We start from the raw sequence: 288,358 nt of genomic DNA on the forward strand, positions 1-288,358 counted from the left end.
AGATAAGTGTGTGTGAAAGCCGTCCTCCACCTAGCTTGTTGGGAACACAAAGTTTCTTTTCAGTTGCAAACTCCACTCCATACATATATATGGGGAGGTACTATCTCCAACTCGGTTTTACAGTAAAAACTGCAGGAACTTCAAACCGGCACTAGGAAACAGACTGAGAAAGAAGAGAAAAAGTTTCTCCTGCAACCCGTTCCATTTGTGCTAAATGAACGAACGTCTCTCCACATGCTCATTTCTGAGAGATAAGTGTGTGTGAAAGCCGTCCTTCACCTAGCTTGTTGGGAACAGAAAGTTTCTTTTCAGTTGCAAACTCCACTCCATACATATATATGGGGAGGTACTAGCTCCAACTCGGTTTTACAGTGAAATCTTCAGGAACTTCAAACCGGCAGTATGATACAGACTGAGAAACCTGAGTAAAAGTTTCTCCTGCAGCCCTTTCCCTTTGTGCTAGATGAACGAACGTCTCTCCACATGCTCAGTTCTGAGAGATAAGTGTGTTTGAAAGCCGTCCTTCACCTAGCTTGTTGGGAACACAAAGTTTCTTTTCAGTTGCAAACTCCAATCCATACAAATATATAGGGAGGTTCTAGCTCCAACTCGGTTTTACAGTGAAAACTGCAGGAACTTCAAACCGGCACTATGAAACAGACTGAGAAACAAGAGTAATAGTTTCTCCTGCAACCCATTCTCTTTGTGCTAAATGAACGAACGTCTCTCCACATGCTCATATCTGAGAGATAAGTGTGTGTGAAAGCCGTCCTTCACCTAGCTTGTTGGGAACACAAAGTTTCTTTTCAGTTGCAAACTCCACACCATACATATATATGGGGAGGGACTAGATCCATCTCGGTTTTACAGTTAAAGCTGCAGGAACTTCAAACCGGCAGTAGGATACATAATGAGAAACCTGATTAAAATTTTCTCCTGCAGCCCTTTCCCATTGTGCTAGATGAACGAAAGTCTCTCCACATGCTCAGTTCTGAGAGATATGTGTGTGTGAAAGCCGTCCTTCACCTAGCTTCTTGGGAACACAAAGTTTCTTTTCAGTTGCAAACTCCAATCCATACATATATATTGGGAGGTACTAGCTCCAAATCGGTTTTACAGTGAAAACCGCAGGAATTTCAAACCTGCCCTAGGAAACACACTGAGAATCCATAGTAATAGTTTCTCCTGCAAACCGTTCCCTTTGTGCTAGATGAACGAACGTCTCTCCACATGCTTATTTCTGAGAGATAAGTGTTTGTGAAAGCCGTCCTTCACCTAGCTTGTTGGGAACACAAAGTTTCTTTTTACTTGCCAACTCCTATCCATACATATATATGGGGAGGTACTACCTCCAACACGGTTTAACAATGAAAACTGCAGGAAATTCAAAACGGCACTAGGAAACAGACTGAGAAACCAGAGAAAAATTTCCCCTGCAACCCGTTCCCTTAGTTCTAGATGAACGAACGTATCTCCACATGCTCAGTTCTGAGAGATAAATGTGTGTGAAAGCCGTCCTTCACCTAGCTTGTTGGGAACACAAAGTTTCTTTTCAGTTCCAAACTCCACTCCATAAATATATATGGGGAGGTACTAGCTCTAACTCGGTTTTATAGTGAAAATTGCAGGATCTTCAAACTGGCACTAGGAAACAGACTGAGAAACCAGAGTAATAGTTTCTCCTGCAACACGTTCCCTTTGTGCTAGATGAACGAACCTCTCTCCACATGCTCAGTTCTGAGAGATAATTGTGTGTGAAAGCCGTCCTTCACCTAGCTTTTTGGGAACACAAAGTTTCTTTTCACTAGCAAACTCCACTCCATACATATATATGGATAGGTACTAGCTCCAACTCGGTTTTACAGTGAAAAATGCAGGAATTTCAAACCGGCAACAGGATACAGTCTGAGAAACCATAGTAAAAGTTTCTCCTGCAACCCTTTCCTTTTGTGCTAGATGTACGAACGTCTCTCCACATGCTCAGTTCTAGAAGATAAGTGTGTTTGAAAGCCGTCCTTCACCTAGCTTTTTGGGAACACAAAGTTTCTTTTCACTTGCAAACTCCACTCCATACATATATATGGGGAGGTACTAGCTCCAACTCGGTTTTACAGTGAAAAGTGCAGGAACTTCAAACCGGCAGTAGGAAACAGACTGAGAAACCAGAATAAAAGTTTCTCCTGCAACCCGTTCCCTTTGTTCTAGATGAAGGAACGTCACTCCACACGCTCAGTTCTGAGAGATAAGTGTGTGTGAAAGCCGTCCTTCACCTATCTTGTTGGGAACAGAAAGTTTCTTTTCACTTGCAAACTCCACTCCATACATATATATGGGGAGGTACTAGCTCCAAATCAGTTTTACAGTGAAAAATGCAGGAACTTCAAACCGGCAACAGGATACAGACTGAGAAACCATAGTAAAAGTTTCTCCTGCAACACTTTCCTTTTGTGCTAGATGTACGAACGTCTCTCCACATGCTCAGTTCTGAGAGATAAGTGTGTGTGAAAGCCGTCCTTCACCTAGCTTCTTGGGAACACAAAGTTTCTTTTCAGGTGCAAACTCCACTCCATTCATATATATGGGGTGGTACTAGCTCCAACTCGATTTTACAGTGAAAACTGCAGGAACTTCAAACCAGCACCAGGAAACAGACTGAGAAACCAGAGAAAAGTTTCTCCTGCAACACGTTCCCTTTGTGCTAGATGAACGAACGTCTCTCCACATGCTCAGTTCTTAGAGATAAGTGTGTGTGAAAGCCGTCCTCCACATAGCTTGTTGGGAACACAAAGTTTCTTTTCACTTACAAACTCCACTCCATACATATATATGGGTAGGTACTAGCTCCAACTCGGTTTTACAGTAAAAACTGCAGGAAATTCAAACCGGCACTAGGAAACAGACTGAGAATCCAGAGTAAAAGTTTCTCCTGCAACCCATTCCCTTTGTGCTAGATGAACGAACGTCTCTCCACATGCTCAGTTCTGAGGGATAAGTGTGTGTGAAAGCCGTAATTCACCTTGCTTGTTGGGATCACAAAGTTTCTTTTCACTTCCAAACCCCACTCCATACATATATATGGTGAGGTACTAGCTCCAACTCGCTTTTACAGTGAAAACTGCAGGAACTTCAAACCGGCAGTAGGAAACATACTGAGAAACCTGAGTAAAAGTTTCTCCTGCAACCCTTTTCCTTTGTGCTAGATGAACGAACGTCTCTGCACATGCTCAGTTGTGAGAGATAAGTTTGTGTGAAAGCCTTCCTTCACCTGGCTTGTTGGGAACAAAAAGTTTCTTTTCAATTGCAAACTCCACTCCATACATATATATGGGGAGGTACTAGCTCCAACACGGTTTTACAGTGAAAACTGCAGGAACTTCAAACCGGCACTAGGAAACATACTGAGAAAACAGAGTAAAAATTTCTCCTGCAACCCGTTCCCTTTTTGCTAAATTAACGAACGTCTCTCCACATGCTCAGTTCTGAGAGATAAGTGTGTGTGAAAGCCGTACTCCACCTAGCTTGTTGGGAACACAAAGATTCTTTTCAGTTGCAAACTCCACTCCATACATATATATGGGGAGGCACTATCTCTAAATCTGTTTTACAGTGAAAACTGCAGGAACTTCAAACCGGCACTAGGAAACAGACTGAGAAACAAGAGTAAAAGTTTCTCCTGCAACCCGTTCCCCTTGTGCTAAATGAACGAACGTCTCTCCACATGCTCAGTTCTGAGAGATAAGTGTGTGTGAAAGCCGTCCTCCACATAGCTTGTTGGCAACACAAAGTTTCTTTTCAGTTGCAAACTCCACTCCATACATATATATGGGGAGGTACTAGCTCCAACTCGGTTTTATAGTGAAAACTGCAGGAACTTCAAACCGGCACTAGGAAACATACTGAGAATCCGGAGTAAAAGTTTCTCCTGCAACCCGTTCCATTTGTGCTACATGAACGAACGTCTCTCCACATGCTCAGTTCTGAGAGATAAGTGTGTGTGAAAGCCGTACTCCACCTAGCTTGTTGGGAACACAAAGATTCTTTTCAGTTGCAAACTCCACTCCATACATATATATGGGGAGGTACTATCTCCAACTCGGTTTTACAGTAAAAACTGCAGGAACTTCAAACCGGCACTAGGAAACAGACTGAGAAACCAGAGTAAAAGTTTCTCCTGCAGCCCTTTCCCTTTGTGTTAGATGAACGAATGTCTCTCCACATGCTAAGTTCTGAGAGATAAGTGTGTATGAAAGCCGTCCTTCACCTAGCTTGTTGGGAACACAAAGTTTCTTTTCAGTTTCAAGCTCGAATCCATAAAAATATATGGGGAGGTACTAGCTCCAACTCGATTTTACAGTGAAAACTGCAGGAACTTCAAACCGGCAGTAGGATACAGTCTGAGAAACCAGAGTAAAAGCTTCTCCTGCAACCCGTTCCCTTTGTGCTAGATGAACGAACGTCTCTCCACATGCTCAGTTCTGAGAGATAAGTGTGTGTGAAAGCCGTCCTCCACATAGCTTGTTGGGAACACAAAGTTTCTTTTCACTTGCAAACTCCACTCCATACATATATATGGGGAGGTACTAGCTCCAACTCGGTTTTACAGTAAAAACTGCAGGAACTTCAAACCGGCACTAGGAAACAGACTGAGAATCCAGAGTAAAAGTTTCTCCTGCAACCCGTTCCCTTTGTACTAGATGAACGAACGTCTCTCCACATGCTCAGTTCTGAGAGATAAGTGTGTGTGAAAGCCGTCCTTCACCTAGCTTGTTGGGATCACAAAGTTTCTTTTCAATTCCAAACTCCACTCCATTCATATATATGGGGAGGTACTAGCTCCAACTCTGTTTTACAGTGAAAACTGCAGGAACTTCAAACCGGCAGTAGGAAACAGACTGAGAAACCTGAGTAAAAGTTTCTCCTGCAGCCCTTTCCCTTTGTGCTAGATGAACGAACGTCTCTCCACATGTTCAGTTCTGAGAGATAAGTGTGTTTGAAAGCCGTCCTTCACCTAGCTTGTTGGGAACACAAAGTTTCTTTTCAGTTGCAAACTCCAATCCATACAAATATATGGGGAGGTTCTAGCTCCAACTCGGTTTTACAGTGAAAACTGCAGGAACTTCAAACCGGCACTATTAAACAGACTGAGAAACAAGAGTAAAAGTTTCTCCTGCAACCCATTCTCTTTGTGCTAAATGAACGAACGTCTCTCCACATGCTCATATCTGAGAGATAAGTGTGTGTGAAAGCCGTCCTTCACCTAGCTTGTTGGGAACACAAAGTTTCTTTTCAGTTGCAAACTCCACTCCATACATATATATGGGGAGGGACTAGCTCCAACTCGGTTTTACAGTGAAAACTGCAGGAACTTCAAACCGGCAGTAGGATACATAATGAGAAACCTGAGTAAAATTTTCTCCTGTAGCCCTTTCCCTTTGTGCTAGATGAACGAACGTCTCTCCACATGCTCAGTTCTGAGAGATATGTGTGTGTGAAAGCCGTCCTTCACCTAGCTTCTTGGGAAAACAAAGTTTCTTTTCAGTTGCAAACTCCAATCCATACATATATATTGGGAGGTACTAGCTCCAAATCGGTTTTATAGTGAAAACCGCAGGAATTTCAAACCGGCCCTAGGAAACACACTGAGAATCCATAGTATTAGTTTCTCCTGCAAACCGTTCCCTTTGTGCTAGATGAACGAACGTCTCTCCACATGCTTATTTCTGAGAGATAAGTGTGTGTGAAAGCCGTCCTTCACCTAGCTTGTTGGGAACACAAAGTTTCTTTTCACTTGCCAACTCCAATCCATACATATATATGGGGAGGTACTACCTCCAACACGGTTTAACAATGAAAACTGCAGGAAATTCAAAACGGCACTACGAAACAGACTGAGAAACCAGAGAAAAATTTCTCCTGCAACCCGTTCCATTTGTGCTAGATGAACGAACGAATCTCCACATGCTCAGTTCTGAGAGATAAATGTGTGTGAAAGCCGTCCTTCAACTAGCTTGTTGGGAACACAAAGATTCTTTTCAGTTGCAAACTCCACTCCATAAATATATATGGGGAGGTACTAGCTCTAACTCGGTTTTATAGTGAAAACTGCAGGATATTCAAACTGGCACTAGGAAACAGACTGAGAAACCAGAGTAATAGTTTCTCCTGCAACACGTTCACTTTGTGCTAGATGAACGAACCTCTCTCCACATGCTCAGTTCTGAGAGATAATTGTGTGTGAAAGCCGTCCTTCACCTAGCTTTTTGGGAACACAAAGTTTCTTTTCACTAGCAAACTCCACTCCATACATATATATGGATAGGTACAAGCTCCAACTCGGTTTTACAGTGAAAAATGCAGGAACTTCAAACCGGCAACAGGATACAGTCTGAGAAACCATAGTAAAAGTTTCTCCTGCAACCCTTTCCTTTTGTGCTAGATGTACGAACGTCTCTCCACATGCTCAGTTCTAGAAGATAAGTGTGTGTGAAAGCCGTCCTTCACCTAGCCTTTTGGGAACACAAAGTTTCTTTTCACTTGCAAACTCCACTCCATAAATATATATGGGGAGGTACTAGCTCCAACTCGGTTTTACAGTGAAAAGTGCAGGAACTTCAAACCGGCAGTAGGAAACAGACTGAGAAACCAGAATAAAAGTTTCTCCTGCAACCCGTTCCCTTTGTTCTAGATGAAGGAACGTCACTCCACACGCTCAGTTCTGAGAGATAAGTGTGTGTGAAAGCCGTCCTTCACCTAGCTTGTTGAGAACACTAAGTTCTTTTCACTTGCAAACTCACACCTTACATATATATGGGAAGGTACAAGCTCCAACTCGGTTTTACAGTGAAAATTGGAGGAACTTCAAAACGGCACCAGGAAACAGTCTGAGAAACCAGAGAAAAGTTTCTCCTGCAACTCGTTCCCTTTGTGCTAGATGAACGAACGTATCTCCACATGCTCAGTTCTGAGAGATAAATGTGTGTGAAAGCCGTCCTTCACCTAGCTTGTTGGGAACACAAAGTTTCTTTTCAGTTGCAAACTCCAATCCATAAATATATATGGGGAGGTACTAGCTCCAACTCGGTTTTATAGTGAAAACTGCAGGATCTTCAAACCGGCACTAGGAAACAGACTGAGAAACCAGAGTAATAGTTTCTCCTGCAACACGTTCCCTTTGTGCTAGATGAACGAACGTCTCTCCAAATGCTCAGTTCTGAGAGATAAGTGTGTGTGAAAGCCGTCCTACACCTAGCTTTTTGGGAACACAAAGTTTCTTTTCACTAGCAAACGCCACTCCATACATATATATGGGGAGGTACTAGCTCCAAATCAGTTTTACAGTGAAAAATGCAGGAACTTCAACCGGCAACAGGATACAGACTGAGAAACCATAGTAAAAGTTTCTCCTGCAACACTTTCGTTTTGTGCTAGATGTACGAACGTCTCTCCACATGCTCAGTTCTGAGAGATAAGTGTGTGTGAAAGCCGTCCTTCACCTAGCTTGTTGGGAACACAAAGTTTCTTTTCAGGTGCAAACTCCACTCAATTCATATATATGGGGAGGTACTAGCTCCAACTCCATTTTACAGTGAAAACTGCAGGAACTTCAAACCGGCACGAGGAAACAGACTGAGAAACCAGAGAAAAGTTTCTCCTGCAACACGTTCCCTTTGTGCTAGATGAACGAACGTCTCTCCACATGCTCAGTTCTTAGAGATAAGTGTGTGTGAAGCCGCCCTTCACCTAGCTTGTTGGGAACATAAAGATTCTTTTCAGTTGCAAACTCCACTCCATATATATATATGGGGAGGTACTAGCTCCAACTCGATTTTACAGTGAAAACTGCAGGAACTTCAAACCGCCAGTAGGATACAGTCTGAGAAACCAGAGTAAAAGTTTCTCCTGCAACCCGTTCTCTTTGTGCTAAATGAACGAACGTCTCTCCACATGCTCAGTTCTGAGAGATAAGTGTGTGTGAAAGCCGTCCTCCACATAGCTTGTTGGCAACACAAAGTTTCTTTTCAGTTGCAAACTCCACTCCATACATATATATGGGGGGGTACTAGCTCCAACTCGGTTTTACAGTGAAAACTGCAGGAACTTCAAACCGGCACTAGGAAACATACTGAGAATCCGGAGTAAAAGTTTCTCCTGCAACCCGTTCCATTTTTGCTACATGAACGAACATCTCTCCACATGCTCAGTTCTGAGAGATAAGTGTGTGTGAAAGCCGTCCTCCAACTAGCTTGTTGGGAACACAAAGTTTCTTTTCAGTTTCAAGCTCGAATCCATAAAAATATATGGGGAGGTACTAGCTCCAACTCGATTTTACAGTGAAAACTGCAGGAACTGCAAACCGGCAGTAGGATACAGTCTGAGAAACCAGAGTAAAAGTTTCTCCTGCAACCCGTTCCCTTTGTGCTAGATGAACGAACGTCTCTCCACATGCTCAGTTCTGAGAGATAAGTGTGTGTGAAAGCCGTCCTCCACATAGCTTGTTGGGAACACAAAGTTTCTTTTCACTTGCAAACTCCACTCCATACATATATATGGGGAGGTACTAGCTCCAACTCGGTTTTACAGTAAAAACTGCAGGAACTTCAAACCGGCACTAGGAAACAGACTGAGAATCCAGAGAAAAAGTTTCTCCTGCAACCCGTTCCCTTTGTGCTAGATGAACGAACGTCTCTCCACATGTTCAGTTCTGAGAGATAAGTGTGTGTGAAAGCCGTCCTTCACCTAGCTTGTTGGGATCACAAAGTTTCTTTTCACTTCCAAACTCCACTCCATACATATATATGGGGAGGTACTAGCTCCAACTCTGTTTTACAGTGAAAACTGCAGGAACTTCAAACCGGCAGTAGGAAACAGACTGAGAAACCTGAGTAAAAGTTTCTCCTGCAACCCTTTTCATTTGTGCTAGATGAACGAACGTCTCTGCACATGCTCAGTTCTGAGAGATAAGTTTGTGTGAAAGCATTCCTTCACCTAGCTTGTTGGGAACACAAAGTTTCTTTTCAGTTGCCAACTCCACTCCATACATATATATGGGAAGGTACTAGCTCCAACTCGATTTTACAGTGAAAACTGCAGGAACTTCAAACCGGCACTAGGAAACAGACTGAGAAACCAGAGTAAAAGTTTCCCCTGCAACCCGTTCCCTTTGTGTTAGATGAACGAAAGTCTCTCCACATGCTCAGTTCTGAGAGATAAATGTGTGTGAAAGCCGTCCTACACATAGCTTGTTGGGAACACAAAGTTTCTTTTAAGTTGCAAACTCCACTCCATACATATATATGGGGAGGTACTAGCTCCAACACGGTTTTACAGTGAAAACTGCAGGAACTTCAAACCGGCACTAGGAAACATACTGAGGAAACTGAGTAATAGTTTCTCCTGCAACCCGTTCCATTTGTGCTAGATGAACGAACGTTTCTCCACATGCTCAGTTCTGAGAGTTAAGTGTGTGTGAAAGCCGTACTCCACCTAGCTTATTGGGAACACAAAGATTCTTTTCAGTTGCAAACTCCAATCCATACAAATATATGGGGAGGTACTAGCTCCAACTCGGTTTTACAGTGAAAACTGCAGGAACTTCAAACCGGCACTAGGAAACAGACTGAGAAAAAGTGTAAAAGTTTCTCCTGCAACCCGTTCCCTTTGTGCTAAATGAACGAACGTCTCTCCACATGCTCAGTTCTGAGAGATAAGTGTGTGTGAAAGCCGTCCTTCACCTAGCTTGTTGGAAACACAAGGTTTCGTTTCAGTTGCAAACACCACTCCATACATATAAATGGGGAGGTACTAGCTCCAACTCTGTTTTACAGTGAAAGCTGCAGGATCTTCAAACCGGCAATAGGATACAGACTGAGAAACCTGAGTAAAAGTTTCTCCTGCAGCCCTTTCCCTTTGTGTTAGATGAGCGAATGTCTCTCCACATGCTAAGTTCTGAGAGATAAGTGTGTATGAAAGCCGTCCTTCACCTTGCTTGTTGGGAACACAAAGTTTCTTTTCAGTTACAAGCTCCAATCCATAAAAATATATGGGGAGGTACTAGCTCCAACTCGGTTTTACTGTGAAAACTGCAGGAACTTCAACCCGGCACTAGGAAACAGACTGAGAAACAGGAGTAAAAGTTTCTCCTGCAACCCGTTCTCTTTGTGCTAAATGAACGAACGTCTCTCCACATGCTCAGTTCTGAGAGATAAGTGTGTGTGAAAGCCGTCCTCCACATAGCTTGTTGGGAACACAAAGTTTCTTTTCAGTTGCAAACTCCACTCCATACATATATATGGGGAGGTACTAGCTCCAACTCGGTTTTACAGTGAAAACTGCAGGAACTTCAAACCGGCACTAGGAAACATACTGAGAATCCAGAGTAAAAGTTTCTCCTGCAACCCGTTCCATTTGTGCTACATGAACGAACGTCTCTCCACATGCTCAGTTCTGAGAGATAAGTGTGTGTGAAAGCCGTCCTCCACCTAGCTTGTTGGGAACACAAAGATTCTTTTCAGTTGCAAACTCCACTCCATACATATATATGCGGAAGTACAATCTCCAACTCGGTTTTACAGTAAAAACTGCAGGAACTTCAAACCGGCACTAGGAAACAGACTGAGAAACCAGAGTAAAAGTTTCTCCTGCAGCCCTTTCCCTTTGTGCTAGATGAACGAACGTCTCTCCACATGCTCAGTTCTGAGAGATAAGTGTGTGTGAAAGCCGTCCTTCATCTAGCTTGTTGGGAACACAAAGTTTCTTTTCAGTTGCAATCTCCAATCCATACAAATATATGGGTAGGTACTAGCTCCAACTCGGTATTACAGTGAAAACTGCAGGAACTTCAAACCGGCACTAGGAAACAGACTGAGAAAAAGAGTAAAAGTTTCTCCTGCAACCCGTTCCCTTTGTGCTAGATGAACGGACGTCTCTCCACATGCTCAGTTCTGAGAGATAAGTGTGTGTGAAAGCCGTACTTCACCTAGCTTGTTGGGAACACAAAGTTTCTTTTCAGTTGCAAACTCCAATCCATACAAATATATGGGGAGGTACTAGCTCCAACTCGGTTTTACAGTGAAAACTGCAGGAACTTCAAACCGGCACTATGAAACAGACTGAGAAACAAGAGTAAAAGTTTCTCCTGCAACCCATTCTCTTTGTGCTAAATGAACGAACGTCTCTCCACATGCTCATTTCTGAGAGATAAGTGTGTGTGAATGCCGTCCTTCAACTAGCTTGTTGGGAACACAAAGTTTCTTTTCAGTTGCAAACTCCACTCCATACATATATATGGGGAGGTACTAGCTCCAACACTGTTTTCCAGTGAAAACTGCAGGAACAACATACTGGCACTAGGAAACAGACTGAGAATCCAGAGTAATACTTTCTCCTGCAACCCGTTCCCTTTGTGCTAGATGAACGAACGTCTCTCCACATGCTCAGTTCTGATAGATAAGTGTGTGTGAAAGCCGTCCTTCACCTTGCTTGCTGGGAACACTAAGTTCTTTTCACTTGCAAACTCACACCTTACATATATATGGGGAGGTACAAGCTTCAACTCGGTTTTACAGTGAAAACTGCAGGAACTTCAAACCGGCACTATGAAACAGACTGAGAAACAAGAGTAAAAGTTTCTCCTGCAACCCATTCTCTTTGTGCTAAATGAACGAACGTCTCTCCACATGCTCATTTCTGAGAGATAAGTGTGTGTGAAAGCCGTCCTTCAACTAGCTTGTTGGGAACACAAAGTTTCTTTTCAGTTGCAAACTCCACTCCATACATATATATGGGGAGGTACTTGCTCCAACACTGTTTTCCAGTGAAAACTGCAGGAACAACATACTGGCACTAGGAAACAGACTGAGAATCCAGAGTAATACTTTCTTCTGCAACCCGTTCCCTTTGTGCTAGATGAACGAACGTCTCTCCACATGCTCAGTTCTGATAGATAAGTGTGTGTGAAAGCCGTCCTTCACCTAGCTTGTTGGGAACACTAAGTTCTTTTCACTTGCAAACTCACACCTTACATATATATGGGGAGGTACAAGCTCCAACTCGGTTTTACAGTGAAAATTGGAGGAATTTCAAACCGGCACCAGGAAACAGTCTGAGAAACCAGAGAAAAGTTTCTCCTGCAAACCGTTCCCTTTGTGCTAGATGATGAACGTCTCTCAACATGCTCAGTTCTGAGAGAAAAGTGTGTGTGAAAGCCGTCCTTCACCTAGCTTGTTGGGAACACAAAGTTTCTTTTCAGTTGCAAACTCCACTCCATACATATATATGGGAAGTTACTAGCTCCAAATCGGTTTTACAGTGAAAACTGCAGGAACTTCAAGCCGGCACTAGGAAACAGTCTGAGAAACCAGAATAAAAGTTTCTCCTGCAACCCGTTCCCTTTGTGTTAGATTAACGAAATTCTCTCCACATGCTCAGTTCTGAGAGATAAGTGTGTGTGAAAGCCGTCCTTCACCTAGCTTGTTGGGAACACAAAGATTCTTTTCAGGTGCAAACTCCACTCCATACATATATATGGGGAGGTACTAGCTCCAACTCTGTTTTACAGTGAAAACTGCAGGAACTTCAAACCGGCACCAGGAAACAGACTGAGAAACCAGAGAAAAGTTTCTCCTGCAACCCGTTCCCCTTGTGCTAGATTAACGAACGTCTCTCCACATGCTCAGTTCTTAGAGAAAAGTGTGTGTGTAGCCGCCCTTCACCTAGCTTGTTGGGAACATAAAGATTCTTTTCAGTTGCAAACTCCACTCCATATATATATATGGGGAGGTACTAGCTCCAACTCGATTTTACAGTGAAAACTGCAGGAACTTCAAACCGGCAGTAGGATACAGTCTGAGAAACCAGAGTAAAAGTTTCTCCTGCAACCCGTTCCCTTTGTGCTAGATGAAAGAACGTCTCTCCACATGCTCAGTTCTGAGAGATAAGTGTGTGTGAAAGCCGTACTCCACATAGCTTGTTGGGAACACAAAGTTTCTTTTCACTTACAAACTCCTCTCCATACATATATATGGGGAGGTACTAGCTCCAACTCGGTTTTACAGTAAAAACTGCAGGAACTTCAAACCGGCACTAGGATACAGACTGAGAATCCAGAGTAAAAGTTTCACCTGCAACCCGTTCCCTTTGTGCTAGATGAACGAACGTCTCTCCACATGCTCAGTTCTGAGAGATAAGTGTGTGTGAAAGCCGTCCTTCAACTTGCTTGTTGGGATCACAAAGTTTCTTTTCACTTCCAAACTCCACTCCATATATATATATGGGGAGGTACTAGCTCCAACTCGGTTTTACAGTGAAAACTGCAGGAACTTCAAACCGGCAGTAGAAAACAGACTGAGAAACCTGAGTAAAAGTTTCTCCTGCAACCCTTTTATTTTGTGCTAGATGAACGAACGTCTCTGCACATGCTCAGTTCTGAGAGATAAGTTTGTGTGAAAGCCTTCCTTCACCTAGCTTGTTGGGAACACAAAGTTTCTTTTCAGTTGCAAACTCCACTCCATACATATATATGGGAAGGTACTAGCTCCAACTCGATTTTACAGTGAAAACTGCAGAAACTTCAAACCGGCACTAGGAAACAGACTGAGAATCCAGAGTAAAAGTTTCCCTGCAACCCGTTCCCTTTGTGTTAAATGAACGAACGTCTCTCCACATGCTCAGTTCTTAGAGATATGTGTGTGTGAAAGCCGTCCTACACATAGCTTGTTGGGAACACAAAGTTTCTTTTCAGTTGCAAACTCCACTCCATACATATATATGGGGTGGTACTAGCTCCAACACGGTTTTACAGTGAAAACTGCAGGAACTTCAAACCGGCACTAGGAAACAGACTGAGAAACCAGAGTAAAAGTTTCTCCTGCAACCCGTTCCCTTTTTGCTAAATGAACGAACGTCTCTCCACATGCTCAGTTCTGAGAGATAAGTGTGTGTGAAAGCCGTACTCCACCTAGCTTTTTGGGAACACAAAGATTCTTTTCAGTTGCAAACTCCACTCCATACATATATATGGGGAGGCACTATCTCCAAATCTGTTTTACAGTGAAAACTGCAGGAACTTCAAACCGGCACTAGGAAACAGACTGAGAAACCAGAGTAAAACTTTCTCCTGCAACCCGTACCCTTTGTGCTAGATGAACGAACGTCTCTCCATATGCTCAGTTCTGAGAGATAAGTGTGTATGAAAGCCGTCCTTCACCTAGCTTGTTGGAAACACAAGGTTTCTTTTCAGTTGCAAACTCCACTCCATACATATATATGGGGAGGTACTAGATCCAACTCGGTTTTACAGTGAAAGCTGCAGGAACTTCAAACCTGCAGTAGGATACAGACTGAGAAACCTGAGTAAAAGTTTCTCCTGCAGCCCTTTCCCTTTGTGTTAGATGAACGAATGTCTCTCCACATGCTAATTTCTGAGAGATAAGTGTGTATGAAAGCCGTCCTTCACCTAGCTTGTTGGGAACACAAAGTTTCTTTTAGGTTTCATGTTCCAATCCATAAAAATATATGGGGAGGTACTAGCTCCAACTCGGTTTTATAGTGAAAAATGCAGGAACTTCAAACCGGCACTAGGAAACAGACTGAGAAACAAGAGTAAAAGTTTCTCCTGCAACCCGTTCTCTTTGTGCTAAATGAACGAACGTCTCTCCACATGCTCAGTTCTGAGAGATAAGTGTGTGTGAAAGCCGTCCTACACATAGCCTGTTGGGAACACAAAGTTTCTTTTCAGTTGCAAACTCCACTTCATACATATATATGGGGAGGTACTAGCTCCAACTCGGTTTTACAGTGAAAACTGCAGGAACTTCAAACCGGCACTAGGAAACATACTGAGAATCCGGAGTAAAAGTTTCTCCTGCAACCCGTTCCATTTGTGCTACATGAACGAACGTATCTCCACATGCTCAGTTCTGAGAGATAAGTGTGTGTGAAAGCCGTCCTCCACCTAGCTTGTTGGGAACACAAAGATTCTTTTCAGTTGCAAACTCCACTCCATACATATATATGGGGAGGTACAAGCTCCAACTCGGTTTTACAGTAAAAACTGCAGGAACTTCAAACCGGCACTAGGAAACAGACTGAGAAACCAGAGTAAAAGTTCCACCTGCAGCCCTTTCATTTTGTGCTAGATGAACGAACGTCTCTCCACATGCTCAGTTCTGAGAGATATGTGTGTGTGAAAGCCGTCCTTCAAATAGCTTGTTGGGAACACAAAGTTTCTTTTCAGTTGCAATCTCCAATCCATACAAATATATGGGTAGGTACTAGCTCCAACTCGGTATTACAGTGAAAACTGCAGGAACTTCAAACCGGCACTAGGAAACAGACTGAGAAACCAGAGTAAAACTTTCTCCTGCAACCCGTTCCCTTTCTGCTAGATGAACGAACGTCTCTCCACATGCTCAGTTCTGAGAGATAAGTGTGTGTGAAAGCCGTCCTTCACCTAGCTTGTTGGAAACACAAGGTTTCTTTTCAGTTGCAAACTCCACTCCATACATATATATGGGGAGGTACTAGCTCCAACTCGGTTTTACAGTGAAAGCTGCAGGAACTTCAAACCGGCAGTAGGATACAGACTGAGAAACCTGAGTAAAAGTTTCTCCTGCAGCCCTTTCCCTTTGTGTTAGATGAACGAATGTCTCTCCACATGCTAAGTTCTGAGAGATATGTGTGTATGAAAGCCGTCCTTCACCTAGCTTGTTGGGAACACAAAGTTTCTTTTCAGTTTCAAGCTCGAATCCATAAAAATATATGGGAGGTACTAGATCCAACTCGGTTTTACAGTGAAAACTGCAGGAACTTCAACCCGGCAGTAGGATACAGTCTGAGAAACCAGAGTAAAAGTTTCTCCTGCAACCCGTTACCTTTGTGCTAGATGAACGAACGTCTCTCCACATGCTCAGTTCTGAGAGATAAGTGTGTGTGAAAGCCGTCCTCCACATAGCTTGTTGGGAACACAAAGTTTCTTTTCACTTGCAAACTCCACTCCATACATATATATGGGGAGGTACTAGCTACAACTCGGTTTTACAGTAAAAACTGCAGGAACTTCAATCCGGCAGTAGGAAACAGACTGAGAAACCTGAGTAAAAGTTTCTCCTGCAACCCTTTTCATTTGTGCTAGATGAACGAACGTCTCTGCACATGCTCAGTTCTGAGAGATAAGATTGTGTGAAAGCCTTCCTTCACCTAGCTTGTTGGGAACACAAAGTTTCTTTTCAGTTGCAAACTCCACTCCATACATATATATGGGAAGGTACTAGCTCCAACTCGATTTTACAGTGAAAACTGCAGGAACTTCAAACCGGCACTAGGAAACAGACTGAGAAACCAGAGTAAAAGTTTCCCCCGCAACCCGTTCCCTTTGTGTTAGATGAACGAAAGTCTCTCCACATGCTCAGTTCTGAGAGATAAGTGTGTGTGAAAGCCGTCCTACACATAGCTTGTTGGGAACACAAAGATTCTTTTAAGTTGCAAACTCCACTCCATACATATATATGGGGAGGTACTAGCTCCAACACGGTTTTAGAGTGAAAACTGCAGGAACTTCAAACCGGCACTAGGAAACATACTGAGAAAACAGAGTAATAGTTTCTCCTGCAACCCGTTCCATTTGTGCTAGATGAACGAACGTTTCTCCACATGCTCAGTTCTGAGAGATAAGTGTGTGTGAAAGCCGTACTCCACCTAGCTTGTTGGGAACACAAAGATTCTTTTCACTTGCAAACCCCACTCCATACATATATATGGGGAGGTACTATCTCCAAATCGGTTTTACAGTGAAAACTGCAGGAACTTCAAACCGGCACTAGGAAACAGAGTGAGAAACCAGAGTAAAACTTTCCCCTGCAACCCGTTCCCTTTGTGCTAGATGAACGAACGTCTCTCCACATGCTCAGTTCTGAGAGATAAGTGTGTGTGAAAGCCGTCCTTCACCTAGATAGTTGGAAACACAAGGTTTCTTTTCAGTTGCAAACTCCAATCCATACATATAAATTGGGAGGTACTAGCTCCAACTCGGTTTTACAGTGAAAGCTGCAGGAACTTCAAACCGGCAGTAGGATACAGACTGAGAAACATGAGTAAAAGTTTCCCCTGCAGCCCTTTCCCTTTGTGTTAGATGAACGAATGTCTCTCCACATGCTAAGTTCTGAGAGATAAGTGTGTATGAAAGCCGTCCTTCAACTAGCTTGTTGGGAACACAAAGTTTCTTTTCAGTTTCAAGCTCCAATCCATAAAAATATATGGGTAGGTACTAGCTCCAACTCGGTTTTACAGTGAAAACTGAAGGAACTTCAAACCGGCACTAGGAAACAGACTGAGAAACAAGAGTAAAAGTTTCTCCTGCAACCCTTTTCATTTGTGCTAGATGAACGAACGTCTCTGCACATGCTCAGTTCTGAGAGATAAGTTTGTGTGAAAGCCTTCCTTCACCTAGCTTGTTGGGAACACAAAGTTTCTTTTCAGTTGCAAACTCCACTCCATACATATATATGGGAAGTTACTAGCTCCAACTCGATTTTACAGTGAAAACTGCAGGAACTTCAAACCGGCACTAGGAAACAGACTGAGAAACCAGAGTAAAAGTTTCCCCTGCAACCCGTTCCCTTTGTGTTAGATGAACGAAAGTCTCTCCACATGCTCAGTTCTGAGAGATAAGTGTGTGTGAAAGCCGTCCTACACATAGCTTGTTGGGAACACAAAGATTCTTTTAAGTTGCAAACTCCACTCCATACATATATATGGGGAGGTACTAGCTCCAACACGGTTTTAGAGTGAAAACTGCAGGAACTTCAAACCGGCACTAGGAAACATACTGAGAAAACAGTGTAATAGTTTCTCCTGCAACCCGTTCCATTTGTGCTAGATGAACGAACGTTTCTCCACATGCTCAGTTCGGAGAGATAAGTGTGTGTGAAAGCCGTACTCCACCTAGCTTGTTGGGAACACAAAGATTCTTTTCAGTTGCAAACTCCACTCCATACATATATATGGGGAGGTACTATCTCCAAATCGGTTTTACAGTGAAAACTGCAGGAACTTCAAACCGGCACTAGGAAACAGACTGAGAAACCAGAGTAAAATTTTCCCCTGCAACCCGTTCCCTTTGTGCTAGATGAACGAACGTCTCTCCACATGCTCAGTTCTGAGAGATAAGTGTGTGTGAAAGCCGTCCTTCACCTAGATAGTTGGAAACACAAGGTTTCTTTTCAGTTGCAAACTCCAATCCATACATATAATTTGGGAGGTACTAGCTCCAACTCGGTTTTACAGTGAAAGCTGCAGGAACTTCAAACCGGCAGTAGGATACAGACTGAGAAACATGAGTAAAAGTTTCCCCTGCAGCCCTTTCCCTTTGTGTTAGATGAACGAATGTCACTCCACATGCTAAGTTCTGAGAGATAAGTGTGTATGAAAGCCGTCCTTCAACTAGCTTGTTGGGAACACAAAGTTTCTTTTCAGTTTCAAGCTCCAATCCATAAAAATATATGGGTAGGTACTAGCTCCAACTCGGTTTTACAGTGAAAACTGCAGGAACTTCAAACCGGCACTAGGAAACAGACTGAGAAACAAGAGTAAAAGTTTCTCCTGCAACCCGTTCTCTTTGTGCTAAATGAACGAACGTCTCTCCACATGCTCAGTTCTGAGAGATAAGTGTGTGTGAAAGCCGTCCTCCACATAGCTTGTTGGGAACACAAAGTTTCTTTTCAGTTGCAAACTCCACTCCATACATATATATGGGGAGGTATTAGCTCCAACTCTGTTTTACAGTGAAAACTGCAGGAACTTCAAACCGGCACTAGGAAACATACTGAGAATCCAGAGTAAATGTTTCTCCTGCAACCCGTTCCATTTGTGCTACATGAACGAACGTCTCTCCACATGCTCAGTTCTGAGAGATAAGTGTGTGTGAAAGCCGTCCTCCACCTAGCTTGTTGGGAACACAAAGATTCTTTTCAGTTGCAAACTCCTCTCCATACATATATATGCGGAAGTACTATCTCCAACTCTGTTTTACAGTAAAAACTGCAGGAACTTCAAACCGGCACTAGGAAACAGACTGAGAAACCAGAGTAAAAGTTTCTCCTGCATCCCTTTCCCTTTGTGCTAGATGAACGAACGTCTCTCAACATGCTCAGTTCTGAGAGATAAGTGTGTGTGAAAGCCGTCCTTCACCTAGCTTGTTGGGAACACAAAGTTTCTTTTCAGTTGCAATCTCCAATCCATACAAATATATGGGTAGGTACTAGCTCCAACTCGGTATTAGAGTGAAAACTGCAGGAACTTCAAACCGGCACTAGGAAACAGACTGAGAAACAAGAGTAAAAGATTCTCCTGCAACCCATTCTCTTTGTGCTAAATGAACGAACGTCTCTCCACATGCTCATTTCTGAGAGATAAGTGTGTGTGAAAGCCGTCCTTCACCTAGCATGTTGGGAACACAAAGTTTCTTTTCAGTTGCAAACTCCACTCCATACATATATATGGGGAGGTACTAGCTCCAACTCTGTTTTCCAGTGAAAACTGCAGGAACAACATACTGGCACTAGGAAACAGACTGAGAATCCAGAGTAATACTTTCTCCTGCAACCCGTTCCCTTTGTGCTAGATGAACGAGCGTCTCTCCACATGCTCAGTTCTGAGAGATAAGTGTGTGTGAAACCCGTCCTTCACCTAGCTTTTTGGGAACACATAGTTTCTTTTCAGTTGCAAACTCCACTCCATACATATAAATGGGGTGGGACTAGCTCCAACTCGGTTTTACAGTGAAAGCTGCAGGAACATCAAACCGGCAGTAGGATACAGACTGATAAACCTGAGTAAAATTTTCTCCTACAGCCCTTTCCCTTTGTGCTAGATGAACGAACGTCTCTCCACATGCTCAGTTCTGAGAGATATGTGTGTGTGAAAGCCGTCCTTCACCTAGCTTCTTGGGAACACAAAGTTTCTTTTCAGTTGCAAACTCCACTCCATACATATATATTGGGAGGTACTAGCTCCAAATCGGTTTTACAGTGAAAACTGCAGGAACTTCAAACCGGCACTAGGAAACAGACTGAGAATCCAGAGTAATAATTTCTCCTGCAACCCGTTGCCTTTGTGCTAGATGAACGAACGTCTCTCCACATGCTCAGTTCTGAGAGATAAGTGTGTGTGAAAGCCGTCCTTCACCTAGCTTGTTGGGAACACAAAGTTTCTTTTCACTTGCCAACTCCAATCCATACATATATATGGGGAGGTACTACCTCCAACACGGTTTAACAATGAAAACTGCAGGAAATTCAAACCGGCACTAGGAAACAGACTGAGAAACCAGAGAAAAATTTCCCCTGCAACCCGTTCCATTTGTGCTAGATGAACGAAAGTATCTCCACATGCTCAGTTCTGAGAGATAAAAGTGTGTGAAAGCCGTCCTTCACCTAGCTTGATGGGAACACAAAGTTTCTTTTCAGGTGCAAACCCCACTCCATAAATATATATGGGGTGGTACTAGGTCTAACTCGGTTTTATAGTGTAAACTGCAGGATCTTCAAACTGGCACTAGGAAACAGACTGAGAAACCAGAGTAATAGTTTCTCCTGCATCACGTTCCCTTTGTGCTAGATGAACGAACCTCTCTCCACATGCTCAGTTCTGAGAGATAAGTGTGTGTGAAAGCCGTCCTTCACCTAGCTTTTTGGGAACACAAAGTTTCTTTTCACTAGCAAACTCCACTCCATACATATATATGGATAGGTACTAGCTCCAACTCGGTTTTACAGTGAAAAATGCAGGAACTTCAAACCGGCAACAGGATACAGACTGAGAAACCATAGTAAAAGTTTCTCCTGCAACCCTTTTCTTTTGTGCTAGATGTACGAACGTCTCTCCACATGCTCAGTTCTAGAAGATAAATATGTGTTAAAGCCGTCCTTCACCTAGCTTGTTGGGAACACAGTTTCTTTTCACTTGCAAACTCCACTCCATACATATATATGGGGAAGTACTAGCTCCAACTCCGTTTTACAGTGAAAACTGCAGGAATTACAAACCTACACTAGGAAACAGACTGAGAAACCACAGTAAAAATTTCTCCTGCAACCCATTCCCTTTGTGTTAGATGAACGAACTTCTCTGCACATACTCAGTTCTGAGAGATAAGTGTGTGTGAAATCCGTCCTTCACCTAGCTTTTTGGGAACACTAAGTTCTTTTCACTTGCAAACTCACACCTTACATATATATGGGGAGGTACAAGCTCCAACACGTAATTACAGTGAAAACTGCAGGAACTTCAAACCGGCACTAGGAAACAGACTGAGAAACCAGAGTAAAAGTTTCTCCTGCAGCCTTTTCCCTTTGTGCTAGATGAACGAACGTCTCTCCACATGCTCAGTTCTGAGAGATAAATGTGTGTGAAAGCCGTCCTTCACCTAACTTGTTGGGAACACAAAGTATCTTTTCATTTGCAAACTCCACTCCATACATATATATGGGGAGGTAATAGCTCCAACTCGGTTTTACAGTGAAAACTGCAGGAACTTCAAACCGGCACCAGGAAACAGACTGAGAAACCAGAGGAAAGTTTCTCCTGCAACCCGTTCCATTTGTGCTAGATGAACGAACGTCTCTCCACATGCTCAGTTCTGAGAGATAAGTGTGTGTGAAAGCCGTCCTTCACCTAGCTTGTTGGGAACACAAAGTTTCTTTCCACTTGCAAACTCCACCCCATTCATATATATGGGGAGGTACTAGCTCCAAATCGGTTTTACAGTGAAAACTGCAGAAAATTAATACCGGCACTAGGAAACAGACTGAGAAACCAGAGAAAAGTTTCTCCTGAAACCAGTTCCATTTGTGCTAGATGAACGAACGTCTCTCCACATGCTCAGATCTGAGAGATATGTGTGTGTGAAAGCCGTCCTCCACATAGCTTGTTGGGAACACAAAGTTTCTTTTCACTTGCAAATTCCACTCCATACATATATATGGGGAGGTACTAGCTCCAACTCGGTTTTACAGTAAAAACTGCAGGAACTTCAAACCGGCAGTAGGAAACAGACTGAGAAACCTGAGTAAAAGTTTCTCCTGCAACCCTTTTCATTTGTGATAGATGAACGAACGTCTCTGCACATGCTCAGTTCTGAGAGATAAGTTTGTGTGAAAGCCTTCCTTCACCTAGCTTGTTGGGAACACAAAGATTCTTTTCAGTTGCAAACTCCACTCCATACATATATATGGGAAGGTACTAGCTCCAACTCGATTTTACAGTGAAAACTGCAGGAATTTCAAACCGGCACTAGGAAACAGACTGACAAACCAGAGTAAAAGTTTCCCCTGCAACCCGTTCCCTTTGGGTTAGATGAACGAAAGTCTCTCCACATGCTCAGTTCTGAGAGATAAGTGTGTGTGAAAGCCGTCCTACACATAGCTTGTTGGGAACACAAAGTTTCTTTTAAGTTGCAAACTCCACTCCATACATATATATGGGGAGGTACTAGCTCCAACACGGTTTTACAGTGAAAACTGCAGGAACTTCAAACCGGCACTAGGAAACATACTGAGAAAACAGAGTAATAGTTTCTCCTGCAACCCGTTCCATTTGTGCTAGATGAACGAACTTTTCTCCACATGCTCAGTTCTGAGAGATAAGTGTGTGTGAAAGCCGTACTCCACCTAGCTTGTTGGGAACACAAAGATACTTTTCAGTTGCAAACTCCACTCCATACATATATATGGGGAGGTACAATCTCCAAATCGGTTTTACAGTGAAAACTGCAGGAACTTCAAACCGGCACTAGGAAACAGACTGAGAAACCAGAGTAAACTTTCTCCTGCAAACCCGTTCCCTTTGTGCTAGATGAACGAACGTCTCTCCACATGCTCAGTTCTGAGAGATAAGTGTGTGTGAAAGCCGCCCTTCACCTAGCTTGTTGGAAACACAAGGTTTCTTTTCAGTTGCAAACTCCACTCCATACATATAAATGGGGAGGTACTAGCTCCAACTCGGTTTTACAGTGAAAGCTGCAGGAACTTCAAACAGGCAGTAGGATACAGACTGAGAAACCTGAGTAAAATTTTCTCCTGCAGCCCTTTCCCTTTGTGTTAGATGAACGAATGTCTCTCCACATGCTAAGTTCTGAGAGATAAGTGTGTATGAATGCCGTCCTTCACCTAGCTTGTTGGGAACACAAAGTATCTTTTCAGTTTCAAGCTCCAATCCATAAAAATATATGGGTAGGTACTAGCTCCAACTCGGTTTTACAGTGAAAACTGCAGGAACTTCAAACCGGCACTAGGAAACAGACTGAGAAACAAGAGTAAAATTTTCTCCTGCAACCCGTTCTCTTTGTGCTAAATGAACGAACGTCTCTCCACATGCTCAGTTCTGAGAGATAAGTGTGTGTGAAAGCCGTCCTCCACATAGCTTGTTGGGAACACAAAGTTTCTTTTCAGTTGCAAACTCCACTCCATACATATATATGGGGAGGTACTAGCTCCAACCCGGTTTTACAGTGAAAACTGCAGGAACTTCAAACCGGCACTAGGAAACATACTGAGAATCCAGAGTAAAAGTTTCTCCTGCAACCCGTTCCATTTGTGCTACATGAACGAACGTCTCTCCACATGCTCAGTTCTGAGAGATAAGTGTGTGTGAAAGCCGTCCTCCACATAGCTTGTTGGGAACACAAAGATTCTTTTCAGTTGCAAACTCCACTCCATACATATATATGCGGAAGTACTATCTCCAACTCGGTTTTACAGTAAAAACTGCAGGAACTTCAAACCGGCACTAGGAAACAGACTGAGAAACCAGAGTAAAAGTTTCTCCTGCAGCCCTTTCCTTTGTGCTAGATGAACGAACGTCTCTCCACATGCTCAGTTCTGAGAGATAAGTGTGTGTGAAAGACGTCCTTCACCTAACTTGTTGGGAACACAAAGTTTCTTTTCATTTGCAATCTCCAATCGATACAAATATATGGGTAGGTACTAGCTCCAACTCGGTATTACAGTGAAAACTGCAGGAACTTCAAACCGGCACTAGGAATCAGACTGAGGAATAGAGTAAAAGTTTCTCCTGCAACCCGTTCCCTTTGTGCTAAATGAACGAACGTCTCTCCACATGCTCAGTTCTGAGAGATAAGTGTGTGTGAAAGGCGTCCTTCACCTAGCTTGTTGGGAACACAAAGTTTCTTTTCAGTTGCAAACTCCAATCCATACAAATATATGGGGAGGTACTAGCTCCAACTCGGTTTTACAGTGAAAACTGCAGGAACTTCAAACCGGCACTATGAAACAGACTGAGAAACAAGAGTAAAAGTTTCTCCTGCAACCCATTCTCTTTGTGCTTAATGAACGAACGTCTCTCCACATGCTCATTTCTGAGAGATAAGTGTGTGTGAAAGCCGTCCTTCACCTAGCTTGTTGGGAACACAAAGTATCTTTTCAGTTGCAAACTCCACTCCATACATATATATGGGGAGGTACTAGCTCCAACTCTGTTTTCCAGTGAAAACTGCAGGAACAACATACTGGCACTAGGAAACAGACTGAGAATCCAGAGTAAAAGTTTCTCCTGCAACCCGTTCCATTTGTGCTAGATGAACGAACGTCTCTCCACATGCTCAGTTCTGAGAGATATGTGTGTGTGAAACCCGTCCTTCACCTAGCTTTTTGGGAACACAAAGTTTCTTTTCAGTTGCAAACTCCACTCCATACATATAAATGGGGTGGGACTAGCTCCAACTCGGTTTTACAGTGAAAGCTGCAGGAACTTCAAACCGGCAGTAGGATACAGACTGAGAAACCTGAGTAAAATTTTCTCCTACAGCCCTTTCCCTTTGTGCTAGATGAACGAACGTCTCTCCACATGCTCAGTTCTGAGAGATAAGTGTGTGTGAAAGCCGTCCTTCACCTAGCTTGTTGGGAACACAAAGTTTCTTTTCAGTTGCAAACTCCACTCCATACATATATATGGGAAGTTACTAGCTCCAAATCGGTTTTACAGTGAAAACTGCAGGAACTTCAAGCCGGCACTAGGAAACAGACTGAGAAACCAGAGTAAAAGTTTCCCCTGCAACCCGTTCCCTTTGTGTTAGATGAACGAATTTTTCTCCACATGCTCAGTTCTGAGAGATAAGTGTGTGTGAAAGCCGTCCTTCACCTAGCTTGTTGGGAACACAAAGTTTCTTTTCAGGTGCAAACTCCTCTCCATACATATATATGCGGAAGTACTATCTCCAACTCGGTTTTACAGTAAAAACTGCAGGAACTTCAAACCGGCACTAGGAAACAGACTGAGAAACCAGAGTAAAAGTTTCTCCTGCATCCCTTTCCCTTTGTGCTAGATGAACGAACGTCTCTCCACATGCTCAGATCTGAGAGATAAGTGTGTGTGAAAGCCGTCCTTCACCTAGCTTGTTGGGAACACAAAGTTTCTTTTCAGTTGCAATCTCCAATCCATACAAATATATGGGTAGGTACTAGCTCCAACTCGGTATTAGAGTGAAAACTGCAGGAACTTCAAACCGGCACTAGGAAACAGACTGAGAAAAAGAGTAAAAGTTTCTCCTGCAACCCGTTCCCTTTGTGCTAAATGAACGAACGTCTCTCCACATGCTCAGTTCTGAGAGATAAGTGTGTGTGAAAGCCGTCCTTCACCTAGCTTGTTGGGAACACAAAGTTTCTTTTCAGTTGCAAACTCCAATCCATACAAATATATGGGGAGGTACTAGCTCCAACTCTGTTTTCCAGTGAAAACTGCAGGAACAACATACTGGCACTAGGAAACAGACTGAGAATCCAGAGTAATACTTTCTCCTGCAACCCGTTCCCTTTGTGCTAGATGAACGAGCGTCTCTCCACATGCTCAGTTCTGAGAGATAAGTGTGTGTGAAACCCGTCCTTCACCTAGCTTTTTGGGAACACAAAGTTTCTTTTCAGTTGCAAACTCCACTCCATACATATAAATGGGGTGGGACTAGCTCCAACTCGGTTTTACAGTGAAAGCTGCAGGAACATCAAACCGGCAGTAGGATACAGACTGAGAAACCTGAGTAAAATTTTCTCCTACAGCCCTTTCCCTTTGTGCTAGATGAACGAACGTCTCTCCACATGCTCAGTTCTGAGAGATATGTGTGTGTGAAAGCCGTCCTTCACCTAGCTTCTTGGGAACACAAAGTTTCTTTTCAGTTGCAAACTCCACTCCATACATATATATTGGGAGGTACTAGCTCCAAATCGGTTTTACAGTGAAAACTGCAGGAACTTCAAACCGGCACTAGGAAACAGACTGAGAATCCAGAGTAATAATTTCTCCTGCAACCCGTTGCCTTTGTGCTAGATGAACGAACGTCTCTCCACATGCTCAGTTCTGAGAGATAAGTGTGTGTGAAAGCCGTCCTTCACCTAGCTTGTTGGGAACACAAAGTTTCTTTTCACTTGCCAACTCCAATCCATACATATATATGGGGAGGTACTACCTCCAACACGGTTTAACAATGAAAACTGCAGGAAATTCAAACCGGCACTAGGAAACAGACTGAGAAACCAGAGAAAAGTTTCCCCTGCAACCCGTTCCATTTGTGCTAGATGAACGAAAGTATCTCCACATGCTCAGTTCTGAGAGATAAAAGTGTGTGAAAGCCGTCCTTCACCTAGCTTGATGGGAACACAAAGTTTCTTTTCAGGTGCAAACCCCACTCCATAAATATATATGGGGTGGTACTAGGTCTAACTCGGTTTTATAGTGTAAACTGCAGGATCTTCAAACTGGCACTAGGAAACAGACTGAGAAACCAGAGTAATAGTTTCTCCTGCATCACGTTCCCTTTGTGCTAGATGAACGAACCTCTCTCCACATGCTCAGTTCTGAGAGATAAGTGTGTGTGAAAGCCGTCCTTCACCTAGCTTTTTGGGAACACAAAGTTTCTTTTCACTAGCAAACTCCACTCCATACATATATATGGATAGGTACTAGCTCCAACTCGGTTTTACAGTGAAAAATGCAGGAACTTCAAACCGGCAACAGGATACAGACTGAGAAACCATAGTAAAAGTTTCTCCTGCAACCCTTTTCTTTTGTGCTAGATGTACGAACGTCTCTCCACATGCTCAGTTCTAGAAGATAAATATGTGTGAAAGCCGTCCTTCACCTAGCTTGTTGGGAACACAGTTTCTTTTCACTTGCAAACTCCACTCCATACATATATATGGGGAAGTACTAGCTCCAACTCCGTTTTACAGTGAAAACTGCAGGAATTACAAACCTACACTAGGAAACAGACTGAGAAACCACAGTAAAAATTTCTCCTGCAACCCATTCCCTTTGTGTTAGATGAACGAACTTCTCTGCACATACTCAGTTCTGAGAGATAAGTGTGTGTGAAATCCGTCCTTCACCTAGCTTTTTGGGAACACTAAGTTCTTTTCACTTGCAAACTCACACCTTACATATATATGGGGAGGTACAAGCTCCAACACGTAATTACAGTGAAAACTGCAGGAACTTCAAACCGGCACTAGGAAACAGACTGAGAAACCAGAGTAAAAGTTTCTCCTGCAGCCTTTTCCCTTTGTGCTAGATGAAAGAACGTCTCTCCACATGCTCAGTTCTGAGAGATAAATGTGTGTGAAAGCCGTACTTCACCTAACTTGTTGGGAACACAAAGTATCTTTTCAGTTGCAAACTCCACTCCATACATATATATGGGGAGGTACTAGCTCCAACTCGGTTTTACAGTGAAAACTGCAGGAACTTCAAACCGGCACCAGGAAACAGACTGAGAAACCAGAGGAAAGTTTCTCCTGCAACCCGTTCCATTTGTGCTAGATGAACGAACGTCTCTCCACATGCACAGTTCTGAGAGATAAGTGTGTGTGAAAGCCGTCCTTCACCTAGCTTGTTGGGAACACAAAGTTTCTTTCCACTTGCAAACTCCACCCCATTCATATATATGGGGAGGTACTAGCTCCAAATCGGTTTTACAGTGAAAACTGCAGAAACTTCATACCGGCACTAGGAAACAGACTGAGAAACCAGAGAAAAGTTTCTCCTGAAACCCGTTCCCTTTGTGCTAGATGAACGAACGTCTCTCCACATGCTCAGATCTGAGAGATATGTGTGTGTGAAAGCCGTCCTCCACATAGCTTGTTGGGAACACAAAGTTTCTTTTCACTTGCAAATTCCACTCCATACATATATATGGGGAGGTACTAGCTCCAACTCGGTTTTACAGTAAAAACTGCAGGAACTTCAAACCGGCAGTAGGAAACAGACTGAGAAACCTGAGTAAAAGTTTCTCCTGCAACCCTTTTCATTTGTGCTAGATGAACGAACGTCTCTGCACATGCTCAGTTCTGAGAGATAAGTTTGTGTGAAAGCCTTCCTTCACCTAGCTTGTTGGGAACACAAAGATTCTTTTCAGTTGCAAACTCCACTCCATACATATATATGGGAAGGTACTAGCTCCAACTCGATTTTACAGTGAAAACTGCAGGAACTTCAAACCGGCACTAGGAAACAGACTGACAAACCAGAGTAAAAGTTTCCCCTGCAACCCGTTCCCTTTGGGTTAGATGAACGAAAGTCTCTCCACATGCTCAGTTCTGAGAGATAAGTGTGTGTGAAAGCCGTCCTACACATAGCTTGTTGGGAACACAAAGTTTCTTTTAAGTTGCAAACTCCACTCCATACATATATATGGGGAGGTACTAGCTCCAACACGGTTTTACAGTGAAAACTGCAGGAACTTCAAACCGGCACTAGGAAACATACTGAGAAAACAGAGTAATAGTTTCTCCTGCAACCCGTTCCATTTGTGCTAGATGAACGAAAGTTTCTCCACATGCTCAGTTCTGAGAGATAAGTGTGTGTGAAAGCCGTACTCCACCTAGCTTGTTGGGAACACAAAGATTCTTTTCAGTTGCAAACTCCACTCCATACATATATATGGGGAGGTACAATCTCCAAATCGGTTTTACAGTGAAAACTGCAGGAACTTCAAACCGGCACTAGGAAACAGACTGAGAAACCAGAGTAAAACTTTCTCCTGCAAACCCGTTCCCTTTGTGCTAGATGAACGAACGTCTCTCCACATGCTCAGTTCTGAGAGATAAGTGTGTGTGAAAGCCGCCCTTCACCTAGCTTGTTGGAAACACAAGGTTTCTTTTCAGTTGCAAACTCCACTCCATACATATAAATGGGGAGGTACTAGCTCCAACTCGGTTTTACAGTGAAAGCTGCAGGAACTTCAAACAGGCAGTAGGATACAGACTGAGAAACCTGAGTAAAATTTTCTCCTGCAGCCCTTTCCCTTTGTGTTAGATGAACGAATGTCTCTCCACATGCTAAGTTCTGAGAGATAAGTGTGTATGAATGCCGTCCTTCACCTAGCTTGTTGGGAACACAAAGTATCTTTTCAGTTTCAAGCTCCAATCCATAAAAATATATGGGTAGGTACTAGCTCCAACTCGGTTTTACAGTGAAAACTGCAGGAACTTCAAACCGGCACTAGGAAACAGACTGAGAAACAAGAGTAAAATTTTCTCCTGCAACCCGTTCTCTTTGTGCTAAATGAACGAACGTCTCTCCACATGCTCAGTTCTGAGAGATAAGTGTGTGTGAAAGCCGTCCTCAACATAGCTTGTTGGGAACACAAAGTTTCTTTTCAGCTGCAAACTCCACTCCATACATATATATGGGGAGGTACTAGCTCCAACTCGGTTTTACAGTGAAAACTGCAGGAACTTCAAACCGGCACTAGGAAACATACTGAGAATCCAGAGTAAAAGTTTCTCCTGCAACCCGTTCCATTTGTGCTACATGAACGAACGTCTCTCCACATGCTCATTTCTGAGAGATAAGTGTGTGTGAAAGCCGTCCTTCACCTAGCTTGTTGGGAACACAAAGTATCTTTTCAGTTGCAAACTCCACTCCATACATATATATGGGGAGGTACTAGCTCCAACTCTGTTTTCCAGTGAAAACTGCAGGAACAACATACTGGCACTAGGAAACAGACTGAGAATCCAGAGTAAAAGTTTCTCCTGCAACCCGTTCCCTTTGTGCTAGATGAACGAACGTCTCTCCACATGCTCAGTTCTGAGAGATATGTGTGTGTGAAACCCGTCCTTCACCTAGCTTTTTGGGAACACAAAGTTTCTTTTCAGTTGCAAACTCCACTCCATACATATAAATGGGGTGGGACTAGCTCCAACTCGGTTTTACAGTGAAAGCTGCAGGAACTTCAAACCGGCAGTAGGATACAGACTGAGAAACCTGAGTAAAATTTTCTCCTACAGCCCTTTCCCTTTGTGCTAGATGAACGAACGTCTCTCCACATGCTCAGTTCTGAGAGATAAGTGTGTGTGAAAGCCGTCCTTCACCTAGCTTGTTGGGAACACAAAGTTTCTTTTCAGTTGCAAACTCCAATCCATACAAATATATGGGGAGGTACTAGCTCCAACTCGGTTTTACAGTGAAAACTGCAGGAAATTCAAACCGGCACTATGAAACAGACTGAGAAACAAGAGTAAAAGATTCTCCTGCAACCCATTCTCTTTGTGCTAAATGAACGAACGTCTCTCCACATGCTCATTTCTGAGAGATAAGTGTGTGTGAAAGCCGTCCTTCACCTAGCATGTTGGGAACACAAAGTTTCTTTTCAGTTGCAAACTCCACTCCATACATATATATGGGGAGGTACTAGCTCCAACTCTGTTTTCCAGTGAAAACTGCAGGAACAACATACTGGCACTAGGAAACAGACTGAGAATCCAGAGTAATACTTTCTCCTGCAACCCGTTCCCTTTGTGCTAGATGAACGAGCGTCTCTCCACATGCTCAGTTCTGAGAGATAAGTGTGTGTGAAACCCGTCCTTCACCTAGCTTTTTGGGAACACAAAGTTTCTTTTCAGTTGCAAACTCCACTCCATACATATAAATGGGGTGGGACTAGCTCCAACTCGGTTTTACAGTGAAAGCTGCAGGAACATCAAACCGGCAGTAGGATACAGACTGAGAAACCTGAGTAAAATTTTCTCCTACAGCCCTTTCCCTTTGTGCTAGATGAACGAACGTCTCTCCACATGCTCAGTTCTGAGAGATATGTGTGTGTGAAAGCCGTCCTTCACCTAGCTTCTTGGGAACACAAAGTTTCTTTTCAGTTGCAAACTCCACTCCATACATATATATTGGGAGGTACTAGCTCCAAATCGGTTTTACAGTGAAAACTGCAGGAACTTCAAACCGGCACTAGGAAACAGACTGAGAATCCAGAGTAATAATTTCTCCTGCAACCCGTTGCCTTTGTGCTAGATGAACGAACGTCTCTCCACATGCTCAGTTCTGAGAGATAAGTGTGTGTGAAAGCCGTCCTTCACCTAGCTTGTTGGGAACACAAAGTTTCTTTTCACTTGCCAACTCCAATCCATACATATATATGGGGAGGTACTACCTCCAACACGGTTTAACAATGAAAACTGCAGGAAATTCAAACCGGCACTAGGAAACAGACTGAGAAACCAGAGAAAAATTTCCCCTGCAACCCGTTCCATTTGTGCTAGATGAACGAAAGTATCTCCACATGCTCAGTTCTGAGAGATAAAAGTGTGTGAAAGCCGTCCTTCACCTAGCTTGATGGGAACACAAAGTTTCTTTTCAGGTGCAAACCCCACTCCATAAATATATATGGGGTGGTACTAGGTCTAACTCGGTTTTATAGTGTAAACTGCAGGATCTTCAAACTGGCACTAGGAAACAGACTGAGAAACCAGAGTAATAGTTTCTCCTGCATCACGTTCCCTTTGTGCTAGATGAACGAACCTCTCTCCACATGCTCAGTTCTGAGAGATAAGTGTGTGTGAAAGCCGTCCTTCACCTAGCTTTTTGGGAACACAAAGTTTCTTTTCACTAGCAAACTCCACTCCATACATATATATGGATAGGTACTAGCTCCAACTCGGTTTTACAGTGAAAAATGCAGGAACTTCAAACCGGCAACAGGATACAGACTGAGAAACCATAGTAAAAGTTTCTCCTGCAACCCTTTTCTTTTGTGCTAGATGTACGAACGTCCTCCACATGCTCAGTTCTAGAAGATAAATATGTGTGAAAGCCGTCCTTCACCTAGCTTGTTGGGAACACAGTTTCTTTTCACTTGCAAACTCCACTCCATACATATATATGGGGAAGTACTAGCTCCAACTCCGTTTTACAGTGAAAACTGCAGGAATTACAAACCTACACTAGGAAACAGACTGAGAAACCACAGTAAAAATTTCTCCTGCAACCCATTCCCTTTGTGTTAGATGAACGAACTTCTCTGCACATACTCAGTTCTGAGAGATAAGTGTGTGTGAAATCCGTCCTTCACCTAGCTTTTTGGGAACACTAAGTTCTTTTCACTTGCAAACTCACACCTTACATATATATGGGGAGGTACAAGCTCCAACACGTAATTACAGTGAAAACTGCAGGAACTTCAAACCGGCACTAGGAAACAGACTGAGAAACCAGAGTAAAAGTTTCTCCTGCAGCCTTTTCCCTTTGTGCTAGATGAAAGAACGTCTCTCCACATGCTCAGTTCTGAGAGATAAATGTGTGTGAAAGCCGTACTTCACCTAACTTGTTGGGAACACAAAGTATCTTTTCAGTTGCAAACTCCACTCCATACATATATATGGGGAGGTACTAGCTCCAACTCGGTTTTACAGTGAAAACTGCAGAAACTTCAAACCGGCACCAGGAAACAGACTGAGAAACCAGAGGAAAGTTTCTCCTGCAACCCGTTCCATTTGTGCTAGATGAACGAACGTCTCTCCACATGCACAGTTCTGAGAGATAAGTGTGTGTGAAAGCCGTCCTTCACCTAGCTTGTTGGGAACACAAAGTTTCTTTCCACTTGCAAACTCCACCCCATTCATATATATGGGGAGGTACTAGCTCCAAATCGGTTTTACAGTGAAAACTGCAGAAACTTCATACCGGCACTAGGAAACAGACTGAGAAACCAGAGAAAAGTTTCTCCTGAAACCCGTTCCCTTTGTGCTAGATGAACGAACGTCTCTCCACATGCTCAGATCTGAGAGATATGTGTGTGTGAAAGCCGTCCTCCACATAGCTTGTTGGGAACACAAAGTTTCTTTTCACTTGCAAATTCCACTCCATACATATATATGGGGAGGTACTAGCTCCAACTCGGTTTTACAGTAAAAACTGCAGGAACTTCAAACCGGCAGTAGGAAACAGACTGAGAAACCTGAGTAAAAGTTTCTCCTGCAACCCTTTTCATTTGTGCTAGATGAACGAACGTCTCTGCACATGCTCAGTTCTGAGAGATAAGTTTGTGTGAAAGCCTTCCTTCACCTAGCTTGTTGGGAACACAAAGATTCTTTTCAGTTGCAAACTCCACTCCATACATATATATGGGAAGGTACTAGCTCCAACTCGATTTTACAGTGAAAACTGCAGGAACTTCAAACCGGCACTAGGAAACAGACTGACAAACCAGAGTAAAAGTTTCCCCTGCAACCCGTTCCCTTTGGGTTAGATGAACGAAAGTCTCTCCACATGCTCAGTTCTGAGAGATAAGTGTGTGTGAAAGCCGTCCTACACATAGCTTGTTGGGAACACAAAGTTTCTTTTAAGTTGCAAACTCCACTCCATACATATATATGGGGAGGTACTAGCTCCAACACGGTTTTACAGTGAAAACTGCAGGAACTTCAAACCGGCACTAGGAAACATACTGAGAAAACAGAGTAATAGTTTCTCCTGCAACCCGTTCCATTTGTGCTAGATGAACGAAAGTTTCTCCACATGCTCAGTTCTGAGAGATAAGTGTGTGTGAAAGCCGTACTCCACCTAGCTTGTTGGGAACACAAAGATTCTTTTCAGTTGCAAACTCCACTCCATACATATATATGGGGAGGTACAATCTCCAAATCGGTTTTACAGTGAAAACTGCAGGAACTTCAAACCGGCACTAGGAAACAGACTGAGAAACCAGAGTAAAACTTTCTCCTGCAAACCCGTTCCCTTTGTGCTAGATGAACGAACGTCTCTCCACATGCTCAGTTCTGAGAGATAAGTGTGTGTGAAAGCCGCCCTTCACCTAGCTTGTTGGAAACACAAGGTTTCTTTTCAGTTGCAAACTCCACTCCATACATATAAATGGGGAGGTACTAGCTCCAACTCGGTTTTACAGTGAAAGCTGCAGGAACTTCAAACAGGCAGTAGGATACAGACTGAGAAACCTGAGTAAAATTTTCTCCTGCAGCCCTTTCCCTTTGTGTTAGATGAACGAATGTCTCTCCACATGCTAAGTTCTGAGAGATAAGTGTGTATGAATGCCGTCCTTCACCTAGCTTGTTGGGAACACAAAGTATCTTTTCAGTTTCAAGCTCCAATCCATAAAAATATATGGGTAGGTACTAGCTCCAACTCGGTTTTACAGTGAAAACTGCAGGAACTTCAAACCGGCACTAGGAAACAGACTGAGAAACAAGAGTAAAATTTTCTCCTGCAACCCGTTCTCTTTGTGCTAAATGAACGAACGTCTCTCCACATGCTCAGTTCTGAGAGATAAGTGTGTGTGAAAGCCGTCCTCAACATAGCTTGTTGGGAACACAAAGTTTCTTTTCAGCTGCAAACTCCACTCCATACATATATATGGGGAGGTACTAGCTCCAACTAGGTTTTACAGTGAAAACTGCAGGAACTTCAAACCGGCACTAGGAAACATACTGAGAATCCAGAGTAAAAGTTTCTCCTGCAACCCGTTCCATTTGTGCTACATGAACGAACGTCTCTCCACATGCTCAGTTCTGAGAGATAAGTGTGTGTGAAAGCCGTCCTCCACATAGCTTGTTGGGAACACAAAGATTCTTTTCAGTTGCAAACTCCACTCCATACATATATATGCGGAAGTACTATCTCCAACTCGGTTTTACAGTAAAAACTGCAGGAACTTCAAACCGGCACTAGGAAACAGACTGAGAAACCAGAGTAAAAGTTTCTCCTGCAGCCCTTTCCCTTTGTGCTAGATGAACGAACGTCTCTCCACATGCTCAGTTCTGAGAGATAAGTGTGTGTGAAAGCCGTCCTTCACCTAACTTGTTGGGAACACAAAGTTTCTTTTCATTTGCAATCTCCAATCCATACAAATATATGGGTAGGTACTAGCTCCAACTCGGTATTACAGTGAAAACTGCAGGAACTTCAAACCGGCACTAGGAAACAGACTGAGGAATAGAGTAATAGTTTCTCCTGCAACCCGTTCCCTTTGTGCTAAATGAACGAACGTCTCTCCACATGCTCAGTTCTGAGAGATAAGTGTGTGTGAAAGGCGTCCTTCACCTAGCTTGTTGGGAACACAAAGTTTCTTTTCAGTTGCAAACTCCAATCCATACAAATATATGGGGAGGTACTAGCTCCAACTCGGTTTTACAGTGAAAACTGCAGGAACTTCAAACCGGCACTATGAAACAGACTGAGAAACAAGAGTAAAAGTTTCTCCTGCAACCCATTCTCTTTGTGCTTAATGAACGAACGTCTCTCCACATGCTCATTTCTGAGAGATAAGTGTGTGTGAAAGCCGTCCTTCACCTAGCTTGTTGGGAACACAAAGTATCTTTTCAGTTGCAAACTCCACTCCATACATATATATGGGGAGGTACTAGCTCCAACTCTGTTTTCCAGTGAAAACTGCAGGAACAACATACTGGCACTAGGAAACAGACTGAGAAACCAGAGAAAAATTTCCCCTGCAACCCGTTCCATTTGTGCTAGATGAACGAAAGTATCTCCACATGCTCAGTTCTGAGAGATAAAAGTGTGTGAAAGCCGTCCTTCACCTAGCTTGATGGGAACACAAAATTTCTTTTCAGGTGCAAACCCCACTCCATAAATATATATGGGGTGGTACTAGGTCTAACTCGGTTTTATAGTGTAAACTGCAGGATCTTCAAACTGGCACTAGGAAACAGACTGAGAAACCAGAGTAATAGTTTCTCCTGCATCACGTTCCCTTTGTGCTAGATGAACGAACCTCTCTCCACATGCTCAGTTCTGAGAGATAAGTGTGTGTGAAAGCCGTCCTTCACCTAGCTTTTTGGGAACACAAAGTTTCTTTTCACTAGCAAACTCCACTCCATACATATATATGGATAGGTACTAGCTCCAACTCGGTTTTACAGTGAAAAATGCAGGAACTTCAAACCGGCAACAGGATACAGACTGAGAAACCATAGTAAAAGTTTCTCCTGCAACCCTTTTCTTTTGTGCTAGATGTACGAACGTCTCTCCACATGCTCAGTTCTAGAAGATAAATATGTGTGAAAGCCGTCCTTCACCTAGCTTGTTGGGAACACAGTTTCTTTTCACTTGCAAACTCCACTCCATACATATATATGGGGAAGTACTAGCTCCAACTCCGTTTTACAGTGAAAACTGCAGGAATTACAAACCTACACTAGGAAACAGACTGAGAAACCACAGTAAAAATTTCTCCTGCAACCCATTCCCTTTGTGTTAGATGAACGAACTTCTCTGCACATACTCAGTTCTGAGAGATAAGTGTGTGTGAAATCCGTCCTTCACCTAGCTTTTTGGGAACACTAAGTTCTTTTCACTTGCAAACTCACACCTTACATATATATGGGGAGGTACAAGCTCCAACACGTAATTACAGTGAAAACTGCAGGAACTTCAAACCGGCACTAGGAAACAGACTGAGAAACCAGAGTAAAAGTTTCTCCTGCAGCCTTTTCCCTTTGTGCTAGATGAAAGAACGTCTCTCCACATGCTCAGTTCTGAGAGATAAATGTGTGTGAAAGCCGTACTTCACCTAACTTGTTGGGAACACAAAGTATCTTTTCAGTTGCAAACTCCACTCCATACATATATATGGGGAGGTACTAGCTCCAACTCGGTTTTACAGTGAAAACTGCAGGAACTTCAAACCGGCACCAGGAAACAGACTGAGAAACCAGAGGAAAGTTTCTCCTGCAACCCGTTCCATTTGTGCTAGATGAACGAACGTCTCTCCACATGCACAGTTCTGAGAGATAAGTGTGTGTGAAAGCCGTCCTTCACCTAGCTTGTTGGGAACACAAAGTTTCTTTCCACTTGCAAACTCCACCCCATTCATATATATGGGGAGGTACTAGCTCCAAATCGGTTTTACAGTGAAAACTGCAGAAACTTCATACCGGCACTAGGAAACAGACTGAGAAACCAGAGAAAAGTTTCTCCTGAAACCCGTTCCCTTTGTGCTAGATGAACGAACGTCTCTCCACATGCTCAGATCTGAGAGATATGTGTGTGTGAAAGCCGTCCTCCACATAGCTTGTTGGGAACACAAAGTTTCTTTTCACTTGCAAATTCCACTCCATACATATATATGGGGAGGTACTAGCTCCAACTCGGTTTTACAGTAAAAACTGCAGGAACTTCAAACCGGCAGTAGGAAACAGACTGAGAAACCTGAGTAAAAGTTTCTCCTGCAACCCTTTTCATTTGTGCTAGATGAACGAACGTCTCTGCACATGCTCAGTTCTGAGAGATAAGTTTGTGTGAAAGCCTTCCTTCACCTAGCTTGTTGGGAACACAAAGATTCTTTTCAGTTGCAAACTCCACTCCATACATATATATGGGAAGGTACTAGCTCCAACTCGATTTTACAGTGAAAACTGCAGGAACTTCAAACCGGCACTAGGAAACAGACTGACAAACCAGAGTAAAAGTTTCCCCTGCAACCCGTTCCCTTTGGGTTAGATGAACGAAAGTCTCTCCACATGCTCAGTTCTGAGAGATAAGTGTGTGTGAAAGCCGTCCTACACATAGCTTGTTGGGAACACAAAGTTTCTTTTAAGTTGCAAACTCCACTCCATACATATATATGGGGAGGTACTAGCTCCAACACGGTTTTACAGTGAAAACTGCAGGAACATCAAACCGGCACTAGGAAACATACTGAGAAAACAGAGTAATAGTTTCTCCTGCAACCCGTTCCATTTGTGCTAGATGAACGAAAGTTTCTCCACATGCTCAGTTCTGAGAGATAAGTGTGTGTGAAAGCCGTACTCCACCTAGCTTGTTGGGAACACAAAGATTCTTTTCAGTTGCAAACTCCACTCCATACATATATATGGGGAGGTACAATCTCCAAATCGGTTTTACAGTGAAAACTGCAGGAACTTCAAACCGGCACTAGGAAACAGACTGAGAAACCAGAGTAAAACTTTCTCCTGCAAACCCGTTCCCTTTGTGCTAGATGAACGAACGTCTCTCCACATGCTCAGTTCTGAGAGATAAGTGTGTGTGAAAGCCGCCCTTCACCTAGCTTGTTGGAAACACAAGGTTTCTTTTCAGTTGCAAACTCCACTCCATACATATAAATGGGGAGGTACTAGCTCCAACTCGGTTTTACAGTGAAAGCTGCAGGAACTTCAAACAGGCAGTAGGATACAGACTGAGAAACCTGAGTAAAATTTTCTCCTGCAGCCCTTTCCCTTTGTGTTAGATGAACGAATGTCTCTCCACATGCTAAGTTCTGAGAGATAAGTGTGTATGAATGCCGTCCTTCACCTAGCTTGTTGGGAACACAAAGTATCTTTTCAGTTTCAAGCTCCAATCCATAAAAATATATGGGTAGGTACTAGCTCCAACTCGGTTTTACAGTGAAAACTGCAGGAACTTCAAACCGGCACTAGGAAACAGACTGAGAAACAAGAGTAAAATTTTCTCCTGCAACCCGTTCTCTTTGTGCTAAATGAACGAACGTCTCTCCACATGCTCAGTTCTGAGAGATAAGTGTGTGTGAAAGCCGTCCTCAACATAGCTTGTTGGGAACACAAAGTTTCTTTTCAGCTGCAAACTCCACTCCATACATATATATGGGGAGGTACTAGCTCCAACTCGGTTTTACAGTGAAAACTGCAGGAACTTCAAACCGGCACTAGGAAACATACTGAGAATCCAGAGTAAAAGTTTCTCCTGCAACCCGTTCCATTTGTGCTACATGAACGAACGTCTCTCCACATGCTCAGTTCTGAGAGATAAGTGTGTGTGAAAGCCGTCCTCCACATAGCTTGTTGGGAACACAAAGATTCTTTTCAGTTGCAAACTCCACTCCATACATATATATGCGGAAGTACTATCTCCAACTCGGTTTTACAGTAAAAACTGCAGGAACTTCAAACCGGCACTAGGAAACAGACTGAGAAACCAGAGTAAAAGTTTCTCCTGCAGCCCTTTCCCTTTGTGCTAGATGAACGAACGTCTCTCCACATGCTCAGTTCTGAGAGATAAGTGTGTGTGAAAGCCGTCCTTCACCTAACTTGTTGGGAACACAAAGTTTCTTTTCATTTGCAATCTCCAATCCATACAAATATATGGGTAGGTACTAGCTCCAACTCGGTATTACAGTGAAAACTGCAGGAACTTCAAACCGGCACTAGGAAACAGACTGAGGAATAGAGTAATAGTTTCTCCTGCAACCCGTTCCCTTTGTGCTAAATGAACGAACGTCTCTCCACATGCTCAGTTCTGAGAGATAAGTGTGTGTGAAAGGCGTCCTTCACCTAGCTTGTTGGGAACACAAAGTTTCTTTTCAGTTGCAAACTCCAATCCATACAAATATATGGGGAGGTACTAGCTCCAACTCGGTTTTACAGTGAAAACTGCAGGAACTTCAAACCGGCACTATGAAACAGACTGAGAAACAAGAGTAAAAGTTTCTCCTGCAACCCATTCTCTTTGTGCTTAATGAACGAACGTCTCTCCACATGCTCATTTCTGAGAGATAAGTGTGTGTGAAAGCCGTCCTTCACCTAGCTTGTTGGGAACACAAAGTATCTTTTCAGTTGCAAACTCCACTCCATACATATATATGGGGAGGTACTAGCTCCAACTCTGTTTTCCAGTGAAAACTGCAGGAACAACATACTGGCACTAGGAAACAGACTGAGAATCCAGAGTAAAAGTTTCTCCTGCAACCCGTTCCCTTTGTGCTAGATGAACGAACGTCTCTCCACATGCTCAGTTCTGAGAGATATGTGTGTGTGAAACCCGTCCTTCACCTAGCTTTTTGGGAACACAAAGTTTCTTTTCAGTTGCAAACTCCACTCCATACATATAAATGGGGTGGGACTAGCTCCAACTCGGTTTTACAGTGAAAGCTGCAGGAACTTCAAACCGGCAGTAGGATACAGACTGAGAAACCTGAGTAAAATTTTCTCCTACAGCCCTTTCCCTTTGTGCTAGATGAACGAACGTCTCTCCACATGCTCAGTTCTGAGAGATAAGTGTGTTTGAAAGCCGTCCTTCACCTAGCTTGTTGGGAACACAAAGTTTCTTTTCAGTTGCAAACTCCACTCCATACATATATATGGGAAGTTACTAGCTCCAAATCGGTTTTACAGTGAAAACTGCAGGAACTTCAAGCCGGCACTAGGAAACAGACTGAGAAACCAGAGTAAAAGTTTCTCCTGCAACATGATCCCTTTGTGTTAGATGAACGAATTTTTCTCCACATGCTCAGTTCTGAGAGATAAGTGTGTGTGAAAGCCGTCCTTCACCTAGCTTGTTGGGAACACAAAGTTTCTTTTCAGGTGCAAACTCCACTCCATACATATATATGGGGAGGTACTAGCTCCAACTCGGTTTTACAGTGAAAACTGCAGGAACTTCAAACCGGCACCAGGAAACAGACTGAGAAACCAGAGAAAAGTTTCTCCTGCAACCCGTTCCCCTTGTGCTAGATTAACGAACGTCTCTCCACATGCTCAGTTCTGAGAGATAAGTGTGTGTGAAGCCGCCCTTCACCTATCTTGTTGGGAACATAAAGATTCTTTCCAGTTGCAAATTCCACTCCATATATATATATGGGGAGGTACAAGCTCCAACTCGATTTTACAGTGAAAACTTCAGGAACTTCAAACCGGCAGTAGGATACAGTCTGAGAAACCAGAGTAAAAGTTTCTCCTGCAACCCGTTCCCTTTGTGCTAGATGAACGAACGTCTCTCCACATGCTAAGTTCTGAGAGATAAGTGTGTGTGAAAGCCGGCCTCCACATAGCTTGTTGGGAACACAAAGTTTCTTTTCACTTACAAACTCCACTCCATACATATATATGTGGAGGTACTAGCTCCAACTCGGTTTTACAGTAAAAACTGCAGGAACTTCAAACCGGCAGTAGGAAACAGACTGAGAATCCAGAGTAAAAGTTTCTCCTGCAACCCGATCCCTTTGTGCTAGATGAACGAACGTCTCTCCACATGCTCAGTTCTGAGAGATAAGTGTGTGTGAAAGCCGTCCTTCACCTTGCTTGTTGGGATCACAAAGTTTCTTTTCACTTCCAAACTCCACTCCATATATATATATGGGGAGGTACTAGCTCCAAATCGGTTTTACAGTGAAAACTGCAGGAACTTCAAACCGGCAGTAGGAAACAGACTGAGAAACCTGAGTAATAGTTTCCCCTGCAACCCTTTTCCTTTGTGCTAGATGAACGAAAGTCTCTCCACATGCTCAGTTCTGAGAGATAAGTTTGTGTGAAAGCCTTCCTTCACCTAGCTTGTTGGGAACACAAAGTTTCTTTTCAGTTGCAAACTCCACTCCATATATATATATGGGAAGGTACTAGCTCCAACTCGATTTTACAGTGAAAACTGCAGAAACTTCAAACCGGCACTAGGAAACAGACTGAGAATCCAGAGTAAAATTTCCCCTGCAACCCGTTCCCTTTGTGTTAGATGAACGAACGTCTCTCCACATGCTCAGTTCTTAGAGATAAGTGTGTGTGAAAGCCGTCCTACACATAGCTTGTTGGGAACACAAAGTTTCTTTTCAGTTGCAAACTCCACTCCATACATATATATGGGGAGGTACTAGCTCCAACACGGTTTTACAGTGAAAACTGCAGGAACTTCAAACCGGCACTAGGAAACATACTGAGAAACCAGAGTAAAAGTTTCTCCTGCAATCCGTTCCCTTTTTGCTAAATGAACGAACGTCTCTCCACATGCTCAGTTCTGAGAGATAAGTGTGTGTGAAAGCCATACTCCACCTAGCTTGTTGGGAACACAAAGATTCTTTTCATTTGCAAACTCCACTCCATACATATAAATGGGGAGGCACTATCTCCAAATCTGTTTTACAGTGAAAACTGCAGGAAATTCAAACCGGCACTAGGAAACAGACTGAGAAACCAGAGTAAAACTTTCTGCTGCAACCCGTTACCTTTGTGCTAGATGAACGAACGTCTCTCCACATGCTCAGTTCTGAGAGATAAGTGTGTATGAAAGCCGTCCTTCACCTAGCTTGTTGGAAACACAAGGTTTCTTTTCAGTTGCAAACTCCACTCCATACATATATATGGGGAGGTACTAGCTCCAACTCGGTTTTACAGTGAAAGCTGCAGGAACTTCAAACCGGCAGTAGGATACAGACTGAGAAACCTGAGTAAAAGTTTCACCTGCTTCCCTTTCCCTTTGTGTTAGATGAACGAATGTCTCTCCACATGCTAAGTTCTGAGAGATAAGTGTGTATGAAAGCCGTCCTTCACATAGCTTGTTGGGAACACAAAGTTTCTTTTCAGTTGCAATCTCCAATCCATACAAATATATGGGTAGGTACTAGCTCCAACTCGGTATTACAGTGAAAACTGCAGGAACTTCAAACCGGCACTAGGATACAGACTGAGAATCCAGAGTAAAACTTTCTCCTGCAACCCGTTCCCTTTGTGCTAGATGAAGGAACGTCTCTCCACATGCTCAGTTCTGAGAGATAAGTGTGTGTGAAAGCCGTCCTTCACCTAGCTTGTTGGGATCACAAAGTTTCTTTTCATTTCCAAACTCCACTCCATACATATATATGGGGGGGTACTAGCTCCAACTCGGTTTTACAGTGAAAACTGCAGGAAATTCAAACCGGCAGTAGGAAACAGACTGAGAAACCTGAGTAAAATTTTCTCCTGCAGCCCTTTTCATTTGTGCTAAATGAACGAACGTCTCTGCACATGCTCAGTTCTGAGAGATAAGTTTGTGTGAAAGCCTTCCTTCACCTAGCTTGTTGGGAACACAAAGTTTCTTTTCAGTTGCAAACTCCACTCCATACATATATATGGGAAGGTACTAGCTCAAACTCGATTTTACAGTGAAAACTGCAGGAACTTCAAACCGGCACTAGGAAACAGACTGAGAAACCAGAGTAAAAGTTTCCCCTGCAACCCGTTCCCTTTGTGTTAGATGAACGAAAGTCTCTCCACATGCTCAGTTCTGAGAGATAAGTGTGTGTGAAAGCCGTCCTACACATAGCATGTTGGGAACACAAAGTTTCTTTTAAGTTGCAAACTCCACTCCATACATATATATGGGGAGGTACTAGCTCCAACACGGTTTTACAGTGAAAACTGCAGGAACTTCAAACCGGCACTAGGAAACATACTGAGAAACAGAGTAATAGTTTCTCCTGCAACCCGTTCCATTTGTGCTAGATGAACGAACGTTTCTCCACATGCTCAGTTCTGAGAGATAAGTGTGTGTGAAAGCCGTACTCCACCTAGCTTGTTGGGAACACAAAGATTCTTTTCAGTTGCAAACTCCACTCTATACATATATATGGGGAGGTACTATCTCCAAATCGGTTTTACACAGAAAACTGCAGGAACTTCAAACCGGCACTAGGAAACAGACTGAGAAACCAGAGTAAAACTTTCCCCTGCAACCCGTTCCCTTTGTGCTAGATGAACGAACGTCTCTCCACATGCTCAGTTCTGAGAGATAAGTGTGTGTGAAAGCCGTCCTTCACCTAGCTTGTTGGAAACACAAGGTTTCTTTTCAGTTGCAAACTCCACTCCATACATATATATGGGGAGGTACTAGCTCCAACTCGGTTTTACAGTGAAAACTGCAGGAACTTCAAACCGGCACTAGGAAACATACTGAGAATCCAGAGTAAAAGTTTCCCCTGCAACCCGTTCCATTTGTGCTACATGAACGAACGTCTCTCCACATGCTCAGTTCTGAGAGATAAGTGTGTGTGAAAGCCGTCCTCCACCTAGCTTGTTGGGAACACAAAGATTCTTTTCAGTTGCAAACTCCACTACATACATATATATGCGGAAGTACTATCTCCAACTCGGTTTTACAGTAAAAACTGCAGGAACTTCAAACCGGCACTAGGAAACAGACTGAGAAACCAGATTAAAAGTTTCTCCTGCAGCCCTTTCCCTTTGTGCTAGATGAACGAACGTCTCTCCACATGCTCAGTTCTGAGAGATAAGTGTGTGTGAAAGCCGTCCTTCACCTAGCTTGTTGGGAACACAAAGTTTCTTTTCAGTTGCAATCTCCAATCCATACAAATATATGGGTAGGTACTAGCTCCAACTCGGTATTACAGTGAAAACTGCAGGAACTTCAAGCCGGCACTAGGAAACAGACTGAGAAAAAGAGTAAAAGTTTCTCCTGCAACCCGTTCCCTTTGTGCTAAATGAACGAAAGTCTCTCCACATGCTCAGTTCTGAGAGATAAGTGTGTGTGAAAGCCGTCCTTCACCTAGCTTGTTGGGAACAGAAAGTTTCTTTTCAGTTGCAAACTCCAATCCATACAAATATATGGGGAGGTACTAGCTCCAACTCGGTTTTACAGTGAAAACTGCAGGAATTTCAAACCGGCACTATGAAACAGACTGAGATACAAGAGTAAAAGTTTCTCCTGCAACCCATTCTCTTTGTGCTAAATGAACGAATGTCTCTCCACATGCTCATTTCTGAGAGATAAGTGTGTGTGAAAGCCGTCCTTCACCTAGCTTGTTGGGAACACAAAGTTTCTTTTCAGTTGCAAACTCCACTCCATACATATATATGGGGAGGTACTAGCTCCAACTCTGTTTTCCAGTGAAAACTGCAGGAACAACATACTGGCACTAGGAAACAGACTGAGAATCCAGAGTAATACTTTCTCCTGCAACCCGTTCCATTTGTGCTAGATGAACGAACGTCTCTCCACATGCTCAGTTCTGAGAGATAAGTGTGTGTGAAACCCGTCCTTCACCTAGCTTTTTGGGAACACAAAGTTTCTTTTCAGTTGCAAACTCCACTCCATACATATAAATGGGGTGGGACTAGCTCCCACTCGGTTTTACAGTGAAAGCTGCAGGAACTTCAAACCGGCAGTAGGATACAGACTGAGAAACCTGAGTAAAATTTTCTCCTACAGCCCTTTCCGTTTGGGCTAGATGAACGAACGTCTCTCCACATGCTCAGTTCTGAGAGATATGTGTGTGTGAAAGCCGTCCTTCACCTAGCTTCTTGGGAACACAAAGTTTCTTTTCAGTTGCAAACTCCAATCCATACATATATATTGGGAAGTACTTGCTCCAAATCGGTTTTACAGTGAAAACTGCAGGAACTTCAAACCGGCACTAGGAAACAGACTGAGAATCCAGAGTAATAATTTCTCCTGCAACCCGTTCTCTTTGTGCTAGATGAACGAAAGTATCTCCAAATGCTCAGTTCTGAGAGATAAATGTGTGTGAAAGCCGTCCTTCACCTAGCTTGATGGGAACACAAAGTTTCTTTTAAGTTGCAAACTCCACTCCATAAATATATATGGGGAGGTACTAGCTCTAACTCGGTTTTATAGTGAAAACTGCAGGATCTTCAAACTGGCACTAGGAAACAGACTGAGAAACCAGAGTAATACATTCTCCTGCATCACGTTCCCTTTGTGCTAGATGAACGAAACTCTCTCCACATGCTCAGTTCTGAGAGATAAGTGTGTGTGAAAGCCGTCCTTCACCTAGTTTTTTGGGAACACAAAGTTTCTTTTCACTAGCAAACTTCACTCCATACATATATATGGATAGGTACTAGCTCCAACTCGGTTTTACAGTGAAAAATGCAGGAACTTCAAACCGGCAACAGGATACAGACTGAGAAACCATAGTAAAAGTTTCTCCTGCAACCCTTTCCTTTTCTGCTAGATGTACGAACGTCTATCCACATGCTTAGTTCTAGAAGATAAATGTGTGTGAAAGACGTCCTTCACCTAGCTTGTTGGGAACACAGTTTCTTTTCACTTGCAAACTCCACTCCATACATATATATGGGGAAGTACTAGCTCCAACTCCGTTTTACAGTGAAAACTGCAGGAATTACAAACCTACACTAGGAAACAGACTGAGAAACCAGAGTAAAAATTTCTCCTGCAACCCGTTCCCTTTGTGTTAGATGAACGAACTTCTCTGAACATGCTCAGTTCTGAGAGATAAGTGTGTGTGAAAGCCGTCCTTCACCTAGCTTGTTGGGAACACAAAGTTTGTTTTCACTTTCTAACTCCACTCCATACATATATATGGGGAGGTACTAGCTCCAACTCGGTTTTACTGTGAAAACTGCAGGAACTTCAAACCGGCACTAGGAAAAAGACTGAGATACCAGAGAAAAGTTTCTCCTGCAACCCGTTCCCCTTGTGCTAGATTAACGAACGTCTCTCCACACGCTCAGTTCTGAGAGATAAGTGTGTGTGAAATCCGTCATTCACCTAGCTTGTTGGGAACACTAAGTTCTTTTCACTTGCAAACTCACACCTTACATATATATGGGGAGGTACAAGCTCCAACACGTAATTACAGTGAAAACTGCAGGAACTTCAAACCGGCACTAGGAAACAGACTGAGAAACCAGAGTAAAAGTTTCTCCTGCAGCCCTTTCCCTTTGTGCTAGATGAACGAACGTCTCTCCACATGCTCAGTTCTGAGAGATAAATGTGTGTGAAAGCCGTCCTTCACCTAACTTGTTGGGAACACAAAGTATCTTTTCAGTTGCAAACTCCACTCCATACATATATATGGGGAGTTACTAGCTCCAACTCGGTTTTACAGTGAAAACTGCAGGAACTTCAAACCGGCACCAGGAAACAGACTGAGAAACCAGAGGAAAGTTTCTCCTGCAACCCGTTCCATTTGTGCTAGATTAAGGAACGTCTCTCCACATGCTCAGTTCTGAGAGATAAGTGTGTGTGAAAGCCGTCCTCCACATAGCTTGTTGGGAACACAAAGTTTCTTTCCACTTGCAAACTCCACTCCATTCATATATATGGGGAGGTACTAGCTCCAAATCGGTTTTACAGTGAAAACTGCAGAAACTTCATACCGGCACTACGAAACAGACTGAGAAACCAGAGAAAAGTTTCTCCTGAAACCCGTTCCCTTTGTGCTAGATGAACGAACGTCTCTCCACATGCTCAGTTCTGAGAGATATGTGTGTGTGAAAGCCGTCCTCCACATAGCTTGTGGGGAACACAAAGTTTCTTTTCACTTGAAAATTCCACTCCATACATATATATGGGGAGGTACTAGCTCCAACTCGGTTTTACAGTAAAAACTGCAGGAACTTCAAACCGGCACTAGGAAACAGACTGAGAATCCAGAGTTAAAGTTTCTCATGCAACCCGTTCCCTTTGTGCTACATGAACGAAAGTCTCTCCACATGATCAATTCTGAGAGATAAGTGTGTGTGAAAGCCGTCCTTCACCTAGCTTGTTGGGATCACAAAGTTTCTTTTCACTTCCAAACTCCACTCCATACATATATATGGGGAGGTACTAGCTCCAACTCGGTTTTACAGTGAAAACTGCAGGAACAACATACTGGCACTAGGAAACAGACTGAGAATCCAGAGTAAAAGTTTCTCCTGCAACCCGTTCCATTTGTGCTAGATGAACGAACGTCTCTCCACATGCTCAGTTCTGAGAGATATGTGTGTGTGAAACCCGTCCTTCACCTAGCTTTTTGGGAACACAAAGTTTCTTTTCAGTTGCAAACTCCACTCCATACATATAAATGGGGTGGGACTAGCTCCAACTCGGTTTTACAGTGAAAGCTGCAGGAACTTCAAACCGGCAGTAGGATACAGACTGAGAAACCTGAGTAAAATTTTCTCCTACAGCCCTTTCCCTTTGTGCTAGATGAACGAACGTCTCTCCACATGCTCAGTTCTGAGAGATAAGTGTGTGTGAAAGCCGTCCTTCACCTAGCTTGTTGGGAACACAAAGTTTCTTTTCAGTTGCAAACTCCACTCCATACATATATATGGGAAGTTACTAGCTCCAAATCGGTTTTACAGTGAAAACTGCAGGAACTTCAAGCCGGCACTAGGAAACAGACTGAGAAACCAGAGTAAAAGTTTCCCCTGCAACCCGTTCCCTTTGTGTTAGATGAACGAATTTTTCTCCACATGCTCAGTTCTGAGAGATAAGTGTGTGTGAAAGCCGTCCTTCACCTAGCTTGTTGGGAACACAAAGTTTCTTTTCAGGTGCAAACTCCTCTCCATACATATATATGCGGAAGTACTATCTCCAACTCGGTTTTACAGTAAAAACTGCAGGAACTTCAAACCGGCACTAGGAAACAGACTGAGAAACCAGAGTAAAAGTTTCTCCTGCATCCCTTTCCCTTTGTGCTAGATGAACGAACGTCTCTCAACATGCTCAGTTCTGAGAGATAAGTGTGTGTGAAAGCCGTCCTTCACCTAGCTTGTTGGGAACACAAAGTTTCTTTTCAGTTGCAATCTCCAATCCATACAAATATATGGGTAGGTACTAGCTCCAACTCGGTATTAGAGTGAAAACTGCAGGAACTTCAAACCGGCACTAGGAAACAGACTGAGAAAAAGAGTAAAAGTTTCTCCTGCAACCCGTTCCCTTTGTGCTAAATGAACGAACGTCTCTCCACATGCTCAGTTCTGAGAGATAAGTGTGTGTGAAAGCCGTCCTTCACCTAGCTTGTTGGGAACACAAAGTTTCTTTTCAGTTGCAAACTCCAATCCATACAAATATATGGGGAGGTACTAGCTCCAACTCGGTTTTACAGTGAAAACTGCAGGAAATTCAAACCGGCACTATGAAACAGACTGAGAAACAAGAGTAAAAGATTCTCCTGCAACCCATTCTCTTTGTGCTAAATGAACGAACGTCTCTCCACATGCTCATTTCTGAGAGATAAGTGTGTGTGAAAGCCGTTCTTCACCTAGCATGTTGGGAACACAAAGTTTCTTTTCAGTTGCAAACTCCACTCCATACATATATATGGGGAGGTACTAGCTCCAACTCTGTTTTCCAGTGAAAACTGCAGGAACAACATACTGGCACTAGGAAACAGACTGAGAATCCAGAGTAATACTTTCTCCTGCAACCCGTTCCCTTTGTGCTAGATGAACGAGCGTCTCTCCACATGCTCAGTTCTGAGAGATAAGTGTGTGTGAAACCCGTCCTTCACCTAGCTTTTTGGGAACACAAAGTTTCTTTTCAGTTGCAAACTCCACTCCATACATATAAATGGGGTGGGACTAGCTCCAACTCGGTTTTACAGTGAAAGCTGCAGGAACATCAAACCGGCAGTAGGATACAGACTGAGAAACCTGAGTAAAATTTTCTCCTACAGCCCTTTCCCTTTGTGCTAGATGAACGAACGTCTCTCCACATGCTCAGTTCTGAGAGATATGTGTGTGTGAAAGCCGTCCTTCACCTAGCTTCTTGGGAACACAAAGTTTCTTTTCAGTTGCAAACTCCACTCCATACATATATATTGGGAGGTACTAGCTCCAAATCGGTTTTACAGTGAAAACTGCAGGAACTTCAAACCGGCACTAGGAAACAGACTGAGAATCCAGAGTAATAATTTCTCCTGCAACCCGTTGCCTTTGTGCTAGATGAACAAACGTCTCTCCACATGCTCAGTTCTGAGAGATAAGTGTGTGTGAAAGCCGTCCTTCACCTAGCTTGTTGGGAACACAAAGTTTCTTTTCACTTGCCAACTCCAATCCATACATATATATGGGGAGGTACTACCTCCAACACGGTTTAACAATGAAAACTGCAGGAAATTCAAACCGGCACTAGGAAACAGACTGAGAAACCAGAGAAAAATTTCCCCTGCAACCCGTTCCATTTGTGCTAGATGAACGAAAGTATCTCCACATGCTCAGTTCTGAGAGATAAAAGTGTGTGAAAGCCGTCCTTCACCTAGCTTGATGGGAACACAAAGTTTCTTTTCAGGTGCAAACCCCACTCCATAAATATATATGGGGTGGTACTAGGTCTAACTCGGTTTTATAGTGTAAACTGCAGGATCTTCAAACTGGCACTAGGAAACAGACTGAGAAACCAGAGTAATAGTTTCTCCTGCATCACGTTCCCTTTGTGCTAGATGAACGAACCTCTCTCCACATGCTCAGTTCTGAGAGATAAGTGTGTGTGAAAGCCGTCCTTCACCTAGCTTTTTGGGAACACAAAGTTTCTTTTCACTAGCAAACTCCACTCCATACATATATATGGATAGGTACTAGCTCCAACTCGGTTTTACAGTGAAAAATGCAGGAACTTCAAACCGGCAACAGGATACAGACTGAGAAACCATAGTAAAAGTTTCTCCTGCAACCCTTTTCTTTTGTGCTAGATGTACGAACGTCTCTCCACATGCTCAGTTCTAGAAGATAAATATGTGTGAAAGCCGTCCTTCACCTAGCTTGTTGGGAACACAGTTTCTTTTCACTTGCAAACTCCACTCCATACATATATATGGGGAAGTACTAGCTCCAACTCCGTTTTACAGTGAAAACTGCAGGAATTACAAACCTACACTAGGAAACAGACTGAGAAACCACAGTAAAAATTTCTCCTGCAACCCATTCCCTTTGTGTTAGATGAACGAACTTCTCTGCACATACTCAGTTCTGAGAGATAAGTGTGTGTGAAATCCGTCCTTCACCTAGCTTTTTGGGAACACTAAGTTCTTTTCACTTGCAAACTCACACCTTACATATATATGGGGAGGTACAAGCTCCAACACGTAATTACAGTGAAAACTGCAGGAACTTCAAACCGGCACTAGGAAACAGACTGAGAAACCAGAGTAAAAGTTTCTCCTGCAGCCTTTTCCCTTTGTGCTAGATGAAAGAACGTCTCTCCACATGCTCAGTTCTGAGAGATAAATGTGTGTGAAAGCCGTACTTCACCTAGCTTGTTGGGAACACAAAGTATCTTTTCAGTTGCAAACTCCACTCCATACATATATATGGGGAGGTACTAGCTCCAACTCGGTTTTACAGTGAAAACTGCAGGAACTTCAAACCGGCACCAGGAAACAGACTGAGAAACCAGAGGAAAGTTTCTCCTGCAACCCGTTCCATTTGTGCTAGATGAACGAACGTCTCTCCACATGCTCAGTTCTGAGAGATAAGTGTGTGTGAAAGCCGTCCTTCACCTAGCTTGTTGGGAACACAAAGTTTCTTTCCACTTGCAAACTCCTCCCCATTCATATATATGGGGAGGTACTAGCTCCAAATCGGTTTTACAGTGAAAACTGCAGAAACTTCATACCGGCACTAGGAAACAGACTGAGAAACCAGAGAAAAGTTTCTCCTGAAACCCGTTCCCTTTGTGCTAGATGAACGAACGTCTCTCCACATGCTCAGATCTGAGAGATATGTGTGTGTGAAAGCCGTCCTCCACATAGCTTGTTGGGAACACAAAGTTTCTTTTCACTTGCAAATTCCACTCCATACATATATATGGGGAGGTACTAGCTCCAACTCGGTTTTACAGTAAAAACTGCAGGAACTTCAAACCGGCAGTAGGAAACAGACTGAGAAACCTGAGTAAAAGTTTCTCCTGCAACCCTTTTCATTTGTGCTAGATGAACGAACGTCTCTGCACATGCTCAGTTCTGAGAGATAAGTTTCTGTGAAAGCCTTCCTTCACCTAGCTTGTTGGGAACACAAAGATTCTTTTCAGTTGCAAACTCCACTCCATACATATATATGGGAAGGTACTAGCTCCAACTCGATTTTACAGTGAAAACTGCAGGAACTTCAAACCGGCACTAGGAAACAGACTGACAAACCAGAGTAAAAGTTTCCCCTGCAACCCGTTCCCTTTGGGTTAGATGAACGAAAGTCTCTCCACATGCTCAGTTCTGAGAGATAAGTGTGTGTGAAAGCCGTCCTACACATAGCTTGTTGGGAACACAAAGTTTCTTTTAAGTTGCAAACTCCACTCCATACATATATATGGGGAGGTACTAGCTCCAACACGGTTTTACAGTGAAAACTGCAGGAACTTCAAACCGGCACTAGGAAACATACTGAGAAAACAGAGTAATAGTTTCTCCTGCAACCCGTTCCATTTGTGCTAGATGAACGAACGTTTCTCCACATGCTCAGTTCTGAGAGATAAGTGTGTGTGAAAGCCGTACTCCACCTAGCTTGTTGGGAACACAAAGATTCTTTTCAGTTGCAAACTCCACTCCATACATATATATGGGGAGGTACAATCTCCAAATCGGTTTTACAGTGAAAACTGCAGGAACTTCAAACCGGCACTAGGAAACAGAATGAGAAACCAGAGTAAAACTTTCTCCTGCAAACCCGTTCCCTTTGTGCTAGATGAACGAACGTCTCTCCACATGCTCAGTTCTGAGAGATAAGTGTGTGTGAAAGCCGCCCTTCACCTAGCTTGTTGGAAACACAAGATTTCTTTTCAGTTGCAAACTCCACTCCATACATATAAATGGGGAGGTACTAGCTCCAACTCGGTTTTACAGTGAAAGCTGCAGGAACTTCAAACAGGCAGTAGGATACAGACTGAGAAACCTGAGTAAAATTTTCTCCTGCAGCCCTTTCCCTTTGTGTTAGATGAACGAATGTCTCTCCACATGCTAAGTTCTGAGAGATAAGTGTGTATGAATGCCGTCCTTCACCTAGCTTGTTGGGAACACAAAGTATCTTTTCAGTTTCAAGCTCCAATCCATAAAAATATATGGGTAGGTACTAGCTCCAACTCGGTTTTACAGTGAAAACTGCAGGAACTTCAAACCGGCACTAGGAAACAGACTGAGAAACAAGAGTAAAATTTTCTCCTGCAACCCGTTCTCTTTGTGCTAAATGAACGAACGTCTCTCCACATGCTCAGTTCTGAGAGATAAGTGTGTGTGAAAGCCGTCCTCAACATAGCTTGTTGGGAACACAAACTTTCTTTTCAGCTGCAAACTCCACTCCATACATATATATGGGGAGGTACTAGCTCCAACTCGGTTTTACAGTGAAAACTGCAGGAACTTCAAACCGGCACTAGGAAACATACTGAGAATCCAGAGTAAAAGTTTCTCCTGCAACCCGTTCCATTTGTGCTACATGAACGAACGTCTCTCCACATGCTCAGTTCTGAGAGATAAGTGTGTGTGAAAGCCGTCCTCCACATAGCTTGTTGGGAACACAAAGATTCTTTTCAGTTGCAAACTCCACTCCATACATATATATGCGGAAGTACTATCTCCAACTCGGTTTTACAGTAAAAACTGCAGGAACTTCAAACCGGCACTAGGAAACAGACTGAGAAACCAGAGTAAAAGTTTCTCCTGCAGCCCTTTCCCTTTGTGCTAGATGAACGAACGTCTCTCCACATGCTCAGTTCTGAGAGATAAGTGTGTGTGAAAGCCGTCCTTCACCTAACTTGTTGGGAACACAAAGTTTCTTTTCATTTGCAATCTCCAATCCATACAAATATATGGGTAGGTACTAGCTCCAACTCGGTATTACAGTGAAAACTGCAGGAACTTCAAACCGGCACTAGGAAACAGACTGAGGAATAGAGTAATAGTTTCTCCTGCAACCCGTTCCCTTTGTGCTAAATGAACGAACGTCTCTCCACATGCTCAGTTCTGAGAGATAAGTGTGTGTGAAAGGCGTCCTTCACCTAGCTTGTTGGGAACACAAAGTTTCTTTTCAGTTGCAAACTCCAATCCATACAAATATATGGGTAGGTACTAGCTCCAACTCGGTTTTACAGTGAAAACTGCAGGAACTTCAAACCGGCACTATGAAACAGACTGAGAAACAAGAGTAAAAGTTTCTCCTGCAACCCATTCTCTTTGTGCTTAATGAACGAACGTCTCTCCACATGCTCATTTCTGAGAGATAATTGTGTGTGAAAGCCGTCCTTCACCTAGCTTGTTGGGAACACAAAGTATCTTTTCAGTTGCAAACTCCGCTCCATACATATATATGGGGAGGTACTAGCTCCAACTCTGTTTTCCAGTGAAAACTGCAGGAACAACATACTGGCACTAGGAAACAGACTGAGAATCCAGAGTAAAAGTTTCTCCTGCAACCCGTTCCCTTTGTGCTAGATGAACGAACGTCTCTCCACATGCTCAGTTCTGAGAGATATGTGTGTGTGAAACCCGTCCTTCACCTAGCTTTTTGGGAACACAAAGTTTCTTTTCAGTTGCAAACTCCACTCCATACATATAAATGGGGTGGGACTAGCTCCAACTCGGTTTTACAGTGAAAGCTGCAGGAACTTCAAACCGGCAGTAGGATACAGACTGAGAAACCTGAGTAAAATTTTCTCCTACAGCCCTTTCCCTTTGTGCTAGATGAACGAACGTCTCTCCACATGCTCAGTTCTGAGAGATAAGTGTGTGTGAAAGCCGTCCTTCACCTAGCTTGTTGGGAACACAAAGTTTCTTTTCAGTTGCAAACTCCACTCCATACATATATATGGGAAGTTACTAGCTCCAAATCGGTTTTACAGTGAAAACTGCAGGAACTTCAAGCCGGCACTAGGAAACAGACTGAGAAACCAGAGTAAAAGTTTCTCCTGCAACCCGATCCCTTTGTGTTAGATGAACGAATTTTTCTCCACATGCTCAGTTCTGAGAGATAAGTGTGTGTGAAAGCCGTCCTTCACCTAGCTTGTTGGGAACACAAAGTTTCTTTTCAGGTGCAAACTCCACTCCATACATATATATGGGGAGGTACTAGCTCCAACTCGGTTTTACAGTGAAAACTGCAGGAACTTCAAACCGGCACCAGGAAACAGACTGAGAAACCAGAGAAAAGTTTCTCCTGCAACCCGTTCCCCTTGTGCTAGATTAACGAACGTCTCTACACATGCTCAGTTCTGAGAGATAAGTGTGTGTGAAGCCGCCCTTCACCTATCTTGTTGGGAACATAAAGATTCTTTCCAGTTGCAAATTCCACTCCATATATATATATGGGGAGGTACAAGCTCCAACTCGATTTTACAGTGAAAACTGCAGGAACTTCAAACCGGCAGTAGGATACAGTCTGAGAAACCAGAGTAAAAGTTTCTCCTGCAACCCGTTCCCTTTGTGCTAGATGAACGAACGTCTCTCCACATGCTAAGTTCTGAGAGATAAGTGTGTGTGAAAGCCGGCCTCCACATAGCTTGTTGGGAACACAAAGTTTCTTTTCACTTACAAACTCCACTCCATACATATATATGTGGAGGTACTAGCTCCAACTCGGTTTTACAGTAAAAACTGCAGGAACTTCAAACCGGCAGTAGGAAACAGACTGAGAATCCAGAGTAAAAGTTTCTCCTGCAACCCGATCCCTTTGTGCTAGATGAACGAACGTCTCTCCACATGCTCAGTTCTGAGAGATAAGTGTGTGTGAAAGCCGTCCTTCACCTTGCTTGTTGGGATCACAAAGTTTCTTTTCACTTCCAAACTCCACTCCATATATATATATGGGGAGGTACTAGCTCCAAATCGGTTTTACAGTGAAAACTGCAGGAACTTCAAACCGGCAGTAGGAAACAGACTGAGAAACCTGAGTAAAAGTTTCCCCTGCAACCCTTTTCCTTTGTGCTAGATGAACGAAAGTCTCTCCACATGCTCAGTTCTGAGAGATAAGTTTGTGTGAAAGCCTTCCTTCACCTAGCTTGTTGGGAACACAAAGTTTCTTTTCAGTTGCAAACTCCACTCCATATATATATATGGGAAGGTACTAGCTCCAACTCGATTTTACAGTGAAAACTGCAGAAACTTCATACCGGCACTAGGAAACAGACTGAGAATCCAGAGTAAAATTTCCCCTGCAACCCGTTCCCTTTGTGTTAGATGAACGAACGTCTCTCCACATGCTCAGTTCTTAGAGATAAGTGTGTGTGAAAGCCGTCCTACACATAGCTTGTTGGGAACACAAAGTTTCTTTTCAGTTGCAAACTCCACTCCATACATATATATGGGGAGGTACTAGCTCCAACACGGTTTTACAGTGAAAACTGCAGGAACTTCAAACCGGCACTAGGAAACATACTGAGAAACCAGAGTAAAAGTTTCTCCTGCAATCCGTTCCCTTTTTGCTAAATGAACGAACGTCTCTCCACATGCTCAGTTCTGAGAGATAAGTGTGTGTGAAAGCCATACTCCACCTAGCTTGTTGGGAACACAAAGATTCTTTTCAGTTGCAAACTCCACTCCATACATATAAATGGGGAGGCACTATCTCCAAATCTGTTTTACAGTGAAAACTGCAGGAAATTCAAACCGGCACTAGGAAACAGACTGAGAAACCAGAGTAAAACTTTCTGCTGCAACCCGTTACCTTTGTGCTAGATGAACGAACGTCTCTCCACATGCTCAGTTCTGAGAGATAAGTGTGTATGAAAGCCGTCCTTCACCTAGCTTGTTGGAAACACAAGGTTTCTTTTCAGTTGCAAACTCCACTCCATACATATATATGGGGAGGTACTAGCTCCAACTCGGTTTTACAGTGAAAGCTGCAGGAACTTCAAACCGGCAGTAGGATACAGACTGAGAAACCTGAGTAAAAGTTTCACCTGCTTCCATTTCCCTTTGTGTTAGATGAACGAATGTCTCTCCACATGCTAAGTTCTGAGAGATAAGTGTGTATGAAAGCCGTCCTTCACATAGCTTGTTGGGAACACAAAGTTTCTTTTCAGTTGCAATCTCCAATCCATACAAATATATGGGTAGGTACTAGCTCCAACTCGGTATTACAGTGAAAACTGCAGGAACTTCAAACCGGCACTAGGATACAGACTGAGAATCCAGAGTAAAACTTTCTCCTGCAACCCGTTCCCTTTGTGCTAGATGAAGGAACGTCTCTCCACATGCTCAGTTCTGAGAGATAAGTGTGTGTGAAAGCCGTCCTTCACCTAGCTTGTTGGGATCACAAAGTTTCTTTTCACTTCCAAACTCCACTCCATACATATATATGGGGGGGTACTAGCTCCAACTCGGTTTTACAGTGAAAACTGCAGGAAATTCAAACCGGCAGTAGGAAACAGACTGAGAAACCTGAGTAAAAGTTTCTCCTGCAGCCCTTTTCATTTGTGCTAAATGAACGAACGTCTCTGCACATGCTCAGTTCTGAGAGAGAAGTTTGTGTGAAAGCCTTCCTTCACCTAGCTTGTTGGGAACACAAAGTTTCTTTTCAGTTGCAAACTCCACTCCATACATATATATGGGAAGGTACTAGCTCAAACTCGATTTTACAGTGAAAACTGCAGGAACTTCAAACCGGCACTAGGAAACAAACTGAGAAACCAGAGTAAAAGTTTCCCCTGCAACCCGTTCCCTTTGTTTTAGATGAACGAAAGTCTCTCCACATGCTCAGTTCTGAGAGATAAGTGTGTGTGAAAGCCGTCCTACACATAGCATGTTGGGAACACAAAGTTTCTTTTAAGTTGCAAACTCCACTCCATACATATATATGGGGAGGTACTAGCTCCAACACGGTTTTACAGTGAAAACTGCAGGAACTTCAAACCGGCACTAGGAAACATACTGAGAAAACAGAGTAATAGTTTCTCCTGCAACCCGTTCCATTTGTGCTAGATGAACGAACGTTTCTCCACATGCTCAGTTCTGAGAGATAAGTGTGTGTGAAAGCCGTACTCCACCTAGCTTGTTGGGAACACAAAGATTCTTTTCAGTTGCAAACTCCACTCTATACATATATATGGGGAGGTACTATCTCCAAATCGGTTTTACACAGAAAACTGCAGGAACTTCAAACCGGCACTAGGAAACAGACTGAGAATCCAGAGTAAAACTTTCCTCTGCAACCCGTTCCCTTTGTGCTAGATGAACGAACGTCTCTCCACATGCTCAGTTCTGAGAGATAAGTGTGTGTGAAAGCCGTCCTTCACCTAGCTTGTTGGAAACACAAGGTTTCTTTTCAGTTGCAAACTCCACTCCATACATATATATGGGGAGGTACTAGCTCCAACTCGGTTTTACAGTGAAAACTGCAGGAACTTCAAACCGGCACTAGGAAACATACTGAGAATCCAGAGTAAAAGTTTCCCCTGCAACCCGTTCCATTTGTGCTACATGAACGAACGTCTCTCCACATGCTCAGTTCTGAGAGATAAGTGTGTGTGAAAGCCGTCCTCCACCTAGCTTGTTGGGAACACAAAGATTCTTTTCAGTTGCAAACTCCACTACATACATATATATGCGGAAGTACTATCTCCAACTCGGTTTTACAGTAAAAACTGCAGGAACTTCAAACCGGCACTAGGAAACAGACTGAGAAACCAGATTAAAAGTTTCTCCTGCAGCCCTTTCCCTTTGTGCTAGATGAACGAACGTCTCTCCACATGCTCAGTTCTGAGAGATAAGTGTGTGTGAAAGCCGTCCTTCACCTAGCTTGTTGGGAACACAAAGTTTCTTTTCAGTTGCAATCTCCAATCCATACAAATATATGGGTAGGTACTAGCTCCAACTCGGTATTACAGTGAAAACTGCAGGAACTTCAAGCCGGCACTAGGAAACAGACTGAGAAAAAGAGTAAAAGTTTCTCCTGCAACCCGTTCCCTTTGTGCTAAATGAACGAAGTCTCTCCACATGCTCAGTTCTGAGAGATAAGTGTGTGTGAAAGCCGTCCTTCACCTAGCTTGTTGGGAACACAAAGTTTCTTTTCAGTTGCAAACTCCACTCCATACATATATATGGGGAGGTACTAGCTCCAACTCTGTTTTCCAGTGAAAACTGCAGGAACAACATACTGGCACTAGGAAACAGACTGAGAATCCAGAGTAATACTTTCTCCTGCAACCCGTTCCATTTGTGCTAGATGAACGAACGTCTCTCCACATGCTCAGTTCTGAGAGATAAGTGTGTGTGAAACCCGTCCTTCACCTAGCTTTTTGGGAACACAAAGTTTCTTTTCAGTTGCAAACTCCACTCCATACATATAAATGGGGTGGGACTAGCTCCCACTCTGTTTTACAGTGAAAGCTGCAGGAACTTCAAACCGGCAGTAGGATACAGACTGAGAAACCTGAGTAAAATTTTCTCCTACAGCCCTTTCCGTTTGGGCTAGATGAACGAACGTCTCTCCACATGCTCAGTTCTGAGAGATATGTGTGTGTGAAAGCCGTCCTTCACCTAGCTTCTTGGGAACACAAAGTTTCTTTTCAGTTGCAAACTCCAATCCATACATATATATTGGGAAGTACTTGCTCCAAATCGGTTTTACAGTGAAAACTGCAGGAACTTCAAACCGGCACTAGGAAACAGACTGAGAATCCAGAGTAATAATTTCTCCTGCAACCCGTTCTCTTTGTGCTAGATGAACGAAAGTATCTCCAAATGCTCAGTTCTGAGAGATAAATGTGTGTGAAAGCCGTCCTTCACCTAGCTTGATGGGAACACAAAGTTTCTTTTAAGTTGCAAACTCCACTCCATAAATATATATGGGGAGGTACTAGCTCTAACTCGGTTTTATAGTGAAAACTGCAGGATCTTCAAACTGGCACTAGGAAACAGACTGAGAAACCAGAGTAATACATTCTCCTGCATCACGTTCCCTTTGTGCTAGATGAACGAAACTCTCTCCACATGCTCAGTTCTGAGAGATAAGTGTGTGTGAAAGCCGTCCTTCACCTAGTTTTTTGGGAACACAAAGTTTCTTTTCACTAGCCAACTTCACTCCATACATATATATGGATAGGTACTAGCTCCAACTCGGTTTTACAGTGAAAAATGCAGGAACTTCAAACCGGCAACAGGATACAGACTGAGAAACCATAGTAAAAGTTTCTCCTGCAACCCTTTCCTTTTCTGCTAGATGTACGAACGTCTATCCACATGCTTAGTTCTAGAAGATAAATGTGTGTGAAAGACGTCCTTCACCTAGCTTGTTGGGAACACAGTTTCTTTTCACTTGCAAACTCCACTCCATACATATATATGGGGAAGTACTAGCTCCAACTCCGTTTTACAGTGAAAACTGCAGGAATTACAAACCTACACTAGGAAACAGACTGAGAAACCAGAGTAAAAATTTCTCCTGCAACCCGTTCCCTTTGTGTTAGATGAACGAACTTCTCTGAACATGCTCAGTTCTGAGAGATAAGTGTGTGTGAAAGCCGTCCTTCACCTAGCTTGTTGGGAACACAAAGTTTGTTTTCACTTTCTAACTCCACTCCATACATATATATGGGGAGGTACTAGCTCCAACTCGGTTTTACTGTGAAAACTGCAGGAACTTCAAACCGGCACTAGGAAAAAGACTGAGATACCAGAGAAAAGTTTCTCCTGCAACCCGTTCCCCTTGTGCTAGATTAACGAACGTCTCTCCACACGCTCAGTTCTGAGAGATAAGTGTGTGTGAAATCCGTCATTCACCTAGCTTGTTGGGAACACTAAGTTCTTTTCACTTGCAAACTCACACCTTACATATATATGGGGAGGTACAAGCTCCAACACGTAATTACAGTGAAAACTGCAGGAACTTCAAACCGGTACTAGGAAACAGACTGAGAAACCAGAGTAAAAGTTTCTCCTGCAGCCCTTTCCCTTTGTGCTAGATGAACGAACGTCTCTCCACATGCTCAGTTCTGAGAGATAAATGTGTGTGAAAGCCGTCCTTCACCTAACTTGTTGGGAACACAAAGTATCTTTTCAGTTGCAAACTCCACTCCATACATATATATGGGGAGTTACTAGCTCCAACTCGGTTTTACAGTGAAAACTGCAGGAACTTCAAACCGGCACCAGGAAACAGACTGAGAAACCAGAGGAAAGTTTCTCCTGCAACCCGTTCCATTTGTGCTAGATTAAGGAACGTCTCTCCACATGCTCAGTTCTGAGAGATAAGTGTGTGTGAAAGCCGTCCTCCACATAGCTTGTTGGGAACACAAAGTTTCTTTCCACTTGCAAACTCCACTCCATTCATATATATGGGGAGGTACTAGCTCCAAATCGGTTTTACAGTGAAAACTGCAGAAACTTCATACCGGCACTACGAAACAGACTGAGAAACCAGAGAAAAGTTTCTCCTGAAACCCGTTCCCTTTGTGCTAGATGAACGAACGTCTCTCCACATGCTCAGTTCTGAGAGATATGTGTGTGTGAAAGCCGTCCTCCACATAGCTTGTGGGGAACACAAAGTTTCTTTTCACTTGAAAATTCCACTCCATACATATATATGGGGAGGTACTAGCTCCAACTCGGTTTTACAGTAAAAACTGCAGGAACTTCAAACCGGCACTAGGAAACAGACTGAGAATCCAGAGTTAAAGTTTCTCATGCAACCCGTTCCCTTTGTGCTACATGAACGAAAGTCTCTCCACATGATCAATTCTGAGAGATAAGTGTGTGTGAAAGCCGTCCTTCACCTAGCTTGTTGGGATCACAAAGTTTCTTTTCACTTCCAAACTCCACTCCATACATATATATGGGGAGGTACTAGCTCCAACTCGGTTTTACAGTGAAAACTGCAGGAACTTCAAACCGGCATTAGGAAACAGACTGAGAAACCTGAGTAAAAGTTTCTCCTGCAGCCCTTTCCCTTTGTGCTAGATGAACGAACGTCTCTCCACATGCTCAGTTCTGAGAGATAAATGTTTGTGAAAGCCGTCCTTCACCTAGCTTGTTGGGAACACAAAGTTTCTTTTCAGTTGCAAACTCCACTCCATACATATATATGTGGAGGTACTAGCTCCAACTCTGTTTTACAGTGAAAACTGCAGGAACATCAAACAGGCACTAGGAAAAAGACTGAGAAACCAGAGTAAAAGTTTCCCCTTCAACCCTTTCTGTTTGTGCTAGATGAACGAACGTCTCTCCACATGCTCAGTTCTGAGAGATAAGTGTGTGTGAAAGCCGTCCTCCACATAGCTTGTTGGGAACACAAAGTTTCTTTTCATTTGCAAACCCCACACCATACATATATATGGGGAAGTACTAGCTCAAACTCGGTTTTACAGTAAAAACTGCAGGAAATTCAAACCGGCACTAGGATACAGACTGAGAAACCTGAGTAAAAGTTTCTCCTGCAGCCCTTTCCCTTTGTGTTAGATGAACGAATGTCTCTCCACATGCTAAGTTCTGAGAGATAAGTGTGTATGAAAGCCGTCCTTCACCTAGCTTGTTGGGAACACAAAGTTTCTTTTCAGTTTCAAGCTCCAATCCATAAAAATATATGGGGATGTACTAGCTCAAACTCGGTTTTACAGTGAAAACTGCAGGATCTTCAAACCGGCACTAGGAAACAGACTGAGAAACCATAGTAAAAGTTTCTCCTGCAACCCGTTCTCTTTGTGCTAGATGAACGAACGTCTCTCCACACGCTCAGTTCTGAGAGATAAGTGTGTGTGAAAGCCGTCCTTCACCTAGTTTGTTGGGAACACAAAGTACTTTTCACTTGCAAACTCACACCTTTCATATTTATGGGGAGGTACAAGCTCCAACTCGGTTTTACAGTGAAAATTGCAGGAACTTCATACCGGCACTAGGAAACAGACAGAGAAACAAGAGTAAAAGTTTCTCCTGCAACCCGTTCCCTATGTGTTAGATGAACGAACGTCTCTCCACATGCTCAGTTCTGAGAGATAAATGAGTGTGAAGTCTTCCTTCACCTAACTTGTTGGGAACACAAAGTTTTTTTAAGTTGCAAACTCCACTCCATACATATATATGGGGAGGTACTAGCTCCAACTCGGTTTTACAGTGAAAACTGCAGGAACTTCAACCCGGCACCAGGAAACAGACTGAGAAACCTGAGTAAAATTTTCTCCTGCAACCTTTTTCCTTTGTGCTAGATGAACGAACGTCTCTCCACATGCTCAGTTCGGAGAGATAAGTGTGTGTGAAAGCCTTCCGTCACCTAGCTTGTTGGAAACACAAAGTTTCTTTTCAGTTGCAAACTCCACTCCATACATATATATGGGAAGGTACTAGCTCCAACTCGGTTTTACAGTGAAAACTGCAGGAACTTCAAACCGGCACTAGGAAACACACTGAGAAACCAGAGAAAAGTTTCTCCTGCAACCCGTTCCCTTTGTGCTAGATGAACGAACGTCTCTCCACATGCTCAGTTCTGAGAGATAAGTGTGTGTAAGCCGTCCTCCACATAGCTTGTTGGGAACACAAAATTTCATTTCACTTGCAAACTCCACTCCATACATATATATGGGGAGGTACTAGCTCCAACTCGGTTTTACAGTAAAAAATGCAGGAACTTCAAACCGGCACTAGGAAACAGACTGAGAATCCAGGGTAAATGTTCCTCCTGCAACCCGTTCCCTTTGTGCTAGATGAACGAAAGTCTCTCCACATGCTCAGTACTGAGAGATAAGTGTGTGTGAAAGCCGTCCTTCACCTAGCTTGTTGGGATCACAAAGTTTCTTTTCACTTCCAAACTCCACTCCATACATATATATGGGGAGGTACTAGCTCCAAATCGGTTTTACAGTGAAAACTGCAGGAACTTCAAACCGGCACTAGGAAACAGACTGAGAATCCTGAGTAAAAGTTTCTCCTGCAAAACTTTCCCTTTGTGCTAGATGAATGAACGTCTCTCCACATGCTCAGTTCTGAGAGATAAGTGTGTGTGAAAGCCTTCCTTCACCTAACTTGTTGGAAACACAAAGATTCTTTTCAGTTGCCAACTCCACTCCATACATATATATGGGAAGGTACTAGCTCCAACTCGGTTTTACAGTGAAAACTGCAGGAACTTCTATCCGGCACTAGGAAACAGACTGAGAATCCAGAGTAAAAGTTTCTCCTGCAACCCGTTCTCTTTGTGCTAGATGAACGAACGTCTCTCCACATGCTCAGTTCTGAGAGATAAGTGTGTGTGAAAGCCTTCCTTCACCTAGCTTGTTGGAAACACAAAGTTTCTTTTCAGTTGCAAACCCACTCCATACATATATATGGGAAGGTACTAGCTCCAACTCGGTTTTACAGTGAAAACTGCAGGAACTTCAAACCGGCACTAGGAAACAGACTGAGAAACCAGAGTAAAAGTTTCTCCTGCAACCCGTTCTCTTTGTGCTAGATGAACGAACGTCTCTCCACATGCTCAGTTCTGAGAGATAAATGTGTGTGAATGCCGTCCTCCACATAGCTTGTTGGGAACACCAAGTTTCTTTTCACTTGCAAACTCCACTCCATACATATATATGGGGAGGTAATAGCTCCAACTCGGTTTTACAGTAAAAACTGCAGGAACTTCAAACCGGCACTAGGAAACAGACTGAGAATCCAGAGTAATAGTTTCTCCTGCAACCCGTTTCCTTTGTGCTTGATGAACGAACTTCTCTCCACATGGTCAGTTCTGAGAGATAAGTGTGTGTGAAAGCCGTCCTTCACCTAGCTTGTTGGGAACACAAAGTTTCTTTTCACTTGCAAACTCCACTCCATACATGTATATTGGGAGGTACTAGCTCCAACTCGGTTTTAAAGTGAAAACTGCAGGAACTTCAAACCGGCACTAGGAAACAGACTGAGAATCCTGAGTAAAAGTTTCTCCTGCAAACCTTTCCCTTTGTGCTAGATGAATGAACGTCTCTCCACATGCTCAGTTCTGAGAGATAACTGTGTCTGAAAGCCGTCCTTCACCTAGCTTGTTGGGAACACAAAGTTTCTTTTCACTTCCAAGCTCCACTCCATACATATATATGGGGAGGTACTAGCTCCAACTCGGTTTTACAGTGAAAACTGCAGGAACTTCAACCCGGCAGTAGGAAACAGACTGAGAATCCTGAGTAAAAGTTTCTCCTGCAACACTTTTCTTTGTGCTAGATGAACGAACGTCTCTCCACATGCTCAGTTCTGAGAGATAAGTGAGTGTGAAAGCCTTCCTTCACCTAGCTTGTTGGAAACAGAAAGTTTCTTTTCAGTTGCAAACTCCACTCCATACAAATATATGGGAAGGTACCAGCTCCAACTCGGTTTTACAGTGAAAACTGCAGGAACTTCTATCCGGCAATAGGAAACAGACTGAGAAACCGGAGTAAAAGGTTTTCCTGCAACCCGTTCTATTTGTGCTAGATGAACGAAAATCTCTCCACATGCTCAGTCTGAGAGATAAGTGTGTGTGAAAGCCGTCCTTCACCTAGCTTGTTGGGATCACAAAGTTTCTTTTCACTTCCAAACTCCACTCCATACATATATATGGGGAGGTACTAGCTCCAACTCAGTTTTACAGTGAAAACTGCAGGAACATCAAACCGGCAGTAGGAAACAGACTGAGAAACCAGAGTAAAAGTTTTTCCTGCAACCCGTTCTCTTTGTGCTAGATGAACGAAAGTCTCTCCACATGCTCAGTTCTGAGAGATAAGTGTGTGTGAAAGCCGTCCTTCACCTAGCTTGTTGGGATCACAAAGTTTCTTTTCACTTCCAAACTCCACTCCATACATATATATGGGGAGGTACTAGCTCCAAATCGGTTTTACAGTGAAAACTGCAGGAACTTCAAACCGGCACTAGGAAGAAGACTGAGAAACCAGAGTAAAAGTTTCTCCTGCAACACTTTTCCTTTGTGCTAGATGAACGAACGTCTCTCCACATGCTCAGTTCTGAGAGATAAGTGTGTGTGAATGCCGTCCTTCACCTAGCTTGTTGGGATCACAAAGTTTCTTTTCACTTCCAAACTCTACTCCATACATATATATGGGGAGGTACTAGCTCCAACTCGGTTTCACAGTGAAAACTGCAGGAACTCCAAACCGGCAGTAGGAAACAGACTGAGAAACCTGAGTAAAAGTTTCTCCTGCAACCCTTTTCCTTTGTGCTAGATGAACGAACGTCTCTCCACATGCTCAGTTCTGAGAGATAAGTGTGTGTGAAAGCCTTCCTTCACCTAGCTTGTTGGAAACACAAAGTTTCTTTTCACGTCCAAACTCCACTCCATACATATATATGGGGAGGTACTAGCTCCAACTCGGTTTTACAGTGAAATCTGCAGGAAGTTCAAACCGGCAGTAGAATACAGACTGAGAAACCTGAGTAAAAGTTTCTCCTGCAGCCCTTTCCCTTTGTGCTAGATGAACGAACGTCTCTCCACATGCTCAGTTCTGAGAGATAAGAGTGTGTGAAAGCCGACCTTCACCTAGCTTGTTGGGAACACAAAGTTTCTTTTCATTTGCAAACTCCAATCCATACAAATATATGGGGAGGTACTAGCTCCAACTCGGTTTTACAGTGAAAACGGCAGGAACTTCAAACCGGCACAATGAAACAGACTGAGAAACAAGAGTAAAATTTCTCCTGCAACCCATTCTCTTTGTGCTAAATGAACGAACGTCTCTCCACATGCTCATTTCTGAGAGATATGTGTGTGTGAAAGCCGTCCTACACCTAGCTTGTTGGGAACACAAAGTTTCTTTTCAGTTGCAAACTCCACTCCATACATATATATGGGGAGGTACTAGCTCCAAATCTGTTTTCCAGTGAAAACTGCAGGAACAACATACTGGCACTAGGAAACAGACTGAGAATCCAGAGTAATACTTTCTCCTGCAACCCGTTCCTTTTGTGCTAGATGAACGAACGTCTCTCCACATGCTAAGTTCTGAGAGATATGTGTGTGTGAAAGCCGTCCTTCACCTAGCTTGTTGGGAACACAAAGTTTCTTTTCACTTGCCAACTCCAATCCATACATATATATGGGGAGGTACTACCTCCAACACGGTTTAACAATGAAAACTGCAGGAAATTAAAACCGGCACTAGGAAACAGACTGAGAAACCAGAGAAAAATTTCTCCTGCATCCCGTTCCATTTGTGCTATATGAACGAACGTATCTCCACATGCTCAGTTCTGAGAGATAAATGTGTGTGAAAGCCGACTTTCACCTAGCTTGTTGGGAACACAAAGTTTCTTTTCAGTTGCTAACACCACTCCATAAATATATATGGGGAGGTACTAGCTCTAACTCGGTTTTATAGTGAAAAATGCAGGATCTTCAAACTGGCACTAGGAAACAGACTGAGAAACCAGAGTAATAGTTTCTCATGCAACACGTTCCCTTTGTGCTAAATGCACGAACCTCTCTCCACATGCTCAGTTCTGAGAGATAAGTGTGTGTGAAAGCCGTCCTTCACCTAGCTTTTTGGGAACACAAAGTTTCTTTTCACTAGCAAACTCCACTCCACACATATATATGGATAGATACTAGCTCCAACTCGGTTTTACAGTGAAAAATGCAGGAACTTCAAACCGGCAACAGGATACAGACTGAGAAACCATAGTAAAATTTTCTCCTGCAACCCTTTCCTTTTGTGCTAGATGTACGAACGTCTCTCCACATGCTCAGTTCTAGAAGATAAGTGTGTGTGAAAGCCGTCCTTCACCTAGCTTGTTGGGAACACAAAGTTTCTTTTCACTTGCAAACTCCACTCCATACATATATATGGGGAAGTACTAGCTCCAACTCGGTTTTATAGTGAAAAATGCAGGAATTACAAACCTACACTAGAAAACAGACTGAGAAACCAGAGTAAAAGTTTCTCCTGCACCCGTTCCGTTTGTGTTAGATGAACGAACTTCTCTGCACATGCTCATTTCTGAGAGATAAGTGTGTGTGAAAGCCGTCCTTCACCTAGCTTGTGGGGAATACAAAGTTTCTTTTCACTTTCAAACTCCACTCCATACATATATATGGGGATGTACTAGCTCCAACTCGGTTTTACAGTGAAAACTGCAGGAATTTCAAACCGGCACTAGGAAACAGACTGAGAAACCAGAGAAAAGTTTCTCCTGCAGCCTTTTCCCTTTGTGCTAGATTAACGAACGTCTCTCCACATGCTCAGTTCTGAGGGATAAGTGTGTGTGAAAACCGTCCTTCACCTATCTTGTTGGGAACACCAAGTTTTTTTCACTTGCAAACTCCACTCCATTCATATATATGGGGAGGTACTAGCTCCAACTCGGTTTTACAGTGAAAACTGCAGGAAATTCAAACCGACACTAGGAAAAAGACTGAGAAACCAGAATAAAAGTTTCTCCTGCGACCCGTTCCCTTTGGTCTAGATGAAGGAACGTCACTCCACACGCTCAGTTCTGAGAGTTAAGTGTGTGTGAAATCCGTCCTTCACCTAGGTTTTTGGGAACACTAAGTTCTTTTCACTTGCAAACTCACACATTACATATATATGGGGAGGTACAAGCTCCAACACGTAATTACACTGAAAACTGTAGGAACTTCAAACCGGCACTAGGAAACAGACTGAGAAACCAGAGTAAAAGTTTCTCCTGCAGCCCTTTCACTTTGTGCTAGATGAATGAACGTCTCTCCACATGCTCAGTTCTGAGAGATAAATGTGTGTGAAAGCCGTCCTTCAACTAACTTGTTGGGAACACAAAGTATCTTTTAGTTGCAAACTCCACTCCATACATATATATGGGGAGGTACTAGATCCAACTCGGTTTTACAGTGAAAACTGCAGGAACTTCAAACCGGCACCAGGAAACAGACTGGGAAACCAGAGAAAATTTTCTCCTGCAACCCGTTCCATTTGTGCTAGATTAACGAACGTCTCTCCCCATTCTCAGTTCTGAGAGATAAGTCTGTGTGAAAGCCGTCTTTCACCTAGCTTGTTGGGAACACAAAGTTTCTTTCCACTTGCAAACTCCACTCCATTCATATATATGGGGAGGTACTAGCTCCAAATCGGTTTTACAGTGAAAACTACAGAAACTTCAAACAGGCACTTGGAAACAGACTGAGAAACCAGAGAAAAATTTCTCCTGAAACCCGTTCCCTTTGTGCTAGATGAACGAACGTCTCTCCACATGCTCAGTTCTGAGAGATAAGTGTGTGTGAAAGCCGTCCTCCACATAGCTTGTTGGGAACACAAAGATTCTTTTCACTTGCAAATTCCACTCCATACATATATATGGGGAGGTACTAGCTCCAACTCGGTTTTACAGTGAAAACTGCAGGAACTTCAAACCGGCAATAGGAAACAGACTGAGAAACCTGAGTAAAAGTTTCTCCTGCAAACCTTTCCCTTTGTGCTAGATGAACGAACGTCTCTCCACATGCTCAGTTCTGAGAGATAAATGTTTGTGAAAGCCGTCCTTCACCTAGCTTGTTGGGAACACAAAGTTTCTTTTCACTTGCAAATTCCACTCCATACATATATATGGGGAGGTACTAGCTCCAACTCGGTTTTACAGTGAAAACTGCAGGAACTTCAAACAGGCACTAGGAAAAAGACTGAGAAACCAGAGTAAAAGTTTCTCCTGCAACCCGTTCTGTTTGTGCTAGATGAACGAACGTCTCTCCACATGCTCAGTTCTGAGAGATAAGTGTGTGTGAAAGCCGTCCTCCACATAGCTTGTTGGGAACACAAAGTTTCTTTTCAGTTGCAAACTCCACACCATACATATATATGGGGAAATACTAGCTCCAACTCGGTTTTACAGTAAAAACTGCAGGAAATTCAAACCGGCACTAGGAAACAGACTGAGAATCCAGAGTAAATGTTTCTCCTGAAACCCGTTCCTTTGTGCTAGATGAACGAACGTCTCTCCACATGCTCAGTTCTGAGAGATAAGGGTGTGTGAAAGCCGTCCTTCACCTAGCTTCTTGGGAACACAAAGTTTCTTTTCACTAGCAAACTCCACTCCATACATATATATGGGGAGGTACTAGCTCCAATTCGGTTTTGCAGTGAAAAATGCAGGAACTTCAAACCGGCAACAGGATACTGACTGAGAAACCAGAGAAAAGTTTCTCCTGCAACCCGTTTCCCTTGTGCTAGATGAACGAACGTCTCTCCACATGCTCAGTTCTGAGAGATAAGTGTGTGTAAGCCGTCCTCCACATAGCTTGTTGGGAACACAAAATTTCTTTTCACTTGCAAACTCCACTCCATACATATATGTGGGGAGGTACTAGCTCCAACTCGGTTTTACAGTGAAAACTGCAGGAACTTCAAACCGGCACTAGGAAACAAACTGAGAATCCAGAGTAAATGTTTCTCCTGCAACCCGTTCCCTTTGTGATAGATGAACGAAAGTCTCTCCACATGCTCAGTTCTGAGAGATAAGTGTGTGTGAAAGCCGTCCTTCACCTAGCTTGTTGGGATCACAAAGTTTCTTTTAACTTCCAAACTCCACTCCATACATATATATGGGGAGGTACTAGCTCCAACTCGGTTTCACAGTGAAAACTGCAGGAACTTCCAACCGGCAATAGGAAACAGACTGAGAAACCTGAGTAAAAGTTTCTCCTGCAACCCTTTTCCTTTGTGCTAGATGAACGAACGTCTCTCCACATGCTCAGTTCTGAGAGATAAGTGTGTGTGAAAGCCGTCCTTCACCTAGCTTGTTGGGAACACTAAGTTCTTTTCACTTGCAAACTCACACCTTTCATATATATGGGGAGGTACTAGCTCCAACTCGGTTTTACAGTGAAAACTGCAGGAACTTCAACCCGGCACCAGGAAACAGACTGAGAAACCTGAGTAAATGTTTCTTCTGCAACCCTTTTCCTTTGTGCTAGATGAACGAACGTCTCTCCACATGCTCAGTTCTGAGAGATAATTGTGTGTGAAAGCCTTCCTTCACCTAGCTTGTTGGAAACACAAAGTTTCTTTTCAGTTGCAAACTCCACTCCATACATATATATGGGAAGGTACTAGCTCCAACTCGGTTTTACAGTGAAAACTGCAGGAACTTCTATCCGGCACTAGGAAACAGACTGAGAAACCAGAGTAAAAGTTTCTCCTGCAACCCGTTCTCTTTGTGCTAGATGAACGAACGTCTCTCCACATGCTCAGTTCTGAGAGATAAATGTGTGTGAAAGCCGTCCTCCACATAGCTTGTAGGGAACACCAAGTTTCTTTTCACTTGCAAACTCCACTCCATACATATATATGGGGAGGTAATAGCTCCAACTCTGTTTTACAGTAAAAACTGCAGGAAATTCAAACCGGTACTAGGAAACAGACTGAGAATCCAGAGTAAAAGTTTCTCCTGCAACCCTTTCCCTTTGTGCTTGATGAACGAACTTCTCTCCACATGCTCAGTTCTGAGAGATAAGTGTGTGTGAAAGCCGTCCTTCACCTAGCTTGTTGGGAACACAAAGTTTCTTTTCATTTGCAAACTCCACTCCATACATATATATTGGGAGGTACTAGCTCCAACTCGGTTTTACAGTGAAAACTGCAGGAACTTCAAACCGGCACTAGGAAACAGACTGAGAATCCTGAGTAAATGTTTCTCCTGCAACCCGTTACCTTTGTGCTAGATGAACGAAAGTCTCTCCACATGCTCAGTTCTGAGAGATAAGTGTGTGTGAAAGCCTTCCTTCACCTAGCTTTTTGGGATCACAAAGTTTCTTTTCACTTCCAAACTCCACTCCATACATATATATGGGGAGGTACTAGCTCCAACTCGGTTTTACAGTGAAAACTGCAGGAACTTCCAACCGGCATTAGGAAACAGACTGAGAAACCTGAGTAAAAGTTTCTCCTGCAACACTTTTCCTTTGTTCTAGATGAACGAACGTCTCTCCACATGCTCAGTTCTGAGAGATAAGTGTGTGTGAAAGCCTTCCTTCACCTAGCTTGTTGGAAACACAAAGTTTCTTTTCAGTTGCAAAATCCACTCCATACATATATATGGGAAGGTACTAGCTCCAACTCGGTTTTACAGTGAAAACTGCAGGAACTTCTATCCGGCACTAGGAAACAGACTGAGAAACCAGAGTGAAAGTTTCTCCTGCAACCCGTTCTCTTTGTGCTAGATGAACGAACGTCTCTCCACATGCTCAGTTCTGAGAGATAAATGTGTGTGAAAGCCGTCCTCCACATAGCTTTTTGGGAACACCAAGTTTCTTTTCACTTGCAAACTCCACTCCATACATATATATGGGGAGGTAATAGCTCCAACTCGGTTTTACAGTAAAAACTGCAGGAAATTCAAACCGGCACTAGGAAACAGGCTGAGAATCCAGAGTAAAAGTTTCTCCTGCAACCCGTTCTCTTTGTGCTTGATGAAAGAACTTCTCTCCACATGCTCAGTTCTGAAAGATAATTGTGTGTGAAAGCCGTCCTTCACCTAGCTTGTTGGGAACACAAAGTTTCTTTTCATTTGCAAACTCCACTCCATACATATATATGGGGAGGTTCCAGCTCCAACTCGATTTTACAGTGAAAACTGCAGGAACTTCAAACCGGCACTAGGAAACAAACTGAGAAACCTGAGTAAAAGTTTCTCCTGCAAACCTTTCCCTTTGTGCTAGATGAATGAACGTCTCTCCACATGCTCAGTTCTGAGAGATAAGTGTGTGTGAAAGCCGTCCTTCACCTAGCTTGTTGGGAACACAAAGTTTCTTTTCAGTTGCAAACTCCACTCCATACATATATATGGGGAGGTACTAGCTCCAACTCTGTTTTACAGTGAAAATTTCAGGATCTTCTAACCGGCCCTAGGAAACAGACTGAGAAACCAGAGTAAAAGTTTCTCCTGCAACCCGTTCCCTTTGTGCTAGATGAACGAACGTCTCTCCACATGCTCAGTTCTGAGAGATAAGTGTGTGTGAAAGCCGTCCTTCACCTAGCTTGTTGGGAACACAAAGTTTCTTTTCACTTGCCAACTCCACTCCTTATATATATATGGGGAGGTACTAGCTCCAACTGGGTTTTACAGTGAAAACTGCAGGAACTTCAAACCGGCACTAGGAAACAGACTGAGAAACCAGAGTAAAAGTTTCTCCTGCAACCCGTTCCCTTTGTGCTAGATGAACGAACGTCTCTCCACATGCTCAGTTCTGAGAGATAAGTGTGTGTGAAAGCCGTCCTTCACCTAGCTTGTTGGGAACACAAAGTTTCTTTTCACTTGCAAACTCCACTCCATACATATATATGGGGAGGTACTAGCTCCAACTCGGTTTTACAGTAAAAACTGCAGGAACTTCAAACCGGCACTAGGAAACAGACTGAGAAACCAGAGTAAAAGTTTCTCCTGCAACCATTTCCCTTTGTGCTAGATGAACGAACGTCTCTCCACATGCTCATTTCTGAGAGATAATTGTGTGTGAAAGCCGTCCTTCACCTAGCTTGTTTGGAACACAAATTTTCTTTTCAATTGCAACTCTACTCCATACATATATGTGGGGATGTACTAGCTCCAACCCGGTTTTACAGTGAATACTGCAAGAACTTCAAACCAGCACTAGGAAACCGACTAAAAATCCATTATAAGTCTTTCTACTGGACCCACTCCCTTTTGTTAGTTGAACAAACGTCTCTCTTTATGTTGAATATTGAGGTTTTAATTTTTGGGAAATCTTCAATCTTCTATATTGTTAAGAACACTTATTTTTTCTGTTGGAATATGCCCTTCATACATATTTATTGTGATTACTAGCTCCAACTCAGCTTTACAGATATAGTTCATGATATTTGCCCGGATCTAGGATAAAATACTGAGAAACCAGAGTAATTTTTTCTACTACAGTCCATTCCATTTATACTGGATGATAAAACTTCTCTTCTCATTCTCAATTCTGACAGATAAATATTTGTGCATGTCATCAGAAAGCTTAATTGTTGGAAAAACCGTTTCTTTTCAGTGGGTAAATACACTACATGCATATATATGGGGAGGTACTAGCTCCAACTCGGTTTTACAGTGAAAACTGCGTGAACTTCAAAGCGTCACTCTGATTCATACTGTGAGTCCAGGGTATGTGATTCTATTTCAACCCTTTTCCTTTTTATAGATGAACGAACTTCTCTCCACTTGCACAATTCTGAGTGTTAAGTGTGTGTGAAAGTCTTCAATTAAATTTCCTGTTAGGAACACACAGTTTCTTATGAGTGTTTTAATTCACTACATTTGTATAAATGTGGAGATACTAGTTACAACTCGTATTTACAATGAAAACTGCATGAACTTCAAACCAGCAATAGGAAGCATAGTGAGAATCCAGTGTAGGTGTTTCTCTTGCACACCATTCTCTTTATGCTAGACAAATGAATATCTCTCCACATTCTCAATATTCAGAACTGAATGAGTGTTGAAGCCATCCTTCATCTACCTTGTGATAACCCAGAGTTTCAGTCCAATGGAAATTACTTTTCTTTCATAGGTATAGGAACTTTGTAGCACGGACTCGGTTTTATACTGCAAACTTCTTTTGTTTGAAACCGGCTTTGAGAAACATGCTGACAACTCATTGAATCTGTTTCTGTATATCACTTAACCTTCAATGCTGGATGAAAAAACTCCTCTCCACAGGCTTACTTCTGACATCTGAATTTGTTTTGGAGACGACCTTCACTTAACTTGTTTGAAAACCAGAGGTTCTGTTGTAGGGGAACTGAGCTACTTACGTATCAATGGGCAGGCGCTCACTCCAACGTGGTTTTCCACACTAAATCGCTTTTACATTGAAAACGGCGTTAGGAAACATGCTGAAATTTTAGAGAATGTGTGTCTGTAATACCTCTGCATTTTATTCTGCATGAAGGAACTCCTCTCAACATACTCAATTTTCATAACTCTATGAGTTTGGAAGCTGTAATTCACCTAGTTTGTTGGAAACCCAGAGTTTCAGTCCAAGGCAAACTAAGCTGCTTCCATATATATCGGGATGGAATAGTACTAATTCAATTTTAAACTGCAAATCGCCTTTACTTGAAATCGGCTTTGAGAAACATGCTGAGAAATCAGAGTAATTATTTCTGTATGTCACTTAACCTTCAATGCTGGATGAAAGAACGTCTCTCCACAAGCTCAATTCTGATATCTGAGTTTGCGTTGGAGCCGTCCTTCAGCTAACTTGTTGGAAATCCATAGTTTCTGGTACAGGGGAACTACGCTACTTACATATCTAAGGGGAGACACTCGCTCCAACGTGGTTTTCCACACTAAATCGCTTTTACATTGAAAAAGGCGTTAGGAAACATGCTTACAAATCAGAGAATTTGTGTCTAGAATACCTCTGCCTTTTATGCTGCATGAAGGAACGCCTCTCAACATGCTCAATTATCAGATCTGTACGAGTTTGAAAGCCGTTCTTCACCTAAGTTTTTGGAAACCCAGTGTTTCATTCCAAGGTAAACTACGCTGCTTTCCAATATATGGGGAAGTACTAGCATGAACTCGATTTTTCACTGCAATCGGCTTTTACTTGAAACCGGCTTTGAGAAACATGCTGAGAAATCAGAGTACTTGTTTCTGTATGTAACTTAACCTTCAAGGCTGGATGAAAGAAGCCTCTCCACAAGCTCACTTTTGACATCTGAATTTCTCTTGGAGCTGTCCTTCACCTAACTTGTTGGAACCCCAGAGTTTCTTGTATAGGGTAACTACGCTACTTACATTTGTAAGGGGGGGCTTTCGCTCCAACTTCGTTTTCCAGATCAAACCGCTTTTACATTGAAACCGGCATAAGAAACACGGTCAGAAATCAGAGAATGTGTGTCTAGAAGTCCCTCTGCCTTTTATGCTGGATAAAGGAACGCCTCTCCACATGCTCAATTTTCAGGAATATAGGAGTGTGGAAGCCACCTTTCACCTAGCTTGTTGGAAACCCAGATTTTCAGTCCAAGGTAAACTTCGCTGCTTTCATATATATGGGGACGTACTAGCACGAACTCAGTTTTTCACTGCAAACCGCTTTTACTTGAAACCGGGTTTAAGAAACATACTGAGAAATCAGAGAACGTGTTTGTACATTTCACTCTGCCTTTTATGTTTACTGTGAAACGCTGGTTTGAAAGAAAAATCACTTTGCTTTGGTAAACTGCTTTGAATCGAGTTCCTCCGCTTTGATATGTAAATTGGGTAGTTCCCGTTTTCCAGAAGCTCTGGTTTTCCAACAGGTTAGGAGAAGGACGTCTCCAACACAAATTCAAGTGTCAGAAGTGATCTTGTGGAAAGGCGTTCTTTCATCCAGCATTGAAGGTTAAGTGACATACAGAAATACTTACTCTGAATTCTCAGCATGTTTCCTAATGCCAGTTTCTAAGGAAGAGTAGTTTGCTGTGGAAAACCACTTTGGAGCGAGAGCCTCTGCTTAGATATGTAAGCAGCGTAGTTCCCCTAGACCAGAAACCCTTGTTTTCGAAGAAGTTATGTGAATGGCTCCAACTCACATTTAGATGTCAGAAGTGAGCATGTTGGGAGGCGTTCCTTCTTCCACCATTGAAGGTTAAGTGACATACTGAAACACTCACTCTGATTTCTTAGCATGTTTCTGAAATCCGTTTCAAGTAAAAACGTCTTGCAGTGGAAATGAGAGTTGGTGCTAGTTCGTTCGCATATATATGAAAGCAGCGTTGTTTCCCTAGTCCAGAAACTGTTGGTTCCCAACGAGCTAGGTGAAGGACGGCTTCCATACATATACAGATTTGAAAATAGAGCATGTGTAGAGGCCCTATTTCACCCAGCATAAAAGGCAGAGTGACATGTAGAAACACATTCTCTGATTTCTCAGCATGTTTACTAATGCCGATTTCAAAGTAAAAGTAGTTAGCTGTGGAAATCCACGTTGAAGCGAGTGCCTCCCCTTAGACATGTAAGTAGCGTAGTTCCCCTAGACCAGAAACAATGGGTTTACTGCAAGTTAGGTGAAGGACAGTTCCAACACACATTCAGCTGTCAGACGTGAGCATGTGGAGATGCGTTCTTTCATCCAGCATTGAAGGTAAAGTGACATACAGAAACATTTACTCTGATTTCTCAGAATGTTTCGCAAATCCGGTTTCAAGTAAAAGCGGTTTGCATAGGAAAACCGAGTTGGTGTTAGTACATTGTCATATATATGAAAGCAGCGTAGTTTCCCTAGTCCAGAAATTCTGGGTTCCCAACAAGCTTGGTGAAGGACGGCCTCCACACTTATACAGATCTGAAAATAGAGCATGTGGAGTGATGTTCTTTCATCCAGCATAAAAGGCAGAGTGACATGTAGAAACACATTCTCTGATTTCTCAGCATGTTTACTAACGCCGATTTAAAAGTAAAAGCTGTTTGTGTGGAAAACTGCATTGGAGCGAGTGCCTCCTCTTAGATATGTAAGCAGCGTAGTACCCTTAGACCAGAAAATCTTGTTTTCCAACATTTTAAGTGAAGGACGTCCCCAACACTCATCCAGCTGTCATAAGTGAGCATGTGGAGAGGCGTTCTTTCATCCTGCATTGAAGGTTAAGTGACATACTGAAACACTATCTCTGATTTCTCAGCATGTTTCTCAAAGCCGGTTTCAAGTAAAGTGGTGTGCAGTGGAAATGAGAGTTGGTGCTAGGACGTCCCCAAATATAAGAAAGCAGCGTAGTTCCCCTAGTCCTGAAACTATGGTTCCCAGCAAATAGGTGAAAGAAGGCTTCCATACATATACAGATTTGAAAATAGAGCATTTGGAGTGGCGTTCTTTCATCCATCATAAAAGGCAGAGTGACATGTAGAAACACATTCTCTGATTTCTCAGCGTATTTACTAACGCTGGTTTCAAAGTAAAAGTGGTTTGCTTAGGAAAACCGCGTTGGAGCGACTGCCTCCGGTTACATATGTAAGTAGCTTAGTTCCCCTAGACCAGAAACTCTGGGTTTCCAACAAGTAAGGTGAAGGACACCTCCAACACACATTCAAATGTCAGAAGTTATCATGTGGAGAGGCGTTCTTTCGTCCAGCATTGACGGTTAAGTGACATACAGAAACACTCTGATTTCTCAGTGTGTTTTTCAGAGCCGGTTGCAAGTAAACACGGTTTGCAGTGAAAAACCATTTTGGTACTAATGCATCCCCATAGATATGTATGTAGCGTAGTTTCCCTACCCCAGAAACTGTGGGTTCCCAATTAGCTAGTTGAAGGACAGCTTCCAAACTCATACATTATCTAAAAATTGAGCATGTGGTGTGGAGTTCTTTCATACAGCATAAAAGGTGGAGTGACATATAGAAACACTAACTCTGATTTCTCAGCATGATTCTGAAAGCTGGTTTCAAGTAAAAGCTCTTTGGAATGGAAAAGCCAACTGGAGCTTGTGCCTCACCTTATATAAGTAAGTACCGTAATTCCCCGAGACCAGAAACTGGGTTCTCAAAAACCTAGGTGAAAGTTGGCTTCCACTCACATATGTTTCCAAAATGGAACAAGTGTAGAAGAATTCCTTTGTCTCACCTAAACAGCAAGGCTAAATCTCAAGCACTTACCATGATTTCTCTGCATGTTTACTTGAGTAGATTTAAAGCTAAAAGCATTTTTCACTCAGATACCTAGTTAGAGCTTATTCCTGCTGTTATATATATCGGTCGGGCAGTGCCCCAACACCACAATTCTGTTTTTCCAGCAGTGTTGGTGAAGGGTGGCTTCCACACATATTCGGTTTTCTCTCATCCTCACTCTTCTGCTTAGACATCAATGCAGGTTGTGTATTGTGGAAGCCAAGGAAATTTTTTTTCATTTAGGATCAGCCTCGGAGAAAACTGAGACCTGCTTCTGCTTCTTTTCCCTGCTAGATTTCCTCTTGGTGCATTACCAATCCTCAAGAGTGAGTTCCTTTAACCAAGTATTTCAAAAAAATGAGCAGGTTTCCATAGGGCCATTACTTCTTTTATATTCTTGCTTTTTAACACCTCTCTTCCATCTCTTTATCTCCAGGTGTCTTATTTCTATGTCCTTTGGTTTGGGCTGATGGCTAATCAGCATTAGTGTAGAAATTGTTGCTTGATATTACTGATCTATATTCTTTCCATGGATATTTGATTTATCATTGGATTTTAGGGAAGATAGTTTCTTTAAAAAATCTCTGGTAAGTAACTTGTGGAGGACCCTGATTCTGTTGGTCTAGATCTATAATGCTTAATTTCTGAATAAGTGATACTTTCACAGAGCTCAAAATTCCAAAGGTTTGAGTGCCACCACTGTCCCGAAGACTTTCAAACTTTTCTTTGGGGGCACTCAGAACTGAGTGTGTGTGTGTGTGTGTGTGTGTGTGTCCTTCTGGACTTACTTTAGCCTGAAATGAGCAAAGGCAAGTACCCCCCATTTTACACAATCAATAGACGACTTTCACAATTTGATACCTTTTAAAAATATATGAACTGTAATGTTGTAGAATTTTACAAGAGGCAGTGACCTTCAGGACTGTCAGCAATGGAGGCAGAACAGTTGGAGGGACAGCAGGTGCTCGTGCTCAGTGGCTGAAGTCACACAACATCCACGGCCACCTCTGGTTAATCTTATAGAGTGGGTGCTGTCTGCAGGCTTTCAGGGCTGTGCCCCCTCCCCACCAAACATATATATTAGGAAAAGTGGTGAGCCTCAGTATGAGAAACAATAAAGAATTAGTAGGGGAAATTGAGTTTATTGTTTTTAAAAGAAAAATTAACATCCAGGTAGTTTAATTTCAGCTCCTAATAGACTGATGTGTTGACATTCACAAGGATGCGTAAACACCTGCAAGATCATGGGGCAGGACCGGAGACTCTGAAGCAGCAATCACCACACACAACTTCCACTGCTGTCCTTGACAGCCTTATAGAATTACTTGATTAAGAAAAGGCCATAGATGTTAAATATCATCATTTTGAGAAACCAGTTCTTTTGAAATCTTATATACTAATGTAACTGAATTGGATAAAGAAATGTTAAATGTGTAATAAAGTATCCAAAGAGGTAATGATTACTGAAAACACCACAAATTGAAGAGGACCACAGCATAATGTGCATATATATTTTAATGATCTGGAAGAATCAGCTCAGCAGTGTATTCGAGACATCTAGAGATGATGTCAAAAGTGGGTGTTCTTGGATAGCTTTTTGTGAATGTTAGAGTGAAGTCAGGGTCAGGTACACAAATTTAGTTTAAAAACAAAAGGTGAACCAGATTTCTTTTCAAAAATCTATTGTGTCTTGTTAGAAATCATCAAATCCAGTGTCAAGGGAAGGAAAAAAAAAACCTAGTGACCACGTGAGTGTTTCAGGAGCTGGTAGTAAAATGACAGTTGACAATTGAGTAAATTAGATATGATCTTGATGTCCAACTGACCCAAAGATTTTTAGTCCATGTGCCAATAATATATCAAGGAATAAATAGTGATATATGTTTTATCAGCTCTGTTATCCCCCCTTCAAGCCTGCATTTTGATTGGGAAAATAAGAACTTCTACTGCAGGGAGGGGGATTTTCAAAAATGGAGTGTCCCCCAACCGACAAAATTAAGAAAATGTAGCCATACACTGTAGAGACACAGGGAGATCTGTTGAGCCAGATGACACTTGCTTTACTGTCAACTAGTGGAGGTGCAGCTTTTTGAAGACTTGGGTACCACGTTGCTGCCTTTCTCAAGGTATTGCCCACGGCTCTTGAGAAGCGTTGAAGTGAGGCCAAGGAATTAGCCTCCGAATGCCCTTTGCCATGGATGTTGTCTCTATTCGCCACTTTTAAGATTTAGCTTAGACAAGTTGCCGTGTCTTGCCAAGTGAGCTAAATACAGTAAGTACATCTTGAAGCACACGACTCTTTCCTCCTCACTGCAGCAGAGGACCTCTGCATTGGAGCATCCTGAGATGTCATCAATTTTCATTTTTCATGTTCGGAATCAGTAAGGATGCTATGTCCACATGGATGAGGAGGGTAAGATTTCAGTCTCTAAAGTGGCAATGATGGGTTGACCTTTTCACTTAAAGGGTCTCACATCAACAAATGCGTGTCTGTTCTGGACCAAGAAGAAACAAGTGTTTGCAAAAGAATAGCTTGAAAGGTCAGTGGGACATGTCAGGCATCTCCTTCATGTCCTCAAGTTCGGGTATCCAACATGGTTTTCCTATCCTGAGTGATACTGACAATTTGCCGTGCTCTGTGCCACATGTATACCAAAGGCTTTCCTAAATAAAATATCTAGAAATGGTAACATTCTTGATATGTGTTAAACCGGGGGATGTGAAGGATTTAAAGTTAGTCCCTAATGTGCATTGATATATTTAAAGACATCAATTTTATAGAAACTTTTGAAGAATTAAAGTGACAGAAAATTACAAAGCACCTTTTCCTTCTGGTAAGAAAGGGTTCTTTATTCCTTTATTGATGAATCTAACATAGAATCAGTACTAATATTGTTTGTATTGTACTTAGTGTTTACAGAGTGATTCACAGATATTCTCCTATTTCATCTGTGCAATGACCTCTGGAAGATAAGATTTCCTAGTTATGCTTTTTAATGTCTATTTTTAACTCTGTCTAAAAGCAGATTGATTGAGCCCCATTTGCTCAATTTAGAAGGCTGGACTGATATTGTGTCAGAACATTCCAGGAGGCAGAGGAAAGGAAGAGACTGGGGTTCTACACGATGGAAGCTGCTCCTGAAATGATTTGACCAGCAGTCTTATCCATTTTTCCCAAGGCTGGAAACAAAACATAACCCAAGACAAGGAAAATAGGGAGCCCATGTGACTCCATCCTTGGCACGTAGAGTCACTGCTGTCCTTCTGTGCCTTGGAGAGGAGGATGCTTTGGGTCTCTGTTCTACAAACTCTGTTTTGTTTATCTCCACAGTGTCTTGTTTTACTGGCAATTGCTGTAACTTGATTTACATTTCATAGCATTAAAACAAAAATCAAGATCTCTTTATCATTTATTAACTATTTGGTAAAGAGTTTTTGGTGAATATTGAACTTTATTATTAGGTCTTACCATGGCAATGCACAACACCTAGTTCCCCAGATAACAGCAGTGGCTTAAACATGCTAAAATTGTATTTCCCTCTTACATAAAGAAGTCAAGCAATCGGTAGCCCAGGGCTGGTTTGCATGATGGCCCCTGGGTCAGAGAACAAGATGCCTGTTATCTTCAGCCCATCAACCTGATGGCCCAAAGTGGCTGCCTGAGGGTCAACCATCAGGTCCACATTCCAGGCAGCAGAGAGGAGGGAAGAAAGGTGCTTCAGTTCCCTTTTGGGATGGTTCTGTAAAGTCCCTTGTAGCTTTCCTGCTTTTATCTTGCTTTAGACAGAGGGCTGAGAGACAGCTTGCTATGAGGTAAGCTCAACTCAGGACCAGCCTTCTCCCTCGAGGGGAGGGGAGGGAGTGCGCGGGGAGGAACCGATCATCCTGCACATGGTGTAAGACACCACGATGAGCCGCCGGGGGCCTCTTCAGTCCGCCCATTGCTTTGGGCTGCACTGAGCGGTTGGTAACGGTTGAGATTTTCACGTAGAGGTGCGTGTATGCTTGAACAATTGCTCGGTTCATTTAAACTAGTGGCTACCAGAGCACGTTGGAGAACACATTTGTTCTCACCTTCTAGCCAGTGACCCTCCCGCCAGGTTGCTGTCCTGCTGTTCATTTCCACGTTATTTTCCAAGACTTCCAGAGGAAATGTAAGCAGCCTGATGCTCAAATGCTTTTCTGTGTGATTACCCCCTTGTTCTTTGAAGGAACAACAAATTGCCTAGAGAAGAGTCGACAAAATTCCAACCCTCCATTTCTTTAAAGCTCTGAGATTTGGTGTTAGGAAATAGAAGAAAATTCCAGAAACACCGTTAAGAAACATTATTTCTTTCAAATGTGATTTTTAACAGCAAAGGACAATATAATTTATAGAACAACTTTTAAGACAATTGAATTGGCAGTAAGTTCACATAATGAAACTTCCAACAAGTCTTTATATTTCTCCTGGAAATTCCTTGGCTATTGGCGTATATTATTAATAATTAATATCAGCTTTCTATTCTTTCTCTTCCTGTAGTTGTAGAGTTAACGTGAAAATAGCTTGTTGTGTCACTGAGAAAGCCTCCTGGTCAGCCTTCTAGTTAAACAGCTTGTGTGCGTTTCGGTGGCAGGTGTGCTAAATAGTAGTTTTCAGGCACTTGGGGGATGCCCATCACACCAGCACTGTGGGAGCCTATTTCTCACCCACGACCAGGTGAGACCCTCCTTTCCTCCACTGCCTCGCCCAGCCCCCAGCATTCTGGTTATTTCTCACCACCCAATTTCATCAGATTCAGCCCTGCACAAGCAGAGCAAGTCTTGGTTTCTCAAAGACCAGGATCTTAGTTCTAGGCTTTCTGTTAAAGGACAGTGTATAAAATCAGGCAAATTTATGTGTCTATTGAGGCCTCGGGATCTCTGCAATTAAAACAAGAAGTTGAGTTACAATACTATTCTTTTCCACTTCTGAAATTCTAAAACTCCACACAATAACTTTTTTATTAATTAGCTAAAAATTTTTCCAGAATATATTTTCCTAAGATTCACAAATATCTGTTACTTTATATTTAAAGATGCTATATTTAAAAAATGGAATAATTATTTACTTTTAAAAAGTAATTTAAGTCAAGAAATGTTTGATACTGAAAGTTTACTATGAGTCCAAGTATGTAAGCTTAATTTTTGTGGTACTGTCGTTAAAACACACAACGTGAGAGTTGTGGGTTAAGTTTTATCTGGGGCAAAATGAGGACCAGAGCCCAGGTGTCAGCATCTCAGAGAGCTCGGAGGAACTGCTCTGAATTTGAGGGGGAGTTCAGCATTATATGAGATTTCATTGAATGCTGACGTGCAGTCAAGTATACATTAAGACAGAGGCTGCTGCTATTCGAGGAACAGGTGTCTCTGTTAATGATTTTAGTGCTTTTCTAGATAGGAGGAGATGCAAGAATTTGGGCTCATAAAATTTCCTGAAAATGTCTAAATATCTGAAAGATTTTCTGCCCATTTTCCCAGAGCACAGAGCGCCCCATTCCTGATCTCCACCCTGAACTACTTTCAGAGGGTGTTCAAGGTCAGCAGCTGCAGCGGCTCATGACTTAATCAAATCAGAGGCAGATGACAAGTGCCAATTTTTAGTTGACAATATGTATATATTGTAGGAAAAATGTTACTTTCCAACCCTACCCCTGTTTTACTTTTAGTTAGAGGTCAACTGATAACTGTTAGATGACTTAAGTCAGATGAGGGGTGAAGGAGTCGTCTTGTGAGCCGGCCAGTGCTCTATGTCAGCCTCCTTGATCACATTCAATTTTCTTTCTCTTCAAACAGCATGCATCTGATTTTATGAAGTTTGGAGACTGCCCTGAGCACATGGGGTCTGGAAGTGGCCCTGATCCTGTGGTCTTTGTTTATTCTGTGAATTATGGTGTGAATCTTTATGTGCCCAAGCTTCATCATAATTTCAAACTTTAAGGATTTAAATATGGGAGATGGATGCCAAGTTCTGGGAATAGATTTTCAGGATAACAGCCAGAATTGGTAAAAAGTAGGGAGACTGGATACAGCCTTTAAAAAAGAAAAGTTATTTTACAATTTCTGGCAGATAAATTAAAGTCCTTGTTGGGATTCTATCAGGAATGTTTAATTGGGAGACCTACCTCCCATTTTCATGAAATAAAATAATTTTATTATTTGTTTAGTGCCTACTGTCTAACAAATAAGTATCCCATTTGCATATATTTTTATCATTTAATCTCTACAAAGATTCCCTGGAGAACACACGTGTCACAGGTGAGGGAACCAAGATCATCCAGGGTAAGTGGCTGGAAGGCAGATGGGTTGGAGGGCTTACCCTCCTTCAGGCTGAGACAGAGACACCAAGGTTTATTGACAAGCGTGTAGCTGAAGTGGTTTATTTAATACTTTGCTTCCTTGATGAATTGGATCTCTTGAAATTGTTTATGTCTGTCTTATCTTCCCCTCTCTCATCTGCCTCAGGACTTCTCCTCGTAAGTAGTATGAATTCAGCCTGAGCTGATTCAGGAAAATCAGAAAATAAAAAATTAGCCCACACAAATGACTTCTTAGTCCTTGTAATTCAGTACTTCCTAAAATTCTCAGAAACGCAAGGAAGGTGTGTTACCTCGGGGACTGAGTGCATTTGAAGAGTGAGAAATGTTAAGTGTGATCTGGTAAAGGCGCAGGCTCTATAGACAAAGATCCGGGTTTGGATCCTGGTTCCATCAAGTACTGGAAACATGACCACCTACAGCCTCAGTTTCTTCATGTGTTAAATGGGCTGATGGAGCTCACCTCCAAGTGGTCAGGTCAAAATGAGATGGTACGAGTGACTCTCAGGCAGAATGCTTGGCAAAGTGCTAGTTGCTCTTGCTGGTTTATAATGTCCTCTTAGGTAATTCCGTTGTCCATTGGCTTGAGAATACCTCCTCATTTGATTTAAGAAAAATAGCATGCCTTAAGAATTTTAAAAATAAGGAATGAAGATTTACTGATTAATGCTGGGTGTATTTTTATAGGTCATTTATTTAAAAAAAAAAAGTAGGAGTTCTCTAAAGAGAATTTATTCAGTGTGCCTAGAATATGATTCAGTTAAAAATGGTTTTCCTTTAAATACTTTTCAGAAATTTTCTGTGATATTTTTCTTGAAAAGTACTTGAAGATTTCTGAGGAGGTTTTACATTTAGAAAAGTTTATTCTTGTAACAATTGACACATTAAATAAATGATTCATATCCCTGGACAGCATAAAGCCCTGGCTTTTTTTTTTTAATATATATAATTTTGGTGGTTAGTTCTATGACATTTTATTGGGTAGAACTATCTCCCATTTCCATTTTACAGGCAGAGAAGATGAGTCATACGATACTCACTATACAAGAGAAGCAGAGGCTGATTAATTTGGGCAGAAGTGTAAAAGGGTATGGAGAAAAAAATCGTTGGCTCGCAAACTGGACGCATTCTGTGGTGCTGTGCAGCTGAAACGGATTTGATTTTGCTTCTGGGTTGTCCTAGGTTTTGGCACATGTGCCTGGAAATGTCTCTCGGGCAAAGATGCTTATTTAAGAAGGTTGTCATTGTAAATGTTCTTAAGAGTATTAAACAAATTCCACAGCAAATAAATGAACATGTTTGGAAGGTTTTCCACCCTAATGTAATTTCCAGAAAACAGACATGATTCACTTGCTAAACCAAACACACAGGTACAATAATGAGCCTGGCTCACATGACTGGACAGCACGGAGGGAGCCTCATCTATTGGCCTGGGTTATGCTGCAGTAACTGCACCTGAAATTTTAATTAGAATTTATTTACAGCGAGTGCTGCTTCCGCGTTTTTCTCCCCAAAGTAAGGAAGCGCCCTCATTGCCTGGCCATTAGTCTGCAGAGCCCCGCGGCTCACACACTCCCCTGCTCATCAGGAGGCTGATGGAGCCAGTTTGCTTAGACACACTTAGCTACACTCGCAGCGGGGATCATCAGTCTCTTCTGTGTGTTGATCTCCACGTGCAGGGGAGAAAATCGACTTTTGCTGCCGACAAACGCTAATTGACTACCAGTTGTTTCAGAGGGACTGTGATGTTGAAAACTGGTGTCCCATTCATTTTTATATGTTGGATGCTGACAAATTTCACGGCAACACCTTCACGGTAAGTACACCCACCAGGGAGGGTGTCGGAGTTTGAATCTGTGTGTTTTAGTATTCAGATCCTGGCACTGGTCAGTTTACAGTGTTCTCGCTGGGTTTGGGAGACTGTTTCTGGAGCGATTTCTTTGGCTTCCAATAAATTTGCAAAGCCGTCTCCTTCAGTCGATTTCTGATGAGTTGAGTTGGGAGGGGCATGTGAAATTGGGGCGGGCAGAGAGGTGCAATGAAAACTAGCCACCATCTGGTTACCTTTCATTTTTTCTGGGCCAAAAATGCTTGTCTTCTTTTCTTTTCTCCTCCATTCATCCCTTCAGGTCAGGGAGTCGTCTTCAAGAATTTCTTCCTAAAATGTAAAGTAATGATGAAGGCAGTGTGTTTCTGTGGTTGATTTCATTTGATTTACTTTCATTGTTAAAGATTTTCTGGTGAGGTTCTTATGAGCTCTTAAAAGCTGGAAGAGCAGCAATACCAAGGAGAGAAAGTCAGAGAAATGAGTCAGCGGCCCCTGTGAGGTCTGGGGGATGAGGGCAGGAGGTGGGGCGGAGGCAGCACCGTGGCCTCACCTGCAGCCCTGAGGGCAACGTGCGCATGTAAAGCCAGCGTCTCTTGTCACCATGTGTTCTAACAGGACTCCCACTAAAGGAATGCGAGGAGATTTGGGGAGGCCTTAACTTTTACCCTCTTGCCAAACATCTTTAATGCTTACTGTATTTATTCAAGATGACACAGAGATCACCTGCAGAGTGTGAGGAAGCGGTGCTTGCTTCCTGTCTTGCCCGCCCCAGGCTCACTCATCAGACACCTGATTCTTGCAGGCACTGCAGTGCCCGTGGGGGGAGCTCTGCTCCTCGGGGAGCTGGGCACGGCAGTGCGCACATTGAAGCCGGCCGCACCATCGCTGATCCCACTCCAAATGGTGAGATGAGCCCTTTGTGTAAGTAGTAGTGGTGGGATCCAGAGTCTTCCTGTGTTTGAGTTTTGCAGTAAAGCCAACTTGGAGGAAAGAAAGAAAATGCCTACTGTTCCATGACTGTGTCCTAAGGGTTTAAAGCTCACTGTGGAGCACACGTGAGATCTCATTCAGTAAATACTCTGGGGTCTTGATTCTGACTTGTCTTGAATTTGGCATTCTCATGTTATTTCTCTTAAAATATGTCTAAGCAATCATTTTTGTTTGATGGTTATGTGTGCATAAGGGTCCTGAAGAAACTGTTGTGGATGGAAGTGTGGGTACCAGAAGGGCTGGTGGCCCTGGGGGCTGCCCGAGCTCCACACCATTTGTTACCAGCAGTCTTTCAGATTGCATCTTATTCCAGAGCTCACCGGGGCTCCCATCTCTCACTACGTGTCTTGAGAGAATATTTGTTCAGAGGGGAGGGGACGGGGTGCTTCCAAGTTTGGGTTCTGGGGTTCCCTGTCTAAAGGTGGCACTGGAACAAATCATTTATTCATGGAGTAATGAAGCCCCCCAGTCTCGTGGCTAATTGGGACTCCCTGTCCTTCTTCATTTTAGGAGCTGGAGGGCTTGTGTTAGGCCCCCAAACCTGTTTTTTGGTGAGCTTTCGGTCCTATAACTCCACCTGGGTTGTCCCGTTTCAGTCACATGACTTTGATTTTTGCAGGTAGGTGTGAATCCTGGATAGTGCCTGGGACTTCCTGGTTTCCCCTACAGTAGGGACACTGAAGAAAGTTCACCCCATAAGGTGTATTCGGGGGCCTCGAGGACAAGTAGGGACCCACAGACAGATGTCTGGATGGGTGGCGATCAGGCCCAAGTCTTGGAAGAACAGAGATTCCGTTACTGTTTTAACAGTGAAATTGAAGGAGTAATTCTGGAAGGTCTGATGCAACTGAGATTAAAATTATTATATGGTTTTTATTGTTAGCAGGAGTGGTTTTTAATCCTTAGACCCAGTTCCCCTATTGACAATAAATATTTTGTAACCTTTCTTTTCTGGTGCCCGGAAGTGAACGTCATAGAAAATGTAACCTAACTATAAATATGATAAACAAATAGACAGGTAGATGGAAATATGTTTTGCCTAAATTCTTATATTATGGGGTATTTTATATTCTATGCTAATTAGTGACCACTCAGGACAAAAGGCACATACAAAGGGAGTCACTTCTAATAAACTATTTTTCCAACCCTTACCTAACTGGGAAACAAGTGGCTTCAGAATGTTAGAGCACCTCCCAAGTCCCTGGGGAAATCTCCTTGTCAGAGTTACACTTGCTTATGATGTCCTGTGCCAAGTGCAAGCAGATGCGGTTCGGAAGCTGCCCGGAGGCTGACTCCGGGGATTCCTTCTCCGTCGCAGCTGTGAGGGAGCCTTGTCTTTCCTGACCACAACCAAAGAGGCGATTTTGAATCTCTTAAAACTGCCATACCAGTGTATATCACAACCCTCACAAGATACGTTGAATAAAGTAGAAAACTTTAAGTGTCTCCTTTAGGATAGAAATAGGGTATAAAAGAAATAAATTAAAAAATTCTAGTGCCCGAATAAGTGCTACATTACACTGGCTGCATTATAAGGTTAGAAAACTTCATTACCGCTTTACATACCACATCTTGTATTTAGATTTTATTTATCTTTTTTTCCCTAAAGAAAAAACAATCATTTGATGAGTTCTTGTGTCAGAGGTGATGAGCAGAGAGCAAGTGTAAAACCGGGAATCGTGGTGCTGGTTAGTCTAAGACCATCTCCGTCACTGCGCAGATCATCTTTACTCATTTTACTGCACTTTTTGGAATCATCTTCTCACTTGGGAAAACTCCCGTGTCAGTTGGATTTGCTAGTAAAACAATTATTTTTCTTACCTAGAATATCAGTGATGTTTTCAAGATGATAAAAAAAATTTGCCCATGGCATTTAAACAGTTGCTTGTTCTCGTAACTCATGGCTCACGGTCTCGTATTTGTCACAATTGGAGAACTGTGTTTTCTTTGTGCAAATTCTCATTGCTTTGGTGACGCAGGGACACTTGTCCTTACTGGATGGAGTATGATAGTAGTTTTTTGCATTCTCTCCCTAAATCTGGAGTCCTGTGTTATGTTTCCTGTTAACTTAAAAAATAGGAATATTGTTATTTACCTAAATATCTAACCTCACACCAGTGGTGCATATCAAATTGGTCCAAATAAGAATTCCAATATTAAATGAAACAGTAATTTCACAACCCACTTTTCCAAAAATTTGGATTGATGGTTCAATTATACCAGGGACATTAGCTGTTTTAATTGAATCAATCATTGCTTTCTTCAATAAAATTTTCCATTCCATCTGCTCTTTTGGTTTATTGTTCTTCAGTGTTTCATTTGCTTTCTTTCCCAAAAATATATGATTTTGGCTTTTGTCATTGAAAACCCTTTCTGGTTTTGCTACCTCATGCTGGAGAGGAAGGCTTGTGACTGTTTTATAGTCACTGGTTTCATGGTTGTATGAGTGCTTAATGCCACGTTGCAGGGGTGTGGAGACCTAATGAATTGTGTACATAAAAGGCTTAGTCTACACTGAGTGCAGGGTTAGTGTTCACAGCCCATGTCATCAGTATCATAATTAATCCATTACAATCATCCTCTATTAATCAGTGTTTTCCTTCTAACGTCTCCAGGAGAGGAAATGTAGTAGTCTAAATGCAAATCTTTGCCAAACTTTCAGTCAATTCAAAACCTTTAAAGCTTTGCTGTCAATAGGACTGTGTGCCTTCTATCCCTAATTCTGCTCCTCCTGACCCAGGACTCGGTCTCCACAGCTGATGATCCATGAGATACTGGATTCTTGGTCCCATGGCTCTGTGTGTTCTGGGACTTCTGGGGACTTCAGCACTGTTTTAGGGGCTTTGGGTCCCACCTCTTCATAGCATTGCTGAGATGAGATCTGTGGGTTCACCCTCATTCTTGACTGTATGGTGCATTTTTTCTAGAATCAACACAAGCCACCGTGGCAGCACTACTTTGAACACGTGCTGGGGCAGCGTGTGCTTGTCAGTTCTTGGGTTTAAATTTTCTGTTCTAATTTCTATAATGGGGTATATTGACAGATACACTCCATGTAAACAGAAGCTCTGTGGGGTTTTCAGCAACTTCTAAGAACATAAATATTCCTGAAGCAGCTAATCTTCCTCCCAACAAGTGAGGAGCAAGCCGGCAAGTCCTGGGGGCCTGTGGCGGCCAAGCTGTGCAGCCCAGGCTGCTCACCGAGGAACAAGGAGAAAATCTTAAAAACCTACTTCCATGCTGTCTTTCACAGAATCTCAGAAATGAACGTTTTAATATCTAAAGAGGGGTGTTTTTTTAAAATAAATTTTTTATTTTTTTCCTTTTTCAGTTTTATCAGGTAGAATTTTTACAGTTCAACTTCACATACACATATTGCATTTAAATACATGTATAGAGCATACTGCATTTTTTAGTTTACATATATGTACTAATTATTGTTTCATAAGAACAGATTAGAGCTTTAGATTTTTAAAATTAGTTACCAGAGGAATAAGGACATCTACAAAAGAATAAACAGAATATGGTAATCCAATCACAAAGGATGGTCAGATGTGCTTGCATATATTCAAGAAATCAAAACAATATTTAGTTCATTTGTGGTCTTATTATTATTGCTATTAATTTTAGATTCCCCATAAATGAAGTCATATGGCATTTTTCTTTCTCTTTCCACCCCACTTCACTTAGAATGACAGTCTTCAGGTCCATCCATGTTGCTGCAAATGGCATCTTTTATGGCTGAGTAGTATTCCATTGTATACATGTATCACCTCATCTTTATCCAGTCATGTGCTGATGGACATTTGTGTTGTTTACATGTTCCTTGTTCTATGTCCCTTCTGGCAACAATTACGGATTTTAAATATTTTCCACCTTAAAATCCTTCCTGAAGGAGATGTGGTAACTGGAATCAAAAACAGTTACAGCACAGGGTTGTTTGTGATAGCCTTGGGGGCTTGGTAGAAAGGTTGGCAGAAAGGATTTCAGATTCTGATCAAATGAGTCCTCCTCTTGTAGCCCTGCTGACCGCCTCTCTCACGGCCTGCCCTACAAGTCTGACCAGTCCCTTCTGTGAATCCTACTGTATTGTGCACAAATTTTGTCCAATTGGTGTCATCCAGTAGGGACCTTAAGTGAGGCACCCAAGCTCCTGTGTTGGTTTCTTCCATCAGCCCTTACTTCCTTGGGAGCCAGGACTGTCTCATTGCCCCAAGGATCCCTAATGCCTAGTGAGATGCATGATAAAGCTGGTACTTAATGAGCACATGGGTCAAATGGAAAAACCTGATCAAAAAAAGGCCCTCATTTTTCAGACATGCCTACTTGAGCACATAGGGTAAAATGACATGTCTTCTTGGATTTGCTGTCAAATACTTCAACAAAGGACAAATAAAAGAACAAAGGTCTGAATAAAGGAAATATGGAAAAGTTTGTGAATTCCTTAATCTGGTGATTGGCTTATTGTACTATACTTACTCATGTATACTTAAGTTAGTTTATAATTTTACTGTCATTAGCTGAATAGCAAGTATTAATGCGTATTAATTGAAATCCTTAGAACTGAACAAACTTACCCCACACAAAATCCTTAATATCCTAGTAGTTTGTCTTTCAGAAATCTTTTCCCACAAAGACAGGAAAAAAGGGAAAGGCAGATCCGTGCAGTATTTCCACGTTGTCAAAAGACCAAAGGCCGATACAAAAGAAGAGATTGTAAAAAAGATAAAGAGGCTGAAATCAATGTCCGGAAAACCTAGCTAACAATCCTAAATGGCCCAACTTAACTAACCTCAGCACTGCTGCATCAAGAATGGGGCAAATAGCACCTAGTGGATTTTTTTTTAATAAATAAATAATAATCCAGTTCCTACCACAGGCAATTATGATAAGACTGTGTATAATTTCTAACACCAACTAGTGTACAAATCATAATTTCTACTTGATTCAAACTGCTTCTTCTATAAAATTTGAATCTTTTTATTCTTAAGACAGATTTGTGGCCTATGACCTAGTGATAAAATGTTCAACTGGCTTGTATTAAAAAAGGTTCACCATAGTGAGAGTTTATTACATCAAGTATTCCTTTTTGGGAAACCCATGTGCCTTGTCACTCTCTTTCATAAGATTTCCTGTGGAAAATTCAATCCTTCATTCAGGAAAAGGCTGAGCAATATATCTCGTGGGAAAACCTTCATAAACTGCAACACAAGAAAATGAAAATGACAGTGAGCAGCCCGTGAAGCCGGCAGACACACAGCGCACGGCTGTGTTCCCGCCTCGAATTTCTTTAACCAGCAGGGAAAATGTGCATTTCAAGAAATAGACATAAACAATTTTCAGGAATTGAGCACACAATTTCCCTTTCAGGGTTTAGTGGGCTTCCATTTAATTCTATGAGAAATGTTTAAAACAACAGAACAACAGCTGAGATAGGGTTTAAAGTAACTTTTATGTCTTAGTGAAAATAAAGCCAACTGATAGTTATCATTTTTACTTTATTTGATCTCACTCTCTTACTTTACCTCCCCAACCTCCTCCAGAAAATGATTGTGAACATCCCCTCCTGTGTCAGAAGGCTAAGTAGAAAGTACCAATCAAATGGAGGTGGGCTTTGTTGTTTTATTTTTCAAAACAAACAAGTTTAATTCATGTGATTTAATAATTTACATCAGAAACAAAGTCTACTCAATAAATGGTAGCCAACACATGTCATCATAGCTGCTCATCAGGTTTGGCCCCATGTTACACACTTTTACATGGACATGTGCCATGTGCTGTCATGGGAAATGGTGAGTGGGGACAGGGCCTCTGCTCTCACAGGGCACACAGCCTGGTGGGGGAGGTGGTGTTCAATCATTGCCCTTTTTTTTAATATACTTACAAATTATGGGAAATGCTATTTAAAAAGAACAAAATGAGTCAATGAAAGTGAAAAATACAAGGACAGTATTTAGGCTGAGGGAAGACAGGGAACCTCTTTGAAGAGCTGACACTCCACTGAGACCCAAAGGACAACTCCGGTGCTGCAGGTGAAAGGCAGGGACACATTGATAAAGGGCTGATATCCAGAATATACCAAAATCTCTTTAAACTCAACAAGAAGGATGAACAACCTGATTAAAAAATGAGCAAAATTCCTGACACAGACCTCATCAAAGAAGAAATCTAGATGCCAAAGAAGTCTATGGAAAGATGCTCCACAGCATCTGTCATCAAGGGGATGCAGACTGAAACAGCGAGGTACCACTGCACACCTGTCAGAACTGCCAAAACGCAGAACACTGACAGCACCGAATGCTGGTGAGGATGTGGAGCGTCAGGAATTCTCATGCATTGCTGGTGGGAATGTAAAATGGCCCAGATACTTTGGAAGACGGTCTGGCAATTTTTTACAAAACTAAACGTACTCCTAACACATGATCCGGCAACTGTGCTCCTTGGTGTTTACTCGACGAAATGGAAACTTATGTCCACACACAAAACTGCATACAGATGTTAATAGCAGCTTTATTCATAATCACCAGAACTCAGAAGCAACTAAGCTGTTCTTCAGTAGGTGAATGGATTAACTGTGGTCCAGCCAGAAAATGGACTATTATTTGGTGCTAAAATGAAATGAGTTATCAAGGCATGGAAAGACATGGAGGAACCTTAAATGCATATTACTAAGGGAAAGAAGCCAATCTAGGAAGGTTCCGCAACTGTCTGATTCCAACTGTATGGTGTTCTGGGAAAGGGAAAACCACAGAGACTAAAAGATCAGTGGCTGTCAGAGGCTAGAGGGGAAGGAGCAATGAATGAGGTGCAGCACGGAGCATTTTAAGGTCAATAAGGCAGACTACTCTGTATGATGCTGTGACGGTGGATACATGTCATTGCACATCTGTCCAAACCCACAGAGTGCACACCACCAAGTGTAAATCCTAGTGTTAACTCTGGGCTCTGGGTGATGATGACGTGTCAGTGCAGGTTCACCCATTGTCACAAATGCATGCTCTGGTGCAGGCGTCAATAGTGAGTAGGCTGTGGGGACAAACTGCAGTTCATACACTGAATCCAGCCCCAGACACCGCTGTTAATAAAGCTCTGTGGGTGTGTGGAATGTCCGGATGCTCTGGCGTCTGAACAGCAGAGCTGAGCAGCTGCACCAGAGATCAGGAGGTTTGCAGACCCTGAAATATTTACTCCCAAGCCCTTGACAGAAAAAGTCTGCTGAGCCCTATTCTAAACGAATCACAATTCACCCTGATGAGACAGGACAGCAGGGCCCAAACCAGGCATGGTTAATGGGACTGAAGCAATGTTTTAGTTCCAACACCTTTGCTGAAGTCCTGCAGATCCAGCGACAGACTTTAGCCAGGAAACGTCTGCAGAAGGAGTCGGTAGCAGGCCTTCCCGCCAGGCTCCGTAATGCCGGGGGCCGCGCGCTGCACGGGGGCCACCCGCTTGAAGAAGGCGGACTTGCGGTGGAAGCCGATCAACTCATAGAGCTCGGAGAGGATGCTGCACTGCTGAATTCTCTCCTAGGAATGCTGAAGCACAGGGAGAAAAGCAACAAGCATCTGAACGAAACATGTAATGGAAAAAATACCCGTAAAAAATTTTCCCTTAAAACAGAGACCGAACGACACAGGAAGGACGAGGAAGGCTGACTTCATGCACTGATGGGACCGGATGCAGAAATGCAGGGAAGCAGCGCTGTGCGGATGCTCCAGACCCCCTCTGGTCCCCACCTTTCCGCGTTCCGCCTCTCCTTTTACTAGAAAGTTCCGTATTCCCTGAAACAGAGGAATCTGCTACCTAAACATGGGACACAGAGAAGGGAAAGAGGAAAAGGACGGGAAAGTAAAGGAACAACAGTTCATCTACACCCTAGGGTTTGGGCGGGACTTTCACCAAACACACAACCTCTCAAAGCACAGAGCACACAGTGAGAGACTGACAGGGTGACTGCGACTTCTGCTCCTTAAACACAAGCTACCTGCCAGCACACGGTGTGCCCGTTACTGAATCATTACAATCATTTCAGAAACTATTACTACCCCAGCTCACAGGCAAGGAAATCTGAATCTCGGGGAGGATTTATTATTATCATGGACAAATTCCCATGGCCCAGAAGTGTCAGAGCCTCCGGCAGACCCTGAACTAAAATGCTCCTCATCACCACGGGCCCTGAGCCTCAGGCTGAGGCCACGTTAGGTCTGCACCGGCCCAGAGCACGAGTCTGTGGGACAGGGAGTGGTCCCATTTGAAGTGCCAGGCCAAGGCCCTCAGGAACATATGTAATGAAACCAAATACCCAAACTCATTTCCAACGCACTTCCCTGTCCGGTAGGACTGCTCAGCACATCTGGCTTATCACCTTTGCACAGGCTGTGCAAGGGGCCCAGACAGTGAAGTGACGTCCCCATGGAAGTGGCTCAGAGACCGCTTCATCACAGGACAGACTCTCCCGGCTTCCAACGTTAACTCTCCATTCCATTTCCAACTGGAAAGTAAGTTTAGACTTGTTTTCCTCTCCAGAAACAAAGACAGTGGTAACATCAGTGGGAAACTCAAGACTGAGGAAGAGTCTCCTGGCCATTTGGAAGGATAGGCTGGGGAGGGAACAGAGATAGGGATCAGAAAGACCCGTGTTCCAGTCCAAAGTCTGCACATCACTCGCTTTGACAGTTTCCTTATTAATACAGGTGATAAAATCTAATTATGATTGTTTTGAAAACTAAAAGAAATAACGTATGCCACTAGCATAGGTGTAAAATCCTCCATGAGTGTTCCAGAAATGGACGTGACCATGGTTAGATACTGTCTGCCAAGTATTGTGTGCTAAGCTCACATCAGCCAGCCAGAGATGTGCCAGAGAATGCCTCAACAGCCATCAGCCTTCTCCAACTTGGAGACTCACAGTGTCCGAAGAACAGGCAGTGGTGGATGCTTTGGGACTCTGTGGAGGTAGCACTCCAGTGATGACTTTAAAAAGCTGGGGAGAATTTAGGGGACCATACATTTCAAATACAGTAAACTCATTCCATGTCTTCAAATATTCATCTGTAGCCATGATGATTCAGAGAGGAAATACATATTCAAACGTACATCATTTTCCCACATAAGTGCATCAAAACAATTTGGAAAGAATGTAACTTTCTTCTCTAGATCACACAGTGGGTATTACAAGGTTTGTATTGACAGCACTACGTGTAAATCATCTGCAAACGTAACTGGGTCCATTATCAGTCATCATCATTTGAAGGGAAGGATGGAAAAGAACAAAGCCAAGCTAATACGCTCCGGTAATTTGTTGGGTTACGATGTCACAGAGGAGACGGACAGCTCAACAAGGAACCACTCTGCCGTGATCACGGAGCCGGGGAACGGGATGGGCGGCAAGATGTATGGCGCAGCCGTAGCTGTGCCCGCCCTTCTAGGCAGGTACCCAGTCACTTTGACAAGGTGTCAAAGTGTATGCCCACGTCCTCATCACCTGTCATGCATTAAAGAGAAATGGAAACCTATAAACGGCCAATAACCTCGGTGGGTACACCGTCCAAAGTGCAACGTCACAGTTTGACAACTGGCCATCCCCGTTCCCTGGGCTTCATTCTTGGAGAACCTTAAAAACCACTACTCTGTCCTCAAGAAGTGCTGCCTAATTGTCCTATATTTGGCTCAGGGATACAGCACGTTCACGTGGACTTTAATGTCTGCACAGATTTGACTGTCTTTCTCCAGGTTCACTTGTCCATTCTGAAGAGGCCTGAGTTAAGTCCAAACTCCATAAGATCAATTCCCTCCAGTGACAACTCAACGAGCCTGCAATTACAAACCAAATGAACAGGACTGTCCTCAGCTAAAAATGTCACCCGCCCTTCACTGCTTTCTTAATCTCCTGTCCTGGCTAATTGCAACAGTCTAACACCACCCTCCACCAAGTTACCCAACTATGTCAAATAGAAAGTAAGGTCCATAAAAGAGGTGACAACTCCATAGTCACCTCTGAATTCCTAGCATATATTAATGTCAATAAATAGAACTATGATTATGGCTTCTTTCCTTTAAAACCTTTCTGGTTATTTAAATGAGACCATGGAAGGGAGGTGTTTGGGTCCAGTATCTTGATCCAGAAGACTCTGGAGACCTTTTTCGGAATGGCTGCCCACTGATTCATTCAAAACACAACTTCTCTTTCCGGGAGGAGCTGTGATTTTCTGCCAGGAGTTTGTTGTCAGTCTCATGCCAGAACAGATTTAAACTAAATACTTACATTGGATATGTTATTTTTCCCCGCTTCCAAAAAAATTGACTTTCCTTACTTCCTTGCCTTGAGGAATGCTTTTTTACTTTTCTTTCTAATTCACCCTTTTATAAAGCAGGATTCTCAGGATGTGCTTGGCCTTACATAAGAACAGCCATCCAACTCCCAGTGTGAGAGGCCTGGGGCTCACCTCCTGCCCTCCTGTCAAGGCAACTGAAACTCAGTTCAGGAGCCAACTGGCCCCCCAGGGCTTCTAAGGCTCGTGTATCTCCCAGAATCCCTGCTTTCTGGTTGACTTGGCTTCTGAGGTTTTCCCCTCACTTTCTTGACAATTAGCTGTGCAGCTTGAAAGATGAGGAAAGAAGGTCTTATTTCTTAATCAGCATTTTAAGGAACTTATGTAATGAAGGTTTTCAAGAGTTTCTAGAACCCTCCATTGCCGAGACAGAAAACACACTAGATATATTCTAAATCTAGCTATCATGTGCATTTTTTATTTGCTTTTGTTTTCTTAACTGCTAACAGACATTTTTGAATTAAAAAATAAAATAAGGCCCCAAATAGGATAGAACATTGAAGAGGAAACAAAATTAAAGGGGAAAGACAGAAAAATGATAAGTACTCTACAAAGTTAATAGAAAAAATACACTATGGATCAGATCAGCAGTTCTCAGTAACAGCTAATTGAAACCTGACTATGAGGTAAAATGTCTCTCCTGTCAGGAGACGGCCAAAAGAAAACAGAATTAAATCAACAAACTAAAATTCTAAGTCTGGCGAAGTAGAGAAGTCTACCAGCTAAATGTGTTTTCTTCTGGAAAAGAGGGAGACTCACAAGATCTTTTCTGTGGAGCCTGAGCCCAGGTGAGGATGGTGAATTGAGCTCTGTAAGTACCCAATTAGCAAAGTGAGTGATGAATAAAGAGACGTGAGCTTTGATGACAGAGATGATACTACTATTCACTTGTCCTGTAAGTATGTCTTCACGTTCAATGATCAATAACTTGGCGTCCTCAGGGATTGAGATTATAGGAAAATGCACAGCCTGGGCCTAGACCTCCTCTGTGATTGTGGCACTGCACTTACATGTTTCAAGGGCACCACCAACTCCACCCTCTGCCTCTCCCAGCTCAGTCCCATCACTCACAGTTGTGACTGGACCCCTCCTTCAGGGCCCAATTTCCTCAGTCAACGAGTCACACCACCCACACCTCACCTACAAAATTCTCACTGGCACTCCCTCAGCACTGACTGTGTGCTGGGGACCACGCTGCACATTGTGCACACGTTATCTCACTGGATCTCCACAGAAGTCCTGGGAAGTCGGTATATCACTGCTTCAAGTAATAAGATAAATTGTTTCACTTCCTTGAGTGCGTCATCCAAAGTGACACGGCTACTGAGCCACAAACCTGGGACTGAAAACCATTTGAAAATTGAACACTGCTACACCTCATAGCCACCCTACTCTGACTTATCACATCACCTCCTGCCGAGCCTTCTAAATGTTTCTAAGCATTCTACAAGACAAAAGTGATCTACGAGAGCACCCCTCTCCCCTACTTAAATTCTGACAATGACGTTCCACTTCCCTTAGGAGAAAGCCCCACCGGGCCTGAGCACAGCCCAACGGCCCGGCAACCGCGTTCCCTGCGCGGCCGCGCCGCCTCACCCACCACGCAGTGCTACACGTGAATGTCCAGGACAGGGATGCTGACTCCGTACACCCCGGGGCTCTTCTTACTCAAACAATGATCAACCTCTTCAGTGCTGACTCTCAGAAAAATGTTTTCTCTGGATGAATCAGTATCTTTTTCCTTACAACTTCCCATCATTGATAATGAGCTCCCCCCAAAAGAGAGAAAACCTAATACTCAGACTCCTTATCTGTAAAGTGTGAATAACAAGGAAATATGAGAGGTTTTAAGCGGAATAATATTCATGTGAGGCTGAGGGACAATTCCCAACATACAGTAAGCACTCAATATGTGCTTACTTAATATTAATAAAATAGATTCCATTCCAGCAACCTTAAATCAATGCTTTATGGCTTTGTCCAAAAGACTACCGACAAACTATTGGACGAACCCCTTTGAGCAGATCCACCCAAGCGTACTGGGATAGGTAAGACTTGACTCCAGTTACAGCTGCACCCAACCAGCACTACGGGGCGGGGGCAGTTTGCTCAAACTCTTACATGTTGTTTGAGAATTTAGTTGTAGTTATTGAATAAATACAGGTATTATATAGTCAAAGCTCCTGAAACATAAATCTTCAAAGATTGATGCAAATTAGTTTCAAGTACAACACTCTCACTAGAAATTATTTGAAAATTATAGTCTTAGCTCCTCCACACATCAAAAGGGCATTTTCTTAATGTATCTGACTATATACACTGAAAGGATTGTTTAAAAGAAATTAAGATGAAGCCATAATGAATAAGCTTTCAGTATAATCTGCACAAAGCCCCACCCAAGGGTCTCACTTCTCACTTCCACATAAGTGTTCAGGTAGCTTAACCTGGGTCTTGGTTTCTTATGACACGGGGGTGGGAAGAATTGTGGATAGATTTATGTAGCAAATATAAATCTAGGGTATTTGCTGTGTAGGAATCCTAGAAATAAATAAATTGATATATAGTCCCACCCTTAGGAAGCTCAGCCTTTCCAACTACAACAGCATTAAAAATAAAATGAGAGATACATTTAAGAAAATTTTACAAGATTTGCACATTGAACATTTTGAAGTATCACCAAAAAAAAATTAAAACATCTACATATATGGAAGGCATCCCATGTTCATGGAATGGTAGACAATATTGTTAAAAATGTTAAGACTCCCGAAAGTGATCTACAAATTTAATGGAATCCCTATCAAAATTCCAGCTGACTTCTTTGCAAAAATTGAAGTACTGATGCCAAAATTCATATGGAAGTGCAAGGGACCCAGGTCAGCCAAAACAATCTTGAAAAAGAAGAGCAAAGTTGGAGGACTCACTCAATGGTTACTACAAATCTATAGTACTCAAGTCATTATGGTACTGGCATAAGTTTGCATGCATAAATCTATGAGACACAATAAAAAATCCAGGGGGGAAACTTACATTTACAGTCATTTTTCCAGAAATGTGCCAACAAAATTCCATTGAAAGAATAGTCTATTCAACAAATGGTGCAGAGACACCTGGGTATCTGAAGGCAAAAGAATGAATCTGGAATCTGGACCCCCGTATTTTATATAACAAATAAAATATTAATTCAAAATGGATCACAGACGGAAATGTAAAAACTAAATGTATAAACATTCTAAAAGAAGACATAGTTTAAATCTTTGTGGTTCAAGGATATGCTATGGCTTCCTAGATACAATACCAAGAGCACAAGTGAAAAAAAAGAAAGATAAAATTGACTTCATCAAAATTAAAACCATTTGTTACAAAGGACATCATCAAGAAAGTGAAATGAAAGGGGAAGGGTGTAGCTCAAGTGATAGAGTGCGTGCTTAGCAAGAAAAATAAAATGAATAAATCTAATTACCTCCCCTAGAAAGAAATTGTTTTAATGTTTAAAAAAACTAAAGTGAAACGACAATCTGCAGAATAGGAGAAAAATTTTGCAAAGCATATATCTAATAAGAGACTAGTATCCAGGATATAAAACAAATGCTTACAACTGACCAATACAAAGAAAATCGACCCAATTTTTAAATATGCCAAGTATTTAAATAGATACACAATTGGCCAATAAGCATATGAAAAGATGCTCAGCATCACTAGCGAAATCAACATCAAAATGATATCTGATTTTACACTCACTAGGATGGTTATAATCAAAACATGGACAATAACAAGTGTCGGTCAGGAGGCAGAGAAATGGGAACCCTCAATACGCAGCCATTGGAAAGGGGCAATGGTGCAGCTTCTTTGGAAAAGCCTGGTGTTTCCTCAAAAGGTTAGAATTATATGGCACAGCAATTCCACTCCTACATATAGAGTCATCCCTCAGTATCCTCGGGGGGTTTGTTTCAGGAACCCCCCACCCTGGATACCATAATCCAAGGATGTTCGAGTCCCTTTACAATCAGCCATCTGGATCCATGAAGTGGAAACTACAGAAATGGCGGGCCAACTGTACAGCCAACAGAATGAAAATATATTCTCACAAAAACTTGCACATCAATATTCATGGCAGTATCATTCAGAGTAGCCAAAGGTTACAAAAAATTTCCATCCATCAATGAACGGATAAACAAAATTACCAAGAATAGGCCCACAAACTTTTGGTCATTAAATCTTTGACAAAGGATGTGAGAACATACAATGGAGTAGACAGCCTCTTCAGAAAATGGTGTAGGGAAAAGTGGACAGCTGAATGTAAATCAATGAAGTTAGGCCACTCCCTCACAGCATACACAAAAATAAATTAAAATGGCTTAAAGACTTAAACATGTAGACAAGACACTATAAACCTCTTAGAAGAAAACATAGGCAAAACATCTGACATACATCTCAACAATGTTTTCCTAAAGCAGTCTACTCAAGCAATAGAAACTCAAGCAAAATAATACAAGTAGGATCTAATTAAACTTACAAGCTTTTGCACAGAAAAGGAAACAAAAAGCAAAACAAAAAGACAATCTATGGAATGAGAAAAATAGTTGCAATAAATGAAACTGACAAGGGCTTAATTCCCAGAATATGTAAATAGCTTTTACACTTAATAAGAAAGAAAAACAAACAATTCAATTCAAAAATGGGCAGAAGTCCTAAAGAAACTTTTCTCCAATGAAGACAAACAAATGGCCAATACGCACATGAAAAAAATGCTCAATATCATTATCAGAGAAATGCAAATCAAAACTGCAATCAAGACTCAACTCTCACCAGTCCGAATAGCCATCATTCAGAAGTTCACAGACAGTAAATGCTGGAGAGGCTACGGAGAATTGGGAACCCTCCTGCACTGTGGTGGGAATGCAGTTTGGTTGAGCCATTGTGGAAAACTGTATAGAGGTTCCTCAAAAGACAAAAAATTGACCTCCCATATGACCCAGCAATCCCACTCCTGGACATATATCCAGAAGGAACCCTAACTCAAAAAGACACTTTTACCCCAATGTTCACAGCAGCACTATTTACAATAGCAAGACATGGAAACAACCTAAATGTCCACTGAAAGATGACTGGATAAAGAGACTGTAGTATATTTCTCCAATAGACTACTATTCAGCCATAAAATAATAATAAAGTAATGCCATTTGCAGCAACATGAATGGACCTGGAGAATGTCATTCAAAGAAAAGTAAGCCAGAAAGATAAAGAAAAATACCATATGAGATCGCTCACATGTGGAATCTTAAACAAAAAAAATCAAAAATCAAAGACACAAAAAGATAAACTTATCTACAAAACAGAAACAGACACAGAGACATAGAAACCAAACTATGGTTACCAGAGGGGAGAGGGTGTGGGAAGGAATATATTGATAGTTCAAGATTTGCAGATACTGAGTATGTATAGAATAAACCGCAAGTTTATACTGTATAGCACAGGAGAATATATTTAATATCTTATAGTAACTTATGTTTAAAAGAATATGAAAATGAATACAGGTATGTTCCTATTTAACTGAATTGTTGTGCTGTACACAAGAAACTGACACAACATTATAAACTGACTAGACTTCAATGAAAGTATTTTTAAATAGACCAAAAACGAAAAACAAGAAAAAGGATATTATGAAACCAAAAGAATAAAGTACTGACTCAGGCTACATTATGGATGAACCTTGAAACTTTATGCTAAAATAAGCCAGACACAAAAGGACAAATAGTGCCCTTTAAGGTGAACTGTATCTAAGCGTTTACTGTACCACTTCTGTAAATTTTCCGGAGGTTTGAAGTCTATCAATATCAAAATAAAATGTATTATTCATTAAAATCATAAAAAGCTTCCTCACAGGAGGGCTTTAATTATTAAATTCAGAAATGCATGTAAAGCTCCTGGAAAAACACTATGCACGTCCACACACAGACACTGCTGTCACTGCCGCTCAGAGGGTGGTGCCAGCGCTGATGAGGGCTGCCTCCACTCGCTGCCCTGCAGACAGGAGTGAGGGCCTTGGCTCTGACAGGCAGAGTGAGCGTGACCCTGGGTCAGACACAGCCATGCCCCAGACTCTGCGTTACCCAACTTTCTTATACAAACTGCAACATATAATGTAAACATGCTACAGGGATGTATCTTACAACGCAGGGAATACAGCCAATGTTTTACAGTAACTATAAATGGAGCATCTATTGTACACCTGAAATATATCATATTTTAAATCAGCTATATCTTTGTAAAAAATTAAAAAATAATTTAAAAATGTTATCACTTTAATATTCAATTCAGTTTTTAAGTAATTACTAAACAGCTTAGAATGTATAAAAGCATTTAAGTGTGATGTTTGTTTACATATTTATTTACTTTTAGCCTCCTGCTAAAAGAGAAATTAAACAATTTTTTTAAACACAGCTTAACAACCATAACAACAAAAAGGCAAAACTGAGAGTGAAGAGAAAATGGAGATTCAATACTTAAATGAAACCAGTGGGAGGTAAAGTCATAAAAATGGATTCCATGAAGTCAGGGCAAGTGTTAAAGTCCGAATAGAAATTCAGGTGTAAGATTCTTGACAGATAAAGCAAAAACAAAAAGATGATGGGGAGGGCGGAACAGCGTGTGCTTAGCGTGTACAGGGTCCTGGGTTCGAACACCAGGGCCTCCACTAACAGATAAATACACCTAATTACCTACCCCCCCAAAGAGCCCCAAAGAAAAGAAAAAGAGAAATTTTATTTCCCAAAGAATCCTGATATTAAATTTGGATTAAATACTTAAAAAAAAAAAAAAAGAAAAACAGAAAAGATGAGTGACACTGTGAAGGAAAAGCCCAGCTGGGCTAACAAGCTAAGTCACAAATCTAAGTGTGATAAGTGTCCGTTTACTGATCTAAGTTTTGCTGGGCTAACTGGTAAATCCAATGTCAACAATTGTCAGTAATGTGATCTGTTCCAAATTGATAAGCTTCAGTGTACTGATTCCTTGCTTTTTGTTGTTGGAGCCTTATTGGCTAATAGCCCCATACTTGTAATTAAACCTATAAAACCTCACGTGCAGGTCTTGGAGGTGCTCAGAGCTTCGGAACAGAAGCCCCTCTGAGCCCGCCGGGGTAATAAATCTCAGTACTCCAACCCTCTGTGTGGTGCTTATTTCTTGGCTGGCCTGTTGTTTCCATAACAACACAAGCGACGATGCCCGTGAGATAGTTCTGCAGTGGCTGCTGGCAGGTCCCCATGTCTCACGTGGGAAAATCTGAAACATCCTTCTCAACACTCAGAGTCATCATAAGCCCACACCTCACCTCCCTCTGTTAAATGCAGGAGCACAGGCAGGGCCCGGCCTTTGTTCTCTCTGTGTCATCACAGTGAGATAGGATGGAAGGGGGCAGAGCACATTCATTCAAGGAAGGCCACAACAATTAACACCATAATGGTGAAGGATTCAACCCCCAATAGGCCTTGAGGCACAGGATGAAGAGATTTAACTTCTAGCAGATCTTGAGCTTCATTATGCACCCACTGTAATAGTAACATGGTGAATAACATGCCCCAGGCACCATGGCAGTCCCAAGGCTAGCCACAAAAAGTCAAAGGGTGGGAAATGGTCAACTCTCTGGGAATACAAGCCCCTTGGCCCTAAGGCTGATCCTTCTACTTATTAGCATATGAAACAACCAAGCCCAAGAAAAAAGAGCAACACAACACCACCTCGGGGTCACCACTCTCTCTCACTCTTCAGAGAAGGCCCACACTATGTGGAGTGTGTACCTACTTTTAATCTGAGCATCAAACCCCCACAACTCGTGACGTTTCTCTTGCGTTTCAATGTATCTCTCTGAATAAATATACCTTTACTCAACACTGGCTTGCTCTTGAATTCTTTACTGCATGAAGCCAAGGAACAAAATCTGGTGGGGCACGCCCCAGGGGCTCATCCAAAGCCTGAGTCACAGCCCTTCTCATGCGTCACGTTTTTTTTTTCTTGTATCAACAGGACTGGGTTGTGAAGGGAGCTCTGAGGCCCCAGCTAAGGGACAGAAGCAGCCCCCAGGGCTCGAATTGGCGGGCAGCCTCTTCCCCAGCAAGGGCCCTGGGGTCTGCCCAGTTCTCTGTGTTTCCCTGTTGTGCTGACTCCCCAGCCAGAGAGCGTTCTCCCTAGGCCTGTCCCCACAAAACCCTTCTCTCCAAAATACAAGCACATCATGTCACAGTCCTCTTGTTCAACCAGGAAATGTTCAACCCACTGTTTCCCTCCCCAGTAAAGTACCTAACTGTCCTCCCTCCCATCCCACCACTTCTTTCTTTGTGACAACTCTGCACTCCCCACCCACCATCCTGAACGCAGGTGCCTTGCTGGCTGGGACCGAGATGTTTCAGTCTCACACATCCTGCGCCCATTCACTTTCCCCTTGTTACCTTAAAAAAGCCTTTCCTGAGTCACCCACAAATCTGATACTGAACATCACAAAGTGCTGAGTTTGCAGTCACTGTGTGCATACCTCCCAGGTTTTGACTAGGTTTCCTTCACAAGATCTTCATTAAGGAGCTGCATCAAGAAGTTTAAAGAGTCTTTTCTTACATCTGAGCGGAGGAGCCTGCAAAAAATTTAAATGGCTTTGAAGAGAGGGTTAACCAGGGACAGAGGGTTAGCAGGTCCTATTCAACAGTGTCATGAGGCAAAATGTTCTTCAAAGGCTCAGAGTGGCTTCTGAACGTGGAGTCAGCAAGGAGGAGGTGACAGGCAGTGAGTAGGGTGGGTGACACTGGGTGCGCTTCCCCAGCTGGGGAAGAATTGGATTTTGTTCTAGTTTTCCAAACAATTTCTTACTACCTTTTTCACCTATTGTCACATACCATTTCCTATGAATTAAGAATATCAATGTCAGTCATTTGGGCCACTTGGGAGAAGCAACACGATGCCATTCACAGGGCTGGGACATGACAGCCACACCAGTCTAGGTTGATAGACCAGTGGGGGTATTTCCAAGGTGATCACGGGCATGCAGCAAACTCCCCAGCTTCAATGACCTCATCTCAAAGGTGGGGCCAATAAAACTACCAAGAAAAGTGCGTGATGATTATTGCCGACAACTGTTTACTAGGTAATTGCCCGTGACAGCTGCAGCTTAATGGGGAATGAGTATGATAACAAGGCCCTGTCTACCTGGCCACACGCTCCCTGCCTTCCTGCCTTGGTGCAGCAGCAGAGTTTGTTTAGGCGATATGAACTCCCCCAGAGCAGCACTGATGGGAAAGCTCGCAGCTCTGCACTGCGAGGTGTGTTCCTTTCCTTCTCAGAGCTGATCACAGTTTGCTGTCATCTGTTTTTATGTTTATCCCTTTTATAACAGCCTCCCCCCGGAGTTTTTGCTCAAGCAGCGCAGGGCCAGTGTGTCTTGCGGCCTGCCAGATATTCTGGGCTGGGAAACAGCTGACCCCACATCTGGCTCTGGTGCTGAACGGAGAGGGCAGAAGGCCCTGGGGCACATGCTGAACCGAGGCCACTATACCCAGAATTATGATCTGACTTTGGGCAAATTACAGTCTTCTTTACCCTGAGATTCCTCATCTGTCCATGAAAATAAATGCCCATGGCACACAGAGTTACAAGGATTAAAGGAAATCACCAAATTCATAACCTAGCCAAGGGGCTACCAGTGCATCCTCAACAGACAAATGCTGCCTTTACGGCTCTGACACACGCGAAGCGGGGCGTCCGCACACAGTGAACACTGCTAAATGCCAGTGTGTTAAGTGCTTCATGTGTGCTACAATACTCTTCAGAACTTACAACAATCCCAGGAAGAAACGAATAATATCATGCCCATTTCACAGATTCACCAACAGGTTAAGAGAGGTTACATTCTAGTCCAAGGCCCTATGGTGAGGAAATGGCGATTTAAACCGGATTCTGGGCCCAGGCCTTGTCTCCAACTCTCTCCCAGCCACCTGATCACTTGCTTATGAATTCCACCTGTCCAATACCTAAGTGTGCAGTCGGCCAGCTCTTAAATGCAATGTGTGCCACCGTTTGTCAATGTTGGTTAATTACCATAAACTGTTCTCAGAAACCACTACAGAAAAGAATGGTGGACTTAAGGAATTCTGCATTGCGTTCTCCTGTAATGTGCAGAAACCCTTCACTACACCACCAAATCCAAATGTATGCTTCCTCCATGTTTATGTTTGCACACGGCTTATTAAAGTAGAAGGTACCTGCAGTAATTCCATCTCGGCTGCTTTCCAAGGTTGCAGATTATCCATAATCAGTCCATGAACGAAAATACTACAATTTGAATGAAAATACTGCAACCATGTCAGTAAACAAAGAATGCTGAAACCAAGTCAACAGCGGCTGCCGCCACCACCCAGCGAGGACAGGCCTGCAGCCCAGCCTCTGCAGCCACTCACAATGGTGCCCTCTGAGGGGACTCAGTATAAGAAAGGACAGGATACTGGCCCTAGATAGCTAGGTGCTTGTCTAAAGAATGAATTCAGTGAGTCCAAAATATTTTCTTCCTCCCATATATAGAAAAGCACTAAATTATTGAACTTGAGATACCTGGCTTTCTTTAGATAACAAGCAATCTTTTATTGTTCCAACAAGCTTGTCTTTGTTGTAAAGCTCCTATATATCCTAGCTCATCCCAAACCTCTTGGGAGCAGTCCCTCAGAGAGATCTGAGAGGCTGTCATCCCGGCTCGAATCCTCCCGCAAATAAAACATAACTCTTAAATTTTAGGTGGCACATGTATTTCAGTCAACTGTTTTGGACACCATGAAGGGACCCAGAGCAGACTTTCTCCACCTGAACACTCCGAGTAACTGGGGCCTTTGTACCAGCAGTGGCCCTTTGTGACCATCCGCCTCCTCGGGGAGTCCAGATGAATTTGGGTGAGTCTCTCCTGGTTCTCGGATCTCATATATTGGTTGATAAACCTGAGTTTTATTTGGCGGTGTTTCCAGGTACCTGGCCCTCCAGTTGAAGGAGACTGGGGGGAATTACCCACCCAGTGGAGACATACTGGGTGGGACCTCGTTGAAAGGTAACGGGAAATACCCACATTGAAGAGACGTCAGAAGTGGGCTGGTGGAAACCTATTAGGAAAATACTCACCCAGTGGAGACGTCCTGAGTGGGTCCAAGTTGAAAACACTGGGTTCAGGACTGAGTGGTTAGGTAAGAGGCTGGTCTAATGTTTTCCTCAATTTGGTTACATCCATTGAATTTTTCAGGATAAAAGTAAAACTCTTATGAGGAACCTTTCAACTCCAAAAATGGGACCATCCTCCTGGCTGGTAACAGCTTTCTCGGGTGACAGAGAATCTTGCAGGAGTGGTAGAGACAAAGACTTCATGCCATAGAGTTGTCCCTGCGGGAAATCTTACTAGCAAATTTATTCTGAGAACCCGACCTTACAATGGGGAATAGAACTTTCAAAAAAAATAAAAAAAAAGAAAAGAAAAGAAAAAGAAATGACAGATTGCCAGCCTCCAATTAATACCCCAGCCAGGTTTATGTACATACAAAACTTACAACATTAATTGGGAATTAGAAAAGAAAATCTCAATCTGAAAGTAAATAATCAGGCCTGATAGAAACATTTTTTGGAATTCTGAACTTATAAAAACAAAATCCACTTTAGGGGGAACTTGGATTTCTCTTCCTGTGTCCTTGAAATGTAAACGTTTTATCTTTCTCTGGGTCTTTTAAGTGTGTTTATGTATGTATATGTATGTTTACTTTCTTTTTAAAGGAAACCTTGGACTCTGCCATACAAAAGGTACAAGTATTGCGTACATATGGTGGCCACGTAAATAAATTGGATTCTAAGCAATTCTTTGTTTGTACCAATTTTCAGATATTTTGCCATTTTAAACTTTGTTGCATCAGCCTGAACCACAAAGGCCTTTAGCTTTTGGAGAGTAAAGCTTTGAATTTTATTTAGGCAACACCCCCACTCTCATGTGGAAAAGCCTCTTCATCTTATTCATTTAAAATCACTATATATATATATATATATATATATATATATATATATATATATATATATATATAAATTGATGGCCATATGATGGATCCTTTAATTTGGAAAAACTTTTAAATTTGTGAAAGTTGAAAGAGATCTCATTATAAACAGCTGTTTAATTGGTACCTATTAAAATCAAGTTTAAAGATAGAAAAATATATCTAATTGTTAACCTAAGAACTTAGTTAAAAAAAAAAAACTGTTTTGAAAAGCTACATTTGTGTTTTTCCTTTCCAATAAATGGTTCTAGAGATGTTAATAAAAGCTTAGAATAATTATTGGTAATTAAATTGAATAACTGGAAAAAGGATTGTAAAAATTTCGGAAAAAAAAAAGATAAGGGCTTATCCCAAATGGATAAATATTTTTATATGGTTATTTTGAATGAGATAAATAAAATGGACATTTTTGGAATAGATACAAGGTTTTGATACTACACTAGTAAAGTTAAAAAAAAGGGCCAAAGAGATCACCTACTGTCCCCCAACATTAAAGTTCAAACAAGTCCATTTTATTTGCCACAGTTTAAAATATATGTATATATAGACTGATATACTTGATTAATGATTGGGACAACAGACCAATTAATCAAATTAAAAATTGAGTAGGACCTAAGCACTTTGGCTGAAACTTGGGCATCCTAGAGACTTTTCTATAAAATTAGATACAATGAACAACAACAACAAAAAAGTTTCTGGCAATCCTTCTAGAAATAAAAATTATTGATTAAACCTAATAAATATAAAAATTAAAGGTATAAGATTTAAAAAAATTTGAGATAAATGTTTATAAAATTGGTATATTTATATGGTCTTTATATAAACCTTTTGCTTAATTATGTTGTGGGATAGATCTGTTTCAATGGAAAAACGCTTCCCCTTCTTGGTATTATAAGGCTGGGCACATATCTGTCCCTCAGAAAATATTAATTGAACAAAGTAAAGGAAACCAATAGAGTTACATGAGCCATCCAATATAACGTAGAACTAAAAACTAATATACAGTGGCTAATAAAAAAAATATAATAAGAGGTTTACCCTGGGTTTAACTTATAACTCAAGGAAAAAAGACATCACTAAATACCTTATGCAAGCTTTGGAAGACATGATAAAGTAAACCTTAAAGTTTTAAAACATTGAATTCTTTGTTTACAGCTCTCCTGATTGATAAAAAAATGCCAATTAAGGAGATACAATTGGGTCTGGGTGACAGAGCAGTTCTCTGGGGAACTGGAAGCGTGTGTCTTTGTCTTGCAGACCAGAAATGTAAATACAGAAACAGTGACCTAGGACTGAGCCTAATTAGCTCAATGAGATAAAACTTAGGGCCAAGAAATTTTTGGCATTTTAGAACTCAGAACTCTGACGGGTCCTTCAGAATTTGTCAAGAAATCTTAAATATCTGTTTCATAAATAGTAAGCCTTAGTGATTTGAGCAAGCAAATTCAGCTTACTAGAACTTTTATTATACCTATCTTATAAGTAACTTTTAAAGTGAAGCTATGAGATCTCTAGCTTTTGTCTGTTTATAAACCTGCGTACACATTACAGATGTGAGATATTTATACAGCTAAAAAAAAAAAATCAAAGTCAAAGAGCTATGCTTAATTGACGTAAAAAATAAGAGCTTACAAATTAAGTATTTTTAAAATAAAAACTGAACAAATTGACTTTCAGCATCACGTGAACTGGAAAAATTCAATATTAAGATAATATTTGATATTGTTTAGTTTAAATATGTTCTAATTAATATAGACATCTTTAAAGTCATCAATATTAAGTATAATACCTTTACTGTACCTAGGTTTAATGAAAGTCAAATAAGATTCTGTTATATCTGGTGAAGATTTGTCAAGAAAAAAATAACAGTAATGTGGTGTGGTAAAATTTTAAGTAAATTAAATGCAAATGAGATGAGAGCTTTGGGTAAATTTTTAAATATATTTTTAAAATGTATGCTTAACATAATCTCTAAATGTTTGGTATCTTTAAATTCTAGAGTTGTGCTAAATTAAGTTAAATGATAGGATTTTATTTAATAGCTATGCCATTTTCAGATAAAATAAGATTGAAATATGAATTACTTAACATTTAACTTACTCTTACAGAGAAACTAAAGGTGTTTAGATATATTAATAAATGGTTGGTGCCACCCTGAAATAGACTCTATTTTTAAGGGAATGATCTCAGTATCCTAGGAAAGTAAGATAAATGTGTAAAGGAAGATATAAGAATGGAATTATATTTTGTTAATGAAAAATAGTGACTTTGTCCTGAAGCTGGTTATTTCTGAATGGAAGAGAAAATAAGGGACACACTAATATGAGAATAGAAAGCTGTGGAAGGCTTGTGGAAGAGGTACCCTAAGGAAAGAGTTTCGTACGTTGTCGGAATTGGCTAAATTTAGAATCAACTTGGGCAAAGTAAATGAATCTTAGAAGTAAGTTGGTACAAGACTAGATTTGGTTTTCTCGCTGTTAAGAGGAAACATGTTTTTTGAAATGTTAATCCACCTTCAGCAACAGATTGTAAACCTTCTTATACCACTTAACTGATCTGTTCTGCCTTTACCTTTGACGTATTTTCTTGTTAATGAATAAGTACTGCTTTACAGTGACCTATATGTTTATCTGACCAAGTGTTCTGAAATCTTTTAAAAAGATCCCCAGATATCAATTTCTAATTAAAGTTCTTTTAATCTCCAGTTAAGTTTGGGAAGTTGCAGATGGCCCCTGAAACATCCCAAAGAGAGATTTTAAAACAGTAAGTTTCAATTGGCATGTTAAGTAACATGATATTGTCAAATGAATAATAAATCTTCTAAGGTTATATTGTATGAGAAAATATTATTAATATAGATATTCTAGTAATTATATGGTCTCCCTAAAATTCTGGTATATCTGAAATGTTACCAGTGATAATTCTGGGTATAGTGACCAGGTTTCTTTATCGATTATACTATAACGGTGTTTAAGCATGCTTTTAAATCTTTGTCTTTTATAGACTTTTAATTGTTTTCATCTAATGATTTTGAAAATGCTTTCTCTTCAAGGAGATTTACTGATTTCTAATAAATGTCAAACTATAGCACTGAACTAAACTGGGTAAGAAATTTTAAATATCTAATGAAAACTCTGATTAAAAGAATTAGTTATGTGGGACTAAGTAAACTGATGAATATGGTTATAATTTTTGATGTTGTTTGAACTACTACTGGCTTTTAACCTGTTTCCCAGACATAAACTCTTCCTTTTAAGCTAGTTATAAATCACAGAAATTTGATAAATTATACCTATGTAAGCAGACTTGATACAGTTATCTTTTCCCCCTATCTGATCCTTCAAGAGACTAAAAACTCTTAGGTCCCCAATGGCTCAATCAGACAAATGAGGAAGATCATCTCCTAACAGATATAAGAATCTAAAGGTATTTTAAGAATTTTAAAGAGAAAAGAATTTACCTAAATCTGTAAGGCAGAAATCAATGACAAGCCATTGACGTGGCTTTCCAGGCCTTAGCAAATCTTATTAACATTCTACCCTGAGACTCCTTATTAAAAGTTCCAACACAGCCAATTTAAAAAAGCCTATATGATCAAATAATCAGACTTGACTTGTAAAGAAATTAATCTTGATTTGGCTTTATTTGAGAAAAATGAGGGTAATTTTAGAGAGAAAAAATATTATATTTTACTGGATATTAAGTTCTAGTTTTGTTAATTGAGGTCTATATTTCCTAAGACACTTCCCAGATCATTCCTTGCTTTTATGTCATATTGCTGTACAGTTTAATTTAATTATGAAAAGGATACTCTAGGTTTGTTTCCGAAGCTCAGTAATCTATCCTTGTGTAAATTTCCAATGCTCCATGACCTAAGCCAGGGGATTATACATACTGGAACATGCATGACTTAAAGAACTGTCTCCAACCTGAATGGAAAGACCTTTAATCAAGTACTCTTAACTAGACCATACACACAAAAGCTGAAGGAAACGGAATTTCGGATTCATTTCCTATCAGAAACAGCCCCTTCAGTGCACTGGCCTATAGAGCACTTGCTCACCTGAAAACAATGCCAAAATGGTGAAAAAGCTACCAGGCCAGGATGAGAAGAAGACGACATCTGAGCTCGACAGCTGACCCAAGACAACGGACCAGGCTTGTATACCAATTACTTTGACAATTTCTCCTACCTTTGATTATGAACTACTCCAATTGTTAAGTTTATGGTAAATTACCTATGTCTAGTACTTCTGTGTTACCTTGGTGGGTTTCCCTACTCCAAGGCTCTAACTAGATAGCCCTCAGAAATGTTATTCTAAAAATAATTTATAGTTCTGTTTAGGCCACTGTTGATCTTACAACGTGGGAGAACTCACCTGGCCAATTAATACCTGCTCGGAGCCTGACCATAAATATGAACTTTCTCATAAGATCACTCAAACTCAATCAGAAATACAAGCAAAATTTTAACCCAAATATACAACTTCTCTACTATTAAATTCTTACTCGTGACTTTAAAACGTTACCAGCTATATTAGTTATATGATCTCTATTTTATTAAATTGTTGTCTGTTACATTTCCCAACGTTTAACTAGGCCTACAAGATTGATGATGGCTAAACATCCTGAAGAAATAGATAAAATTTTTAACCCTGCATAAAATAAATGTAATAGTGTGATTCTAGGTATGGTAATGAGCAACGAAGGGCAAACATTTCCTGGATCATAATAGACTAGTAAGACAGGCGATCCAGAAAACTTTTAGTATCAACAGGCCCTGAAAAATAACCTAACACCTTGAATGTCAGCTCAGAAAATTCTTCACCTGAAATAGAAATGAGCCATCCTAGCACCGTGGGACAAAATTGGTCATGAAATGTCTCTCAAAATATAGGTCGAATTTAGGACCAAGTGGGAGCACTGTGAATGAAAATACTACAATGTGAGTGAAAATACTACAACCATGTCAGTAAACAAAGAATGCTGAGACCAAGCCCTCAGCAGCTGCTGCCACACCCCAGCGAGGATATGCCTGAAACCCAGCCTTTCAGCCACTCACAGTGGTGCCCTCTGAGCAGACTCAGAATAAGAAAGGACAGGATACTGTCCCTAGATAGCTAGGTGCTTGCCAAAGGAATGAATTCAATAACCCATATATTTGCTTCATCCCATACATAGAAAAGCACTAAATACTTGAACTTGAGATATCTGGCTTTCTTTAGATAACAAGCAATCTTTTATTGTTCCAAGTACCTGGTCTTTGTTGTAAAGCTCCTATTTATCCAAGCTCCTCCCCTACCTCTTGGGAGCAGTCCCTCAGAGATCTGAGAGGCTGTCATCCAGGCTCGAGCCCTCCCGCCAAATAAAACATAACTCTTAAATTTTAGGCTGAACGATTATTTCAATGAAGTCCCAGAATAGACACAACTCATCAATTCTGTAATGGAACACACTGAATCAGGAACCAAAAGCATGTTCTAGTCCCGAAAACTACGGTTTCCTCTTTCTTCCTGTCATTATACAATCCCACCAGAACTCATTAATTTGCTGTCTGCACGCTTGGCAACCAAACTCAGAGAAGATTCAACTTAACAGAGCTCCATGCTGGGGAGAAACCCCCGCAGAAGCACAGCGGTCGGCCTGCCCTCCCGCACGCTCTGCTGACCCCTAGTGTCCTCCGTGGAGACCAGGCCATCAGAACTGCTCCAAACAGCTACAAAGTCCCACAGATTAAATAAAAGCATTTTATTTTATACTATATGTTATGTATATACTCATCTCTGAAAACAGCTTTGCCAGAAGCCCAAATCTTCAACATTAATCTGCAAAGGCAATTCCGGTCCCCAAGGGAAAACAAGTTTTATGATGATGCTATGGCCTCCAAAGTCCTCTCCAGGACCATCAACCAAACTGCCTGCAGGCCTGCAGCTGCAGGCGGCTACATGTCTGCTTTTAAAGCAACCCCTTCCTGCCCTCGGGCACTACAATGTCCCTCTACGCCCTCCCTTCTCAGGGTAAGAGCAGCTGCTGCAGAACCTTGCAGGGCAGCACTGACAGGACTGGACAAAAGGATCAGAGCTAAACTAAGCCTTCTGATGACACGAGCTGTGTCACTTTACAGATGAAGATATATATAGAGAGGGGTGGGGTGATATTGCTCAAAGTCACACAGCTAATAAGTGGCAAAGTCCATACCTCTGCTCCTCCCTCTGGCGTGATGCCCCAGCTGGGACGCCCACAGGGTTCTCTCGTGCCTGCCTGACCAGTCCTTTACTGTCACTCATAACCCACAACACGGTCTGACCCTAGCCTGCCTTTTCAGCATCTTTTCCTTCCAATCTCGCAGGAACAAGGCTGCTTGGGCCACTTTATGACTTCCGGCTTCCCAAAACCTCCATGCTCAGGCTGGTCTTGCCTGTGCATCCTTCCCCATGCTCAGAGGCACTTCTTCCCCTGCAGGAGGACTTTTCCACTCTCCGCAGGGACACCCCCTCAGGGGAGCCCTCTTCTTGCCCTCAGAATGGCAGGTGTCCCAGGCCACATCCCGAGCTGCCCCATTAGGTCTGCGGGTGCTCAGTTCTGCTAGTCAGACCAGCAGCCTCAGAGCCAGGAATTATGCCCGGGTCACCCTGCAAAACTACTGCCCACCTCACAGCCCCCAGCCAGCAGGCCACCTGGAAGTCACAGCAAGTGCCCCACCCAATCCAGAAGTCTCTTCATTTGCCGGCACCGCTGATGACTTGTCTCCAATCTTTGGTCAGTTTTGCAAAAAAGAGCACCTTCCTCAGTGAACAGTGGGTTTTCGCTTCAGCTCCCATCCTTACTGCAAACGTCAAGGGAAACCAAAAGGCCTTTTCTCAACACTTTTCTGATGACACCCTTCCTCCCACTATACTCATATGCTCAAGAAAATTGGGTCCACGTGATTTTGTTTCCCTTACGCTAAGTGGCTCAAAACACTGTGTGATTTTTTTTTTCCTTTTTTGAGGGTATTTGTACTCAGTTTCTCGGCTTTAATCTGTTTTTGTCTCTCTCTTCAGTATCCCAAGCATTTACCACTTCTTAGCCACTTCAGCAGCCTCCCTCCCAACATCTAGTCTAGGAAATGAGCTGTGATGAGGGGCCTGGAGGCAATCACAGAAGAAGCAACTAAGGGACAGAGAGGCGACATAGTTTGCCCAAGGTGATCAGCCTCAACCCCCAACAGTGTCTTTCACGTCCCTCTGTTTAACTCTTATGCTAAACAAGCTAACTTTTTGTAGATTATGGTTATAAACAAATGAGGTATCAAAATACATACAAGGACACACATCAACACTAAGATGTTCATTAACTTCACTATTTTGTTTCTATTTTTTTTATTTCTATTAAAAAATAATTAAGAACCTCTGCAGTCAATATAGAAAAATGTTACTGGGTTTTAATCCAGAATATAGAGGTGTTGTGTGTCATTACTCATACTTATTTGTATGTTCACAAGACAAAATGATTTGAAGGTCTCTCTCCCCTCCTCCTACTCAGTACCTGCTCTCACCAGATCTCCCAGTCCACACATCTAACAGCCTTTCACTTCACCCACAGCTGAATTCATCAGTTTTCCCCCAGAGCTCCCTCTGCAGCTTTCCCTCCTCAGAGCACAGCAGGACCATCACTTATCTCATTAATCCACCCAGAAACCTGGGCCTTCCTCCATCCTACCTTCACAGACAGCATTCATCCTTTCATTTTTACCAACTAAACATGCCTTCAATCTGTTCGCTTTTACCCACTGACCATCCCACCGCTCAAGTGGAAGCCACCAACACTGCACACATGGACCCACGAGTTTCCCAAGTGTCCCCACAGCCGCTCTCACGTACTTGAGGCAAAAGGGATTGTGTCACTCCCGCGGTTTTAGGACTCTTTTCAAACCCACTCTTCTTAGAAGAAACTCCCAGTTCTTCACCTGGTAAAGATCTTTGCCATCAAATTGTCAGCTCAGGGAGGGCAGGACACGCCCTCTCCCCTCGGCCCCTCCCTCTGGCAGAGCATCAGTTTGGGAGGACATGCTGAGGTACACCAGCCTGTATTCTAAACCTGGTCTTGAGTTCTTAGCAAACTGCTTCACTTATCCATACAAACCCAACGTAGATTAGAAAGATTTTAGATGTTGAGCTAGACTATTGATTTGGGGATTTTGCACTAGCAACCTGCAAGTACATGTTCTAATGATTCTGTCTTCTTAAAACCACACCCAGATTTAAGGAGTATTTGTGGAATGTCTTCGGAGTAAAAGGGACTGTACTTTAACAGACTATATGTTTTATAACATGAACAACCCTGACAGGGTCACAAATGGAACCACCTCACAAGTGACAGAAGACAGGTGAGAGGCACAAAGCAACAGGTCACAGAGATGGTAAGAGCAAAGTTGTTTCTCCAACCCCCCAAAAATTTTTTGAAAGAACCGAAAACTCTGAATTTTGAAAGTAAATCACTATCATATAAAGAAATAAAATAAATAATCCTCTTCATCAGTGTTTCAAGATCTGACTGCAGAATTTTTAGCATGCCATACTGAATCCTAGCACAGAAAAATCAGATGGACTAGTGGTGAGTAAGTTCCAGGGAAACGGCAGCAATTCCTCCACTTGTAAGAGGACACACACTCAATTGTCGAAGGTGATTTTAAACCACATTCTGGAGAAATTCAGAAGATTCAGGCACCGATTCTAGATGGTGATGACACGGAAGGACGGGTTGGATGCATGCTTCTAACTGAGTCACCGGCATTCTTACACTGCAGGGGGAAACGGAGGCTCTCAGTTATGAGCAGAGATGTTCCTGTCATTTCTCCCAGTCCGTGCCTCGGGGACTCAGTGTCCTGCAGCAGCCTGGCCCCAGGCGAGGACCCGCAGCGTGGCCCACTCAACCAGGAGGGGCACTGTGCTTGAGAAAGCCCATCCCCGATGGGAGAAAGAGGGGCTGGTGGGGTTGTGTGTAACTATAAATGATCATAGAAATACACCTGCATACATTCATTTGATACAATTAATATTAGCAGGCTATTTAACAAAATTTCAATTGTCAGTGTTAATTTTACCATTCCTTTCCTCTTGTCCCCTGCACTCTGAGACAGGCTTAGGCTCTCTCACACCTGCAGCTCTGATGCAATAGTTGTGAAGTCATTTTACTTTGCTGCAAGTGTCGTCGCTCCCCGTGTCGCTGTGACTGTCGTCTCTTAACAGAGTCAGATGTCTTCCTGGATCTCTCCCTGAGTTCCTTGCTCCTGCTTCTCAGATCCTGAGATAAAGAACAGGTGAAGACACATGACTAGAAAAGGCACTGTGGACTTGACCAAAGTCCTCAGTGACCCCCTAGGTGAGTGCTGCCCACCCCTTACCTTCGATTCTCAATGTTCTGCCCAGGGTGACATCCAGACAGGAAAGAGTCTTGGGCCCAATTAAAAGCTGTGAGGCTTGGGTGCAGGGAAAGGTGCAGGAGCTGTTTCTGGAGCCGGGCCCCTCCCCACCTCTGCTACTCTCTCTCCCGAGGCCCCGCCCCCAAGCCCCCAGGCTCCCTGATCTTCTGTCCTTCTCTTCTACACTACTCCAAGCCCTTTTCCCCTTCCTTTATTCCCTGATTATCCCCAGCTGGAGTGATTTTTTCATCACAGCATCTAAAAAAATTTCCTACAGTTGAAAAAGAAGTCTCCAGAGGTCAATGACCACATGGTGGTTCCTGAAGAGAGCCCCTGGTTAGGGGGACTCTCACCAACACTCACAGGGCATCAGATATGTTGCAGGGTCGACCACCCCCAACAAGAATTTGATGTGACCCCTATGCCCGCACAGCATCCCTGTTCACAAAACTTTAGTTGGGCCACTTATCCGTTATTAAGAAGCAAAAGTAAAAAAATTGCTCATGTTTCTTACTAAAATTATCTATGAGGTGGAAAAAGAAATTGTAATAGAAAAGAACAAATTTGACTCCATGTTAGATGTGTTCGTTTGTCTTTAAACCTGTACGCTGTTTTCTAGGCTAAGACTTGTTATCTCTGCACCTTTTGTAAAAGAAAGTTGCCTTTAGCCTGAAATATCCAGGAGGGCCTATTCTGCGGGCTCTGATCTTTAAGGATGTTAGCTCTTCTACACTTATGTAGAGATGGCAAGTTGCAAAATAAAGAATAAATTTGTTTTTTTGAGGTTTTACAGGGGTGCCATGATTTGACCCACATGGACAGCTGCAAGAACAAAGGATTCCAAGGAAATCAATTCGTACAGCAAGAAGTTTGCAACAACCAACCACACCCCCACCACTTTTTAGTATAAAAGGAGACTGAATTCTGACTTGGGGAAGAGAGTTCTCCTGGATATCAGTATGCCATCTTCTGAGTCTGCCAGCTTTTCAAATAAAGTCACTATTCCTTACTCCAAAAGCTCATCTCCCGATTTATTGGCCTGTCATGCAGCAAGCAGAACGAGTTTGGACTTGGTAAATAAATGACTGCATTAGAGGTAGTATGTCTCCACTGTTTCCTCATTTCCAGTATGTCACAACCAATCAATTTTATATGCTGTTTAACAACACGACCAAAAAACCTATTATACGGAATTGATTCCATGGAAATAAAATTATTTCTTCTCCTTCAAAACTTTGTTCTTTTCTATTTTATTTTGTTTTGTTTATTGAAAAGAAAATAAAAGTCAAATCATTTTATTTCACCTATTTTTTATAGCTACATATTGTAAATACTACAAAGATATTTAAATTGCAATAAAAATTGTTCATATATTAGTATAAAGATATATACACAATCAAAGCAGAGTAGGAAAGGAGTGGATATTTACTAAAAATCCACTGCACATCCAGTCTTTTACAAGCATATTCTGGAATATAAGCTCTATTATCCAGGGGTCCACCACCCCCATTCTCACTGCCGAGTCCCAGAGTAATCAACCTCCAAGGCACCAGCATAGAACCACGCGATCACTATTTTAGGTATAAATGAGGGAATTAGCTCTTTCAATTCTAAAACAGAAACCTTAAAATAAATACTGAACTTATTTACAAAGAAAATTGGACACAAAAAAGTACAGTTTCTCCCCCAAGTCACAAAGATAATTACTGGTAAAGGCAATATTTGAACTCATCTGCCTGATTCTAAAAACTAAGGTGGAAATCCCCTTCGACTGTGGAGGTCCAGCAGCACAGCCTATCACCCTATCTTTGTTCAGATCTAGCTTTAGACAGCCTGAGACAGCACCCCATTCCTATGGAACTCGAGGGCAAACGATAACAATAAGGATTTTATATTCAGTAGTTTCTTAGGTCTCATTTATATAAAGTGTCAGCAGGTCAGCAGAAAACTCTGGGAAATATGAGTGGGTCCAGAGCTTTTTGCTGATAAGAAACAATCTATCAGGAAAGAGTGACCTTCCCATGAGAGGCCTCATGGACATAAACTAAAGGCAGCTGAGCAATGAAAACTAGCAAAACCATGGAACTCAAGCAAGAAAGATCCCTGCCATCCCCCACCCAGTTGCCTCTTCACCCACATGGACAAGATGGCAGAAGACCCAGGTTCTTGTCCAAGTTACACCATCATGGATTCTCACCCATAAAAATTTATGACTCTATGCTGTCTTAAGCCATTTCCAACTCAAATATGATGACACCAATATCTCAGCAGAATGTCTATGTCTTCACTTTCTCTCTTCTATTAGGATACTATATCTATGGCCAAAAAGCAGAAATCCAATTAAAAACACCATGCACGAAGGCTGGTGAAAGTCTGCATAAGAGACTTTGTTCTCACGCTCAGTGAATGAAAACTCAGAAAAAGTGTTCCTTCTCCCTCTGCAAGTGGGAGGTAGCCTGATTGTGTGTGTGTTTGTGTGCACGTGTGTGTGTGTGTAAATCAAATACAATGCATTCTGGGATGTGTACAGATTTTTTTATGTTACTGTCATTTCATGAGGATGAGCCAACCTTTAAAGTAACTTGAATCTAGTGTTCTGAGAGAGTCCCAGGATCTTTTGATGGAGGAGGGGAAAGGGGAAAGGAAAGGAGGAAAGAAGTAAATGAAGCAAAGGAGTAAGAATACTACTAGGGAAAGGCAAGACTTTAATTTTGTTCCTACTTGCATCACACACAAATTAGGGACTGACTTTCCCCCATGTCTCGTCAAGCACTGAGTTGCAGAAGAAGAGGCGACAGCCCATTTCTCACTGAGATTGTGACTGTACATGGCATCTTATAGACACAAATTATTTACCCTGATCAAACACTCTAGCAGCAGGCCGTAATTCTCCTGTTTTGAGAGACAAGAAAACAGGAGTTCAAAGAGGATGTATAACTTGACAAAAGTCAGAGGACCAGTAAACTAAAGAGGATGAATTCAAACTCAGATCTGAATGGAGAGTCTGATCTTCCCACTCCCAGGGCTTGAAAATCCTTAACAGACAGGCTTCCCAGCTCCCTGCATTGTTCCTGGCACCAAGCATTTCCCATGGCGATGGTCTCCTGTTCTCACAGACACAGTGCTCTGTGCAGCCAATAACCTCCATTCGACCTTGATCATATACCTGCCTCACTCACCAGGCTTCTCCATACAGACAGGAAAGCTGGCTTTCAAGTGCGTACAAAGCCACCCCTGGTCTTACCTGGGCTCTTCAGTGGCTTTTCCAGCATAAAGGCAGCCATGAAAGTGCTCACAGTTTGTACATGAGCCACACTACCTCTCTCCATCTGTCTCCCCACCTATACTACTTAGCTATGACCATTTTGAGAATCTTGGAAACAAATTTTTAAAAACAGAAAAGAAAGTATTCTGTAACAAGTACTTAATACTTACAATTTTAAATGACAAGTTACAAAGTGAGTATTTACAAATTGAATCTGCCTTCCTAGGTGTCAATTTTAACAGTTAAAAAATATAATAGCAAAAATTCTCACTTACAAAATTAACAAAAACATCAACAATAATCTGGAATAAACTCAAAAACAATGCCCATATTGTACATGGAGAAACACAGGACTGTACTGAGGGGTAAAGTAAGAAGTGTGAATGCAGAGACATCAACATATTGTATGGAGGAAAGCAGTTTTGTAAAGATGAACGTTCTCCTAAAGATAATTCAAAACTTACTTAAAAATCACATGACAGCTCTTATCTGTTTTTTTTTTAACTTGAGCAAAATATTTTGGAACTCTTCAGGAATAATAAAGTCATAATACTAGACAAGAAAATTGGGGATGGAAAAAAGAATAAAAAAATCGCACTGTCATATATTAAATAAATTTTTACAATATGTAAGATATAGCACTGGAGTAAGAAAGTAAGACTGACAGAAATAAACCATGAGCTCAAAAAGAGACTCTAGTGTACATAAATATTTTGTACAGGTGGGATTTCAAATCAAAGAGCAAAGTATGAATTCAATAATTGTCTTGGGGCAATCAGAGAATCACCTGGAAAAAACAAATTCTATTCCAGTCATAATGACCACAAGAAAAATTACAGATAGTGATGTAAATATTAGAAAGTGCTAATAACAGCAAATACAACACTTTGCTCATAGTAATTCAACTTCTCCTCACTATAACAAGTAGTATTATCATCTCCATCATAGAGATTAAAAAATCCTACAGAGGAGATATATACCATTATAAGAAAGTATTTCTAAGAATAATATCAAGGATAAAACCGAAAAAGAAGACATTTACTGTCTTAAGATTATTTTCGGCCACAACAAAAATAAACCTACTGAACAAAATGAAAGGCAAGAAATGACAAGAAAAAGCTCTGTGATACATGTTAATGAAGACAAGGGGTTAATGTTCATAACATACAAAGAGCTGTCAAAAAGCAACAAGAAGCTCCCTCACTTAAATGTGTGCAAAGGACAAAAGGGATCATTCACCTTTTAAAAGTCAGATGGCTAATGAGTGAAAAATGCTCAATACCTCACTGGTCATCAAGTGCAAACTAAAACAATGAAAAAGCAATTTTGTTCATCATATTGGCAAATGTTTTTAAAAAATATTCTAGGTAGTGTCCATCTTTGAGAGAACAAACTGAGCGATCTTTTTGGAGGACGACGTGTCAATGGATATGTAAACTCTGAAAAATGTGTGTACACAGACTGAACTCCATTTTAGGAATCGTTTCATTTAGAAAAAAATCAGTTCAAAAAGATGTACTCATCAGAGCATTTACACAGCACTGTTTACAATGGTGGGAAGAAAAGCTGAAGTGAAATCATATCCAGAGATAGAGAATTGGTTACATAAGTTATTCTACATCTTTTCATTCCCCGCAGGAGAAGGAATTTCTAGAGTCACTTGAAAGGAGCCTGTGATGTATGTAATTGTCACATCCAGGGACTAAATTTCCAAAAACCTTAACTAAAGGAATACTCATACAAGATCACAGGAATGTTTGTACAAGAAGGACGCCAGTCAAACACCCTTTCTGACAGTGGAAAATGGAGAAAACTTAAGTATTCACCATCAAGACAATGATGCGGTAAATCAAAGCGAGCTGTGGGCACTAAGGGGCAGGCGTTTTGGCGTGGTCCAAGGCCTTGTCCACAGTACTCTCCCACCAAAGGTGTCCTTACACAAGAGACCAAATTTACTGCACATCAGGAGACCCCTCTACTCTATCTGAAAGGACCAGGTGAGTCTGGAGTGGGAGGAGGTCTATGATATACACCTCAGTGAATAAACCGAGCTGCACAAAACTTATAGTATGGCCTTATTTTTCAATAAAGCATATATACACACACATATACATAGATTTCTCATATACATGTATGTATGTATGTGTATATATATATGACAGGCATAAAGGTCATCAAATATATACACCACATTGTCAGCAGTTTTTACTCTCAGGAAAAAAAGGGGAAGGGATGTAGGGGCCTTTCGGTACCACCACAGTTCTCTTTTCAGTATTTCAGTTAAATATACTTGGAATTTAAAAGTTTATTTAATTCCGAAGTAAAATGGATGATGCCTCCACAAGACAGAATGCTATACTGGTCATTAAAGATCATGCCAGGGGAGAGAGAATACTGTAGAAAAACGTGTAATAAGCCGAATGGAAAATGGAGGTCTCCACACAGTAAACAGGCAGAGAGTGATCGCTGGTTTTTATGACAGACGTAATACACACTGATGAAAAGAACAGAAAATAGATGTTAAAGTGTTAATTATTATCTCTGAGTAGTGAGACCAGGATAGACCCTTTTGTCCATTTTTTCAGAATTATTATATTAAATACACATTATTTTTCATCTGAAAAAAGCATTTTTAGATGTCTAGTACCACACATTGAAAAAAATACACGAGTACTTACAGAAATAACTAGGAGACACGGCAGCAGCGTCACACAGTGTAGAACGGGAGATCCTGAATAACACCGCGCAGTTACATAAGGACCCACAAAGTGAGAGCACCTGCTGTCACAGGGCGTAGCCCCCTTCTATTTGTCAGTTGTGTCTTCAGGGCTGAGGCAGTTCTGAGCACGGCCAGTGTCAGTGCTGGTGTCTGGATGGATGCCACTGGAGGTGAGGGCACCTGCAAGCGGAGAGGAAGAACAGAAATCATCCTCTGCTTTTTCTGTCTTGTTTCTTTGTTACTTTTGAAGAGAGGTGTAAATAAGATAAACTAAATCTTCCCTACTAAAATTTCAGTAATGAAACCGTTTTTAAAGTGTTCACAACTTATATTCTGACTGTAACTGTCTTTTCAACAAAGCATCATATTTCTTAAATGTTAATTAACTCAGTTAATTAACTACCTGTTGAAACCTATTAAAGAACATGAAATGCACTATGTAAAATCACCACGCCTGCAGTGACTGGCACAGCTGTCTTGATAGCAGTGCAGTCAGCCCCCACCATCCCGTGGCCCTGAGCTCCTGATGCTGCTAAGAGAGCACTCTTTCACCTCAGATGGAGAGAAACGGTGAAAGCGTTTTCTGAAATCTACAGCACTGACAAAACATAACTGACAAATCCCAGGCTCCTTTGAGGCTGTCATTTTCTGTTTCTGGCCTACACCCGTCAATGAGCAGAACCACCCCATTCCCGAGCCATGGGACTCACGTGGGAAGCAGTTTTGGAGAAATTTCCAGGTATAGAATGTAACCAACTATACATAGAACTCTGAAAAAAGAAAAGATGCAATAATCTGATTTTGGAAGAAACTCAAAATATTCTCCTAAGCCTTAGTAGCTGGAAAGGCTGGGCATCTCCTAAGCCACTTATTTATTTCACAGCCAGTGAGCATCTCCCACAAACCCTGTTTCCCTGTGTCTGCTGGGAGCCTCAGGCACACTGTTGCTGTCGATCTTATAAGTCACAGGGCTGAGGCGTGTGTCTCACGCCTGCAACTCTCACACAGGCTCGCCTCCTAGCCTCACTGTCTGAACTTGGCCCCATTTTCTCACCTGTTTATTTGGTATCTGTTCTTCTGTAAGCTGCCTGAAATGCTTTTTGGAACAAGTCAGAAGAATCAGTGGGTAGAGAAATGGACAGATGGACAGGTGAGAGTTGGGGAGACAGAGCGACTCCAAGAAAAGGGGAACAAAGAAAATTTCCTATGCAGAACCCTCTTCTAGTCAGGGAAGAAAACCACCACGGAGAAGTGTGAAGAGGCAGGTGGCTTAGGACTGTTTCCTGGATTCCATGAAAAGTCACACCAAGAGATGAGAGGGTAGAACTATAAATAATAAAAGAAAAAACATGCATGCTTGAAAAATATATCTACAATATGTACTTTCTAAAGAATAGATTCAAATCAGCACGGCCCAATAACACAATCCTTGGGTATTTACAGAAGTGAGAATCCCATCTCCAAACCACAAGGCATCCCTTCGGAGCACTAAGAGTCTACACGGGACGGTCATAAAGCTGTCACCGCAAAAGCGATGCTATCCTGCCCTTACGAGGAATGAGCAGCTGTGCTCGGGCTGCCCACGCGTGCCATTTACACCCCACAGCACCTCTACGGGAGAGGGACGCCTAGCGAGCCCCATCTCTGCAGGACAGAAAACAAGTCCGGGAGAGGCTAAGCCGACCTACCAGTTCTCCATCTCACAGGACTGGTCACTCCAGAGCAGGACTCGAACTCGGACCCACGTTTGTAACCGCAGTACTACCGTGATTTGTGTGCTTTTTGTGTGTATAATACATTTGTTTCCGGCATGAAAGGATATTTAACAAATGTTCGGTTGTCTTGTCTATCTCATTAGCTCACAATCTTTATATTTTTGAATTCTACTCTTTTCCCCTGGAGAAAGGAACGGAAAGAGCGGGGGTCAGAATGAGATGGGGCTCCATTCTTTATCTGTTACCTCATCTCATCCAGTCCCCAACCAGGGAGAAGGAGCAAATGTTCTCTTCATCTTTAAAGAGAGAGCTCCACTGATGGTGACTTACTCAACTCCAAAACCAAGTCTGGGGGAAGGGCACAGACAGCAACCAGAGAAGTATCACCCGTAGGAAGGAGAAAAGAGCTCAGGGGAGGGCTCAGGGGGTCAGCCTGATTTAATTTCAATGGATAATATAATACCACAGACTAAAAATACTAGCATGCAGTGAATTTGCTATTTCTTGACATCTAGCAAGTTTTCATAGCCCGCATGAAACATTATCGTGAACTAGTTAAAGGAAGAGTCCACACTCAGGGAAAATCAATGCCACAGGCAGGCTGAAACCCAGGCTGGAGGAAAGGAAGAGAAAAGGCATAGTTAAGAAGAGGGGAAAGTCTGGGAAAAAGACATCATCACAAGGACTCTCCAGCATCATCCAGCTATCATATAATCATTCATTCAAGAGAGAGTTACTTAGGTCCTATTTTGTGCAAGATTTTACACAGGGAAAAGCAAGAGTGCAGCGTCCATGGTGGCAGCAAGTGGGGGGCTATAATACAATTCTGATCCTGGTACCTTGCTCACTTGTACTCAGTATAAAGGCAAAAAAATAAGGTAAAATAATATTATGTAAACTATACGCATTGTTGAAAAAAATTAAAGAAGACCTAAATACCTGGACAGACACACCACGCACATTCCTGGATCAGATGACAACGCTCTTGGGATGGCAGTGCTCCCCAGAGCGATCTGTATACTCAACGTGGTCTCGAACACAATCGCAGCGGGCTCCTCTGCAGTAACTGACTAGCTGCTGCTACTATTCATATGGGAATTCGAGGGACTCAGTAACCAAAATGTACTTGAAAAAAAGAAAAAAATGAGAGGACTTGTAATTCTCAATTTCAAACCTTACAACTGTATCTCCAGGTGAGATTAGAGGCCATTTTTAAGTTATTACTGGGTTTATCCTTATTTTCAAAATTCTCTACAATGAATATACCTGTTAGAATAAGAAAAATAAAAAGTAAGGTATCTTGTAAAACATGCACAGTGATTCATTGGGAAAAAAATTATTTTAACTATAAAGAGGTAAACAAATATCTAGTGAAAAAGGACTACTTAAAAACAAGTGTGCATTTACAATTTTCATAAATTGAAAACTGAAAAGCACAAAAACATCAAGTTTCTAGGGAGACTAGTGAAACATATTAATAGTTATTTTCAAAAATTCTAATTGAACAATGAAAACTCAAGAAAGGGAAAATTGTGATTGACACCCAAGTGCAAACACATGGAGAGCAAATGCCTAGAAATCACAGTTCCTTTAACTCTGCTTCTAACTCAATAGGAGAGGAAATTCCTCACTTAGGGGACAGTGAAATCCCATACATAAGACAGGATACACAGTACAAACTGCAGTAGTATCGGGAGTGAATTTCTTAGAATTCTAATGTTACAACATTGCTGAAAAACTATAAAAACACTGACAGACAGATTAAAACACACAGTCATATATATTATATAGAAACATATGAAGTCTGCTCCCATGTTGCATAGAAATACAAACATATTTGTTCATTTATAGGCACTGATTACTTTATCCCAGATAGAATATTTCAACTAAAACAAAAAATCAATAATAAACTCCTCTTGTCAAATCTACTTGATAAGTTACTCTGCTATGTAACCATAATGTGTTTAAGATAGATCTAAAATTAGTGAAAAATCTTTGTATGGTTTCTTGAATTGTTCTCAAAATTCCAAGCTTAATTTTCAAATAGATCTGAGCAGTATTTCTATATTATCTTTTCCCTTGTGAAATGAACAACACAGTCTGTTGTCAAAATTCTGTCCTTACAATGATTCACGAGCACCGTTTCCTAACAAAACTGCTGAACAGCAAGGCACTATCCAGACACTGTGACCAAATAAATGAAACACAAGGAAGACAGTGACCCTATCCTGGAGGGCTTATAATCTGTGTCAACAGCGGGTTTTTATTTGATTGGTTTGATTGGGTAGCAAAATAAAATCAATCAAGTACTTTCTGCTTTTAGCATTCTGTAAGTCATGTCTGTTTTTAGTGTCATGAGAAGGAAAGAATTAAGCATGACTTGATTAGGTCAACTAGCAACAATCATCACTGGAGAGTGAGTAATAAAGAAGTTAACTGATAGAAATGCTTCTGCCTACATGAGACCTAAAATAAATCTACACTGATATCCGAAAGGAAAATGAGGAGATGAGGTCCCCAATGAGAAAACAAACTAACAAGGAATCAAAAAAGGAAAGACGTTTTCATTAACGATTCCAGGCAGTAGTGGAGCATGGTGGTGAGGATCACAGATGTTTGGGACAAACATGAGTGTCTGAACTCCCACAGCACTGGGTAGCTGTGAAACTGATATTTAAGAGAAATTTTCTGCATCTCAGTCTTCTATCCATACACTGGGGACAACAACTGCACCCATCTCCTAGAACGGTCCTACGAATTAAGTTATTTTATTTATAAAATTTTAAATAAAATACCTCAGATTTTAAATAATACCCCATAAGCACAAGGAACAAAGAAAACAGAGATAAATTGGAGTTCATCAAAATTTAAAACTTTGCTTCAAAGGGCACCATCCAGAAAGTGAAAAAACAACACACAGGAGAAATTTTTTTCAAATCATTTATCTGATAAGGAATTTGTATCTATAAAAAAAAAAAGTACCTCCTACAACTCAACAATAAAAAGGCAACTCAATTAAAATGTGAATAAAGGATCTGAAATGGTATTTTTCAAGGAAAATATACAAATGGCCAATAAGCACAAAGAAACGATGTTCAATATCTTTAGCTGTAAGGGAAATCAAGTCAAAATCACTAGGAGAAACCGCTTCACACTCACTACAATAGGTTATAATAAAAAAAAGTGTAACAAGCACTAATAAGGACACAGAGGAAGCGGAGCGCGCAGCCCTTGCTGGTCAGGACGTAACACAGCGTGGCCACTTTGGAAAACAGCCTGGCAGGTCCTCAGAGAGTTGAACATTTGGTTTCTGAATGACCCAGCAACTCTGCTGTCTGGGCACAGACGTAAGAGAACTGAAAACAAATGTCCACATAAAAACTCCTACAGGAATATTCATGGCGACACTACTCATCACAGCCAAAAAGCAGAAACAACCCAATTGCCTATCACCTGATGAATGGGTAAACAGTGGGGCCCAGCCATACAGTGGAATATTATTCAGCAATAGCAAAGCATAGAGTACTGACCCAGGCCACAACGTGGACAAACTTTGATAACGTTACTCAGTGTGAAATAAGTCAGTCACAATAGACGGTTCCACTTACATGAAGTGACTCGATTTAAATGAAATGTCCAGCACAGGCAAATCCACAGAGAGAGAAGAGTGGCTCCTTGGGGCTGGGGGAGGATGGGGAAGATGGGAATGACTGCTTATGCATACGGGGCTTCCTGTTGGGGGAATGAAAATATTCTAAGATTAAATGGGATGCACAATTCTGGGCATAGATTAAAAACGACTGTATATTTAAATGGGTGAATTTTATTAAAACTGGTAAGAAAAAAAGCACCTCGGGCCAGTACCTTCCCTAGTAAATGCAAATTGCTAACTTTTATTAGAGGAAGAAGAAACTGCCCTCAGCATGAAAGTAGGAGATCAGCAAATGTGAGTTAACCGAAATTGGACAAGAGCATTTCACTTGAAACACTTGCTGAGTGTACACGAAATATTCAGAAATAGGAAAATCTGTTTCACATCAGGAAGAAGCATTCTGCTTCAAATGCAGATCAAGGATTCGGCAAGCCCAGCTGCTACAAATGACCAGAGAAGAAACCTGGTTCTTAAAACAAGCACCAGAGCCAACAAGGAAATGGTGGTGAGGAAAGCAGGCGGCCGAATATCTGGAACAGTTTGCTACAAATAATTTCTCCACTGAAAATTTAAAAATAAAATGAAAGTGATAAAATGCTCTGTTGACCTCACGTGAATGGGCTTCCTTCGGTGCTCGACTGTTCTGTAACCCCGATTGAGAGACTCAGGAGAATCAGCATGTCTCCTGGGAGTCCCCAAAGGACTGCCCACCAGCACGCTGACCACCATCACATCTGCCAGGGTTGAATTGCAGAGAAGAGACCAACTTCTTAAAGGCACAGGAAATGTTGACAAGGGAATAAAAAGCTGCAGTCAGTCCTGGGACAGAGGCCCTCTGAGCAGAGGCCAGAAGGCTGCAGGTGAACTTCAGTGGCCGTGGGACAGGAAGGGACCATGGGGGAGCATATCTCAATTCTCTCCTCTCTCTCCATCGGGTAGGAGAAATAAACCTGCATCCTTCTCACCTGGAACTGTGGGTTGGCTGGCAGATGTCTTACCGACATGGAATGATTATTCAAGTCTCTGTGGAAAAAGTCAATAAATCGAGAGGGAGTAGGGAGCCAACTCCACGAGCCTCTCAATTGCACCCTTATTTATTGTGTATAATCAAAGGAAAAATTCATTAACAGTTGTGTGATAGTAATAGGAACTTCGGGAAAGACAGTATGAAGCAGAGATTGTAGAATACACAATGAGTACAAATGATTAGTGTATCTTTAGGGAAGTCATGGGGTGAGGGGAGCAAGATACATTTTTAGATATGTGAATTACAAAGCAGACCACCAGACCAGCCAGGTCCTTGTTCTGTGGATCATAGACTATCTAACAGCACACAAGCTCAGCGTTTATACCTGAGGGCCTCGGTCCTTGCTTTGCAACCAGCAGAGTGCTATCTAAAAGCTCAACTATGCAAGCAAAGCATTGTCTCTGCTTTTTAAGGCAAGGAGACTGGAGTGAGGATGTACAGGCACTTGCTTGCAAAGCAGTTTTTAAGCATATATTTTTCTTCTTAAAGTTCACAGGAGGCTGGAGTGTGTTACAATTTGTTAAACCAATCATGGGGTCCCACATGGAGCCATTATGGAGGACACCCTAGGATGACAAATCCTGCCTCTGGGTCTTTTCCTGCCATCTTCAGCCACTCTAGCAGGGTCTAGGCACATCCGTGAATAACGATCCTACAGAACTACCCACACTCTTAACTCCTGGTGCTTGAAACTTAATTTTAGCTCTACACAACTTAACGTAGAAAAGTTTCAGAAATAAAAGATATAATATTCCTTTTATATCTCATCATATTACTGATTTTTCTGATTGCTCTAAGTTGCTTCTACTTGGTAAAGCACATAATTCTGCAGGTGAATTCAGTAATTTCCATTGGGCATATCTAGCCATTTTGGGCTCTCTAACTCCTATTGGTCAAATATCGATACACTTAATTGATTTCTTTGTTTATCAATTTCAGCCGGGAGGAGAGGGAGTGTCACTCTTTTCCTCAGCCCACCCTCAACAATTTTCTCATCAACTCAGGCCTCCTTAAAACAAAACAAAGGATTTGTTTCCCTTCTACTCTTTCCACAAAACCAACAGGAAACATCAGCCTGGAGAAAGAATTCAACACAAATGTTAAAACAAAAATCTATAAACCTGGAGCAACTCCATCTCCGAATCATGATACACAATGACATGAGAGTAAGTGTGTCAGGCACAAAGCATGCGTGAGCCTGACCACCTGATTTCTATTCTTCAAAGGAAGGAAGGTTTTCATATTTTTTATTATCATACTTTGTCATTGTTTCTGATTATGCCAAAAAATAGTTTATGAAAGAATTATGCAATGCAATAACAGATTACTATTGTATCAATTATAGAAGGCATTCAGAGGGGATAGGAAAAGCCACCTCTGTAAAAAATGCAAAATTTCTTCCACTGTTAAGAACACGTATGCAAAATGCAACAGAGAATTCAAATTCTTGTGGAGAGGAGCAAAAGCCACAGAACCAAAGCAAAGTCAATAGAATGAGTTAATTCAGAATTCACTGGACAAACATGCTCAATGCATTCAAATAATTTTAAAGGCACACTGCAAACCATTCACTTAATGATCTGCAGGCTAGAGGAAGCATTTCCCGCTTTAACAGACAACAGAAATCAATAGGGTGCCCCAACAAACAAGGACCAAAGAACAATCAGGTTTTTAACAGCTCTGATAAATCAGCATGTTCTAAAGATCAAAATCCAGAAATTTTAAACATTCATTCACACCACAATGAAACAAGCACTTAAAAAAAAAAAAAAACAAAGAAACTAAGCACATAGATCATGTACATAGATCAATGAGGACTTCATGTACCGCTGGAAGAACAGGCTATAGCCTTTTACTTGAAAAATAAAACTACTTTTAATGATAACTGCTAAAACACATTTCATCATTCATGTTGCCTTGAAAAATCTGAGGCACTTGTATCTGATCAGAAAAGCAATTCTGGGTAATAGTAGGTTACAATTCAGTGCCAGTTTGCTTTAGAAGAAAAGAGAAAAAAAAGCTACTGTTTCTCATATCCAGCACAAAGTGTGAAGTGCCTCCCTGCCTCTTTCTCCTCCCGTTTTCTGAGCTCATGCTCCCCAACCCTTCTGAAACAAGTATGAGAAACTCTTATTCCCACCAATATGCAAAATGACAAAAGAATATCAATTTATTTGTGTAAATATATGCCTATACCTTGAACTGTAGGAGAAAGGTATCAGAAGTCCATATGAAACTTATTTCTAGATTCCTGAAATCACACACACAAACGTTCACACAGACACAGACACATACCCCCTGGATTACTGGGCACTTCACAAGTTTAGGAATTCCAACTTCTAGAAGATAACTTTGTAGTTAGTTTAAAATACAAATCTGTCAGCTTTTGAAAGCCTTGATCATCTGCTAAACCATCCAAATATCAAAGAGATCCAATTAGCTTTCTCTGTAGAATGTAATTTCACTTGATGGCAAAACAGACCCTAAGAAGTACTGGATCAAAGATTCGTGTTTATCACTACCTATGATCGTTTTTAAGCACATTAACAGATTCAGAAATGTATGTCTCAACAACATTTATTCTTATTGAAAAAGCATACGTGTCCAACTCTCTATACAGTGACTAGGTCCCATGATGGTGTTTAAGAGCTATTTTGTGTATTGAAATATTTATTTTCAAGTGCAGACAAGGAGGGTGTGTATTACTCAGTTGTAGAGCACCTGCTTAGCATGAACAATGTCCTGGATTCAGTCCCCAGTACCTCCAAAAAAATAAATAAAAATAAGTGCATATTTAAAAATAAGAATAAAGTTATATAAAAAAAAAGCAGACTGAAAAGCACTGCAATCTATGTGCTACAATTATACTAAAAAAAAAGTGTTTCTTTCAAATATTGACTATATGCCAATCACAGAGACAATCACAAATCACACCTGAACCATCACGTGTGATTCTCAACAACCCTAAGTAGACACGGATGAGAAACCCAGCACTGAGGATGAGGAGACGGAGCTCGGAAGATCCGGGGACTCTGACCGTCCTGCTCCCCGTGACACCACGTCAACCCAGGGCAAGCTCTGACAGACCTGCTCTGAGGGGACACCCAGCTGCATGGAATCTTGGGGCATTGGGGAGTCCCAGAAAACACTAAAAATTGTTCAGTGAAAAACCAGCTCAAATATATTACACTTTGCCACATCCTTTAAAAAGGGAAAATGACTGAGACCTTTTTGATACCTCCGTGTCCTTTCTGCCATCATCAATTATTTGCCCTCTCAGGGTGACCAGTGATGAACTGGACCCCATATGAAATGCACTCAGATGGAAGAGCTTTTAAAGTTATTTTAAGAAGTTTGTAAGACCCTGTCTATGCCTCACACAGGTGGTCATCCATCACTTCTCACCTGAAATCACTCCTTTTCTGCTTTTTAAAATCCCTTCATCTAATCCAGGATTTTCAACAGCAAAGAAGCACCTCAACCACAGACACTGGACAGCTTTTCACCAAACGGGCTCGAACAGCCCATTGGACTACCTGGAAACCCTTTTCTTCTATTAAAACCACTTCCAGGTACTTCATCATTTTCTGATTGGTGGACTTGGCCTCTGACTGGCCTACTCAGAGAGCTCCCAGCCTCACATGCGGGGGTGGGAGAGGACCCTGCTGTTGGGGGAAATCAGTGAGGAAGGCGGACATACTCCTGCCAGGTCTGCAAGGATAGAAGTGCCACAACGTGCTCAGAAATTATACCGTCATCACCCCTGGGCTCCCATGGACTTGTTTCACATTAACCAAACTCATGACACACTGATGAAAGAAAACCAGAAACTTAACTTATTAATGTAACAGAAGACGTGAAACTATGAACCAGACTGAAATATCAGAGTTCAACCATGAGTACATTTTCTCAATGGCCTAATCACGGGGAGGCAGTCACATGGCAAGCATGGACAGAAACAGAGCAGGAAGGGTTTCTAGATTAACTCAATGGACTAAATTTCTGTTATAAGAACTGATCTACTGCCTGGAAAACAAATAACGCCAATCACGATGCACTCTCTGTGGACAGTGGCCAAGACATGACTATGCGCATCTGTGTAGCTCTCCTTTCCCTGTCCTTTCTGGGCTAACATATGCACAGAGGTACAAAGATTCAGGGATGCAGATAACTCTAAACACCCAAAGCCCATCTCTGGGAGCCTCAAACCAGTAAGCCAGGGTTTAAATACCAGCTCTGCCACTTACTATTTCTGTGATTTTGGCCAACTTACCCTCTGTGTGCCTCAATTTCCACACTGTAAAACTGGGATAACAATCAAACCTTCCTTCCTCGCTTGTTGAGAAGATTGAAGGATTCATTTCTGTAAAACTCTCAGAAAAGAATGTAGCACATTTTGGGTGTTCAACAAATGTCAACTTAATATCAAAGTGATTTACAAGTCTCCCTTCTAATCATCTTATGTGTTTCCTGGCTAGTCTAAGTCCCAAAGAAAATCCTTATTTCTCCTTTTATAAACTCTTGGGGAGGACTCTTCTCTTCCATCCCACCACCTGTTTAAACCGAGGGAGGGAATGCCTCCTAACCACTCCTCTGGGCCATGGAGAGTGCTTCTCCATTCACACCCCTGGCCCCTGGCCAACAGCTAGCCCTCCTCACACTAACAGAGTGAGGTGTGAGTCCGGGGAGACAAGCAGGGCATTTGAAACCCTTCCTTTCACTCCAGCGTTGATCACCATTGGGAAGCACTTGGGATGCTCGGCTCCATGGTAGGACAGCCTTGTGCATGAACGGGCAGGTCCTCTCAAGGGAAGGCTCGCTGTGTCACAGAGCTACATGGGACAGGGTGAGTCTCTAATTCTGGGACACAGTATCATGACACGCATTTTCCCACAGCCCTGAAGTTCATGGAGAACGTGGCTTCATCGGTAACAAATAAGACATTTATCGCCTGCCTACTCTTTTGTGTCATCTCTCAGTTGGCTGCTGGAGACAACATGTGTATAAGTATTGGATCCCTTTAAGCCACAAAATATATGAAGTAACAAAGAATTCTGTGGCTTAACGTTGGTTCAGGGCGACTGTGTAACTGTTCTGACTCTGCTGATGCTTAATTATGGGTATAGGAACTAAGGAACCTCCTCAAATATCTTTCAGCATAAAACCAGCTTTTCTTATTTTCCTGTTTCTTAGTAATTGCCAAAGACTCTCAAATGATGGCTTCACACAAAAAAGCAGCTAAAGTTTATGAGCCCTCTTGACATACCCACTGTGGTAAACACTTTACATAATTTCTAATTCTCACAATTCTACAAAGCAGATATGAATGTCCCCATCTCATAGACGAGGGAAAAACTCAGAGCAAACTGACTCAGGCTCACGTGGCTCAGTGGCAGCACGTGCACGCAAACCCAACTCAAAAATCTACACCCCTTCGTATATGTACCAAACCTCCTACCACCAATTAACACACAGCGGCGGAGTCAATACTCAGGAACTCAATACACTTTTCAGCTTTAAGGTGCTCCAGAGGCCGCTTCTAGCTGTTTTATAAAATCCCGGCTCACTGACTTCTAACACTGGAAGAAAAGACCGATTTTGCCATTGTTTGCACAGCAAGTCTGAAATGTTCACAGCGAGATGACAGAATAAGTCTAAGACATAAGCAGAATAATTTTTCCAGGTAGACAGACATAATGGACATTGTGCTATTCTGAAGCACTAAGCAACGGAATCAAAACAAAATAACATTTGTTAAGCCTTCTTTTGCAAAAGGAATATTAAGACTGTTAGAAGGTGCAACAGCGCCACCTATGGCTAAAATGAGCTTCCAGGTTGCCGGGAAAGATGCAACACAAAAATTGCCTGTAGGATCAGAAAAGAGAATCAGATAACTAAAAGCTTATGTAGCACATACTGCACTTTGCTTCGGGGGAAGGGAAGGGTATTCAGTATTTAATCTGATATTGCTAATATTCCTGAATATAAACAAAAGACATAGGTTCATGGAAACTCATCTTAGAAGAGGAAAGAATCCAGTCCAGCCACTTCATTTTACAGGAGGGGAAACTGAGACATGGGTTCTGTCCTGCAATCGGCAGCAAAGCTCTCCCAGGCCTCATGTCTTGCACTGTAGCATAAACCAACAGATCTGTACTAGGCCTATATTCATAAAAGTCATGTTTGTATTTTTCCAACAGTAGGTTATCTAAGTATCTTGCAAAATAATTCTCAAAGAGCCAGGATATCATACAAGATTGATGAAATACAAAAACATTTATTTACGTAATAAAACAGCATGAACTTTATTCTATTAAAAAAGTGACTTGTTAAATCAATGTTTTGATATTTTAAACCTGTTAAGAATGCAGGAAAAAAATCAAAATTTTGCTTAATCACAAAAGAGAGAAGCTTATTCCCTGAAAATGATCAATGTGGATTTTACTAAACATAATGAATCTGGTCAGAATCCCACGAATTTAAATGTCTGTGTGGATGGTTACACGGCAACATGAATTCTGAGTTGTAACAATAAATATTCTGTGTAAATAATATTAAAGGTCGTCTGATTAAGGCAATTTAACTAGTCCCTGTCTCACTAGTATGATACAGATTTCATTAAAACTTCATACTACACTAAAAAAAAAAAATGAATCCTTGTTACTTTAAACCATATTCAAAGATATCATATATATAAATATTATAAATATTGAATATGCATCAGAAATAAGCGACACTCTTTAGTATTCAGAGTTGATCCTTCTAAAATATCTGTCATTCTGACAGCACATTTTTATTAAGCACCTCTTGGGTTCTTTGTATACAAGGCGTCTAACTCTCACAGTCAGACAAGTTAAACGATATTAGTCAAATTTCACAAATGAGGAAATGTACTTAAGCCATGAACACAACTTACATATTCACCATCAGGAAAGAAAAGAGTAAAGATTTTACTTATAATATTCACTGACAATCTTTTCTTCCATATTAAGACTACATAAAACCAATTCAGTCTTTGTAAGTATTTCTGTCGAAAAGGGCCACTAGAGAAAAACAAGTAACATCATTAACAGTGGTTGGACTTTCAAAGCCCACTTCTCTTTGGCACTATAATTGTTTTTAATGTTTTGTTTTTTGTGCTAACAGACCACTAAATGAAAAAAATTAACTTTTTAAGTAATTACCTGAGAATTAAACATTTGTGAAAATGTACAATTTTAATTTATGACACTCTGTCTCACATTCTCACTGGTGTCTCTCCTTTGAAGGCCTCATAAGGCTGAGATCACTAAAATCGGCCATTTATGGAGTCAGAGCAGTTCGGGTAACCACTCAAAGGGAGGCTGATTAGAGGAGCAATTAAGAATGCATCCTGTGCAGCCTGGGTTCCAGCACCAAGCTAGCCACCGCCAGCTGGGTGTGATTTAGGACAAGCTGCTCCATCTCTCAATTCCTCAGCTGCAAAAAAGGAGACACTGATACCTACCCTCAAACAGATGCTATGAAGTAAAACATGAGGAAAGCATTTTAGTGTTAGGTAGGTGTCCACTCAGAGCGAGTTTGGTCATTATGATGATGAGGATGGCTGTTAATAAATTAAGCTAGACCAAAAAGGAGAAATCACCTTAAAGGAGAAACATTTTAATTCAATCAGCATTTCCTTTTGGATGGATTGCAGAATGTTCTATTGATGTTTTTAATAAACCAAGTTTTGTCCATTAATTATAGATTTACAGGTTCATGGACAAGTCTCCAGAAAAAGAATTAGAGGCCTCTAACCTCTGAATACTAAGAAAGTAAATTAAAAAAAAAAATCATTTGGGAGATTATACCTCATTTGGGAGAGTATGTGCTTAGCATGCATGAGGCCCTCTGTTCAGTCCACATAAACTCCATTTAAAAACTTTCTTTTTTAAGAAATGGAGAATTAAAGCAAAAAGATGGAGGAATACAGAATTTTTTAGAGACTCATCTCAGATTTAAGACTGGGAGAAAACATCCATTTCTCAGAGGAAATCTTGAGAACTATGTAAACAGGATCTGAGAAGTCTAGTCTTCTAACATTATTCATGAATTCATATTACCAAGTCTTAAAACTACCTGATAACCCACAGAGGTGATACTGATCGTAACACCTGCCAACACGGATCGAGCTCCCGCTAGGACTGCTCTGTTCTGACATCTCTGCTCCTGAGGCCTGACCAGGCTGAGAGCACTAAATTCGGTCATTCATGAGCATCTCGTGTAAGTCCTCCATGTGTGCTTCTAACTCTCCCCTCACCAGCCCCTCTGAGGAAAGCACTGTTATCATCATCCCCACCCGCAGATAAGGCCACTGAGGTACAGAGACTAAACACTTTCCAGGTCACATTGGCATTAAAGGACGCCTGTATTTCTGCTATTTTGCTTTTGACAAAGTAATCTGAGATATCAATTCAAGGGAGACTGTTAAATAGTCAAGTCTGTCAGGTCTTCACCTCAAAGAGCAGATACTATAAATTCCTGATGTAGGATGAGGCTGCCGCCACAAACTGACTCAGCTTGAAATTAATATCCAAGATGAAGCAGCGGATTCACGTAAATATTCACGACTGTCAACTCCGCTCTCGGGTCTGGGCCCTTCACTGCCTGAACGGGGGTGAAATCCCCACCCGTGTCAGGAAGGGATGCGCAGCTCTTCCGGGACTCACCCAGGATTCACGGGCTGTTTCCCCCCACAGGCTGTCCTCAACGATTAAAAAGTTCTCAAGATTTTTACACCATGCAAAACTAAAAGACATTTCTGCAGATGGAGCACTTTCTCAGGCTTAAACCTTTTTTGCCTACACTCAGCAAGGGGCAAAAAAAAAAAGAAACATGACTCTACAAATTCTCTGACCCTCACCACTCACGGGAGTAGAACGGCCACAGCAGCAGATGAGTCTTCTCATTGCACGATGAAAACAAAATAAAGCCGCCCCAACCACAGGCACTCCCAGAGACAGAGCTCAGCAGTCTTCTGCACACTCACAGTTGTGCAGCCCTCACCACCATCTATTTCCTGAACACTTCATCACCCCAGAAGAAACCCCCTGTCACTATCAGTCATTCCCTAATCCCCCTCCACCCAGCCCCTTTCAACCATCACCTGCTCTCTGCCTCTGCATGTGCCTTTTCTGGGCATTTCAGATCACTGAAATCAACAATATGTGGCCGTTTGTGTCTGCTTCCTTTCACTTAAAATGCTGTTTTCAAGGCTTGTCCATTTTGAAGTGGTATCAGCATCTCTCTCTCTCTCTCTTTTTTTTTTTTTGAAAACGTTAAAGTTTATTAGAAGGTAGTAAGTACTATCAAAAAGAGTACGGTGGAGCATAAGAGATTGGGTTTCAAAGGGAAAAGTGAGGGTTGAACAGTCAGGGAGGAGTTCCCAGAACAGGTGGCCTTTTTCATTTTCCTCTTTATTTGTTTTTTCTTTTTTATTCACTCTTACATGTGAATAATTTTCCACTACATGGAGATACTACATTCTGTTCTTCCATTCAGCAGCTATTTATGAATGAAGTCCAGTAGAATGAGTGTAAGAAGTGACTACCATGGATGGCATTTAAGCAAAGGGCAAGACGTGCTTTCAAAAAACAAGCCAACAAACAGAGGCACAAGGAAATTCAGTGCGTTTCTGAGCAAAGAGCATGCTTGCTTCGGCAGGACTACCGTGCAGGGCTGGGGCGGATACTGGCAAGAATCACGGTAAGGGAGTCACCTGAGAAGACTCCCCACTGCAAGCAGCTCAGCCAATTCTCCCTCACACTGTATTGTTAGAGCCATGTTTCTAGGTTACTCTTATTTCAAGTAATAGTACTTTAACTACACATCTGATCATCTGCCTCAGACCACATTACCTAGAAGCCACAGAAAATCATTCACTGACCGGAGCAGCTCCAGGACATAACGGTGATGGATCAGGGAGTCCAGCAGCATTCCAGCCTGCAGGCACAAACCCCACATGTGCCCTGGTGATGTCCGGAAAATAAAATGCATGGAAATATCTCATTGCTGGTACACGACATCTGCCCTCAAATTGCCCCAAAATCATGCTGGCAAAGCACTACTCAAACTTTTCACTCCAAAAAAAAAAAAAATGCTAAGAAGGCAAATTTAGGCCCTTCCATTAAAAGCCAGCAACCATCACTGCCAGTATCTGAGCTGGAATTCTCCTGAATTCAAAAACCACCACGCAGTTACTTTTCAAAAGTGAAAGTCATATATGTATTCCACGTAGATGATATTACAGTAGGATTTTTCTTTTCAAAATTTCCAGTGGCAACATTAGCACAAGAAAGTTTATGTTTCAGCTTTAAAAAAATCAATTATCCTCCACTTTCTTAATTTTGAACCTATTATTATTTTATAAAGGGAGCTATGCTGCATATTATAAACCAACTGTTTGGTTTCTGCAAATAAGACCTTTATGACCTCACTATTTCAGAGCAAACTTTAATGATGTTTTGAGAGGTGGGGCCTGGGGCGCTCACTAACAGCTCTTTAAATACTGACAAGTATGTGCTCTTAAGTAATGCAAAGGCTCTAACTCCACACTAGCTCAGAAAGCAAAGAAACTGCACCAAAGTCTTACTTTAACATTTTAATATATTCCTATTGTTTTGAATATTAAAGTTCTTAAAAGATATGATTTTTTTTTGAGAAAGCCAACAGCTGTATTAAATTTCCTCTCACCAAGAAAGCAATCTTTATCAAGAATAAAAACCCCTATAGAAATCGAAATGACGGGACGTTTCTAGCTAAGTGAACATGCAGATCTGAACACAAACCTAAATCCTATCAGATCTCACTCGAACGAGCTCAACAAAGTCCTGGGCTACCCTGGAACTTAGCTCTTCTTTTCCAAAAGTTGGCTGAGCTAAGATCATCACACAAGGCAGGGAAGGAGAGAAGAGGAAAGTCCACCTGGCAGCCTCCATCTGTTTTCTTCCAGCCAAAAGTCGCCTCTAGGTTCGCCCTGCTAACAAGCCCTCCCCATAAGGAAATCCGGCATCCACACTGCCCCTGCCGTCCCCAAGCAGTCCCGACGCCTCTCTCCCAGCCTGTGAATGTTCTTCTAGTGACCCCCCCTGTTGGTGGCACCCTTCCCCTCTTCCCTTCTACACACACACACACACACAGAGCCACAGCAGTCTTCCCAAATCACAAATTTGATTACATCACCCCCACTTCAAATCCTTCAGAGGCTCCCTGGTGGAATTCTAGCCCCACCCCAGACACTGCTTGCCCAGCCTCACCTCAGTACACAGGTCCCCAGTGACCTCAGGGGCCCCCTGACTTGCTCCTACTTCCCACTTGTCTCCAGGCTCATTTTGACTGTTTCCCAAGGAAGCCTTCCCTCCTTCCAACTACCACAATTTGTTCCTCTATTCCTAGAACATTCTAGGCTAAGTCAACTTCTGACAATGCTAAGCTCACAAGAAGCAAATACATTTTGCTTACTAATGTGGCTCCAACCTCTCTCCCCGAGACACACAGAAGTGCACGTGTTATGAATAAATGATTGACGGTGTGGGTCTCAAAGAGACAGATATACCTACTCTCACCCGTCCCGACCCTTGTGTCTGTAGAATATCAGAAGAAAAACCAGAATTACCTTCCCTGAGGGTCACTTTCTGATGACACCCTTCACTGACTACTGTGTCAGTTCTAGTAAAACCCAAGCTCTTCCAAAGCCCTCCATCCCGGACTCTCTCCAGTGTCCTCACCAGCAGGGGCACCTTCCACCCTGGACCACACAGGGCACTCTCCCGTTTCCCCACGCCAAAAGCCTCCAGGCATCTGCCCGGGCTGCACCTGCCACCTGAGCCACATTCTTGACTACTTCTCCTGGCTGACACTCTGACCTCACAAATGAATGTAGAGTCCATTTCTTCCAGGAAGTCCTCTCTGATAATGTCCTTTAGGTCTTGGTTGGGCTTCATCTATAGCAGCAGTACATGGTGACCAACTGGGTGTTTGCCCGCTCCTTTGAGACCACGAACTCTTGGGGGCCACGTGGGAAGGAGTGAGAGATTACAAGAGGGGTGCGGGAAGCAAAAAGCAAAAATCACAGCCCAAGTCCCAAATTCAAGGATACTTTCTCAGGAAAAAGTATAAACAATTTCACACGTGTGCAATTTGGCTACTGTTTTTGTGGCTTGTGGACAGCAAGAACTTGGTGTTCTAGTCCAAAACCCAGATTACATGCAAAGAAATGTATATATTCATATCCAAAGGAAACCAGAGCTGCTCAACAACAGTTTGCAGTTAGAATTGAAAGGAACTTTGATAAAGGCAATCTCTCTCTCTCTCTTCCTTCTTTTCTGGCATCATATAATTTTAGAAGTATTTGCGTGACCAAGAGATGGCTACAGCCCGTGATTCTTCACTGGAGTGTTTGGGGCTGAGGAAGATCAGATTACATTCACTGCGTAAATGCAATCACACCAACACACTGATAGGTGCCGTGGTGGTGGAGATGATGTTCCAAAGCAGGCAACCTTATTCTGTAAGAGAACTCTAAATAGAAAGTAAGAAATGCAATGTTCTGTAGTCAATTTCATTTGCTATATGGGTCATTAATTGATAGTATATCTTGTCTAATGAAACCCAAAAATAAATTGTCAACGTCGATTTTCTTCATCTGACCATTTTATGCTAACTTTGGATATTAAACCCTCACTCCATAAGTAAAACTCAGGCCTACGCTGCAGCACAGTTACATCCCGTGGAAGAAAGCCGATCAAGGGAGAACTGGAGAGTTTCCCTTCAAAAGCTGCTAAGTCTGGTTTTGCACCTGTACGTGATTTGCAACCACGTCATCGAGAATGGAGAAAACCTAACAACTGTGGGGCGAAAAGCACTGCGGTGCTTCAGAAAAATCAAAGAACGCTGAGCTTTGTGAAACAGTCCTGAGGCACTTAAATCGTACTTTTTCTGAAAGGCTCCAAAACTGACCCAATTCACCATTCCAGGTTCAACAGGGAGGTACCGGAATTAGTAGAGAAAACATGCCCTTGAAGTCTGACAAGGCCTTGCTTGAATTCTGCTGCAGCATTTACTAGCCACTAAACGGACCAATTCCTTAACCCTCTGAGAAGGCTTCCCGATCTGCAAAAGGGGGCTGCCACCGCCCACCTGGGAGGCATGGATGTGAATTCAACACGCAAGTAGGGCGGCCGACTGGTACCTGACACGGGGCCTGGCTAGTTTCCCTCCGCTGCCCTTCTCCCCCTTTAAACTTGCACTGTTCCCCCGGTAAGGATCAAGACCACGGAACAGAATGCCCGATTTTTCTGTGTATCCCCGGATACATGACTTACCCTTAGGAGGCCAGAAAAACTGCTTCCTCCCCAGTCACTATCAACGTTCTTAAGATTCTGGGTATTTTTAACTCTATTTTCCAGGGAGACTATTCCAGAACTTTCCAAGCACCATTCTCCAGGTTGGCTCCCCTCCCAGCACCCATCCTTTCTCACTTCAGATACTCTGTATGATTGCCTTCTGTTCATGGGAAAGCGAGTCCGGTAGGGTGGGGACTCCCAAGGACTCCCCCCTCCCTCACAGGTGAGTGTGACTACCTTCTGCCCACTCCTCACTCCAACTCCAGCTTCTAAGAAGTCTACCCTCCAAGACCCTGCAGACTCTGCATCTTCCCAAGACACACACGTGGCCACGACCCTCCCTTCAGATTTCTTCCTGGCTGGCCCTGCACACCCCCCGGCCCCTTAAAGATAAATGGCATTAGGCTGAAAATCGCAAATGCCGCTGACTGACACACCAAAGCTGCATGGTCTGGGCTTTCCTCCAACCCAGGCAGGGCCCTGCCCCCCCTCAGCCTCAGTCTGCAGCTCTCGAGATGATCTAATTCACATGCAAGGCTATGAACACCAGCTAAGAATGACGACTCCCAACGTGTATCTATAGCCCGGCTCCTTCACCTGAGCCACAATCTCATAGACACGAGTGCCTCTTTGAAGTCCTAACTTGGATGACAAATGGCATCTTAAAAATGCCTCATGTTCACCATTTACTCTGGAATTCGATTCCTGGCAGGTACCTCCCAGACTCCCCATTTTAGTAACAGCCCCAGCACCCAACTATGTGTTTGAGGTCACATTCAATTTCCAATGTTCCCTCCCCTAATCCCTGGCCTGGAATCAGTCCTATTATTTCCGTCGCTAAGCCCATCTCAAATGTGGTTCTACAGGGACCATGGCCGTAACCCCCCAAGTTCACAGCATGGTACACTGACTAACAGTCCTCCGTAGGGTGCTCCCTGGAGGGGGAGGCATCTCCTGCCACTGGTCACCTCAGAAGGCACTGTATTCTCACAAAGGAGGCCCAGGAGAAGGGACTCAAGGTTCTCCCGTGGTCTGAGCTTTGAAGGGCCCGAGGTCTGGGGGAGCTCCTAATTAGCAGACACACTTGCCAGTGAGCAGATGAGGATGGAGGAACCCAGGCAAGGCTGTTCTCACTCCAACCCCTGGGCTCTCGGGAGCCACGGGAAAGGCCTGTGTCCAGGGCACAGCCCGGCCATCACAGATCCCAGCCAGCATTAGCCAACACGGACAGCCTAGACTCCATCTAATTGTGACACTTACTTCTGTTCTGTTCCCCATCCAGAATGTGATGGACTCATTCAGATATTATGGCCTGTCTCAAGCGATACAAATTCAGTGATAAATGAAGTGTCCACATTTGGACCAGAGCATGAAAGGAGAAACAAGGCCTCATGTTCAGCATGATGGTGGTGGCCAATCCCTTCCACCGAGTGAGATGAACCATGATGGGGGTGAGAATCCAAGTTCCTAGGTCGGCCAAAACTTCTTCCTTCAAGGTTGGCTGGGGTGTTGCAGACTCCCTACCGCAAACTAACTACACGGCCGTCAGTGGTGGACATCAGCTGCAACAGACACGGAGTCAGCTATTTATGCCAACATGGGTTAAAAGTAAAGGCCGGGGCAGGGAGGCCTGCACGGCTGCTGAGGCAAAGCACAGACCCGTCTCTGAATGCCCACTGGCTGGATAAGAGAGGAAGCTACGGTCTCCTTTAGCGGTCGCTGTGTCAACAAGATCCAGGTGAGCCAGCTACTTAGGAGAAGGCCATGTTTTCCTGATACTCAGAAAAACCAGCCTCGTAAAGGGAACACAAGAGTGGCATGGATTTTAGACCCCCCTAAGCCACTTTATGAAGGCAAAGTAAAGTAAATGGCACAGGGATGTTGAATGCAAAAAAAAAAAAAATTAAATAAGTAAACGGTGACTGCTTCCTCCAACAGCGTCCCCTGCAGCTGCACACCCATGAGCCTGCCACTTTCTCACCAGTGACCGCTGGCCAGGAAGTGCCATCACGCACGTCACACAGTGACAGCCAGGAACCGCGTGAAGAGCACGTTTGTGTAAAAGCAGGAATCGAGCAAGATGCTGCAGAATTTGACTTTACAAGTTTAAATACTCCATGAAAAGGATCCCTCAGCAGCCGCCTAAATCAATTCGCATCTCACTTCTTCAAAACTATCAAACAAATTTAATAAGGGTGCATTTGTCACCAAATATAAGGAGGACCAAACAGGTTCCTCAAAGCAAGGATTTTAACAGGTATCAAAAACCAGTGGGTGATGTGCTAACAAAGCAAATATTCCAAAAAATTAGAAAATAAAAAATGACTAGGATAATACATGGATCCAGGTAACTGTTAAGTTTTTGCTCTTTAAAGCGATGGAGACAGTACGGAGGGCAATCTGGATATTTCCAATGCAGGGTGTGCACAGCCCACATTTTCAGACGCAACAACATGCTCACTGGGCAGTACAAGAGAAAAAGAATAAAGAAAAAGAAAAGAGGAACAAGAGAAAATTAGAAACACACAAGAACAAAAATGATTTTGACAGCATGTACAAGAATTTATGTGAGTGTGTGAGGCCAGGGATGCTGGGACGGTGAGACCCACACTCACCTTCTGCTCCAGGGAAGGCAGGGGCCTGAGGGGAGCGGCGCTGCCGGGGGACCCCAACGTGATCAGCGCCCCTAACCAAAACTCCACCTATATGCGTCTAGGCAGCTTTTGAGCTACAAATTGTGGTCGCATTTCAGGCTGGACAGTTTTACTCACTTCCACCAAGAGTAGCAGGAGAGAATTAGACTGTTCCTGTACCAAAGCATTGTTTAAAAAATTAATGACTGTGGAATAGTAAAAGCAAAAATTGAGTAAAAGTGACTGGAGGAAAATGTGGTTGACCCGAGCTCACTTGCCACGTTATCTCACTGACGTTAAGATGCTGGCTGAGCCCTTATGGTACCAAAACAGACAGACCCACCAGGAGGGAGGTTTAATGCGCTGCTGTATTTTGATCCCGGGAGCCATGCCTGGTACACGAGGTTCTGGGTAAACAATGGTGACAGTGTCAACCACTATGGGCTAAGCACACATCCAGCTACTCCGCCAAATCCCAAGGGCAGACTTCAAAAGGCAAAAACAAGTTGGCATTCTCTGGTGGGTCTGCAGAGTCAGAGCCAAGCAGTTGCTGAGCAAAAATATCACCAGTGCCTCCTATGACAAAAGAGGAGGCACTGGCCTGGGGCTGGGGCAGGGCTCTAGGCTTCCACTGCTCACCAACCAATCTGTCCAGGGGGAGAACGTGGTCTCTGCGTATGTTGCACCTATGCACCTACCTTGACTGACGCCTGGGGGCTCAGCAGGAGGTGACATGTGAGGTGAACGGATCCAGGCTCGGTGTAGCACAGTGCTGGCAGCTATGCCCTCAGCAGTGCCCAGGCTCCTAAACCTGACACCTCATCTCCAAGGAGCAGAAGGGGAGTGCGGGCATGAAGATCACAGGGCCCTGTGAGGACAAGTACAGCCATGACATGCCTTGCCTCTTCCTTAAGCCATAGAGTTATGTCCGGGAGGAACAGAAAATTCATCCAGAGCCCGCTAGGCACCTCACACACGTGGGGGACTCGGGTCCCCTCTGCCTATCACTCACAGGGCTGGTCTGGACATTCTTTTTATCAATTCTCTGGCATCTTCTCCTCCAACTTACCAACAACCAGAAAGTAGAATCTGATCTTTGTTAATTTCAAGAATCACAGAGCACCGCCTCCACAGTGGGCCCGGCAGCCGTGCTAGGTCCTCCGACCATCACCTGTCAGACCGCCATGAGTACTCTCCAGACTCAAGGCCTGAGGCCGTAGGCCGTGGGCACACAGCTTCCCTCACTCTCCCCAGCGAAGGGGGACCACCTCTCGGCAAAGGCATGTCACCCTCTTCTGCACGATGGACAGCACTATAGATACAAGGGGAAACAGAGCAGATGGTGGGGGGGTAGGCAGCCCAGAAGAGCTCGTCTGTAATTCCGAGACAAAGTGGGGCCGTTGACTTAATCACAGGGACAAAGTGAGGATGAACATTTCCCTGCTCTTTCCCATACTCCGTGATACGCCTTTCCCTGCATAAGGAGTTCATTCGGAGGTCCCTGGCGGTGATTCTGATGTCCCAACATGGCATGCTGGCTGTCGGGCAGGAAGAGAGGGCCTGAGCCGAACAGGTGCTGGGCCTGGGAGGCAGGAGACACCGGCTCCAGCCCCAACTCAACCAGCGCCTCGTTCTGCCTCTCGGGATTCAATATCTCATCTACAAGCAAAGGGATGAGACTATCTTAAGACAGGCTGCCCAACATAAATGAAATGAGAGCCATGTAAAGAAAGTTTCCCAGTTGCCACATTTAAAACGGTAAACAAAGAAACAAACCAACAAACAAAAAACAAATACTAGAAAATGATTTTAAGAACAAATCTTAACCTACTATATGTAAAATACTATCATTTTGACATGTAATCAATATAGGAAGTGATAAGATAGTTTACATTCTTTTTACTAGACAAGTCTCAGCGTCTGATGTTCAATTGACCTACAGCAAATCTCAGCTCAGAGCAGCCTCCTCCCCAGCTCTCCTAGCATCAGTGGCTGTGGCTACTCTATTGGACAGCAACTCCAGGGGTCCCACCAGGGTCCTGGCTGAAAAGCTGGAGTAAGTGTCCACAATAACCCTAAAAGAATCTCTCTGAAACAAAGGCGGATTCACTTTTAAATGTCTGTAAACCGGCGGGCTGCACCTCCCTCCACCCTTGGCTACAAGAGTGTCCTCTTCCTTGCTGATCCCTTTCTGGATGTAGGGAAGAAACCCGGCACACAGCCAGGGTGGACTGGCCTCCAGGTAAACTTACCTGCTTTCTGTGTCCAGTCCCATGATGTCCTCCTTCTCAAATGGGATGCAGAGAAGGAGGATCTTGTCCCCAGAATTGTCGGATGCACCGTCTAGCCACTTGGACTTGGGCAAGATGAAGAGTGACTCAATGAAGTCGTCGATCCTCTTCTCCACCACCCTGCAGTCCTCGTAAATTGAAGGCCACTTCGGTGCGCGGCTGCTCGGCCACCTCCCCATGCAGCAGAAATTCAAAGAGCTGAGAGTCATAGAGCGTGGTGCCATACAGCTCCTCTGCACGTGGAGCTTTTCGAAGCCTTGGCCGAGAGGCAGTCAGTAATGATGACAAGGCCCAAGACCTTGCGGTGGGTCTGGAAGTCGCTCCACCCATTCTTGGGCGCATAGTGGTGCCTGTAGTGGATACAGTTTGCCCACTGGGAGCTGCACGGACTGATCTGACTCACCAAGGTGATTCACTTATAGATGCAAAAGAAATTCTCCTCTGAGATGATCCCCACGTGTTCGACCACCACGGGGAAAGTCTGGTGGTCCTCAGCACACTGCACGTAGTCAGGGATGCTCATGTTGCAGGCCCTGACGAGAGGGGAGAGGAGATCGAGGTACATACTGTACTGTGGGCTGCAGGCCCATCTGGGTTGCGGTGACCTGGTGTGTACCAACCAGAAGGCAAGGGAAGCTCAAGTAAATCCGGGGGTACAGTTTGTCCTCAGAGTCTTCAAATGGCTACCGTAGCTCGGATCACATTACCCAGCTTTTGGTCTAGGCTTCCTGCCCTGCAGAGAAGGGTCATTTCTTGTTTTCTGTTTCCAAGCACCTACCAAGGCCCTGATGCAAAGTCACTGCTGAAAAATGCTGAATAAGGAAATGAACAAAGGAAGTGCTTTCCCCAACCTCCTTCAGCAGAATATAAAGAAAAGTACTACAGTGGGATCAAAAGATCTGGTTTTCTATCCAATTTATTTGAACTCCTAAGCTTCAGAATAATGGATAAGAAAACTTGCCTTGGGGAGGAGGGTACAGTTCAGTGGTAGAGCACGTGCTTAGCATGTAAGATGTCCTGGGTTCAAACACCAGTACCTCATTTTAAAAAATGAAACAACTAAATAAACCTAATTACCCTCCTGAAAAAATATTTTTTAATTCAAAATTCAAAAAAAACCTTGCAATTGACACAACATTGTAAACTTGACTATATTTCAATTAAAAAAAAAATCTTTCTCTTACATGAATATATCTGGATTACAGAAGTTTGCAAATGTAAAATGCCTAGGGTACCACCTGCATAAAAAGGGGTGACTGTACAAATTTAGTATCGCTCCTTTATGAGCTATATTTCCTTTGGGGGGGGTTATAACTTCTTAGAGCTAATTTTCTCAGAATAAAAAATATAAACATTACCTGATTCTCAGGACTGCTGAAGAATCAGATAACCCTATGAAAACATCTGACCCACAGAGGTTACTCAATAATGTTTGTTGAATGAATGAATAAACCAGCAAAGTGAATGCTTCTCCCTGCCACAGAACATCATAATGGTACTGCCTGGAAATCCCAAGCCCACGTTCCACCCGTCTCGACAATAACCATGTGGGTGACCTGGTCAGGCCTGTGTGATTCTCTAAGCCCCAGTTTAATCGTGAATAAAATTAGGGCAATAAAACAAACCTCAACTTGTTAGTGAGTCAGTAATGAATTGTACCCCAAACTTGCAAGTTGGAACCATTAAGGAAAACTATACAAAGGGTCCATAGGCCCTCTCCATATTATCTCTTACAACTACATGGGAATCTACATTATATCTCAAAATAAAAAGTCTAATTTTTTAAAGAGGCTATTGAGGTTAAATGAGCTCACTGTCTCAAATAAGGAACAAAAAGCACAAATAGGACAATGCCCAGCACATGAGATACACTCAGTTAACATTCCCACTCAACCCATTGGTCCCTCCAACTTCAGAGCAAGAGGATGGGTCCTCGTGGCAAGAGGCCACTGCACCTGAAGCTAACAAAACTAATGGTGCCCACTTCCAAGAGCTCCTGTCATCACCCTTGTTCTAATTTTCTATTTGTAATTTTTTTCTTTTTATTAAATAGAAACTCCCAATTGCATAGCCTTCACCTGACTAGATATCATGATGGCAGCCCTTCAAAACCTGACCACAGAGATCATGATGGCAGCCCTTCTTGGTGAAACAATAAAATGAAAAGCCATTTCCAAAAGACCTCTGTGTAAATCTACTAGGGAACTTAATCCTGGACTGAGGAAGAGGACTGGGGAGGAGGGGGCAATCAGGCGCACAGAAAACTATGGGCCACCTGTCCCACGATGGACTTTAGACTCAACCCTCACCCTCCAGGAAATTCAAAATACACACCGACAGATTGCTATGGACAAGATTTTTTTTTTTTAAACAAATCCCTGAATCCCTAGCAGGTCTTATTTCTACCGAAACACAAATGGATTATGTGTATAATGTTTCACAAAAGCCCTAAAATATTATCACGCCAACTTGACACATCAAGAAAAACTGAGGTAGAGAAGTTTATCACATTGTACATGATTAGAGAGAGGCCACGTCAGACACCGTATTTAAATCCAAGCCACTGCTCCAGTGCTCACACTAGAAAGTGTGACATACTGCACCTTTCCTGCCCTCTCCCTGCAATAAATCTCTGAAGGGTCTTTTCTGTGCCACCTGGAATCACAATCACATCAATTTTCCACAAAGTGCTATGTCACTCCTTGGAGGCTGTATCAAAATCTAAAGGGTTGGGATGGGAGGAGTGATTTGCATTTTCTGTTTCTCAAAGGAAACATGGCTTTAAAAGAAACTGAAAAGCACATATCTAGTCTAAGCCCTCATTGTGCAGAGAAAAAAATGGAGGCTCAGAAGAGATGAGGAAAGGTCCTTATTAATAAATATATCCTCAGCGCAGCACCAAGCCAGCCCTGGGCACTGCTGGGGGAGGATCTGGGAGACCCAGGAGAATGAGTGTTAGAAAAAGGAAAGAGAATAAGCATTAAAGGCCCTGTCTCTACACCACCATACCATGGAATTCCACCAAATTACCAAGTAAGGGTGCAGCCAATATTAAGGTGGGCTAAGCAGGTTATAGAAACCTGGAAGTCTCAACCATATTGGAAATTCCAACATTTACTATGTTTTTTTCCCAGTTCAAGCATCAACTCAGTGGGAACTCTGTACCAGGGACTACACGAGGCCTGGAGTTCTCCCAAATACAGACCTCTATTACCACGTGTACAAACCACATAAAGGCCACCAGAAGAAAAGCACCCACAGATGGAATTACTGAAACTGAAAGCAGCCAACCAGCATATATTACTAAGAAAAATGGTGCTCCTAGAAATGGACTCATGGACATAGAAAGCCAACTGTGGTTAGCAGGCAGGAAAGGGGGGATTAACAGATACACCTTAATAAATATAAAATAAATGACAAGGACCTACTATATAGCACAGGGAACTATATTCAATTTCTTGTAATGAGTTGTACTAAAAACAATCTAAAACATATTTATACACATATGCATATGTTTATAACTGAATCTCTGCTGTACACCTGAAACTAACATTGTAAATTGACTACACTTCAATAAAAATTAATTTTAAAAAATAAGTAAAAATAAAAGCAACGCCATTAAGAAAAAATAAAAGAACACTCTAATCCCCTTAGCTGTAGCTGCTGAAGAATTTTGGTTGCAAGCACCAAGTCCACTGGATCACTCCAGCACTGGCTGTCACTCTTTCTGACCATCAGAGAGTCACTTGGCTTCACTGAGGTTAATTTTCTCTTCTGTGAAAGGCTACAGTTGCAACTAATGATGTATAGAATCTCATCATTCACAAGCCCAAAAATTAGTGAGGACTTCCCATGGGCCAGGCTCTGGAGAGATGAAAATATAGGGTCCCAGTTATATTCATGGGTAGAAGAAGTTTATGCCATAAAGACATTAATTCTTCCTATTTTGATAGACAGATTCATTGCAATTCTGATTAGAATTCCTACCAGATTTTTCATGGAATGTAACAAGTTAATTTATGGTCAAGAATAGCCAAGAAACTTCTTTAGAACCACCACTGGGGAGGGGTGGATTGGTCATTCATTTCCACTGGTCTTTCTGATGTGATGAAAACGTTTAGGATAATAATTGTTGCACAACTGTAAATATGCTAAAAGCTGCTGAATTGTACCATTTAAATGGGTGGACTTCATGGTGTGTGAACAATATCACAATAAAGCTGTTATATGAAAAAATATTTCTTGACAATTATTTTTCCCTCTATACTACTTAGTCTGCCCCACAATTTAAGAAAAACAAAAACCAAAACAAACCAAACTGTGCCAGGAGCTCTTTAGGACTGCAATGTCCCTGGGTCTCCAACGCCTCTGGTGGTGCTGTTCCTGTTAACACACCAAGCTGGGCTGGGCTAGTTAGGGAATGTAACTGTCTTTTTAAAATCGATGGTCACACGTTTCACCCTGGGAGAGGGAAGGAAGGAGGATGACACAGCCTTATGCCTTCAGCTCATTTTTAAATGAACCAAGCCCTGCTTTCAACACTGTAATCCCTCTCACTATAAAAACACATGACACCAACAAGCACCGCCATCATAACACCTGAAAGTGTTCAAGGTACTTACCTGGGGCAGAAACACTGAGGGAGGAGACAGAAGCTCGCTTGGCACTGAGGATCCCTTTTCCCGACTCCACCAGTAGCTGGGCTTTACAGCCGGAGGCTCTCAGCCCAGGGAGCAGCGCAGACGCCACTGAGCTGTTCCTCAGGGAGCGGGAAAGGAAGACCAGGGCAGCCCCGGAGTCGCGGGGCAGGGAAATGGGTGGAAACGCGGGCTGCAGCCCCGCTCGGAGGCCATCCCCAGCCCCAGCCCCAGCTGCCCCGTCCGGGTCCGCAGACCCTGCCCGCCTGGGACGCAGCCCGCCCAGTTGTGGGGACGGGCCGGTGGCCGAGGAGAGGAAGCCCGGGAGGAGAGGACTCGCGGGGGAGAGAGGTGAAGGGGACGCCAGCAGCGGACTGAGGGGAGCCCGGCTGGGTGAGAGGCTGCAGGTGAACACCAGGCCCCGGGAAGCTGTGGCACTGGGGCACTGGGGCAGGTGGCGTGGGCAGAGGGGTCTGGCCCGAGCAATTCAGCTGAACACAGGCTGACTCACGCCCTCGTGGTCTGTGACACGCGGACCGCCCTCCCGCAGCCACCTGACCCCTTTCCCGGGAGACCCCACATTGCACTTCCACAGCCAGAGGCACCGGCCCCGGGCAGGAGCTAAAGGCCTGCCGGGCGACAGAGCTGAGAAGCCTTTGGGGCTAATCCCCGGCTCGGAGATGGAGCTTCCAACCCGCGGTCCAGCTGACACCGACCGCCCATGCGCAGGAGGGCCAGCAATCCGCTCTGGGTTCTGCGAGAGAAGGTGGGGCAGTGAGGGAGGGAAAAGATGGGAGGGGGAGGAGAGGAGGGAAAAAGTGGAGGGAGACAGATGGACAGGAAGAGCAGAGAGAAGGGAGGGATCTGGAAAGGGTAAGGTCCTAGCGGGGATGGAGAGAAAAAGCTTTACCTCTGGTGGCACCCTGAAGAAGGCGGCAGTCCTGCCTCTGTACCCTTCTGTAACACTTCAAGGCCCGCAGCTCAAGTTTTACCTCCCTGATCCAGCCCTCCATCCGATGCTGCTGCAGAACCCCTACGGGTATCACACCTGTTGCCCCCAAGCGGAGCAGGGTTTTCTGTTGGTCTGGGAACCAAGCACCCGCAGGTGTTGTCGCTCAGAACTACCTTGGGAAGAGTACATATTCCCCTTTTACACGCTGGGAAACAGGCAGGCACGATCTTTGCCTTAGCTCCACTGTCCCAGGTGTTGGGCTGGCAGGGAGCGGGGTGGTTCAAGATCAGAGCCCCAGACAGAGCAGACTGCCTGAGTGTTGGTGCATAGTCCCCATCCGTCCTGTGTAAACCACACTCCACCCTAGTGGAACCATCAAGGGCTCACAGTAGTTCCCTGGGTGTGGGAGAGCTGTCCTCATGTGAAGGAAAAGCCCAGCAGGGCTAACAAGCTAAGTCACAAATCTAAGTGTGATAAGTGTCGGTTTACTGATCTAAATTCTGCTGGGCTAACTCGTAAATCTGAAGTTTAGTGTCAGTTTACTGGGCTAACAAGCTAAGTCGTAAATCGAAGCTCAACAAATGTCTATTACAAGTTGACAAGCACCAGTGTGCTGATTCCTTCCATTTTGTTGCTTGAGCCTTATTGGCTAATACACCCTTACTTGTAATTAACCCTTTAAAACTTCATGTGTATGTCTTGGAGGTGGGTGCTCAGAACTTCGGAGCAGAAGCCCCTCTGAGCCCGCCGGCATAATAAATCTGAGTACGCCAACACTCCGAGTGGTGATTGTTCCTTGGCTGGCCTGTTGTTTCCATAACACTCAGTTCCAGTGCCCAGCTTGCTAGGTATATAGGAGTGCTACCAAATCCAAATTCATTCTCTTCAGTGCAGGACAGGCCAATAAGTTGGGAGACCAGGTGTTGGGGCATGGAATAGGAAGTTTCTGTAGACCTAGATGGCAAACTAATGTCCTGGAAAACCATCTCCCCAAGTCAGAATTCAGGCTCCTTTCCTACGTGCTTGGTTGTTGCAATCTTCTTGGTGTAGGAATTCCTTCTTGTTAGAATCCTTTGTTTTTGCAGCTATCTGCCTGGGTCAAATCTCTGTAAACCTCTAACAAAACAAACGTTATTTTCTATTCTGCAATTTCTTATCTTTTTATGAATGAAAATGTGTTAAATATACTTAAAGATCAGAGTCTTCAGAATAGGTTCTCCTGTATATTTCAGGCTCTAAGCAACATTGTTTTACAAGCAAGATGAAGCCTAGGAGACAGAGCATAGGGTTAAAGTCAAAGGAACAGATCTAATATGGAGTCAGATTTGTCCTGTTCTATTACCCAGGCAGAAGCCACTTGAGGATTTAAATCCCTTTAAGTTAAAAATAACTAAAACTTTAAAGGAATTTACATACATAGGTGGGAATGTGCATAGCATATCTGGAAAAGCACCCAAAGGATAGTAAACAGTGGCATCTCCAGGGAGGGCTGAAAGAAGAGAGGATGAGGGAAAACTTTTTCACTTGTGTATTTTTGTGCTCTGTTTGAATTTTTTTTAACCATTTGCATGTATTTCTTTTTCAGTTAAAAAAATGTGTAATGGAGCAAAGGAGTAACTAGCTCAGCAAATACAGCAGCCATGGAATCACTGAGTCATCACTTTTGATTTAAGCCAGGAAGCATTTATTGACTCACCTATGTGCCCAGTGCTGTTTTAAGACTTCTTTTATTATTATTATTATTATTATTATTATTATTATTATTATTATTATTATTACTATTACTATTACTATTATTACTATTATTACTATTTTTATTATTACTATTTTTATTATTATTATTATTTTATGAATTAATAACAAGGTATCCCTCACCCCTGCCCATGGCTGGTGGAAAACCAACTGAGTTTTTATTGAGTTGTTTTCCAAGGAGTAGAGATGAGTTATAAACTGAACACATCTTCAGGGCAAAACAGTCGGAGTGGTTTTCCAGCAGGCCAGACAGCTATGAAGTGTTTTCAATAGAGGCCCCCAGAGGCTGAGAGAGAAAGCCTCGAGGACCCTACAAAAAGCTGCCCAAACTGTCTTCTCCATGGGAATACTGAAATAGGAAAGAACAAATCTGACTCCATATTAGATCTGTTCCTTTGACTTTAAAAAAGCCAAGTTAATACTCTCCGGTCTTTTCATGGGTTATGATGTCACAGAGGAGATGGACAGGTCAACAAGGAACCACTCTGCCGTGATCACGGAGCCGGGGAGCGGGATGGGCGGCAACATGTGTGACGCAGTTGTAGCCGTGCCCGCGTTTCTAGGCAGGTACCCAAAGTCGCCTCAACAAGATGTCAAACACTTGTGCCCACGTCCTCATCACCTGACATGTATTAAAGAGAAATGGAAATGTATAAAAGGCCAATACACTTGGTGGGTACACCGTCCAAAGAGCAAAGTCACAGTTTGACAACTGGCCATCTCGGTTCCCTGGGTTTCATTCTCGGAGAACCTTAAAAACCACTCCTCTGTCCTTAAGAAGTGCTGCATATTTGTCCTATCTTTGGCTCAGGAATGGAGCACGTTCAAGTGAACTTTAATGTCTGCACAGATTTGACTGTCTTTCTCCAGGTTCACGTGTCCATTCTAAAGAGGCCTGAGCTAAGTCCATCCTCCGTAAGATCTATTCCCTCCAGTGACTGCTCATTGAGCCTGCAATTAAGAGCCAGCAGAACAAGAATGTCCTTAGCTAAAAAGTTCACCCACCCTTCACTGCTTTCTTAATCTCCTCTCCTGGCTAATTGCAACAGACTATCACCTCCCTCCACCAAGCTCCCCAACTATGTCAGTTTGTCTCCCCAAAGAGAAGGTAAGGTCCATAAAAGAGGAGACAACTCCATAGTCACCTCTGAATTCCTAGCATAAAGTAATGTTAAGAAATAGAACTATGATTATGGCTTCTTTCCTTTAAAACGTTTCTGGTTATTTGATTGAGACCTTGGAAGACAGGTGTTTGCAGTCAAGTATCTTGATCCTCAAGACTCTGGAGGCCTTTTTCGGAATGGCTGCTCACTGATTCATTCAAACCACAGCTTCTCATTCCAGGAGTAGCTGTGATTCTCTGCCAGGAGTTTGTGGTTACTCTCATGCCAGAAGAGCTTTAAACTATATCCTTACTTTGGATTTGTTATTTTTCCCCTCTTCCAAAAAAATTGACTTTCCTTAATGTCTTACCTTGAGGAATTTTTTTCATAGTTAACCCTTTAGTAAACCATGCTTCTCGGGATGGGCTTGGCCTTACATATGATCAGTCATCCAACTCCCAGTGTGAGAGGAATCGGGCTCACCTCCTACCCTCCAGTCAAGGCAACTGAAACTCAGTACAGGAGCCAACAGGCACCCCAGGGCTTCTAAGGCTCGCGTATCACCCAGAATCCCTGCTTTCTGGTTTGTCTTGGCTTCTGAGGATTTCCCCTCACTTTCTTCACAATTAGCTGTGCAGCTTGAAAGATGAAGAAGGAAGGTTTTATTTCTTAATCAGCATTTTAAGAAACTTGTGTAATGAAGGTTTTCACGAGTTTCTAGAACCCTCCGTTGCTGAGACAGATAACACACTAGATATTTTCTAAGTTTAGCTATCATGTGTATTTTTTCTTTTCTTTTGTTTTCTTAACTGCAAATAGACATTTTTTAATTAAAAAAAATAAGGCCCCAAATAGGATAGAGACTTGAAGGGGCATACAAAATTAAAGGGCAAAGACAGAAAAATGATAAATACTCTACAAGGTTAATATAATACTTACACTATGGATCAGATCAGCAATTCTCAGTAACAGCTAATTGAAATATGTCCATGAGGTAAAACGTCTCTCCTGTCAGGAGATGGCTAACAGAAAATAGAATTAAAACAACAAACTAAAATTCTAAGTCTGGCGAGGTACAGAATTCTACCAGCTAAATGTGTCTTCTTCTGGAAAAGAGGGAGGCTCACCAGCTCTTTACTGTGGAGCCTGAGCCCAGGGGATGGCGGTGAAGTGAGCTCTGTAAGTACCCAATAGCAAACTTGTGATGAATAAAGAGATGTGAGCTTTGATGACAGAGATGATACTACTATTCACTTGTCCTGTAAAGTATGTCTTCACGTTCAGTGATCAATACCTCAGCGTCCTCAGGGATTAAGATTATAGGAAAATTCACAGCCCGGGCCCAGACCTCCTCTTTGAGCTCATGACAATGCACTTAGATGTATCAAAGGCAACTCGAGCTCCACCTGCAAAGAGCTGACTTCACGGTGCTCCTCCCATAGCCGTCCAACCAAGGGCCCCTGGTCGGGGGGCAAGGTCTCCCTTCCTCTCCCAGCTCAGGCCCATCACTCACAGATGTGACTGGACCCCACCTTCAGGGCCCAGATTTCCTCAGTCACCGAGTCCCACCACCCACACCTGACCTACCAGGTACTCACTGGCACTCACTCAGCACTGACTGTGTGCTGGGGACCACGCTGCACACTGTGCACACGTTATCTCACTGGATCACCACAGCAGTCCTGGGAGGTCGGTACATCACTTCTTCAATTGATTAGATAAATTGTTTACTTCCTTGAGTGCATCATCCAAAGTGACACAGCTACTCAGCCACAAAACTGGGACTGAAAACCACTTGAAAATTCTACACTCCTACACCTGGCAGCCACCCTAATCTGACTCATCACATCACCTCCTGCAGAGCCTTCTAAATGTTTCTAAGCATTCTACAAGACAAAAGTGATCTACGAGAGCACCCCACTCGCCTAATAAAAATCTGTCAATGACGGTCCACTGCCCTTAGGAGAAAGCCCCACCGGGCCTGAGCACAGCCCAATGGCCCGGCATCCGCGTTCCCTGCGCGGCCTCGCCGCCTCACCCACCACACAGATCTACACGTGCCGTGTCCAGGACAGGGATGCTGACTCCGTACAACCCGGGGCTCGTCTCACTCAAACAATGATCACCTTCTTCAGTGTTCACCCTCTTCACTGCTGACGGTCAGAAAAATATTTTCTCAGGATGAATCAATATCTTTTTCCTTACAACTTCCTGTCATTGATAATGAGCTCCATCCAAAATACAGAAGACCTAATTCTCAGTCTCCTTATCTGTAAAGTGAGAATAACAAGGAAATATATGAAGTTTTAAGTGAAATAATATACATGTGAGTCTGAGGGACAATTCCCAACATACAGTAAGCACTCAATATGTGCTTACTTAATATTAATAGGAATATATTGCATTCCAGCAACATTAACTCAATGTTTTATGGCTTTGTCCAACAGACTACAGACAAACTTTTAGACGAACACCTTTGAGCAGATCAGCCCAAGCGTGCTGGGAGAGGTAAGCACTGACTCCAGTTACAGCTGCAGCCAACCAGCACTACGGGGCTGGGGCAGTTTGCTCAAACTCTTACATGTTGCTTGAGAATTTAGTTGTCATTAATGAATAAAGACAGGTGTTCTGTAGTCAAAATTCCTGAAACATAAATCTTCAAAGATTGATGCAAATTTGATTTCAAGTACAACACTCTCACTAGAAATTATTTGAAAATGATAGTCTTAGCTCCTCTGCACATCAAAAGGGCATGATCTTAATGTATCTGACTACACCAAAAGTGTTGTTTAAAGGAATTTAAGATGAAGCCATCCTAAATAAGCTCTCAGTATCATCTTCACAAAGCCCCACCCAAGGGTCTCATTTCTCACTTCCACATAGGTGTTCAGGTAACTTAACCTGGGTCTTGGTTTCTTATAACACGGGGGTGGGAAGAGTTGTGGATAGATTTATGTAGCAAATATAAACCTAGAGTATTTGCTGTGTAGAAATCCTAGAAATAAACAAATTAATATATAGTCCTACCCTCAAGAAGCTCAGCCTTTCCATTTACAACAGCATTAAAAATAAAATGAGAGATACATTTAACAAAAATTTACAAGATTTGTACATTGAATATTTTGATGTATCACCGAAATAATACTTAAAAGATCTACATATATGGAACACATCCCATGTTCATGGAATGGTAGACAATATTGTTAAAAATGTTAAGACTCCCCAAAGTGAGTTACAAATTCAGTGGAATCCTTATCAATATTCCAGCTGACTTCTTTGCAAAAATTGAAAAATTGATCCCAAAATTCATATGGAAGTGCAAGGGGCCCAGGTCAGCCAAAACAATCTTGAAAAAGCAGAGCAAAGTTGGAGGACTCACTTTAAAGGGTACTAAAAAGCTATAGTACTAAGTCAGAATGGTACTGGCATAAGTTTGAATAAATAAATCTATGAGACATAATAAAAACCCAGGGGGAAAAACTTACATTTACAGTCAGTTTTCCACAAGGGTGTCAACAACACCCCATTGAAAGAATAGTCTATTCAACAAATGGTGCAGGGAGTGCTGAGTATCTGCAGGCAAAAGAATGAATCTGGAATCTGGACCCCCATATTTTAAATAAATAAAAATTAATTCAAACTTGATCACAGACAGAAACGTAAAAACTAAACCTATAAACTTTCTAAAAGAAGACACAGTATAAATCTTTGTGGTCCTAGGATAGGCTTTGGTTTCCTAGATACAATACGAAGAGCACAAGTGATAGAAGATAAAAGCAGATAAACTGGACTTCATCAAAGTTAAAACCTTTTTGTTACAAATTACATCATCAAGAAAGTGAAATGACAGGGGAAGGGGGTATATCAAGTGACAGAGTGCATGCTTAGCAAGAAAAATAAAATAAATCAATACATCTAATTACCTCCCCTGTAAAGAAATTGTTTTAATGCTTAAAAAAACTAAAGTGAAAGGACAATCTGCAGAATAGGAGAAAAATTTTGCCAAGCATGTATCTAAGAAGAGACTAGTATTCAGGATATATAAAAAATGCTTACAACTGAACTATACAAAGAAAATCGACCCAATGTTTAAATTTGCCAAGGATTTACATAAATACACAAATGGCCGATAAGCACATGAAAAGAAGCTCAGCATCACTAGCCAAATCAAAATCAAAATGAGTTGTCATTTTACACCCACTAGGACGGTTTTAATCAAATCATGGACAATAACAAGTGTCGTTGAGGAGGCAGAGATACCTAATTTGCGGCCAGTGGAAAGGGACAATGGTGCAGCTTCTTTGGAGAAGTTTGGTGTTTCCTCAAAAGGTTAGAGTTATATGGCTCAGCAATTCCACTCCTACATGTAGAGTCATCCCTCAGTATCCTCGGGGGGTTGGTTTCAAGAACCCCCCACCCTGGATACCATAATCCAAGGATGTTTGAGTCCCTTTACAATCAGCCATCTGGATCCATGAAGTGGAAACTACAGATATGGCGGGCCAACTGTACAGCCAACAGAAAGAAAACATATTCTCACAAAAACTTGCACATCAATATTCATGGCAGTATCATTCAGAGTAGACAAAGGTTACAAACAATATCCATCCATCAATGAATGGATAAACAAAATTACCAAGAATAGGCCCACAAACTTTTGGTCATTGAATCTTTGACAAAGGAGGTGAGAACATACAATGGAGTAAAGACAGCCTGTTCAGCAAATGGTGTAGGGATAACTGGACAGCTGCATGTAAATGAATGAAGTTAGACTACTCCCTCACAGCATACACAAAAATAAATTCAAAATGGCTTAAAGACTTAAACATGTAGACAAGATACTATAAACCTCTTAGAAGAAAACATAGGCAAAATATCTGACATACATCTCATCAATGTTCTCCTAGAGCAGTCTACTCAAGCAATAGAAATACAAGCAAAAATATACAAGTGGGATGTAATTAAACTTACAAGGTTTTGCACAGCAAAGGAAACAGTAAGCAAAACTAAAAGACAACCTATGGAATGGGAGAAAATAGTTGCAATAAATGAGACTGACAAGGGCTTAATTCCCAGAATATATAACACCTTTTACACTTGATAAGAAAGAAAAACAAACAATTCAATCCAAAAATGGGCAGAAGGCCTAAAGAAGCTTTTCTCCAATGAAGACATACAAATGGCCAATAGGCACATGAAAAAATGCTCAATATCATTATCAGAGAAATGCAAATCAAAACTGCAATCAAATATCACATCTCACCAGTCAGAATAGCCATCATTCAGAAGTTCACAAACAGTAAATGCTGGAGAGTCTGTGGAGAATAGGGAACCCTCCTACACTGTGGTTGCAGTTTGGTGGAGCCATTGTGGAAAACAGTACAGAGGTTCCACAAAAGACAAAACATTGACCTCCCATATGACCCAGCAATCCCACTCCTGGGCATATATCCAGAAGGAACCATAATTCAAAAAGATACCTACACCCTAATATTCAGAGTAGCACTATTTACAATAGCAAGACATGGAAACAACCTAAATGTCCACTGACAGATGACTGGATAAAGAGGTTGTAGTATATTTGTACAATAGACTACTATTCAGCCATAAAAAAATAATAAAATAATGCCATTTGTAAAAACATGAATGGACGTGGAGAATGTCATTCTAAGTGAAGTAAGCCAGAAAGAGAAAGAAAAATACCATATGAGATCGCTCACATGTGGAATCTAAAAAAACAAACAAACAAAAAGATAAACTTATCTACAGAACAGAAACAGACACACAGACATAGAAACCAAACTATGGTTACCAGAGGGGAGAGGGTGTGGGAAGAAATAAATTGGGAGTTCAAGATTTGCAGATACTGAGTATGTATAGAGTAAACAGCAAGTTTATACTGTATAGCACAGGAGAATATATTTAATAACTTATAGTAACTTATGTTGAAAAAGAATATGAAAATGAATACATGTATGTTCCTATATAAATGAAGTGTTGTGCTGTACACAAGAAACTGATGCAAAATTATAAACTGATGCAACATTATAAACTGACTAGAATTCAATGAAAACATTTTTAAATAGAGAAAAAACAAAAAAAAAAGAAAAAGGATATTATAAAACCAAAAGAATAAAGTACTGACTGAGGCTACAACATGGATGAACCTTGAAAGTTTATACTAAAATAAGCCAGACACAAATGGTCAAACAGTGCCCTTTTAGGTGAACTGTATCTAAGCCTTTATTGTACTATTCCAGTAAATTTTCTGGAAGTTTGAACTCTCAAAATCAAAATAAAATGTATTATTCATTAAAAACCTAAAATGATTCCTCACAGGAGGGCTTTAATTATTAAATGCAGAAATGCATGTAAAGCTCCTGGAACAACACTTTGCACGTCCACACACAGTCACTGCTGTCACTGCCACTCAGAGGGTGGTGCCAGAGCTGATGAGGGCTGCCTCCAGTTGCTCCCCTGCAGACAGGAGTGAGGGCCTGGGCTCTGACAGGAAGGGTGACCGGGAACATGGGTTAGACAGAGCCACGCCCCAGACTTTGTATTACCCAACTTTCTTATACAAACTGCTCCATGTAACATAAACACGCTACAGGGATGTATCTTACGACACAGGGAATATAGCCAATGTTTTACAATAACTATAAATGGAGCATAACAATAAAAATTGTGCAACTATTGTACACCTGAAACTTATATCATATTGTAAATCAGCTATACTTTTATAAAATGTTAAAAAATAATTTTAAAATGTTATCACTTCAGTATTCAATTCGGTTTTTAAGTAACTAATAAACAGCTTAGAATGTATAAAACATTTAAGTGTGATAAGTTTGTTTACATATTTATTTACTTTCAGCCTCCTGCTAAAAGAGAAATTAAACAATTTTTAACACAGCTTAACAACCATAACAACAAAAAGACAAAAGTTAGAGTGAAAAGAAAATGGAGATTCAATACTTAAATGAAACCAGGGGGAAGTAAACTCATAAAAACGAATGCCATGAAGTCAGGGTAAGTGTTAAAGGCCGACTAGAAATTCAGCCGTAAGATTCTTGGCAGCTAAAGCAAAAAGTAAAAGATGATGGGGCGGGTGGTAGAGCTCAGTGGTAGAGCGTGTTCTTAGCGTGCACGGGGTCCCGGGTTCAACCACCAGGGCCTCCTCTAACAGATAAATACACCTAATTACCTACCCCCCCAAAAGAGCCCCAATGAAAAGAAAAAGAGAAATTTCTTTCCTAAGAAAACCTGATGTTAAATTTAGATTAAATACTTGAAAAAAAAAAAGAAAGAAAAATAGAAAAAGATGAGTGACACAAGCGATAATGCCCGTGAGATAAATCTGCGGTGGCTGCTGGCACGTCCCCATGTCCCACGTGGGAAAATCTGAAACATCCTTCTCACCACTCAGAGTCATCCTCAGCCCACCCCACCCCTCTCCCTGTTAAATGCAGGAGCACAGGCAGGGCCCGGCCTTTGCTCTCTCTGTGTCAACACAGTGAGACAGGATGGAAGGGGCCAGAGCACAGCCATTCAATGAAGGCCACAGCAATTAACATCAAAATGGTGAAGGATTCAACCCCCAGAAGGCCTTGAGGCTCAGGATGAAGAGATTTTACTTCTAGCAGATCTTGAGCTTCATTATAAACCCGTTGTAATAGTAACATGGTGAATAACACGCCCCAAGGCACCATGGCCATCCCAAGGCTAGCCACAAAAGGTCACAGTGTGGGAAATGGCCAACTCCCTGGGAATCCCAGCCCCCTGCCCTTAGGCTGCTCCTTCTATTTATTAGCATATAAAACAACCAAGCCCATGAAAACCAGCAACACAGCGCCACCTCGCGGTCATCACTCTCTCTCCCTCTTCGGAGAAGGCCCACACTTTGTGGAGTGTGTACCTACTTTTAATCTGAGCACCCAACCCCCACACCTCGTGGCATTTCTCCTGCCTTCCAATGTGTCTCTGTGAATAAATCTACCTTTACTCAACAGTGGCTTGCTCTTGAAACCTTTCCTGCATGAAGCCAAGGACCCACGTCTGGTGGGGCACATTCCAGGGGCTCAACCAAAGCCTGGGACACAGCCCTTCCCATGCCCCACTTATGTTTTCTTGTATCAACAGGACTGGGATGTGAAGGGAGTTCTGAGGCCCCAGCTAAGGGACAGAAGTAGCCCCCAGGACCAAAATGGCGGGCAGCCCCTCCCCCAGCAGGGGCCCTGAGGTCAGCCCGGTTCTCTGTGGTTCTCTGTTGTGCTGACTCCCCAGCCAGAGAGCGTTCTCCTAGGCCTGTCCCCACAAAACCCTTCTCTCCAAAATGCAAGCACATCATGTCACAGTCCTCTTATTCAACCAGGAAATTTTCAGCCCACTTTTTCCTTCCCTAGTAAAGAATCTATCTGTCCCCCCTCCCATCCCACCACTTCTTTCTTTGTGAGAACTCTGTACTCCCCATACACCATCCTGAACGCAGGTGCCTTGCTGGCTGGGACCGAGATGTTTCAGTCTCACACAGCCTGCATCCTTTCACTTTCCCCTTTCTACCTTAAAAAGCCTTTCCTGAGTCTCCCACCCCTCTGATTCTGAACTTCACAAAGTGCTGAGGTTGCATGCAGTCACTGTGTGCAAACCTCCCAGGTTTTGACTAGGTTTCCTTCACAAGATCTTCATTTAGGAGCTTCATCAAGAAGTTTAAAGAGTCTTTTCTTACATCGGAGTGGAGGAGCCTGCATAAAATTTAAATGGCCTTGAAGAGAGAGTTAACCAGGGACAGAGAGGTCATAGGTCTTAGTCAACAGTGTCACGAGGCAAAATGTTCTTCGAAGGCTCAGCGTGGCTTCTGAACACGGAGTCGGGAGGGAGGAGGTGCCAGGCTGTGAGTGGGATGAGTGACACTGCGTAAGCTACCCCAGCTGGGGAATTATTGGATTTTGTTCTAGTTTTCCAAAGAATTTCTTACCATCTTTTCTCTTATTGTTACATACCATTTCCTACGGATTAAGAAAATCAATGTCAGTCATTTGGGCCACTTGGTAGAAGCTACACGATGCCATTCACAGGGCTGGGATGTAACAGCCACACCAGTCTATGTTGAAAGACCAGTGGGGGTATTTCCAAGGTAATCACGGGCATGCAGCAAACTCCCCAGCTTCAATTACCTCATCTCAAAATTGGGGCCAATAAAACTACCAAGCAAAGTGCGTGATGATTATGGCCGACATCTGTTTACTAGGTAAGTGCCCGTGACAGCTGACACTGGATTAAGAATGAATATGATCAACGAGGCACAGTCAGCCTGGTTACATGCACCCTGCCTTCATGCCTTGGTGCAGGAGCGGAGTTTGTTTAGCTGAAATGAACGCCCCCAGAGCAGCTCCGAAGGGAAAACTCCCAGCTCTGCACGGCGAGGCGTGTTCCTTTCCTTCTCTGAGCTGATAACAGTTTACAGTCGTCTGTTTTTACATTTATCCCTTTAGTACCTGCCTCCCCTCCGGAGTTTTTGCTTAAGCAGAACAGGTCCAGGTTTGTGTTGCTGCCTGCCGGATATTCTGGGCTGGGAGACAGGCGACTCCACGTCTGGCTCTGGTGCTGAACGGAGAGGGCAGAAAGCCCAGGGGCCCATGCTGAACAGAGGCCCCTGCACCCAAAATTATGGTCTGACTTTGGGCAAATTACACCGTCTTCTTTACCCTAAGATTCCTCATCTGTTCATGAAAATAACTGCCCATGGCACGTAGAGTTTCAAGGATTAAAGGAAATCACCAAATTCACAACCTATTCAAGGGGCTACCAGTACGTCCTCAACAGGCACATGCTACCTTTACGGCTGTAACACACGCTAAGCGGGGCGGAAGGACACAGTGAACACTGCTAAGTGCCTGTTAAGTGTTTCATGTGTGTTATACTACTGTTTAAACTTACAACAAACCCAGGAAGAAACGAATATTATAATGCATATTTCACAGATTCACCAACAGTTTAATGGAGGTTACACTCTAGTCCAAGGTCCTTTGGTGAGGAAATGGCGATTTAAAGCTGAATCTGAGCCCAGGCCTGTTCTACACCTCTCTCCAATCCACCTCACCACTTGCCTATGAAATCCACCTGTCCAATACACGTTTGCACAGGTCAGCTCTTAAATGCAAAGTGTGCCACCGTTTGTCAATATTTGTTAATTACCATAAAGTGCTCTCAGAAACCGCTACAGAAAAGACAGGTTGACCCACATCCCTGCCAACAAAGAAGAGATATTCTGCCTTGCGTTCTCCTGTAATGTGCAGAAACCCTTCCCTACACCACCAAATTCAAATGTATGCTTCCTCCATGTTTATGTTTGCACACGGCTTATTAAAGTAGAAGGTACCTGCAGTAATTCCATCTCGTTTCCTTTGCAAGTTTCCAGATTATCCACAATCAGTCTGTGAATGAAAATACTACAATGTGAATTAAAATACTACAACAATGTCAGTAAACAAAGAATGCTGAAACCAAGTCATCAAGGCTGCCGCCACCCCCCAGTGCGGACAGACCTGAAGCCCAGCCTCTACAGCCACTCACAATGCTGCCCTCTGTACAGACTGAGAATAAGAAGACAGGATATTTGCCCTAGATAGCTAGGTGCTTGTCTAAAGAATGAATCCAGTGCGGTCAAATGATACATACAAAGGCACTAAATTCTTTAACTTGAGATGCCTGGATTTCTTTAGATAACAAGCAAACTTTTATTGTTCCAACTCCCTGGTCTTTGTTGTAAAGCTCCTATATAATCCTAGTTCCTCCCCTACTTCTTGGGAGCAGTCCCTCAGACAGATTTGAAGGCTGTCATCCCGCCTCGAGTCCTCCCGCCTAATAAAGTGTAACTCTAAACTTTCAGGCTACACATTTCTTTCAGTCGACAAGTCCCAGAATAGACACAACTCATCAATTCTGTAATGGAACACACTGGATCAGGAACCAAAAGCGTGTTCTAGTCCAGAAAAACTACGGGTCCCTCTTTCTTTCTGTCATTATACAATCCCACCAGAACTCATTAATTTGCTGTCTGCTCATCTGGCAACCAAACTCAGAGAAGAGTCAACTCAGCAGAGTGCTCTACTCGGGAGAACACCCCGCAGCAGCACTGCAGGCTACCTGCCCTCCCGCACGCTCTGCGGACCCCTAGTGTCCTCCGTGGAGACCAGGCCAACAGAGGTGTTCCCAACAGCTGCAAAGTCCCACAGATTAAATAAAAGCATTATATTTTCTACGATATGTTATGTATATTACCATCTCTGAAAACAGCTTTGCCAGAAGCCCAAATTTTCCACATTAATCTGCATAGGCAATTCTGGCCCCCAAGGGAAAACAAGTCTTATGACGATGCTAAGGCCTCCAAAGTCCTCTCCAGGACCATCAATCTAACTGCCTGCAGGCCTGCAGCTGCAGGCGGCTACATGTCTGTTTTTAAAGCAACCCCTTCCTGCCCTCGGGCGCTACACAGTCCCTCTATGCCCTCCCATCTCAGGGTAAGAGCAGCCGCTACAGAACCTAACAGGGCAGCACTGACAGGACTGGACACAGAGGATCAGAGCTAAACTAAGCCTTCTGGTGACACGAGCTTGTCACTGTGTCATTTTACAGATGAAGTTATATATAGAGAGTTGGGGTGATCTTGCTCAAAGTCACACAGCTAATAAGTGGCAAAGTCTATAACTCAGCTCCACCCTCTGGCGTGACGCTCCAGCTGGGACACCCACAGGGTTCTCTTGTGCCTGCCTGACCAGTCCTTTACTGTCAATCATAACCCACCACAGTGTCTGACCCTAGCCTGACTTTTCAGCCTCTTCTCCCTCTAGTTTCTCAGGAACAAGGCTGCTCGGGCCACTGTGTGACTTCCGGCTCCCCAAACCCTCAGTGCTCAGGGTGGTCTTGCCTGTGCAACCAGCACCCTGCTCAGAGGCTCTTCCTCCCCTGCAGGAGGATGTTTCCACTCTCCGCAGGGACACCCCCTCAGGGAAGCGCTCTTCTCCCCCTCAGCACGGCAGGTGTCCCAGGCCACATCCCTAGCTGCCCCATTAGGACTGCCTGTGCCCAGGTCTGCTAGTCAGACCAGCAGCCTCAGAGCCAGGGATTATGCCTGGGTCTCCCTGCAAATCTACTGCCCGCCTCACAGCCCCCAGCCAATAGGTCACCTGGAAGTCACAGCAAGTGCCCGACCCAATCCCGAAATCTCTTCATTTGCCAGCACCGCTGATGACTGGTCTCCAAAGTTTGGTCAGTTTCACACAAAACAGCAGCTTCCACTGAAGCTGAGGGTTTTCACTTCTGCTCCCCATCCTTAATGGAAACGTCAAGGGAAACCAAAAGACCTTTTCTCAACCCTTTTCTGATGACACATTCCCACCCACAATACTCACATGCTCAAGAGCTTTGGGTCCACGTGATTTTGTTTCCCTTATGCTAAGTGGCTCAAAACACTGCAGGATTCTTTCTCTTTTGAGAGTATTTGTTTGTACTGAGTTTATTGACTTTAATCTCTTTTTGTCTCTCTCTTAAGTGTCCCTAGCAGTTGCCACTACTTACTCCCTTCAGCAGCCTCCCTCCCATCATCTAGTCTAGGAAATCATCTGTGATGAGGGGCCCGGGGGCAGTCACAGAAGATGGAACAAAGGTAAAGAGAGGCTACATAATTTGCCCGAGAAGATCAGCTTCAAGCCCCAAAATTGTGTGTCACGTCCCTCTGTTTAACACTTATGCTAAACTAGTTAACTTTTTGTAGATTATGGTTATAAACAAATGAGGTATCAAAATACATAGAAGGACACACATCAACTCTAAGATGTTTATTAACTCCACTATTTTGTTTCTATTTATTTTATTTCTATTAAAAAATATTAGGAACCTCTGCAGTCAATATAACAAAATGTTAATGGGTGTTAAATCCAGAATATAGAGGCGTATGTGCATCATTACTCATAAGTATTTGTATGCTAACAAGACAAAATTACTTGAACGTCTCTCTCCCCTCCCCCTACTCGCTACTGGCTCTCACCTGAGCTCCCAGACCACACATTTAACAGCCTTTCACTTTATCCACAGCTGAACTCATCAGGGTTCCCCCAAAGCTCCCTCTGCAGCTTTCCCTCCTCAGAGCACAGCAGGACCATCATTTACCTCATTAATCCACCCAGAAACCTGGGCCTTACTCCATCCTACCTTCACAGACATCATTCATCCTTTCCTTTTTACCATCTAAACATGCCTAAAATCTGTTCGTTTTTTCCCGGTGACTGTCCCACTGACTGTCCCACCGCTCAGGTAGAAGCCACCAACACTGCCCACCTGGACTCACGAGTCTCCCAAGTGGCCTTCCAGCTGCTCTCCCCTACTTGAGACAAATTGGATTTTGTCACTCCCGTTCTTTTATGACTCTTTTCAAACCTAGTGTTCTTAGAAGAAACTCCAAGTTCTTCACATGGTGAAGGTGTTTGCCATGAAACTGTTCAGCTCAGGGAGGGCAGGACCCCCCTCCTCCTTGGCCCTCCTCTTTCCCTAAGCCCCGCCCTCTCCCTCGGCCCCGCCCTCTGGCACAGCGCTGGCTCAGGAGGACCTGCTGAGCTACACCAGCCTGTATTCTAACCCTGGTGTTCAATTCTTAGCAAATTGCTTCACTTATCCATACAAATCCAAGGTAGATTAGAAAGATTTTAGATGTTGAGCTAGACTATTGATTTGGGGATTTTGCACTAGCAACCTGCAATTACATGTTCTAATGATTCTGTCTTCTTAAAACCACACCCAGATTTAAGGAGTTATTTGTGGAATGTCTTCGGAGTAAAAGGGCCTGTACTTTTACAGACTTTATGTTGTATAACATGAACAACCCGGACAGGGTCACAAATGGAACTGCCTCACAAGTGACAGAAGACAGGTGAGAGGCACAAAGCAACAGGTCGCAAAGACGGTAAGAGCAAATTTGTTTTGCCAACCCCCCCAAAAATGCCTGAAAGAACCAAAAATTCTGAATTTTGAAAGTAAAAGATTATCATATAGTGAAATAAAATAAATAATCCTCTTCATCAGGGTTTCAAGATCTGACTCCAGATTTTTTAGCAGGCCGTACTGAATCCTAGCACAGAAAAATCAGATGGACTAGTGGTGAGTAAGTTCCAGGAAAACTGCAGTAATTCCTCCACTTGTGTAAGGACATACACTCACCTGCCAAAGGTGAATGTAGACTGCATTCTGGAGAAATTCGGAAGCTTCCAGGCTCCGCTTCTGGATGCCGAGGACACGCACAGCTTGGAAGCATGCTTCTAACTCAGTCACCGGAATTCTTACACTGCAGGGGGAAAAGGAGGCCCTCAGTCGATAGCAGAGATGTTCCTGTCGTGTATCACAGGCCGTGCCTCAGGGACTCAGTGCCCTGCAGCAGCCCGGCCCCAGGCGAGGACCCGAAGCTTAGCCCACCGAAGCAGGAGGTGCACTGTGCTTGAGAAAGCCCATCCCCGATGGGGGCAAGAGTGGCTGGTGGGGTTGAGTGAACATATAAATGCCCACAGAAATATGCCTGCATTCATTCAAGTGATACAAGCAACAGTAGCAGGCTATTTAACAAAATTTCAAATTTCAGTGTAAATTTTGCCATTCCTTTCCGCTTGTCCCCTGCACTCTGAAACAGGCTTAGGCTCTCTCACACCTGCAGCTCTGAAGCAATAGTTGTGAAGTCATTTTACTTTGCTGCAAGTGTCCTCGGTCCCCTTTTAACTGTGTCTGTCCTCTCTTAACACAGACGGATATCTTCCTGGATCTCTACATGAGTTCCTTTCTCCTCCTCCTCAGATCCTGAGATAAAGGACAAGTGAAGGCACATGACCAGAAAAGGCACTGTGGACTTGACTGAAATCCACAGTGACCCCCTAGGTGAGTGCTGCCCACCCCTTACATTCGATTTTCAAGGTTCTGCACAGGGTGACATCCAGCCCAGAGAGGTGGCCCAGGCCCATTGGAAGCTACGTGGCTTGGGCACGGGGACAGGTGCAGGAGCTGGTTCCAAGGTCAGGCCCCTCCCCACCTCTGCTCCCTTCTCTCCCGAGGCCCCGCTGCCAAGCACTCAGGCTCCGTGATCTTATGTCCTTCTCTTCTACTCTACTCCAAACCCTTTTCCTTTTCCTTTTTTCCCTAATTATCCCCAGCTGGAGTGATTTTTCAATCACAGTATCTGAAAAAATTTCCTGCAGCCGAAAATGAGGTCTCAAGAAGTCAAAGCACATATGCTACTTCCTGAAGAGTGCCGCTGGCTAGGGGGACCCTCACCAACACTCACGTGGCATCAGACATGTTTCAGGGTCGGCCACCCACAACAAGAGTGTGCTGTGACCCCTGTGCCCGCACAGCATCTCTGCTCACAAAAATATAGTTGGCCCACTTATCGGTTATTAAGAAGCAAAAATACAAAATTGCCCATGTTTCTTACTAAAATTATCTATGAAGCAGAAAAGGGAATTGTAATAGAAAAGAACAATTTTGACCCCATGTTAGGTCTGTTCCTTTGGCTTTAAACCTGTGCCCTGTTTTCTAGGCTCAGACTTGCTAGCTCTGCACCATTTGTAAAAGAAAGTTGCCTTTAGACTGAAATATCCAGGACAGCCTATTCTCCTGGCCGTGATCTTGAAGGATGCTAACTAATCTGCACTTTTGTAGAGATGGCAAGTTGCAAAATAGAGAATAACCTTTGTTTTTTTTTTTGGAGTTTTCACAGGGGCAACATGATTTGATCCGCATGGACAGCTGCAAGAACAGCGGATTCAAAGGACAAGCAATTCATACAGCAAGAAGTTTCCAACAACCAATCAAAATCCCGCCCCTTTTTAGTATAAAAGAAGACTCAATTCTGACTTGTGGAAGATGATTCTCCAGGACATCAGTCTGCCATCTTCTGGATCTGCCAGCTTTGCAAATAAAGTCACTATTCCTTGCTCCAACACCTCATCTCCCGGTTTATTGGCCTGTCATTTGGTGAGCAGAATGAGTTTGGACTCGGTAACAAAATGACTGCATTGGAGGTAGTATGTCTCCACTGTTTCCTCGTTTCCAATATGTAACATGCACATTACTTATGATCTAGTGCAAATAATTCATCAAAGACAACCACGAAAAGAAACTATACTCACCCAGCTATCAACACTGAACAAAAAACCTGTCAATTTTATATGCTGTTTAAGAACACAACCGAAAAACCTAACGTAGGGAGTTGATTCCACGGAAATAAAATTATTTCTACTCCTTCAAAACTTTTTCTTTTCTTTTCTATTTTATTTTGTTTTGCTTATTGAAAAGAAAATAAAAGTCAGATCATTTTATTTCACGTATTTTTGTTATAGCTACATACTTTAAATACTACAGAGACATAAATTGCAATAAAAAATTGTTCATATATTAGTATAAAGATATATACACAATCAATGGGGATTAGGAATGGAGTGGACATTTACTAAAAATCCACTGCAATCCAGTCTTTTACAAGCATATCCTGGAATATAAGCTCTCTTATCCAGGGGTCCTCACCCACATTCTCACTGCTGAGTCCCTTAGTAATCAACCACTAAGGCACCAGCATAGAACCATGTGATCTGTATTTTAGGAATAAATGAGGGAATTGATTCATTCAATTCTAAAACAATAACCCTAAAATAAATACTGAACTTATTTACAGATAAAGAAAATTTGTCCGTCAAAAAGTAAAGTTTCTTCCTCAAGGTCACAAAGCTAATAAATGGTAAAGGCAAGATTTGAACTAATCTGCCTGATTCTAAAAACTAAGGTGGAAATCCCATTAGACTGGGGAGGGTCCAGCTGCGCAGCCTATCACCCTATCTTTGTTCAGATCTAGCCTTAGACAGCCTGAGACAGCACTTCATTCCTATGGAACTCGAGGGCAAACGAGAACATTAAGGATTTTATATCCAGGAATTTCTTAGGTCTCATGTATATAAAGTGTCAGCAGGTCAGCAGAAAATCTCTGGGAACCATTAGTGGGTCCAGACCTTTTTGCTGATTAGAAACTCAATCTATCAGGACATAGTGACCTTCCCATGAGAGGCCACATGGACATAAACTAAAGGCAGCTGAACAATGGAAACTAGCAAGACCCTGGAACTCAAGCAAGAAGGATCCCTGCCATCCCCCACCCAGTTGCCTCTTCATCCACGTGGACACGAAGACAGAAGACCCGGGTTCTTGTCCAAGTTACACTATCATGGATTCTCACCCATAAAAAGTTACAACTCTATGCTGTCATAAGTCCTTTCCAACTCAAATATGATGACACCAATGTCTCAGAAGAATATCTATGTCTCCACTTCCCCTCTTCTAATAGGAGAATATTTCTATGGACACAAAGCAGAAATCCAATTTAAAAAACCATGCACGAAGCCAAGTGAATTTCTGCTTAAGAGACTTTCCTCTCACGCTCAGTGAATGAAAACTCAGAAAAAGTGGTCCTTCTCCTTCAGCAAACGGGAGGCATCCTGATTGTGTGTGTGTGTGTGTGTGTGTGTGTGTGTGTAAATCAAATATAATCGTCTGGGATGTGTACAGATTTTTTTTAATGTCACTGTAATTTCATGGGGATGAGCCAACATTTAAAGTAATTTGAATCTAGTGTTCTCAGACAGTCTCAGTCTCTTTTGGTGGAGGAGGTGAAAGGGGAGAGTAAAGGAGGAAAGAGGTAAATGAAACAAAGAAGTAAGAATACTGCTAGGGAAAGGCAAGACGTTAATTTTGTTCCTCATTGCATCACAACAAATTAGGGACTGGCTTTCCCCCGATGTCTTATAGAGCACTGAGTTGCAGAAGAAGAGGCGACAACCCATTTCTCACTGAGATTGTGGCTGTACGTGGCATCTTATAGACACAAATCATTTACACTGATCAAACACTCTAGCAGCAGGCCGTAATTCTCCTGTTTTGAGAGACAAGAAAACAGGAGATCAAAGAGGATGTATAACTTGACAAAAGTCAGAGGACCAGTAAACTAAAGAGGATGAATTCAAACTCAGATCTGAATGCAGAGTCTGCTCTTCCCACTCCCAGGACTGGAAAATCCTTAACACACAGGCTCCCCAGCTCCCCTGCAGTGTTCCTGGCGCCAAGCATTTCCCATGGTAATGTTAGCCAGTTCTCACAGACACAGCGCTCTGTGCAGCCAATGACCTCCATCGGACCTTGATCATCTACCTGCCACGCCCACCAGGCTTCACCATACAGGCAGGAGAGCTGGCTTTCAAGTGCATACAAAGCCACCCCCGGTCTAACCTGGGCTCTTCTGCGGCTTCTCCAGCCTAAAGGCAGCCATGAAACTGCTCACAGTCTGTACATGAGCCACACTACCTCTCTCCATCTGTCTCCCCACCTATACTACTACTTAGCTATGACCATTTTGAGAATCTTGGAAACAAATTTTTAAAAACAGAAAAGAAAGGATTCTGGAACAAGTGCTTAATACTTACAATTTTAAATGACAAGTTACAAATTGAGTATTGACAAACCGAATCTTCCTTTCTAAATGTCAGTTTTAAGCATTTAAATATATAATAGCAAAAAATTCTCACCATATTAACAAAAACATAAACAATAAACTGGAATAAATTCAAAAATAATGCCCATGTTCTAAATGGAGAAACTTCAGGACTATACTGAGTGTTAAAGTAAGACGTATGAATGTAGAGACATAAACATATTGCATGGAGGAAAGCAGTTTTGTAAAGATGTAAGTTCTCCTTAGAATAATTCAAAACTTACTAAAAACTCCCATGAAAATTTCAATCTGATTTTTTTAACTTGAACAAAATATTTTGGAACTCTTCAGGAATAATAAAATCATAATAGTAGACAAGAAAATTTGGGATGGAAGAAAAGAATCAAAAAAAAAATCAGACTGCCAGTGATTAAATAAATTTTTACAATATGTAAGATATGGTGCTGGAATAAGGAAGGGAGATTGACAGAAAGGAACCATGAGTTCAAAAAGAGACTCTAGTGTATGTAATTATTTTGTACAGGTGGGATTTCAAATCAAAGAGAAAAGTATGAATTCAATAATTGTCCTGGGACAATCAGAATCACCTAGAAAGAATAAATTCTATTCCTGTCATAATGACCACAAGATAAATTGCACATAGTGATGTAAATATTAAAAAGTACTAATAACAGCAAATACAACCCTTTGCTCTTATTAACTCAACTTCTCCTCACTATAACAAGTACTATTATAATCACCACCTTAGAGATTAAAAAAACCTACAGAAGAGATTTATTCCATTATAAGGAAGTATTTCTAAGAATGTCAAAGATAAAACCCATAAGGAAGACATTTACTATCTTAAGAGTAGTTTGAGCCACAACAAGAATAAAAAACTTTCTGAACAAAATGAAAGGAAAGAAATGACAAGAAAAAGCTCTGTGATACATGTTGATGAAGTCACGAAGTAAATTTTCATAACACACAAAGAGCTGTCACAAAGCAACAAATAGCTCCCTCACTTAAATGTTCACAAAAGACAAAATGAATCATTCATTTTAAAAAATTCAAAAGGCTAATGAGTGAAAAAAGCTCAAAACTTCACTGGTCATCAAATGCAAACTAAAACAATGAAAAAGAACTTTTGCTTATCATATTGGCGAATATTTTTAAGATATTCTAGTTAGTGTCCATCTGTGGGAGAAAAAATCATGAGCGACTTTTTCAGAGGATGACATATCAATGGATATGTAAACTCTGAAAAACGTACATACACACTGACTCAACTCCACTTCTAGGAATCGTTTCCTTTAGAAAAAAACAATCAGTCCAAACAGATGTATCCATCAGGGCATTTACACAGCACTGTTTACAAAGGTGGGAAGAAAAACTGAAGTGAAATCATATCCAGCGATAGAGAATTGGTTACATAAGTAATTGTGCATTTTTTCATTCCCCAATGGAGAAGGAATTTCTAGAGTCACTTGAAAGGAGTCTGTGATGAATGTAAGTGTCACATCCAGGGACTAAATTTCCAGAAGCCATAACTAAAGGAATACACATACAAGGTCACAGGAATGTCTGTACAAGAAGGATGCAAATCAAACATTCTTTCTGACAGTGGAAAATGGAGAAAACTTAACTGTCCACCATCAAGACAATGATGCGGTAAATCAAGGCGAGCTGCGGGCGCTGAGGGAGCCGGCGTTTCGCCGTGGTCCAGGGCCTTGTCCACAGCACTCTCCCACCAAATGTGTCCGTGGACAAGAGACGACACCCGCACATCAGGAGACCCCTCCAATCTATCTGAAAGGGCCGGGTGAGTCTGGAGTGGGAGGACGTCCATGATATACCCCTGAGTGAATAAAGCGAGCTGCAGAAAAACATATAGTATGGTCTCATTTTTAAATAAAGCATATATAAACACACCTATACATTGATATCTCATATGTGTATATATATGTATCTCATAGGCATAAAGGTCATGAAATATATATACCAAATTTTGCACAGCTTTTACTCTCAGGAAATAATGGGAAGGGAGTTAGGGGCCTTCCTGTACCACCACAGTTCTCTTTTCAGTATTTCAGTTAAGTATACTTGGAATTTAAAAGTTTATTTAAGTCCGAAGTAAAATGGACGATGCATTCCTTAAGACAGAATGCTACACTGGTCATTAAAAATCATGCCAGGGGAGATAGAATATTGTAGAAAAACATGTAATAAGCCGAATGAAAAATGGAGATTTCCGCACAGTAAACAGGGACAGAGTGCTCACTGGTTTTTATGACAGAGCTGATACACACTGACGAAAAGAACAGAAAATAAATGTTAAATTGTTAATTATTGTCTCTGAGTAGCGGGACCAGGATAGACTATTTTGCCCCTTTTTTCAGACTTATTATATTAAATGCAAATTATTTTTCATGTGAAAAAAGCATTTTTAGGCGTGTAGTAACACGCATTGGGGAATAATACATGAATACTTACAGAAACAAGTAACTAGGAGACACCGCAGCAGCGCTACACAATGTAGAACTGGCGATCCTGATTAACATCGTGCAGTTACATAAGGACCCACAAAGTGAGAGCACCTGCTGTAACAGGGCGTGGCCCCCTTCTATTTCTCAGTTGTGTCTTCAGGGCTGAGGCAGTTCTGAGCACGGCCAGTGTCAGTGCTGGTGTCTGGATGGATGCTACTGGAGGTGAGGGCACCTGCAAGCGGAGAGGAAGAACAGAAACCATCCTCTGCCTTTTCTGTCTTGTTTCTTTGTTACTTTAAAACAGAGGAATAAATAAGATAAACTGTGTATCTTCCCTACAGAAATTTCAGTAATGAAACCGTTTTTAAAGTCTTCACAGTTTATATTCTGCCTATAACTGTCTTTTCAACAAAGCATCATATTTATTAAATGTGAATTGACTCAGTTAATTAACTCCCTGTTGAAACATTCTAATAAAGAACATGAAATGCCATATGTAAAAGAACCAAACCTGCAGTGACTAGAACAGCTGTCTTGACGGCAGTGCATCCAGCCCGCACCATCCTGTGGTCCTGAGCTCCTGATGCTGTTAAGAGAGCACGCTGCTGCCTCAGATGGAGAGATACTGTGAAAGAGTTTGAACTCTACAGTACTGACAAAACATAACTGACAAATCCCAGGCTCCTTTGAGGCTGTCATTTTCTGTTTCTGGCCAACCCCCGTCAATGAGCAGAACCACCCCATTGCCGAGCCATGGGACTCATGTGGGAAGCAGTTTTGGAGAAATATCCAGGTATAGAATGTAACAAACTATACATAGATCTCTGAAAAAAGAAAAGATGCAATATTCTGATTTTGGAAGAAACTCAAAATATTCTCCTAAGCCTTAGTAGCTGGAAAGGCTGGGCATCTCCTAAGCCACTTATTTATTTCGCAGCCAGTGAGCATCTCCCACAAGCCCTGTTTCCCTGTGTCTGCTGGGAGCCTCAGGCACACTGTTGCTGTCAATCTTATAAGTCACAGGGCAGACGCGTGTCTCTCATGCCTGCAACCCTCACAAAGGCTTGCCTCCTAGCCTCACTGTCTGAACTTGGCCCCATTTTCTCACCTGTTTATTTGGTATCTGTTCTTCTGTAAGCTGCCTGAAATGCTTTTTGGAACATGTCAGAAGATTCAGTGGGTAGATAAATGGACAGATGGACAGGTGAGAGATGGGCAGACAGACAGAGAGACTCCAAGAAAAGGGGAACAAAGAAAATTTCCTATGCAGAACCCTCTTCTAGTCAGGGAAGAAAACCACCACGGAGAAGTGTGAAGAGGCAGGTGGCTTAGGACTATTTCCTGGATTCCATGAAAAGTCACACCAAGAGAGAGGGTAGAACTATAAATAATAAAAGAAAAAAGCATGCATGCTTGAAAAATATATCTACAATATGTACTTTCTAAAGAATAGATTCAAATCAGCACGGCCCAATAACACAATCCTTGGGTATTTACAGAAGTGAGAATCCCATCTCCAAACCACAAGGCATCCCTTCGGAGCACTAAGAGTCTACACGGGACGGTCTTAAAGCCGTAATCACAAAAGCTATGCTATCCTGCCCTTACGAGGAATGAGCAGCTGTGCTCGGGCTGCCCACGCGCCATTTACACCCCACAGCACCTCTAAGGGGGAGGGACGCCTAGCAAGCCCGTCTTTGCAGGACAGCAAACAAGCCCGGGAGAAGCTAAGCTGACCTAACATTTCTCAATCTCTCAGGACTGGTCACTCCAGAGCAGGACTCGAACTCGGTCCCACGTGTGTAATCATGTTACTACCGTGCTTTGCGTGCTTTTTGTGTGTATAATACATTTGTTTCTGGCATGAAAGGATATTTAATACATGATCGGTTGTCCTGTCTATCTCATTAGCTCACAATCAATGTTTATATTTTTGAATTGTACTCTTTTTCCCTGGAGAAATGAATGGAACGAGCGGGTGTTAGAATGAGGTGGGGCTCCATTCTTTATCTGGTACCTCATCTCATCCAAGTCCCCAACCAGGGAGAAGGAGCAAATGTTCTCTTCATCTTTTAAAGAGAGGGCTCCACTGATGGTGACTTAACTCCAAAACCAAGTCTGGGGAAAGGGCACATTCAGCAACCAGAGCAGTATCACCTGTAGGAAGGCGAAAACAGCTCACGGGAGGGCTCAGGGGGTCAGCCTGATTTAATTTCAATCGATAAAACAGTAACACACTCTAAAAATACTAGCAAGCAATCGATTGGCTCTTTCTTGACATCTAGCAATTTTCCACAGCCCACAGGTAAAATGATCGTGAACCAGTGAAAGGTAGTGTCTACAGACAAGAAAAATCAATGCCACAGGTAGACTGAAACCCAGGCTGGAGGAAAGGAAGAGAAAGGGCATAGTAAAGAAGTGGGGAAAGGCTGGGGAAATAATATCATCACAAGGACTCTCAAGCATCATCCAACAATCATACAATCATTCAAGAGAGAGAGAGAGAGTTACTGAAGTCCTATTCTGTACAAGATTGTAGAGCGTGTGAAGCAAGAGCGCAGCGACCATTGTGGCAGCAAGTGGCGGGGCTCAAATACACTTCTGATTCTGGTACCTTGCACACTTGTCCTCAGTACAAAGGCAAAAAACAAAAAGTAAAATAAAACTCTGTAAACTCAAAGCATTGTTGAAAAAAAAATTAAAGAAGACCTAAATAACTGGACAGACACACCACGCATATTCCTGGATCAGAAGTCAGAGCTCTTGGAATGGCAGTGCTCCTCAAAGCGATCCGTATATTCAACGTGGTCTCGATCACAATCCCAGCGGGCTCCTCTGCAGAAACTGACTAGCTGCTGCTACAATTCATATGGGAATTCAAGGGTCTCAGTAACCAAATCGTACTTGAAAAAGAAGAACAATTTAAGAGGACTTGTAATTCTCAATTTCAATCCTTACAACTGTATCTCCAGGTGAGATTAGAGGCCATTGTGAAGTTATTACTGTGTTTATCCTTATTTTCTTAATTCTCTACAATGAATATAACTGTTACAATAAAAAGAATAAAAAGTAAAGTTTCTTTTAAAATATACACACCGATTCACTCATTGGGAAAAAATTATTTTAACTATAAAGAGGTAAACAAATATCTAGTGAAAAAGGACTACTTAAAAACAAGAGTGTATTTACATTTTTCATTAATTGAAAACTGAAAAGCACAAACACATCAAGTTTCTAGGGAGACCGATGCAACAAATTAAGTTATTTCCAAAAATTCTAATTGAACAATGAAAACTCAAGAAAGGGAAAATTGTGATTGACACCCAAGTGCAAACACATGGAAAGCAAAGGCCTAGAAATCACAGTTCCTTTAACTCTGATACTAACACAATAGAAGAGGAAATTCCTCACTAAGGGGACAGTGGAATCCCATGCATAAGACAGCATACACAGTACAAACTGCACTAGAATCTGAGGTGATTTTCTTAGAAGAATTCCAAAGTTACAACATTGCTGAAAAACTATAAAAACTCTGAGAGACAGATTAAAACACACAGTCATATATATTATATAGAAACATATGAAGTCTACTCCCATGTTGCATAGAAATACAAATATATTTGTTCATTTATGGACACTGAATATTTTATCCCAGGTAGAATATTTCAACTAAAACAAATAATCAATAATACACTCCTCTTGTCAAATCTACTTGATAAGTTACTCGGCTATGTAACCATAATTTGTCTAAGACAGATCTAAAATTAGTGAAAAAGATCTTTGTATGGTTTCTTGAACTCTTCTCAAATTTCCAAACTTAATTTTAAAATAGATCTGAGCAGTATTTCTATATTAACTTTTCCCCCGTGAAATGAACAACACAGTCTGTTGTCAAAATTCTGTCCTTAGAATGATTCACAAGCACCGTATCCGAACAAAACTGCTGGACAGCAAGGCACTATCCAGACACTATGACCAAACAAATGAAACACAAGGAAGACAGTGACCCTATTCTGGAGGGCTTACCGTATGTTTCAACACCGGGTATTTATTTGATTGGTTTGATTGGTTAGCAAAATAAAATCAATCAAGTACTTTCTGCTTTGAGCATTCAGTAAGTCATGACTCTGTTGTTAGTGTCATGAGAAGGAAAGACTTAAGCATGACTTGATTAGGTCAATTAGCAAAAGCCATCACTGGGGAGTGAGTAATAAAGAAGTTAACTGATAGCAATGCTTCTGCCTACAAGAGACCTAAAATAAACCTACACTGATCTCTTTAAGGAAATGAGGAGATGAAGCCCCAATGAGAAAAACAAAAACTAACAAGAAATCATAAAAGTAAAGACTTTTTCATTAACGGTTCCAGGTAGGAGAGGAGCATGGTGGTGAGGATCACAGATACTTGGGACAAACATGAGGGTCTGAATTCCAACAGCACTGTGTAGCTTTGACACTGTTAAGTCAGTGAAATTTTCTGAATATCAGTCTCCTATCCATAGTATGGGGACAATAACAGCACCCGTCTCCTAGAACGGTCCTAATAATTAAGTTATTTTATATATAAAAGGTTAAATAAAATACCTCAGATATTAAATATTACCACAAAAGCACAAGGAAAAAAGAAAACAGAGATAAATTGGAGTTCATCAAAATTAAAAACTTTGCTTCAAATGACACCATACAGAAAGTGAAAAAACAACACACAGGAGAAAATTTTTTGAAATCATTTATCTGATAAGGAATTTGTATCTATAAAAAAAAAAAAGGACCTCCTACAACTCAACAATAAAAAGGCAACTCAATTAAAAAATGAATAGAGGATCTGAAAAATATTTTTCAAGGAAAATATACAAATGGCCAATAAGCACAAAGAAACGATGTTCAATATCATTAGCTGTAAGGGAAATCAAGTCAAAACCACTCGGAGAAACCGCTTCAAACTCACTACAATAGGTTATAATCAAAAAAAGAGTAACAAGCACTAATGAGGACACAGAAGATGCAGAGGTCGCAGCCGTTGCTGGTGAGGATGTAACACAGCCTGGCCACTTTGGAAAAACGCCTGGCAGGTCCTTAGAGAGTTGAACATTTGGTTTCTGAATGACCAGGCAATTTTGCTTCCTGAGCACACACGTAAGAGAACTGAAAACAAATGTTCATATAAAAACTCCTACAGGAATATTCACGGCGCCATTACTCATCACAGCCAAACAGCAGAAACAACACAAATGTCTATCACGTGATGAATGGGTAAACAGAGGGGCCCAGCCATACATTGGAATATTATTCAGCAATAGCAAAGCATAGAGTACTGACCCAGGCCACAACTTGGACAAATATTGAAAACGTTACTCAGTGTGAAAGAAGTCAGTCACAATAGATGGTTCCACTTACATGAAGTAACTAGATTTACATGAAATTTCCAGCACAGGCAAATCCACAGAGAGAGAAAAGTGGCTTTCTGGGGCTGTGGGAGAATGGGGAAGATGGGAATGTCTGCATATGCGTAAGGGGCTTCCTGTTGGGGGGATGAAAATTTTCTAAGATTGACTGGGATGAACAATTCTGGGCATAGAGTAAAAACCGCCGTACATTTTAAAGGGTGAATTGTTATTAAAACTGGTAAGAAAAAAAGCACCTCCAGCCAGTTACCTTCCCATAGTAAATGCAAATTGCTAAATTTTATTACAGGAAGAAGAAACTGCCCTCAGCATGAAAGCAGGAGTTCAGCAAATGTGAGTTAACCTAAATTGGAAAAGAGCATTTAACTTGAAAGAGTTGATGAGTGTACACAAATTATTAAGACATGACAAGGAAAATCAGTTTGACATCACGAAGAAGCATTCTGCTTCAAATGCAGATCAAGGATTCGGCAAGCCCAGCTGCTACAAATGACCAGAGAAGAAACCTTGTTCTTTAAACAAGCGCCAGAGCCAACAAGGAAATAATGGTGAGGAAAGCAGGCGGCCGAAAATCTGGAACAGTTTCCTACAAATACTTTCTCCACTGAAAATCCAAAAACAAAATGAAAGTGATGTGATGTTGTGTTGACCTCACGTGAATGGGCTTCCTCCGGTGCTCGACAGTTTTGTAACCCCGAATGAGAGACTCAGGAGAATCATCATGGCTCCTGGGAGTCACCAAATGACTGCCCACCAGCTCGCTGACCACCATCACATCTGCCAGGGTTGAATTGCAGAGAAGAGACCAACTTCTGAAAGGCAGAGGAAATATAGACAAGGGAAGAAAAGGCTGCAGTCAGTCCTGGGACAGAGGCCTTCTGATCAGAGGCCAGAAGGCTGCAGGTGAACATGAGTGGCCCTGGGGCAGAAAGGGACCACGGGGGAGCAGACCTCAATTCTCTTCTCTCTCTCCCTCGGGTAGGAGAGATAAATTCTGCATCCTTCTCACCTGGAACTGTGGGTTCTGGCTGGCAGAAGTCTTACCAACATGGAATGAATTACTCAAGACTGTGGAAAAAGGAAAGAAAGCGAGAGGGATTAGGGAGCCAACTCCAAGAACCTCTCAAATGCTCCCATATTTATTGTGTATAATCAAAGGAAATAGTCTTTAACAGTTGTGTGATAGTAAGGAGGAACTTCGTGAAAGATGGGATGAGGCAGAGATTGTAGAATCCGCAATGAGTAAAAAGGCTTAGTTTACCTTTAGGGGAGATATGGGGAGAGGGGAACAAGATAAATTCTTTAGATATCTTCATTACAAAGCAGACCACCAGATCAGCCAGGTCCCTGTTTTGGGAATAATGTACTATCTAACAGCAAGCACGCCCAGCGTTTATAGCTGAGTGCCTGGGTCATTGCTGTGCAGAAATCTTCCACGCAGGTCCGCACAGGTAGAAGTGCCACAACGTGCTCAGAAATTATACCGTCAGCACCCCTGGGCTCCCATGGACTGGTTTCAAATTAACCAAACTCATGAGAGACTGATGCAAGAAAACCAGAAATTTAATTTATTAATGTAACAGGAGATGTGAAACTACAAACCAGACTGAAATATCAGAGTTCAACCATGAGTACAGATTCTCCTCAAGAGCCCAATCACAGGCAGGCAGTCACATGACAAGAGTGGACAGAAGCAGAGCAGGAAGGGTTTCTAGATTAACTGAATGGACTAAATTTCTGTTATATGAAAAGATCTACTGCCCAGAAGACATTTAACGCCAATCACAGTGCACTGTCCGTGGACTGTGCCTGAGACACGACTGTGAGCACCTGTGTAACTCTCCTTTCCCTGTCCTTTCTGGGCTAAGTGATGCACAGAGGTACAGAGATCCAGGGATGCAGATACCTCTAAACACCCAAAGCCCATCCCTGGGAGCCTGGAAACCAGACAGCCAGGGTTTAAATACCAGCTCTGTCACTTACTAGCTCTGTGACTTTGGCCAACTTACTTACTCTCTCCATGCCTCAATTTCCACATTGTAAACCTGGGATAACTATCAAACCTTCCTTACTCACTTGTTGTGAAGATTGAAGGATTCATTTCTGTAAAACTCTCAGAAAAGAATGTAGCACATTTTTGGTGCTCAACAAATGTGAATTTAATAAGAAAGTGATTTACAAATCTCCCTTCTAATCATCTTCTGTGTTTCATGGCTAGTCTGAGTCCCAAAGGAAATCCTTATTTCCCCTCTAATAAACTCTTGGGGAGCACCCTTCTGTTGCATCCCACCACCTGTTTAAACTGAGGGAAGGGATGCCTCCTCCAAAATCTGGTCCATGGAGAGTGCTTCCCCCTTCACACCCCTGACCCCTGGACAACGGGTAGCCCTCCTCACACTAACAGATTGAGGTGTGAGTCCGGATCTACAAGCAGGGCATATGAAACCTTTCCTTTCCCTCCAGTGTTGGCCACCATTGGGAAGCACTCGGTATGCTCAGCTCCATGGCAGGGCAGCCCTGTGCATGATGGGGCAGATCCTCTTAAGGGAAGGCTCACTGTGGCCCAGAGCTAACTGGGACTGCATGAGTTTATAGTTCTGGGGCACAGTATCATTACACGCATTTTCCCACAGCCCTGAAGTTCATGGAGAACGTGGCTTCATCAGTAATACAGGAGACATTTATCGCCTGTCTGTTCTTCTGTGTCATCTCTCAGTTGGCTGCTGGAGAAAACATGTGTATAGGTATTGGGTCCCCTTAAGCCCCAATATATATGAAGTAACAAAAAATTCTGTGGCTTAACATTGGTTCAGGGCGACTGTGTAACTGTCCTGACCCTGCTGATGCTAAATTATGGGTATAGGAACTATGGAACCTCCTCAAATATCTTTCAGCATAAAACCAGCTTTTCTTATTTTCCTGTTTCTTAGTAACTGCCAAAGACTGTAAAATGATGGCTTCATACAAAACAGGAGCTAAACTTTATGAGCCCTTTGACATTCCCACTCTGCTAAACACGTTACATAATTTCTAATTCTCACAATTCTGCAAAGCAGATACGAGCGTCCCCATCTCACAGACGAGGGAAAAACTCAGAGCAAACTAACTCAGGCTCACGTGGCTCAGTGGCAGCACGTGCACGCAAACCCAAGACAAAAAACTACACCCCTTCTTATATGTACAAAATCACCTCCCAACAAATGATACACAGCTGCTGGGTCAATACTCAGGGAACTCAGTACACTTTCCAGCTTTAAGGTGCTCCAAAGGCCGCTCTTAGCTGCTTTATAAAATTCCGGCTCACTGGTTGCTAACACTGGAAGAAAAGACAGATTTTGCCATTGTTTGCACAGCAAGTCTGAAATGTTCACAGCGAGATGACAGAATAAGTCTAAGACATACGCAGAATAATTTTTCCAGGTAGACAGACATAATGGACATTGTGCTATTCTGAAGCACCAAGCAACGGAATCAAAACAAAATAACATTTGTTAAACCTTCTTTTGCAAAAGGAATATTAAGACTGTTAGAAGGTGCAACAGCACCACCTATGGCTAAAAACACCTTCCAGGTTGCTGGGAAAGATGCAACACAAAAATTGCCTGTTGGATCAGAAAGAAGAATCAGATAATTATATCTTATGTAGCACATACTGCACTTTGCTTCGGGGAAGGGAGGTGTATTCAGTATTTAATCTGACATTGCTAATACTCCTGAATATAAACAAAAGACACAGGCTCATGGAAACTTCTTAGTAGAAGAAAGAATCCAGTCCAGCCACTTCATTTTACAGGAGGGGAGACTGAGATCTGGGATCTGTCCTCCTGGCAATCAGCAGCAAATCTCTCCTAGGCCTCATGTCTTGCACTGTAGCAAAAACCAACAGATCTGTACTTGGCCTATATTCATAAAAGTCACGTCTGTATTTTTCCAACAGTAATTAATCTAGGTATCTTGCAAAATACTTCTCAAAGAGCCAGGAAAGCATACAAGTGTATTGAAATTCAAAAACATTTATTTGCACATTTAAACAGCATGAGATTTATTCTATTAAAAAAAGTGACATGTCAAATCAATGTTTTGATATTTTAAATCCTATTAAGAGTGCAGAAAAATAAATCAAAATTTTCTTTAATCACAAAAGAGAGAAGCTTATTTCCTGAAAATGATCAATGTAGATTTTTCTAAACTTAATGGTTCTGGTCAGATTCCTACGAATTTAAATGTCTGAGTGGATGGTTACACGGCAACATGAATTCTGAGTTGTAACAACACACATTCTGTGTAAATAATATTCAAGGCCGTCTGCTTAAGGTGATTTAACTAGTCCCTGTCTCACTAGAATGATAAAGATTTCATTAAAACTTCATACTGCACACACACACACACAAAACCCTGAATCCTTGTTACTTTAAGCCATATTCATATATTCATAAATATGCATATTGAATATGCATCAGAAACAAGCCACCCTCTTTAGTATTCAGAGTTGATCCTTCTAAACTATCTGTCCTTGTGACAGCATATTTTTACTAAGCAGCTCTTGGGTGCTTCATATATAAGGCGTCAACCTCTCACAGTCAAACAAGGTAAAGGGCATCACTCAAATTTCACAAATGAGGAAATGTACTTAAGCCATGAAAACAACTTACATATTCATAATCAGGAAAGAAAAGAGTAAAGATTTTACTTACAATATTCACTGACAAAACTTTCCTCCATACTAAGACTACATAGAAACAATTCAGTCTTTGTAAATTTTTCTGTCAATAAGCACCACTAGAGAAAAACAATCAACATCATTAGAAATGGTTGGACTTTCAAAGCCCACTCCAATTTTGCACTATAATCATTTTTAATGTTTTGATTTTAGTGTTTACAGAGCACTAAAATAAAAAAAATATAAAGTTTTAAACTCATTGCCTGAGAAAGCAACATTGTACGATTTTAATTTATGCCACTCTGTCTAACATTCTCACTGGTGTCTCTCCTTTGAAGGCTTCATGAAGCTGAGATCGCTAAAATCGGTCATTTATGGACTCACAGGAGTTCGGGAAACCAATCAACTTGCGGCTGATCAGAGGAGCCATTGAGAATGCATCCTGTGCAGCCTGGGTTCCAGCCCTGAGCCTGCCAGCGCCAGCTGCGTGAGATTTGGGACAAGCTGCCCCGTCTCTCAACCCCTCAGCTGCAGAAAAGGAGACACTGATTCCTACCCTTAAACACCTGCTATGAATTAAAACATGAGGAAAGCATTTTAGCCTTAGGTAAGTGTCCATTCAGAGCAAGCTTGGTCATTATGATGATGAGGATTACTTTTAATAAGTTAAGGCAGACCAAAAATTAGAAATCACCATAAAGGAGAAACATTTTATGTCAATGAGCATTTCCTTTTGAATGGATTGCAGAATGTTCCATTGATTTTTTAATAAATCAAATTTTGTCCACTAATTATAGATTTACAGGTTCATGGACAAGTCTCCAGAAAAAGAATTAGAGGTCACTAACCTCTGCATACAAAGAAAGTAAAGTTTAAAAAAAATCAGGGGGGAGATTATACCTCACTTGAGAGAGTATATGCTCAGCATGCATGCGGCCCTCAGTTCAGACACCAGTAACTCCATTTAAAAACTTTTTTTTTAAGAAATGGAGAATTAACTCAAAAAGGAGGAGGAATGCAGAAATTTTTTAGAGAATCAACTCAGATTTAAGATGGGGAAAAAAATATCCATTTCTCACAGGAAATCTTGAGAACTATGTAAACCGGATCTGAGTTGTCTAATATTTTAACATTATTCATGAATTCATATTACCAAGTCTTAAAACTGCCTGATAACCCACAGGGGTGATCCTGATCATAACAGCTGCCAACACGGATCGAGCTCCGGCTACGAATGGACTGTTCTGCCATCTCTGCCCCTGAGGCCTCACCAGGCTGGGAGCACTAAATTCGGTCATTCATGAGCATCACGTGTAAGTCTTCCCTTTGTGCTTCTCACTCACCCCTCACCAGACCCTCTGAGGGAAGCACTGTTATCATCTTCCCCAACCGAAGATAAGGCCACTGAGGCACAGAGACTAAACCTGCTCCAGGCCACATCGGCAATAAAGGACGTCTATAATTCTGCTGTTCTATTACTGACAAAGGAATCTGACATATCAATTCAAGGGAGACTCTTCAATAATCAAGTCTGTCAGGTCTTCACCTCAAAGAACAGATACTATAGATTCCTGATGTAGGATGAGGCTGCCGCCACATACTGACTCAGCTTGAAATTAATATCCAAGATGAAGCAGCGGATACATGTAAATATTCACGACTGTCAACTCCGCTCTCGGGTCTGGGCCCTTCACTGCCTGAACGGGGGTGAAATCCCCACCCGTGCCAGGGAGGGAAGCGCAGATCTTCCGGGACTCACCCAGGATTCACGGGCTGTTTCCCCCCCACAGGCTGTCCTCAACGATTAAAAAGCTCTCAAGAATTTTACACCATGCAAAACTAAAAGACGTTTCTGCAGATGGAGCACTTTCTCAGGCTTAAACCTTTTTTGCCTACACTCAGCAAGTGGGAAAATAACACATGACTCTGCAAAGTCTCTGACCCTCACCACTCACAGGAGTAGAATGGCCTCAGCACAAGATGACTCTTCAAGGATGAGAACAAAATAAAGCCGCCCCTAACCACAGGCACTCCCAGAGACAGCGCTCAGCAGTCTTCAGCACACTCACGGTTGTGCAGCCCTCACCACCATCTATTTCTAGAACACTTCATCATCCCAGAAGAACACCCCTGCCACTAGCAATCACTCCCCAACCCCCCTCCACCCAACCCCTTGCAACCATCACCTGCCCTCTGCCTCTGCATGTGCCTATTCTGGGCATTTCAGATCACTGAATTCAACAATATGTGGCCGTTCGTGTCTGGTTCCTTTCACTTAACGTGCTGTTATCAAGGCTCGTCCAGGTTGAAGTGGTATCAGCATCTCGCTTTTTTTTTTGAAAGTGTTAAAGTTTATTAGAAGGTGGTAAGTACTATCCAAAAGAGTAGAGAGGAGCATAAGTGATTGGGTTTCAAAGGGAAAAGGGCGGGTTGAGCAGTCAGTGTGGACCTCCCAGAGCAGGTGGCCTTTTTCATATTCCCCTTTATTTATTTTTTCTTTTTTATTCACTTTTACGTCTGAATAATGTTCCACTACATGGAGATACTACATTCTGTTCATCCATTCAGCAGCTATGTATGGACGAGCTCCAGACGAATGAGTGTATGAGGTGACTAGGCAGGGATGGCATTTAAGCAAAGGGCAAGATGTGCTTTCAAAAAAAAAAAAGCCAACAAACAGAGGCACAAGGAAATTCAGCGCGTTTCTGAGAAAGTGCATGCTTGCTTCACGATGACTGCCGTGCAGGGCTCGGGGGGGAGTGACAGGAGACACAATGAGGGAGTCACCTGAGAATATTCCCCATGCAAGCAGCTCAGCCAATTCTCCTCCCTCATCCTGTATTTTAGAGCCATTTTTGATAGGTTTTCTATTTCAAGTAACAGTACTTAGTTACACATCTGATCATCTGCATCAGATCACCTTACCTCCAAGACACAGAAAGTCATTCACTGATTGGAGCAGCTCCAAGACATAAAGGTGATGGACCAGGGAGTCCTGTAGCATCCCGGCCTGCAGGCACAAACCCCCACATGTTCCATGGTGATGTCCGGAAAGTAAAATGCATGGAAATTTCTCACTGCTTGTGCACGATATCTGCCCCCAAATTGCCCCAAAATCATGCTGGCAAAGCACTACTGAGCCCTCTCACTACAAAAAAAAAAAAAAAAAGAGAGAGAGAGAACAGAAAAGAAAAGAATAAAGCTAAGAAGGCAAATTTAGGGTCTTCCATTGAAAACCAGCAACCATCACTGCCAGTAACTCAGCTGGAATTGACCTGACTTCAAAAACCACTGCGCAGTTACATTGCAAACGTGATAGACATATATGTATTCCACATAGATGATATTACAGTAGGATTTTTCTTTTCGAAATTTCCAGTTGCAACATTAACACAAGAAAGATTATGTTTCAGCTTTAAAAAAATCAATTATTTTCCACTTTCTTAATTTTGAACCTATTATTATTTTATAAAGGGTGCTATGCTGCAAATTATAAACCAACTATTTGGCTTCTGCCAACAAGACCTTTATGACTTCACTATTTCAGAGCAAGATTTAATGATGCTTTGAGAAGTGGGGCCTGGGGCGCTCACTAACAGCTCTTTAAATACTGACAAGGATGTGCTATTTAAGTAATGCAAAGGCTCTAACTCTACATTAACTCAGAAACCAAAGAAACTACACCAAAGCCTTACTTTATCATTTTTAAATTTTGCTATTCTTTTGAATATTAAATTTCTTAAAAGATAAGATTTTTTTTGAGAAACACAGCAGCTGTATTAAATTTCCTCTCACCAAGAAAGCAATCTTTATCAAGAATAAATACCCCTATGGAAATCCAAAAGACGGGACGTTTCTAGCTAAGTGAACATGCAGATCTCAACACAAGACTAAATCCTATCAGATCTCTCTCGAACGAGCTCAACAATGTCCTGTGCTACCCTGAAACTTAGCTATTCTCTTCCAAATGTTGGCTGAGCTAAGATCATCACACAATGCAGGGAAGAAGAGAAAAGTGCACCTGGTTGCATCCGTTTTCTTCCAGCCACAAGGTGCCGCTAGGGGGTCCCCGTTAATAAGCTCTCCCCATGAGGAAATCCGGCATTCACACTGCCCCTGCCGTCCCCAAGCAGCCCCGACGCCCCTCTCCCACTGGTGGCCGCCCAGCCTGTCAATGGTCTTCTAATGACCCTCCCAGTTGGTGGCACTCTCCCCCTCTTCCCTGCTTCACACACACACACACAAACACACACACACACACACACACACACACAAACACACACACACACACACACACACACACACACACACACGGAGCCAGGACAGCCTTCCCAAAGCACAAATTTGATAACATCACCCCCACTTCAAACCCTTCAGAGGCTCCCTGGTAGAGTTCTAGCCACACCCCCGACGCTGCTCGCCAAGCCTCACCTCAGTACCCAGGTCCCCAGTGACCTCAGGCGCCCCCTGAACTGCTGCTACTTCCCACTTGCCTCCAACCCCATTTTGACTGTTTGTCAAGGGAGCCTTCCTTCCCTCGAACCTCTACACTTTGGGTTAGGTGCCCCTGCTTTGTTCCTAGAACATTCTACGCTAAGACAACTTCTGACAATGCTAAACTCTCAAGAAGCAATACATTTTGCTTACTACTGTGAGTCCACCCTCTCTCCCCTGGACACTCAGAATTGCATGTGTTATGAATAAATGAATGAAGGGGTGGGTCTCAAAGGGACGGGCAGAGCTGCTCTCGCCCACCCCGACCCCTTCTTTCTGTAGAACATCAGAAGCAAAACCAGGAGTACCTCTCCTGAGGGTCACTTTCTGCTGACACCCTTCACTGCCTATTCTGTGTCAATTCTAGTAAAAAACCAAGCTCCTCCTAAGCCCTCCATCCCTAGGCCCACTCCAGTGTCCTCCCAAGCAGGGGCACCCTCCACCCTGGAACACACAGTGCACTCTCCCCGAGTCCCCACCCCACAAGTCTCCAGGCCTCTACTCGGGCTGCTCCTGCAACCTGAGTCACCCTCTTGATTCCTTCTCCTGGCTGACTCTTACTCTGTCCTCATAACTGAATGTAGAGCCCATTTCTTCAAGGAAGCCCTCTCTGATGAAGTCCTTTAGCTCTTGGCTGGGATCCCTCTACAGCAGGACTGCTTGGCGACCAACTGGTGTTTGTCCACCTGCTCCTCTGAGACCATGAACTCTTGGAGGCCACGTGGGAAAAAGGAGTGAGACGATAAGAGGGGTGGGAAGAGCAAAAAGCAAAATCACAGCCCAAGTCCCAGATTCAAGGATTCTGTCTCAGAAGAAAAGAATAAAATATTTAATACGTATGTCATTTGGCTATGATTTTTGTGGCTCATGGAAAGCAAGAGGTTGGTGTTCTAGTCTAAAATCCAAGTTACATGCAAAGAAATGTACATATTCATATCCAAAGGAAACCAGAGCTGCTCAACAACAGTTTGCAGTTAAAATCAAAGGAAATTTGATAAAGGCAATCTCTCTCGCTCTCTCTCTCTTTGTTTTTTTTTTTTTTTGTATCATATAGTTGTAGAAGTATTTGTATAACTAAGTGATGGCTACAGCCTATGATTCTGCACTGGAGTGTTTGGGGCAGAGGAAGCCCAGATTACATGCACTGTGTAAATGCAATCACACCAACACACTGACAGGTGCCCTACTGGCTGAGCTGAAGTTCCAAAGCAGACAACATTACGATGCAAGACAGCTCTCATTAGAAAGTAAGGAATGCAAAGTTCTGTACTCAATTACTTACGTTATATGGGCCATTAAGCGATAGTGCATCTTGTCTAATGAAACCCCAAAATAAATTGTTAACGTCGATTTTCTCCATCTGACCCTTACTTGCTAACTTTGGATATCAAACCCTCACTCCATACAGAAAGCTCAGACCTACGGTGCAGCAGGTTACATCCCGTGGAAGAAAGCCTATCAAGGGAGAACTGGAGAGTTTCCCTTCAGAAGCTGCTAAGTCTGGTTTTGCACCTGTACGTCATTTGCAACCACGTCATCGTCAAAAGAGTAAGACCTTACCTCTGTGGGGCGAAAAGCACTGCGGTGCTTCTGAACAATTAAAGAACACTGAGATTTGGGAAAGAGTCCTGAGGCACTTAAATCGTACTTTTTGTGAAAGGCTCCAATACTGACCCAATTCACCAATCCAGGTACAACATGGAGGTACCGGAATTAGTAGAGAGAACATGCCCTTGAAGTCTGACAAGGCCCTGCTTGAATCCTGCTACAGCATTTACTAGCCGCGAAATGGACCAATTCCTTAACCCCTCTGAGAAGGTTTCCCAATCTGCAAAAGGGGGCTGCCACCGCCCACCTGGGAGGCACGGATGTGAATGCAACACGCAAGTAGTGAGGCCGACTGCTACCTGACACGAGACCTGGCTAGATTCCCTCTGCTGCCCTTCTCCCCCTTTGAACTTGCCCTGTTCCCCCTGGTAAGGGTCAAGCCCCTGACCAGACTGCCCGATTCTTCTGTGTATCCCCGGATACATGTCTTACCCTTAGGACGCCAGAAAAAGAACTATCTCCTCCAACGTCACTATCAATGTTCTTAAGAGTCTGGGTTTTTTTAACTCTATTTTGCAGGGAGACAATTCCAGAACTGTCCAACCACCATTCTCCACTTTGGCTCCTTCTCACCTCAAATCTTCTGTCTGCTGGCCTTTTGTTCGTGGGAAAGAGAGTCCGCTAGGGTGGAGACTCCCTAGGCCTCTGTCCCTCCCTCACAGGTGAGTGTGACTATATTCTCAACACTCCCCACTCCGACTCCAGCTTCCGAAGAGGTTCCCCTCCTGGAACATGCAGCCACTGCTTCATCCCCAGATGCGCACGCGTGGCCACAACCCTCCATTCAGATTTCTTCCTGGGTGGCCCTGCCCACCCCCAAGACCCTTAAGGATAAATGCCATTGCTCTGAAAATCCCAAACGCCACTGAGTGACACGCCAAAGCTGCATGGTCTGGGCTTTCCTCCAACACAGGCACAGCCCTGACCCGCCTCAGCCTCAGTCTGCACCTCTCGAGATGAGCTCATCCACCTGCACGGCTGTGAACACCAGCTAAGAATGACGACTCCCAACGTGTATCTGTGGTCCTGCTCCTTCACCTGAGCCCCGGGGCCATAGACCCGAGTGCCTCTTTGAAGTCCTAACTTGGATGACAAATGGAATCTTAAAAATGCCTCATGTCCACCATTTACTCTAGAGTTCGATTCCTGGCAGGTACCTCCCAGGCTCCCGATTTTAGTAACAGACCCAGAACCCACCTAGGTGTTTGAGGTCACATTCAATTTCCCCTGTTCCTCCCCCCGGCCCTGCCCTGGAATCAGTCTTGTCATTTCTATTGCTAAGCCAGTCTCAAGTCTGGTTCTGCAAGGACCACGGATGGAACCTCACAAGCTGACAGCAAGGTGCAGTGCGTCACAGTCCTCCGAAGAGAGCTCCCTGGAGGGGGAGGCATCTCCTGCCGCTGGTCACATCAGAAGGCACTGGATTCTCACAAAGGAGGCCCAGGAGAAGGGACTCAAGGTTCTCCTGTGGTCTGAACTTTGAAGGGCCCGAGGTTTGGGGGAGTTCCTAGTTAGCAGACACACCTGCCAGTGAGCAGATGAAGATGGGGGAACCCAGGCAAGGCTGTTCTCACTCCGACCCCTGGGCTCTCGGGAGCCACGGGAAAGGCCTGTGAAGGGCACAGTCCAGCCTTCACAGATCCCAGCCTGCATTTGCCAACCCAGAGAGCCTAGACTCCTACTTGCAATTCTTGTGTTCTGTTCCCCCCCAGAATGTGATGGGCTCTTTCAGAATGTCTGGCCTGTCTCAAGCGAGACCAAGTCAGTGAAGGATGAAGTGTCCACAATTGGACCAAGGCATGAAAGGTGAAACAAGGTCTCTTGGCCAGCATGACGGTGGTGGCCAAACCCTTCCCCCGGGTGAGATGAACCAGGGTGTGGGTGAGAATGCAAGGTCACTTCACAGCTGACTAGGGTTTTGGAGACTCACTACCGCAAACTAACTACACGGCCGTCAGTGGTGGACGTCAGCTGCGACAGACACGGAGTCAGCTATTTACTGCCATAATGGGTTAATAGTAAAGGCTGGTGCAGGGAGGACTGCATGGCTGCTGAGGCAAACCACAGACCCGGCTCTGAATGCCCACCGGATGGAGCAGAGAGGAAGCTACAGTCCCCTTTAGCGGTCCCTATGTCCACCAGATCCAAGTGAGCCAGCTACTTAGGAGAAGGCCATGTTGTTCTGATACTCAGAAAAACCAGCCTCGTAAAGGGAAAATAAGAGAGGCATGGAGTTTAGACCCGCTCCTGCCTCTCTATGAAGGCAAAGTAAGTTAAATGGCACCGGGAAGGTGAATGAAAAAACAAAAAACAAAAAACCGGTGACTGCTTCTTCCAACAGCATACCCTGCAGCTGCTCACCCCCGAGACTGCCACTTTCTCACCAGTGACCGCCGGCCAGGAAGCTACGTCACGCACGTCACACAGCGACAGCCCTGAACCGCGTGCCAAGCACGTTTGTCGAAAAGCCAGAATCAAGGAAGATGCTGCAGATTTTGACATTCCAAGTTTAAATACTCCTTGAAAAAAATCCCTCAGCAGCCGCCTAAATCAATTCACATCTCACTTCTTCAAAACAATCAAATTTAATAAGGGCGCATTTGTCACCAAACATAAGGAGGACCAAACTGGTTCCTCAAAGCAAGGATTTTAACAGGTATCAAACACCAGTGGGTGATGTGCTAACAAAGCAAAAATTCCAAAAATCTAGAAAATAAAAAGATGACTAGGATAATATATGGATCAAGGCAACTGTTAAGGTTTTTGCTTTTTAAAGCGATGGGGACAGCACGGAGGACAATCTGGCTATTTCCAATGCAGGGTGTGCACAGTCCACTTTTCAGACGCAACAACATGCTCACAGGGCGGTACAAGATAGAAAGGGAAATAGAAAAAGGAAAAGAGGAACAGCGAAAATTAGAAACACATGAGAACAAAAATAACTGACAGCAATTACAAGAATTTAGGTGAGTTTGGTGAGGACAGGGACGAGGGGACGGTGAGACCCACCCTCACCTATTGTTGCAGGGTAGGCAGGGGCCTGAGGCGAGAGGCGCTGCCGGGGGACCACAACGTGGTCAGCGCCCCAAACCTAAACTTCACCTAGATGCGTATAAACAGATTTTGAGCTACAAAGTGTGGTCGCATTTCAAGCTGGACAATTTTACTCACTCCCACCAAGAGTAACAGGAGAGAATTAGGCTCTGTTCCTGCACCAAAGCATTGTTTAAAAAATTAATGACTGTGTAATAGTAAAAGAAACAATGGAGTAAAAGTGACTGGAGGAGAACTTACTTGAACGGAGCTCACTGGCCGCGTTATCTCACTTACGTTCAGATGCTGGCTGAGCCCTTACGGTACCAAAACAGACAGACCCACCAGGAGGGAGGTTTAATGCGCTGCTGTATTTTGATGCCGGGAGCCATGCCTGGTACACAAGAATCTGGGTAAACAATGGTGACAGTGACAACCACTATGGGCTAAGCACACAACCAGCTACTCCGCCAAATCCCAAGGACAGACTTCAAAAGGCAAAAACAAGCTGGTATTCTCTGGTGGGTCTGCAGACTCAGAGCCAAGCAGTTGCTGAGCAAACATGTCACCAGTGCCTCCTGTGACAAAAGAGGAGGCACTGGTCAGGGGGCTGGGGCAGGGCTCCAGGCTTCCACTGCTCACCCACCATTATGTCCAGGGGGAGATGTTGGTCCCTACTTACGTTGCACCGATGTACCGACATTGACTGACGCCTGGGGACTCAGCAGGAGGTGACAGGTGACGGGAATGGAGCCAGCCTGGGAGTGGCACGATGCTGGCATCTGTGTCCTCAGCTTTGCCTAGGCCACTACATCTGCCAGCTCATCTACAAGAAGCAGAAGGGGAGAAAGCCGTGTAGATCACGGGGCCCTTTGAGGACAAGTACAGGTCATGGAGACGACAAGCCTCGCCCCTTCCTTAAGATATAGAGGTATGTCCGGGGAGGAAGTGAAAATTCATCCAGAGACCGCCAGGCACCACAAGCAGGTGGGACTCGGGTCCCCTGTGCCTGTCACTCACAGGACTGGTCTGGACTTTCTTTTTATCAATTCTCTGGCATCTTCTCCTCCAACTTACCAACAACCAGAAAGTTGAATCTGATTTAAGACTCACAGAGAATCGCAGAAACCCTCCTCCACATCAGGCTCGGCAGCTCGTGCCAGGCCCTCCGACCGTCACCTGTGGGACCACCATGAGCCCTCTCCAGACTCAAGGCCCGAGGCCGTAGGTCGGGGTGGCACAGATTCCCACACTCTCCCCAGCAAAGGGGGACCACCTCTCGGCAAAGGCATCTCACCTTCTTCTTCCCGAGGGACATCTCGATAGATACACAGGGAAACAGAGCAGAATGTGGGGTGGTAGGCAGCCCAGAAGAGCTCGTCTGCACTTCCAAGGCAAAGTGGGTCCGTTGACCTAATCACAGGGACAAAGTGAGGACGAATCTTTCCCTGCTGTGTCCCATGCTCCGTGACACGCCTTTCCCTGAGTAAGGAGCTCATTTGGAAGCCCCTGGCAGTGTTTCTGTTGTCCTAAATTGGCATGGTGGTTGTCAGGCATGGAGAGAGGTCCTGAGCCGTGCAGGTGCTGGACCTGGGAGGCAGGAGACACTGGCTCCACCCCCAGCTCAACCAGCACCTCATTCTGCGTTTCAGGATTCAGCATGACATCTATAAGCAAAGGGATGAGACTGTCCCAGGACATGCTGTCCAACAGGAATGAAATGACAGCCATGTAAAGAAAGTTTCCCAGTTGCCACATTTAAAAATGTAACCCCCCCCAAAAAAAACCCTAGAAACTGATTTTAAGAACATATCTTACTTATTGTACAGTATGTAAAATACTATCATTTTGACATGTAATCAATAAAGAAAGAAACAAGATAGTTTACATTTTTTTACAAGACAAGTCTCAGCGTCTGATGTGCATTTGACCTAGAGCACATCTCAGCTCAGAGCAGCCTCCTCCCCAGCTCTCCTAGCATCAGTGGCTTTGGCTACTCTATTGGACAGCAACTCCAGGGGTCCCACCAGGGGAATTGGCTGAAAAGCGGGAGTAAGTTTCCATAATAACCCTAAAAGTATCTCTCTGAAACAAAGGCGGATTCACTTTTAAACGTCTGAAAACCGGCGGGTTTCACTTCCCTCACGCCTTGGCTACAAGACAGCCCTCCTCCTTGCTGATCCCTTTCTGGATGTAGGGAAGCAACCCTTCACACAGCCAGGGTGTCCGGGCATCCAGGTAGACTTTCCTGCTCTCTGTGTCCAATCCCACAAAGTCCTCCTTCTCAAACAGGATGTAGAGCAGGAGGATCTTGTCCCCAGTCTTGTCGGATGCATAGTCCAGCCACTTGGACTTGAGCATGATGAAGAGAGACTCAGTGAAGTCCTCGATCCTCTTTTCCACCACCCTGCAGTCCTCGTAAATTGAAGGCCACGTTGGTGCGCGGCTGCTCGGCCACCTCCCAAATGCAGCACAAAGACAAAGAGCCGAGAGTCATAGAGCGTGGTGCCATACAGCTCCTCTGCACGTGGAGCTTCTCGAAGGTCTTGGCCAAGAGGCAGTCGGTAATGGTGACAAGGCCCACGACCTTGCGGTGGGTCTCGAAGTCGCTCCACCCATTCTCGGGCCCATAGTGGTGACTGTAGTGGATACAGAGTGCCCACTGCGAGCCGCAAGGGATGATCTGCCTCACCAAGGAGATTCGCTTATAGATGCAAAAGAAATTCTCCTCTGAGATGATCCCCATGGGTTGGACCACCACGGGGAGAGTCTGGTGGTCCTAAGCACACTGCACGTAGTCAGGGATGTTCATGTTGCAGGCCCTGACGAGAGGGAAGAGGAGACCGAGGTACATACTGTGCTGCGGGCTGCGGGCCTCACTGGGTTGCGGTGACCTGGTGTGTACCAGTCAGAAGGCAGGGGGAGCCCAAGCAAAGCCGGGGGTACAGTTTGTCCTCAGCATCTGCACATGGCTACCGCAGGTCGGATCACATTACGCAGCTTTTGGTTTGGGCTTCCGAACTCTGCAGAAAGGGTCATTTCTTGTTTTCTGTTTCCAAGCACCTAGCCAGGCCCTGATGCAAAGTCAGTGCTCAAAACTGCTGAATAAAGGAATGAATAAAGGAACTGCTTCCACACCCCTCAGCAGGATATAATGCAAAGAAACACAGTAGGATCAAAAGACCTGGATTTCAACTCCAATTTATTTGAACTACTAAGATGCAGAATACTTGATAAGAAAACTTGCTTTGGGGAGGAGGGTTCAGTTCAGTGGTAGAGCACATGCTTAGCATGTATGAGGTCCTCGGTTGAATCCTCAGTACCTCATTTTAAAAAAATGAAACAAATAAATAAACCTATTTACCCCCCTCAAAAAATATTTTTTGAATTCCAAATTCAAGGAAAAATAAAAAAACCTTGCAGTTGACACAACATTGTAAACATGAGTATACTTCAATTAAAAACAAATCCTTGCCTTACAAGAATATATCTGGATTATGGAACTTTACAAATGTAAAATGCCTAGGGTCCCACCTGCATAAGAAGAAGGAACTGTACAAATTTACTATCCCTCATTTATGAGCTATATTTCCTTTTGGCGGTTTATAACATCTCAGAGCTAATTTTCTCAGATTAAAAAAAAGAAGGAAACATTACCGGATTCTCCATACTGCTGAAGAATCAGATAAATCTATGATAGCATCTGACCCACAGAGTTTACTCAATAAATGCTTGTTGAATGAATGAATAATCAAGCAATGTGAATGCTGCTCCCTGCCACAGAGAATCATGATGATACTGCCAGGAAATCCCAAGCCCAAGTTTCACCAGACTCTACACTAACCATGGGTGACCTGGGCAGGCCTGTGTGCTCCTCTTAACCCCAGTTTAATCATGAATAGAAATGAGGGCAATAACACAAACCTCAAAGGGTTAGTGAGTCATTACTGAATTGTATACCAACTTTGCAAGATGGAAACTTTAAAGAAATTTGGGCAAAAAGTCCGTAGGCCCTCTCCATATTATCTCTTACAACTACATGGGAATCTACATTATATCTCAAAATTAAAAAGTCTAATTTATTAAAGAGGCTATTGAGGTTAAATGAGCTCATTTTCTCAAATAAGGAACACACAGTACAAATCGGTCAATGCCCAGCCCATGAGATACACTCAGTAAACATTCCCACTGAGCCCACTGGTCCCTCCAACTTCAGAGCACGATGATGTGTCCTCATGGCCAGAGGCCCCTGCACCTGAAGCTAACAAAGCTAATGGTCCCCACTTTCAAGAGCCCCTGCCACCACCGTAGGCCTAATTTTGTACTTGTAATTTTTTTCTTTTTATTAAATAGAAAAACGTAATAGCATAGCCTTCAGGTCACCAAAACCTGACCACAGAGATCATGATGGCAGCCCTTCTTCATGAAACAATAAAATGAAAAGCCATTTCCACAAGATCTCTGTGTAAATCTACTAGGGAACCTCATCCTGGACTGAGAGGAAGAGGCCTGGGGAGGAGGGGGCCATCTGCGGCACACAGACCCATGGGCCACCTGTCCCACGATGGACTTTAGACCCAACCCTCACCCTCAGGGAACTTCAAAATAGACACAGACAGAGAGCTGTGGACAAGATTTTATTTTTTTTAAAGAAATCCCTGATTCTCTCGCAGGTTTTGTTTTCTACCGAGAAACAAATATCTTATGTGTATAATGATTCACAAAAGACTTAAATTGTTATCACCCCAACTTGACGCATTAAGAAACTGAGGGAGAGAAGTTTATCACATTGTGCAAGATTAGAGAGAGGCAAAAAAAAAAAAAAGATTAGAGAGAGGCCACTTCGGACACTGTATATAAGCCCAAGCCCCTGTTCCAGTGCTCACACTAGAAAGTGGGATATACTGCCCCTTTCCTGCCCTCTCCCTGCAGTAAATGTCTGAAGAGTCTTTTCTGTGCCACCTGGAATCACAATCACTTCAATTTTCCACAAAGAGCTATGTCACTCCTTGGAGGATGTGTCAAAATGTATATGTTGAATGGGAGGAGAGATTTGTATTTTCTGTTTCTCAAAGGAAACATGGCTTAAAAGAAACTGAAAAGCACTTTTCTAGTCTAAGTCTTCATTGTGCAGAGAAGGAAACGGAGGCTCAGAAGAGATGAGGAAAGGGCCTTATTAACAAATATTGCCTCAGCGCAGCACCAAGCCAGCCTTGGGCACTGCTGGGGGAGGATCTGGAAGGCCCAGGAGAATGAGTCTTAGAAAACGGAAAGAGAAGAAGCATACAAGGCCCCGTCTCTAAACCACCATACCATGAAGTTCCACCAAATTACCCAGTATGGGTGCAGCCAACATTAAGGTGGGCTAAACCGGTTATAGAAACCTGGAAGTCTCAACCAAAGTGGAAATTCCAACATTTACTATGTTTTTTTTCCCAGTTCAAGCATCAGGTCAGTGGGTGCTCTGTACCAGGCACTACACGAGGCCTGGAGTTCTCCCAAATACACAACTCTTATATCACGTGTGCAAAACACAAACAGGCGCACCAGAAGGAAAATGCCCACAGATAAGGTGGAATTACTGAAACTGAAAGCAGCCAACCAGCATATATTACTAGGAAAATCGATGCTGCTAGAAATAAACTCATGGACATAGAAAGCAAACTGTGGTTAGCAGGCAGGAAAAGGGGGGTTAACAGATACACATTAATAAATATAAAATAAATGACAAGGACCTACTATATAGCACAGGGAACTATATTCAATTTCTTGTAATGAGTTGTACTAAAAACAATCTAAAACATATGTAGAAACATATGCATATGTTTATAACTGAATCTCTGCTGTACATCTGAAACTGACATTCTAAATTGACTACACTTCAATAAAAAGTAATTTTAAAAAATAAGTAAAAATAAAAGCAACGCCATTTAGAAAAAATAAAAGAATACTCTGATCCCCTTAGCTGTAGGTGCTGGAGAATTCTGGTTACAAACACCAAGTCCACTGGATCACTCCAGCACTGGCTGTCACTCTTTCTGACCATCAGAGAGTCACTTGGCTTCAGTGAGTTTATATTCTCTTCTGTGAAAGGCTTCAGTTGCAACTAACGATGTATCTAATCATTCTCAAACCCAACAATTAATGAGGACTTCCCATGCGCCAGGCTCTGGAAATATGAAAATATAGGGTCCGAGATATATTCATGGGTAGAAGAAATTTATGCCATAAAGACATTAATTCTTCTTGCTTTGATAGACAGATTCAATACAATTCTGTTTAGATTTCCTACCAGGTTTTTTATGGGTAACAAGATAATTTATGGTCAGGAACAGCCAAGAAACTTCTTTAGAACCAGCACTGGGAAGGTGTGGATAGGTCATTCATTTCCACTGGTCTTTCTGAAGTGATGAAAACGTTCTGGAATATTAATGGTTGCACCACTGTGAATATGCTAAAGCTGCTGAATTGTAGCATTTATGTGGGTGGACTTCATGGTGTGTGAACAATATCACAATAAAGATGTTAAATGAAAAAATATTTCTTGACAATTATTTTTCCCTCTATACAACTAGTCTGCCCCACAATTTAAGAAGAACAAAAAAACCAAAACAAACCAAATTTTGCCAGGAGCTCTTTAGGACTGCAGTGTCCCTGAGTCTACAAAGCCTCTGGTGGTGCTGTTCCTGTTAACACACCCTAGCTGGATTGGGCTAGTTAGGAACTGTAACTATTTTTTTAACATCGACGGTCACACGTTTCACCCTGGGAGAGGGAAGGATGGAGGATGTCACAGCCTCATGCCTTCAGCTGATTTTTAACTGAACCAAGCCTTGCTTTCAACACTGTAATCCCTATCACTATAAAAACAGTGACATCATCAAGCACCGTCATCATAACACGTGAAAGTGTTCAAGGTACTTACCTGGGGCAGAAACACTGAGGGAGGAGACGGAAGCTCTCTCAGCAGTGACGCTCCCTTTTACCGACTCCACCAGGAGAAGCTGGGGTTTACAGCAGGAGGCACTCAGCTGGGGGAGCAGCGCAGACACCACTGAGCTGGTCCCCAGGGAGAGGGAAAGGGAGAGGAGGGCAGCCCCGGGGTCGCGGGGCAGGGAAAGACGGGGGGGGACGCGGGCTGTAGCCCCGCTCGGAGGCCAGCCCCAGCCCCAGCCGCCCGACACATCCGGGTCCGCAGACCCCGCCCGCCCGGGACACAGCCCGCCCAGGGGCGGGGACGGGCCAGCGGCCGAGGAGAGGCAGCCCGGGAGGAGAGGACTCGCGGGTGGGAGAGGGGAAAGGGACGCCAGCCACGGACACAGGGGAGCCCGGCTGGGGCGAGAGGCGGCAGGTGCACACCTGGCCCTGGACAGCTGTGGCCGGGGCGCAGGGCAGGAGCAAATGTCCTACCGGGCGAAAGAGCTGAGCAGCCTTTGGGGCCGAACCCCGGCTCGGAGCTGGAGCTTCCAACCCTCATTCCAGCTGGCAAAGACTGCGCATGCGCAGGAGGGCCAGCGATCCTCTCCGAGTTCTGTGAGAGAAGGTGGGGAAGCAAGGGACGCAGAACATGGGAGGAGGACGGGAGAAGGGGAAAAGTGGAGGAAGAGACATGGACAGGAGTAGCAGAGAGAAGGCAGGGATCTGGAGGGTGGAGGAGAGTAGCAGAGATGGAGAGAAGTAGTTTTAACTCTGGGGGCATCCTGAAGGAGGCAACAGTCCTGCCTCTGCACAATTCTCTAACCCTTTAAGGCCCGCAGCTCATATTTTACCTCCCTGGTCCAGCCCTCCACCCAAGGCCTCTGCAGAACCCCTATGGGGATCACACCCGTTGCTCCCAAGTGGAGCTGGGTTTCTCTTGCTCTGGGAACCAAGCACCCGCAGGTGTTGTCGCTCAGAACTACCTTGGAAAGAGTACATATTCCCCTTTTACATGCTGGGACACAGGCAGGCAAGATGTCTGCCTTACCTCCACTGTCCCAGGTGTGCTGGCGGGGAGCGGGAGGTACGAGGTCAGATCCGAGAAGGAGCATACTGCCTGAGTGTTGGTGCATAGTCCCCATCCTTCCAGGTTAAACCACACCCCACCCTCGGGGAACCATCAAGGGCACACAGTATGTCCCTGGGTGTGGGATAGCTGCCCTCAATTCCAGTGCCCAGCTTGCTAGGAAGATAGGAGTGTTACTGAGTCCAAATTCATTCTCCTTAGTGCAGGACAGGCCAGTAAGTTGGGAGACCAGGTGTTGGGGCATGGAGTAGCAACTTTCTGTAGACCTAGATGGCAAACTAATATCCTGGAAAACCATCTCCCCAAGTCAGAATTCAGGCTCCTTTCCTACGTGCTTGGTTGTTGCAATCTTCTTGGTGTAGGAATTCTTTGTTGTTAGAATCCTTTGTTCTTGCAGCTATCTGCCTGGGTCAGATCCCTGTAAACCTCCAACAAAACAAACGTTATTTTCTATTATGTAACTTGTTATCTTTATATGAATGGAAAAGTGTTAAATATCCTTAAAGGTCAGAGCATTCAAAATAGGCTCTCCTGTATATTTTAGGTTCTAGGCAACATTGTTTTACAAGCAAGATGAAGCCTAGGAGACAGAGCACAGGGTTACAGTCAAAGGAAATTGTCTAATATGTAGTCAGATTTGTTCTTTTCTATTACCAGGGCAGAAGACACTTGAGGTTTTAAATCCCTTTAAGTTAAAAATAAGTAATACTTTAAAGGAATTTACATACATAGGTAGGAATGGGCATAGCATATCTGCAAAACACACAAAGGATTGTAAACAGTGGCATCTCCAGGGAGGGCTGAAAGAAGAGAAGATGAGGGAAAACTTCTTTCACTTGTGTATTTTTGTGCTCTGTTTGAATTTTTTTAACCACATGCATGTATTTTTTTTTCAGTTAAAAAAATGTGTATTGGAGCAAAGGAGTAGCAAGCTCAGCAAATACAGCAGCCATGGAATCACTGAGCCATCAATTTTGATTTTAGCCAGGAAGCATTTATTGACTCTCTCCTATGTGCCCAGTGCTGTTTTAAGACTTCTTTTATTTTATTTTTTTTATAAAATAATAAAGTGCTATTCCTCAACCCTGCCCATGGCTGGTGGAAAACCAACTGAGTTTTTATTGAGCTGTTTTCCAAGCAGTAGAGATCAGTTATAAACAGAACACATCTTCAGGGCAAAACAGGCGGAGTGGTTTTCCAGCAGGCCAGATAGCTATGAAGGGTTTTCAACAGAGGCACACAGAGTCTGAGAGAGAAAGCCTCCAGGACCCTACGAAAAGCTGCCCAAACTGCCTTCTCCATGGCACTACTGAAATAGGAAAGAAAAAATCTGACTCCATACTAGATCTGTTCCTTTGACTTTAACCCTGTGCCCTGTTTCCTAGGCATAGTCTTGTTGGTTCTGCACCTTTTGTAAAACAATGTTGCCTAGAGCCTGAAATATAGAGGAGAACCTATTCTCAAGGCTCTGACTTTGAAGGATATTAACACTTTTCTATTCACATAAAGATAACAAGTTACAGAATAGAAAATAACATTTGTTTGTTGGAGGTTTACACGGATGTGACCCAGGTGAAGAGCTGCAAGAACAAAGGATTCTAACAACAAAGAATTCATACACCAAGTTTGCAACAACCAAGCATTCCCACTTCCCATTTTTAATAAAAGAAGAGCCTGAAGTCTGACTTGGGGTGATGGTTCCTCAGGACATTATTCTACCATTTCTCAGCTGGCTTTCCAAATTAAAGTCCCTATTTCTTGCCCCAAAACCTGGTCTCCTGATTTATTGGCCTGTAATGCACGAGCAAAACAAGCCTGGACTCAGAAACACAGACATTGAAAGTACCCATTTGGTATATTAACTGACCTGCTTCTACTCATCTTCCTGACGTTTTATTCTCTTGACCACTCCTGCTATGTTTATGAAAAACCTGTCATGTGGACACATTTCCACCTCTAGCCACTACCCTTCCAGGTAAGAACTGATGCCAAGAAGGCAATGGAAGTTGCTAGAAGGTATTACCTGGACAAAATAGAGCAGAAGTGGGTTCTGGCTGATGTTCAGGAGCAGGCTGGAACACCTGACAAGATGTTATATGTACGGATAGACAGCTGGGCACCAAAGGAGAAGCTTCTAAACTTCCATGAGGGACTTGTTGGATAGGAAGTAAAAGTCCCAGACTATAGCTAGGATCCCACCACGAGCTTCCTGGGTGAGTCTGGGCAAGTAATTTAAAATCTCTAGGCCCGTGCTGTCCAACATGGGAGCCACCAGCAACATGCAGGATTATGAAGTTATTCTGTAGCCAGACAGAATTATAAAAAGACATTTTATTGCAAAGGCCCAGCAGGTATAATATTTAAAAACGTTATTGGTTATCTTGACCTAACGAGTTATTTTTGTATGTGTAGGTTTCTGTGGTTTGTAAGGCCTGTGACTAATGATTCCGTTACAGTGATGTATTTTGAAATTATAAGTTACTAGACACAGTATCCTCATATCACAGTTGAAAAAACTGATCCACATAAGCAAGGTGATCTGACTTATTAGTTATGAGCAGGGGCTCTTGGGCCAGCCTGCCTGAGTATAAATTCTCACTCTGCCTCCAGGGGGTTCTGTGTGAATCTTGGACAAATTATTGTTGTTTTTGTTGTCGTTGTTATTATTTGTGCCTCTTTTTCCTTACCTTTTAAGTAGCGAGGAATATGTGGACTCTATCTCCCACTGTGTTGGCAGGATTAAATGAGTAAACATCTGTGCTGCCCACTTCCCTGGGTTTCAGCATTCTCCAGTCAATCAGTGCCAAACTCAGAGGCATTCTCCACTGTCTTCGTCAGTCTGGGATGCTGTAACAAATTACCGTGGGTCGGGTGGCTTAAACAACCAGCATATTCCTTATGGTTTGGAGGCTGAGACTTTCAAGGTCAATGTATCCTTGAGAGGATTGCCAGCTCGAAGATGGCTGTCTTCCCAATATCTTCATATCCCAGAGAGCAGAGAGAAGCAAGCACTCTGGGGGCTTGCATAAGAACACTAATCCCATTCATGAGGGCTCTACTCTCATGACCTCATTTTATCCTACAAATCACCTCCCAAAGGCCCCGCCTCGCAATACCATCACCCTGGGAGATGGGGTTTCCACATACGGATTTTGAGGGGATGCAAACATTCAGCCCACACATCGGCTAAGTCTCCCCAACATGCAGTCATCAAACCTGTAGCTAATTTCAAAGTAATATTTATATCTCTCTGCCCATTTCCATTCCTACATCCACTATCACTGAAGCCCTGTTACATTTTATTCCTTATTTTTCTTGTAGAGATTTAATTGATTCCTCTAACTCCAATGCTCCCCTCGCTCCAGTCTGCTTAAAAGCCCTGCCAGGTAAGTCTTCCTTAAAACACCTTCCCATTTCACCTGGTAGTTTTTTAGGTGTAAATGTCAGAATCCTCTCCACACCCCATCCTATACCTTTAATCCGTTACACTACGCTCACTATGTTATTTTCCTTTTACCAATGTAAGAAATTTCCATAAGCTTAAGAGCTTAAACCAGCACAGATTTATCAGCTTATGGCGGTGGAGGTCAGAGATCCAACACAGTTCTCACTGTGCTAAATTCAAGGTAGCAGCAGGTTTCCTTCCTTCTAGAGGGTCTAGAAGAGAATGTTTCCTTGTTGTTTTTTTTTTTCCAGTTTCCAGATGTAACCCACTTTCCTTAGCTTGTGCCCCACGACTTCCTCCATTTTCATGGTCAGCAGCCTTTCTGAACATTACTCTATGGCTACACCTCCCTCTGAATTTAAACTCAGCTGGGAAATGTCCTCCATTTTAAGGACCCCTGTGAATACATTCGGCCCACCTGGACAATCCAGGCTACTCACCCTATTGTCTCATCTCAGGATCCCCTTGTCCCATCCCATTCAGGCATTATGGATGTGGCTGCGACACTCACCTGTGTAACATTTCCTCTCATGAGCATTTTATGGTTCAAGGCACTTATGAATGACTTTTTGTTTTTCTTCCTTAGCCTTTCTGCATTCAGTATGTCTGGTGGATTATATGAATCCTTTTTATTTGTTCCCCTGCACTAATCTTTAATAATGTATCATGGGTTTAAAACGCTAACTGATAGACAATTTAGAAGACAGAAATCCTCTAAGATTTTTGTCCTAAAATATCTGTCATGCATTTTGCCATGTACAGTAACATGTCACAGGTGGCTACCCTGTGGCCGGGGAGGGACATGATTCTGCCATCACACTCCCCTCATTTTCACCAATGTGCTGATCACCTATCCAAGGCTCTATGCTCCCCGCTTCACTCACTTCCTCCTCCTTTCCATTGACTACCCTGTTCCCATCACTTCCTTCATTCAGGACATCAGGATTTCATGACCACATTCTTCTCTAAATGGAAAGGGTATCTTGAATCAAATGTCTGAAAACTCTTCTTATTGTATATGCACACACTGACCTTCACATAACCCCGTCCGGCTCTTTATTTTCCTAGAATCTCCCAGAGGAATCAGTTCCATGATGATGGTGATGATGATGATGATACTGACAATGATGACAGGGACCTCTCAAGGATTCTGATAAAGAGGGAATCAATAAAGGGAGGGAATCATTGCAAAATTGCCCCAGAGACAGGCTTAAATGTAAATAACTGCTATAGTGTTTAATGAAATTGACAAATATATAACTATTTTTAAAACTTTATATAACTGAATTTAAAATTTTAACGGGAATTCTCATTCACCAGTAACCAAGATTCAACTCTAGGACCAAAGTCTAAGGATTTTGATCTTCTAACAAATTGTCCACTAGCCTTTTAAACACGTGATCCTTTTAAAAACTTAGTGCTGGGCTGAAAATAAGCAGGATTCATATAATCTCACCAGACACATTGAATGTGGAAAGACTAAGGAAGAAAAACAAAAAGCCATTCATAACGTCTTGAACTTCACGTTGCTCACAGGAGAAAATGTTAGCCAAGGTGAGTGTCACATCAACATGACGCCTGAGTGGGATGGGGAAGCTGATCTTCCTCATCAGACATTTATGCTGATTTGTTAGATGCCAACACAGTTTCCTCATTGGATTTGCTTCTAACAAGTATGGAAGAATTTACTTTCTACCAAAAGCAGTCTAAACATTTTCCCCTGCTGTCAGGTCTCTGGACTGAATATCCCCACAAGAAGGATATGAATATGCTTCATAGGGAATTCTTCCTGAGAAGCAACAGGATTTTCGAGGGCAGAACTGCAGGCCCCCCATGGAGGGCTGGAGGAGGGCTACAGGGGGCAATGGAAAAACAGCAGGAGTGAGTTCAGATACTACCGCTCAGGTCGCCAAAGACAGCATTGCTATCTCTGAGGATATGACATTCTCCCAAAAGTTCCATGAGTGAAGGTACCTGTGAACACTAAGCAGGTTGTTAAGAAACAGCAGCACATAATTTGCGTCACAACTCAATTACAGTATGTTTTGATATTTGGAAAATAATTAGCCCATTGTCCTTTGAAACTGCAGCAGTAGCAATAGAAATGAAAAAGGCTGAGCCGTCTTGGAGACAACAATCAATAAACAATTCTAAATCTGCAGGATTCCTTGACGATATGCAAGCAATGAGCTAGATGTGTCTTGCAGATAGCTCTTACTGCAGGGCGCTGTCCTGCAAAGCATAGAACTAGTTTTCTCAGCAGACAGAGGGAAGCAAGTCAAGATTCCAAATCTTGAGAGATTTACTATATGGCAGGAAAGATCACACAAGTACATCCAGCCAAATATGAATAAATGTAATCAAATATTATCAAATGTGATTGGAGCACAGATGAAACAGAAATTCCTTTCACCTGGGATCTAGAGAGACTTCTTCAGAAAATGTGGCTTTGGAGATGGCCAAAGACATGGGTGGAATTTTGGCAGAACAGGATGTAAGGAATTTTAAAACTGATTCTAAAATTCATATAAAAAATCAAAGGATCCCAAATATCCAAAACAATTTTGAACAAGAAAAACAAAGTTGGAAGACTTGCACTATCTGATTTTCAGCTTTCTTTTTTTTTTTAAACTACAGTAATCAGAAAGTATGGTGTTGGTGTAAAACAGGAAAATAGAATAATGGAGCAGAATAGAATGTTCAGAACTAAACCAACACTTATATAGACAATTGATTCTCAAAAAGGATGCAGTGGAGAAAGGATCTTTTCAACAAGTGGTGCTGGAAGAATTAGAGAGTGATATGCAAAAAAAAAAAAAATGAACTTTGATCCACACCTCACAAAATATACAAAAATTAACTCACAATGGATCATAGATCTTAATAGGAAATCTAAAACTACAAAACAGCTAGGAGAAAAAGCATAGGCTTAAGCTTTATAACCTTGGGTTTGGCAAATATTTCTTTGCTATGACACCAAAAGTATAATCTATTTTAAAAAGAAACTGATAGAGTGAACTTTATCAAAATGAAGACTCTTCAAAGCTGTTCTAAACACTGCTAAGCAAATGAAAAGACAAGCCATAGACAGAAGCTATTTGCAGATCATATATATGATAAAGGTCTCTCTTTGTATCTGATCCAGAATAAAGAGGTCTCAAAACTCAATAATAATGCAAACACTTGAATGAATGAATGAGGCCAGAAAACACACTTCAGTAAAGATATCCAGATGGATAATAAGCATATGAAAAGATGCTGATTAAAGATGCCATTAGTCATTAGAGAAATGCTTTTAAAAACCACAGTGAGATACTAGTACACATACATACAAGAATGAATACGATTAGAAAGACCGACCTTACAAAGTGCTGGTAAGGAAGTAGAGCAAGCAGAGCTGATACACACCACAAGGAATTTACAATAGTACAACCATTTTGATACAGTCTTTTACAGTTTCTTTAAAAAAGGTAAATACCTATCTACCATATAACCCAGATATTCCTCATCTGGTGCTTTAGAAAAGAAAAGCATATGTCCTTATAAAGACTTGTAACCAAATATTCACTGCAATTTTATTTATAATAGCTCAAGTTGTAAATAACCCATGCATCCATCAAGAAGTAAATGGAGAAACAAATGATGGTCTATCCAAACACTGCTCACAACAAACTATTCAGGAAAAACTCAGCACAAAACAATACTCTGCTATAAGACAAATAAGCTATTAATACAGCAACACAGATGACTCTCAAAATAATTACACTGAATGAAAGAAGTCAGACAACATAGAGTAGATACTGCATGAATCCATTCATACAACGATGTTGAAAATGCAGACCAATATGTTGTGATGGAAAGCAGATCAATGGTTTCCAGGGGAAGAGATTGGGAGGGAGGGAGGGACAACAAATGGCAGGAGAGAAGCTTTGTGGGTGATAGGTATGTTCACTCTCTTGAATGTGGTCATGGTTTCTTGGGGATATACTTATGTCAAAACTTATTAGCTGTACACTTTATACGTGTGAAAATTACTTTGCCAAGTATACCTCAAAGCTGTTTTAAGAAAAAAGGCACTTCAGTCCTGATCCACCTCAGCGCCTGATTGGAGCGACATGATCAGTCCCTCACCCTGTTTGCCTAACAGGAAGGTAGAAAACCTCTCACGGAAAATAACATATGGATTTTTCATTTGCAATGTCTGCCATGTAATAAAGAATTTCAAGACATGCAACATGTCAAGACTATATAACGGATAATATGAGAATAAGAAACATTAGACAAAGGATGCAAACCCCCAGGTGATGTAGGCATCAGAGTTACCAATAAAGGCTATGAAATACTTTTAATATATTCAAGAAAATAAGGAAATTATGGGAGAATAGATAACAGGGTAAAGACTTTCACCAGAGAAATATACTGGAATGTATTTTTAAAAGAAATCAAACAGATACTCTAGAACTGAAGCTTTCAGCTCTGGAAACAGGTAAACAGAGCTAATTAGGATCCCTTTTAAGTAAAACTTTCAGTAATACCGGGTAAAATACAACAACAAATGTAACACAGAGCTAACTATGGAAAGAGAAGTTCCCAGGTGACAATACAAAGAGGACACTTAAAGCCCAGAGTGGTAATCTTGTGAGCTGATGCCACCACACCCTGCAGGGAAGGGGTTTTAAACTGCACATAGAGATACAATGTCCATTTAGGAAAAACGGTCCATACCAGATGTAGAAGACTCTTCCTTTATATCTATATAGGCAGATACAGAGATGTAAAGTGGCAGCAGAGGTCACAGTGACACAGGGCCCTGGGCCAAGGAGTGTGAACACCTCTGCAAGCTGGGAAAGGTAGGAGGACGAATCCCTCCCTAGAGCCTCGGTGTGGAACGTAGCCTTGGCCACACGTTGGTTTTAGCCCACTGACAATGACTTTGCACTTCTGCACAATAGAACAGTGAGACGATGAATGTGTATTGCTTTAAGCCACTGAGTCTGTGGTCCTTTGTTACAATAGCAAAAGGAAAGAAACTCAGGAACCAACATGAACATGAACCCCAAGCTGCCTGCTGTGCTGGCAGGAAGTTCTTTGTCTCTGATCCTGAGGGAGACTCCTGTCTTCTGGCAGCATCCACAAACTACCTCATGCTAACTTGACAGCTTGCAGAGGGTTAAATCTTAACCCTGCACAGTTCTTGATATTTAGTTAATAAAAATGATGGTGTCTTCATGGGTATTTTTCCATCTTTTAAATACCCTTCAGTCTTCTAATAAAGCTACCTCTAATTGAGAGACAGTGTAAATAGTTTTCAATCTTCATAATAAATAACTGTGGTTTTATTTGGTTACTTAAATTATGAATAATAATATTCACATTAGTAAAAGTTATTAAAATCAACATTGTTTAATGAAAATATCATTTCTTTTTGCATGAACATGTATTAACTACAATAAATGTTCCATGCTTTGTTCTACGATTTACTGTTAGAGCCTTAAAGAATAATATTTTCCTCAAAAGATATTATGGCAAAGGGATTTCTTTTGGTGGAACAGTTCCTACATCAAATCTGGTGCATGGCTCAGGCCACTGGGAACCTAGAGTTGATAGAAATTAGGAGGCATTATAAACACAAAATGATTTTTAAAGAATTAAACGACTGGATGTGTGAAACAAAGAATCTGAGAATATTCTAGTGAAATAATGTATTTTTCAGCTTAAGCAAGACACTGGGTGAATAAATCTAAAATGAAAAAAACACCCAGAGATCAGCAGTGAGTCATGCATGCAGTGTGACTGATCAAAACCAAGTTGTTTCCAAACCAGTGTGCAGGCTTGATGCCTTCATGAATCAAGTCTGTGTGGCACCAGGTCACCTCGAATACATGTTGATGAGGTATTTATAAGCCCTTCATCATCCCAGCACAAAGCCCACACATGAGCCACAAGACCATCACCTACAAATCTGCAAAACACACAGCATGGTGAATAGCACTTTTCTTGTTCAGTAGCCGGTGGCAGGGCACTGTGAGCAGACAGAGATACAGGGACACAGAGACACAGAGGCACTTCCCCTCACTCAGCTGATATCCTTCCGTGCATTCCTGGGGACAGGATTGTCATAAAATGCACCATGGATTGATCCTCCTCCTAGGAAAGGAACGGTAGGTCTGTCCTCAGGTTGGAGCAAGGGTGGCCGTAGGATCTCAGAAGAGCTGTTTCAGCACAACCAATAGAATTTTCGGCCACCGTGACCACGAGAGACAGGTCTCCTGCCATCCCGGTAGGCACTTGGGCTCCTGACAAAAGCTGGGCTCAGTAAAGGCTTGAGTAGAAGGCACAGACCTGAGGGATGCCCCAGCAAGAGACAGGAGGTAGGGCCTGGTTTATACTGCTCTGGGTGTATCCCAGCCTCATCCGAATACGAAATCAGAAATTTGCAAATCAGCAGAGCTGGGATGGATCATCTACTCCAGACTCCTCACATTACAGTTTAAAGGGTGGCAGCCCTGGGAAGCATAACAACGTGCTAAAGGCAGAACGTGGAAGAGGCAGCGCGAGATAAAATGCACCGTGCCAACCCCTGTTCAAGGATGCTGACACTGAGTGTGGGGCCAAGGTTTCCAACGAGGAGAATGAGACAGTGTAAATACTTTGTTCCCCCCAAAACCCCAAATATTTTTTAATGGCACAAAACTCACCTTAACTAGCTCTCTTCTGAGGGCGCTCTCTTCTGCTTCTTCGTCTTTCTGTCTGTCTCCATTTCTCTCTCTCAGACACAAACACATACAATTTTGTGAAAGGGGACTTCCTGCCATACAAAGACAAAATTCTTATCTTCAAAAAGACACCTGACAAAGCACGTTTCTCAATTCAAGACTTTGTGTGGGGTCTGGGCAACTGGCTTATTTTCTAGAACATTCGGTGTTTCGAAAATCAGATCATCTTCCCCAAAGGAAGATTTCTGGTCCGTGTTGATGAAGCTGGGGGTGTCACATTTCATGAGCCCGTTCGGCTCCTCCTCTGGCCACCTGCTGCATCTGATGGCTTCCTGGAGCCGAACATCACTGTCAAGGGCTATGGTTGGGATACTAGCTTTGGCCTTGTCGAAGTGGCCCACTTCATTGACGTAGCAGTGAAAGATGGACCTAGATTCGTCATTGACCTGCCAGAGAACATCTGGGGCACCAGCGGTCTTCCAAAGTCTGACACAAATCTGTTCAGTCTGAATCTGTTCTCGGGAGACTCTGCATTGCTATAAAGAAAACCAAAATAATACATTGCTCACACTCTAGCTCGGTGACCTGAAGAATCATAGTTTTTGCCATCTGCTGAGAGCAAACCCCTGCAGAGAGCATGCTGACAAGCACTGGAAGTGAAAGACATCACTTCTGAACACATACAATTACACCCAAGGCAAAAGTCTCAAGTGAGGACCCTTGGACAATCCTGAAAAGACATCGCTCCCTGAGAATCCTCAATATTGGTGTCTCGCACACCAGTGTTTCTCAGTGGGACAATCAAATCATCTTCATCAGATTTAGTTAAAATGCTTCTTAAAATGCAGAATTCTGGTGTGCACACCCTCAGAGTCTCAGAGGTAAGGATGGGTAGTCTGTATTTTCATAGCCACCAAGATCACTAAACATGCTCATGTTTAGCACAGCGGTCTACATCGGGTCACCTGAGCATCGACAATGCTGTCTCATGTGGTGGGGTGGTCATGTGTGTCAGGGTGCTGTCCTACCCACGTGACTCCCCTGATTCTCAAAACTCACAGTGCAGCCCCATTGGGCAAGAAATACCACCATTTCACAATGCATACTCAAGGCGCCCGACTGACAGATACAATCAGTGATAGGAGAGGGGACAAAACTCAGCTTCCTGATACCTTCTTTCACTTACTGTGGGACAAATGATCAATTCAATGGTAATAAATTAGTGAATGAGTGAATAAGATGACTCGTTAGTCCCACGAGTGCCTGGAAGAGCGAGCCTGGGCACACTGAGAACCGTAACAGCCCATCTACTTAATTGCCATCCTCCCCAGATCTATGTAAAGGTTACTACCACGCAGGCAGTGTCTCCTGAAGGGCAAGAATCATGTCTGAACACACTCTCAAATCCAGAACAGAACCTGACAACAATTAGGCTCTGGAGTCTGTGTTTAGCGAGTGTGGAATCTCAGTGATTTCAGCTCTTAGACCTTGCCTTCCCATCCCACCCCTCATGATATGGCCCCTAAGACCAGTTCTTTCAGGGCTGGGGCCACGGAAACCATTTACAGGACTGGAAGAATCTGATCATATAAACCATCCCCCAGATTATCATCAAGTGTCACCTGCATTTCAGGGATCAGTAATTCCAGAAGCTTTGCAGTTCAGGCAGCTGAGGGATTTTTATATCAGCTCTGTCTTCTACTGTGACTGCCTGGGTGACATCCGACAAGGAATTCTCAAAAGCCTGAGCTTTTCCTTTCAGGAATAATCTAATTAACAAATCTCGCTGACCACTCAACCAATGTGATGTGAAAATCAATGATTTACACAGGAGTACAACATTCACTAGGTCGTGGATTTAGAATCAGAGAAAAATCATTTGAGAAAGATTGACAGAATTTAGCTTTAATGCAAATTTAAGTATTCTTACCTTTCAGTAAATCATCTTCCCCTACTTATCACTTCACCCAAGTTTAAAAGATATTTGAGAACAGGGATGAGTGTGCCAGCAATCTGTGACCCAATAACCTAAAATGTCACCTAGGAAAAAGAGAGAAGTAACACATTTTTAAAAAGCATGGTGAGGATGGCGGGGCCATCCCCCAACTCCACACTAAGGAGCTCTGATTAATAGCTTTCCTGCCTGCCTGGGGCATCAGCTGATGTGAAAACCCACCCAGAAAACTCACTGTCCAGCAGCTCTTCCGTAACACAGGCTACACTTCCTCAGAATTAAGAATTGTGTCAAGTAACCCCTTCGCTGAAGAATAAAGACAAAGGAGAACAAGAGGTTTCTGCCCCTCCCCAGGGGAGAGCCCAGACCTTTGGCTGCATGCACTGCGCCCACCTCCCAGGAGAAGAATTAACTGGAGAAGGGCGATCTGCGAAACTGGGGCAGCAAAGTTTGATATGGGAACAAAATGACCAGCTGGCCAGGGACAGCCCCCTTCGTCGCTGCCTTGGCAGCTGCCTCCGCCCCCTCAGCACATCCTGCCCACCTCCAGTGGCTAAGCTGTCAGGGAAACTGTGCATTGGGACCTGGGGCAACAGAGGCTGCCCCCAGGCCAAGCTGCGGAAGAGATGGGAGCTAAACCACCAGCTCCCAAGCGGCAGGCTTCATACCCCAGCCAACACCCCGCCGCCCCCTCATCCTACTGCAACCCCGGGGCAATATGACCCGGAGAAACGTGACCTGGGAACGAGGGTCGGCCACGTCAGGCCTCCAGAGGGATGGGAGCTTATCCTCCACCTCGCCAGGGGCAGCCCCTCTCTCCTCTCCAACACCTGATCTCACCGCGCCCACCTCCCAGGAGCAACCTGACCGGGTGCGGGGTGTCAGGCGAATCTTGCGCGGGAGAGGCCATCCCCAGGCCAGGTCAGTGGAGAGGAGAAGAAGTGGCCCCATTAGGACGGGCAGCCGGATATCGCAGCTGCCTCTGCCCTTCGGCCGCATCGCGCCCTTCTCCCAGGAGCAAGCTGACCTGGAGACGGGCATCCGGCTTCTTGGGCAGCAGAGGACGCCCCCAGGATTGGCAGCGGGGAAGAGGAGAGCAAATTGACAGGCTCAGCGCTGCAGGTCTTCTACCCCCGCCGTCGCCACCCCCGCACCTTAAAGGCACCGCCCAGGGCACCCCTCCCCCAGCAGGTTGAATGGGACAGGTGTGTCTGGTGATCTGGGGGAGGAGAGGCCACTCCCACACCAGGCAATCGGGGAGACGGGAGCCAATCCACCAGCTCCCCAAGGCAGCCACCTACCCCCGCAGCAGCCACCTCTCTTGCCCCCTGACCTCACGGTGGCCTCCTCTAGGGAGCAGGCTGACCTGGAGATGGACGTCCGGCGAACTTGGGACAACAGAGACAGCCCTCAGGGCAAACCATGGGGGGAAATGGGAGCAAATGGACCGGCTCCATGGGAAAACCTGCCGCTGCTGCCACCACCCCCAACGTACCACGCCCGCCTCCCGGGGTCAGGCCGACTAGGATACACGTGTCCCGTAACCCAGGGCAACAGAGACCGCCCCTAGGACAAGCCGCGGGGAAGATGGGAGCAAATGGGCCCGCTCCCCCGATGCAGGCCCCCGACCCCCGCCACCCGTGCACCCTGACTACCCTGCCTCCCGCCCCCAGCAGGCAAAGTGGGACAGGGGTGTCCGGGGACCTGGCGCAGCAGAGGCCGCCTGCAGGCCACGCGGCACAGACATGGGAGCTAATACACAAGCTACCCCGGGGCAGCCTCCCTATCCCCGCAGCCACCACCTTACCAGCCCCCTGACTGCACCGCACCCATCTCCCAGGAGCAAGCTCACCTGGAGTCGGAACTCAGGCAAATCTCTGGCGGCAGAGGTCGCCCCCAGGCCAGGCCGCGCGGGACAGAAGAAATGGAGCTACTCCCTGGAACGGACCCCCTCCCCCTGCAGCCGCCGCCGCCGCCTCCCAGGGGCAAGCTCACCTGGAGACCGGCGTCCCGCCTCTACGGCAGCAGAAGCTGCCACTGGCTCCGCTGCGGGGGAGAGCTGAGCGAACTGACCGGCTTCCGCGCGGCAGCCCCCCTAACCCCGTGGGCCCCGCATATTAATGGCACCGTCCCCACTCAGCAAGCTGAGCGGGACAGGCGTGTACGGTGACCAGGGGCAGCAGAGGCCGCTCCCAGGCCCGGCAGCTGGGAGAAGGCAGCTATTCCAAAGGTTCGCCAGAGGCAGCCGCGCTACGCCCCCCTGTCGCTGCCGCTGCCCCCTGACCTAAACGCCCCACCTCCCAGGAGCAAGCTTACCTGGAGTCCAACATCTGGCGAATCTCCAGCGGCCAAGGCCCCCCTAGGCCAGGCTGCAGGGAAGAGAAAAATCGACCGGCTTGCCCGGGCAGCCTCCCACGCACCGCCGCCTCCGCCGCCCCAAACGATTGGACTAGCCTCCCGGGGTCAGGCTGACTGCGAGGATGTGCACTTGCCTTCTAATCCTGGCCACGTGCCTGAGCACCTCCCTGCATCCCTACACTCCCCGCACCTCTGCACCCCTGCCACTATCTGCACTTCTGCACTGCCTGCACTTCTGCACCCCTGCACCCCCGCATCCCCTGAACTGCCTGCGCCCTCCACAGCCCCTGCACCCCTGTCACCAGTTACACTTTTGCACTGTCTACACTCCTGCACCCCTGCATGTCCCACACACCACCTCTTGGGCCTGTGGCAGAGTCTCTGCTGTTAGACCAATGCACAGGAACTCACATCTTTGCCAGTATATGATGCATCAGTGGACGTCTGGGGTTGGCTGCAGGAAGGTACATGTTCCCGGTCACTAGCCTGGGCCACTAGGGTGATCTCTCTGAGGTCACCAAGGGCGGGCTCAGAGATGATGTTTTCCGGGAAGAGAGGAGTTGAAACCGGTCTTGAGGGCAGAGCTGTGCTCACCAGGCCGTCCACGCTTCATGTTTTACACAGGGCTTCGGAGAAGTGAAATGGATCCAGCCAAGTAAGACCGGCCTGCTGTGCGCCCACCTCAGTCCTGGGCTCTGAGGCAGACCGACAGGCTCCCACCATCAGGACACAGTTTGGGCACCTGAATGGTCCCTTTGAGGCATCCCATCAGTTCTCAGGAAGAAGTCTGGCTGCTTCCACCCCAAGGCCCTCCCTCCTGTGCTGGCCTCAGGAAGTTTCCTTATTTGGGGAAGAAGGCAGCCCACCCCCTACCCCACCCCTCACCATGCTCTCACCCAGGCTGCAGCTCTCTCTGCCCATCAGAGTCTGGAAAGCCATCCCTCTTCAGTTATGTCCCTTCTGAGATGGACTTGCTTCCACTCAATTCTAGGCGAGGATGCACCATGGAATGCACTGGGTAAGAGAACCAAAATAAATAATTTCTTCTGTGAGGTTTTCTGTTTATCTACTGGGATGGGCTGTGTGTAGTTTGCTACAGATATTGGTGTGAGAGGCTAAAACAGCCTGTGTGTCCTTGTTTTCATCTCCCCGCTGTCTTTGGGTTTTCCCTTGACACTCCTGAGACATTTACTTCTTTTAGTTTTATTCCTGTTATTACACAGGGGCCCTACTGACATGGAGGTAAGGTGTTGGGGGAGCAGGACAGAGCAGGGCATCTGTAGTCCTGTGATTAGTTCTCATTGAGCCTATGCCCTGAGCTGTGACCTCCACAAGTGTGTCTCTTTCCCCCCACCCCAATTTGGGTGAGACAGAAGGGATTTCCCTTCTCCCAGGTTGGTTAGGCTCTGGTAAAATAATTTCTCATTAAAAAAACAAACAAACAAAAAACAACTTCCCCAAATGAAACAGAATGTTTTGGGTATATTTCAATAGAGTTATTTTCTCCTTTCCAGGCAGGAAGCATGAGGAGTTATCCTCTGAGGCCTTCATTCTGAGAACAGGACACGGTCCTGGAGGTAAAATGCATGAAAAAGAGCAGGGGGCCCCTCTGACTGGCCCCCTGGAGTTGTCACACTCGGACTTCCCCACGCTGAGATTTCCACTGGCCTCAGGGACCTGTTAAATCTGCCTGCCCTGGGGGTTGTTACAAAAGCGGGTTCTGCCCTGGGAGCTGTGACTCGCCAAGCCTGCCTGGCTGCCTCTCTGTGTTGGGAGCAGATTTTCCCCTCATTTTCCTGGGATCTAAGAAGTACAGTGGGATTGCAGCTCCCTCAGCTCTGGTGTTGTTTTCAGGACAGAAGGAGAAATTTCTGAGCTCCACACGAGCTGGAACAAAGGCTGGAATCCTCCCCTCCTCTGCCTCCGTGCAATAAGTGGCTGTTGTTCTAGCAGAGTTTCTGAAGATGTGGATTTAAACACACACATCCCAGCCCCTACAGGAGCACACAGTCCCATAAATCCCCCCAGTTTCCACTGGTAACTACTGAGCTGATGGGGACACGGGTTTCGGGTCCACAGAAGCCTGACTGCACTACTTGCTCCGTGGCCTATTAACGTGGTTGCTCTGGGTCTTGTCTGAAGTGGCTTGCTTACCGCACCTGGTACATGGGAAACACAAAATAAGTTCTAGAAACTTCACTTTTTCTCCCTCCAGGGCCTTCAAACATAGAAAGTATTAAGTGAACTCAGACGGCCTTGTCACCGCAATGAGGTCCGTCCAGCCTGGCTCTCCTGAGTGATGGGCACTGACTTGCACCTTAACTCGGAACAGTAGGGGAACCGCCTTCTTCTAACTGGGCCTCTCCCCACACCGGGCACACCCTCAGCTGAGACGGTGTCAACTCCCCCATTGAGGTGTGTGCTGGTGGCTTCAGTGTGACCTGGCCCTGCCGGGATATGAACCTGCAGTGAGTGAGGTGGAGGGTCGGGTGGAGAGGGGTCCCTTCTGGGGTGGCAGGGGGCCCGGTAGCACCCAGCCCGGCCTGGTGCCTGGGGCTCCCTAACACCTCCTACAGCTCCTGGGTTGGCTCCGGTCCTGGCCAATCCATACACCCTCCCAGCATCTTCTCATTAAGTCCCTTTTTGCTTTTATCAGCGAGAGGTGGCTTCTGTTGCTTGTTCAGTGAAACAGTACATAGGGAAACCAGACTATTTCTAACATCAGTAAAATACCAACCTCAGTTATCTCGCCGGGCAGACCCTGCAGCACAAAGGCCTGCACAGGGCTGTGCGAACGGCTTACGTGAAGGGTCCTCATCATCTGTCTTCAGAGATGCAGAAGCTGGTGGTTCAGGTAAAACCTCAGGGAGGGATTGAGGAATCCAAAGCTGGTTGGTTTCAAAGGCTAACTGGTCAGACCAGACCCCTGAGCTGTGGTCAGAAGCCTAGCTCAACATCACGCAGACTCAGCACCATAAGTGCCAGGTGGGGGTGGTGGTGTTCCCTTTGCAGGCTCTCATTGGGGATTCACTGTAGTCCCTTAAATGCAGCAGAGATTCCAGCCCCCTTAGCCCCCACCCTGCGTGTTCCATGACACAAATCCCGGGAGTGTTTAATTTTCATCTTTGTTTAGGAGGATGAAGGAGGGGCAAGAGGAGACATAAATTCATACTGACTGACACAAGGTCACAGCCAGTACCTCCTCCTTGGAGAGATATGTGCTCCCAAAGTGGTGGCTGGGGGGCTGGGCGGAGACCCTCCACTGGTCCCAGAGGGACTCCCTCATCTGGCCACAACTGATGGGTTGGACAACAGATCCAGAGGGAGACAGAGCATCTTTCCTGCGAATTTGGAACTGACACACAGAAATCAAGTTCACTCATCTGGGGATTGGCGAGGGGCGGTGGTTGGAAGTCAAATGAAACCAGAGCATGAGAGAAAGTTAGAAGTGAAAGAGAGAGAGACAGAGAGACTGAGCTTGTGAGAGCAAATAGTCAGAAAGAAGGAAAACAATCAGGGGACAGAAGAATTCCAGCTCTTGACTGTCTAGTCTGTCCTAGCCCATCAACGACCCCGCGGGATGGTTAATAAAATTCCAGTTTTGCAGATAAGGATAAAGGCTGAAAGAGGTGGGGGCTGGGTTTGGGTGCACAGTTAATTCAAGTGCCGCTGGACCCCTCATTTCCCATTGCCTGAAGGCACTGTAATCCTCACTGGGACCCCTGCGGTCCCCTGACAGCCCAGCACCCTGATCAAATGGCCCCTGCGGGAGTGGGAACCCCTCTGAGCGTGAAGAGTTCCCTGAACCGAGATGCCATGCATCAGCAGGCTCCTGCACACCCCAGGTTAACATCTCCCCAGCTGTGCAGTCTCCCGACCCACTTCCCTCCCTGCCAGGCACCCCTTCCTTACCACCGAGTGTACTGCAGGAATTCAGACACAGGGATGCCCAAAGCAACACGAGCCCACCGGCTATACAAACAGCAGACTCCCAGCCCCACCTGGGTTCCGAGGGGACAGTAGGCGTCCTCAGCTTCCATGTGTCTAAGACAATCTTCTTCAGCTGGAGGTTATAGAGAAAAATAAAAGGTCCAAAACATAGTTCAGTGAGGAATTCCTCCAAGGACCTGACTCCAGAGACTACAACCAGGGGTCCCTACCCCCCGGACTTGGGGTGAAGGTGGATTATTGATCAGCACAACCTCCGGTGGCCCAGCTCCTCAACTTGGCTGCCCAGAGTGGGCTGGGGGAATGGGTAAAGCCAGGGCACTCAGGAAGAGCACAGAGGACCTGATCTCCCCTCTCCGCACTTGTAAACCCTTCCTCAAATCTCAAGGCATCTGACAGAGAGCAGCCACCACAATAAGGAGATGCTCCCATTTCTTCACTCACTCCAGTCTGTTCACTTACGTGCTGAGCATCCACTGGGTCCCAGGACATGACACATAGGATGGCCGATGGGACAGGCTTGGTCCTTCCCCCTGGACCCTGTTCAATCTGATGGAAGAATGATCACTCATAAAGAGTTTTTCAAAATTATACAGAGACCAAAGACAAACTGCAGAGTGAACCAAATTTAAAAATATATATGAAGATACCCCAGTCTCCCCGCCTAAGGTTAACAGCATAAAGCAAAAAGATGTTGCCTTTGATCACCAAGGAAGTTGTCAACCCCTCTCAGGTGGAAAGGACAGTTATTCTTTGAGCAGGACACAGAAGTGCTCCATCGGATTGGACCAGGGCATCTACAGTCATTCAGCAAATGTGTATAAGCTCCTACTACGTACGGGAATCTCCTAACTAGACCAATTCACAAGATTCTCGGGCTTTATCAGTCAACAAAATAGACATGACTCCCCATCACTGGGGGCTCAGAGTTTTAGTAGAGGAAACAGGCAGCATGTTGGGGGTAGTAAGAGCTTGGAAAAATTAAAAAAAAAAGAGTGATATGAGCAAACTCCGGTGATGGCGGTGGGGTGGGAGGCAGGCAGGAGGGAATAAGGCAATCCTGGCAGATCTCACGGAGTAATGAACTTGAAGCAGAATAGATCCGGAGAAAGAAGGAAGAGCCGGAGCTAGAGGCCCCCTGAGTGAGGGGGAGAGTGTGGGCAGAGAGGCAGAGCACGCCGGGTCCTGAGGCCTTTGTGACGACTTTGGCTCCTAATGAAATGATGACCCGTTTAGTGAGTTTTGAGGGGAGGGGTGATATAGTCCAACTTAAGCTTTTGTGTTTGTGTTTTTTTGTGGGAGGTAATGTATTTATTTTAATGAAGGTGCTGGGGATTGAACCCAGGATCTCTTTTTTTTTTTTTTTTAACATTTTTTATTGATTTATAATCATTTTTGAACCCAGGATCTCTTGCATGCTAAGCATGCGCCCTACCACTGAACTAAACCCACCCCATCAATGTATGCTTTTGCAGGCTCCCTATGACTCTGTGTGGATGAGAGATTGTAGGAAAGCAAAGATGGAAACAGGAGGCTATTGGTGTCCAGGAAGGGCTGAAGGTGGCTCTTAGGAGGGCGGGGAGCAGGGAGCAGGTGGTTAATGAAGACAGAATACCCAGAATTTTCTAACAAGCTGGATTTGCTGTCTGTGTGTGTAAGAGAAAGACAGAAAGAACATTGTTCCAACATCTGGACCTGGACAATGGGAGGGATGTCCTCTCCATCCACAAGGGATGGGACAAGGTGGGGCTGAGCAGGTGGAAAGTGGCTGGTATCAGCTCAGTTCTTCAATGTCATGGTTAAGGTGTGTATTACATATTGCCACAGAAATGCCTAATAGGTAGAGGAGTCTGTTTTCTTTTTCTTTTTAACATTTAAAAAATATAATTTAAATGTATTAATTGTATTATGTGAATGATTTGGGAAGTTTGTTTCATGCCAAGCTATATGTTATATATAGCCAAATGGAAAATATATCAGAAAGGAGAGAAATGAGGGCTTTCACATAAACTGACTGTCCATAACGTAGGTAAAATTTCAATAAAACCAGTGTTCAGTGCAAAAACCTCATCTTGGTGTTACATAAAAATAAATGAAAATGGACTATGTTAATGTATCATTATTTCATGTTACATAATAGCCCCAAACAAACACACTGTTTAACTATGAGGCTTGTAGAAATGCTATTCGCTTTTTTCACATAAATACAGAAATGCAGAAAGGTTCTAAGGTAGAATAAGCATCTTAGTGGAAATAATACAGATTTGAGCATTTTACATGATATATATATTTACTGATACATAATTTGGAAAAGTAATTACATAGTAGAACATATGTATGGATGTGAAAGCAAGATTAATGAAAGAAAAAGAATGTGAGTCTCAGGGATAAAGGTCCAGATGGAAAGGGCAAATCAGGGAGTTTTGGAGAAATCGAGAAATTGATGGCATGCCAATTTCCAAGGCTGGGTTGCTTCCACCAAAGGAATAGCAGAGAGAGAGATGAGAGGCCCAGGAGCCAACCCTGGGGCACACCCACAGTGTATGTTTGGGAAAAAGAGGAGACATTGGCAAAGGACCAGCCAGTAGACCAAAAGCAGAAAACAGACAGAGCGATGGGCTGGAGTTTAAGTGAAGCAGGAACACGGGGGAGGAGGGATGGAAGAGCTGGGTCAAATGCTGCCGAGGGTCTACGCATGATGAGGACTGAAAATTGACCGCTATATTTAGCAACGTGTGGTCACTGATGGCCTTGACAGAGCAGTTTCCATAGAGCGAGGGATCAGGGGAAGAGCCAGAGTGGGTGTAAAAGGGGATGGCTCAAGAGAAGATGCAGACAGTGAGTTTAAACAACTCCTTAAATATTTGCTGCAAAGACACAGGTTGGCAATTGGTGGGGGTGAATTAGGGTCAAGGAGTGCTGTTTGTTTCTTTTAAGAAGATGGACGTTTATATACTGATGGGAGCCAACTAGCAGGAGAACAAAATAGATGAGGTAGTGAAAGAGAGGATGGTTTTGGGAGTGACAACCCAGAGAAGATGGGAGGGATGGGGCCCTGGGGACTTTTCGAGGAATTGGCTTTCGATGTTACCTGTAATAAGAGGTGGGGCACCGAGAGTGAGGTCACAGACAACACTAGGTGAGCGGATGTGCTGGGAGTTGCTTGTGAAACTTCTCTTCTGTTGGCTTGTTTGCTTGTTCAAAGTAGAAAAGTAACCTTACCAGCTGAGGGATGAGGAGGAAGAAAGAGTTACTGGAGCCATGAGAAGAAGATAAGAAAGAGCCTTCCAGGGAGAATGGGACAGTGAAAAGAGCAGGGGGAGATGGGGGAGTGCGCTCCCAGAAAGTTACATTTTCTCTTTGACGTCCCCAAATGTGTGATGTGTGATTACCCTTCCTGCTGTCTACGAAATAAAAATTAATTATGGTTCAGAGGAAATGCTATTTCATTCTAAGAGGCTACCTGTTTCTCAGGAATGGCCATCTTAAACTGCAAATATTACAAAAAATGTTGAAAAGATGAACCTGTGTACCTAAAATCCCCTATTTTCTATTAATCTGGTTACTATTTAATTCCCCTATCAATAACTCATAACCAATACTGCCATGATGGAGGTACACTGATGCTTAAAAGGAAATGAGATCTGTATCCTTTTCCTAAATTCCATGGCTTCCTTAATATACAGTTCCCCTTGGAATTTAGGAATGTCTGGTATAAGAAGTGAGAAACAGTTTGAGAAAATCCCGGCTCAGAATTACACAGCACAACCGCATCTCAGAAGTATATACAGCCGTAAAGAATTTTAGAAGCAAAACTCCGTAACTACTCTTAAAGACTTTTGCAAACCTGGGCCTGCCCAGATGTTTCCAAACTGGAAAGGGACTCCAATCACTTGCCTGGTACCGGCCCAGAGGCTGGCCAGCCTTTTCTGTAAAAGCGAGAGAGTAAATATTTTTAGTTTTGCAGATCATTTTGTTGTAACCATGCAGGTCTGCAATAAGAAAGCTAAGAGCACTGGGAGACAGGAAACAAATGGGCATGCCCACACCCTCCCTTCCACTCAGGGCAGCTTCTCTGTGGTGGGCAGTTTTGCCACAATAACTTGTTTCTTTGTTCCCATTGGTTTCTTTTTTTCCACCTTACTGCTCAAGCTCAGAAATTCAGGTGGTCCTGGTCCTTCAGCATCCATGCAGAGAGAAGGCTGAGTGGGGTTGGGAACTCCACCTGATGGAGAAGAGAGATTGCTGGGAGGGACACTACGGTGGCCACCATGACACGAGACAATCACACCTTCTGGGGTGAAAGGGAATGAAGACAAGGGAGGGACAGAGCAGTGGGACCCCTAGGTCGCCTGCCAGGCTTTCTCTCCCTCCACAGCCACCCTGGGTGCCTGGGGGGTGTTGGGATTCAGCTACGGTGATTAGGCTGAAGGGACTCAATATAAAGGACCATCCAGCTCCTCAATAGGTTCCAAACGCAGCCCCTCAAAGTCCACCCTCTGAGTTTCTGGAACTCAGCTGGAAGAATAAATGAGCAGGCCAGATCCAGAGCCCAAGCCAAACACGACGGTGGTCACGTGGGGTTGTAACCCCATGCTCAGTGGTAGGGGACGCCTTGCAAATCTGCAGAAATCCCTGTTCCACCTCATTCCTGGGGGAAACCCCAGATCTCCTTCTGCTCTGTCTGTTCTTCTCTTGATGCTATTGTCCTGGATGGATGCAGAGTCTTTGAACCTGGCCCTCCAAACGTACATAAGCAGCCTGTTCGATAAAACAAATTATGCACTTTTTCACATTTGCCAGTTTTTTGATTCCAGAAAATTTGCGGGACTCATTCTCACAGTCTCCTGTGCCCCCACCACTTGGTGGCCCTCTGCTCATGGAAACACCATTTCCCACAACTGCACCCTGCCTCCCAGCTGGTCAGAGGGGAAAGTCCCACAAAGACACAGGTGTTTGTGAGGATCCTGTCCCCCAGCAGAAAGCCTACTCCTGGAGCCACGGACAGGGATCTGGCCTCCTGAGCCGCTCAGCTCTAATTCAAAGCCTAAACTGGGGACCCCGAACATTGCTGACTGACTTTCTGAGTCACCTGGACTGGAGGGGCCTGATTTTTCTTTCCAGGAATGGATGTAGTGCAGCCTCCATTTTCAGGGCTGATATTGACGATGGATCTAGTTCCCCCCACTGCACCGCAGGAAGGAGAGGCCCTTCCATCCCACAGCTTGGAAACCCAGCCCAGGTAAGTTCTGAAGCAGTGTATTGCTGCCAGGTCCAGTATCCCTGCAGAGTGGCCTCTGTCCCTGAATGAGCCCCTTACCTGGGCCTTTTCTGCCCCGACACAACCACACCCCAGTCTGTGCCAGAGATCTGGGGCTCTGTGTGTCCAGGGCACACAGTTGGGACCTGAGCCAGGTGTCCCCTGGGCCTCAAGGGGGAGAGGTCTGCCTCTGCATCAGGGGAAGGTGATCCCTCATGGCTGGCAGGACGCTCTCAATATGGACCTCCAGGCGCCCAGGGAGCAGTTTCCCTGCAGGTGTTAGAAGCCATCATCAGGAGGGCAGGCCCCTCTTTGTGCAGACCATCCCGCAGTGCTGGGCCCACGTGCTGACCACAGAAACCTACATGTCCCCAGGTTACCCCAGGCAACCTCACAAATTCGTCACTTGGTGACCTGGGTACCACGGGATCATTGGCCATCCCATGAGGGTGGTCCTTGCAGGCATGGACTCCAGGTGCTCCCGTTAAGAAATCCCCCTGGGTTTCTGTGGTCACAGAGCCCACACCAGAAGATTCTAGTCCTGCAGTGACCACCACAGCAGTCACCTCCCCTGTGCATGTCCAGGAACAAATGACAGCAATTTATTGCCAGGAATCGTGATGAACAAGGGGGTGGGATTCCATACTAGTTTTAGGATCCTGGTAACTCACTCTGCACCCCAAAAAGCATCCATGAGAAATGTGTTTATTGGGATATCTGTGCCCCTAGAAGAGCTGTTCCTCAGGGCTCCTGGGACCCTCCAGCCCCTCTCAAGTTTCTCAGAGCTTGGGTCTAAATTTCTATCCCCTCCTTTGGTGTACAGCCACCTGTGTCTCGTGATCACAGGTCACTTTATTGCATGACTTGGCATGTTCTTAGTTCTCGTCCTCCACCCCTGCACTAGACTCCCACGATGTTCCCACTGACCCTTGCCTCCCTGGGTGGGTCAGGGGGCCCTAAGTCTGCACCATTCACTCTCCTCCTCTACCCCCAACTCTGAGGCCACCCCTAGGTGGACTGGAAGGTGTTTGTAAATGAGTCTTACACAAGGACATGACTGGACAAAGCAGGGCTCCACCCCCGGAAAGCACACCTTCTCCCTTCTCTGATGAGGACCCCACAGCCCCACATTGCCTCCAGGGGTCTACTCAGCACACAGTCCCCCAGTTCTGGGCAAGGCGTCTCCCTGGAATCCTTGCTTCCAGGCAGAGTCTCTCTGTCCTTCTGAGTTTAGAGTTGTTCCCATGTTCCTGAGCACCAAGGTGCCCAGCACAGACCCTTCACTGACCTGGAGAGACAAGGAAGATATGTGGCCACAGGTATCACAGGACACACCTGCTGGGACCCCAGGCCAAAGGGCCATCCTTCTGCCTTCTCAGGTGTGGATCCCGTGGTACCTTTTTGCAGGGGGCCCAAATGGGGAGTGGGGCCCAAAGCAGTTCATGGGGCTCTCTGGGCAGGGAAGACTTGGGCCAGGCAGCCTTGCCTGGTTTCCCTCCTGGGGCACTCTGAAAACTCCTGCTCCTCTGGCTGTGGCTGGAGGCCCCCCAAACTTCAGGGCGGGGCCCTTTCTCTCAGCCTCCACTGCCTCCAAAGCCAAGCTGGAGCTGGCATGGAGAAAGAGCTTTCTTGCCTTCTTGTGGCCAAGCTGCCAGAGGTGGATGCTGCGGGGAACTGGAAAGAGTTAGCAGTTGCTCAGATGTGAGTGGTTAGGCAATTTGACACCCTGTCAACTAGCCTTAAACATTGGAAAGAGGGCTTTCCCGGGAAAGCTGGAAGTTACTTTCAGTAATTTGTTTAAAGATTTCTTTTTTTTTTCCCTTAAAGACTCATAAAACCTCTCCCAGGTCATTCCTGGTATGGACCATTATCCAGGGATCAATCGGGAAATGCAGGAGGAGAGGGGTGGGGGTAGGGGAGAGGGGAGGGGAGATCAGAGCCCACAGAGAGGAGATGCCCCTCCCAGGAGCCACAAACTGGGCAGTGGCTGCTGGCATCCAGCTCTCCTGTTCTCAGGCCCATTTCATCTGTGGGGTGTTTCCAAAAGAAACAATGGTGGAAGGGCCATGGAGGACCCCTAGACCTCCCAGAATAGACAGGGGGAGCAGAGTCACCATGCTGGCCCAGAGCTTGGAGACAGACCTGCAGTGGAGACCACAGGTCTTCTGAGAAGCCAGTTTCGAAATAAAGGCAGTATGCACTGGAATACCCATTTCGAGCAATTGCTTCATCATAGACATGTAATTTACATAGTTCTTCTCACCACGAAACTGTGTTCCCAACACGCTACATGAATGACGGCTTCAACACACATTCATTTCTGAGATGTGAACAAGTGTAGAGCCGCTCTTTCGTCCAGCATATTGGGCATGGTTACACCTAGGAAAGCTTACCAAGATTTCTCAGTAACAGCCAATTTCGAAATAAAGGCAGTGTGCGCAGGAAAAGCCGGTTGGAGTGAGGGCTTCCCCATACACATGTAAGTTATATAGTTCCCCTCACCATGAAACGCTGTTCCCAACATGCTACATGCATGAAGGTTTTGACACACATTCAGTTCTAAGAAGTTAGCATGTGGAGAGCCGCTCTTTCATTCAGCATAAAAGGCCTGGTTACACCCAGGAAGATTTACTCAGATGTCTCAGCTGGTTCCTTCACCCAGATTCAAAATAAAGGCCGTTTTTGCTGGGAAAGCCTGTTGGAGCGTGTTCAGAGCTGTTTCGGGCTCTGTCCCAGCTGGAGGGTGCAAACCCCAACCTCCAGAATGAGGGACCAGGACCCCACCGGCCAGGTGGTGTTGCCTTTGCTGGGGAACAGTGATCTTTGGGTTAGATATTTTGCAGCTCTCTCTAAAACCTGTTTTGACTTAAGTTTGCATCCTAGTCACCAGTTTCAGGGCAACAGAAAAAGCATATCCTACATCCCTTTGCACTGAAATCTTCCCAAAAGAGCAAATATTTGCCCATGAAAATACCAGCTGCTCTTCTAAGGCCCCCTAAATACCCAGCAGTGTGGCCGGTGCACTCTTGATCAGGAACAGGATGAGAGGGACCAGCGGTCTTCCAGCAGGCTTGGCCTGGTGTGGCAGCTGTGCTGTGGGTCCGTGGTGGGAGGGCCATGCAGGGAATCCTGTTTGAGGGGCCTCTGTGCACGTCTGCATTATGCTCTGAGGTTTCATACAAAGCTCCAGGCATCCTAACTGGTCAGATACAGCCCCCACCCTCGGGCTGGAACCACCAGGACCTCAGTACCTGTAACAGGGACGGTGCCCGGTGTGGGGAGATGTCATGGGACACTCCAGGGGCAGGGGTAGTGGTGCTGGGGAAGGCAGGGGGTGCAGTGAATGGTGGAGGGAGCAGGGTCCCTTGCTTGGGGGTGAGAGTTCTTGGGGAGACCACAGAGCATGGCACACACAATCCCCACCCCATACCCCAAATTCCTAGCCCCGCCAACACAGGGGCTTCTCTGAACACTCTCACCGTGGCTAGCCTGTAAGACCGCACGTAACCCGGCATCTGGCACCCCTGCCCTATCTCCCCTCTTAGGACAGATCCCGTCTCCTTGGAAACTGCCCAGCAGCGAGAATTCAAGGCCGGCAGCGGGCCTGGAGGATCTGCACTTCAGGTGCCCTACCTGGCCAGCCGTTTGTGCCTTGGCTCAGTCCTCTATCTTGCCCAACGGCAGCCTGGGTCCACGTCCGGTGCAAGGGGAGGCCGCGGAGCCCAGGCTGAGCCACACACACGGACAGGTGAGGGTGCCCCCGCCCCGCTGCCCCACCGCCCCGCAGCCCCGCCCACTGGTGGCAGCACCGCCCCAGCATCCGGCCGGCGCCAGCTGCAGGTGAGGACGTCTGCTCGGCACCGCCCGCCCCGGCCCCGCCCAGCTGCCCCATAAGCCTCCCCCCAGCCCCCGTCCTGGCCGAGCCCTGGCTCCCATTGGCTCCGCAATTTCTGCCCTCTCACGTCTAGCCTCGGGAGGACACAGACGCAAGCGCTAGAGGAGGGCCCCGCGGCGTTGCCATGGCTACATGCGCCGCGCTCTGCGCGGGCCGGTGTGAGCTTCTGGGGCGGGCAGCGGGCTCCGGAAATGTGCAGCTACCCGGGACCATGGCGGTGCTTGCTGCTGGGGCTGGCGGCTTGCTCGCCTGGGTGACTAGTTCTTGCCTGGTCAGTCGGCGGCCGACATCCTGTCTGGGGTGGCGTCCCACAGACGGTAAACGTACGGCCGCGCCGTTGGCGGGGCCAGTGGACATGGACCGGGGTGGGATCCGGGTTGGTGTGGCTGCCGGGGAGGCGCTGTGGTGCCAGGGAGCGGGTTGGGGCGGGGAGGACAGGGCTGGGGCACAGCCTCGGGCTTTCCTCCCCCTCGGGCACTGGGGCTGGGACCGCGAGTCCGGGTATCCCTGCTTGGCCGCGGCCTCCCAGAACCCCCGGGAAGGGCAGGCGGAGGACCTGACTTTTATGAAGCGGGGCCTTATCCGGGTTTTGAAGAGCCCCAGAATCAGATGTTTGAATGGGGTGGTTTATCAGCCTTGTTTATCTGCAGGGAAATTTCAGTTCCATCCAGATGTTGGCTCCTTCGGTAAAACTCAGGAATAAGACAAGGGTCATTGCCGATTAGCAGTTATCTAGGGCTTGACTCAAAATAGACTGTGCGGGGTGTAGGGATGGTAGATGGGCCTTCCCTCTCAAAGTTGGCAGTCTTCTGGGATTAGAGGCCCCAGTTGAGGATTACATCTTCATCTGCGGTAATGGAGGTTGTGGGAACATTAACACAGAGAAGGGAGGAGTGTGGCTGCGATAACTCATTAAAGAAGCCAGGACCCTTGCCTGGCTCTTGTGTAGGAGAGTCTCGCCTAGGGTAGGGCAGCAGTTATCAAAGTGTGTCTGAGGCCCCTGAGATGCAAGACTATTTTCATAGAAACGCCGGTATGTCACCTGCCTTTTGCACACTCTTGCACTCCCGAGTTTCCTGTGGGGATTTCCAGGGAAAACCTGGTCTGTGATATCACAAAACAGGGAATTTAGAGGCAGATAGAATTCAGAACTCACCAGTCCAAAAGAGTTTTGCAGAAATTAAAATCACTGCTCTTCTTCTCATTAATGATTTTTGTTTTGAAAAATATACTTATTTTTTGCTTAAGAGTATTAATGGTAACATGTAGTAGGTTGTTATTATTTTTAAGTGAAATCATAAGCATTTTTTAAAGTTCTTATTTAAGTTCTAACACAGGAACTATTGATAGATTTAACCCACATAAACAGCAGCCTTTTGGAGTCCTCAGTAATTAAGAGTGTACAGGGGTCTGTAGGCCAAGAAGCTTGAGAGCCCCTGGAGAACGTGTGCTCAGGTACTAGTCAGGTACTTAGCGTTGTTAGACAGATGCCAAGATGTCTTCTGCATGTGCTCCCGGACTCGAAGTAATTGGCCACATGGAGACGGGTGGGCAGTGCCTCCACTATACAAACCAGAAGCTGCTGAATGTGTCTGGATTGTAGGCCATGGGCTGTGCAGGGATTCCCGTTGTATCTGTTCTATCTAAGCCGGGATTCCTGTGCAGAGGCTTGGCCCTGAAGACCCGCTCTCCTTTGCTCCCTGCCAGGTACCTTCTGTGTGACGTCAACCCTCCAGAGGGCTTCAGCCTCCATAGGAGCGTCTGTATCCACATCGCCTTCCTCCTGAAGACCCTGCTGAAAATGGAGGAATCGGTGCTGGTGATACCCCCTTGGGGCCGCCTCTACCATTGGCAGAGCCTGGACATCCACCAGGTCCGGATTCCCTGGTCTGAATTTTTTGATCTCTCAAGTCTCAACAGAAACATCCCTGACACTGAGTACCAACAGTTCATTGCAGGGGAGATGGTGATCGTTTAACTGGGGCCAGACGGTTGTTCTTCTGGTTCTGATGTGAACATCAGGCCATCTTGCTTCGGGTTTGTCGGTCTGCTAAGGGGTCCTGCTCATGTTTCCCGCACTGCAGGTGAATTTGGTCTTTCCATAGTTTTTCTCAGGAAATAGATCTGAAGTGTATGAGATATGTGTTCCCTCCGCTCTGAAAATCCTGGCCTCCTGGTGAGATGGAGCGGTGACAAGAAGGCCACTTCCACACAGGCATTGTCTAAGGAGGACTCGCTCCCTGGGCAGTAAGGGCCATTCTTACCTGAAGGAAAACACGATGTGTGTGTAGCATGGGCCACGTGCTGGAGAAGGTATGTAACCTCTCATTCAGTATAATTTGGTCCTGCTCAAGCTTCCCATTTTACTTTCCGTAAGAGGTAAGAGTTGAAGATTTTCTTTGAATAAAGGTATTTAGAACTTATCTTTTACTTTAATTGAAATGTGGTTGATTTACAATGTTTTGTTAGTTTCAGATATACAGCTGTTTTGTTAGTTTCAGGTATACAGCATAGTGATTCAGTTGTACATATACATAGTCTATTCTTTTTCAGGTTCTTTTCCATTAAAGGTTGCAAGATACTGAATATTTTCCCCTGTGTTCTGCAGTGAATCTTTGTTGTTTGTCTATTTTACATATAGTAGTTTGTAATTGTTAATCCCAAACTCCTGTTAGTTTTCTAAGTCTGTGAGTGTGTTTTTGTTTTGTAAATAAGTTCATTTGTATCATTTTTAAAAATTCCACATACAAGTGATATCATATGATACTTGTCTTTCTCTGAGTTATTTCACTTTAGTGTGATAATCTCCAGGTCCATCCATGTTGATGTAAATGGCATTATTTCCTTCTTTGTTATGACTGAGTAATATTCTTCTATATCTAAATTCTACATCTTTATCCAATCATCTGTCTGTGGGTGTTTAGTTTGTTTCTATGTCTTGGCCATTGTAAGCAATGCTGCTGTGAACATTGGGGTGCAGGTATATTTTGGAATTAAGGCTCCCTCTGGATATATGCCCAGGAATGGGATTGCTGGATCAAATGATAAGTCTTTTTTTAGTCTTTTGAGGACTCACCATACTCTTTTCCACAGTGGCTGCACCAAACTACATTCCCACCAACAATGTAGGAGGGTTCCCTTTTCTCCACAGCCTCTCCAGCATTTGTGGTTTGTGGATGTTTGAATGGTGGCCATTCTGATTAGTGTGAGATGATAACTTATTGTAGTTTTGATTTGCATTTCTCTGATAATTAGCAATATTGAACCTTTTTTTCATATTCCTATTGGCCATTTGTATATCTTCATTGGAGAATTGCTTGTTTAGTTGTTCTGCCCATTTTTGGATTGGGTTGTTTATTTTTTTTTCTTATTAAGTTGTATTAACTATTTATATAGTCTAGAATTTAAGCCATGTTCAGTCTCATCTTTTGCAAAAATTTTCTCCCACTCCATAGGTTGTCTTTTTGTTTTGCTTATGGTTTCTGTTGCTTTGAAAAAGCTGATAAGTGTAATTAGGTCCCATTTGTTTATTTTGTATTTTATTTCTGTTGCTTGGGTGTATTGCCCTAGGAAAACATTGGTGAGATATATATCAAATAATATTTTGCCTATGTTTTCTTCTGAGAGATTTATAGCGTCTTGTCTAATGTTTAAGTCTTTAAGCAATTTTGAGCTTGTTTCTTTTTTTTTTTTTTTTTGCGACTCTATTGTATGCTTTCGATTTGTGGTTATCAATTTTTTCAAGTATATCAACTCATTACTATATCTATTTCCTTTAGACTGATAATCACGTAGGCTCCAACACATCCTAAGAATAATGAGAAAAAAAACAGAAAGAAAGAGAAAAAAATCTATCTTTTCATGCTACCGTCTCCCATTACCACCTTTTTGTATTTTGATGTACTTTTTCTTTTTTCCATCTTCATGTTTATTGTCTTGTAACTCGTTATTGCATTTCCAACTATGGTTTCCCGTTTGTATAGCATCCTGCTTTCTTTCTGTTTAGAATAGAAACTTTTAATGTCTCGGTTTGGTTCAATAATGCTGAATTATCTCCCCACTCCCCTCCCCCCCTGAGTCTCTGAATCCTCAGTGCAGGGAAGCCAAACCATCCTTGCCTTCATCGGTTCTGGGAAAGCAATCTTCATAGTGGGAAAGAAAACATTGAAAAATAATATTCTGTGTGTTGCTTTCTACCCTTGCCCAGAGAGTGAGAATCACCTCTGAAGGCGGAGGAAGAAAGTTGGAGGTGCGGGGCACAAAGTCTTTTGTCCTTTTGCTACTGAAAAAATGATTGCTTTTGTAATTAGTGATGATGCCCTTTAAATTGGTGAGATCGAGATTCTACAGCTTCAGCGCCTGTGAATAACCAGCCGGGAGAAAGCTCTCAAGGGCCCCTGCAGTGGGAAAGGCAGCCCCTCTGAGCACCTGTTGTTCTGTATTCTTCCTGACTCCACATGGGTTTGCTACGCACCGCACCGTGCAGGACGATGCAGTTACCCGAGGTGGAGGACAGGGAGACCCCTGCTGGGTGGAGAGCCACAGGAGCCCACATTTGAAGGACAAAGTGAAGAGTAGTGGGGCGGGCATAGGAGGAGAGGTTGGTTGAGACCCAGGATGGTGTCCTGGAGTCCAGCAGGCGAGGCTGGCGGGGCAGATGTGGCCCTGGGGCATGGGCAGTCCTTGAGGGATCTGAAGCAAAGATATGAACCAAGAGACTGGATTCGTGTGTGTGTACAGCGCCCCCTGGATGCCGCGGGGCAGTGCAGCAAGCCCAGGAGGAGCCGGCAGTTCCCCAGAGTTGGGTTGACTGGTCACAACCAATTCACTGGGGACCGAGAGGTACCGAGATTTTGTTAACTTTTTGTCCCTCTTCCTGGAAAAAAGCTGCTTCCTGTTGAATAGCCTGTGTCGTTAGTGAGAATTAAAGACATGAAGCAACATTTCCTCAAAAGTCATCCATTGTGTAGTTGTTAATAAGGGTCAAATGCAGATTTGAATAGACTAAATCAAATATTCATCATCGGATTTTAAAATCCTTTAAAATAAAAATTCTTGCTGTCTTTGTTCTTCATTTCAGGGTTCACTTGGTGATAATAATAGTAAACAAAGCAACAGCAAACCCTTACAGAACTCTGTCCTGCTGTTCCAGGAACTCTGTGTTCACGACAACCCAATGAGGTGGCACTTTACAGGAAGGACAGTCATTAATCACACAGCTAGTAAATTGCAGACCTGGGACTTGAACCCAAGCTGTCTGGCCCCAGAGCCCCCTCTCAGGCCTTTCACTGCAGCTCATCACTTGGCATGCCCGACACAGGCCAGCATTAAGGAGCAGCGTGACCTTGGCCAAGGCTGCTTCACCGCTTGGTCTCTGTTTCCTCATCTGTAGAATGGGGGTGTGGGCAGTGAATTCTGTGAGCTCAGTGGTCACTTCCTCCAGCTCTGCTATTCTACTGCTTTAAGTTAATTTATTAAGTATCTGAGCCTCTGAATGGGCCACACTGGAGCTTTGCTAGGACCTGGGTTACGGAGAAAAGTAAGATCAGCCTGCTTCTCCAAGGAGCCTGTCTCTTTCCACGGGAAACAGCTGCAAGGCCCAGGTTCCCTCGCTGGCGGACGGGGGCTGGGCAGGAAAGTCTGATAGAAGATGGAGGCAGAGCCCCTCCGAGAACAGTGTTGGCCACACAGCTCTCAAGAACGGGAGCGTCTGTCCAGGCTGCTGAGAGGGGTGTCCTCGTGAGGCCAGCAGCCCACCCAAATTAAGCCCTCAGGACAAAGATCCAGCCAGCCCTGCAGTGTCACCATAGAGCCAGTCCATCCTCATCACTGTGCCCCTGTGCTACTTTATCCTGGGGCCTCTCTTTCCCCTACACCCAGAAGACTCTTCTCCCTCTCTTTTCTGAGTGTCCCCTCACTTCACCCGTGGTCCCTGCTTCCTGGCCCACCATCTCTGGAGTTGACACTTTGCCCCCTCACATCCCCCGTTTGATAAGGAGCCTGGGTTTGCCTCCTTGTGCTCACTTTCCCCTTTCAGATGATTGCTCCTACTCTCCTGGGAGCACCTGGAAAACCCAGATCCTTTCCTAGCAGTGCCTGCCACCCTGGCCTCCCTGCTCATCTGCCTCAGTCAGGAGCACCTGGACCACCAGCTCTGTATTGCCTCGCCTCCTACCATCAAGACGTCAAAGTTCATTCTCCCTCCACCACCCAGTATGTTCATTTTAGGGTCTTCTTCACCGTCAGCCTGAGCCAGCCACCCCCCATTCACCCTACCCACGGGCTCATACCCGGGTGTGTCTCCACCCCAGTTCTAGCCTCTCTCTTTTAAGTGCCCACCTCTAGCCATCCAGCTGCTTCTCCACCAGCCTCGTTGGCCCTCATTCACCCTCACTGGGGCATCATGCGCTGACTCCTCTGCTTTCCTGCCTGTCCACATTCCTCTTACTTCCACTTCCCCACCTTCCAGCTCTGCATCCACAGTCAGCACTCTCTTTATGACAAACAAAACCCCCTTGAGCCTTGACCTTTTCAGTTCCTCACCAGGCCGACTTCCATCTTGGTTCACCCAGCTCTATTTGTTCTGAGCCTGCAGGCAGCAGGCTCTCCCAGCACAGGTTTCTAAGACTACAAATCAATGCCCACCGTGTTGCCACTGCCAGGCAATCCTCCAGGATTTCTCTAGTGAGCACATTTCCCCACTTATCACTCAGTGGTGTCAACATTCTCTGCTCTCTGCACACCTCTAAGCTTCCCTCTGTCTCTTCCCTGACTCCCAGCAGATGGTCTACCCTCCTGCTTCAGAGAGAATGACATGTCACTGGAAAGGAACTCGCTCAACTGCAGCAAATCTTCTCACCTCATCTTTTATCTGTCCCTCTCCCACCTGGACTCTAGCTGTAGTTCTTAATTCAGTGAGTTTAGTTGACATATATATACACAGTTAAAAGCATAGCACACTATCGCCTACCTTCTAGGGCTTATGTTTCAATTTAACATAGAGTGTGTGATTCATCCACTTCGCTGCATGTACCTTCAGTTCATTTGTTTTAACTGATCTTAAGTGTTGTGTGTGTGAAAGTAACACACGGCAAGGGTAAGCCAGGATTCAGGATGCTGGTTACTTCCTGTGAGAAGAGGCCAAGTGCAGGTTAGGACACATTATGTCACTGTCAATAGTCCTGTTCTGATGCTGGGTGATAGGTTCACAACTGTTTCTTATAATATTAATTTTAATACATAAATACTTCTCAAAGGCACCTAAGGTGAGATTGTGTCATGAACCAAGGCATACAATGTGTAATATTACATCATTATTGTTATGTAATCTTGTTATAAAATATATTAATCATAATCCTACATTGTTATGTATTATATATTATATAGATGCATGAATTATATATTATGTATATAAATACCTACATACGTATTATATACTATCTGATAATAAATAAACAGAACATATTATGGTAGTATATCTACTATTATGTATTATTTAATAAATAATAACATACTGTATCCTGTTATATGACATGGCACCTAATCTTTAATCAAATAAAAATATGCCACTATATGTAATGGTAATTAATAAAATTAAATGAAAAAGCCCGCAGCTTTTAACGCCAACACCGCTTCAGCTGTCACTATCTTTTTTCTTCCCTTTCATGGCCGAGGTCCTCACAGTGCTATCTGTTCCCCCTTTCATCTCCTTGTCCTGAGCCTTCCTCTTCCTCCCATCCCATGCTGCCTTCTGCCCCGTGGCCCCTCTAGTCACCAGCGGCCTCTGGGGCACTGATTTCGGAGATGGTCTCAGGCCCCTGCTCACCTGCCTGTCCGCTGCCTCTGCCACCGCTGGTGTGGGCGGGGTTGGGGTCAGAATGCACCTCTTGTCCTGGAAGAGAACACAGCACAGACTGTGACCAGCAGCAGGTGTGGCCGGGAACTGCAGGACTGGGGGGAGAGCCAGACTGTCTGCATCCAGACCGGGGGCTCTTGGAGTGTGAAGAAGCCCAGTCCTCACTGCCCCTGAAGTGAGGAAAACACCCTCAGGTGAGTTAAAGTGCTTAAGACCTAGGTCTGTTGGCTGGAAAAGACAAACGGGTCCCTAAGGGGAGGGTAGTTGATGTTCCAGTCCCCACCAAGGCCCTAAGGGCTGGCGGGGAACCAGGCTGGATGCTCCACTGGACCCGGTGCCCCCACGGGGCTGGGGCCTTCGGGAACAAGCAGAAAGCCCTCAGTCTCTGGGGGAACGGGGCAGTGTGGGAGCATCCCTGCAGCGAGTCAAGTGACGTCAGGGCTTGTGGGATCCGTTTTTATGGCCACACTGAGCCTCAGCAGAAGCCATGGCAAGAGTGGATTCCTGTCTCTCCAGGTGCCATCTTGTCTGAGTTCCAGGATTCAGACCCGATCCCCTGGGGTGCTAGGACATTTATACACAGAGGCGGCTCGAGGAGGCCTCAAGAGGGTGGTAATGGCCTTCCTGCCAACACGATTACACAAAGATCAATCAATCGATGGGAAGTAAATAAGAACCATGGTCACATCTGGACCCCAAGCTTAGACGTGGTATATGGGTGACATTTATCGACAATCCAGCGAGGTTCTGGTCAGAGCTAGAGGCCAGGGCAGCAAGATGGGAGTGGCACTAAGGAGCATTGTGGTGCAGAGGCTAGACTGGGGGTCTGCAGGTTCCTCCCAGGAGGAGCCTCAGAGTTTTGGAGGTGGCTAACTTGCCTGATTCGTGTCACCAGCAAGTGATGCCACGTGCTGAAAATCAGCTATAATCCTGAGCCGGGTCAGCCCTGGGTGATGTGATAAAAGCTCCTACAAGAGGGAGCACCAGGCGGATAGTGAACCAACCAACAGGCTGATGCGTTTCTGGCCTGTGTTTATCGTGCTTTCATAGCCAAGAATGAGGAGAGAGTTGAATGCCTCACCATGAAGATTTTAACAACTTAAGAGGTTTCCGTGTCTCACTGCATTTCAGTGTCACCCGGAGGAATTCAGGAGGTGTTTAGACCCAGTGGAGACTAACGGCATCTTGGTTCCTCAACCTGGCAAACCTACCAGCCCTCTATGGCCAGACCTTGTCAAGTGCCTTCCCTTGTAACAAAACCTTTCCACCCACGATTGTGGTATGCTTTTATTTTTTTTAATTAATGGGAATGAAGATACCTTACAGCCTCCTCAGACCTTTCCTTGGGGCTTCTGCCCTTAGACCACGGCAAGGGGGCCCTCTGACCTGGGTCCTGCACTACAGAGGGTCCCTCTGGCCCTGACACTTCCTCGGCCATGCCCTCCATGGGGTGGAGTCAGCAGGGCCAAGGGGACATGGTCATTGGCTCCGCCCTGTGCTCTAGAAACCCAGGACCACAAATGCCCTGTCTCAGCAGCCCCTGACCCATTTCTAGTGCCTGCATCAGCTCTCCCCGAAGTTCAGATTCCTAGGACTCACAGAGAGGCCAAAGCATAGCTGTTTGCATGGAGGGTATGAGCAGAGCCCGGACATGAGGTCTGTGTGTCCCCCTGTGCACATCCAAGGCCCCTTGTGGCAAGGGATGGACCCAGCATTGGGAAGAAAACGGTCAGGCTAGTGATCAGAGACTGGGAATCAGCTCTCCCCACACGCTCACTTTCTTTGCCGGACTCCCCTGTGTCTGGGAATTCTAAATTTGAACCTGGCCTTCCCCCTTATAATGAATGTATATTTGTAAAGGCAGGAGATTACACCCTACTGCACTTAACATGTTTACATGTATAGGATGTGAGCTCCCAGGTATGCTCTGGCCCTGCACTTCCAAAGGTCCAGAGCAGTTATGTTGGCTCTACTGAGACTGTAAGTGGTAAAGACCATCTCCAGAGAGGAGGGGTTCCTGCTTCACGCTCCAAAGTCAGGATCTTCTGAGTGGATAAAACAATGGACACTGTGACCCTCAATTGTAAATTGATTTAGAATAACGCCAAAGTGTGTAAGACGTGTGTGTACGCATGCACGCACCTGGGGACGTGTGTGGTACATGACTGTGTGTGTGTGTGTGTGTGTGTGCATGCGCATGCCTGGGGATGTATATGGTTCTGTATGTTATGTATGTGTGTGCGCCTGAGAACGTGTGTGGTTGTGTGCATGTTATGAGTGTGTGTGTGTTACATGACTCCATGTGTGTGTGCCCGTGGGGATGTATGTGGAGCAGAGCCAGTGTGTCTGCACGTGTGTTTGTGTGTACGTGCATGTATTAGATTTAATAGTAGAAGCTGTCCTTTAGAATTATGAAGTAGTAAAAATTGTATGATGTCCTTGGCTGTATAATTCAAAATTAAAATAATCTTCAATCACCAGAAATTTAGTCCCCCTCAGATTCTGATTTTTTTTCCATATTGATTATGTCTTCATTTCACTGATGAGGAAACTGTAGCTTAGAGATGTTAACTGACTCAACCAAGGACATGGAGCTAGAGAGCCCAGGACCAGGACGCAGTCCAAGCCACGCTGTTCCAGAGGCCTGGAGCCCTGCTCACGATCATGCGTGGCCTCTTGGCGGGGGAACAGATTCTGATGGGCTGTGGCCAGCGTGCAGGCTGCCCAAGCCGGGGATTCGGGAAGCTGGGCGGAGAGTACCAGACAGCAGACAAGAGTGAAGGGCTGCTCAGAAGTCAGATAGGTTCCTAGGTCTTGGATGAGGAAGGATGCTCACTGATAATCCTTGATCCCTTTGCTGGTGGCTAAAAGGGACCAAGGCCTATGAGAGCACTTCTGGGAGCTGCCTGCCAAAACCTGGAAAAGGACTGCTCAGGACTGGCTCTGCAGTAGGAGCAGAGGAAGGAAATGCCGCCTCTTGGTGGACATTATTGGTGATGGCAGTAGGAGGCCTAGCAGCCTTGGCATAGAGGTGGCAGGACAAGGTCCTAGTGGATGATCGTTTTCAAGTGTCTTAAAAATCATTGCTTCATATGTTTTATCCATTTTGTGGTTTATTGTAGGGTGGTAATTATGGTCAGTGTTACTCCATATTACCTGGATTAATTAATTTTTTTATTGTTAATTTTCTCTTCAGTGATTTGGAAGCTATATTACCTCTTAATGAAAATTCTCTCTAAATTTTTAAAAATCATCTCTAAGTTCGTAACTTTATATGCAATTGGACCAGTATTCCTCTAAGAGTCTCAAAAATGAAATAATCTGTTAGATCCTGTTCCTCAATAATGAAAAATTTAGCATATTTTACCTCTCTGCTCTTCCAAACTGTGTGTGTGTGTGTGTGTGTGTGCGTGTGTGTGTTTGTGTGCTCCAGTTACTTTTTAGACAGTTGCTTAAAGTTTGTTACATTAACAAAGAAAATATAGGTATAAACATCTTGGATTTCATTGCTCACTAACACTATTTAATTCCATGTGTTTCCCACTTTTGAGTTATTTACTTATCGGGATTTCCCAATCAACTGGACACAAGATTGACTAATTTTTTTCAAGCGGTTGACTTGGAAAACTTTCATATCTATATGAAGATTTATGTTCTGCTCATCAACAACTCTCAGTGTGTTGTTCATAGCCCAAACCTTATTTTAAATTAAGGCATTGTCTTTCATCACCAAAAAAAAAAAAAAAAAAAAAAAATTCTTAATTTAAGGTGCTGTCTTTTTATGGCTGGCTAGTCTTGTATGCTGAATGGATATTAATAGAGATTTCCTTAACCTTCCTCCTTCTTTTTGCCATAACTCGAATTCATTGAGAAGCATGTTTTTACCATTTATCACATGGGCTTCCACTTTGACTTCCGCCTTAAACCATCACCCAACTCTTTTTCTCCATGCTTATTCCTGAAAAAGTGAGCTCTCTATCGGTTTAAAGGTGGTTCCAGTTAAAGATGTGTGACTCCCTGTCCAAAGGTCCAAAGGAAGAGAAAAGGAAAGATTCCTGTTTCTGGTGGTTACATTTTGTCAGCTTAGAGATCTAGTTATCCGTGTGGCTGCGGTGGAATCTGCAATATCTTGGCACAGAGTTTCCTTTTTCTGGCTTACTAGGGGAGCCGCATTAGCTGGGGTCAAGGCGCTGTGGCCGTTGTCAGGATCCCAGGGCTGAGGCAGCCCCTCTCACTCCTTGTTATTTTGATCTTGCAAACTGGGTCCCAGCTATGTGAACCCTGCACCTGGCGGCCAGGATCGCCCCCCATGCACCGTGTCCCCAGTTCCTCGGCGTCCCTCACTGCTATCAGCTAGTTCCAGTAAGAGTACGAGATGGCTTCCGCTGCGGTCCTTCCTCCTTCCTCTCCAGGCAGGCCCTCTTTTCCCACTAGTTGGCCCTAAGCCTTCTCTCCTGCGCTACATACGCTGACGGAATTCCTCAGGGTTTCCAGCAGGTAGATGGCGCTCTTCTATGTTTGGACCCCTTCAGTGCTTGCAGTGGAAATTTAGGAGGTGGGAAGGAGGAGCTTGGGGTTTCTCCGGATCTAGGGGCTCCCTATCCAGCAGATTCAACTAACTGTGGATTGAAAATACTCGGGAAAAAACACAAAGTTTCAAAAAGCAACACTTGAATTTGCCATACACTGGCAACTACTTACATAGCATTCATGTTTTATTAGATACCAGAAGTAACCTAGAGATAATTTAAAGTACACAGGAGGACACAGCAAAAGAGAAAGTGACAACAAATATACGTGTATATTCATGTATAACTGAAAACTTCTGCTGTATGCTGGAATTTGATACAATGTTGTAAAATGACTATATCTCAATAAAAAAAGTTTGTATATATATTGAAAAAGTAGATGGGAGGATGTACATGAGTCCCATGCAAGTCCTATGTCATTTTATACAAGAGGTGTCAACATCCATGGATGTTGAAGTCCGGGGGGAGTCCTGGAACAAGTGCCCCATGGTTACCAAGGAATGACTGGAGGCCCAGGCTCCTTATCCCAGCCTGTCAGGTCCCCATGTGGTCTGAATCCTACCTGTATCACACTTCCCTTGTCACTCTCCTCCAGCCCTGGCAGACTGCCCTCTGATTTTTGAACAGGCCACACTCACTGTGTTTCATATCTGGCCCCTAGAAATACCCGTTACTTTCTGAGAATGGCTCTGCTTTCACAAAATGGGCTGCATTGTTACTAGAGAAGACAGTGTGGATGTTCCTTTAAAAACTGAAAATGGACTTAACTCATGATCCAGCCTTCCAACTCCTGGACATATGTCAGAAGAAAACTCTAATTCAAAAAGTCACATGCACCTCAATGCTCACAGCAGCACTATTAATTATAGCCAGGACATGGCAATAACACAAATGTCCATCAGCAGCTGACTGGATAAAGCAGTAGTAGTATACTTATACAATGGAATACTACTCAGCCATGAAAAAAACAAAACAATGTCATTTGCAGTAACATAGATGGACGTAGAGATAGTCATTCTAAGTGAAGTAAGCCAGAAAAAGAGAAAAATGCCATATGATTTCACTTATATGTGGAATCTAAAAAAAGACACAAATGAATTTAACTACAAAAGAGCAACAGACCCACAGACATAGAGAAACAAACTTACGGTTCCCAGGGAGAGAAGGGGATGGGAAGGGATAAATATGGGGATTCAAAAAGTGCCCGTCTTGGGGAGTGATGGAAATGTTAGCTATCTTGATCGTGGTGATGGTTTTCTGGGTGTAGACATTTATCAAATTCATCAAATAGAACATGTGAAATATGTGTATTTTACTGTACAGGAATCATACGACAATAAACGTGCCTGTAAAAAAACAAGAAAAGATTGGCGGCATTTTGTCCTACTTTTTTATGTGTCTTTAGTGAGTGGGTCTTCAAGTTTCTGGTCTGCCATATTTTCTGAACCAGAAGTGCCCTGCTTCCCTTTCCTTTGTTAAACTGTCAGTGGGTGGCATTTATTCCCGTGGCTTCAACTGCTCTCTGTCCACTGATTAACTGTCAAATCTTTTCCAGCATGGGCATCTCAGTTCAGTCCCAGAAATATACGTATAATTGACAACTAGACATTCCCATTTTATTAGCCCATAAAAATCTCAAGTTCTGTATGTTTGGATTTACACTCGCTCAGACCTAGGTTTACTTTTTCAAACAACGGCATCACTATCCCGTCTGTTTTCTGTGCCAAACATCTGGGAGTTTTCCTTTACTTTTCCACTCCCTCACCCCCGTCAGTACTACAATTCTATTCCTTAATGTCCCCCAACTAAGTCCCTGCTCCTCGCTCCCCACTGCATTAATTCTCACTCCTTGCTAGTCTGCCCAGTGCTGTTCTTTAGAGTGAACAATCCACTTTGCTCACTTTTAATGACAAATTTGTGTCACTCTCCTCCTTAAAACCCCAAAGAATTCCCCGCTGCGTATGTGAGGAAGTCCCCGCTCTCTGATTTAACGTCACACCTTCTCATAACCTAGTTGCTGCTTTTTTACAGCCTCAGCTTCCGTTAGTTCCTCACAGCCTCTAGCCTCACTGACCTTCCTTCCCTAATTGCAAAGTGCTGTTAGACACGACCAGACCTCTGCACGAGACACGCAAGCTGCTGAGAATCCCGTCCCCACCACGCACTCTCCTGGTCTACAGATTTGCTGGAATCCTTCAGATGTCAGTGCAGAAAGCATTTCCTCTCTGACACCTTCACTACCTTCTAGAACCCTGCCCCAGGCAGTGCAAAAGCCCCTCTGAACATACAGTAAACATGATGCCAAATGAATCTTAACACATTGTTTTGAAAACCTATTTAAATTTGTCTCTTCCATGACACACTGTGATCTCCTTGAGGGATGGGTGCTGTGTGGTATTTGTCTAGACAGCTAATGTCTGGCACAGACCCCGGGCCATCGGAAATAGTCTGCTGACTCATCAAGAATTGTCGTCTTTGCGATGTAAGAAAGACTACATGATGTCTGATCTTACACCATCCGGCAAGGGTCAAAATAATTTCACATAGAACTACACAGGAAAAATATGTGTATACTTTTCCTCTTTGTGAGCCCAAGATCATAGGCAGCCTGGAACGGAGGTGTCACTCTAAGCTGTCTGTCCCCTAGGCTGTCACGTCCAGCTTCAACATATTTTTTAGAAGTTGTAGGGATACGTGTACATCACCCCGTCTTAGAACAAACGGTGCTTCAGCCTGACCAACTTTAATGTCCATATAAAAATCAGAAATCTTCCAAACTGAAGCCTGAAGAAACATTTCACTTCTCTCCTTCCAGTCTGTCTGCCATCTGCATCCCACATCCCCACTGCTCACCTGCGTCAGACCACTTTCTATCTAGAAACATTTTAGGTGGGACACTTGGATGAGAACTAATTACAGCAGTCATGAAAATGGCCCCATGAACGTACGCTCTGCACAACAAGGATGTTTTGACCGGAGGCCTCAGCCGTGACCTTCAGGGTCTGTTCACATGTTCTGCCTGGCTTCCCTACAGATGTTCTGCGGAAAATCAAGCCTGCAGTTAAAGTCATAGAAGTCCCAAGAAATCCAGAAAAATAGAATGAGATTCATTTCCTTGGGAATATTTTTGAAAACCATCCACTAATAGGAAGAAGAGCTTTAAGAGGGTCATTTCAGATCAGATGATGTCCAACTGCAGGTGGGTCAGTTTTGTCATTGTTGCTCGCTAGTTGGCTTTCTGCTGCTTCTAACATGCCTCTGTTTAGAGAAGTGGCCTGAGTAGGCCCTCAGAGCAGAAAGGTGAGCTGGGCCTGGAAACAGCCAAGCTCCTCTGCTGTGTAGTGACCCGCTGAGAAGGAAAGAATGGCCCAGGGCTTCCTCTTACTCTCTCCCTCAGTTATAAACTCTATGAAGGGAAAATGGAACAAAAAATCTTAATTCAATATGGTATTGTCAAAGTATAAAAATAATTGTCTTTGGAGGGGATGGTATAGTTGAAGGGGTAGAGTACATGCTGGGTTCAATTCACAGTACCTCAATGTAAAAATATAATAAGAAAAAGTCTTTACAATAAAAGAAAAATAACAAATAAGAAAAGAGATCTCAAAGAACCCAAGTTTAAAAAGAAAAAAATGTCTTTTAAAAATAGTAGTCAGCTCGGTCTTTTGCTAGATTAAGAGTTTGGGATTAACAGATACACACTACTATGTATAAAATAAATAACCAACTCCCAGGTCCTTAATAACCTAGTTCAACCTGAATCCTTTCTCTTTTTTCCCCTATGCAACCCGTGGAAGCATCTGAAATTCTCATCTTAAAAAAGAATTCATTTAAAGGCGTTTTGAAAGTTACTGGTTAAAAGTTATTTGTGGTTCCATGAATATAGGTCTAGTAAGAATGACAGACAATAAACCAGTAAGCAAATAAATATATGACGTACTGCCAGGTTCTAATAATTGCCAGAAAGAAACATAAAGCATATTAGGAGAGAAAATGTTTGAATAGGAAATATGTGCGTGCTATTTTAAATAATGTGGTCAGGTAAGTCCTCTCTGAGGGTAAAATAATTTGAACAAAGTCCTGAATGAAGCAAAAGAATAAGCCACATAGGTAACAGACAAGAAAAGCCTCCCAGGCCGGGAGAAGTGTAAGTACGAGACTTGGAGTTACAAACACAGCTGTCCTGGTGGGGACCATCTGGGCGTTGAAGATGGGCTGGAGCAGAACGGTGAGAACTGAGGCTGCAGAGACGGGTGAGGGACCGGATCACACAGGGCCTTGGTAGGGACTCTGGATATCCTTCTGAATACAATGGAAAATTACGAGATTATTTTGCAAAGCAGAACAGCTTGATCCGATTCATAATTTAATAAGACCGTTTTGGGTAATATATGTGGAATAAGCAATGGAAGCAGGGCAAGGTAAGCTGATGGGAAGCCAATGGGAAGAGTGCTGCTGACCTGGAGAGAGACACCGGGGTTGGGCTGGGATGATGGCGGGAGACGGGCTGAAAGGGGGACACGATTTGACAGTAATGGTAACAGGCCTTAATGCTCGAGTTGGACACAGACACAGAGTGGTTCAGGGTGATGTTTATGTGATATTTGGGGCTGAGCCACAGTTTTTGTGCAGAGACCTGAAAGGAGAATAAAGTGGGGACGTTGACATCGGTAAGAAGGGTTGGTGGGTGTTTAATTCCCCCTACAGCCGCGTCTCTGTTTCTCTGTAGATGAAGTCAGCAGAGCAGGGATGGGTGTTCCTAATTCTGCAGTGAATTGCGTGTCCTTCTCATCGACAAATTCGAGAGGCCGACCTGCCCATCCAATTGCAACATCTTGAATCTGCTTCTTTCTATCCAGGAGGAGATTTCCAACTAAGATGCCACTCAAAAATTCCCATGCCCACAGTTAGAGCTGTGTGCCTTTGGAATGATGTCAGAGATGCCTCCACAGAGGCTTGGTGTGCTCTCTCTCCCTCAGAGCACACAGTTCCCTTCAGTCCGGTGGGTCTCAGCAGAGAAGATTTCACAAGTAGCCCCTCTCAGGCCCTGGGGACCAACCTCATGCTTGGCAGAGCTCTGAAAATGAGCACGAGTTCCGGGCAAAGGGCCTTCTCCAGGGCGCCATCTGGCAGATTACATGAAGACAGTGTACAAAAGAGTGGGAGGGTTGATGGTATAAATGGATTTTACTTTTTGCTCTGAATCTGATTCTGTCCTTCCATTTTATTAAGGAAGAGTTCTTAGGCCAGACATGATTCTCTTTTTTCTTTCTATTTGATCATCCAAGAGGTTTAGATAGGGTAATTGTTTTAGGGTAAGAATCTTTAAAAGAAAAAACAAACAACTATGCAAATTGTATCTTGTTAGGTATTTGGACAAGTAAATTCTCCCAGCAGTATTGAACCCCCTTGTACCTCCAGGGGTTCTTCAAAGGTTTACATGTTCCAAATCTGACCCAAAACCAATGAGCCTTTTTGTTTTAAGCACTTCACCATGGACAAAAGATGTCACTAAAGAAGGTGAGAAAAGAGCAGGTCCCCATCATCCTGAGTCCCTCCCAAAGGGCACACAGAATTAAGGAGGAGATGAACGAGAGACACGGTTTATTTATACACAAGCAGGAGCCAACCAGAAAAGTAAGTACCATGTTAAATGGTGAAAGTTAAAGGCTTTTTTATCAACCTAACTTAATAGGGCAAAGGGAGAGGAGAGAATTGGCTTCCATGACAGGTTTTCTTCTACATCTATTGAATCTCAGGTGTCTTCAGCTTAAAGTGCTTTTGTATTAACCATGGGTTCCATCTGACTTTCCATTCCTCGAACTTTGTTTTCTTTTTCAACACTCACTCATGTATTCTGAGCCCCTGGATTTACCACGTGAATTTTAGATTGATTGTCAATTCCTGCAAAACACCACCTGGGATTTGGGTAGGCATTCTTTGAATCCTTAGATCTATTCGTGGACTATTGTCATCTAAGTAGAATGAAGCCTTCTGCTCCATGAATATGGGATTATTCTCTGTGAATGTAGGTCTTAGTTTCTCTCAACAGAATCTCTAATCTATTGTAGTCTTAAGTGTCCAAGTCTGGTACTTCTTCCTCACCTATTTGGATGCTGATTCAGAAGAGACACGACCTCCTGGAGAACCTCTGCTGCCACGGAGCTGACATGGAACTGCGTCCTGAGAAGACTTTAAATTCTTTTAAAAATAGGATTAATGTACTTTAATTACTAGATGAGTAATGAATGGGTCACATTAAGATAGGATTTTAATCCTTTTAGAATTAGTAGAGTAATATAGACACAGTACAAAAAATTGAAATATTGCCTAAAAGAGAAGAGATTTGTAATTCCCACCCACAGAGGTGACTATCATGAATGATTTGGTTCTTATGTCTCAGTCTCTGTGTCTCTCAGTATGTCTTTCTCCATCTCTGTCTCTCGCACACTCACAATCAGATCAGTTTACATCTATACTTATTTCACACATATGTGGTCATGCAGATGGGACCCTGGGTGCAGACAGTGGGTCTGCATACTTCCACCCTGAGGCCTCCCTTGACCTTGGGTTGAGACCAGACACCCACTTTTCCAACTGCACAGCATTCATTCATCCACATGAACCAGAAAAAATGGACCCCATACACTCTTCATCAACATTAGTATTGCTTTAATTCAGACTGTTTCAACCAGTGCTGTGATGATCACCCTTGAAAAGGCATCTTTGAATAGGTGTGTAAGGATTTTAGTGGGATGAACTGTAAGGATCAGAACTTCTGGGGAAGAGCTGCATCTGTGGCCCTTTGATGCGTCCTGCACCCTGTTCTCCTGAAGAGGAGTGTCCCTTCTCTCTTCCCTCCAGGGGATCTGCTGGAGCCTCTGCCTGCTTACATTGTCACCAGGGCTGGTTGTCACCTGACTAAAGACCCGCCAGTGTGATGGTGACCGGTGCTCTCTCTGCAGTTTCCTTCTGCCTGTGTTCTCACCTGAGAGGTCAAGCATCTCTAACACACACTGGCCACCTGCATTGCCTCTCATTGGAACTGCCCATGTCTGTTCTGTTTCTGTTTAGAACACTGCGTTTCGAAAGGATTTTGGACTACAGGGATGGGAATCCTTTCTCCAACCTTGGGTTATGAGGAATGCTTTTTTCAGGTTGTGGTCTCACTTTCAAGCAGTTTTTCTGGGCTTTTGCTAATTTTTTTGATTGGTTTTGTTTTTGCCACAGGAAGAGCTAAGCATCTCCCTTATGTCTTCTGGCTGTGGTGTCACAGGGGGAACAGCAGTGTCTACCCTGAGATTATGCACAGAGTTACTAAAAGGGCTTCATTTTGTACATCACATCTTTAATCCCCCTGGATATCCCCTTAAAATGATAAAAATGCTGTTTCAAGTGAAAACAAAAAAAATCCCCAGCCCCAGCTAAAAACAAGTGGGCAGGGACAAAAGAAATCTTTTTTAAAGTTTCATTGACAGGGAACACCAAGGAGAGTTAAAGACACTCAGAGAGAAAGAGGACTTGGTGTTGTCAGGAGCTGGGTGAGGAGGGAGGGGAGTGCACGCTCTGGATCCAAGGTTTCACTTTGAGGAAAGAAATAGTATGAAACTAGATGGTAGTGATGGTCGCACAACATTGTGAATGCCTCTAATGCTCCTCAGTTGCACAATTTAAAAGGGGAAAAGTCTATATTTTATTAATGAAACTCCAAAAAGAAAAATAAACCTTGCCATAAATGAAGTGAAACAAACAAAGGAAACTAAAGAAAACCAAACAAAAACATCTCCAGAGGAAGGGAAGTCAAGTTTGGGAGGGGGAGGGGAATGATAGTGGGAATTTGGAGAACATTTTGGAGAAGAAGGTGTGGGTGGGTGCAGAGGGGGCTCTGCCCCATTTGGTGGTGATGCCTGAACTGTTTCTCCATTGTCCAGCAGTCCAGCTGCAGATGCAGGTTCAGGAGGAGTTGCAGGAGCGGCAGGAGGGAACTCGCGGTCTCCTGCTGGATCCAGATCATCCTTTTTTTGGTCTCTGACATCTTCCCCTGCCCCTGCCTCCTCTGTAACTATTGGATGTGGAGAGAGATTTAAGTCTTGTGGAAGAGCTCATGCTGTGTGAGAGGAAAAATTTCCCCACCTGCCTCCCTTTCCATGTGCCTCTTCAAGGACAGAAAACTTCCCAGAGCTTTCCAGACAGCTCCCACCGAGAAAGTGCCCACAGGATGTGTTCTGTGACTGAATTTTTCCAGACAGGTGGTCTGAGGCCATTCTTTTCTCTGGTCCCAACAGTAGCTTCTGGGTACACCTCCTTGTGTGGCCCAGCCCTCGCCCCTCCCTCACCTACACACACGCATCAGCCCTGCCTTCCTGAACTTCGGGCTCTGTTTTGGGGGCTCCTGGTCCTCCACCTGACTTGCAGCGAGGTGGGCACTGTGCTCCATGTCAGAGCAGGGTGTGCTAAGCAACCCGTCATCCCCGGGCAGGTACCAGGGGAGAGCCCTGGGTGATCTCTGGGTCAGAGGCGTGCCCCACTGATTTGTGGGCCACGGTGGAGGGGACCCTGCCATATCCAGACCCACCTGGATCCTGCGCTGGCCCTCAGAAGAGCGGCACATCAGCCCTTCACTTGGGGGAGGGGGCGTTGGTTTTCTTATTCATCAGCTGCTGTTCAATATGTGGTATCTAGCTCTGCAATGTCAGTGACCAGCAGCTGACCCGGCCTGGAAGCCTCAGAGCCCTGCCCGGCCAGGAACACTCCTGCTTCTGTCCACTCGACCCTCTGCTGCCAGATCAGACCGAGACCTTGTTCAGCTCAGACACCCGGGAGGGAAAAGACATACCCAGAATGCATGGGCTCCACCTTGGGCAGCAGGACCCTTCCCTGGCTCTCCACATCCCAGCCAGCCAGCTTTGCCCTGGGCTGTGGATGTGACCGGCCCACCAGGCCTCTGAACTGCTCTTGCTTTGGGCAGAAACCCATCCCCAAATTGACTGCTCCACCTCCACCAGCCAGGATGGGGCCGTCGGGATACCTGGGTGGGATCAGAGTGGTGGCCTGGCCTGGGCGGGCCTGCCCTGGGCCTCCCTGTGTTACCTTTGGGTCTCTCTGGCCAAAAGTCCAGAGGCGCCTTGGGTGAGACATGACCCAGCGCTGGCAGCGTTGGTAAAGCCCCTCGCTGCGGGCTTTCCGGGGTCTGTGGCCTCGGGATATTGGGATGCAGCAGAACGTGACTCTGTCTCCAATCAAGTGAGCTGAGTAGGGACTTCTCTACAGAGTGGGTGCCTGGTGACTTTAGTTCCAAGTTCTGTTGGGCTCTATTGCTGGGGAAATGAGATCACTTCCTGGGGTCCACTTACCCAAGCTTCCTCCTGACACATAGCTCCCCACTGACCTTTCTGGGCTGCCGATCTATCATTTCTCACTCCATGCCATGTCCACACACAGTGACACCAACTCAGCCCCCCTCATAGCCCTGGGGAGGCCTGGATGCAGCCAGTGCTGCAGCTCTGAAGACACAGCTGGGTTCAGACATGGCTCCCCCCACTCAACAGTGCTATCACCATGGAAAAGCCACGTGCCTCTCAGGGTCTCCCCAATCTCCCGTCAGCACACTGGGGACCATTCTGGCCCCTGCTTCCTAGAGAAGCCATCCTGTCTCTAGACCTAGAAACACTTACTGCATCTGTCACCCCCATGGGCTGGCATCACAGGGAGCTCGTGCACAGACTTAGCAAAGGAATGACCCCACAGAGGGCTGGCGGAGCGCAGAGAAGATGCCACACAGGCCTGGGTCTGCCCTGAGGTCTGGAGAAAGTCACTTTCCTTATTGCTTGCTTCCCAGCTCCCAGTCGTGCGACTAAATTTAAATACAACTCTGACGTCGTCAGCTCTGGCAAACAACCTCCTAGGTCTTTCTGTCATGTTGACATACAGGCCCAGTGTCTGATCTCGGCCTCTGTGGTGGACTGCCCCACAATGTCTTCATACTTTTTGCCTTCAGTTCCCACGCCCTTTTGTGATCCCCACACCCTCCCCTGGAGGATGGATGGACTTTGAGACCAGGTTCTGACATGCAGACTGACTTGTGAAAATGTGCGTGAGTTCCACTCCTTCCCAGCTCCAGTTTTCCTTCTCTCTGTCTCTGTCTCTCAGTGCCTCTCTCTCTGTCTTTTCTCTCTGTTTCTCTGTCTCCCCTGCTTCTCTGTGTTTCAGTCTGTCTGTCTCTTTTCCGGTATGTATGTGTGTATATATTTATGTGTATATGTGTGTATTTATGTGTGTGTATTGTTCGGGCCCAGGGCAGGTCACTTCTGAAAATCCCTTGATGACATATTGATTATTTTGAATTCATGTTACTAAAGAAAAATTATCTTTGAAAATTGTGCAAGCACTTTGGTGGAATCTTCTCTAAGGACCAGCACTGCTAGGGAAGTGATGTTCCTGTGGCACTTTGATGTATCCTGTACCTTGTTCTGCCAGAGAGGAGCGTCCATTTGCTCTTCCCTCCAGGGGACCTCCTGGGGCCTCTGCCTGCTCACGTTGTCACCAGGGCTGGTTGTCACCGGGCTAAAGACCTGCCAGTGTGATGGTGGCCAATGCTATCTCTGCAGTCTGTCCATCTGCCTATGTCCTCACCTTACAGGTCGAGCATCTCTAGCACACACTGGCCACCTGCACTGCCTCTCGTTGGAACTGCCTGTGTGTGTTTTGTTTCTTTTCAGAACACTGGGCTTCAAGAGGTTTTTGCACCACAGCGATGTGAAGCTTTTCTCCGACCTTGGGTCATGAGGAAAGCTTTTTCCAGGCTGTGGTTTTTCTTTCCAGCTGTCTTTCTTGGCCTTTGTTTTCTGCTTTAGTTTGGTTTTATTTTGCCACAAGAAGAGCTAAGCATCTCCCTTCTGGCTCTGGTTTCACACTTAGAACAGCAGTGCCTACCACGAGATTATGCACAGAGTTACCAAAAGGGCTTCATTTGGTACGTCTCATCTTTAATCCATCTGGATTTCCCTCTCAAAATACAAAAATGCTAATTCACGTGAAAACAAACAAACAAAAAATTCACCCGTCCCTACTTAAGATATGAGGGCAGCGAGAAAAAAAAGCCACCTTTTATATGATTTCATTGATAGAGAACATCCAGGATATGTTAAGACAGAGAGAGAAAGGGGATTAGTGCTTCTCATTGGCTGGGGGTGGTAGGATGTGGGGTGCGCTTTGTATACAAGCTTTTAGTTTGAGGAAGGCAATTGTCTAAACCAGTGGTGTTGGTCTCACAACATTTTTAATGCACTTAATGCTCCTTAAAATTGCACAATTTAAAATGGGAAAAGGCTAAACTTTATTCTTGTAAACTTAAAACAAAAATAGAATATACTATAATAGAAAAGAAAAATATCTGACTCCATAGAAGATCTGTCCTTTTGGGTTTAACCCTGTGCCCTATTTTCTAGGCTTAATCTTACTAGCTCTGCACCTTTTGTAAAACAGTGTTGCCTTTAGCCTGAAATATACAGGAAAGCCTATTTTCAAGTCTTTGGTCTTTAAGGATATTAACACTTTTGCACTTATATAAAGACAGCAAGTTGCAGAATAGAAAATAACTTTTGCTTTGTTAGAGGTTTTACAGAGGCCCTATGACCTGGTCTACGTTGACAGCTGCAGACCAAGATAATGGCAGACTAATATCTTGGAGAACCATCTTACCCAAGTCAAACTTCAGGCTCCTTTTCTAGTAAATAGGGGAGGGGCTGTGGTTGGTTGTTGCAAACTTCTTGGTGTCGGATTTCTTTGTCCTTTGAATCCTTTGCAGCTGTCCACGTGAATCAGATCACCGTGTTCCTGTAACACCTGCAACAAAACAAACTTTTTCTATTCTGCAACTTGTTATCTTTATAAGAGTGCAAAAGTGTTAATATCCTTAAAGGTCAGAGTTTTGAGAATAGGATCTTCTGTTTATTTCGGCCTAAAGGCAACATTGTTTTACAAAAGTTGCAGAGCTAGCAAGACTAAGCCTAGAAAACACGGCAGAGGGTTAAAGGAAAGGAAAAGATCCAATATGGAGTCAGATTTGTTCTTCTCTATTACAGTGCCTTTGGGTGAGAGCTAAGAGGATGACTCCTGGGTGGGTCCTCTACAGTCCCAGGCTGCAGTTCAGGCAGGGTCCCTGCCAGATTCACCATGACTTTGGACCTGATCTCCCGCAGAGAAAGTGACAATTATTGGATTAAAATTACCTGTCAAAATCCCTTCAATTGCCTGTAAACTATACCACAGCAGGGGATGTCTCATTGGCCAGTTAACTGCCAGTCTCCCCTGATGCAAGGGACCAGCGTCACGGCGGGATCCATGGTGGCCTGGACAGTGCACATTCCTACTTTTCTCTCCAGCCTTGGCTTCCTAAAATTGATGATTTGAAAGCTCCCGTCCCTCTTCCCTCTGGCCTGGTGTGAATGAACAAGATACCTGCACCCACCTGGGCTGAGGCCAGGCCACGCACACAGCCCCATGCACACAGCCCACCATCTGCTGTCTACCCCTGGGCTCAAGTGCACCCTCTGAACTCCCCCACCCCAAAGGTCCGCGTGCCTAATGCCTCCGCCCTAGGGGTCCAGATCACCATCAGGACCATCAACCACCCAAGGCCCACAGGCCATTGGCTGGCAGCCTGGGATCACCCAGACCCATCGGGTCAGATGAGACACAGGGTGCGGGGATCAGGGTGCCAGGGCGGGAATTGGAACCTCTTTCAGCCCAGCCTGCCTCGCCCTGTAGCCTCAGACACTAACTATGAAGGTGCACACTACGCTGGATCCCCCGCTGGTGGCAGTAGTCATCATTACTGGAGCTCAGATTTCCCCACCCCAACCACAGGGTTAGGGGTGAGGGAGTGAGCTTAGGGTAGGGGTGCACTCAGAGTGAAGGGGATCCCATGGTGAGGGGGTGTAGGTTGAGGAGTGTGGGGCCGCTCAGATTGGAACTGACCTGGCTGAGAGGTGAGGAGTATAGTTTCAGGATTTTGGGGATCCTGTGGTGAGGCATGAGGGTGTAGGGGCCATAGGTTAGGACCAAGCAGGTCGGAGTGTCAGGGCACAGACCTCGGTGTGAGGAGAAGAAGCCCTGTCTTTAAGGTCTGGTGGGAGACTGGGCCTGGCCAGGGGTGGGAGGGTAGTAACAGGGAGGGGAAGGTGAGCAGGGGAAGTGGGGCTGGTAGGGTGTGGCCTGGCCCAGGGCAGTCGTGGTTCTAGTTCAGTGCCAGGACCCAGTCGGTGGCGGGGTGAAGGCTCTGGGGATGGAGACCCGGCGGGACGAGCAGGAGGGGCACCACCTGGCTCCTCCCGGCCCCAGTGGCCAGGTCTGGTAAAGCAGGAGACCCACCCGAGCAGTTTGCGCTGCAGGAGGGAGGAGGAGGAGGGGCGCGCACGCGCTGACGGACAGATGCGCGGACGCCGGAACCCGCCCAGAACGAGTGGAAGCTGGCGGCAGCCGGTTGCTCCTGGACCAGCTCCTGGAAGAGGAACACGGCCTGGGGTCTGGGCCGCCGCTTGCCCTTGGTTTGGCTGCCGCTGCCGGGCAGTTAAGGGGGCGCTGGTGGGGGCGTGCTGCTCGAAGCCGGCGGGTGACGCCTGGGCTGTGCGACTGAGGAGGCGCACAGGGAGGGGTGCGGAGGTGAGGTCACGGCCGCGCGCCCCGTTAGGACCCTGAGGCGGTTCCCAGCCGCCGCTGTGGTTAGTGGTAACCCCGCTATTAGTAGTTCCTGAACCCCGCGTTTTTGCCGCCGCTTATACCCGGGTTTAGGAGAGCAGGTACTGCCCCGGGAGGTGGGAGGGCACCGGACGGCTCCGAAGCATCTCTGACTGGCCCTCAGACCATGACCTGCTCCCGGGAGGCGGGTGCGGTGCGGTCGCGGGGCCTCGGATGCAATGGGGGCTGCCCCATGAGAGCCCCTGGATTTGCTCCCATCTTCCCCGCGGCCTGACCTTGGGGGCGGCCTCTAAATCCCCAGGTTCTTGTGACTCAGGTTACAGGTCAGGCTGCCCCTGGGAGGTGGGCGCAGTGTGATCAGTGTGCTCGGATGGCTGCAGCAACAGCGGGAAATGGTCGCAAACCCCGCGCTTTCACAGGGCAGCCCCAGTCCCGCCATCGCAGCCGCCGCCATTCCCTGACAGCACAGCACCTGCCTTCCAGGAGCAGGCTGGCCTGTAACCTGAGTTCCACAAATCTGGGGCAGCAGAGGCCAATCTCAGGCCATGCGCTGGGGAGTTTGAAGCCAATCCACGGGCTCTCATGTGCAGACCCCTTAACCCGCCACTGCCTTCGACCACACCGCGCCCTCCTTCCAGAAGCAGGCTGACCTGCGGACCGTGCCTGGAGCAGCAAAAGCCGAGCCCTGGACAGGCCGTGGGAGAGAAGGGGGCAAGTCGACCAGCCTGCCAGGTCGCTGCCCATCTCCCTGCCGCTGCCCCAGGTTCGTGGATCACTTGTTTTCAAGTCAGTGGGTTCCTGAGAGGCAGGAGCGGTGCAGTCAGGAGGCGGGGTCTGCGGGGAGGGGTGCTGCCCCAAGGGGATCAGGTGGACTTGCTCCCATCTCCCCCAGGGCCAGATCTATGGACGGCCTCTGCTGCCCCAGGTTCACAGGACGCATGTCATGTCAGTCTGTCCCTGGGAGGAGTGCTCAGTGCCCTCGGGGCAGCCTCAGTGGCTGACAATTATTTTGGAAGTGGGCTCTAGCCCAGCATAACTAACTCTCCTTTCTTCTCTTGCTTCCTCAGTTGGTGGCTGTATAGGCTTTTTCATTATAGGTTATTGCTGGATAATGAACATAGGTTTCTCTGCTATACAGAAGAAACTTTATTTAAAATCTATTTTTATATATAGTGGCTAACATTTGTAAATCTCAAACTCCCAAATATATCCCTTGCCATCCCCTTTCCCTGGTAACCTTAAGATTGTTGACTAAGTCTGCAAGTCTGTTTCTGTTTTGTAGATGAGTTCACAGTGTCTTTTTCTCTATTTTTTTAGATTGCACATATGAGTGATATCATTTGGTATTTTTCTGTTTCTGGCTGCTTTCACTTACAATGACGATCTCTAGCTCCACCCATGTTGCTGCAAATGGTTTTATTTTGTCCTATTCATGGTAGAGTAATATTCCAGTCTATAAATATGCCACAACTTCTTTATCCAGTCATCTGTTGCTACATTTAGCTTGCCTCCATGTCTCGGCTACTGTATACAGTGATGCTATGAATACTGGGGTGCAGGTATCTTATCACATTGGAGTTCTTTCCAGTTATATACCCAGATGTGGGATTTCTGGGTCATAGGGTAAGTATACTTTTAGTTTTTTGAGGGATTTCCATGCTTTCCATAATGACTACAACAAACTGGATTCCCACCAGCAGTGTAAGAGGGTACCCTTCCCTCTACAGCCTCTCTAGCATTTATCATTCATGAACATCTGAGCGATGGCCATTCTGACTGGTGTGAGCTGATATCTCATTGTAGTTTTGATATGAATCTCTCTGTTTGTTAGTGATATCGAGCATTTTTTCATGTGCCTATTGGCCATTTGTGTCTTCATTGGAGAAATGCTTGTTTAGGTCTTCTGCCTATGTTTGGATTGAGTTGTTTGTTTTTTTGTTTTTAAGTTGTATTAGCTGTTTATATATTCTGAAAATTAAGGCTTTTTTGTTAGTCGTATCATTTGCAAATATTTTCTCCCATTCGTAGGTTGTTGTTTCCTTTTGTTTTACTTATGGTTGCCTATGCTGTGAAGAAATTTATGAGTTTAATTACGTCCCTTTTGTTTTTTTCTCTTATTTCCATTGCCTGGGTAGATTGCCCTAGGAGAACGTTGCTAAGATTTATGTCAGATAATGTTTTGCGTATGTTTTCTTTTAGGAGATTTATCATGTCTTGTCCATCTGCATCTTAAGCCTGTACTCTAGATCTGTGCTTCAGTTTTGAATTTTGAGCTTCTTAGAGAACACCTACTCTTAGCTCATATGTCAGATTCAACATGTCTAAAGCTGATTTCATAATCATTTTTCTTGCAGCGTATCCATTTATTCAGTGGCATAATCATTCTTCTAGTCTTGAATACCCAAAGGCTTGGAATGGTCTTTGATTTATATTTCTCTCACCACCCTCCACATATTCTTGGCTTCTGGAACTGTATGTTTTTGGTTTCAAATGTCTATTCTGATTGCTGATACTCTGATGAAGAGCGTTCATCCCTGATACAAGAATTTTTCCTTCTGCTGAATTCTTGGATATTCTCTCCCCTCCTTTCAGTCAACCTTCAGTTTTGACCCCCCAACATCTAGAGTCAAGTCAAAGACTTACCACAACCAGATCTCAGCCAGGTAGTCTCGACCCTTAATCACTTTGGCCTTACCTTATTTGTTCCAATCATTATGTGACTTAGCCTCCTAGGGTAACCTGTGCCTTATTAAAATCCAGGAGTCACCAGTCTTTTCCTATCCAGTCCTCAGTTAAAACAGCTTAGAATTGCCCTGAGAACTAGTTGGAGCCCCATCCCCTTCAATGATTCTTCCCTATTTACTCCAAATACTTCTAGCTCCTCTTTGTATTTCTGCACTGTTCATGATCGGTAGCCTGTAATCTAGTCTTTGAGTACTGACTTGGTACCATTGCCGGTTGGTTTCCAATGTGTCTCCTCACTTAGCTGGTAACTGGAGAAGACTCCCTTGTTCAGCCTCCTTTATACCCGCACCCTGCTTAGCATCGGGCAATAGCAGGCATCCAGGCAGTGCTAACCTACTTTATTCGCAGGGGTGGTGGTTTGGAGTATAGCTAATAACTATTAATTCAGTGTTGCAATTAAAAAAGAAAGCCAAGAAAATCCATAAAACTTTATCTCCATGTTCAGTTTAGCGCTTTACCTCAACAGTTTTCTTAACTCTATGTTTACATTCACATAGTGTTCAGTGCTTTTACAGTTCCCTGAGGCAAGCAGGTGAGTTGTCATTATGTTTGACTTTCACGTTACATTTCATATTGGATATATTTGTGCAATGACAAAACCTTCTTTTATAAGTAAACAGCTGGAAGCCCAGAGAGACTAACAGCCTAACCCAGGGTCACCTGTTTAGTGTTTGGCACAGGCCAGGACCGCGGTTCACATCTTCCAGCTGCTCCTCTTCCAGTGCCTTTTCATTCCAGTGCTGGGAAATGTAGCCCCATCAGCCAAACGGCCAAGTCTCATTGCTGCCCCTTTACCTGCCAGTGATGGCAGTGCTACAAAACGTGGCAAAGGAAAGGTCAGAAATAGGAGTGATAAAAGACATGGAAGTGCTGGAAATGGATCCTCAGCCTCTTCCTCCCTATTTGAGCACCTCACAAGTGTCCCTCTCTGACACTGCTGTTCATTGATTATAACACAGTCTTTAAAATCAGACTGATCTTTTGTAGGACATGCTTTTATCCTGGTCCCTTTCCTGCTAGTAGTCACCGTCATAGGCAGAATGTGCCTGACTGTGCTCTGTTTGTCACTTAGGTGGGAGGGGAAGTGGGAGACGAAGCGTGTTGAACTGAAGCCGAGATTTTTACAGCTCTGTTGTTCTAGGACCAGAGCAGTTCCACTCCTGCTTTCATCACCTCTCCACTTCTGAGTCCCAGCCACCCACTCCTGCCTGCTTCCCCACATGCCACGTCCTGGGGGAGGAGAGTGTGGTTGGCAATGCCCCCTCCACCCTCCGCCTTCCGCCCTGGAAGGTGCAGGAGTCTGCTTCAACTTTTGAGCTGTTTTGGTAGTTGGGCTTTTCCAGCCTTTCTAGGCATCTGCTTTCCAGCTCTGGGAAATTGGAGGTGTAATTTAACCATACAAGTTCTATACTAATGTATTCAGTGGCATTAATGTGATGTTGTCTTTAAGGTGTTCTGGGACTGGATAGTAGGTTTTTAACACAGGATGCTTCACATCCAATTCTAAAGGCCTACAGGATGCAGGTGTAATTCAAGTTCTTACATGGCTGTAAGGCAGACATGGACATTATTTTATAATATGACCATATGTTCATAGATTACGGTTAGTCCGCCGGCTCTGTATCTAATAAAAGTTTAAATTCCAAACGCTTGAAGAAAATTTGCGGACCATGTCTTTTTGCCTGTAACTAGTTGCAAAAACTGAAATCAAGACTCTACCACAAGCCAGTGTTTCCCAGTAGAGAAACCCTCTACTTTTACAACCTCTAAGTAATTCAGTGGTTCTTTGGTTGAGATGAGGGATGCCAGAGTATTTTGTTGGGACACTAGAGTGGCATGACAAGTATTCTGGGACTGGTTACAGTTGAATCTCTGCTTCCTATATCCTGGACTGATTACAGAGTCAATGTTAGTGCGTTAACCAGCTTCTGAATGCAAGGGTAGCTAGGAAGACAACAGAGAAAATAGAAGGATATAAAGTAATGGAGAGACTTCAAAGCAGTACAAATGTTGACTTTGACATCACCAGCTGCTGACGTGAACTTGGCAGGAATTTGTGAGAAATGGTGGGTGTCACTGCAAGAAGGAGAGTCCTGCAGCTTTTGGGGTGAACAGGCAAAGGGGAGAGCTGATATGGTGACCAGTCGGGGGCTGATAATTTGTGTCCTGAATGTGAAAATATCTGGTCTCCTGTTCAATTTTGCAGCCACAACTTCACGTGACTCAGGGCATTATTTCCACCAGATACCATAAAAACATAAACAACCTCTGTTTCCCAAAGTGTTTGTTCTCGATCTGAGATGATTGTCCTGTGGTGGGAGGTAAGTGGGCGGTGGGTCCTATTACATCACTCCCTTTCACTAAAAGTCTACCTCACTGCTTTTCACCCTACTGCTAGGGGTGCTGCCATTCTGTTACACCTAGACCTATAAGACAGGCTTACCTGAATCCTCACCTGAAGAGGGATAGTTATGTGCAGTTTTAAATAATTGCTTCGGTCATGTGGTCCTTTGTTCCCTCCATTGGAAATCACTATTCCAGAGCAAATAGTATGAATCTATATAAACTATATTGTTTGTAAGATGTCTTCAGAAGTTTTGCAGTAGGTTTAAATATTTGCTTGGTGATGGCCTCTTGATTGTTTGAAGGAGGCAACCCTCACTAGGGGCTTTGTTGGCTCCCTTAGATTTCCCTTACTGGCAGTAGAGTGTTCGTAGGCAGAGTTAGAAAGTTAACTGGGCTGAGAAGCCGAATTTGCCAGCAGCTGGGAATTGGTAGAAGAGTCAGTTATGGAAGGAAGGCTTTAGGATTATCTGGTAGCAGAGTTGTGGGATCCAAGCCCTGGGAAACCTCAGCTTTTGTAGAGTATGTTCTGTAACAATAGGCTATTGGATAATTTTAACACTTGTTATGGGATGTAGAGTTGGGGAAAGACTTAAAAGTGAAAGAACCTTAAAAAAGAATCTCCAAATATTTTAAAGAAAACAGTACTCAGAATGAGAGCTTTCCTGGAAAAGACTAGTTCTTCACTTCACAGGGGAAGCAGGGAGAAAGTGTAACTGCACTTACGGTAACTTAAAAGGTAAACCTTACCCTCCCACTTAGCTGTTTCCTGGTGTAAGTTCATATTCCACATCTGTAGTTTTAGACATGATGTGTCAATTTCTGGTACTCCATTCTGCTTCTGAGTGAGAGACTGACGCAAAGTCACATAGCAATTGAAAAATTGCACAAAAGTCTTTATTGGTAAAAATGTAGATATGTGGCAGAGTGCTGCATTTGCAAATGACTTTCAGTACAGAGAACACTTAAAAGAATGCGGTGTTATTTCTTTTTTTATTCCTTTAAGCCTTTGAATAGAAGGTTTTCTTTGCAGAGTTTCTGGAGTACATCAGAACAAGCAGGAACTAAAAATAGCTTTAAGAAAGCACCAGTATAGATGTTGTTTATAGTATGGTATCTGTCTTAAAGTTAACTCTTTAAAGCAGGAAGTTGTAACTCTCAATTTCTTAAGCAAATAAAAAACATTCTTGACTCTTAATGACATACTTTTTGGGGTGAAGCCGCTTTTGCTTCCATTCTGAGCATTGAAAGGCCTTCAAGGATAATTCTACCAGTCCTCAATATTTTATTTTCCTTCTGTTGTGAACTTGTTATTAAACTTGAAGGAGATATAAATATCATTAACTTGCTACATATGTAGATATTTAGCGTTACATAGTCAGAAAGTTTGTGTACATCACACGTATCTACATAATTCCCCAGGTTCCAACTGTGTTCCTGATAAAAGAATGGTGTGAAATGGCATTATGGGGATATGTCTTACAGCACACAGTGTTTCCCCTGTTCCCTCTACCAGATCTGGATGTTCTTTCATCTTTCGGCTTCTAGAATTTCTACCTCTTTTTCTTAAGACAGGTGTAACTCATCCCCCTGCTCACACAAATATGCGTACACACACACACACACACACACACACAATGTGCCGTAGGGAGTAGCGTGCACCATCCCATTATCTGACACCAGCTCTGATCCCACACACTGGAGGCAGTGTCTTGCACGAATTCATTTGTAAGTTCCTTTTTAAAACTCGAGTGGTCGGGAAATAGGACTGATATCCTCACCTAGTAGGCAAGCCCTCAAGGATAAATTCTATGGTTAATGCCAGGGTATCTTAATGTTTGAGTACCTGGGTTTCATGTCTTCCTGTACCACCTGTGTGACCCATGATTCCCACAGTTCTGTCTCCCGTTAGACTTTTTCTCTCAAACTCTGGACTCTTATAATATTCTGCTGATTTGGCATCTTCACTTGGAACTCTGATATCTTAAAACCAACATGTGTATAAACTGAGCTCTTGGTCCTCCTACCCCCCAAACTGGTTCTTTATGCAGCCTCCCCCATTCAGTTAGTGGAAACTTAATCCTTCCAGCTGCTTGGGTCAAAAATCTTGGAGTTATTCTGACTTTCACTGACATACCACATGAATTCTGTCAAGAGATCTGGTTTGACACTGCCTTTAAAATATATCCAGAGCCCAGCCACTTCTCACCATGGCTCCTGCTTCCACTGCTGCTTCCCTGCCCTGAGCCACTGTCCTCTCCTCCTGCATAGCCCTTCTCAGTAGCTTCCCACCTTTCATCTCTGACCCGTTTGCACTATTCTCACCCCGCAGTCAAGTGAGCCTTGAAAACTTAAGTTAGATTGTGTCGTCCTTCTGCAGTGCCTCCCCATTTCACTCCGGGTAAAAGCCACAGTCCTTACAATGTCCTCCAAGGCCATACAGGATCTGCACTGACCCTTCTCCGCAGCTCCAGCCGTGCCCCCATTCTGGAACATGCGAGGTCACGCTGGCCTTGGTGATGGTTATTCCGTCCTCCTGGGTCTTCTCACCTCCTAGTCTTAATTCTAACCTCAGTTCACAGTGTGCCCTGCTCTGGTATTTAATACAACATCACCCTCATCCTATACCCTCAACTCTCTTTACTTTGCCCTTTTTACTTTTTTCCATGGTTCCTCTTTCCTAGCATGCCACCTCCTCTGCTGCTCTGTTGTGTGTATTGTCATCTCCACCCCCCACCCCAGCTAGACTCCAACCAAGCTCCATGAGGACAGGACTTTTGTTTTGTTTATTGATCTATTTCAAGTGCCTAGAGTAGTCCTGGGTACATTGAAGGCCGTCAAAAATTATTTGCTGAATAAATTAAAAGGCTATTTTAAAAATGAATCATCCTTTCATTAACAGGTGAGGAAAGGAAGCTGCATGAAGGAAAATGGTGCAGTAAATAATGATATTTGCCTGTTGTACTATGTATGATATATATATATGTGTTTTAGTCTTAATTTGGTATCTCTGTTTCTTAATTTAATAGCTGTATTAAGGTGTAATTTACAGGCCATACAATTCACATATTATAATTGTACAAGTCAGCCATTTTAACTATTTCTAGAGTTGTGCAACTGTGTCCTCATAAAGTCCCCTTGTGTCCATCCATATGCAGTTCGCCCTCCCCTCAGTGGCACCCTGATTTTATTTGTTTTTGTTTTTTTGGCAATCACATCTGAAAAGAATAAATTACACAGCAGTACTAATATAGCTTTGCACTTTTAGAAATGACACACTTAAATATGAAATCAGGAGTCATTGCTGAATGTAGGCAGCAATATCAGACATCGGTGAGAAGAATGGACTTGAGTGTCAGACTGGCTGCGATATTACCCAGCTCCAACATTTACCAAGTTACCCAAATTATTTTCTGTCTCAAGCTCTATGTCTGTTATATGGGTGTAATAATAGCAGCTTACAGAGTTGTGAGGATTAAGCAAACAGGGAAACAAAATTTAGTATTGTGGCCAGCTTATGTTATTACCTAAGAAATAGCCTTGCAGGTAGAGAGCAAAATTCAAATCAGTTTCTAAAGTATGTGTAAAATATGATCCAGTTCCTGCCTGGTTTGTAAACACGTATGCCTACTGCAGAATGTAAAAGCAGGCTAATTTCCAACAGAAAAGATCATTTCTCAGCATTTCTTTCAAAGGTAGTTGCAAAATAATTTTTACTAAACTTTCTGTGCCCATCTCTGACAGAGCTTTGACACCAGGGAGGTAATTATCTACATTTTTGTTAAAATGATGCTGACCATCAGGAAGTGTTCCGAATTATATTTTAGCCTTTATGTTGGGAAATATTGTGAAACTTCTTCTAAATTAATGGGGGAGGGGCATTCATTGTAGCTCTTGTAGCCTGATAAGGCTTCTCTAAATTATCTTTTTTTAAATTTTAATTAAAGTAATTAATTAATTTTTTGCAGGGGGTGGTAATTAGGTTTTTATTTATTTTATTTTTATAAGAAGTTCTGGGGATTGAACCCAGGCCCTTGTGCATGCTAAGAATATGATCTTTCACTTGAGCTATACCCCCCTAAATTATCTTTAATAAGGTCTTTTTCTCTGTTTTGTTATTTTCTTTTATGTACAGATGCACAAAGCAGGGTCATCAGAAGCCTCTCAATTCCAAAGATGATTATAGTGAAAAACATTGCACAGTGACAGTGAATCCTTGGAATATGAAGAAAGATTGTAAAGTCCTGAATGAATTAAGAAGGAATTGTTACATTAACTTACATGTAACCATGGCTCTCTTACCTTTATTTTTCACTTTATAATGAAGATATTCCTCACCCGTCAAGGTTGCTTTGTTAGATATAGGGAATATCTAAAGCCTTTTCTGGAAGTTTTTTAAATAAATAAGAGCAGGTAATTTATCAGAAGTGTGAATGGTGTAATCTGCTCTGTCTAGTATGGTAGCCACCAGCCACATGTGACTATTGTGAATTGAGATGTTCTATAAGTGGGAAATACATAATAGATTTTCAAGACTTCGTACAACAATAATAATGTAAAATATTTATTAAAAGTTTTCAAAGTGCTAATCACACTTTTGAAATGATAGTATATTGGATATTTTGGATAAATATAATTATTCCTGGAATTAAGTACACTTCTTCCTTTTTATTGTCTAAATGGGATTACTGGAAAATTGTGACTTGCACTATGTTTCTATTGACAGTGCTGGCTTCTAACTTATTGCAAATAATATGAAAAAAACTTTGATTAAGTATTTTATAATTGATTAGTTGATTTCCATCATATTATTTTCAGGTGTACAACACAGAGGCTCAACATCTTTATATATTATATTCCATTTAATGTCACCATAAAATAATGGCTATATTTCCCTGTGCTGTATGATACAGCCCTATAACCTATCCATTTTATACATAGTACTTTTTACATCTCAATCCCTTACCCCCTTCCTGCCTCCCTCTCCTCCTTCTCCCCATTGGTAACCACCAGTCTGTTCTGTGTACCTGTGAGTCTATTTCTGTTTTATTATAGTAATTAATTTGTTTTATTTTTTAGATATACATATAAGTTAATAAATAGAATATTTGTTTTTCTTTCTCTGACATATTTAACTTAGCCTAATACCCTGTAGGTCCATCCATGTTATTGCAAAAGACATTATTTAATTTTTTAATGGCTGAGCAGTATTCCATTGTGTGTGTGTGTTCATGTGTATATATGTGTGTGTATATGCGTGTATATATGTAAATATACATATATATATAATATACCACAACTTCTTTATCCAGTCATCTGCCAGTGAACATTTGGGTTGTTTCAGTGTGTTGGCTATTGTAAATAGTGCTGCTGTGAACACTGGGGTGCATGTGTCTTTTTGAATTATATTTTTCTCCAGACATATACCCATGAATGGGATTGCTGGATCACACGGAAGTATATTTTCAGTTTTTTAAGGAAACTCTATACTGTCCTCCATGGTGGCTGCAACATTTACATTCCCACCAACCGAGTAGGAGGGTTCCTTTTTCTCTTAAAAGGTCAAAAATTCTCTACATTTATATACTTTCCTTACAGTTTAGGACACAATTTGGCAAAAGCCAGATAGAATTTAATAGGAGTAAATACAGTATTTTTTCAAATGTCCATGCATTATGGATAGATATGTTATTGATGAGTTGGTTCCCTATTTTTGTAGATGCAGAAGTTTTTATAGCTTCACAGACATTTCAGTCTTGCAGAAAGAAAAATGTCTTTGCATTTTGCTGAACTTGTCCGGGTGGCTTTATGGAATTTGGTCCAGGCCTGTAGAGGTGAATACACATCCAAACCTGAACCATTTGAATGTCTGCAAGATTTTAAGAGTCTAGAATGTCAGATCTGGACTATAACTCTGGTGAATGACATCAGTGAGTGGACTCAAGAAAACTCCATTTGAGTGCAAAGTCTTTCATAAGCCAAAAAAGCTTTGAAATTGTGGCAAAGCCAGAGACTTTTGTGCACCACATATGGCCACAAACCCATGGGGACAACCACAGGCCTTCTGGAGTGCCAAGGGAATTCCATGTGAGGAGTCCAGCACTCACAGGAATCCAACAAGTCCCTGCCAGCCAGAGCACCTTCATTGCTACTGTGGTATTTTGAGCAAATGTCTTTTCTTCAGGTTCAAATTGGTTTGTTGTTTTTTTTTAATAAAAGAAAATCAAACAACTTCTTGTTCCCTTGGTGAAAGTAAAAGCCTAACATTTTCTGATTTCTTTTGACAGAGAAAACTTGAGCCTATGAATCTAAACTCATCTGTGATGGTCTGCAGCTGGGAGCAAGCAGATCAGTGTCAGTCCCTTTGCAGCCGTTGGCTGGGAGCCTGCATGTTCCCTGGAATGATATTTGAAACATGTCACCCTAGCCGTGCCTTCGCTCTGGACTGGGAGGCGAGTCAGTCAGAATCTGCATTATGGAATGTATGTTTCAGATCCAAAGCTAGGAGATCTTTTTTAATAGCCAGAGAATGTAGTCATAAATATATCTATTAATGTATTTATGCAAGAACAATTTTAAAGTTTTTTTATTATAAAAATTTCCCCCAAAATTGAAAATGAAAGAACATTGGAATTAAAATCCAATGGAATTAAAAACAGTGGAATTAAAAATCATCTGTACCTTAGTTATACATAAAGAATCTTAAAATCCTTCTAAACATTTTTTTGTTCAAATGTAGATATTTTTCCCTTCCAAAAATGAAAATTATTATTTCACATTTTTTTCTTTTTCCTTTTATTATATATTCCATATTAATAAATATAATTCTTTTAAATCCCTTTTAATGGCTGTTTAACATTATATTGAACAGATATGTAAATAGTCCTAGGTTTAAGAAATTTAAAAAATTGTCATTACAATGCCCCTGCAAAGAATTTTTTCGTGTTTCTATTTTTAGTTACTAATTTGGACTAAAAGTTAACAAGTTTACTTTTCTTCATCTAAAACATTGGTTATTTTATGAATGAATTGTAAGGATTTTAAATAACTTTTCAGTAATTTCAACAAAGAAATTAACTTTAAGGCAAAAATGTATGATGTTTTGCAAATCTATTTTCATTATATCTTCACTTTTACCAGTGTCATATCTGTGTGTGTTTGCACAAGTGCTTTAACTACCAGCAATGTAAGAAAAATCTGTGTACTGAAAATGTGAAAATAGTTTCCTGGTTTGTGTTTTCATTCTCCCAATATAGGTTTTGGGTGACAAGCTTGTATTTGCAAATGTACACACCCTGTGGGAGGTGCTCTGTACATACGCTGAGATACTGTACATAAAATTGCCTATGAATCCCAATCATCTGAAAACCGTGTCCTCAGCCTTTGATACCTTCAGCTGTTTTATGAAAGTCCTCCAAGTGGATGAAAGTATCAACAACCGGAACAAGAGTTTTTCATTGCCCTATTTGAGAAGAGCTGCGTGAACGACTTTTATATTCAGGATAGAGATACATTCATCAATCCAACCACCAGGAGCCTCACTGTAAGTCTAAACCGAGTTTAGCTGCTGTCTTGGGGGTGATTTAGAACCTGCTGTTGAATTATAAGTGATTTGGTTTTGTTGGTTTGGTTTGGTTTTTAAAAGCTGCCCATAAAAATGAAAAAAGAGAAAGAAAAGAAATATGCCTACAGATTCCTGTTAGGATAGTAAACAGTGGCTGGTTATTTACCCTGTATAAACCACACGCTTTCTTAGAATCTATTTAGGTTTACTTCATCCTTTCTCAGATCAAGTATCAAGTAAGGGACAGTTTTAAAAAAAAATTCAGGATTAACTGGCTTGTGAGCTCCGGGATCTGCAAGGCAGCTTTCCCTTCCCATGGTGTAAGTCAAATGGCAGAAATGAAATAAAGCACTTCATGTATCCTCCGGTGTTAACAGGAAAAGGTGAGTCTTCTTGACCTTGTTACTTCCTGGGTAAAATGAAGATAATATGTCAGGAGTCGACAAGCCCATTTAGGGCAGGAACCATGTTGTCTTGTTCACTGCTGAATCCCAGGCACCAGGAAGGCTGAGTTTAACAAGTGGGTGAATGAATGAACTGTAGTTCCCCCAGAGTTACCATGTGGGGCAGTGTGGATTAGCAGCTAAGAGCATAGACTCGAGAGGTGAGGGTACAGCTCAAGTGATGGGGCGCATGCTTAGCACGCATAAAGTCCTGGGTTCAGCCCTCAACACCTCCTCTAAAATAGACAAATAACCCTAATTACCTCCCCACCCCCCACCAGAATTACCTTATTATCTCCCTGCCACCAAAAAAAAAAAAAAAAAAGGTAGAAGTGGCCAAGAGCATAGACTCAGGCTGGAACACTTGTGCTGGTTCTCGCTGTCTACCTTGTAAAAGTCATTTAGCCTCTGTGTTTATCAAGTTCCTCATCAATAAAATGGGGATAATAATAGTACCCACCTCGTAGAGATGCTATGGGGATTAATGAATCTGCTTGAATTTTAGAACAGCCCTGGCTAATTGTAAGTACTATGCATCTGCCAGCTCTTTTCATAATTACTGACAGATGTTATTATCAACCAAAGAAGTATTAGTTCTTTGTAAGGGAAATGCATGTTAGACCATTTCATTTATCATTTTCTGTAATTCAGGCTTTTTCCCTCTGAAATACCATTTTCTGTCTGTGCACAAGTAAATCACAGGGCTTTCCAAATTTCATCTGTCTGAGTTCTTGTCATGATGACAATACTGCAGAGTTTTGACATTTTTTAGGGACTCCATCTGAGATGACAGCAACCCCTCAAATTCAGAAGCACTTCTCTAACTGACAACATCTCGCATGAAATGAAGTTTGTAAAATGTAAGAGCTTCAGACGCTAAATGATGCCATAAATGCAAAGATGTTATATCTAAGCTCTTTAAATAAATCCTGTCATTGAAATAAAGGAAATACTATATTATAGCGCTCTATGACTTTGTTACCTTGCTATCCGTTTATCTGACTCTCTAAGACAAAAGAAAGCAAAGACTGAGATTGATCATTACTACTGTGTGGTACACGTATTTGTGGATGAAGACCATACTGAAATGCACTTTCTAAGATACTAAAATGGACACTAAACAGCTGCTTGATGCACATGCATGAACAGAACAGGGAGCTGGTTGCAGGGAGCAGACACTGAGCTTCCTGGATCAGAGACTCAGCATAGCAGTCCAGCCCAGCAGTCCACATGTTTTATATTTATATCCCAGCAAAATTAGCAGTGAGAGTCTGAAATGAACTTTGGGGACACTTGCAAACAGCTGTCATGATTACTAATGTGGGACACCAGGATTCTACAGTGTTTAGTTGGCATCTGCACACAACCATTTCTTTTCCACTAAAGCCTGTTGTAATTGCTGGTTCCACATCCAGGCTGAGGAATCATCTCATGTGGTGTTTGGGAGGGAGGTAAGTGGAGTCAGGACCCATGCTAAGGCTGGGTGGGTAATAATCTGGTTCTAGTACAGGAGAAAGGAAAGTAGGTCAGGTGGGAAGGAGAATGACTGGATTTAAATTTTGTTTCTTGAGTAAGCTAAATATATAACATCATGTCAAGTTTCTTTATTGTTTATATTCCATGTGCTGTCACCGAATAACTACTGAATTGTGGGGACAAGAAAGCCTGGGTTTTAGAATTGACCCTGCCCCTAAACAGCCAGAGTCCAGGTTCCTCTGGGTGTCCAAGGAGGGGGCTGCTGCCTCCACTGAAGCAGTTTGGGCACTTGGGTGGCGTAGTTTTTTTTGCTGTGGAAGACTGGCCCGGTTGTAGGACATTAAGCATCTGCAAGGCCCTCACCAGGTACCCACGGTGGTCCCAGGACTGTAACATCCAAGTGTTCCTTTCCAGCCACGTTTGCAAATGACCCTCAAGGGGTTAGTATTAATCCTCGGTGAGAATTATGAAAAATTATATGGTACCTCCATCCCTTCTGGCAAAGGAGGGCCCCTTATTTACAAATGACCACAAAGTGTTAGCACCACATTTTATTAGCAGAACATGTGAACACGTGGTGACAGTGACGCTCACCTGTTTGCTTCTGCTTCCCAGTGCAACTTCAGCCTCCATCAGAGGACCTCAGCTGCCCCAGCGAACAGGGCCTTCTGTACAGGGAATGTGCTCCTCCTCGAAGCATAGACAAGAAGCAGCCCTTAGATCTCATCAGGTGAGCTGATGTGGAGGGCACTCCAGTGGGAAGGGCTCAGGGTTGCCCTCATGGCTTCTGAGTGTGACAGTCCTCCAAGAGTGTTACCAACCAGGAAGCTCACAGGAGCTCTGAGCTTTGTTGCCCCAAGTTTTTACTGGAGACTTTATTACAAAGACATGATTTATTGGGTCACTACTGACATGGCTACCCCAAACACTAACTGTAAGTCAAAGCCCTAACATTTGAGCCCCTACCTCTCCTGATGGTCAGTCACTTGTCACAAAGCTCAAAGCCCCACTCCTCTAATCACATGGTTGGTGTCTCTGGCTGGCCAGTCCCCATCCTGAGTTATCTCATGAACACAAGCCATCCAAGGGTCCACCATGAATAGTAAAGACACTCCTATCTTGGGAAATTTCAAGGCTTTAGGGGTTGCCGTCCAGGAACTGGGAACAAAGACCTACCAAATTCTTCATTAAACAGGAGTAAATGTTAGGTTTCACTTAAATTATAAAATAAGAGAAGTATTCTCACTGCTTAGCTCTATCTGCTGTTCGACACCGTTTCACTACACCACGTGACTGTAATGTCGCGCTCAGCATGTGTATTCTCAGAGCATCAGCGCCGGCTGCTCCCCGGGAGCTTATGCTGTTTGTGCAAGGCTGCTGGGAGGAGGGAGGCCAAGGACAACTGAGCAAACAAAAATAATAGGGCTAATAAGGAAACAATTTCAGATTGAAATGAAGGAAATAATACAGTGTTGAGATGGGAGACTTGGGGGAAATGGAATCAAGAAAGCTATCTTTGAGAAGGTTTCATGTGAGCTGAGATGGTGATAAGGAGGCTGGTCTTTGAGGATCTGGGATAAGTCACCCCAGGAATAGAGGCAGCTTGTCCATTGCCCCGAGGCACAAATGTGCTCAGCAGGTTTGAGGAGATACTGGAGCCAACGCTGGTGAGAGTGATGAGACGCGAGGTTTAGAAGGGCATCAGGAGCACGGAAAGTAGTGTAGACTCTAAGTGCAGTGAGAAGCAGTCATGATAGTTTAAGCACTAAGGTAATTTTCTCTCACAATTTGCAAAGATAATGTGGAGAATGAATTGCAGGGACCCAGGAAGCAGGGAGGCCTGGTCGGAGGCTCTTGGAGTGGGCCAGATGAGAGATGGTGGGAGCCAGGGAGAATGCGTTTGGGGAGTGGAGCTGACAGGATGCAGTTTGGGCTGGCTGTGGATGGTGAGGAGAAGAGAAGGGTCAAGGTAGCCCCAGGTCGGCCTGGAGCCAGGTGCCTGATCTTCCTAATCTCAGTGCCCCATTCAGATGCCCACCTACTTGGGCAAACCTCTTAACCTTCCAAGTGAGGGTTTTAAATCACTGAAGTCTTTTTGTTTGTTTCACATTTTATGGAAAGATTCAAACACGTACAGAAGTAGAGAGAACAGCACAGCCAGCCTGTCTGTATCAGTCACCCATCTCCAGAATTATCAACTCAGAGTCACTGTTGTTGCAACTTTCATCTCCACCTCTTCCCCTCCCCCACTTCGGGATCATTTTGAAGGCAATCCTACGTAGCTTAACCTTTCATTAGTGAAATGACAAGGTCTCTTTCAAATACAATTGGAATATTCATTTTTTTTAGGGTTACAAAATAATTCCCTGATTGTCACAAAAATACACTTTTAAGCAGTTTTGGGGTTGAAATCAGGATCCAGACTAAGTTCACACATTGCAGCTAGCATATCTCTCAAGTGGGTTCTAATCTATAATTTTCCTGTTTCTCATTTTCCTTGAAATTGCTGAGGGATTTCTCTATTTCCTGTGTGGTTGATTTCATTCTCCCCTGTGGTTAGACTTATTTCTCCATCCTATGTATTGGCTTTAGCTAAGTGATTTGATCCTCCCCTAAAAGCTTGATCTGAACGAGGTTCAAATTTGTGCAAGAATATTTGTTATATGAAGTTTTGTACTCCTGTCATAAGTTATATAATGTCCAGTTGACTCTCTTTTTTGTGATGACAGAAGCCAATAATGATTGTCACCCGGGAACATTATTTCATAAGGGATTTTATTTCATGTGGTCATACTCTAATTTCCTCCCACAATTATCAGCAGGATCACAGTCATGAAGAGGCACTTTCTCATTAACCCGGATTATCCTGTAGAATAGTTTTAAAAGAGGAAGTTTATATATTTGTAAATATTTAAAGTTGATACATTTTTCTATTGTTTCTAATGTTTTTTTTCTAATAGAGGTACTGAAGATTGAATCTAGGACCTTATGCTTGCTGAGCACACACTCTGCCACTGAGTGTACCCCATTCCCCTTGAGAATCATATTTATATGATATATTCCTTCTGTTATTTTTGTTTTATGTTATACAGAATTTGATGGCAGGGCAATGGGTTTGATGGCTATTTAATCATTCTTTATGGGATTTTGGGGTTGGTGTGTGTGTTTGTGTTTGTAAAGAAAACAATTTTCCCACTATTTTAAGTATGTTTTGTGAAGGAAATTATGTTGATCTGTTCCCTTCTCCTGGTCCATGTATTCCCTTGTTGCTTCCCACTAGTTGCCCCTTGAGCTCTGTGACAAGACTAGCATGTCGTTAATCCAGGTTGAAGGAGATCTGAAGAGATTTATTCAAGGAGATGAAATTTTGTAGACAATGAATTGGAAAGTATTGAGAAAGTTATTCATTAGGAGAAGGTATGGGGTTGAATTGTTAAGCGCAGAGAAATCTAAGCTATGAACCACCAAGACAATTATTAACTCCAGGAAAAACAAAGTAGGGAATAAAAAAGTAAGCCTAGCAGACAACTTGCTACAGCTGTGAACAGTCTGTACAGAGTCCTAATAATGTAAAGCAAGGATACTGAGCTGATCAAAATTATAATGTATTTGTATCAAAAGGTTGGAAGAATGAAGGTTTGGGTGTGTAGAGGAGATGTGGTTTGAAAGAGAGCTTAATATTCATTTTCCAAAATAGAAAGTTAAATAGGTGATACATAAAGCTGAAAAAGTCTGTAGGCTGTGTTACAAGGATATTAGTCAGAAATAGGGAGTTTTTATTCCAAGAGTCAGCAGTAGGAGCTGAACATTGTTGCTTCTGACCAGGAAATGGGGTGGTTGTTGGGAACTGCTCCTTTTTACAATCGGTGTTCGAGAACTGTTTGACTCTTTAATGAATGTATGGTATAAGTTTGATAAAAAGAAATCAAAGCTGAATTTTGAAAAATTGATGTTAAGAATTGGGGTGTTTTTGACAGAGAGAGATAACAATCAGACAAAACTACATTTGAAGGGATCCTCATTATTTCTAGCCTTTCAGCAAGGACTAGGGGGCAGACATCTGTTTAAGGTTCAAAAATTCTTTCTGACATTCTTGCCGACATGTAACCTTTGGAAGTAATGAACTCTCCGTCATTGTAAATATGCAGGCAGAGGCTGCCTGACCAGCTCTCTAACTGTAGCAGGGTGTGTTTACCATTGGCCAGTTGGAGCAAGCAACTTCTAACATTCTTTCAGTTTTGAATGTGGCATTTTCAGGATGGATAGTTGATAAGAATGTATTACAAAAAGCTTAACAAGAAAGAGTCCAAGACATCTCAAACCCACTGCCAGGGATTTCTCTGCCAGACACCATCCTGAGCCTGCCATCTGTGAGCCAGGCCACAAAGAACACTCACATGAGAATGAACACACTTTGTCCCTCCTATCTGATTTGGCATCGGGCTCAGCCATTTTCCCCATGGAATGGTCCACGCCCAGGTCTCTGACGATGAAGCTGGTCTCACAGCAGCCCTGTGAGCGCTGGTCCAGCCCTAGGGGTTCCTGCGTGAAGTTTCTCAGGACTCCAGGCTGTTCTCAGAGCTGAGTCCCCCCTAGGCTAAGCCCTCGGAGCTCATCTCAGCTCCAGACTGAGCCGGAAGCTTCCGAGAGAACTCAGAGCTGAGGAAAGTCACAGGTTTTACCCAGCACTGCCGCGTCAGCAGTGCTCCAGCTGAGGGAAGTATCAGCAGCAGCAAACACACCTGAGCCGCCGCCTCATTTTTCCGCCTCATCCCTAAGCCCTCTGTGTCTGCCTGTCTGTGTCTGTCTCCCTTTCAGGACCAGCCTGGCACCGCTTCGTGCCCTGCCTCCTTTCTTCTAATCTTGCCTCCCTGGCCTTTTCCGTCTACTCCAGCTTAACTGAGTAACATTGAAGGGTTTTTGAAACCTAGGAACAGCCGACGTGCTAGATACAAAGAATACAGGGCAGTTCCTTACTCAGCCACATCCCTCCTGCCCTCTCCCATTCCTACATGAGTTTTATAAATATTTTGTCAGAGAGACATTGCACTCCCTGTTGTTATCATTATCAGCCATTTCCTTATTATCTGTGGTTTACGATGCATTTGCTCCAGGGAAGTTCCCGAGATAAGGCAGACTCTGATGACTGAGCCAGTAGTTGAAGTCCACTTGTGTCAAGCCTGTTAAGAATGATCTTTGGTGGGATTTGTTGAATGTGCCAGACTGTCCAGTGAGTGGTGATGATCCCCTGCATCTGCTCCAGAGTCGGCCTCGTCCCCTCCTTTGCTCTGTTCTCATTTATCTCTCTTCAGCAGGTGAACCAGTGATCTGTATTTCTATGATATGTAAAATACTTCTTATTTCACGGTAGAATTTGGGGGCTGCTGTGAAAACGCATATGTTTTAAGTGTGAATTGAGTCAGAGGTTTAAACTTAAAGCCCCCTTGATTTAGAATCAGAAATTAGTATGATGGAAGGAGGGTATAACTCAGTGGTAGAGTGAATGCCTAGCATGCATGAGGTACTGGGTTCAATCCCCAATGCCTCCATTTAAAAATCAAATAAATAAACCTATTTATGCCCCACCTTAAAAACAAAGAAAAAAGAAATTAACATGAGGATGAAGCTACAGAGTGAATATGTGTGTCTTCTGAAACTACCTTCTGTCTTTCTGCAGGAAATTCTACGGAGAGAAGTTCGGAATCTACTTTGCTTGGGCTGGGCTATTACATTCAGATGCTCCTCCTGGCAGCAGTCGTGGGGGTGACTTGCTTTCTGTATGTATATTTTAATCAAAATAACTGTACTTAGAGGTAACTTCTCTTTATTCCTTGTTACGGTGCTTACTTAACTTGGATTGACATTCTCCAGGAGCATACACGTTGCTGCAAATGGCCCTATATTGTCAGTTTTTATAGCCGAGTGGTTTTCCATTGTATAAATATACCACTTCTTTAGCCAGTCATCCGTTGATGGACATTTAGGCTATCTCCATGTCTTGGCTATTGTAAATAGTGCTGCTATGTATATTGGGGTGCAGCTGTCATCCTGAAGTAGGGTTCCTTCAGGATATATGCACAGGAGTGGGATTCCTGTGTCATATGGCAATTCTATTCCTAGTCTTTTGAGGAAACTCAATACTGTTTCCACAGTGGCTGCACCAAACTGCATTCCCACCAGAAGTGTCCGAGGTTTCCCTTTGTCCACAGCGTCTCTAGCATATGTCATTTGTGGATTTTTGAATGATGGCCATTCTGACTGGTTTGAGGTGATACCTCATTGTACTTATGATTTGCATTTCTCTGATAATTAGTGATATTGAGCATTTTTTCATGTGCCCATTGATCATTTGTATATCTTCCTTGGAGAATTGCTTGTTTTGGTCTTCTGCCCATGTTTGGATTGGGTTATTTGGTTGTTTCTTAGTAAGTCATATGAGCTGCTTATATATTCTGGAGATCAAGCCTTTGTTAGTTTCATTTGCAAAAATGTTCTCCCATTCTGTAGGTTGTCTTTTTGTTTTACTTAAGGTGTCCTTTGCTGTGCAGAAGCTTGTAAGTTTCATTAGGTCCCATTTGTTTATTCTTGCTTTTATTTCTATTGCTTGGGTAGACTGCCCTAGGGGAAGATTTCTGAGATGTATGTCAGATATTTTGCCTGTATTTTCTCCTAGGAGGTTTATTGTATCTTGTCTTATGTTTATCTTGCTGAAGAGACTATCTTTATTCCATTGTATATTCTTGCCTCCTTTGTTGAATATTAGTTGACCAAAAGTATTTGGGCTCATTTCTGGGCTCTCTATTCTGTTCCATTTGGCTGTATGTCTGTTTTTGTACTAATACCATGCTGTCTTGACGACTGTAACTCTATAGTATTGTCTCAAGTCTGGGACAGTTATTTTTCCAGCCTCTTTCTTTTTTTCTTAAGTTATTCCCTGGAAATTCTATGTCTTTGATTGTTCCATATAAATTTTATTGTGATTTGTTCTAGTTCTATGTAATATGTCCAGGATAATTTGGTAGGGATTGCATTAAATCTGTAGATTGCCTTGGGCAGTGTGACCATTTTAACAATATTGATTCTTGCAATCCAAGAGCTTGGGATACCTTTCCATTTTTTAAAGTCTTCTTTAATTTCCTTCACCAATGGTTTATAGTTTTCTGTGTATAATTCTCTCACGTCTGTGGTTAGATTTATTCCTAGATATTTTATTACTTTGGGTGCTATTTTAAAGGGGATTGTTTCTTTACTTTCTTTTTCTGTTGACTCATCATTTGTGTAAAGAAATGCAACTGATTTTTGAACATTAATCTTGTAACCTGCTACTTTGCTAAATTCTTCGATCAGCTCTAGTAGTTTTTGTGTGGACCTTTTATGGTTTTCTATATATATTGTCGTGTCATCTGCATATAGTGACACTTTTACCTCTTCTTTTCCAATTTAGACCCCTTTTACTTCTCTTACTTGCCTGATTGCTGTGGCCAGGAATTCCAAGACTATGTTGAATAGGAGTGGTGATAGTGGGCATCCTTGAGTTGTCCCAGATTTTAGTGGGAATCTTTTGAGGTTTTCATCGTTGAGTGCTATGCTGGCTGTAGGTTTGTCATCTATAGCTTTTATGATGTTGAGATATGTTCCCTCAATACCCACTTTGGTGAGAATTTTTATCATAAATGGGTGTTGAATTTTATCAAAAGTTTTCTGCATCTATTGAGATGATCATGTGGTTTTTGTCCTTTCTCTTGTTGATGTGAAGTATTACATTGATTGATTTTCATATGTTGAACCACCCTTGTGTCCCTGAGATAAACCCCACTTGAGCATGATGTATTATCTTTTTTATGTGCTGTTGGATTTTATTTACTAGTATTTTGGTAAGGACTTTTTTCATCTGTGTTCATCAGTGATATTAGTCTGTAATTCTCTTTTTTGGTGGTGTCTTTGCCTGGTTTTGGTATCAGGGTAATTGTGGCTTCATAGAATGAGTTTGGGAATATTCCTTCTTTTCAATCTTCTGGAAGAGTTTGAGAAGGACTGGTATGAGTTCTTCTTTGTATGTGTGGTAGAACTCCCCGGTGAAGCTGTCCAGTCCTGGACTTTTATTTGTAGGGAGGTTTTTTATTGTTAATTCAATTTCATTCCTAGTGATCCATTTGTTCAAGTGGATAGTTTCTTCTTGATTCAGTCTTAGTTGACTGTATGTTTCCAGAAACTTGCCCATCTCCACTAGGTTATCCATTTTTTTCCATGTATTTTGTCATGATATTCTCATATGATATTCTGTATTTCTACGTTATTTGTTGTAATTTCTCCTTTTTCCTATCTTATTTTGCAAATTTGTGCTCTCTCTTTATTCTTCTTTGTGAGTACGGCCAGAGGATTTTCGATTTTATTTATTCTTTCAAAAAACTAGCTTTTGGTTTGATTGATTATTTTCTCTATTTTTTTAATCTTTATTTTATTTATTTCCTCCATGATCTTTATTATTTCCTTCCTCCTGCTGACTTTTGTGTGTTTTTGCTCTTCTGTTTCTAGTTCTTTCAGCTGGTGGGTTAGATTGTTTATTTGGTATTGTTCTTCTTTTTTGAGGAAGGCCTGCATTACCCTAAACTTTCCTCTTAGCACTGCTTTTGCTGTGTCCCATATGTTTTGTGTGGTTGTGTTTTCATTTTCATTTGTCTCAAGGTATTCTTTAATTTCAACTTTGATTACATCATTGACCCATTGGTTTTCTAATAGCATGTTGTTTAATCTCAATGCTTTCCTTTCTTTCTCCTTTGTTTCTCTGAAGTTGATTTCTAGTTTCCATGGCATTGTGGTCATTAAAGATTCTTGAGATAATTTCTATCTTTTTAAAATTGTTGAGGCTTCTTTTGTGACTAAGTACATGATCAATCCTAGAAAATGTTCCACACATATTTTAAGAGATTGTTTATTCTGTTACGGGGGATTGTAATGCTCTGAAAATATCCACTAAATCCAATTATTCTCTTGTATCATTTAATTTCTCTGTTGCCTTATTTATTTTCTGTCTGGAAGATCTGTCTAGTGATGTTAATGTGGTGTTAAAATTTCTGACAATGATTGTATTCCCATCAATTTCCCCCTTTATCTCTGTTAGTAGTTGTTTAATGTACTTAGGTGCTCATGTTGGGTGCATATATATTAATGATTGTAATATCTTCATCTTGTATTGATCCTTTAATCATTATAAAATGTCTTTATTTATCTTTCTTTATGGCCCTTGTTTTAAAGTCTATTTTGTCTGAAATCAATACTGCTACACCTGCTTTTATGGCATTTCCATTTGCATGGAATATCCTTTTCCGTCCATTCACTCTCAATCTATATGTGTCCTTCTCCCTAAAGTGTGTCTCTTGTATGCAGTGTATTGAAGGTTCTTGCTTTATTATCCAGTCTGCTACTCTGTCTTTTGACTGGAGCATGTAGACCATTAACATTTACAGTAATTAATGATAGATGAGAGTTTATTGCTATTTTCAACTTACTTTTGCAGTTGATTTGGTATTTCTTCTTGGTTCCTTTCTTCTTCCTTTTGTGGTATGGTAATTTTCCTTTGTATTGTATTTAGTTTTTGTGACACACTTGTAAGTTTTTGGCTTGTGATTACACTTTTTTGTAAGTCTGTTAACCAATTACTGTAACTGTGTGTACTAAACAGATATTAATGTAATCTCAAACCCATCCTACTGAGAACAAGATTTAAAAAAAAAAAAAGAAGAAGGGAAAAATACTCTCACAGTCATGAATTCTCATTTCTGTAGCATCCTGCTTCTTTTCTATTTAGAGTAGACCTTTCAATATTTCTTTTAGCATGGGTTTAGTGTTGCTAAATTCTTTTAGTATTTGCTTCTCTGTGAAATTTTTTATCTCTCCTTCTATTCTAAAGGATAGCCTTGCTGGAGACAGTATCCTAGGCTGCATCTTTTTTTTTCATTCAGGACTTTGAATATATCTTGCCACTCCCTTCTGGCCTGTAGTGTTTCTGTAGAGAAATCAGCTGAGAGCCTTCTCTTGTAACTCACTCTTTGTTTTTCTCTTGCTGCCTTTAGGAACATTTCTTTATCCTTCAGTCTGGCCATCTTGATTTATGATATATCTTGGCGTGTTTCTCTTTGGGCTCTTCCAGTTTGGGACCATCTGAGCCTCCTGTGCTTGGGTGTCTGATTCCTTCTTTAAGTTTGGGAAGTTTTCAGTCATGATTTCTTTAATTACCTTTTCCATCCCCTTTGTTCTTTCTTCCCCTTCTGGTACCCCTATTATGCATAGATTGGCATGCTTTATAATATCCCATAGGTTCCTTATATTGTTTTCATTGTTTTATATTTGTTTTTCTCTCAGCTGTTCTGATTGGGTGCTTTCTGTTGTCCTGTCTTCTAGGTCACTTATTCGTTCTGCTGCATTATCTAGCCTGCTTTGTACAGCCTTTAGGTCAGATCTCATTTCAGCCAATGAATTTACCAATTCTACTTGGCTCTTCTTTATAGCTTCTATTTTGTTTTTGATATATTTTATGTCTCTAAAGACTATCTCTTTTAGTTCCTTCAGTAATTTGATCACTGCTTTTTTGAAATCTTGATCTAGTAGGCCATCAATGTCTATTTTATTGATCGTTCTTTGAGGGGATTTCTCTTGCTTTTTTAATTGGCAGGACTTCCTCTGCTTCTTCATTCTGCTCATATCTCTCTGGCCCTGTGGCTTTTGGAGTATCAGTTATCTATTGTGGTCCTTAAAGGAGTTTATTTATTTATCTATATAAAGCCTATGTGGGAATAAAACTTAAAAGAGAGAGAGAGAGAATTTTAAAAGAATGGAGGAAAAGAAGGTTTGAAAAGAGTGTATAATCAATAATAGAAGAGCAAGTTGAAGCAGAATAGGAATCAAGTTGAGATATCTTTTAAGAATCTTAATAAAAAGAAGAGAAAATTCAAAATACAATATTTGAAACCTGTGACTAATAAATAACAGATCAAAACCAAGAGAATATAAATGAAATGAGAATTGTAAACATATAGGACTGTTTAAAAATAAAGATTAAAAATGTAATAGGAATAAAACAGATATAAAAAGATTTTAAAAACAAAGATGTGTTCTCCTAGAGACTGTGTGCTCTTAATGGTTTTATTGAGAGGCCTTTGTGTCTTCGCCCTGTTTCACAAACTCACCTTGCTCTGTTTGCCCCCTTGTCTGTGCTGCTCACAGTGTCTTTCGGCAAGAAGATTGCACCCCTCCAACACTGGGTCAGGTGATCCTTTCCTTTGTGGTGGGTGGGTGGGTCACTCCCCCTCCAGATGCTGCAGTCAGTGCTGGGCCAGTTGCTCCATATGTGGGCTCAGCTTCAAGAGTAACAGCTTTATGGAGATATAATTCACATACCATAAAATGCAGCCTTTGAAATTGTGCATTAGGATTTTAAGTACATTTCAGGGTTTTGTAGCCATCACTCCCAAAAAGAACCAGTACCCTTTAGTAAGTCACTCCCTAAACTTCCTTTCCCTTAGACCCCAGCAGCCACCACTCTACTTTCTGTCTCTACGGATTTGTCTGTTCTGGGCATTTCATATAAGTAGAACCATACAGTATGCTGCCTTTTTTGATTGTCGTCTTTCATTTAGTGTGACGTTGTCAAGGCTCATCCATGGTGTAGCATATATCAGTACCCAAAGTCCTTTTTGTGTTCAAATAATATGCCATTGTTATAAATACACCACTTTGCTTATCCATCCATCAGTTGATGATGAATAATTCTGCTGTAAATGCTCATGGACAAGTTTTTGTGTGAACACATATTTTCAGTTCTCCTCAGGATATATCAAAAAATGGAATTGCTGGGATGTATTCTACTTTTAACATTTTGAGGAATTGCTAAAGTAGTTTTTAAAGTGACTGCACCATTTTATATTTCCAGTAGTAATGTATGAGGAGTCCAGTTTCTCCACATCCTCATCAACACTTTTTATTACCGAGTTTATAGATACATATTTATATATCATATATCATATATATTTGTCATCCTATTTGGTATGAAGTGGAATGTCATTGTGCTTTTGATATCTGTTTCCCTAATGCCTACTGATGTTGAACATCTTTTTATGTGCTTATTTCCCATTCGTATGTCTTCTTTGGAGAAACATCTATTCAAATTCTTTGCCCATTTTAATTTTATTTGTCTTTGTATTTTCATGTTTTAAGTCTCCTTTGTCTATTCTGGATAAAAAGTCCCTTATCAGGGAAAATATTGGAAATATTTTCAACCATTCTGTGGATTGTCTTCTTACTTTGTTGATGAAGTCCTTTGAAGCACAGAAGTGTTTAATTTTACTGAAGTCCAGTTCACTTGATATATTTTCTTTTGTTGTTTGTGCTTTTGCTGTCATATCTTAGAAGTATTTGTACTTCAAAATCCTGAAGATTTTCTCATTGTTCATTTTCTAAAAGTTTTATAATTTCAGGTCTGTGATTTATTTTGAGTTAATTTTCATAAATGGTGTTAAGATAAAAGTTCAGTTTTCTTTCTTTCCAGGTGTATGTTCAGGTGTCCCAGCATCATTTTTGTAAAAATTATTTTTTCCCATTGGATTGTCATGGAACTTTTACGAAAAATTAACTGGCTACATGTAAGAGTTTGTTTATGGACTCTCAGTTCTTTTCTCTCAATCTATTTGTGTGTCCTTTATGCAAGTACCACACTGTATGGATTACCATTTTGTTACTGAGTTTTGAATTTGGAAACTTCATAACTTTGTTCTTTTTCAAGATTGTTTTGACTATTCTAGGTATCTTGCATTTCCATAGTTTTAGGAACAGTTTGCTCATTTCTCCCAAAAAGCCAGATTTGCATTGAATCTATAGGTCATTTTGAGGACAAATGCCATCCTAACAATGATAAGGCTTCTGATCCATGAACACAGAAGTGCTTTCCATTTATTTTAGGTCATTTTTAACTTCTATCAGTAGTATTTTAGTTTTCAATATACAAGTTTCAGACATTTTCCTCAGTATTCCACATATTTTTCTTAATATTCCTAAGTATTTTATTCTTTTTGATGCTATTGTAAATGAAAATGTTTCCTACATTTTATTTTTAGATTATTCACTGCTGTTGTATAGAAATATAATTACTTTTTTATATATCGATTTGTGTCTTACAATTTTGGTCAAACTATGTTGTTAATTCTAATAGTTTTTTTTTTTCTCTCTCTCTCTCTTTTTTCTTTGTGGATTCCTTGTGATTTCAATGTATAATATCATGTCATCTGGAATTGAAATAGTTTTATTTCTTTCTTTCTAATCTAGAGGCTTTATTTTCTTTGTCTGTTTGCTTTGACTAGAACCTCTAGTACAATGTTGATTTTGGGAGGAAATAATTCAGTCTTTCACCATTATGTATGATCTTTGCTCCAGGTTTTTCATAGATGTTCTCTGTCAAGTTGAGGAAGTTCCCTTCTATTCCTAGTTTTTATCTATTATTCTATTAATATGGCATATTACATGAATTGACTTTTGTATGTTGAAGTGCCTTTGCATACCTGGATACATCCCACTGAATTGTGGTCTATTTTATATGTTAATGGATTGGATTTGCTTTTATTCTGTTGAGGACTTTT

The 288,358-nt window shown here is 43.3% G+C and overlaps 5 long non-coding RNA genes across 10 annotated transcripts; 2 read left to right on the forward strand and 3 right to left on the reverse strand.

Moving 5' to 3' along the window:
- Positions 1 to 91,403: 91,403 nt before the first annotated feature.
- On the reverse strand, positions 91,404 to 205,800 carry LOC141577143 (uncharacterized). Of its 5 annotated transcripts, none has more exons than XR_012505773.1 (5): positions 205,422 to 205,799; positions 199,179 to 199,322; positions 172,512 to 172,635; positions 125,131 to 125,351; positions 91,404 to 94,932 (listed from the first exon to the last, which is right to left on the reverse strand). It is a non-coding gene; the product is annotated as an uncharacterized LOC141577143 (long non-coding RNA). The 5 variants fall into 5 exon arrangements; XR_012505776.1 differs by lacking the exon at positions 91,404 to 94,932 and adding an exon at positions 117,942 to 119,069 and having other exon boundaries at positions 205,422 to 205,800; XR_012505777.1 differs by lacking the exon at positions 199,179 to 199,322 and having other exon boundaries at positions 205,422 to 205,794.
- A 5,178-nt stretch (positions 205,801 to 210,978) lies between these two features.
- On the reverse strand, positions 210,979 to 220,560 carry LOC141575435 (uncharacterized). Its single transcript, XR_012503017.1, has 5 exons — positions 219,918 to 220,560; positions 219,644 to 219,664; positions 218,593 to 218,702; positions 216,645 to 216,712; positions 210,979 to 211,096 (listed from the first exon to the last, which is right to left on the reverse strand). It is a non-coding gene; the product is annotated as an uncharacterized LOC141575435 (long non-coding RNA).
- A 1,309-nt stretch (positions 220,561 to 221,869) lies between these two features.
- Positions 221,870 to 233,952, reverse strand: LOC141575437 (uncharacterized). 2 transcript variants are annotated; one of them, XR_012503022.1, is made up of 5 exons: positions 233,816 to 233,952; positions 228,014 to 228,147; positions 225,385 to 225,471; positions 224,887 to 225,037; positions 221,870 to 221,988 (listed from the first exon to the last, which is right to left on the reverse strand). It is a non-coding gene; the product is annotated as an uncharacterized LOC141575437 (long non-coding RNA). The 2 variants fall into 2 exon arrangements; XR_012503020.1 differs by lacking the exon at positions 221,870 to 221,988 and adding an exon at positions 223,727 to 223,835.
- Positions 233,953 to 234,115: 163 nt separating this feature from the next.
- Positions 234,116 to 236,841, forward strand: LOC141575439 (uncharacterized). The gene is made up of 2 exons (XR_012503023.1): positions 234,116 to 234,394; positions 235,785 to 236,841. It is a non-coding gene; the product is annotated as an uncharacterized LOC141575439 (long non-coding RNA).
- Positions 236,842 to 259,912: 23,071 nt separating this feature from the next.
- On the forward strand, positions 259,913 to 272,166 carry LOC141575440 (uncharacterized). The gene is made up of 3 exons (XR_012503024.1): positions 259,913 to 260,123; positions 269,383 to 269,660; positions 271,535 to 272,166. It is a non-coding gene; the product is annotated as an uncharacterized LOC141575440 (long non-coding RNA).
- The last annotated feature ends 16,192 nt before the right edge of the window (positions 272,167 to 288,358 follow it).

This window comes from Camelus bactrianus, chromosome 3, assembly GCF_048773025.1.
Source record: "Camelus bactrianus isolate YW-2024 breed Bactrian camel chromosome 3, ASM4877302v1, whole genome shotgun sequence".
Taxonomy (NCBI): Eukaryota; Metazoa; Chordata; class Mammalia; order Artiodactyla; family Camelidae; genus Camelus; species Camelus bactrianus.